The sequence below is a fragment of the Apteryx mantelli genome, chromosome 2 (genome assembly GCF_036417845.1).
Source record: "Apteryx mantelli isolate bAptMan1 chromosome 2, bAptMan1.hap1, whole genome shotgun sequence".
Taxonomy (NCBI): domain Eukaryota; kingdom Metazoa; phylum Chordata; class Aves; order Apterygiformes; family Apterygidae; genus Apteryx; species Apteryx mantelli.
This window is the reverse complement of record NC_089979.1, coordinates 12,106,055-12,385,854: the sequence shown is the minus strand read 5'-3', so window position 1 is coordinate 12,385,854 and position 279,800 is coordinate 12,106,055. Positions and strand designations below refer to the sequence as shown.

Below are 279,800 nucleotides of genomic sequence, written 5' to 3'. Positions count from 1 at the left end.
CCGCCGCGCGGCCCCTCATGCCCGCCGCCCCCGGCGCCGGCTCCGCCGCGGCAGGCGCAGCGCCACCTCGGCCGCCGCCTGCAGCGCAAGCCCTCGCTCCGCCGCGTCTGCGCGCGCTTAAGGAAAAAATGCACAGAAAAAAAAAAAATATATATATATATGTACACACAAGACCACGGAATTGCGTGTTAAATCAAGCCGCGCTCTGTGCAACCGAGCCGCTCCGGCGCTGCCCCGGCGGCAGAGCTCCCCGCCCGATCGCTCGCTCGCTCCCGCCCGCCCGGTGCGGCGCGGCGCGGCCCCTCCGTCGCGCCCGCCCGCCCGCGTGCAACGCCCTGACTCGGTGCGGTGCGGCGCGGTGCAGCCCGGCCCCGCGCGCCCCCGCGAGCGCGCGCAGCGCTACCGCCGCTCGCGCCACCGCCACCGCCTCGCTGCGTCACCGGCCCGGGGGGGGGGGGGGTTGGTGCCGCGGCGCGGCTGCTGATTGGCCCAAGGAGAATGATGGGCGGCGGCCGTGGGAGCGGTGGGGTGCCGCGTGTTCGCGTCCCGCTGTCGCCTGCCCGCGCGGTCGGGGAGGGTGTCTGGGGAGGTCGGGGCCGCGCTGCGCGATGGCCGAGTGTCGTTCCCGGCGTGTTTCTGCCCCCTGTGAAGAAGGGCGCAGGGGGGGCCCTGAGGGGCTCCCTCCGGCGCTGCCCGCCTGGGGCGTGGAGCTGTCAGGTGCCCGCGGGGCAGCCCACGCGCCCGTTGGCGGCGGCCGCTAAACCCCGGCGGCCGTTAAGTCCCGGCCACTTGTGGCGTCGCGCGGGCCCTGTGCTCCCTCGCGGCCTGCTCGCACCCGAGGGAGCTCAGCGGCCCCCGGGAGGGCTCCCCGCGCCCCCCCGGCCCCACTCCCCGGCTCTCGCCCTCTCGCCACTGTCTCCTCGCTCCGGGGGCCAGGCGGTGGTGCGGCGGCAGGGGACCCTCGGGGCCCCGCGGGGTCTCCTGGGGGCCTGTGCCCAAGGCCTGTGCCTGGGCTGCCTCAGTGGTGATTTTTGCCTCATCATCATCCTGTCTGGTGCCATTTGGGAACCTTGCAGCGATGCCACAACCTGAGACACCGCTGCAATGGTGAGCGTCGAGTCCTTGCTCCAAAGGAAGGTTGTGATAGCACTGTTCAGAGCGAGTGCTGTCGGAAAGCCTGAACTCTGGTGAAGAAAACATTTTTTGCCATTGTTCTTTGCAATTGCCAAACTTCTGCTGTTTCAACTGAAAAATGTCAAGTGGCCTATCTGACTCAAACTGAGTAATTAGAAAATTTCATCTGAAAGTGCTCAACAAAGTTAAGCTCATATTTTCAGTTGCATTTAGCAGAGTGAAAAACAGAGTATAACTGACAACTACTTTAATCATATATTAAATGGGGCCATTTGTACATCCTGTGTTACAAAGGTAAGACTATATTTAAGGTTGTTATGATGAATTATATATAATAAAATATATTTTTAAAGTAATTCAGTTTTAAAATTCTCTATGCTGAAACCCCAAATTCTCCAAAACATTGAGGTTGAAATTCATTTTTTATATATATACACACATGCATATATATATATATGTATGTATATATTATGGCTGAAGTCCTGTATGCACTAATGCATGTGCTTAATACAGCAATGTTGGAGAAGTAGGCTAAATGTACTGAGGTTCATGAGACTTTTCATAGCACTGAAGCTAAGTGTGTGCTCATCTGTTTCAGGGAGTTGAGGCCTTAAGATCCTATTGCTGCTAACTCCAGTGGAACCACCATGCTCCTGGGAAAATAGACTGCCTTTCTATGCAATTTAATAAGATCCAGATGCCGAACCAGGAAAATGTAAGTATAAAATAATAAGCCGTAGACCTCAAAATGAGTTTTCTCTCCCTTCATAGATACATACACACACGGGTGTGTGTATAACCAATGGCTGAGATGGAAATTTAGGAATCCAAGGATGAAAATTAAAGAGATATGAAATCTATTTATCTTACAATCTCTGCCTGAGAAGACCCATTATGGCACACCATCATACGTTGGCTCACTTCAGCCAGTATTTAGGCACATACAAATGTTTCAAAAGGTTTATGTTATCTGTGTTAATATAGCAATGGTGAAAAATGCTGGGCTGGTGCCATACCTCCAGCGGAACTGTTGCAACACAGAATTCAGCAGTGATTTCCCGTCTGCTTTTTACCACTTCAGCTAGGAAGCATCTCCCCCAGGTCTGACTGAGTGAGTCGTTTTGTGGCTCATTATGACCCCCTCTCTTGAAGAAAATTCTAGTACATGTCCACAGTGGTTTGTAATAACTACACCTGCTCATCATGCACAAACCTACAGCTTTAGGTGGTTTTGCGTAACTAGCATAACGATTGTCACCTGAGACAGAGTTATATGCAGCAATCTAGCAGTGAAAGTTTGTGACCTACTTTGCATTCTTCACTCACCTCACTTCTGGGATGGTCCTTGTTTTAACACAAGTAATATTTTGTATAACTTCCTTTTTAGATAGCACAATTTCTAATGTAAGAGGCTTCTAGTAATAAAAATTAAGAAATACATGATGCATATGTGACAGGATGGAAACAAATCTATCTCTATAAATAAAGGGTTACTGAGAAAAATATTTCAGTCAATTTTTAATAACTGCTTTAATGCTTTAGTTTTCTAAATAAATCAGTCCTGTCTGCTCTGTACTAAGCAACAAATCTTCATAGAGTGATGATTTTCAAACCTCAAGAAATTATAACACATGAATTAGGCATACAATATAAGATAATTTTTTTACCTTGCAAAACTGAATGGTCAAAGCATGCACACCATTGGTTGTGTAGAGTAACTTGCAAAACCACTGTAAATCAAGCACATCCAGTTACATGCCTGTCACCTAGAGAGATCTTACCAAAAGTGTTCAAGGGGAATATTCTTCTGTCAGAAAGTGCTAGTTTGTCAAAAATGGAAATATTATGTTTTCAACAGACTTTTCATTCAGAGGACAAAGAATCAAAATGAAACACTGCAAACAGAAAAGTTTTGTTTTTCATTTCAATATCTTTTATTTCAAAACCTATTTTGTTAAATTTTCCTTGTATATATCACTTAAAATATTGTTTGTGTTGTTTTTATATTTTAAAATTTTTGTTTGTTCACAGAATGAATAGATATAAAGCAAGAACATGTAATTTAAAACCAACAAAATGGGGTCTTGGTGACTGAAAACTTTTTCTTCTTTAGTATTGAAGGACATTTCAGACTTTTAATTTTATTCTGCTTGTAAGTGACTTTCAGCACTAGAATTTTCTGCAGAATGGCAATTCAGCTTCAGCCAGCTGTAGAGTGAGAATTAGCATTTTTCCTCAAAGACCTGAGTCCAAATGGTTGTTTAAAGTGCAAGTAAAAAGGAGTTTGGTGATTTTGCTCTAATGTCGGGTTACCATCTGTCACATTATTTCGGAGATCTACTTGACTGACTGATAGCAAATCACTTCCTGCAAACATTATTTGCAAAACTTTTATGGTCAAAGCTATTTCTGTGTTCATGAGACATCATTACAGGGGAATGTTTCATTACCAAGTGATGACATTCTGTAAAATATCCTGTTGCATGGGCAAATGCCAATACCACTTCATGACAGTTGGGTGGCTGAGTGTATCTTATTCGGCAACCCCCAACAGATGTCAACCTCAAAATTTGTCAGCAGCACCATAGGATCCCATGTTCTGACACCCTTCAACACATTTGGCGGTCTGCTGACACTGAAACCCCAAGAAGGCTGATGGCTGAGAATAAAAGTATTTTTCCAGAGATAAGTAGGAAGCCTGGGCAATGACGTGGTCACTTTGCCTGGCCTGGATGGCTCTTGCTAGCCTTCCCACACTGCGTACCAAAGCATGAAAGATAGCCAGAGTGAGCCAGGACATAAATTCATGAGGGTCAAGTGTTCTCAGCCCACTTCCAGCTCTGCCAGTGGACTTGCCTTATGACAAGAATGTATCCATTCACATTCCTGTGCTTCACTTTCTCTATCTGTAAAACAAAAATCCCAAGTTTTAAAAGCATTTTAAGCATTTTCGCACCAAGCACAAGTGTGAATTTTCATTGCAATCAAGACAAATATATACTTTGTCAATGTGCTATAAAAATGTTTAACTGGCGTACTTATTTAGGTCCTGATCTTACAAAGATTTAAGCCCACTTATGAATGTGAGTAGCCCCATAGCAGACTAGATTACACATGCACTTAAGTGTTATCAGATTGAAGTCATAGAACAACAATCTCAAAAGGTACTTAATCACCTTTAAATTACAGTGTTCCTAATTTAGCTAATGTTATTCCCCAGGGAAAAATTGCCTCATCTAGCATACAATCAAGAAAGAATCAAGGGCTGTTCCTTCAACTGGCTGACAGTTCAAAAAGAGATATGATATTAAAAAAGGGTTGCTAAAGGCTGAAGTATTTTATTGAATTATGTTTTTAAGAAATTGATGCAAATGAATAGCGTAATACTCCATTATACTTCCACGGAATCTTTCATCCTCAAGCTTTCCTAAAATAAGCTTGAAAAACAAATGTATGCTTTCTTTAAAATGGAACAAGTATTCTGACCCTGTTGGAGGATTTCTGATAATGATTTATATTTTGAAGGAGGTTTGTGTTTTCTTCTTTATAGATTTAGGAGAAAGAGCTGTCTGCTAAGTCCCTGACACAGTCCTTCAGTCATCAAGGTGCTCACCAGATACAGTTCTGCTCTATTCATGAAAGCAGAGGAGATCACTTTACAATGCCCAGTTGGCTGGAGAAGTAAGATGGCAGGCAATAGAGCCAGAAAGATGACAAAAGGAATTTATGAGAAACAGAACAGACCCAGTAGAATTCATGTGAGCCAGCAGTCCCAACTTCATTACAAATTTTAAATAATAAACCCTCTCTATCACTAGTGAAGGATCTGTATTATATCTAAAGTGAGTTGATTATTCACTGGTCATGTATGCAGTTGGGACCAGGTGAGGGAGAATTCGCATTTTTCTGGAACAGCTGTTTACAGTTTCTGGTCTGAAAACATGAGAAATAACAATTGTGTTTCAATTTGTGTTTCTCTAACTTTATTCAGGTTATTTTTGTGCTCCAATTTGTTTTTAAATAACCAAGCAGCATTGCTGTAGTGTGAGTACCTCTGCAATAGTTTCTGCTTGCTGGCAAAATAACAGCTGCTATTGCTTTACCATGATTGATTTCCACAGAACAGCTCCATCTAAAGCCTACCTACAGGCAACAACTGCGCAGCAAAAAAAATCTATGCAGTCTCATTTTCAGTTGTAAGCTTTTCTCAGAAGAAAAATACATTTTCAGCAAAGTCCAACATGGGTCGTCATTTAGTCAGAGCACATTGAGGATGAGCTGCTTATTTTTAACAGAATAAATTAATCTTCCAATTTTTTTCCCCCACCAGGTAGGAAAACAAGTCCTTCCAATGGCTATCTCTGTTCACAAGGTATGAAGGATCAGTATCTGGGCTTTCATGCTATCAAGGACTTTACAGATTGGCATGGCTATTTTTATTTTTCAGTAGTGGAAATTTTAAATGTTCATGCTAAGATTTTCCATCTCAGGCTGATAGATTCAGAAAAGGTGCTGAGGCCTATCATTGCCTTCTGACCAATATCCTGTCATCTGCCTTAAGACTGTTGCATGATGAACCTTTATAAATGCCAGCTGGGGTTCCTGTGGCTGAGGTTATGCAGACACTTTCACCTTGTGTAAGTCCACACTGCCACTGAGAGCACATTTCCAAGCTGCTTGCTCACCCTCTTTAGTTGGGTTTAGTTTTTGAAATTCTGATGAAAACCAACTTGAACACTAATCCTTTTTTACAGGCCTAGACACCTGGGATGTCAGTAAGGAGAAATCATTAGGTATAGGTTTCAGCTCTTGGTCCAAGTTAAAGTTCTGCTGTGAACTCCATGGACAGAAAGCATTTTAAGTAGATAAGATCAGGCTAAGAGCCTGCTACTGTATAGTTGCTTCAAAAAAAGAAATGGCAGAATTAGAATTAGAAACAACAGGAGCCCTTCCAATGAAGCAAAGAAGATGGACAAAAAGAAAAATCTAGCCTACTTATCCAAATAATACAGGCAGAACAACACGTACTGGAATTTGGGACTAAAACCAAAGAGAGCTGACATGAGGACATACTGCAGGGAGGGACAAGAAAAACAGTGAAGGGTGCCATTGTGTGACTATTTTAATTAATTTTTGTAATGAAGCCAAAGCTCTAATTTACCACATCCCAAAAGTAAATAGAAAAGGTTATGACCTTAATTTCAGAGGTGGGGAAGGAAAACCTAATTGTTAAGTAGTCAGCTGTCACTCATTATTGCAATTGGGTAGATGCACTCTGTGTGTTACTATGAATAGTCCAGGTTCAGTAGTCAAAATGGTAATGGCAGTTTCAATCTCTCTCTCCTTCTTCTTTCCAAGTTTTTGATTAGTAAGATTTTGTACTAGTTTTACCACGTGGATTGCAATACTTCCCAATCCCCCAGACTCTGAATAAACCTGTTTGGGCCAAGTAATGTTTTTTCTTTTGTCCTCTCAATATATAGATGGTGCAACCTTAGCAGGATACAAAACATACAGACATGACAGGCAATGCATCCTGCCTTCTTACTTTCTGTTAGCTCTGAGTACCAAGTGGGTAAATGCCTATGCGGGAGCTAATAACGGAGAGAGAACATTTGTGTGAAAGATCTGCAAGCTGAAAAGGTGCAAAAGCCACATCTTTTCTAACTAGGGCCACTAATAAGTATTATATTTAATAAAATGTGCATTATATGCTATTCCAAAAATGCCTCTGTTCCCGTCAGTCAGACTTAGCACAACTGTCTGTGCGCAATGCAACGGTGTTGTGGGTTTATTTTGTGGGCTGAGCGAAAGATGCCAGGACAGATCTGAGATCTGTGTGAGGTCCTTTCGTCTGATCAAATGCTGTACCTCTGTACATGCCCAAATGAAAAGAGTACAATACTGAGTGCTCACTAAATGAAGTGTTTTATACTCTGGGTCTTTTTGTTCTTTGACCTATAATGACAGTTTGAAGAGGAAGTTATCCAGTATCAGAACATGCAGGATATAAACAGAAATGTTCATAGTAAAAAATGCTGTTCTAGCAAGTTCTGCAATGTCAGAAACAAAGGAGTGAGCTATGTTAAGCTGACCAGTTCAGACAAAGCATACTGGTACTAGACAGTGTGAATATTATTAGATTAACACCTATAATGTGATAGCTGTCATCCAAAACACAAATAACAATCAGTTCCTTCCCGAAATACTTGTGCTAATAGTGTTCCTCCTCTCTCGGCATACACAGAAACAGCCTTCTTTATACTAGAAACATGAACATTTCTTTTAGCACTCTCCTTTTATTCAATATTCCTACTCAATATTCCTCCTCAAAATCCTGAATTACATAGTGATCTCATCTATGGTCTGTCTTTAAATCTTCATTGGCAAGAGAAGTTAGTTTGCTGGTTGGCATCACAGTTTAACAGTTTAGAACTTGAGCACAAAATTAGATATATTCTTCTGTCAGGAATAAAGATCATCAGGAAAATTCACATTGTGCTTTCAACAACCAAGAATAAACATCATGAATGACTTTCTAAACTTCTGCCAGTATTGGAAAATAGCAGCTCTTCCATCTTCTGTGACTGTCAAGAATGGACTGTTTTCTTTGAAGGACATGTTTTAACAAAACACAAATTAGTGCAAGTCTTTATGAAATCCAATGCCCTGTGCTACCACGCAGGATGATCTAATGGTCTCTTTTGACTTTGAAATCTACGGCTGCATGAATCAATCTCTAAAGAAGACCCAAGGTTTAGCATAAATCTTGAAAGACAGATGCCAGTCTTACTGATGTTCAGGGATGATATATAGGGAAAGCACTAGTCCCAGTGGGGTTGAAGCATAGCAGTGGGAGAGAGAAAGTTCTCAGGATAAATGACTTGTGCATGCCCAGTAAGCAGTGTGCCAGTCTCCACAGCTATATCTCTTTTGAGGACAGGAAGGTTGTTGACAGAGGTAATATCTTTCATTAGGCCAAATATGATATTTGGAAAAAGTAGACAAGTGCCTGAGTGCATGAGTTTTTCCTGAAACCTGATTGAGAAGCAAGAAACTTCAAAGCTAAGTGAAGACATTTAAAATATGAGAATGATTTTGGGGTAACATTTGACATTGTTCTAATGTGTGAGAAAGAAAAGTGTCATGATGTGAAAACACATCAGTTTTGGTTTTAGGGCTGAAAATATCTGCCCTGGATGGCTAGGTACTTGATTGACATCCACTTCTTTTGGGCTTTTTTATCCAAATCCTTTGGCAACTCTTATTTCTCAGCCTATGCTCTGTAGAGCAGGGATTAGTGAACAGGGCCTGTTTGCATTAATTCTAACTCAGAGGCTACAGCGCGGGGTTCCCTCCCGCCAACACTGATTGAAAAGGGGAGTAGATTTTACGCTCTTTAGCTGCAAAAGAGCGCTTGGCTCGACAGTCAATGTTGGCCTTCAGCTCTATAGATCTCAGTCACCTGCAAAGAATCACTGCACACTGACCTAGATACTCTGTCAACTCTTCTGCAGAGCTGGTTTGGTTATAAGGCTACCATTTCCCTGGTCTCTGCTCTGCCCTACCTCCTACCTTGGAGAGAAAAAAAATGAGGGACAAGTTAAGATTAATCTGAATAGCATTTTCCTCCAATGTTTTTTTCTGGAAAACAGAGTTTCCCAGGGAAATCTGTTACCTTATTCTTTCCCTGCCGCTTCCCTTCTCTACTTTCTCCTTACGTTGCTTTACCCAGAAATCTTACCACTTTTCAAACATACACTGTTCTCGTGAGAAGACAAATGTCTTCTGCTCCATTCCCTTCTTTCCTCAGATCTCCACCATGTGCTCCATAGTACAACAACAGAGAATGGGGAGGGCAATTTATTAGCTAAAATGAGAATCACAGAAAGAGGATAGGCCTGGATCTCTGACAGCAGCCATCTGAAATGTTTGAATTGCACTCTAGTGTCCTATTATTAACGGCACTCAGTCCAGCTTGATAAGTACAACTGGATAATATGAAAGTGTCTTTTTAGCCTCTGATTTGTACTAGGTAGGAAATTAAAAAAACAAACAAACCTTAATTGCCTCTAAAATTTGACAAGAGTCAAATTAGATTGGCAAATCTATTTTTTCCTCTAAAAAATGAACAACTTTAAAGGCACATCTGGGATTATCAATAAAGGAGAATATTTATCTATGTAGTCTTGCTGTAGAGGGTTATAGGGGCAACACCAACACAACATCCCAGAAAACAAACTTCTTCTGACTTCTTTGCTTCATGTGGCAGATTTAGACCTTCAGAAAACATAACATCTTGCAGCTTAATGAAAGCACAATACTGCACCACCACTGCCTCCCTCAGTAATTTAAGGAGAAAAGCTTCCTGGACCTGAAGGCCTTTTTGTTTAACTTGGTACACTATAGACTGCTTCTGAATAAAATCTGTACACTTCATTCTACGCAGAACCATGTTGAGCCATGGACTCAGTTCTCTGCTCCTCCACAGTGCTTTTGTGTGACCTTAAGTGAATCATTCAGACTAAGATGCTCAAAGGCATTGAACTCTGTCCCTTAGTTTCCTGTCTTCAGTATAAGGCTACCTAAAAGCCGTGGGTAAACAGACAAGTAACTCCATAGAAATGGAATTTCTTTTATATCTCGTCCACTCTTTCACTATTAGACATAGCTGAAGCCAACCAACATGCCTAATCATTTGTAGATTTATTTATTTGAAATCAGAATAAATCTCTCTTTCTCCTTCTTTGGTCTCAGTTGGGGTGAGAAATGATTGGATCACAGGGCTTTGTAGTTTGCCTGTTTGTGTAAGTACTTCTGTCTATGAAATATGAGAAACCCGAACTGAAGAGAAAAGGAAGCTGAGGAAAATGATCTTGCATTTAATTCCAAGGGTGGTGAGGTGTATGATTACCCACATTTTGAGGGGGAATGGACTCCACAGTCCTGATCCCTGTCCTGTCTCTCATGTGTATGAGCCTTCCCCACTGACCAAGGGTGAAATGTAACTTCAGCCTCCAAGGGCCAGGCAATCTCTGCAGTAGTGCACCAGAACTATAGGGGCATCTGAATAGCAGAACAGAGACTTCGATTTCGGCTTTGTATTCAGCGAGCCTGAGAGAACAGTCCTATAGGAGATTCAGCCATAGAGTATGACAGGAACAGAGACCATTAGCTCTAGATATTCTTGCAGATTGTTCAGATGAGTGGCAAGAAAATACTGTGAGGCAGAGCAATAAAAATCACTTGACATGATTTGCAGGGCAAGGTGAATAACATAGAAGTAAGGGGAACAATGTGTCTTTATTCCCAGGTATGTAAAAATGTGACTTTGGAGCCTGATAATTTCTTAGAATTAAAAAAAAAATCCTGTAAAGACCAGAGTCTTGAGAGAAGTGAGGGATTCCCTGGATTTTGGAGGCATTTTTTTTAAAGAAGGAGGAAGCAAAAAGAAGATGAGATCTGACAGCCCTGGCCTGTTCTCTCTGGCTGATGCTTTTCTTCTTAATAATAATAACAATGTTCGCAGATGTGCTCTTGCCAGCATGACTGTGGCATGGGCTGGTCTGGGGAGATGTCAGCCCAATTTTCATCTCGTGCCACTGCATTTTCTTTTTCCTCCCCCACCAACCTCTTGTTAAAAGTAAACTTTCTGCTACATTCACAGTCTTACTGGGGCCAAATCCTCAACCCCTAGGCAAAACCTGAATACCTACCCTCAGTGGGAGGAGAGAGATAGGGGAAAGCTGTGTGGAGGCAAGACTGGGTTTCAAGAAAGTCTCCCAGAGTAACAAGGGTGTACAAGATGGATTCCAGCTCTCTGAAGACTTCAAAGCATTCTCTGTGGTTAGGGACAGGAGATGGATTTCATCAGAAGACTGGGAGCCTTGAAAGCCAGTGCCTAGCTGACTTTTAGTAAGCTTCTCAGATGATAGAGGATACAATGCTCTAAAAGTTTAGGACCCACTTCTCTCCCCATGTCACACTGCTGCATTTAAGATGAGCAGAGTCAAACGGAGCTGGTACCTGCTCCAGGACAAACAAGTAGGATCTTTTGTTTAGGTGTTTCCCACAAAAGTTCTTGAAGCTGAAAATTCATTTGCTTTCCCTGCCTTTCAGTGCACATTGCAAAGCCCATCTCTTGCAGGCTGTAAGGGAGGCCAGCATGATGTGATCGGAGATTGAGCTGGAGGCTGGAGGATGTTTCCAGTGGGTGCTTATGATTTGACAGTAAAGACTATCTTTGGTATTTTTTGAGGGAAAGTCTGTTATTAGAAGCTTTTATATTTAAATCAATGGATTAGAGTATCTCACTGAAAAATGCAGATATTTTATTTAGTTTTAAGTATGCATAGCTGTCCAGAACACTGCAGTGGCCCCAGTGGAATTAAAAATAAGGAAATAAGACAAGCCAGTGAAATGGTTTGCCTGTCACCTGCCAATAGTTTAGCTTTCAGTTGAATTCAGCAACTTAACTCTTAGAGGTACCGAGCTTTCCAAGTAATAAAGTAAATGCAAAGATGGCAAGCAGTGCATTTAAAATATTTATCAGGGCTTGTGCAATAAATACATTCCATTCCCCATTTCTATTTATGAATTTCCTTAAATGCAGCTAGATGAAGTAATTTTACAAGGAGCATAATATTATTCCCTTGCATTAATCATGCATTGATTGCCAATGCAATCTGAGATAGTGGTAGCAAAGAACAAATAGGAAATATGCTTCCAGATTTTGTTATTTCTCTCCCACTGTGATCACTCAATGGGCTTGCTTTCCTTCCCTGTCCCATCCCTCCATCACAGACAAGGAGCTGACTGTGCCAAGGAGGAATGGTGGCTTGCAATGCATCTGTTCCACGCTGTTGTATGAAAGCGGGTCCTTCTGCTCCCACAGTAGACTGTACACAGAGGGCACATTACATGCATGGCTGCTGCAGGATGATCTCCTTGAAACACTATGTCAGCTTGTCTCGCTGATATCCCAATAAACTTGAGCTTTTGGAACGTGCATTTTTCAAGGCAGTGGTGGTTATTTATAACTTTGCAGTCTGTGTAAAAGTTGAGCTTTGTTCTGCCAGTTCATCTATCTTATTTCTTCAGAATTCAGTGCGCTTTATACTGATGCTAGTGGCAAGTCTCCCACTTATGTTGCTGGGAGGAGGAATTGGCCACTGTGATAATAGCATATTGTATGTGTAATCCGGCCATGAGAATTTAGTGGATATGGCACTGCATTGATTTAATTGATATAACATGGTTTCCATGCATTGATCTGCAGCACAACTCTCTCAGCTAAATTTCATCCTTGAAACTAAACCAGACTTTTATCAAATAATTTTCTGCAATGGTCAAACTAGAGGAAAAAAAAAATCTGAAAGAGAATGGTTCTTACACCAGCAGCAGCCAAGGGCTCCTGTGTTTCACAAGTGACAGGAAAATTTCTGTCTCAAGAGATTCTGGAGCTTTCATCTCCAGGTGGGAGCTGGGAGGCAGGAGCAGGTGTCTCTAACGTTGGCAAGCTCTTATGAAAATCTGCATCTATGTCTGCACCAAAACTCAGCAGGTGTTCCTGTGGTCTGTGAACTGTTGCTGGTTGTCAAAGTGAGACCGTAGAGCAGTGAGCAGCAGAGTCTCCCAGGCTCTGCTGAGGCCAAAATTCAATAGGATTACAAACCAATTGCTCCTGTCCCAGAAGCAGAACACCACCATCAGCTGACTGATGGGAGCTTGTCGCCAGGATGGGCAGTGCTGCTTAGCATGCTGCAATGTCTTTGCAGTAACTCACCAGCAGCAGTGGCTCTCCTTGCAGGTCTTCTGAATGCAGCTCTCCCTCCATCCCCCAATTGTGGAGATGCTGATTTCCTCAAAAAAAAAGGAGGAGGAGGGGATTGAAAGGTGTACTGCTGCAGGTTTTCTCCAAGCAGGGATTTTTTGGCAAAATGTGTTCTGAAACTCCAGATCCCCTATTCTCACAAAGCACTAAAACTCACATTTAACTGAAATAGCAAGTATCTTTCACCAAAATAAATTATTTTTATTTCATACACAGTTTAGCTATGGACACCCTGGCTGTAGATTGTCACTGAAGCCAAAATCAGAGAGTCCTGGACATTTCTACAAGTATCAATACTATTGAATGATAGCTTGTAATGAAAAATGTTTTGAAAAAGAGAGAAAAATCTCCTGTTTGGTGTCTAAATCAGGCTCTGATTACTTGCGATTAAAGGCAAGACATTCATGAGAAAGAGACTGTCATCTGCCCCTCTTATCATTTTTCCCCCATCTTCCTCTACAGCACTGACTTCCTATGACATGATGAAGGAGTTGATAGATAATGATGGATCTTAGTAGGATGCCTAGGCTAAAGCACATTTGTGAGCAGGGCCTTAATCAGCACTCGCTTGGAAAAAGAAGTCTTTGCCCAACAGTGCTTCACTTGTGGGTGCAAAGCAGTGAAGCAGGCACATGTCAGTCTTGTCAACATTTTAAATCTAAATGTAAATAAGAAAGCAAGGTGCTGTTGAGGCAGTCAGCTCATCTAGCTGACTCAGAAGTAAACGGTAGAGCATTCCCAGGCTAGAGGCAGTGGCCTGCTTATGGGCTCCTTTGCACTAAAAGGATGAGACCTGCAAGAGCAAAAGGAAGGTGGAAGCCTGAGGGTATAACCAAGAACTTCACCCCATAAAAGGGATGGGGGAGGGAGACTTTGATTCTTTTTTCTCCTAAACACCTTTATTTCCCTTTCTTTTCCTCTTTACTTCTAGTCCCTTGGGGAAAACATTACTATTAAAGCAAAGCTCCAGGGAGCTAAAAAAATGTGTGTAGGGATTCTTTGGAGGAAAGCTTGGCTCCAGTGAAGTCAACAAGAGTTTTGGAATCAGCTTCAATGGAGCCTGAATTTCACCTTTGTATCCTTAAATCTGTTTTAAAATGTTTCCAGGACCTTACGAAACGTTGTCTGCTTGGTACTGACCTTTACGTCACGATTGTATGGAGCCTGATACAGTCCTGTGAAATTCACCATTCTTTTGTGATAAATCACGTCTTTCTCTCAAGGGATAAAGACAAATAAGTATCACCTTAATAACCCTGTGAACTGGATCAACAGTTTCATGTATCACTGAGCATCATGACTGTACCTTCACAGTTTCAATGGGAAGCTCCTGTAAATCAAATACTCCTGCAGAGGTTGTTTATTTGAGGAACAACTGGAATATTCCAGTGATCCAGATTTAAATATTTTTGGTGTCCCTTTCCATAGGGAGTTGGCAACCTATGTAAATTCAGGGGACCATGACTAGCTATTCAAGTTTTGCTCTGTTGGATTAGTGCTGTGTATATTTTGGAAACAATATCTGCTCTGAGCAGCAGATAGAGCTATGCCACAGCCCACATCAGTGAAAAGCTCTTGTGATTTTTTTTCCTCTTCCATTTTCAGTGAAGGCTGTCCTGTGTTCTCACTCATTTCTATATTTTATTGCCAATGTGGAATGCTTTAGAAGTGCCATTAAGGAATGCATTACTCACCCAATAGGATCTACACTACATTTCACTCTCTATACCCTTTCCAACAGCGGCCAGCCCCTGAATCTACAGGATCATTCTGATGACTGAGAAAGCACAAGCATATTCTGTCTGGTAAGCGTAACTTTGGGGCTAACAACAGCATGCCTCTGATACAATGTGCAAAGCCCACATTTTCTTAAGTGCACAATGATTTGGATGTGATTGGCCTGATTTTCTGAGGTGCTTTGGCAACTGAGGGGCTCAAGCTGAAGGCCTTTAATTTCTCAGCAAATGAGACCAGACACTGGAGATTCAAAAATTAGATCCAAAGAATGAGCCACCCAAATCTGCAAAGTCTGATGAGTTCACCTTTTTTCCTCATCCCTGCTTTCCTTTTCTGTTCCTGGGAGAATCTGTCTTGATTTCTTCACTTTCACTCTACTTTCAAAAACACATTTTTAGAGCCATTACTTTCACCAGCCTCAAAGTGGCCTAGCTTCTGAAAGTAAGTCAGCAGAAAGGGGGTGACTCAGCAGAGAAAAATGGTTTTCAGTTACAAACCTGCCGCCCACTGGATCTCTGAGAAGGGAATAATCAGTGTAAGCACACAACCACCTTCATTCTTGGGTAGGCATGGTGAAATAGCAGCCAGGCCTCGTGCAAGATCAGCTTCTCCTGTCAGTCTCTGGCGAGTGCCCGCTGTAACGCCACCCTCTCAGAAGTCAAGCTGTGGGCATGGAGCGGATTTCCCCTGCAGAGCCTTCCCCCAGCAGGCAGCGAAGGATCCCTCCCCTGCCTCTTCCCCGTCTCACTGCTTGCCTAGCTCCAGTTCATGTCTGTCTGCAGACTACTACTAGTACTAAGGGTTATCAGTGCTCTGGGAACCCCTGGGGCAGAAGCTGGGACTGTAATCTTTTATATACTATATACGTTTATATACTAAGAAGTATGATGAAGTGATGATTTGATGCATTGCCTATATGTACTGCTTCACCATCCCCAGAACCCATCTCACGCTGGTTTGGCTATGCACTTTGGGACAAGAAGCAGTAGGGCTAGGAAAAGACTGGATGCATAGGAGCAGGAGCCCAGACTGCTCAGAGACATTCCCAGTTCTGCTGCTGACTCACTGTGTGAGGCTATAAAGTGAGATAACTTCTCTGTTCCGTATGTTTAAAGCCTAAAAAAGCAACCCTGACCTACCCAGATTAAAATAATTTAAGAGCCTGGGTCGCATCTTATTAACTGATCATTGTTAAAAAGGGAGAGACAGAATGAGCTGGAAAAAAAGCTCTTTCAGTTCCCCTGTTCTATCTGTAAAAATGACATTTGATAAAAATGTCACTTGAGCACTTAGAAGTCAGCAGCTCTACTGCCATCTAATTCTCAGAAGCCCTACCTGCCACCCAGGGTCCCTGTGTCTCACTTAGCATTAGCAAAAATTTGTGTTAATAAGCAGTCATATTATCCCAGCAAAAGACAGAATCCTGGTGAAATGCATAGGAAATACTAGTGGGCGGTTGTTGTTAGAGCAAATTTCATTAGAAGTATTTGTAAAAGATGGAGGAAGTGGATAATAAACCAAGTGCTAGCACAGAGAATGTCATGTCAAAGTCACTAGAACTGCTTTTGTGTCTCCAGCAGGAGTCAGATTGGGTGCAGAGTCTGGGTCATTTTGTAGGCTCAGTCTTCTATGCTCGTGAGCAGTCCTGAAGGTGGATGACTTTAAAATCCCTTTCAGACAGTTTATGCCCAGAAAAATGTGCCTGCCTTAGATATTACAGATGTTTAAATTTTTTTTTGCTGGCACAGTCTTGTAAGAAATGTCCTTAATGATACAGGTGCTCATTTCTTTGTTGCAGGAGTTATAACGTGAAAATAAACATCCCTCTCTAAATGGAGAAAGACTGGTTAATCTCTGGTAAATTCTTAATAGGTAGTGCCAAAGCTGTGGCCTCAATAAGCTACTACAGTTTTGTCAAAAAGGGCAAAACAGATCTAGAGCCTAACGTGTGGCCTCCATTCCCAGAAGAGGCACTGGTGGCATGTTACATACTTTAGCATGCTGCTGTGTTCCTTCCAGATGCTGCCTTGTTCCAAACAGATGATTTCCTAAGTTTGATACCTAGGTAAGTATAAGGTAAGTAGAGCATTTCCAGATTTCTAGGGAGGGAAGAAATCATAATTCAGCATTCCTGTTTCACCTTATTGCCAGTCCATGATGTCTCAGAGATTGATTGGTGGCAGCCAAAAGGAAGGAAGACAACCTGAACTCCGACCTGCCTCATTTCCATTTGGTCTCACTGGTTTTACTATGCACTTGCTGATTTCTATCAGAGCTACTTACTACTCATATGCCACTATGGTTTGCCCAAACTGGCCCTTTATTTCAAAGACAACGACTGCCAGTGTAACATTTTCTGCTTCAAGAAGCACAGGTCCTTGCCACTTGCATAAAGAAACTCCTACAGCGTAAGTCTATTTGCTTATATTTTTCCTCTGTGTACATAACCTATAACTATTTTTATCTAGCTATGCACAGATCTTTTGTAGTTATCTCTGCTTATTTTTAAAAACCTGATTTGGGCTTAAAGTTAAATGTGTCATTATTGGTCCCACTGTTTTTGTATTGATTTTTTTTTCCATTTCCCTTCATTCCTTGCCTCATATCCCTGGTGGATTTGAGCCCATGTTCTCCTTCCAAACACTCACCGTCTAGTTTCAGCCCTGTCTGCCCCTAGTCTGGTTTAATCTAGCCCCTTCCTCCTCCCCCCAACATTAATAAAACCTTCTCACAATAGTTAGTCGCAGTTCTGATGGCTTATTTCCAGCTCTTAAACTTACAAACCTATTTATAGCTCAAAAGGTTTGAAAAGGGATCATTAAGGGAATACATTTGCAAATGTAGAACAAAGATCTGATTCTGGGATTTTCTTTACACAATTACTTAGTGTAAATAATAATGTTTGACACCTGCTTTTCTCTCATATAGAAATCTCAAAGCACTTTACAACTATGAATTCACTAAGCCACTGTCAGCTGTGTACAAATTAGCATGAGTGCAGTTCTTTGTGCAGTAGAGAGAGAAGTGGTTCTTGAGGTTCTTAGACTGACACCCTGTTCAGGTCTACTAATGTTATTATTCTTTTAAATTCGCTGACTTATGCTTGCTCCGTCTGTGACCCCATTGATGTACCTCCTCACTTTAGAGACTGAAGCCTGAGAGAATTAGACCTTCACAGATTCAAATTATATCAAAAATATAGCACACACAGTACTGAAAGGTGACATTCAATGGACACCCCGAGTTCCTCATTTTATTCTGAAGCCAATAAACATTATCATTCATCTATAAAATGTAACAGTTACACACTGATGCAGAGACATATTTTTTTTTCTATTTCTTAATTTCCCTTCAATATTCATGTAATATGAACATCAGAGTATAGGGCTCACGAGCTCCATCCTAGCCATGCTCTATAATGACAAACAATACATTTTTGTGCAAATTATGTTTTGTTGTTTCCCTTTGGCTCTGATGAGAAACAGCATTCTTGCGGTTATTGTTTAAAAATCAGCACTGAGTGGGAAAGTTAGTGCATCACTCCTGGAAATGCACTTCAATTTAAAAAACAAAACACAGAACATTTCTTATGGATTCTGTCTCTGCCCCAAGAAACCAGGACTCAGTTAAAAATGACAACCCCCAAACAGGAATCAAGCTGAGAATGCAGCCAAGTGAGCTTGCCATGGCTTTTTTGTCCATGAGTTCATTTTTCTTCTGTTTCCCTGTCATCCTTCAGCTATAAGTGTCATTTTGCTGCTTGTCACAAAAGCGCGCTGTAAGGTACGCCTGTCTGCAGTTTCTTTCAGTAGAAATTCAGGCCAGTGTTACAAGGACAATCACATTGACTCAACCAAGCAAAGCCATCTACCTTCACCTGATACAGCCTGACACTTGATGAAAGCACAGCATGGCCAGATATTTCAAATACTAGATACATCCTTTTTCACAAGATATCTTCTGTAAATTTCCAGCTAACATTCTCCCAACAAATGTCTCTTTATAGAAGGGATGATTTGCTTTGAAAAGTTTCTTTTTGCTGTGAATCATCCTTTCCATTTAATCTTTACTGTGAATCTTGACAAAGGTCTCAAATCCATTTTGTTTTTCCTGAGCTATCAGAGGCCTGATTTTGAGGAGTACTGGCCATACTTGGGCAGCGCTGTGTGCCCAGGACTCCTATTTTACACAGAAGTGCTCCTCTTGGACCAGGATAAAGCCCCAAAGACCAATTTCCATGCAGTTTCCCCTAGAAAACAAGGCAAAATTTAGCTGTTATATATGAATCAGATTTTAAACCAAGTCAAAATATTAGGCCTCCTTTCTGAAAATTCAAGTGCATCTTGCTGTTTTACAAATATTCTGGATGTGGGGGTAACAGAGTGGTAAAATGGGGACACAGTGATTTTAGACAGTCAGTGGGGTCGAGGGAGAAAGAGAGGAGCTAGAATCACAGTTTTTTGAGGCGCCATGAGACATCATTTGGGGGTGAGACCAGAAATGCCCCCATAGACATCTAGTACACATCTAAACCTTATTAAGTTCCACAAAGGTTTTCTTCAGCTCATCTGCAGAGCTTGAGCTGGCTGGTCCTCTCAGGGCTCATGTCATGAACTGTTTCAGAAAGAGCCCTCTTATCCTGCTACTCCTTTAATGTAATTGTGCAGAGCAGAGCTGCTTTGCAACCATGATAGATTTGGCAGAAAGAGTCACTGAGATCCTTAAAAACAGCAGCAAAATACATCCCTGTTGTGTTTGCTGGGCTGTGTTTACATGCCTTTATCCAGAGCATTTGCCCCACCACTCAGGGCTTTTTTCTTCATCTGAAATGTGCCTACACTTAGACTGAGTATTAAAAAGTCTGCGATATCTTTCTTTGTCTCTTTCTCCATCTTTGGCCCGGATATATCTCCTTTACCCCTGAATAGAGGCTCTTTGGAGCAGAGACCTGTTGTATCTGTAGAGGTGCCAGCTGCTCTTTAGGGCATACAAAAATTATGGCCCAGAACAGGGCCAAGTTGCTGACAAATAGCAGTTGCAGGTGCCAAGTTGCTGATGACTCTCAGGCCTGTTGGCTACTCCTCTGGCTACACCTGTACCAGTGAACTAGTGCCAGTGCCCTTTATTTAGTCCTGAGGCCAGCTGGCATAGTCTGGCCAGGTCTTTACTTTTAGATTCTCCTAGCGTCCAATTCGGGTTTGCAAACTTCCTACTAGTAGTACTCCACCTGGTTGAGGCTAACTCCTGAACCTTTTCTTAGGAGAGTACTAGCTACACTGGGCCATAATCATGCCAGAGACCACTATAACACTTTCCTGTCTTAACAAGGATGTTCCAGTATCTGAGCCTGGTCTTGGGTACTGTTCGTGCCAAACAACTGCTGACTTGCTTTGTGGTTTAGCATTTTCTTTTTTCAAGACATGAAGGGCTTTTTTCCCCCGCTCAATTTATGCTAAGTTCTGTGAATCCCCACCTTGTCTCGCAGTTTTCAATGCATATGTCCCCTTAGCATCCTTGCTAGGCAGGTAAGTGCTATCAGCCCTGATCAGTAGTTGGGAGGCTGGGAAGTGGGGAGGTGATCTATAGAGACACTATGTGCATACCTTTACTATAACTAAAGAGTGACAACACTGTTATAGAGATATAAGAACTATCTGATTTAAAGTAATCATAATAGCTCATAATTCAGCACTTACCTTACTTATTTTCAGCAAGATAAATCAGCTGTGCCATATTCCATGCTGCACAGTTAGCTGGGTATTCTGACAACATGCTATGTTTTTTTTTCTGTGAGGTAGAAGAGCGTATGTCCCAGGCTTTTGAAGGTTTGAAAGGCCTTGAGGATCTGATCCTAAATAACTCTCTAAAGGTCATGAAGGAAGTCAGGAGGTGGCTACAGCTCTCCCAAGTCACAAGCTAGCACAAAAGCCACTGGAGCATGTTTCTCTTAAATTTAATAGGTGACAGGGCCTTTGTGTCCTTTGAATTTTCTTCCCTCTGTGAGAACAAACAGGATCAACTTCAGTTCCCATAGCAAGGGTCATATCTTCAAAAGTAGTCAGAAAGACTCTTGAGGGAAAAGGAGCCCCACAGAAGGACAGAGGAGTGTTAATTCAACCTGTTCCAAAGGTCTTAACTAGAGCTTATATTGTATGTGTCTATTGTATTGTATTGTATTGTATTACAACTCAAAGGCCAGTAAAACAGTTTCTATGATGGTGATATACCTCAGAAGGCTGAAAAATTTAATCACAGAAAACAGAAAGAGTGGAAAAAAATGCAGGGGAGTAGAAGAAAACAGGGATATGTCTGTTACCCATGGCAAACTCGAAGTAGGACCTTGTTAAGGAGGGGCCAAGAGGGAAAATTAAGAGAACAGAGCCCCTGGATGGAGGAAGGAGGAGTTGCAGCAATTTCCTGATCAGGAGAGGGCTGGGAGGTCAATGCACTGGAAGCATGGGAAAAGGAATGGAAAAAAAATAGGAATGCCAGATACATACAGTGTTCTCTGCTGAGAGCTGTTAAGAAGGGAACTCTACCTAATCTTCTCTAACTGTTGCTTGATATATACCTCATGTAAAGATAAGAAGCAGCTCTTCTGAACACAAGAGTCCCCCTTTATGCAGACTGTGGGCAACTCTTCAGCATCTGTGGGGGACACACTGAATTGCAAAGCAGGTCTTGAGAGAGCTGTGGTGTGTACTAGAGGACACACCCCTCGCATGTGTTTATCATAGTCAGGATGTGCTTGTTCCAGCTGGGAAAGGTTTAGGATCAGGCAATCGCCCCCTTAATAACACAGGGTTCACCACTCTCCCTGCTTACTAAAACAGCAACATATAAGAGTAACTTTTTTATTTTCTATCATGCTTGGATCCTGGGGTCTTATTTTATCTGTCACATCCAGTCTACTAAAAAAGGCAGGTTCTGTATCTTAGTCTGCGGTATGATTTTCTGTTTGTCCTTTTGGATGACTTTGCCCAAAGGAGTGATAATAAAGAAATGTGAAAGCTGGTGTCAAAATAATTTCTTTGAGCCTGGAATATAATTTTTTTCATTATTCTTGACATTCTCTTTTATTTGTGTCTCTTCTCTTCCCATTTCCATTTATGCTCAGTATTAGCGCAAAGTAAAGCACATAACAGATAATTCTGCTTTCAGATTTCTTGGCTAGCACTGACCCACTCTCATGTGGACATGTGGGAGCTTAGCACACCACATGCGCTCTCTATATTCCTATGATTTAGGAAGATGCATAATTTTCCATTCACAAGTGTACAAGAGCATGGTCACATGGAAGATCCTTTGACTCTTGCTATGGGGAGTTCTCCTGCTGCTTCACCAGACCCAAAAGCTACAGAAGCATCACAGAGGCAATTTCATCCAGCATCAGGAAAAGGGGGAAAAAAAAGCCCCATACTGCAGATTTTCCAAAATACACCTTATTTGGTTCTTCCTTTCTGCTGGCCCGCAGACATGATGTTTCCAAGAGGAGGGAGGCGAACCCAGTGCTTCACGCTCCTTGTTTGTTTGGGTGGGAAGCTGGGGTCTGGAAGGGAGTTAGGAACAGATCCTCCCTCCACCATATTTAGAGGAATGTAATGAATGTTTGGTCTTTTCCTGTTATATGCTGTGGTGAAGAACCGAGAGGAAGAGGGCGCATAGTGGTTAAAGGCTGGTTATACGTGCTGGCAGGCATTAATCGTCCCTGGTAATGTGGTCTGTAATGAGGCGCCAGTGTTAATGCTCAGACTCCATCTGCATGGCTTTTGGAGGCCTTTACTGTGTAGGGAGTGGAAGCCAAATGGCAGCTATGCAAGGTTGGAAAGGCTCAAGAGCAGATGACATTGTTTCAACACTGATCCCCAAATAAGGCTGTTTGAGGAACAAAGCTCTTCTTACAGTGATATCATTTTAACAGATGATAACCACTAGCACAGTCAGCATGGTGATTTCTCCCATTCTCAGCCCTCTTCTTTCTAAATTCTTTCCTCCCCACCCGATATTTTCTCTTTTAGACCCCACTGTAAAAGAGCTAGCCTGCTTCTAAACATATTCAAGTATATTTCATATGTTAATCAAAAGCGAGGGCTGATTTTTTTTGACTTGTCTCCTCAGATTGGACAGATGCCACCGCTTTGACATTTGCGTTTCAGAGATATCATCTCAAAGCCTGTGTGTCAAGGGTGACATCTCAGAACCAGATGTGGTTTGGCTGGCACCGTAGCTTTGTTCCAGGGCATGGCTGCTTCTCCTGAAGGCTGTGCAAGGTAAGCACTTGTGTTCTAAATTTAAATAAAATACAATCTAACATGTTTTTACTACATTTACAAAATGAATTAGATGATGTATTGACATGAGGAACATGATGGTCCAGCTCCCACATCAAAGACAAAGAGAGAAGGGATAGGGAAGAAGGTGTAACAACGTCAGATTTGCTGTGTGATAGCAGAGGTGAGGTTATTTCAATCTAGCTGTCTGTCTCCCTAATATCCACAGCTAAAAATGTTTAAAATGAAAATTATTTTGCACGCTGGAATCCCAGCCAAACAACAGTGCCACAAAGCTTGTAAAGATGAATTGTATGCTACAGTCAATTGGTCTTAGTGAGCTGCTGAAACAACTGCAAAAATGGGATTTGCCTCGTGGCTGAAACAAGGGACTGGCAATCTCTTGGCATTTGTTATGGTCTCCACCATGGATTTGAAATGGTGGCTTAGGGCAAGTCCTTTGTTCTTCTACCTCTCAGTTCCTCTGTCTGAAATAAACAGTATTTTCCCTCCTAACAAAAATGCTCATGAGGTAAGGTGTATTGAGAACCTGGCATGATCTGGCCACAGACTGAAATTCCAGGGACTGTTTACTGAAAGGGCAAGTGTTAAATAATTACGCTTTTTTTCATCTTGGCTGCTGTTGTCTGTCAGCAGCATAGGGAACACAGGTGTTAATATATCATCACTGCCCTCTAATATAACGCAGGAGTTAGACCACAGGCTGAATTTGGAGGATTTATGAAGCTAAGGTGCACAAATGGTTTTTGCATGGAAATATACACATTATCCTGGCACAGGTGGTGCACGCAATGTGAACAATTCAGAGAACTGCTTTGAGCAGACACGCTTTGCAAATAATGATTGTTTTGTTTCGAAACAAACACAGAGAGATTGAAATGCACAAAGGTATTGCCTATGCCACAATGAGCAAATTATAAGTCACTCACACATGACATGTTGACTGAGTTCACATACCGGGACTTCTCTAAAGCTAGGATTTGTGACAGAACCAAAGAGAATTAGGTCTTCAGATCCCACAGAAATTCAGTGGGTTTTGAGTGCCCTACTCCTTTCAGTTTTTAAAAAATCCCAGTGTTATGAAGTTAAATACAAAGATGGGCATCAGTGCAATTTCCTCAGTTCAGGTCAATGATTCCTGCCCTCGGGCTGCAGAGTCAGGAAGATAATGTCACACAAAGTCACGAGGTTGTTTATGGTATTTGTAGTGTGGCAACGGCTGAAGGCCCCACTCAGGACTGGATCACACGCAGGTGAGATTTGCAGGAATGGCTCAGCATTTTCTTGGCTCCTGGGCTGAAATGTCTGGGTTACACCAGAGCAAAGGATAAGGCATGCTTTGGAGGAGGATGAATCTGCTACCTGCAATTACCCATGGGCAATCAGGCAAGGAGGGAAACTATTTCCTGATTTCACAGCAACCAGCTTATTCTTTCAAGATTGTGGTTTGATTAATTCCTTTCTCAGTATACAGACTTTCCTTGCTATTTGTTTCCAGATCCAGCCCTATAGTTAACCAGACCATTCCTCCCAGCATGTAGTTCCTTCTAATAGAAGGTGCTGTGAAGTCTCTTCAGGACACAAAGATGATTAACTGCTACGAGTATCTTCAGCATAGATCAAGCAATAAGAGTCAACCAAAGGACCTAGAAACCAGTTCTGACCTCATTTACATCAGCTGAAATCTCGAGTAACTCCACTAGCTTCAAAGAATTTATGTCAGACTCATGTCAGTATAAATAGTCCAGAATCTGAACTGACCTCCCTGCTGTATGCAGCAGCAATGATTTTATGAGCACAAGAGCAGATCCTTTCACAGCTGCTTTTGGAGCAGTCTCCTTTTATACATCACTGGCCAATGAGGGCCATTTTGGGATAGACTGACCCACTTCGAGTTGTGCTTTATCATAAGACCAGCTCCTTGAGCATTCAAAGTATGAGGTTCAATTAGGCGGACTGCCATCCCACCTTTCTCTTAGTGCAGTGATTCATAAATAGCAACCGGTACAGCCCTTACCAGCACACAGGTGAAAGCACCAGTTACAGAGACCATCAGATTTAATGACCTAAATTCAGCCCTTCAGCAGCAACTCGGGGAAGACTCTTATCCAGCATATTTATATAATTTCACTATGTATGTTAAAGTTAGGGCTCATTACTGTTATTATTTATATTTTGGGCTGGACTTACACTACTCAGACCCCTCACTATTGCAGTAAATGCAATGTCAGGAGCTGTAAACATCAGGAGCTGGTCTGGCACGTTAAAGAGAGATATGCTACACAAGATATTATTGCATTATTTTCTAGAATAAAAGTGACCTTTTCTCTTTTTTTCCAGTATTGCCTAAAGGAAGAGTGTGGCCATCCCTGGATTTTATATTATCTGCAGAAAATTTCTCATTTTCCAGCTAAAGATTTACATGGCAGGATGTGCTTGTCAGACACTGTTCTACTTGCTCTGTGCACACTCTCTGACAGTGCTGACGTGTTTATAATGATGAATAAACATTATTATTCATAGTACAGTGGCATCTAGAGGGTCTAATGGTACATTAGGGCCCTGTTACTCTAGGCCTGGTAGAAACCCACAGGAAGAACCAGTAATTTAAATAGATGAGGAATGTTATTACTGCTTTACAGGTGAGACCCAGAGAGATTTGAGAATTTGTCCCGTGCCTCATAGGAAGCTTAGCAGAATCAGGAGCTGAACTTATATCCCCTGAGCTTCAACCTTATGCCTCTAATTTTACTGAGGCAGAAAAGCAGGAGGAAAACCACTGTCATAGAGCCAAGTGCATCACAGGAAACACAATCATTCTTTCAGCTTCATAAAGCTTTTCTTAAACTGCAACACTTCCGGGATTATTTTGTTTGTTTGGGGGGGGGGGGGGTTGTGTTTCCCTTCCCTGGTGATTATTTCTTCTTTTTTCCTTCCTCTTGCAGTTTGGGAGTTGTCATTGTGCAGAGAAACTTTTTATCTAAAACAAAAGGAGCCCAGTTTTAATCAGGAAATCAAACACTACTTCTGAGAGAATATGTTATTTCTTTTTCTTTTTTGTTTCCTTTCCCTCCTTTTTTTAATAGCAAAGTGGTGCCAGATTGGGTCCGACAAAAAACAAATTCCATTTGGACTAACATTTGATTGTCTTTTATTATGTCTGATGCTGGTTCACTTCTTTCACAAAGGCTGGTGTGGAGAATTTTACCACCTCTTTGTTGTTATATTTTCTAGTCTTGCTTGGCAGTGGTGTTAATCTTGTCCATTCCTTTCACATGGTCCTGTGCAAATATCTCAGTATTTTCTCCCTAGTTCACTTGAATCATGAAGTTATGTCTCTGATCTCTTCCTCAAAGACTTGGTTCAGAGTCAAATCCTTCCTGAAAACTCAGCCCTGTCATGATTTTCCTGAGAAATTTACGGCCCAGCCCTGCCTAGCCTGGGGAGCACCCTGAGAGCCATCTGTGCTCTTTTTCCTCATCTACCTCCTACTTCAGCTTATATTTGCAGCCACCTCAATGAGGGTAATTGGTTTTCTGCTGCTAGAGAACTCCTAGCATGCTCTGAGTACTCTCAGAAATAACCTTGCTGTTGGCTTTGGGGTGAAGAAGGAGGTGGCGAAGGGTACTCTCCACATTAGAGCTTGTTTTCCTCTTAGCCACTGTGCTTCTTTTCGTAGCACCTTCAGCCAAATGGGTGTGATTACAACCTTCCCAGTCTACATCACACTGTGGGTCCCGTCCCAAATACCACTAGGCTACAGCCTCTTTAAAAACTGTTCTTTGGCAGACCTTTAGGCCAGGTTAGGACATTCAGGCATTCAGCACGTAATCAGGCACTGCTCCTGGTGTTATTCTATGAGCAGGATTTCCATAGATGGAAGGAAATCAGCACCTCTTCCTCCAGGGAGGCAGCAGCTTTAGGATACCCAATACAAGTATCTTCCATGGCTGTTAGGAGGAAGGAAGAACCTTTCTCTGGAATAAGTAGTCTCTGCGGATAGAGAATATTGTGGATTAGCAAGACATGTGGGACAGTGATCACAGAGGCTGTTTTCTTCAGAAACAGAGCGTGTTAACAGAGCTTACGAAGAGCAACTTCTACTGAAATGACAGGGAGAGGGTTCAGGGGGTGGAATATAAACACTCTTGTTGGATTTGGCCAGAGTACAGAGGCTTACAACACTGAGCTCTTTCAAAAAGCTAAAGCAACATGAACCTGATGTATAGGCAATCACTCCAGATTTAACAAAGTGCCATTACTTATGCACCCACAGTAAAAAGTCTACCATACTGACTCCCTCCAAAAAGATGGCATTTCAGCACAGAGATGTGCCTTTCTGGCAATGTTGCCATAACTCATGTATTACTTGGTCTGGATACCTTTTGGAGATAATAAATACACAGTCACCAAGATACTGGCAAACTTGGTCCACGAGATGGATTTGTGGGTCATTTTGCCTCATAACATATTGCGAACCAGGGCAGTAAAGTGCTTTCCTCTTTATGATATTAAATTTTGTAAGGGAGATAAAATGAAGCAGAGTCTTGCTCAAAGGAAAGAGAGCAGATGGTAGAATCTCAAGACATGCTATTTCTGAGAGAAAAGAAGGCGTCATGAATGGCTGGATATGAAGGCAATGACCAGATATGATTTAGTCTACTTTCTTCTATTCCCTTTATTTAAGGACAACAGCTGACTGCACTTCCACCATATTCCAAAGGATTGCTTCAGATGAGGTGTTTCAGCTCAAGGCATCTACCCTTTCCAAAACACTGAATAGCCACAGTGCTTCATAACATCATTTAGAGCTGAGAATTTCAGGGGCACTAAAAACCAGACCCAAGAGGCCTCAAGTTGAATATCCAAATGTGAAGACATTTGAAAAACTTGACCCTTTTGAAAAACAGGAGACTATATTTTTTCTTTGTAGAAATCAGACTGTTAAACTGACCCTATTCAGTGCTGAGCATATTGAACATCCACAAATCTAACCGTAGACGTCAGGCAGCAGGAGAATATAATGCCTCTGAGGAAGCATGTTCATTAATATTGCTCATGTTCATTAGAGCCTGCTCATTGCTCCACAGAGGATCCACTCCATGGAGACATTCACATTCTTCCTGCATCTTCCATCTCTTTTGGGCATGATAGACTGGCCTCCTCCTGATGCAGAGAAGGTAACTCTTTGTGCACCATCCACTGAGTATATACAAGGAAGGGAAATATTGTGCCACTTCCCCTCCATTGTCCTAACAGATATAGGTCCTGATAGCTTAGAAGGAAAAACTGAGACATGTCTCATTGGCCTCAGCTTGCAAACAGTGTGTTTCACAGCTTTGTTTATGTTGTTTGCATTTACCTTGACAACAGTTGCGTTGTATTTCATGTATCATCTTTGTGGTTTTGCTTTCTCTGTGCTTTGGCATTTTAAACTAACAGCTGATATCAACATGGAGTTGGGCTTTCCCAAATTTTCCATTTTTGATTGCAATCTTGTCAGAGCATTTAAACCACAAAGACATATACGTGGTAAGGGAATTCCATGAGCGGCCAGACACTGTGGGGAGTGATGCTGACTCTTCTGCGTGTCTCACTCTGAGTCACTGCTGAACCCAGTGAGATTTTCCATCGACAGACATCAGGAAACAGTGCTAATCAAGGAGATATAGTGCACTGAAGGAGATATAAAAACAAGCCCTGGACTCATGGATATTAGAACTTATTGGGGGAAAACACTGCTATTTAAAATAAAAATAAAAAATAAAAAAGCTAGGTTGGCTTGATCAAGAAGTTCTCTGGGGAGCAAAATTGAAACATTACCTAGTGTTAGATTCCTTAAAACACTAAAGGAGGAGTTCACCAATTAGGAGTGTATGTGAATAGCTCTATGACCTAAGCTCACTTTACTTAGCCACACATTATCTGATGGCTTGGAAGTGAGAGGGAAGTTGTTGTCCCCAGGAGGGAGAGGGTCACTGTGATCTAATGTCTGCATTTGCAATGCCAAGACTTGTTACTCATCCATTAAGCGTCTATTTTAAATAGTATTATTTTTAAAGGTAGCCACATGAAACAGACTATAAAGCAGTTCCCTGTAAAAAAATAATTTGTTCAAAGGGTAGCTTCATGCTGTAAATACATTCTGTCCACTTTAGATTTCCCCAGCAGTAAATAATGGTTTAAGTCATGAAAATCACATTATAATGAGAATGGCACAATGCTTTAATGAAACCAGAGCTAGGACAACTAACCCTATTTTCTGTTCTCCTCAGAAATCAGGATAAGGTTTATCGTTAACACACCATATCCAGCTTTAATTGAGTAATTAGTAGCAAGATAACATCAAGGTGCTTGTCAGTGTTATTCTAGCTGGCGTATAGACATAACGAAAATCTGGGCTTTGTCTAGAAGTTTACAACTCAAGAGAAAAGACTGGAACAGAAAGTCCACATCTGTCAACCTCAGGAGTGTCCTGACTACAAACTAATGACCAGGTTGACCCTCCTGTGTCCCTTCTGTTTGAAGGTAGGCCCTGCACAGAGAGAGACCAAGGAAGAGGTCTCTCACCAGTAAGTAGCCCACTGGCACTGCCCCCAGGAAGGGCAAGCCCAGAGCTTTGCTCCTCACTCCTAGTGCTATTTATACACTTCATATCATGAAGCACAACTGGAGAAGTCCCCGGAGCAAGGACCAGAGTGCCCAACCATCCCTCCTCATTCCCCACTCCAGGAATGCCCAAACTATATGCTACAGTCATGATCTCTTTTGCTTGCCTTTTCTTGCAGAAGCAAAGCCTCCACTCCTTTCTGCACAATAGCCTAGCTACAACTAGGGATATGGAGTGCCAGAAGCATTTCCTCCTCTCACTCAACTCTAGTAAACTTGTAAGGCTGCACACATGGAAAGAGAAGCAGGGGCTTTGAAATCTCTCAGGCTGAGGATATAAAACCCAGGCCTTGCAATTTTTGGGCAAGTGCTTTAACTAGTAGGCTTTTATACAAGAAGAAGGAATTATCTGTTCCAGTCATGTTCTGAAAGAAAAAAAGCTAGCTGGTAATCTCTACCCAAGGGGAGGATTATGGTTATGGATGGGAGTGCTTTGCAAATCCCAAATCTGGATGACTGCCCCAGCCACTTCCTGACTGTATGCCTGGGGAACACCAGGGTGTTCGGTAACCTTCCACTCCCCTCCATTCTCTGGCTTCCAAGAGGAGACATGGGCATAGCCTGGAAGTTGTGACACATCCTGGCCAGGTCTTTGGCTTGGCTGGTTGAAGGTGAATCATGGATCATCAGTCTTCTGCAGCCAAGATGTAGCTGGATGTCCCAAGATTCAGGCCCACCTCTAATTTGGTGTTGCAGGTAAGTTCCTAAGTCTAGGAGAAAGGTGGGATTTCAAACAGTGGCTTTTTTTTTCAAGTTTCAGACTGTCTTAGCACTGTGCTCAGCACCCTCAATGCTGGGCTCATTCTGAGGTGCTGGCTCTCCTCATTGTGGCACAGCACCGTTGATGCCTTAGCCTGTGTAGTGCTAAGGGCCTTCTATCTGCAATTCTGTAGCTTGCCTTTCACTTGCAGCTTTGTACTCTTTCACCCAAGCTGCCATGGCACCATTTTCCAGAGCTTCTGGAGCAGTATTTTTCCCCTGTTGTTCTCACACTGTTGTTCTCATGACCTTGAACCTGCAAACCCCAATACTGTTGCTATGGCAGGTTCTCATGGGAAGCAATTGCCACTGGGGTGAGAATCATCCCTCCTTCCCTGCTATTCCTTTCCTTCCCCTTGGTTGTAGCTCTCAGTTAGGGTACCACACATACACGAAGCCTAACAACTGAGCAGCAAGCAACATCTGCCCTAACAGCATTGTAAGCAGGAATAACCAGTAGGGAATTGGACATGTTCTGATGAAAACTATATCATTATTATGGGAAAATTATAATGGAGGGAGCCTGATACTCTGGAGAGAACAGACTTCTCTACTGGCTGGCCGCTTGGAGAAGTTTCCTTTTGCCTTTTTTCTGTCTCTACTGCAAAACTCTTGCCTGTTGTCACTGATGGACTTAAAACAGCAAGTGCTGTTTGATAAGATGGTTACAAACATGGCATCCTAAGTCAGGATGTGGTTATGACTATAGCAAAGAAAACTCACTCATCTAGGCACTCTCTTCCTATTTCATCATTCTTCCAACCAGTCTGATTCAGAAACGTACCGAGCACACTGCACTTTCCAGGAAAGGACTCATGAGATGTTCAGCCCAATTTAAGATTAGGTCCTTAAGAGAAACTGTCTCTCCATATTTATTATAAAAAGCCATCAACTCAGCCAGTTCTGCAGTGATGGCTTGTGTTATTAAGATTTCATGATCTTACAGAAGTGTGGACCTACTTCCTTGATGCAAACAATGTCAGTTCATGACTGATGAGTTTTTTTTAATCACATTTATCTTTAGACACACCCAGTAATTAAGACTCAGAAAGGGACTGTATGAATATATTTACATGCAGAAAATGATGCTCTGTGTGGAGTAACTGATTATATTAGCAGCTTCAATCTTGGCCAAAGAGTTCGTTAGTCCTGCCAAAACTCAGGAGTCAATCCAGCTAAGACAGATATGATTTTTTTCTCTGTCTTCCAGCTGCTGTTGGAGAATCTGTTCAGCTGGAGTCCTGATCAGTTCAAACCCAGAGAAAGCAATGGAAATACATGGAAATACAGAAGGCTCAGACTCAAAAGTGTGCAACATCCCAGCATCCTGGAAGACAGCTGCAAGATGTTTATTAGCAGTGATGATGCATGAGATGATAGATGACTAACAAGCCTTTCACTTGAAGTTGTGGCTAAGCATCTCATAACCAGTAACACTCAACTGCCTCTAGGCAAAATCCTCCATCCGTCCCAAAGAGCAGACAGTGCATTGAATGAGTAAACTGAAGCTGGGACGCAGTGATTTCTCAAATCACTTGCTATTGCTGATTTCCACCCCTGGTGCTTTGAGCTCTACTATTCAGCTAGCAATGCCCTTGCTCCAGAATCATTATTGGCTCGACTACTTCTAACATAACTCACCCATTACACATTGTCTGGGGTTTGGTTTTCACGGCTATAAACAGTGAAATAAGGAGAGATAAGAGATTGGCCAGATTACTGGCAGCAGTAGAAGCTGTAGAGCAACCTTGGCAAGGCTGCTTGCGCTATCTGTCAGAAAGCTGAGCAGAGAGAAAAACAAAGCTCTGCCCGTACTGGGGGCACGGTCCTGGGCTTACTCCTAGGAGAGCTTGACACAGGCTGCCATTACCCAGTATTTTTGACAAGCTGCCCTTTCAGCTCAGCACAGCTCTGTACAGGCTTAGGACATCTCCCATGCGCAACGTGCAGCAACATCAGGGACTTGCCAAAGGTTCAGACCCACAAGGGCAAGCCTAGGGTGACACTGCTTGCCACCTGAGACACTCTGCTTCTTCATCTGCTTCTCCCAAGCTGGCCACAAACATGAGGCAAAATTCATTAAAAAAGGTTTGTGCTAACACGCTGCAGCTTCTGTTTGCAACAGGCTAACTCTCGTTAGAAGAGGGTTGGGTTTACTGCTGAATTGGAGCCCTGTGGAAGCTCAGACAAGTGGGTGATGTCCGCATGTTGGCTGAGCTGTGGTAACCGTTCACGTACACACTCTTACCCCTTTGCAAATAGCAAGGAAAGCACATTCATCTAACCCTCTTCCACTGAGGCTTAACATAATGCGTTTTACCTCGTGGATGCCGTAGGCTAAGTGTATGAATCAGCTCTTGCAGTGCAGCTGACATGTAAGAACTCAGCCATGTGTCTCAGCCCTCTGGGCTAACTATTGTCACATTGTCCTTCTTCCTGCATTTGTCTGGGCTTGTTTATGACCCTGCGTGGCTGGGTCAGATCAGATTTACTTTGTGCCTTCCCGTAGCAGGGACCAGGTTCCTGTGTCATTTTTGCTATGGAATTTTCACATTTTTGGGCTGCTGTGTTTTAAACTCTTCTCCCTCTGTATGGGGGGGTTCGCTGACCTTCAGAAATAGGTTTTATGGTTTTACTTAAATCCCATACCCATTATCAAGACTTTCTATTCATATTCAGACACGTGCATCGATTGCTCTTCATGCAAGAACTAAAGCTCTCTTCCCTAAGCAAGCAAACAAAAAAATTAGTTTAGCACCAAAAGCTGTTTAAAGCAGGACATAAACGAGTGGGGCTGATTTTTGCAATCCTCATCGTACTTGGAGGACCATTTTATCATCATAATATTGGACTATAGCAAAAGAAACTTGCAATAAAAGGCTGACATAAATTGACCTTTTGTTGCAAATTCTGCCATTCAAGCATAAAGCAGGAAGAAAGGCTACATAAGCTGTGTGAAAAGTAGGTCACTGTACATATACTGTTACCACATCTGTCTTGGATGAGTTTTACTAACTAGGTTTCTTGGTTTGAGCAGTGATATGTGCACAGGGGAGGTTCTGAGTTTGTTACACAACTTCGTACTGCATGAAAAGACCCGAGTGGTATCAAGGGGTGTTAAAAGCCTTGTTCCTAGCTTGGGGAGGATTGCTGTGGAACATTTATAATGCTGGCTTTGGAGAAAAGGGACATCCTGGTGGCAGGGAGAGAGCATTTCTGCGAAGAGCCTGAGCGCTGGCACTGCTTTCCCTTAGGTACCTTCTAGGACTGCATAAGTGACATGGGATCTAGTATAGCTCTAGGTGCATCAATAGTACTTCAGGTCCACACTACCTGGCCTTGTGGAGCCTCTCTCTCCCCACTGTGCTCCTGTCCAGAGCTGGGCAATGCTAGCTGAGGGGACTTCCTACCACAGCAGCACTCCTCTTTCCCCAGCCCGTGGTGGTCTTCTCTTTCCCCAACAAAGTGGTTGCTCTGCTATGCTCTGACAGGAAGAGTGAGGGGGAGGGGAGCAGAAGAGGTGAAGAAATGACTTGCACTGGCCATCTTTCTCTTCCAGTCTTGTCTTTTCTCTTCAGTCTCCACCATGGCATAAAGTCGCCCAGTCCTCTGTAATATCAGCTTGCTCTCAGCTAGAGTACCGGAGAGAAAGAAACTTTTACCTCCTCCACAACTGTCTGAACTGTCATTGATTCTTTGTCATTGGTCCCATGAAAGATTCAAATGGTCTCCGAAGCTGCAGGACAGCCCAAGCAAAAATAACAGAGATGGCTGAACTCACTCTAGCCCCTTTTATGGCTGCATGCTCTCTGTGACGCCCATTAGAGGATCGCTGTTTTTTTTTTTTCTGCAACTGTTTATATTACAAAGGAAAAAGTTGAGTCCAAGCCTCCAAGAGTCAACAGGATCTTTGTCCACTAACTCCAGTGGGCTGTTTACAGACCTTACTTCAGAAAAACATCACTCTCCAGGAAAATGCTTAAGCACAAAAGGCTTTTCAATACCCTTCTGAATAGGAGTGAATTTAAGCACATGGTCAAACATTTTCTTGACTCAGACTCTAACCAGTGTACTACAGATAATGAAAACCAAGTGAGTCATAGGAGCTCCTCAGGAAAACAAATACAGCATCCGTGTTCCCCATGACTGTCCAAGCTTCTCTGACTCAGCTGCACTAACAGCTCCAAAACAAGACTGGATTCAAGATCCAAGCTCCTCCTGGTGATTGACAGCAGACCCTCAAAGGTGATGGAGAGCAAGAGCACTTCCCCAAAAGGGAATCCAGTTCCAGCTGTTCCTTGTCCTCAGCTCAAGAGTTTCCTGTTAAAGTTTTTATTCAGCCAATAGGGAAGGTCCTCTATTTACCATTTCATTTATCCCTGGCATAAAATGATATGATAGACCTGAGGAGGAATTGTTTTCCTTTGTGTTGCCATTATAGACTTACACAGTGAAATAATACTCAGCCTTTGATCTTGTTCTGCTTGTGTTTTGCATTATTTTTGCAGATGACTGAAAAATAGAATATAGGATTAGTAGATTAAAAGAAAGATTCAAAGTAACAGAGTAGCTATATTTTATGATTTGTGCTGAATTATTTATCGCACAATAAATGGCTTACCCATTTTAGTAGACAATCCATCCGCCCACCCATCCCCTTATGTGGGCTTCAGTTCAAAAAAGATTAAACACTATCAAAGAAAGGAAGAAACAATGGAAGCACGTAAAATTCTGGTGTTAACAGATGAAAAAACAAAAGGTGGAAGTTCTTTTTAGTTATGGCACTGGATAGATATTAAGTAGGAAGATTCTTCATTGCATTTCTGTACAGCAGTTCTGAGGGGTCCCAAATGGAAATAGGTTTTAATGCACTGAATAAACATATGATAAAAGACTACCCAGGCAGGGCTGGCCCAAGATCACACAGAGCTAGAACTACTCCACAGCACAAGTTGGTGAAGGACACTGTAAAGCCCTCAAAACCTGATCTGATTTGCTTATCTGACATACAAGGTGTTTCAATTAACATGCATTTTCTAGTAGTTGTGAAGGACTTACCCCAAAATACATGGGAAGACCTCTAGATATTATGTGCTAAATGATCTATGGCATCTATTGCACAGAAGACCCAACCACAAACATGGACTAATCAGAAAAAAAAAGAAAAAAGAAAAAAAGAAAAGCTCTTCATAAGAGCTCCAAACTTTTCAACTCCCCTAAGACAAGCATCATGGTGTTTGTGTTATCTCTGATTTTCTGAAGAGTTTACGCAGTCAGACTATTTGTATGTCCACATAAATGTGTGTATGTATAAATGTGCCCACCCCACAGAATCATGGGGTGGGAAGGGACTTCTGTATATCATCTAGTCCAAACCCGCTGCTCAAAACAGAGTCAGCTAGAACAGGTTACTCAGGGCCACATCCAGTTGGGCTTTGAATATCCCCAAGGCTGGAGACTCCACAAGCTCTCTGGGCAACCTGCTCCAGTGTTTGAACACCCTCACAGTAAAAAAGTTTTTTCTTATGTTTAAATGGAATTTCCTGTATTTCAGTTTGTGCTCATTGCCTCTCATCCTGTCACTGGGCACCGCTGAGAAGAGTCTGGCTCCATCTTCTTTACTCCCTCCCGTCAGGTGTTTATACGTATTGATAAGATCCCCCTGAGCCTTCTCTCCTCCAGGCTGAATAGTCCCAGCTCACTCAGTCTCTCTTTGTATGACAGAGGCTCCAGTCTCTTAATCATCTTGGTGGCCCTTGCTGGACTTGCTCTAGTATGTCCACTTCTTGTACTGGAGAGCCCAGCATCAGACACAGCACTCCAGGTGTGGCCTCACCCTGCTGAGTAGAGGGGAAAGATCACTTCCCTCAACCTACTGGCAATGCTCTGCCTAATGCAGCCCAGGCTACCATTAGCCTTCTTTGCCACAAGAGCACAATGCTGTCTCATGGTCAACTTGTTGTCCGCCAGGATCCCCAGGGCCTTCTCTGCAAAGCTGGTTTCCAGCTGGTTGGCCCCCAGCCTGTCCTGGTGCATGAGGTTATCTGACCCCAGGTACACGACTTTGCATTTCCCTTTGCTGAACTTCATGAGGCTATTGTCCCATTTCTACAGCTTGTCAAGCTCCCTCTGAATAGCAATGCAACCACTGGATGTATCAACCACTCCTCCCAGTTTTGTATCATCTGTAAACTTGCTGAGGATGCACTCTGTCAAATCATCCAAGTCATTAATGAAGATATTAAACAATATTGGCCCCAGATTGACCCCTGGGGGACACCACTAGTGACTGGCTTCCAACTCAAGCTCATGCTGCTGATCACAACCCTTTGAGCCTGACAGTTCAGTCAGTTTTCAAGCCACCTCACTGTCCATCTATCTGGCCCACACTTCATCAGCTTGCTTATGAGGATGTTATGGGGCACAGTGTCAAAAGTCTTAATGAAGTCAAGATAAACAACATCCACTACTCTCCCCTTATCCACCAAGCCACTCATCTCATTGTAGAAGACTCTCAGGTTGGTCAAGTATGATTTCCCCTTCATAAATCTATGCTGACTACTTCCAATCACCTTCTTGTCCTTGATATGTTTGGAAAATTGTTTCAAAGGTTGTTTGATTATTTGCTCCATCATCTTCCTAGGGATTGAGGTGAGGCTGATGAGCCTGTAGTTCCCCAGATCTTCCTTCTTGCCCTTCTTGAAGACACAAGTGACATTTGCTCTCTCACAGTCCTCAGCAACCTCCCCCAATTGCCTATGGACTATCAGGGCCCATGGACTTGTGTATGTCCAGTCTGTTTAAATGTTCCTCTAGCCCGATCCTCATCCACCAAGGGCAAGTCTCCCTTGCTCCAGACTTCCCCTCTGGTCTCAGGGGCTTGGGATTCCTGAGGGCTGGTCCTACCAATAAAGACTGAAGCAAAGAAGGCATTGGGTACCTCAGCCTTTTCCATGTCCTTTGTCACCAGGGTCCCTGTCCCATTTAGTAACTGGCCCACATTTTCCCTAGCCTTCCTTTTGCTTCTTAGGTACTTACAGAAGCCGTTCTTGTTGCCTTTCACATCCTTTGCCAGTTTCAACTTGAGGTGGGCTTTAGCTCTCCTAACCCTGTTGCTGCGTGCTTGGACAGTGTTTTGATATTCCTCTCGGTTCACCTGTCCCTGCTTCCACCTCTTATATGCTTCCTTTTTATGTTTGAGTTTAGTTAGGAGCTCCTTGTTCATCCTTGCAGGCATCCTGCTACCATTGCTTTACTTCCTCCATCTAGGAATGGACCATTCTTGAGCTTGGAGGAGATGATCCTGGAAAATCAGCCAGCTTTCCCAAAGCCCTGTTCTCTCCTGGACGTCTTCAAAGGAGATCCCTGAACAGGTGAAAGTGTGCTCTACTGAAGTCCAGGCTTGTGATGCTGCTGTTTGTCTTCTTCTGTTCTTGCAAGATCCTGTACTCCACCATCTCGTGGTCACTGCAGCCAAGGCTGCCCCTAACCTTAACATCCTTGACCAGTTCTTTCTTGTTTGTAAGTGTCAGGTCCAGCAGGGTGCCTCCTCTCATTGGCTTCTCGATCGCCTCTATCAGGAAGTTGTCATAAACTCCTGGATTGCTTGTGCCCTGCTGTGTTGTCCCTCCAGCAGATATCGGGATGGTTCAAGTCCCCCATGAGGACCAGGGCTTGTGAACGTGAGGTTTCTTCCAGTTGTCTGAAAAAGGCCTGATCTTCTACCTCTTCCTGATTAAGTGGTCTGTAGAAGACCAAGCTATTACTACTTACTTGTTATTTACTGAAAACCAGTAACATGCTTAGAAAAGGCCCTATACCCAGCTTATAGCCAAGAATAAAACAAAAAGCACTAAAACTCCAAAAGACACAGCTCCAGCTGTGTTTCAGAGCCCCTCATCTCTCAGATTTACATAGGAAGATGATGGAATGAATCCAGCGAGTGCATGTAGTTACATACTGCCCTTCATATGCTGAAGAATTATTCGGATGGCTGTTGTTGACAATATGTTTATTAGTCTCCTGGTGTAAACAGTCTCATATTCTGTGAAAAAAAAATACTGGATTTGAAATCAGAGTTCCCACAGCTTGTTTGCAAATACAAATTTCTTGGAATTGTTTTAAAGGTTACTACTATTTGCCTGCTTTCCAAATAGGCAAGAATGAGAAACAAAAACATCAGTTTTTACCTCAGGCAGGTATCTCCTACAGCAGGGCTACTCAAGTGCCAAAGTCTGACCTTGATTCAGGATTGCTGCAGGTCAGCCCCGGGAAGAGCATGCAGCACCTGGCTGGCCTGGCGGAGCCGGGCCAGCACGCAGAGCTCAGTACAACTCCCAGCACGGCTCAACACAGCAAAAGCAGCAGCTCTGACCCCCGGGAAGGATAACACAGTTGGGCCCTGTGTTAAGGAATTAAACGCTTCTCTTTAAAAAGGGCTCTTTGCTTCTTTTGTGTAAAATTCTGAAAAGTGCATGTCTTCCTTCTCAAAAGTGACAGGAAGCCCTTAGCCTGAGTCTCCAATGCAGCTGCAGCTGAATTACCTGATTACAGAGATCTATAGGATCTAACATGCCCAAATAATTTTGAGGATGGGGGCTTAGAACTTAAGTCTCACTAATAAGCAGTGGGACAGATACACCAAAGTACTAATTCTTTAGCTTATTTAGGTGTCCTAATATGGCATTCTGAAGCACCTCCAGTAGCACCAAAGCACCCCTCATAATTAGCACTAGCCCCTTGCTACGATTTTTTTTTTTGTTCAGTTTGGTGATTTGCTATTTTTGAAAAGTGTACCCCAAATCTATAGCTATCAGCCTAGCTGTCCTAAAAACCAACCGCTCTAGAGAAAGATCTGCTGTCAGTTAAACCCTGAAAATCATCTGGTTACCAAAATACATAGTGGCTAGATGCCTCCATCAGGTGTTATTTTCCTTGTTGTTGTGATCCTGGTCCAGCAGAAGCTCACGATGGCTGTGTCCTATCCTGCCAAGGCAAAGTGCTGGAGATCATTCTGTAGGAATGCTTTAGATTAGTGTTATTGTACACTACATGATGTGCTTGTACAGATGTCAGGTGAGAATTTCACAGTTCTGATAAAAATCAGTACAAATCCTGCAGCTGGCCAGTGTACCAGGAAGCCTCTGCAGACTTATGCAATCCTGTTCATTCCAGTTAGGTCAAACAAAATTGCCCCAGCTCAGAAAAATAAAGCAACTCCAAACAATTATTTTCAAATAACAAATCTCCTAAAGTGTTATTAAAGAAATCCTGAACTCTCTGTTCTATTCGCATGTAAAAAAAACATTCCACACATATCAGAGATTAGTCAGGACTCCCCTTCCTCTGTCTTGCCTTCATGTAAAATTTACTTTTAATAACGCTCAGTTTCCTGAACCACAAAGCTACCTCGACTGTTTTGCTGTTATCCACTGGGGCAAAATAAAATGCTGGGGCAAGAAGGGAATGCAGGGGTGTTTATCCTGGGTCAGAGCAAAAGGAATTCGCGCACTAGCGGGGTGGAAACAAGCAAGGGGCTGATGGGTTGCTTTCAGCCTTTGCTGTGGGAGGAGTGAGGTGGGAGGTCTCCTACATAGGCTCCCTAAGGGACACCAGCCAAAATGGCACCTCCACCTGCACCTCCTAAACCCACGTGCTGCCCACCATGCTGGCTGGTCTTGAGGAACTATGATCTTCCTCTTCCTACTGTTGGAAGTCCCAAACTTTCAGAGAGCACAGGGCTGTGCCGGAACAGGAGGCATCTCACACACTGCAATTTCCCCCTAAGAGACCATCGTGCTTCCCTTGTAATTTGAAACTTTATCATTATAAGCGAGGAGTAAGCACCAGGGAGACGGCTCAATGCCTTTCATCCCCACGGTGTCTCAGGACTAGAAGCTTGGAAATAACGCAGTCCAGTGCAGATGTTACAGGGCATTTACCGAAAAAGATTCCCTCTCACTTTAGTGCTCTTTTGATTAGGCCGGAAATTGTCCTTGTGCCACAAATGAAAATGTCCTTATGGAAAAACAGGATGCAACCTAGTAGAGGTGACTGGCCAGGTTTTAAGAAGCATTTACCTTGCTACAGATGCAGACACACCTTGGAGAGAGATTTTCAATGGCGTTTAAATCCCATTGATTTCCATGGCAATTAGATGTTAGTCACCTTTCAAAAATCCCATTAGGCACCACTCCTTCAGAGCCTGGCTTTTAGTTAGTAATGGACAGTGCCCATAAAACCAAGTTTTGTGCATGTGTGGGAAGAGGGTGGAGGCAATTATTTTTCTGAGAAAGCACAGCAAGAAGTGAAGCTTAAGAAACTGAAGAAAAAAGAATTGCCCTTTGAACCTATGCCATAAAATTCTATATAAAAGCATACAAAAATACTGACAATATATCGGTCAGCTCAGGCAACTAGCATTTTTTGATGTATTTTATAGGATTTGCTCTAAAACTTTGCTTGTTCAACTTGGTCTAACACCTAACTGCAGTATTTTCCAAACCCAACTTTGTATTTCATCCACACACATGCCAGTGCAGTAACAGGCTATTCTTGGTGTATGATGATGAACAGAGATACGCTTGGCGTATAGGTAGTGTCACTATGACCAGGAATATTGACTACAGACCCATGTCCCATTATGCATCCAGGAAGGGACCTTGCCAGAAAAGGACGGGAAACAGAGCAGATAATGCTTTTATGATCACCCTTCAGTTAGGTAAAGAGTGATATCGCTCCAACCCTGGAAGGAGAAAAAAAGTAGGTGTGGGACCTGCTTCATATCCGCTCTCCACAATACTGACTAACCAGTGTTAATTGTCCTCCTCTAAAGACAGCTCTTCCAAGTTAAGCACATGTTTACATAATCCAGTGTGTGCACATAAATACCTGTCATGCATGAAAATCAGGTATCTTCCTAGGTACTTACGTGTATGACCAGGTAGAGCATTCATGCTAATTCCTGATTAAAAACATAGTCTTAAATTATGCACAAAATACTACGAAGGAATGCTTGCATCGCTAGTAGACAAATAATAAGTTTAAAATCACATGAGACAGACCTCTGTTTTCCAAAGTAAATACAACTAGATGTTGGTCTTCAGCTAGAAATATGGTCCAATAGTTTATTAAACCACTTTCAAGCTCATTGCTCAGCCTACGTATAGCCTAAGCCTATTTTGAAACTATTTAAGCATAAATACTGGCACTTCCGACTACATTTTTAATGCTCAGTCCCCTCACCAGAAAACAGCTTTACTTGCTAAGGATATTCTTGCACATAGATTTGTTTGTCAGGAATAGCCACAGAATGTTTTCTGCACATATTGCAGAACACAACAAAACCAAACCCAACACCCTGTCAAAGCAAACACCTGCAAAGCAGCATTATCTGTGCATAAATGGGGATAGTTAGGATACTTTTCAAGAAAGTAGGAGTTGTGGGCTAAAACCATCTTAGGTTGCCCTTAAGTTGAAAGTGGGAATCTTCCTCTTCTCCCCCAAACCATGCTGCTGCTCAGGTACATTAGACATCGATTTGAGTGTATTTGACTTACCTCAATGACTCTGGGAATGAATGGGAGCACTTGCCTGGACTCCCAGGCAGCTTAATGTCTCCATTTTCAACCAAAATTGATTTTAAGGTTCACTTAACTCTTGGGGGCACACGAGAACTTAAATAAAGCCTCAAAGTAAGTATCTCAAGTCATAACTAGGTAGAATTTAAGCATAGTGTGGCTCTGTATATTTGATAGGAACAGCTCAAATGTTGAATACTAAATGCTTGTAACAAATTTTTCACAAATGTCAGGGAGCATACTTGTAGACATTTAACCAAAATGCAGAAAAGAAAAACCCAAAGAACAAAGCGCAGAAAAATATAATCTACTAACAAACAACATAGAAGTTATTCTGCAAAAACACTGATGTAGCCACAGCTCAAACTGCACCATTGACCCCCTTAAATACTCGATTTCTATCCTAGCTAGAGCAAAACATCTCCTGGTTCTTCAATATCACTTTTAGCTTTGCTTTCCCTGTGAGACAAGGAGGTGCTCTGCAGATAGAAGTGAGCCGCACTGCCTTGAAAAATTACAGCCCGCAGGTGCAGGCAGAGCAGTTCAAAGGTTTTCTTGTTGCTGTCAGTTTGCAGGCTGACGGGCTCAAAGGGACACGCGGGGGCCACTGAACTTGACCCTGGGCATAAAGTGAGGGGAGAGAGGAGAAGAAAAGGCAGCTTGCTGCCATTTGTCTTTGGCAGAGATAGCTTTTGTTTGGGGCATGTGTCATCTTAGTACGGCAGGACACTCAGAGGTGCTTGAGATCAGTAGAAACGATGCAGACGTGCAAAGACTTGCAAGGAGGGAGTAAGAGATGGATCTGGAGCCATGGGGAGGGAAAGCGGTAAGGTCTTGCTGGTTCAGGGAGCTCTGGGCAAAGGCGAGCCTGGTTCCCTGTCCCCTTTGCGAGGCAGGGAAGCTCTGAAGAATGGCACATCTGAACCTCCCGCCTGTGAGACACAGAAGGAGGCTGGCAGGCGCCGAGGGGGCATATGCAGGACAGGGAGCAGCTCAGGCATGGCAGGGAGGACTGGGAGGAAGGGAGGGCGAGTAGGCTGGCAGGGGCAGGATGGGGCAGGCCCGGCTGAAGTGCAAACAGGGTGACGTATAGTGAGGTGCAGGCTCTGGTCTCTTGTACGCATGAGGCTGTGGCACGAGAGAGGAGTAAGGCCTCCCAGGACGGTCCGGTTTGAGATACCTGCATGCAGCAGAGAAAGAAAAGGCAAGTTAGGAATACTCCTTGTGAGCAAGTGCCTTCTGAGGGTGACCTTGCAATGATGGTGGTTGATGGGGAACGAAGTGGAGACAAAATCTTCCTTCTTTTTTTTGGTAACTACCCTATAATAAAAATACCAGAAATTAAACTACAGACCATGCCTCAGGTTCCTCTCTCCAGGCATTTTCATTTATAGACATCAAAAAAGCACCCTAAAGAACTATCATAATTTTTATTCAGCTGTAAGAAACCGCAGAGAGGGAAATTCATCGTTTCTCTACTTGAACAAAGCTCATCTGTGACCAGAAATATTAACTAAAACTGTCTAAATAATCACCAACTTCCAAACAACATTTCTCCATCCATTAAACCAGCCAGGTAGTCAAATGGCAAAAATCCCAACTCCATTAATATACAAGCAGGCTTTTCTGGAGGTGTCTTGGCTCTCAGAAGCTGCTTTGCTAAATTTGACTTTCTAAAAGAGGGGGAGCCCCGCAGAACTACAGCCGCCCAGGCAATCCCACCTCCATGATTCCTTTCTCCGCCTCTCGTCTGCGCTGGCCACCAGTGGCACATGCCCTCTGAATGGGCCAAACGGCCCCATTTTACAGCCCCTCATAGTAGGCACGTGCCACCGCGCAGTGTCACCCGTTCACTGACAGCCAGATGGGCACGGATGGGTGCTTCCCACCTCCTGCTGATGTCCCCCCACTGCCCCGTGCCACTGTGCTCCGCAGTGAGCATCCCCTGAGCGCCCTCAGGCTCTTCCCTTCGGCTGTTACCAGCCAGGGCAGCGGGAAGATGACAGAGTTAAGCGTGGGCTGGAATTTTTCTCTTTATTTCCTGCATTTTCAGCAGTTTGAAGAGTTGAGATATACTCAATTGCTTAACCAGGGACATCATCTGGAACAAAATCAAGATTAGGAAAACTGCATTTTGCACCTTTCTGAACAATGTGCCTTTAGCTGTCTTGAGATAATGCACTAACTTTCAGCTCTCTGCAAGCTACAGTTTTGTCCCCCCTTCCCCCCCCCTTTTTTTTTTTTTTAAATATGAAATGCATTCAGACAGATCCCAAACCTTTCCGAAGCTAACAAGGAAAGGATTTCTTTCCCCAACTGAAGTGGAGTTAGCAAGGTTGTGATGAAGCACTGCATGCCGAGACCTGTCCTATGCCAGGAACAAGCAAGTATTAAGACGAGAGGAGTCATTGTAAATCTCTGGGCACAGGGGTTGGGCCCATCTCTCTACAGCCCGATGTACACCTCATTACTCAACAGCAGACAAACAGCAGGACCAGATTGTTTACAAGAGTGTGGAAGTACATCTTGACAGCATTTTGTTTCTTCTCTAGTTAGTGATGACAGAATAGGTGCTTATGAAAAGCAGTTGAAACATTTTTTTCCCCAGACTGAATGATTCATAACTCCTCGTTGATGCTGTTGTCTCAAAACCAAAGGCTGCTGAGGAGGCTGAGGGGAGGAAGAAGGAAGAAAGGGGAAGGCAGGAAGGATGGGTAGCGTGGTGCATTTGCAGCAATTCCTCTGCAATCCTGAGCCACCCCTGCGTGCATTCTTTAACTTGTGCATCCAAACATCCCCCCACACAGCATGCAGTCCAACACACAGGTGGGAACAGAAGTAAAACAAAGAGGTACAAAAACAACGCCTGTGTGGAAGGCAGAAGATAAAATGCAAACAATAGTCTAGACACTGGGCCATGCACTTAAAGCTTGTTCATAATTTCTCACGTTAAACCATCACTGTGTATACCCCAAAATGAATATCCCTGGGTAAAGGTCAAAAAAGCTTTTGTCAGGACACAGGGACCAAGAAGGGTGTAGGTTAATATGAGCTAGATCCTCACCTGTGTTAGTCAGAATAACCAGAACAAATCCAATGCAGCTGTGCCAGTTTACACCCGCTTCCGCTGTGACCTGTTTAAACATTTCTGGAAGGAGTCCAGCGATAGAGTCTAGACATTGTTATTCAGAAATAACTTGATCTTCATCTTTTCCTCCTGCACGGAAAAAGGAAATGCATATCACGAAGCAGCATTTCACCCAGAACAGCAGGGAAAGACTGGACAGTAACCCAATTAAAGGCAGATCAGAAACATTTCAAAGGCGCTTATAAAGCAGCATCAGCTATCTTGGTCCTCCTTGTGCCTGTGACTGAACGAAAAGAGATTGCATGGAGCATGGAATCAGGTGATCTGCTGTGCAAAATCCTCTTTGCCTTAGAGAAGAAAATTCAAGAGCCCATTTCATCAGCTTTGCCTCTTGGGTCATTGCAGCAATCTTCTGCTTTTATCTTCCTCAGTCCCTGATCTGGCAGACCCAGTGCCCAAGAAAATGAGTCTTGTTAGAGTCTGGTATCTCATGTTTGCCAGGAAAAATCTAAGGAACTTGCAAGGTCTTCTGTGTTTTGGGGCTATTTCAAACAGCACTATCGTTTTGCCCCTGGCTTGCTTACTAGAAATGCCTGAAGTGAAATAGCTTCTCTAATTCTAATATTTTGTCTCTTTCTGGCCTGCATTGCCTCTAGGTCTCCTGGTCACAAAGTTTTATTTTTAGCTTACTTCTCTCATTTAACCTCCATGGAAGATTTCATCATGCTCCTTCCACGCGAATATCTGCACTAAGAGGCAGGGAGTTGAGGGATCCTTTGAAAGGAACATCTGTGAAGTCTTTGTGCTGCAGTATCCCGAAAGCCTTGACATTATGTCTTTTCCTTTGCTTCTGCATCAGCTTCTTGTCTCTTCACATGTAGCTTTTAAGTATATTTTTAGATGGTTGAACAATTCAAACAGCGTGCCTGGAGCCAGCATTTAAACTTGGACCTACATTTTCAGAAAAAAAGATTTAAAGTTAGACTGGTTATTTAGAAGTTTCAAAAAGGCTGATCTCCCACTGACATTTTTACATACCTTATTTTTGTAGCTGCTTATATTTCAGATGAAGAAAGTGCATGTTATAGAGAAAGGTATCAAGGGTTTCATGAGAAAGAAAGATGTAAATCCTAGATTAGCTAAGTCTATCAATAAAACGGTAGATTTTATTTATTTAATCAGGCTGAGCTCAACAGGGCTGCTTTAGTACAACTCAGCCTATGATGGGATGAGACACTAAAGTTTGAGTTGGAGGTCTTAGTACTGTATCACAAACAACACGTACTCATCATGCAGAGCACTGATCCAGTACAAAACTCAGTTTGCTGGTTCTCATTTATCAAAACATTTTCACAGATTTACACGGTAGGGGTAAGCAATCTGCTACATTACATGTTGTCTGTTCTCCCGTAGCTGGCAAAAAACAACATAAACCTCAACTTGGGAGTCTCTGCTAATTGAACAAAAGCACATTCATGTGTCCACACACTGGTCTGGTCCAATGGGGCACACTTACGAGTGTGGAACTGCAGCCTTAGAAGAGACACCTGGCATACATGAGCATGAAGAAGAAAAGCAAATGATCTCAGCAATAGTCAGAAAGGATACAGAGGTTGGATATTCGGGAGTATAAACACCGAAACACAGAGACCCTCATCTCATGGGAGTATCCCATTTCTGACATCAGGATTCACTGGGAGACAGAGATGTAGCCTGACACACCTAAAATGGGCAGATCAGTTCTCCTCTCAGAGAACTCCGGCTATCTCCCCTACTGCCTGTTCTCCAGCCCTGGGATACCCAATCTTTCCAATCTTACCAGGGTACCTTTTGAGAAATTGTGTCCATCAGCAATATGAAGACGCTACAGAGAGATGAAAGATGGGGAGCTGTAAGGTGTTTTACCTGGGGGAAAGATCACTGGTTCCCTGAGGACCTCACCCCCTCCTTGCAGGACATACCTGTCTTCGGTACACATCTGGGCTCTGGATGATCTGACGACGCTGCCCTCAGCAGCTGCAGCTGACTTGCTTCCTCCCACAGATGAGGATATGATCAGCAGCAAGGCTGTGCTGGCCCTAGTCATCGTGCCATCACAGGAGTTACATAGGGCCTGCTGGAAAGCCGTGTGGGGCCCGAGGGTTCCAACGCAGTCACCACTGTCTTACTGTTGGGATTTATCTCCTGCCTACCTACTCCACTCTACTTCTGTTCTTTCATTAAGGTTCTGACTACTAGTACAAAAACAAATATAACCAAACACTGCAGTTCTTTGCTTTCTTCCTACGCCACTCATGGCCTCACTCATTCACCAGTCACCTCTTTATTTTACACTCACTCTTTCTGTTGGTGCTTCATGTCCCTCTCTTTCCTCCCCTACGAATGATACCAGCCACCATCCAAACATTAGTATCTGCAGTGACTGTTACAACTGCCGTCTTGATACTGGGATATTTCCCTTCTCCACACTGGCAGCAGCATCCTGTTGCCTGGCAATTACTTCTGATGTATCCTCTGATGTTGAATCAGAGGAGACTGAGCAGAAGGAAGACCAGGACTCCAGGGGGATGACTTGACCCTGATAGTCAATGAAAATAGGATTTAAGGAGATGGAAGAGTTAAGACAGAATGGGACTAGAAAAGTAAGAAATTGTAAAGGAAAGGACTGTAAAGAAAAGGAACTATGATGGGGCCATATTGAAAGAAAAATTTACCTCCTTTCAGCTGGTCTCTAGTTTCTGTCCATGGAAATGTGTTCTCATCCACAGCACATGCAAAGTAACCCAAAGCAACTTAGCCTTTTCTCATCACCTCAGAATGGAAATCCAAAACAACTAGATATCTTCAATATTTGCTTATCTGGGTTTCAGCTCCCACTTAGTAAAACAGAGACTCACACACATCTCAAGAAAGGTACGAAAATGAATTCAATAATATTAGTGATAGTTTTGAAAACCACAGATGAGTCCATGAGGAAATTAATGTTTCTGACTTCAATGTAGCATTAAACAGAACACCCTGGAATGAGGTCCAAAGCTGCACAGTGAAACTGTTACTTGCTGATCGTTCAGCAGACATCGTCCATCTTTTGCACCGAACAAAGCAAGCATCATATGGAAAATATAACATGTGATCATACAGTGAAAACCTGCATTGCAATACATATAAATGGTATAAACTAACATTGCAGGGCAAACGTTAATTCTAACACTTATCTTCAGAGTTACTGTCTTTGTAACTTAATGTTCTTTTAATACAGCTTTTTGGATGAAATATCAGTATATGCTAGCAAAAAAGAAATTCAAACCAGACAGCTGGATGTCATTTTTTCCCCTCTAAGGAATGTCACGTTTGGAATGGCCCAGTGGGCAAAGGCAAATACATAATGGTTATTCAGAAAGCAATTAGATTCTGACCGCAGGGAAATGTTTTCTGAATGGATTGAGCTTTAATAGAATAGACCCAATAGTCTTTTTTGTTCCTCTATTTCTTATATAAGGAATCTTTTTTCCTTAGAGTTAAGATCTGGGTTAACGATGAACACATTATTATACTCTTCATACAGTTCTTCACTATGAACTCATACATATATCTTAATAGCTACAAGAGCTCCATTCTAAGATAGATATAAATAAGAAAATGTCTAAAGATATTTTGAGGTAATGACTCTATACATGCCCTTAACCAGAAGCACAGTTAATGCTAGTGAATTTTTTGCCTTTTCATTTACAGAACCATCAAATCACAGGAGCAGTCAGTGTTTTGGGCTGATACAAACAACAAAACCAAGAAGTAACCCAAGCCAAAACTAAAAAGGAATCTATTTGCCTTTGAGCTATTCTAGTCATTTGTAGATGTCACATCTTCTTCTGCGGTTCCTTTCAGTTCTAAGACATTAGAAGTTACAATTTATTTGAAGAGGTAATAACTAACAGGCCTAATTCTGCTCTCAACAAGGATGAATCTCGGAGAGCAAAGGCAAAAGGGTTCAGTTAGGTTAGATAAACTAACACTGCTAGGAGGTTTCCTCAAAGGCTAAGCAGCAGCAAAAAACAATATGGCTCTATAAATCAGTGTTTGATAATATAAGAAAAGTTAAACCTTTTAAAATACCTTTATAATGACAAACTAGATATCTCCATTACTGGAATCACAATCAACAGTCAAGATTATTTAGTAACACAGCACATGCAGTTCAGACACTGGGAAGAGGAGGAATAAAAAAGTTTTTTTTCTTTTATTTTTTTGTGGATGTTTCATCCGAGGAGCAGGCTGTTTCACCCAACCTACAAGATGCAAGGCAATACAGAAGAGATGTAGCATTACCACCTAGCTACCAAGGAAAACCTACCCTTCCTTACCCAGGAGGGCCATTAGGGTGACTGTGCTTTTCCTGCACCCCAGTAAAACCCAGAGGCTCCACTACAACAGCTCGCTACTGCACTAACACCTTCCATACTCCTTTTTCCCAGGGTGTTGTCAGTTCTCAGTTGTGTCAATTATGCATGCAAAGCTTGCTTCATGCAGACTTGAATCTACCAGCTGTTGCTTGTCTTCACACAGAATCAATCTCAAGTGTCTCCAATTAGCCAGTGAGATCAGGTGCTCTCACAAAAGACTGCAGGGTTGGCTCAGCTTCTTGGTGCATCAGAGTCAGGCTTCTGTATCTGTGAGTGATCAACAACTGAGGTGTGAGTGGAAAAGGCTCCAGGTTATGTCATCTCCTTTTCTGATACTGTGCATAACATAAGGTGGATCAACCTCTTTTCTTCCCGCTTTGTTATACTATTTTTCCTTCTTTGTCAGTGGAAAAATACCTTTCTCATTCAATATGCCTCTATCTCTGTGAGGTGCTAGGCAGGCAGAATACCTGCAGAGCTCTAGTGCTCCAACCTACCTTCAATATATGGGTTGATTAAAAAAACCCAAAAAACAAAAATCCCCCAAACCCCACCTTTGATTCAGTAGCAATATTTATAAGAATATTTACCATATGGTGAACAGGATCCAGTTATTAACACAAAAGCCCATCCTTCTACTTCTTAGTGACATGCAAATAGTGAGCAAATTCTAATCATGAAGTCTGCTCTTAAGAAAGATAAAACACCTGCTTAGACAGGTACTGGAGTTAAAACACCTGAATCACATCAGCAGTGATCAAATGATAATACCTTGCTCTTGTGAAGTGTTTTCACTAGTATGCTCGGATCTCAAAGCATGTTACAATGGAAATCAATACTATGGGAAAGCAATTGGGAAGTTGGTGTATAGAGAAGTAAAAGGACATACTCTGCCAGCCCAGAGGTCAGTGGCAGGGATGGGATTGAGGCTTGTCTCTCAATTCCCAGATCAGTTTTCTATCACACTGCTGCAAAACTAGTGTCATTTAATGCTTTTTAAGATGCAACATTATAGAGGCAGTTGCCAAAAGAAAAATAAACCTAGGCACCCTCCTTTCAAATTACTACAATATTATAATGGGAGTTTGTCCACTGAAATCCAACATCCACTCTGTCACCCGTTCAGATTTCCAGTAACATGTGGGAGAATGGTCGTTGTTTAAGATGTTAAATAATGTCTGAAACAACATATATACTGTTAGGTGCGGAAAAGAGAACCAAAAGGAAAATTCAGGAAGAGCGATCTAAGTCCATCTGACATTTGTTTTCCAGTACGTGGGAAAACCTTCCCTGGAAAAAATGGACTTGACCCTTTGAGAACCTGCAATCAAAATTACATGGAGAGGAAATTATTGGCTGTCCTTGTCTACAGGGATTGATAGCCACTAATTTAAAATAAATTTTTTGTGTAACTGCCAGTGTACTTCTATTTACAGATGAATTACATAAAAGGCAGCTCTATTGTAGTGATCAGGTTAGAACAGTATTTTCTTCAACAAGGCTGTTCTTTATGTAGTTTGGAGTCACATAACTACATGCTCAAGTGACTAAAAGAAACATTATGGCTTTGCACTCATGTTTAACCTGCAGAACCACTACATCTGAAAGAGGAAGGTCTAACTCTGATCTGGCTCATACATCAAAAGAGTTGTTCTGATTTTAAAAACAAAACTGAACTTCATTTATACTTGAAATTGCACCAATGTAACTGAGAGCAGATTTAAACAGAAATATTTGTACTATTAATGATTATGGCTAATCATTAGAATTATTTACTCAGTAAGTAAAAATATCTATTTACTTGTAAGGCAAACTCATGTAGTATAGAAGCTAGTGGGGATGAATGGATTTAGAAGTTCAGTATGGCATTTTTCCAGCCACTTTTCAGTATATAACCACCTACAGAAAGAATTGTCAGGATTATAGTCTGGTGTTTTTGAGAAGTGTAAAATATATACTGTCTTCTTCTATACACATCACTTTTTAGAAATGCTGAAAGAACAAGGCAACTGTGTTTTCATTTATTTTCTGTCTCTGAATGTAACTGTTTGCTGTCTCTTCATCCCTTCTCCATAATGGATCATGGAGTCAGAAGCTGACAGTCTAACAGATGAAAACGTTAAAAAGCCCATAGAAATGTATTCAGTCTCCTACACCCTGCAGGCAGGCCACCATAAAATCAGTTGTGGAGCTGTGAGGGCAAGTGATCTAGAATTGGAAAGATCAGCCTCTTCTCAACTATTTTTGAAGCTGTATGACACACACACTGAGGTTTACTTGGTTTATGGTCTTCACTCTATAAACCTCTCTGGTTGAGCCTGTTGGGTTGGATCCACAAAGGGACATACATGCTTGAACTTAGACATGGTGATATTTAGGTACGAACATTGAAATATGCAATTTCAAAAAATTTCACTTAGCCCTATAGACATTGAAGTTTGTAGACATCCAAATTTTCACTCATAAGTTTTCCCAGCAACCTAAAGTTCTGCTTCTGGGCCTGCTCAGAAACACAGTCAAGCTCTACAACCAGCTCACCCCCTATCTACATCTTCTGAAGGTCCTGATCTAGCTACCGTGTTCATTTAATGAACACCTACAGCATCTTTTTTCCTCCTATAGTAACTGCCACTTTTGTTTGGAAACATGACTACAGGAAACCTTCCCAGAACTTATGCAACTTGCCCTGTAGTTCAGATGATCTTAGGGAAAGGCAAGTAGGGGTGACAATGAGTTGCCAGCAGACATGAAGAAGAAAGGGTCAGCCTGTTCCTCTCTCCCAAAAAATACATCAGTGGTACTTCCTCAAACACAATTGCTGGTAAAAAAATTACTGTATATGGCCTTTGGGGTCTTTTTTTTAAACTGGGTTGCATATTTGGGCACTTTTTTATTTCTTTTTAGAAAGAGCAGAGAAATACTTCTATTTTAATTTATTTTTTCATTTTTCCTGGACATACCAGGGAATATCAGTGGTATTGCAAAACCTATACAGAGTGTTTCTGATGTGTTCTCTGTGGTCATCCAAGCTTCACAGAGCTTCTTATTAAGCAGTGAGAAGAGCAGACAAGACAATCTCATACCATTCATGGGACATGGCTGTGCAGCATAATTTTCTTGAGAAGTGCTTGATATTGGATGCTACAGACATGGACAGATTTTAAATGAATGTTGTTTTAAGAAGTACAAGAGGCTCCTAAGTGACTGTCCTCTCTTCATTCATATTCCACCCACAGTCTCAGTTGTCCTTGGATGCCCCCAGGATATGAGTCAACAATGACATTGAAATCATGTCTAGAGTTTCTATGTCGAAGAAGGGGGGAAAAACTGCAGCAGTCAACACATCTATTATCTCATGATATGTATATGCATTAGCTGAGTAACTACGCTATCATCCCTAGTATGAACCTTGCTTACTTTTTTTGACATTTCTTTCCCTACTCTTCCTAACTTTCACTATATCTTGTTGTTAGGTCAAATCTGAAATTTAATGGGATCTCTTAGTGTACCCACATGTACAATGGTCTTCAAATTCAAAGCAACAGTTTGTAAGCATGAAGGATCTTTGTGGATTATAAGGTGCCTTTCACACTTTTAGGCATGGTAAAATATTAAATTAATTTATTATAAGAATATGTTGCCACGAGAATTAGTGTTGAAATCACAGGTCACCAGCCACAGGTCACAAATTAGCCATCTAATGTACTCTGTGGGCTTTATCGTCTGTGTTAATCCTGAAAATGTTCTACATTTAATTTTAATGCACTCCTTAGGTCAATGTTGAGCTGCAATTTGTCATATATCATTAATTCACAAGTCCAAACAAGTCCTGATATTAATTATTAGTATTACTTCACTGCAGCCAAACATTCAGAAAGATACAGTGATATTCCTGCTCTTCATCTCTACCTGTAAGCATCTGGCTGCTGCATATTTGGTACTTGGTGCTTATTTCTTCTCATACTTTGAATTTGTTAGCCCATACTTACTCCAAAAAGTACTACAATATAAAACATGCAATTATGATATTCATTCTTCAACATTCTGTGTGGTATATGACACCCACAGAGATTTTCCCAGCTCTGGGAATTGTTGAGTCACTGTTTTCTCAGCTACAGACCAGCAACTATAACTAATGTTTTCAAAGCTGGCAGAACCTGCACTCCTAAATCCATTGTTTATACCCTTATATAATACTGATCTGATTTTTAGAAATATTAAAAAACAATAAATTCCTGACTGAAATCAATGAAGAAAAATTATTAACATTCATAACTGGCAAATAGAAACAATAGTCTATATTTATCCTTGTGTAACTGTGTCTGGTCATATCTCCTTCATCAGGACCAGTCTGGCCTAGACACTCCCATTACACAGCCTACCGCATCAGAAAAACAGTTCTTAGGCTTGGGATTAATATTTCAGTGGTGGCCAAAGGGACACCATAGTCCAGGTCATACCTATAAACAAGTTGCAATCAGTATCTCATAAAATAGATGACTAATAGTGAGGAATGAACGTGGATTGGATAAAATTGCCAAACTGTAACATGGTGCTACAAATTTTCTTTAAATACTTAGAGAATTTGAGAATATTTTAATTTTAGAGTCAACCAACAGCCTTGTAAAGGCTGATTACTGCGTTCTAGAGAAAGAAGTGGAGGACACTATTGCCAAAGAGTTTTCCCTTAGAAAACTGTCCAGAGAACATGGTGGGAGAGGCGAAGACTCCTTCCCGTGGCAGGAATATTTGCTCCTGTCACACAGCTGAGAGGTGAAGATTTCTTCCTTTTGCTGCAGTGATTCCTTGGTCCTTCCTGCCTTGCTGGCTCCCTTCCTCTTCCTGTGGGACACTGAGATGAAGACTGCAAGTGCCAGCCTGATCTCCAGCCTTGCAGCACATAGCCCTTGGCCACTGCCAATGTTGCAACGGGAAGGGAGGAGGAGGAAAGCACCACAAAGTCGGGTGGGGTGGCAGCAAGGGGAAGAGACAGCCTCCTTCAGCCTGTACCCAGAAGGTACCTTCGTCCTATGCTGGTATTAGATCTCTGCTTTAGCTTACCCCACCTATTTAAGCTGCCTGGAATTATATTCCCTTTGCAGCAGTAATGCAGCCTGTCCAGTCCAGCTGACCTCAACTGGCCAGTCTACAGCTGAGAGTCTCGTTATGGCACATGGTGATATGCTGTACCTTTATATCAAGAGCTGAAATAACAAACTCGGTTCGTGCAAGGGTCAAAGCTTTGGACTCATCTCTGCTTGAGAGGCCTGGTTATTTATTAATTATACTTAAAGTTTTATAACAGCTTAAAAGGAATGTGAGCCAGAGGCAACACTTCCAGTCAAGCCTCCCTTGTGCAATGCTTGTGTAATTCGCTTATTTTAGGTGCTGGTTTGTGCAGCTTGGAAAGGTTCCAGCCTGTTCCCTTCTCTAATGTCTCCACTGGTGCTAGTGATTTCCTCATCCTCTGATGGGACAACGTTCTGACACAAAGACCCCCAAAAGCACTACTGTATTGTGAAATCCCCGCGCATGGGAGTCCAACACGTTCAGTGCTGGGGAAGGCAGAAAAATGCCTTTCCCAATCACTTTCTCAGGAAAAGCTGAAAGATCGCTGTCTCCTGATACCCACTGGTGAGACTGGAGTGTGTGCTTGGCAAGCCACTTCCCTGCTTGCAATCCCACTCACGGTTACAAGCAAGGCATCTGCGGGGTTGGTAGGTAGCAGGATCCAAGCTTCTGATTAAGAGGCTGCCAGGATTAGAGTTCAGGAGCAGTTTTAAAGGTGCTGTAAGTGAATGAGTTCTGGTTTGTTAAGAGTTGTTGTACACCAGCTCTCTGAGTCAGGAAAGGCTTTAGCCCTTCATGAATGTTGGAGGTACAATTTGTCACTGCCTCTTACTTGGTGCAAAGCAACTGTTTACTTGGTAGCACACACCTCTGAAACAGAAAATCCCTGGTACAAGTGGTTTGCGTCCATTTTACATGAGTTTACATGAGTGAGAACACGGGAAATTAATTCTGGCTGAGCCTCTTTGGGACAAGGATTGGATACTTCGGTTGTGGAAACTAAGGACCAGACTCTGATGTAAGATGGCTTGTACAGGTAGCTGGGGTTAATCACTTCAGTGAAGCTCCTCCAGATTTATTCTAGCAGGGCAGGAGGCAGCCTGGGAGCCTGCCCCATTTCGGGGGCAGCTCAGGCGCCAGCTCCTGGCAGCTACAGCCACCTGCTGGTTTATTCGTGCATCTTTAAGGTTTCTTCTTCACTGAGTTGCACCACTTCATGGAAGGCAAAACAAGAAGATTGAGGCTCAACCTGTTTCACTTCTAATGGATTTATAAACAAACTTCATCTGTTTAATTTGAGAACAAGTTCTCATTCTTAAGTAGTCTCTACTGATCTTTCTTGGCTTTGCTTTCTATCAGCTTTCAAGTGACTGATTTTTTATCAGTCCTACTTTTTGAGCTGTTCCTCAAGAGTTACTTCCAGACACTTAATGTATTAGCCAATGAAAACACTGCAGTTGTGCCACAGATTAGCATAATTATGTCCATTTTACAGCAGGGTAGTGTGAGAGTATTGGGACCCAAGTCAGGAGTGGGGTTCAAGATTTCCTCTGCAGCATTATTGGCATGGGGACACATCTGGCAGTTCTTTCCTACAGTGCTTGCTACTTGCTGATGTTTCTTGAGACTCTGACCCCAAAGGAAGAAGAAGCTGGGAGCGTATGATGTGCTGTATCCCGTCAGGAAATGTATGAGGAGTCCCTAGAAATCCTCTCCCCTTTTGTCCTTCCCTACTTATTTTGGCTTTGCAGAAATGCAAACAGGAAAAATGTAGGCCCAAGAAAAAGGTAGGGCTGACCTAAATTCAGCGCAGTATAAGTGGTCTGCAGGTTGTAACTTTGATTAAATGAGTTTGCATAGCCGCTATTAGTTATATCCTAGTGTATTAACACAGATGTTAATTAATAAGCGCTTAGAAAATCGTATGTAAAGTAAATAAAATAAGGCAGAAGAAGACGTGCTTAAGGGAGTGGCTCTTGGGAGGTTTTCGCAGGGTGATGACTGTGGATAATATGCCATCCGGCTTCTGCCAGCCCTTATTAAGATGAGTCATTAAGCGAATGCTTTGATTTTAGCAATAAAAGATATTATCAGTGCTTCTTGATTTCTCTTAAATTAACATACAGCCTTCTGTAATAATGTTACAGGTTTCATAAACAAACCTAGCAAAGGTAACAAATGTTAATTGGGCCTACTAATCTCTGTTGTGATAATCAGCATCTTTTGTTTTTTCCCTTCCTTTGTTGCTGTGTGATTTCTCCTCTGCTTCCCTCTCTTCATTCCTTTGCCCAGTGCATTAACCTTTCAGTTTCTCCGTTCATTTAATTTTTCCTAGAAAAATCATCCTCCTGTCCCTGTCCCACTCTGTGTCCCTTCACGTCTGTGGCCTTGGGTGCTGTCCAAATGAATAAAAAATGGCATGCCTTGTCCCAGGGCTCTCACTATCTAGGCTTGCGACAAAAAAGAATTGGATTCACAAACCGACTGTGGTACCAATAAGGAAATAAAAAGAAGATAGCTAATCAAGTTTCAAGGCCTATGCTCCATCCTCATCCTCTCCGACTAGTCTGCTGTCCTTGACACTACTATTAATGCTTGTTCTTTGATATCTTATCGCACTGGAGTTCATGACTTTCCCAGACTGACTCATTTTCTCTCAATCTAGACTTACTCTCAGGCATCTCTTCCCAAAGCTTTTCCTCCCACCTCAAAGTGGAGCCCCTTAAAACTTGCTGGTACCCCTTCCCCTTCACTCTCTGTTCTTTATCCCTGGGTGGCCTCTTCTGCTGATGTGGATGTACCTATTACCTCTATGGCAACTACCTTTAAAAGTACAGGTCTACTGCTGACTATTCTTCTGTACATCAGTTTTGCATCTTCCTGCCTCTCTCATGCTGTCTCCTGACAGGCAGCTTGCTACCAAGCTCACTGAGATCCAAAAGGAGCTCATTAAAAAACAAACCAGCCACCCAGCTTTCCCTAGTTGTCTGGCTGGCAGCCAGTGTGTTTGTCAATTTTAATTCCTTTGATATTTAAATTTAGCTCTCTTTTACTGCTGATACCATTTGGCAGAAGGTGTACTTACAATATTACTCCCAAAGCTGTTCACCAGGCATCTCTTTGCTACATTCAAACCCTTCCCAGGAATTCACTTCTGCTTATAAAAAATGTAGGGATGAACAAACTGTCCTAATTAGCTAAAGGGATAATTTTATTGCTATCACTCTTCGTTCTGCTGCATGTTTGTATAATGCCATATCAAAGCTTCCCTTCTAGTCAGGGACTGTCTTTAATTGTCCATGACACATTTATAACACTTCACATTTCTTGGTAAATTAATAAGTGTGTTTGTGTGTTTTTTTCATAGAATTACAAGGGAGAGAAAAGTATTCCAGTAATAGGGCAGCATGACTATAAAACCGCAACATTGGCATAGGGTAGCAGAGGCAGATGAAGTATCTGTCCGAGAATGTTGCACTTCTGTGTCCTAGATTTGACACTAACGGTGCAAGGTGCTGTTGATTGCACTAAAACTTTTCTTGTGTTGAATGTCGTAGAAGAGAAAACACTAAGTTGCTTTAAAGTTAGTCTCCATAAGACTCTTTAGATTTGTGTAAGTATTTCCTTCATGTAGGTCTTAACTTATGTATTATTCTTCTCTGAGGTTCCTAATTTCTCTTTTGAGAAGAATCTGAAAAATTATTCTTGCTTTACTAGGACTCAATTCTGCAAAATTTTAAGAAAATGGACAATGTTGAACTTTGAACTTACACAACATGAATTTGGGTGATTTTATGTCATTTTAGGTGCTTATGACCAAAATATAGATGCCCTTGTAAAAAATTCGGCTGTCGCCAAAACCTAAAGATGTCTACAGTACCCTGGTACCAATGTCTATGTCATGACAGCACCCAGATACTTTGATTATAATTTACACAGAAACCCCACTGAGATACATGGGACAGATTTTCCTCCTCCTATTTCCCCAGCAGAATTTAATATGATATACATGCTGACATATAGTTCCATACAAGCACAGCCGAAAGAGCCTGCCTCTTTTCTGTAATAGCTCACAAGTGAGGCATTAATCTAGACTTAAATTCTTTTCCAGTTTTTATCCCAGGACATTTGAACTGTCTAGGTGAGTGCTATAATCACCCAGGCTGTTCAGGGGAGATTTTCTAACTTATTTTCCCTAATATTTAAATACCAACAGGAGTAGGGCCCAACATCCACATCCTGAATGCTCTTATGACTGCACTGTAGTATCATACTCATTTGCTTTCCTTGTGCCACTGAATAGTCAAGTATGCCATACAAAGCAGAGGAACTTCAACAGAGGACCAAAATATCCTGCAGCAGGTGTGTGACAAATACAGCAGTGAAGATGGCAAAGAGGAGGGAGCTCTGGATTTCAGTCTCCTCCAGAACAAAGGAAACTGGATGTTGGTGTCCTGCATCCGGGGTGCCTTACCTAAGATAATTATCCTGAGCAATTAGGTAAACGACCAATTCCTGGCCATCCTTTGAAAGGGCTAATAATCTTCATTCTTTGGAAGATGGAAGCAAGTTCCTAATCCACCAGGGAGTAGATACTTCAAATGTCGGAAAGATGAGTTTTGCTAAGCTCAGCACTGCAGCTCCCCTTGTGAATCTATCTCAAAGGAACTCTTTCCATAAGGAAAATTACACCTAAGTATTTACAGAATCAGAGCCTCAAGTGCAAATGATTAGAAAACAGGAGGTACAGTGAAGTTTGCAGACAAAAAGAGTCATTCAGGTAGGGAATTAATCTTTTATGAATGGCTGCAAAAAACATCTCTCCTTTTTCTTGGCCCCTAGCCCTTTTTTGTTTATGAAAGCCCTACTGTAAGCTGTAGGAGACACTTGCTTCTTTTTAGCTCCTTAGAAAGACCCAGCAAGAACTTTAACAAGGGATACTTTAACATGCAAGTTAAATTAACTTTTTGTGGTAAATCTGGCAGATGTAAAAAGGTATTGGCGCTCCCCACTACAGGTCAAGAATGGTCATTAGCTGCAAAGTTATCTGTGATCTGTTTTGATGCTATCTGTAACTGCATCTTTTTCTTATACATCTGGCATTCACGATACAATCCAAAGCCTGTTAAAGTTAATGGAAACTGTGCTGCTGATTCCCTTGCTCATCTGGAGAGATTCTTCATGATGCTTTAAAAGCTCTGCAGATATAAAAGCAGGAAAGTTCATTCCAAGAAGGCTGCTTGACATTAAATAATTAATTGAATGCATATTAATATTCATAAGGGACCCAATTATGTGGAGAAGCCATAGTGACCTTGTTTGCTAATTAGAAAAGAAAACAGTGGCATGTTATTTTTGTTAAGTTTGAGTCGTTAGCTAAAACTTGGGTCAATTACCAAGTGCAAGGTTAAGATGAAATAAGAGAATAATCACACTAATGAGATAATAACTGCTGAAGTAAGAATGATAGGAATGTAATTGAGTTGTAAGAATCATAAAATCATAACTGAGTCTAGAAGGACCTCTGGAGGTAGGCTAGTCCAACTCCCCACTCAAAGTTGGGCCAAATTCAAAGCTACATTATTCAGGGCCTGCGGGACACACTGAAGTGTTAACAAAACATGAACCAGGAAATGCTTGAGAAAATGAAGTGGATATAATTAGGTATAAAGGCATGCCTAAATCTGGTTCTTTCAAATTTTCATTCAGGAGAAAATATTTTTGTAGTCACCAAGCTGTCCTGTTCAGCCAGACAGTGTTAAAAGTAAATGAGACAACAGGCTGAAAACTTAGGGAAAGTGACTGCTTTAATTTTAATCATAACAGTCTCCTAATTTTTGCTAAAATAAACTTCAGACTTTTTATAAAAATGACAGTGATTTGGGTCAGCAATGAACACAGTAAGCAGCAGATGGGTCTTATCTAACATTATTTTACTCTAATAGTCAGCATCTCAAAAGACTTTGGATCAGTTACTGTAGGACCACAGCAGAAGCTGCTCATAGGAGACACCTGCCTGAGGCCTCTGGGGATGGAAAGGGAGGTTCACAACACAAATGTGCAGGGGGAATGGCCAAGAGGTACCAATATCTTCTTGAGACCTGGCCTGTGATGAGCAGCATCCCCACACAAACATCACCAGATGATGAGGAGCAGCACTTCCTGCTCACATACATGCCTCCTAGAGCATACTTGCACTGTTCGCTCCATCACACACATTCAAACCACAAGTACTAGCCTAATTCCCATCCCTGGAAAGGGTCATCATGCTAAGATTGTATCCAGGGCGCATACAACCTCGTTATGACTCTGCCAATTGCTGTTTCTCTGACTCCTGTCATGGGCCTGAACCAAAGACCACTGAAGTTCTTGGGAGAGCTGACCTTGTTCAGCTGGGCTCTGCCATCTTCAGCCAATTTTCAGGTTGCCTGTATGCAGCAGGAAAGGTTTGACTCATTTGTTTGTTGTGATGCAAAAAAGGTACTGGGTACCTCCTGGGAACCTTGAAAAATTGACTTTCATTTATATTAATTCCCCCACCATGAGAATGTTGCCATTTTTGCAGCTGAGACTGGGTTAATTTGACAGCTGGAAAAAACTGAGAAAGATTCTTATGGAACAACTTGGATTTTTCTCCTATATCACCTAAAATTTTTTGAAAGCTACCAAAATGAAAAGATGAGGAAATTTATTAACTTACCTGAGATATCACAAATTCCTAGCTTCTCCTTACATTTGTCCTCATTGTTTACTTTGTTTTGAACTACCCATGCCAGCACAGCCTTCCTGACTGTACGTATTCCATTATTCAAGTCTGCTACATTGGTGATCAAATTTGGGGGATCTACCAGCTATTCTATTGTCCCATGAAGCACTGTAATATTTGCTTTAATTTTGCAATGAAGGATTAAAATGACTGCCAGTCAGAAAAGCGTGTAAAGGTCTGATTAAAAGATTCTTTCCAGTGGTTTCTTTTGGATTTGTATGTAAGCCATTGACTGAATTTGTTGTCCTTTCTGAAATGTTTACAAAAATGTACAATAATTCTTTTTGCAATACATGCTTTATCAAAAGGCTAATGTGGATAAAAAGGGAAACATGATATTAATTTGCAACTATAAAATCACTAAGTTAATCTCAAATAGTGTCTTCTCAGTGTTGTTTAGAGTCTAAAAAATTGGAAGTTCCAGACTGCTTCCAGGATAGGATCTGCTTGAAGAGCTGCTCAGTACAGCTCTATTTTCAGTTGCACAGAAACTTGCATGTCAAGCCAGAACTAAGCAAGATAAATTAAGAAAGGTTTTACTGATTGAAAGCAAAGGGGATAGGGTATCACCTGTAAGCTACAAATATTAAAAACAAGCAGAGGAAGAAATTCTGGGTGTGATCTTGAGAAGAAGTTGAAAGACAGTCATTCTGGTTCCAAGCACCTTGGGTCACACACATTAGGTTTTGTGGGCAAGGAAATTTCCTGCCAATGTTTGCTTCTTTGGTATTCAGGGAAACAGGATTTCTGCACGTTTTTGTTAAACAAACAAGATTATACTAAGAGCCCTCCTGACTAAACTCAAACATAAAAAGGAAGCATATAAGAGGTGGAAGCAGGGACAGGTGAACCGGGAGGAATATCAAAACACTGTCCAAGCACGCAGCAACAGGGTTAGGAGAGCTAAAGCCCACCTCAAGTTGAAACTGGCAAAGGATGTGAAAGGCAACAAGAACGGCTTCTGTAAGTACCTAAGAAGCAAAAGGAAGGCTAGGGAAAATGTGGGCCAGTTACTAAATGGGACAGGGACCCTGGTGACAAAGGACATGGAAAAGGCTGAGGTACCCAATGCCTTCTTTGCTTCAGTCTTTATTGGTAGGACCAGCCCTCAGGAATCCCAAGCCCCTGAGACCAGAGGGGAAGTCTGGAGCAAGGGAGACTTGCCCTTAGTGGAGGAGGATCGGGCTAGAGGAACATTTAAACAGACGACATACACAAGTCCATGGGCCCTGACAGGATACACCCATGAGTGCTGAGGGAGCTGGCCAATGTCATTGAAGGCCACTCTTGATTATCTGTGAAAGGTCATGGTGACTGGGGGAGGTTGCTGAGGACTGAAAGAGAGCAAATGTTACTCCTGTCTTCAAGAAGAGCAAGAAGGAAGATCTGGGGAACTACAGGCTGGTCAGCCTCACCTTGATCCCTAGGAAGATGATGGAGTAAATAATTGTAAACATATCAAGGACAAGAAGGTGATTGGGAGTAGTCAGCATGGATTTACAAAGGGGAGATCATACTTGACCAACCTGAGAGTCTTCTACAATGAGATGGCTTGGTGGATGAGGAGAGAGCAGTGGATGTTAATTATCTTGACTTCAGTAAGACTTTTGACACTGTGCCCCATAACATCCTCATAAGCAAGCTGATGAAGTGTGGGCTACGTAAGTCATCAGTGAGGTGGACTGAAAACTGTCTGAACTGCTGGGCTAAGAGTTGTGATCAGCAACATGAGGTCCAGCTAGAGACCAGTCACTAGTGATGTCACCCAGGGGCTGATACTGGGGTCAATACCCGTTAACATCTTCATTAATGACTTGAATGATGGGATAGTGCATCCTCAGCAAGTTCGCTGATGACACAAAACTGGGAGGAGTGATACACCAGATGGCTGCACTTCTATTCAAAGTCAACAAGCTAGAGAAATGGGCAGAGAGGAACCTCATGAAAGGAGGGGAAATGCAAAGTCCTGTATTGGGGGAGGAATAACCCTATGCACCAGGACAAACTGGGGGCCAACCAGCTGGAAACCAGCTTTGCAGAGAAGGCCCTGGGGGTCCCAGTGGACAACAAGTTGACCATGAGGCAGCAATGTACCCTTGTAGCAAAGAAGGTCAATGCTATCCTGGGCTGCATTAAGAAGAATGTTGCCAGCAAGTCGAGGGAGATGATCCTTCCCCTCTAGTCAGCAGTGGTGAGACACATCTGAAGTATTGTGTCCAGTGCTGGGTACCCCAGTACAAGAAAGACATGGACGAACTGGAGCAAGCCCAGTGAAGGGCTGCAATGATGATTAAGACATTGGAGCATCCGTCATGCAGAAGAGGCTGAGAGAGCTGGGACGGTTCAGTCTGGAGAAGAGAAGACACAGGGAGATTCTTATAAATGTTTATAAATATCTGAGGGGAAGGTGTAAGGAGCACTGGGGCACTCTTCTCAGTGGTGCTTAGTAGCAGGAGATGCAATGGGCACAAACTGAAACACAGGAAGTTCCACTTGAACGTAAGAAAACACTTCACTATGAGGATGTCTGAACACTGGGACAGGTTGCCCAGAGAGGCAGTGGAGTCTCCACAGGCGTTGTTCAAAACCCAGCTGGACAAGGTCCTTTGCAACCTGCTCTAGTTGACCCTACTTGAGCAGGGTGGTTGGACCAGTTGTCTCCAGAGGCGCCTTCTAACCCCAGCTATTCTGTGATTCTATGGTTCTGTAACGCATCTAATTCATACCAGCACTTCTGCATTCAAGTAGAAAAATATCCTTGCATGGCCTTGTAATTCAGCTATTCATTTGAGCTAAAAGAGCAACACTATTAAATAACATCTCAAATGAGAAACTCTTTTCAACAGAACTTGAAATACTTTGAAGAGTTGACTTTTAGTTAGTATTTTGCTTTGTGACAGTCACAAAGCAAACTAAATCTCTGTTTTTTCTCAAATACTGAAGAACAATGCTTAGTACATGATTATGTACTATAATAATAGATTGAAAGGAAAATTGCTCAAACTGTGATCTTCAAAGCAGGGAATAAATTGATTTTGTGCAAACTTGGACACAGTAGACAAAGAATTGGAAAGGTTTGGGAAAGAAACAAGAGAGAATCAGCAGAAAGTTTGAAAATAGACTAGAAATCTCAAATATGTTTGGTACTGCTATAGCAAAGGCAGGACTTTACATAACGGTAATTTCTACAAAGTTAACTGAAACTGCAAAATAAAATTTTAGGAAAACAAATTTCCAAATTACCAACATCATTTATGAATATTTTACAGTTGTCAGACACCCTGAGAAATAAATCTTTTTTTGAAGGCAAAAATCTACTTCTTTGTGTGTGTGTGAGTGTGTATACATATATATTTTTTTGGAGATAGATGATTTCAAAAGATGGGAAGCTAATAAAATGAAACACATCCATTTACTTCAGAAAAAAGGACTGATACAAATTTTTCATAGATGACAATGAATCAGATTAAAACAGGATTTTCTTGTACCTGCAGATTCACATTTAGGTCTCTGACACATGTACAGTTGCAGAGTAAAACTGGTTGGCTGAAATAGTTCTGCCGCTGGCTGTCTGCCAAACCTCTGGGACAGAGTTAATGCCAGTGTTTTAAATCTAAAATCTGAAAGTGAACTAACCCTAAACACAATTTGCTTTATCACATTGGTCTGAAAACTGCAGCAATCCAACAGCAGCTTCAATTGCCATTTACTTATCCCATGGCAGGATAAGGCACATATGTGGGGTTGTTTGAATCAACCATCAATTTTAATCTGCCATCACATTGTATTCAAACATTAAGCACAGTTCTGCTGCTGCCAGAGAATAAGAAACTTCAGCCAAGAAATGTCACTGGACAAGACAAACTTGAGAAGAAATGTTCAATCTCATTTATGAGGAAAAACATACTGAAAGTACAAACAAGAGAAGCTGAAGTTTGTGGATGAAATCAGTTCTGAAAAGGGGACTGATGTATCTTTAAATATTTAGTCCCTCACTTGTATCTGGCAACAGGTATTCTGATGTAGAAGAAACAAGAAATACCCTTGTTCATATAGCTAACTCTCTGCTGCAATACAGCAGCAGGAACATGGCCAAAAACATTTAGGCCTTAGCTAACGACTTCCTTCACAGTGGAACTACCCACCAATTTAGACACTCCCTGTATTGTCTGCTCCTCATTACAATCCCTTGAGTGGTTTTGAATATGAGGGCAGGACTTCTCCCAGACTTTCTCTTTGCTTCTGACTCTAAATAATAACAAGAGTGCCTGCTGGTGTCCTAGGCAGGGGAATTTAGTGGACAAACCTCAATGCCACACGTAATTGATGCTAATGACCACATTTTGTCTTTGCTACTCGCTTGGTAGAGTCCCAGCACTGTTTTCTCAGGCAGCTCTCTGAGGATTATCTGCATTGCCATGGTCCATTAAGTAATTACAGGCCAGGATTCCTCAAATGCCAGAATCTGGTCTGTGCTTTGTGTGAGTAAATCAGCTTGCCAAGGCCTGACAACCCTGAGGAGCAACCAGAACCATGCAGAAAGTTCAGGCAGGAGCATAGTAGGCAGTGCCCATAGGAAGATGCAGTGCAGCGGGGAGCGTCCACTTCTTACCGCATTCCTCTGAGGCGCAGGCCCTGTGCTCCCTGCTTGTTCATTCCTACTACTACTGGCTCTCCTGCCAGAGCACCTTCAGTCTTTCTCTCAGTCCTACCTGATGACTGCGTTTGGCCCATTGGTCAATGGCTAAGGATCAGTCTCATCTCACTGCTACTCACTTTTAGCAGAAGCATTTCAGCTTTGGCACAGAAGCCGTTGTCCAGCCACACATTGCTTTCTTGCACTCTTGAAGCATCAGAGCCATCAGCCAAAAAGCCTAGAGGAGGTCTGGGTAACAGAGAATCAGATTATCTTTGTACAAGCCCAGCTTGAAGCAACAGAGAGTAAATGCAAAACAGATGTCAGTAAAAGGGAACTGCTTTAGACAATAAAATGGAAAAGGTCCCCTTTCTCTAGGCTCTTCTTCATCCCTCTGATGCATTTGCTTCCTGCTTGCCTTGGATTTTCTTGTCTTTTTGAAGTTACTGTATGTTTGGGAGTTCTCTTTACAGGCTCAGTTTAGATACTCGCTTGCGGAAGAAACAGTCCCCTCTTTTTCCCCATTCTATTTGTAGAGTCATAATCATCTTTATTTAATTTATGTCAGCTATCAAGAAGGAACCAACTCACCTTTCTCTGAGCAGAAAACCTGGACTTTGCTTTAACGTTGCCAGCTAGCATTTCCACATAGAACCTTGTAATACTCACCTGCTACTTTCCTTCTATCAGCAAACCTGACCTTTACAGGTGTTGCTGCTACAGTCAAGTGCTTTGGTTTCATATTTGGGATTTTTTTCCAATATTTCATTTAATCTGTATCTGTTGGCATTTTACAGATGGTCACAGAGTTTCTCAGGAACAGGAGGAGAACTCATTCCTTCCTTAACTCTACTTTCCTCCCACACTGGCAAGCAGCTGGTTTTGAATCCAAGAGAGAATACAAATTCCTAGAATTAAATTCCAGGAAAGGGACACAGTCATTTAAACTGTCATATGTGCCATTTTGTGTCAACCAGTTACCTCTGCATTTGATACAATTATTTGTGTTGAATGAAAGCATAGCTTGTCATTGACTAAAATATGTATAATGTCACATCTGATTTAAAGGCATAAAGAGATGGTTCTACCTTCTCTCCTGAGAATCTATGCCAGGCATTAAACACCTCAATGTTAAACATTTGGGCCTCATCCCTCATGTGAAATAATCTGGGTCAGTTTGCTTTTGAGCCTATCCTTCTTGATTAAAGAACCCTTTGGCACACAGTATTTTTCTTTACTTGAAGATGTTTCTATGCTGTAATCCAGTCATTTCTCTTTCATGTACTGGACATATTCAGCACACTGAAATTCTTACATATCCTATTGCAGTCCCAGTCTACAAATCAAGTCAGTGCTCTTTGTTCACCTTTTCTCAATATTTAAGGTTGAATTTTTGTCTTCAAGAACACAAATCCCCATGGGGCATTCTGGTATCATTGTCGCAATGCCATATACCACAATAAAATCATTTTACTTTTCCTACTCACTGTACCCCTGTTTATACATCCAAATATTATTACTTTAGTATCTCTTGGTACATCACTGTCATGGATATGCATGTTTACTGATTTTTCACAGTTGCTTCTTTTCACAGTAGTTCCTCGTTTTATATTGACTGAAGTACCAAAAGAGCTTTGAAGACCTGTGACCCTAAAATTAAGCATGAGATCAGCTTCAAATACCCATTACTTTTACAAAAATGTTGTACTGAGAAGTTAAAAGAAAACTAAAAAGCAGAAAAAAACCTGGAGATACAGTTTGATGACTCCCCAAAAACCACAAAGTGGTGATTAAATTAAAAATACTTAAAATACTATTTCTCTACTGGAATTCCTGACATCTAGGTTTGGCTCGTGTGTATGGCAAAGTAGTGGATATAGGCAGCAGCACAGTTGCGAATCAGACCCTGATTTAAAAAAAAAAGCGTTTTGGCATGTAGTTCAGTATGGTTTCACAAGAGGGGGCTACTAGCTAAAAGCAAGGATTGTTCTGAAAATGTAAAAGTAATCTCACTCAATTGATCTGCAGAGGGTTTTGCTATGAAGCTTATATGGTAGTGCTTATGGAGTTCTTTTTGAGGTGGAAATTTAAAACCAGTGTTTGCTGCTTATACAGCTCTGGCTTAGCTATATTAGGCTTCTAAAGTAGCTGGAATATATTCTACATAAAACAGTTGAAAAATCCTTTGTATTTGAGTGAAGTATATGCCAACTGAAAATTGCGTATCAGTCACTTCAGCTTTTTAGTTCCTAAGAATCAAATTCTGAATCAAGAGGGAAAAACAACTGCATCTGACAGTAGGATTTGGTACCGTGCCTTTATAAGAAAGGGAAAAACAGATATCCCTTTTTACAGGGAGTGTTACTGAGTCAAAACTGCAGATCTAATTTAAGCTAGCACCGTTCACATATGACTGCATCATACAGACCAATATATATCCCTATTTAACCCATTTTCTTACTTTTTAGCTATAGGTACTTTTTTTCCCCCAAACTCGAGAGTTTGAAACAAGAATATCTCAAACTTGAATCTTGTAAAAATCTGAGTTTTACATCTTGATTCTCAGAACAACCCCCTTTTTTCATTGCTGAATGCTTAGTACAGGAGTACACTGTGGTAGCTGTATATCTGTGGAAGAAAAAATTTAACCTTAGGCTCCTGTTTGGCTAATTTACAGACAAGCAAACGTACAAATTGCTCCGGCATTGATGGAAGCTGAAAGTAACCAGCATTCTTGAAAATGATCCCAGTTTTATTTAAGCGAACAAACGTGAGATTGTGTCTGAAAGAATTTTTGGGGGAAGGTGTATCAGGTAAATTTAGTGTGTTTATGTTTCCTTATGTATATGTTTTCCCTGCAATACATTTGTACTCATTATATACTCCTTTTTCCTCTTGAAAGTTAGATGATTGCTGACTGACCCTGCTATTGTTCTGGAGACTAAGCCAAACTGTGGCTGTTGTAACTCAGACTTATTAAGAGATTTCAATGGGAAATGCAATGGACTGTAGCCTAAACTCTGGTCTGGAAGGAAAGGGCTGTCACAGCTTCTTAAACTGCTAAAGGTGGCTTTCAGATCATTAGAAGCAAGTACAGGAGGCTACAAATGCTGTTTCGTGCTTCCTACAAGGTATTCATGTAGAAATATCCATCTACTTTTTATGGCAGGACTCTAGAGGGTCTAGAGAATGTCCACACTCTACCATGGATAGAGAGCACTCTTGGAGACACTGCTTATCCCACCAGCCCTTGCTGTGTACCTGCCAGCCACCATGTCTTTCTACTCACCCTGCAAGACAGCCAGTGAACAAACCAGGAAAGGAAAAATGCCCAACTACAATGTTCGAGTCCTCTTGGCCTTCTGCCAGCCCCCAGTGGCTGAGACAGCAGCTCTGTAAAGCCAGCCCTCCTCAATGGCTGCATGGAAGATGCCCATCTCCCCCCTTGCCCATCATTTGTGAACGGCCCAACCTCTCCCCTAAAGGAATAGACAGGCCAGGAACAATGACCAGAAAGCCTGGTTCTGCTGATCAGACCTGACTGAGCCAAAAGAGATTGTGATTCTTGAAAATCAGCCTGGGCTCATATTAGTAGAACAAACTTGAGAGCCAAGGAACCTGCCTTAAGTGAGGGGAGACAGAATTCTTCCTGGGAAATGGACTTGGCATTGACTAAAATTTGTGGAAAAAGCCAGAGCGGAGCATAGGTCATCTAGTGGTGACCGCTTGGACATGGTGAGGTGGACAAGAAGGGCAGAGATAGGCAGCAATTTGGGCAGCTGTCCATTTAGAATTGTAGCAGTGAAGCAGGCTTGAGCCATGGTTGTGGGTAGCTGCATACTTCTGTCAAGGAGACAATATTTAGTGTATTGGCCCATAAACAATTGGCTTTTATTCTTAAATTGTGTATATCCTGCCCGTAGAGTTTCTATATAGATAGTAAAAGTTACGTGAACAAAATAGCCTCTGATACCCTCATCTGTGCAGGGTGAATCACTATCAAATTTATAATCAGTATCCCAGAGCTCAAGGAGCTGAAATCAGAGATTAGAAGTGTCACTAACCTGAACTTAGAACTTCAGAGGAAAATACTCAGTTCTCAGATCCAAAAGACTATTTCATCTTGAAGAACTTTTCCAATGTTCAAAGATTAAGAAATAATTGCAGTTCTCAATGAAAACTGAGAGTAGATGCAGAAAAGAATAAAAGAAACAAGGAAGATGGATGGTATGAAAACATATAGAGCTGGGTGGAAAAACTCATCTGCACCTTGAGATGATGGATATTCAGAAGTTTTTATCATATACACCTAAAGTCTAAGGAGACACTCGTTGGCTTATAAAAAAGAAAACAAAAAAACCCAATCTGCTAAATAGAAATTCTCAGCTATGTGGATTCTCTCTACCAAGTTTTGTAGGTCATGCATTGTTCTGTAATGTGCCTCTCCAGACACTATAATTATATGCTGTCTCCATTTTTATTGACATGTACCACCCATAATTTTCAGTCATAAACTTTATTCAGCCTTGAAATTTATAGATGTTTAAGCAATTATATTTAAAATGTTTTTCTTAGCAAGCAACATTTTTTCCTACAAAATCACATGGAATTTAGTACCTTGCAATAAACCCACTTAGGCTGTAAGTTTGCTCAGCTGGAGGATAAGTTCACTCACAGCACAGTTGATGTGGATTAATTCCCATTTCATAAGATTTTTTTCATATTTGCTAAGCTCTCTCTACCGATCCCTCTGCTTGTTTGGCTTGTCCTTTCTATTTGCCCTGTAGAGTTCAGCTGTTCTGATATTATAACGAATGGATGGGTCATTGGTGGTGTGTCATTTGCAATTCTAGCTCATGGAAATTCATAAATATGAGCTGCTTTCTTGTTTACCGAGCTACTGCACGTTTTGCTTCAGCACTGTTCCATACTGAACTTCAGGGTTTGATTGTCTTCTGGGTCAATTTGAGTTGTAGCTATGCAGAAACAAACTGCTATCCAAGCAAGTGAGGGAGAGAAATGGCTTCTAGAATCCCAGCTAAGTCTGTTGTAAAGAGAAGGAACTGTTTGGATTGCATGTGGACACAGAAACCGCAGAGGTTGCATTTCCATTAAACGTTATATAACTGCACAAGAGGAAAGACATTTTTTATAATATAAATATGAGTACTGTTAAGACATTGCTATGCAACTCTATCCTATCTCTGCCTTCTGTTTCTTTAACCTCTTTTTTCCATCCTCAGTATCTGTAGTCTGTTATCTATAACCCCTTTCCTAAAACACCACCTTCACACAGCAAACCTGAGCACTGTATATGCCTGTAGTGGTTTGCGAAAACATTTTGTTGTCTTCAACAAGGCAAGACTAGGGAAGAGTCAATGGAATGGAATTTCAAAAGCAAGAAAACCCACAACTTTTTTCACTACTGGCATGAAGATTGCAATTTTGAAAAGAGTTTTCTTTTCCCTTCCTTTTCCTTCCTTCCCAGACAGATGACTTGTGATTGTGGATAGCATTGACTAACACTTGCCCACTCTATATAGTAAGAAAAGGAGTTCAACACATTGAGATTAAAAAAAAAAAGGATGTACAATGTAAAATATGAAAAGATTCTGGAAAAGAGGTAAGAGAAAAGCCTGCTCAAGTCCAATTTCTCAGTGCTATTATTTCGTGTTTGGGAAATTGCTATGTAATTTTAGAAACTCTTGTTTCAACCTGTTTGTATTTGCTATTGTGAGAGTAAAAATGTGAAATGGTGTTTGTTATGGAAAATCAGGCTCACTGGCCTCCATAACAGGGTCCGACCCTAGGTTCCTGCTGAGGCAGAAGTTCGAAGTCAGACTGAAGAAAAATAAAATTTAATGATACACGTGCGGTAATTACAGCTCGAGCTGGGTGCCTCCAAAGAGGGACCCCGAACAAAGAAATCCCTGGGCAATTATACCCTTACAATCTAAATTCCCCACCCCTTAAGCGATAGTTTGGACCAATAGTAATAGTTAGGTCTGGGTTCTTCCCCTTCTTCCTTGGGCCCCTCCATTGTCTCTAGGCAGGCTGCTGCTTATCTTCAAGGTTGGCTACTCCTGCTGTCAGTGTAACTTCTTTATTCCTCCAGCTTGAACCTGCTCTGGGGCCCCCCTTTTACTTATCTAAGTAAAAGTTCACAGCAAGTTCACAGCCTGAGGCCTAAGGCTTCAGCAAATTTAGCTACTAATGCTAAGCAAGTTATGCTAAGCAATTAATTCTAGACAGCTTCAGTCCGATATTCTCTAACAGTGTTTCATAGTAGTCATCTAGTGCTTCACAAATGAGCAAGAATACTGTTTCTTACTCTAGAAACAACATTCTTAAAACAAATCAAGAACGCACAGAAAAACAAAACAAAAAACAATCTGTTTTGTAAAATTGGAATAAAAGGCTATAGCAAAAAATCAGTAGCTCTACCTAACTACCTACAGAAATACCTTCTTACTTACAATAGTGTATGCAACAGAAGATAGGTCTTACAATTGCCCTCAGGAATCCCAGACCCTAGAGACCATGGAGAAAGTCTGGAGAAAGGAAGACTTTCCCTTGGTTGAGGAGGATCGGGTTAAATATCATTTAGAAAACTTGACATCCACAAGTCCATGGACCCTGATGGGATGCACCTATGAGTGCTGAGGGAGCTGGCAGACGCCACTGCTAGGTCACTTTCCATCATCTTTGAAAGGGCACGGAGAACAGGAGAGGTGCCTGAAGACTGGAAGAAAGCTAATGCAATGTCAGTCTTGCAAAAGGGCAAGAAGGAGGACCCAGGCAACTACAGGCCAGTCAGCCTCACCTGCATCCCTGGAAAAATGATGGAACAGCTCATCCTGGAGGCCATCTCTAAGCATGTGAAGGATAAGAAGGTGATCAGGAGTAGTCAGGATGTATTCACCAAGGGGAAATCATGCTTAACAAACCTGATAGCCTTCTACAAAGGGATGATTAGCTGGGTAGATGAGGGGAGAGCAGTGGATGTTGTCTACCTTGACTTCAGCAAGGCTTTTGACACTGTCTCCCATAACATCCTCATAGGCAAGCTCAGGAAGTGTGGGTTAGATGAGCAGAGGGCAAGGTGGATTGAGAACTGGCTGAATGGCAGAGCTCAGAGGGTTGTGCTCAATGGTACAAAGTCTAGCTGGAGGCCAGCACCTAGCAGTGTTCCCCAGGGGGCAGTACTGGGTCCAGTCTTGTTCAACTTCTTCATCAGCGACCTGGATGAAGGCACAGAGTGCACCCTCAGCAAGTTTGCTGATACAAAACTGGGAGGAGTGGCTGACACACCAGAGGACTGTGCTGCCATTCAGAGGGACCCGGACAGGCTGGAGAGGTGGGCAGAGAGGAACCTCATGAAGTTCAACAAAGGCAAGTGCAGGGTCCTGCACCTGGGGAGGAATAACCCCATGCACCAGTACAGGTTGGGGGCTGACCTGCTGGAAAGCAGCTCTGCCGAGAAGGACCTGGGAGTGCTGGTGGACACCAAGTTAAGCATGAGGCAGCAATGTGCCCTTGTGGCCTAGAAGGCCAATGGTGTCCTGGGGTGCATCAGGAAGAGTGTTGCCAGCAGGTCGAGGGAGGTGATTCTCCCCCTCTACTCAGCCCTGCTGAGGCCACATCTGGAGTACTGCGTCCAGTTCTGGGCTCCCCAGTACAAGAGGGATGTGGCACTACTGGAGCAAGTCCAGTGGAGGGCTACAAAGATGATTAGGGGACTGGAGCATCTCTCTTATGAGGAAAGACTGAGAGAGCTGGGCCTGTTTAGCCTAGAGAAGAGAAGGCTGAGAGGAGATCTTATCAATGTGCACAAGTATCTGAAGGGAGGGTGTCGAGAGGATGGGACCAGACTCTTTTCAGTGGTGCCCAGCGACAGGACGCGAGGCAACGGGCACAAACTGAAACACAGATGCTTCCATCTGAACATGAGGAAAAACTTTTTCACTGTGAGGGTGACAGAGCACTGGAACAGATTGCCCAGAGAGGTTGTGGAGTCTCCTTCTCTGGAGATACTCAAAACCCACCTGTACGCGATCCTGTGCAACGTGCTCTAGGTGACCCTGCTTGAGCAGGGGGGTTGGACTAGATGATCTCCAGAGGTCCCTTCCAAGTTCAACCCTTCTGTGATTCTGTGAATAAAAAAAGAAATGTAAATATGTCAAGGTCCGACAGTCAGGGTAGCAAGGGTAAATTAAGAAATAGGAGGGACCTTCTCATCTTACACTGAAAATATGGTAGTGCTCTGGTAAGATTTGAACCTCTAACAGATGCAGCTGTCCAAAAAAGTCCAGGCTGACACACATAGGGCACCTGTGAGTGTTCAGTGCAACACATATGGACAAGCATTCACAAAAGAATTCTGTAATTGCTTCAGTGCACAGTACTAACAATTTGGAATATAAGTATCAAGCAAAAATTGAGTCATGAATTGCATAAGCATTTTGTCAAGAGAGAATGATTTCTTGGGGGGGAAGGAGAGCAAGCATGTAGTTTTATTGTTTACCTAATAAGATTTAATTACAGCCTGCAGCAGAGACACCCACACTCACTCTCTTCTGTCCTAGCCACATATTACTGCCCTCTCCTTTATCTCAGATGAAGTATTCATGTGTCTATATCATGACTTGGACCTGTCAGAAAGTTGATTTTTTGTATTGGATTACATTTACAGTTCATCAGTGAGCCCACCCAAGTAACCTTACAGCTCCATAAATCAGATCGGGTGTGAAGAGGGGTTTTTGGTAGTTTGCAGTAGAGTGGAACATGAAACTTCCCTCTGATCATACATCACACAATCATCTTCATTCACATGACTGTACTTCAGTCTGTTTTCTTGAACACCATCCTTCTTTCTATTAGCCCCTCAAGCTTTTACTGGTCAGTGGTCCACTTCTGACTAGGTGTTTGCTTTACTTTACTTCTGTTTTAAGTGGTATTTGGTTCATGTTTGTCAATTGATTTATCTCAGTGTTCAGAAGGTTTATATTGGTTCGAATGCTTGTTCTAATTCAAAGATTACTATTCTCCTAATGTTTGGTCTTTACTATGAAATGCCCAGAAGGCTTATACACAGTTTACTGTGGTCTTACAAAGCACTGAGTCATCCTAGAATCTGTAATGCTCAATTCATAGAATAAGGCATTTTAAACAGGTGCAAGGAATGTTTAATAAATTGAACATAGGAAATTAAGAGCAGGTGTATCTAAGAGGTTCAGTCTCAAGTGGTTTAAATGTGCTTCTTGCTGACAGCTTTAATAATCCTAGTTCAAGCTGGGGAAAAGTGCTGTGAACACAGGTTTTACAGGTAGACTACGACTACAGATGCCTCTGCTCCAACAAAGTTAGTTTCCTTATTGAGCCATATTAGATAAGATTAGTATCTTTACCACAAACCTGTGCTTTATCTCTTTAGTTTCCAGTATTTTTACTTTTAGTCTAAACTGACTGACCTGATGAATGAACCAAAAAGCTTTCTCTTACTGGCTCCCATTTTGCCTTTATTCATTCAAGTCTACCTGTTTGTTTTCGGTCTCTTTATTAATGCCTGAGAAATTACTAAATGCTTCTCCTCTGTGAAACTCTTCAAAGTTCACCGATGCAGTGACATTCTGCCACAGCAATGATCTCAGCTCCACCCTTCTTGACTCAGAATGTGTTGATCTATCCGTGTGTCATTGGTTTTGCACATTCTCTTACAGTCTGAGCTAGGTTCCTGCAATGTTTAATAACCTAATTACTTTTAAGTACCACTCTATTGTGATAGAGAGCCACATTGAGTATTGGAGTGCTGCAACAAGTGCGCAGCCACGGGAAGGTGTGTCTGGTTTCTCTTAGAGACAGAAGGAAGGACAACAGGTAGGTGGCTCCGAGAGGCGACCCACAGAAGCTCAGGGCTGACCAAGGATCATCACTTTGGGGGGACTATTTCTGTTTTGTTGCATTGTTTCAGTCCAATGACTGCCTAACCCCTACAGACAATCCAAGGAGCAGAATGCCTCGCATTTCTGGACTCAGCGTGCGTCCGGAGGGACGGCCAGCCTGCCCCTGCCGCTCGTGCAGCCAGGCGGCTACACCTTTCTCTTGGAAAACGATTTTAAATCTCCTCACGCAGAAGAACCAGGCTGCCCCTCGGGGCTGAGCAGCTCCGGGACAAAAGCGGCTGCCCCACCGCCTCATTTCCCCACCGTTTGAGCTGTTTTGCCTCAGACTCCCCCTCCCCACGGCCTGGCAGGCCCCCACTCGCGCACGGGAGGCGGCGGGGAGACCCCCGTCACCCGATGCCACCTGCGCCCCCAGCGACCCCCCTCAGGGCCCCGGCCCTCGCAGCGCGCATGCGCCGCCTCCCGCTCGCAGCAGCGCGAGGGCGAGCGGGGACCGGTCCGCTGCCTCCCGCCCGCCGCGGCGCGCCGCGCCGCGCTCCTCCAACCCGTACCCATGGCAACCCCGCGCTCCCGCCCCACCCCGGCGTCACATCGCCCTAGGAGCCCGGCGGGCGCAAGCCCCGCCCTCCCCCCGCTCGGATTGGGCGCCCGGCCATAGCGCCATCTCAGCATAGCACCGCCGATTGGCCAGCTGCCTCTGAGGCACGGGGCGCGCGGTACCCACGAGGAGAAGGAGGCCTTTGCTCATTAGCATGGCCCCGCCCCCTCGCGGCCGGGCTGCCCCCCCCCCCCGCGAGTGGGTGCTCGTTGTGGGGTATCGCCGGGCGGGGAGGGGTTCGCCCGGCGGCGGAGCGCGCAGCGGGGGCCGAGGCGGCCCGCTCCGCATCCCCGCTCCGCGGCGGCCGCGAGGGCGCTGCCTCGGGCAGGTAGAGCATCAGCCGCCTCCGAGGGGCGGGCGGGCGAGGGAGCGAGCGAGCTTCCCGCGAGGGACGAGCCGCCGCCTCAGCCGCCGCCTGCCGCGCTCTGGATGAGTCGCGGGAAACCGGGCGCTCGCGGAGGCGCCCGTAACGGCGGCTCCCGCCGCGCCCCGCGCCCCCGGAGCCCGCGGGCGGCGCCGGCGCGCCGGGGAGGCTCTCGGCAGACACCGCCCCGCGGCGGCGGGCAGAGCGAGCCCGAGCCGCGCGGCGAGCTCCGGCCTCTCGCGCTTTCTTAAGTAACTGCAGCCGCTCTGCAGAGCTCCGCGATTTTTAGGAAGACGTTATATATGCTTTTTTGTACCTGCCTTCTTGGAGTCTCTCCCTGGGCTCCTGTGGCGCACTGAGGTTGCGCTTACTCCTTTACGGGGTTTTGTGGAGCTCCTTGGTTTTCCATTGTGATCTCTCTCCCTTTCATTTCAAAGGAATTCTCTGCCTTTTTATATATATACTTTTTCTATTTTTGTGTAAAAACCTGTTTCAGGGAGCATCAGTCAGCCTAAAAGGCTTTAAAGGAAGCAGCCAGCGGCAGTGACCAGTCTCCTCACAATGTGGACTTTCCTGGGTATTGCCTCCTTCATCTACGTGTATAAGAAGTGCGGGGACCTGATGACTTACGCTAATAAGGAGGTGCTCCTGTCCGTGCTGGTGTTTTTCTCCCTTGGCTTGCTGCTATCCTATAGGTATCGCTTCCGAGGGCCCAAGCAGCAGCAGCAGCAGCAGCAGCAGCAGCAGCAGCAGAAGCCCCACTTGGGGATGCTTTCAGATGTTCTCGCAGCTCTACCGCTTGTTGGCTTCTTCTGGGCCAAACCCAGCCCAGGATCTCAACAAGCTGAACAACCCAAATCCCGAAAGGTAGGTTCAATCGGACATGGCACACAGGGTGAAATGTCCTCCTATTGTAATCTCTGACTGCTGCCCCACGCTCCCAGTGAGGGAGAGGAGCTAATTAAGGATTGGAAAGGGTTTGTGTTTTGATTCTGGACGGCTGATTTGCCAAGTTTTGCATTAGCTGTGGATAACAAAAGAGACAAGCTTATTTAATTGATATACTTTTTTTTTTTAGCATCAAATGAAATGTGAGTGTTGGAAAAAAGAGTTATAGTAAAGGATTATTGTACTAGCAGAAAATATTCTCAGTTGCCAGTTCATTGTAGAGATCATCTTCCTAACATTTCTCGATGAAATATATTTGTCTGGAGAAAGCTGCAAATATAGTTAATTGGAAATTATTGCTGGTATGATACAGAACCTGAGCTCAGATAGTCAATCTGTTCCACTGAGCCGAACGTGAGACTTACTGTGACACAGTAGAGAGAACTGTAGTTTGTAGCTGGAGCTTAGCTGGAGTCCTGCCATCTAAGACTACTGAATGAATGTGCAGGTTCAGTACATCTGTGGATTGGAACTGTTAGACTACTTTCTTGTGTGCTTCTGGGCATTTTCAGCTGGGCACTGACCCCTTGCACAGCAGAACTTGAAGCTATTTGTGGCTGCAAGTGTCATGAATTTGCTGGCAGGCTCTGGATTATTATTATTATTATTATTTTATTTTATTTTATTTTTAAGTAAAGCCTGCTTTCACTGCAATTTGCTTTGTTACCTGATTTTTTTCTTCTATAGGTAACTTATTTTTGCACTCACTTGCTAAGTTGTATAACCTTTGATACAGATATAAACATGTCACTGTGCTACTAGAAATTCTGGTATTGGTGTTGTTCTGGGCATTCATTTCACTGATGCAATCATGGTTTTACTGCTGTCAGCACTGCAGTGCTGATGCATTTGTGGAAGAGTGGATTGGGCTCCATTCTGCATTCTGGTAGTTGGAGTAATGACTTGCAGGCTTGCACTGGAATTTTCCTTGTAACTTTTTTGCACTTCGAAGTCTATGTGATTAGTTGCTATTGGGAAGGTACTGTAACGTAGTTGGTCTTAAGGTATCAGATATATTCGTAATAATCTGATGTATATGATAAAATCTGATGTATGCCAATTCTTGACAGCTTTAAATATAGGTATATGGTGATCTTGCTCATAGTTTAGATTGCTTAATGAGTTTTCATTTTAGAACCAGTTCTTTACAACATTTCCCCATTAGCTGTTTCTGCTGACATTTTCCCATGCTGAGTGTTTACCATAAGCTGATTTTTCTGTTTGTTTGTAGGGAAGTTTCAGTTAGAAAGATGCTGATATTCTTTTACAGTAAAATGTAAGAGAAACACATTTTTCAATGAATATGATAACCTTTCCTATTGCAAAATGCTAAGGCCCCCATGAAGGCATTGGTATGTTATTTTGTAAATCAAGAAAATAGTACAACCTTGGTTCATTGTCTTTTATAGGGACTTGACTTTCAGTATATCTGAGACTGAAATTATGTTGGTGGTTTGGTTTTGATAAGGAGTGTGGTTTTAAGTAAGTGTTGTTTTTTTTTTCCCCCCCACTTGTTGTGTTTTGATCTCATTGTAGAGTACAACTGATTTTATTTTGGACAAAACTAAACTGGAAGATGGTCTCCAGCCAACTGATGGGCACTCAGTCCATCGGATCCTAGCAGAGCTAGTCCAAAGTTAGCCCCCTGAAGAAGTTACGGTACAGTTGTTGAGTCATCAGCGCATCCTGTTTTGCACTACTTCCAAATCTCTTGCTATGCAGCCATGTTCCTGTAAGCATAGCGTGAGTAGGCCAAGGAACAGTAGAGGACTATACTTACTTCTGCTCGGTGTCAGTGATGTGTAAGACTACGGCAGTAGAGAATTGTACCTCTCTATGATGAACAAAACTGATTAACTTTGACTCTGCAAAAATAATTTCCTCATCCTTCTGTTTCTGCATCATGCTATAATTAATTGTAATGTAAATGTACAGCAGAAATTCTACACGTGCATTTGTAATTTTGTTGGCTTTCCTTTCTAAAGGACAGAAGAGAAGTAAACTTCTCAGATTTACATATGACAGAGACTGCTCCAAATACAACATTATCGCCCCAGTATGATCCAGAAATTATCATTGTGGGTTCAGGTGTCCTTGGTTCTTCTTTGGCTGCGGTGCTCTCGAGGGATGGAAGAAAGGTGACTGTCATAGAGAGGGATCTGAAAGAACCTGACAGGATAGTTGGAGAACTGTTACAACCCGGAGGTTTTAATGCCCTTAGAGACTTGGGTCTTGAAGGTAAGTGCATTTCAAAGTGTAGATACATCTATAACACAAAAGTTAGTACACTCCATTGCATATTTACAAAAAGCATGCCTACAGAGAAAATCAAAAAATACAATATCTACTGTCAATATTTGAATTAAAATTGCTTAGATGTTTTTAGTCCACCATTTTGAAAATATTCTCCCCTTAGCATGTCTTTTGTTTAAGAAAATTGGACTCTATAAGAAGTAATTTTGATAGACAAGCTTTTTGAAATATGTTTTTCTTAACATATATTGGCATATATTTTGCAGATACAGTGGAAGGTATTGATGCACGAGTAGTAAACGGTTACATAATTCATGACATAGAGAGCAAGTCAGAGGTTGAAATTCCTTATCCAACAGCTGAAGATGGCCATGTGGCTAGCGGAAGGTCATTTCGTCATGGCCACTTCATCATGGGTCTCCGAAGGGCAGCTATGGCAGAACCTAAGTAAGTCAACTTGTAATAGTGAACATCACATTCTGTCTCCTGAGATTTAGTAACATTTTTCCCAGCGTCGGGAGGATTTTCAGTCCACTTCATTCTGTCTGAATACAGAGACCTCCAATTCACAAGACTAATACAAAAAGAGATCTATACTTACTTTTTTCTGTTTTCTGTAGATGTCATGTACATGAACTGAATATACATTGTGTATTAGCCACTGGGACAAGTTAATCTTTAAATTTATGGGACTATAGGCTTCAAATATTACGCAGAGTTCTGGCCCATGTGAAAGAACAGTTCAAGTGTAAAGGCTTGATTTTCCTATACTGATTCTTGTTTCTTTTTTAACAAAAGAAGCCACCTCTTCTCAGTAAAGAGAATGCATAGAACTTCTTTGACTGCTCAAGAAACCAATGGTAAATCTGGTATCGTTTCTTATGGTGATGTTATTTGTGATGCAAGCAATCAAACTCTTTTTACATTTATATGTTTGTGCTTTTTCTAATGACAACGAAGTAGGCAAAATAGCTAGAATGGAACAAGTAGCTGGAAAGACCAACTTCCAGTAGCTGCTGTGTTTTAGAATACTGTAGACCCTTCCTCTTACTAATAAAATAAAAATCATAGTGTTTGGTGTTTCTTCTAACAGATCCCTTTCTTTGAGAAGCTTTCATTGAAGCAGAGTAGATACTAGATGCTGTTTTCTGTGTGTGTGTGTGTTTTGTGGTTTTTTTTGCTATAAATTATGCTTACAAGGGAAATAAAGCCATTCGTATTTTCTTTATTCCTTATGCATCTTTATTCTGAACTGGAAAATTACTTGCTCCCGTCATTTATGTTACATTTTATGAACTATTAAAATCAGCACTAAAAGATAGAAAGTCTGCAATACAGTTAAGATTAATGACAACTGCATTTGCTATCTATAAAAGCTAAAGCTTTCTTGTTAGGGCTTCAAACTCAGTGAAATTTGGGCACATGTTCATTCAATTTGTGGAAGGCTCCAGTAGCTGTACAAAAATTTTGAAGCAAAAATTTACAACAGCTTATGTTTGACTTAAATTCTATTCTTTCCCATTTTTCTGGCTCTCTTTAATGTTCCTTTTGTATATGTTTGCTTTATTTTTATATGTAGCATAGAAAACTGCATATTGAATCAAGGTGCAGGAGAGATCAAACAATCTTAGTAGCACCATGAAGCTTTGTCTTTCATCTCATAATTTGTGAAAATATAGGGGAGAATTACTACTGGGAAAAATATACTTTTTCTTTGTGCTGGGCAATATGAATTTATTTTAGATAAGTAAAATTAATTTTATAGAGGAAAAAGGAAGTACATCTTAAGTTAATTATTTTTATAGTAGGTTAGAATCACAAAAGGAAACAAGCACTTAGATAAATCAGGAAATAAGCACTTACTTAGATGACTCAAATGATAAATATAAAAGAAGTTTAAAAGCTACTGGGATCCTCAATACCCTCATTCACCTGCTGTTAACCCAACAGGTTGCTGTATTCCCTTTCTGCTGAAGTTCCTATTAGTGTGCTTGCACATAACCATTTGTATTTTGATGCAGCCAACATGCTTGTTGCCTGGAAAAATTGTTAAGCTAGTCACTACCACTTCTTTGACCTGTGAGATTTGACGTGATAGGTATGCTTTCCTATGCCTAGGAGTTCAGATCTCTTGTGAAGTTTAAGTGTGGCAATGAAATTTTGGGGCAGGTAGTAGGTATGAATGTGTCTGTCCCCTATTGCTTGCTGGCATGTGAGTTAAGGCACCCACCTTGGCTGGGGGAGATTTGCTTTGAAATTTCTGTGCGGGCTGACGTGCAGCAAAGATATGAATCCAATTGCCTAGGTTCCTTTGAGAGTCAGAAATATCAAGCTGCTACATTCTGACATGGATCTTTATCTTGCTTTTCTAAGTTGCTGAATTCCATATGGGTATAAAAATATTCATGACCTAGAGAAAGAAGAGTGTTAGTTTTGAGCTGCTGAGAGTGTGTCTGAACTGCTAGGATCAGGTCTAACAGCTCAGACCCAACAACGAATTTAGGTGGACAGATACTTAATTTTTGAAACCTGAATAACCCATGCTGGGAGGTGAATGCAAGGGGTGTTCAGTTCAAACTCTGATCCATAAGCGTTAGGGGAACGTAAAGACACAAACAGCAAACTGAATGTGTATCCTGAATTTTGAGGTGAAAAGCTAGGTGTCTGTCCTGTGCAGATTACAGAGGTTACTTTGAGGCTTAGGTATCTCAGTTCTACCTAGTTTCCACATTAATGTTAAAGTGCTACTTTGGATCTTGCTCCTCGGTTCTACATAGAGTTAGGTCTCGCCCAAACTCTCAGTGTTTACCACTGTTCAGCACGGATGACTCCTCAGTTAGTGGCTGGTTTCTGACAGTTACTGGTATCAAATTCCTTTGTGCATCTCACATGTGGCCATGGGACACCTAATGCAAAACTGGGGATTCTGCTAAGTGGTAGCATGTTTGAGTTAAGCATTACAGTTTTAGAGTATTCTCATGTATCAAACATAATGGTAGTGTTGAACTGAAATTAATGACGGGCACTTCTTGCTATTTAACATGGCTTCTGAAAGCAGTCAAAACCACATCTTTGTGTGCAAAATTAAAAAAAAGTGTTTGTGACTGCAAAAACAGGCTTATTGAAGAACTGGTTTTACTTCTATGCATAGCACCTTGAAATTTTGGCCTCATTAACCCTCTTCCATTAAGTTCTTAATCCCTTTAATTTCAGTGCAAAATTCATTGAAGGCACTGTGTTACAGTTGCTTGAGGAAGAAGACTGTGTAGTGGGTGTTCAGTACAAGGACAAAGAAACTGGAGATATTAAGGTGAGACAATTTTGTGTTTTGATCTTTGTTTAACTTCTGTTCAAATACAGTCATGTATATAGCATTTTAAAAAAGTTTGCTATTTCAGAGCACTGATGCAGAAATACTTCAATTGTCAGGAAAGCAGAGGCTTTTAAAAAAAGGGAAATTGCTTTCTAGTGGGTACAGTCCTGGCATATGGGAATTCCTGTTATAAAGCGAAAAACTGAAATCTCCTTTCCTGGTTTCAAAGTTCCTTTGCTGTCTGAAGTTATGTAGCAAGCATGTTCAGATGGGCTCTGATGGGGAAGACAGGCATCTTTCTCCTGTCTAAGCTCTGCTGCCCTCCATACTAGATTCAGAAAACTCCTTAGTAGTGGAAGATCCTGCTCTGAGCTTTACTAACAAAATCTCACATCTTGAGGTCATTTAGAAATACATATGGTTTTATACCATTTTTAAGAGAGTCATTTAGAAGTACTTGCCCAAGATGTAGGAGAACTGGTTTTAGGCCCTCCTCAGGCAAAAGGCATTTCAGTCCATTTGCTTGCGAGTGACGTCGCTAGAAAGCTGTAAGACTGCTGAGTGGAAGCACCATCCTTGGCCCCCCTTGAGGTAGCCTGCAGTGGGGAGTCCTAAGTCCTCTTCCATGGTCTGTCTGCTTTTAATCTCATGTACAATGAATAAAACAGCATTAAGAAATCGACTCCAGTAAAATAAGCCATTGGATCACATCTGGGTACCGGAAAGGTAGAATTTTTTTGTTTTTTGTTTTCCTCAAATCCAGCTCACTTTATCATCCAGCAATAACAATTTTAGAAGGGGTTTGGCTTTTTTTGGTAGTGCATGTTTCCTATCTGTATAATGGGCATAAGCAAACTCATACTTTTCTTTGAATGCTCTAAGTTCTGTGGCTGGAAAGAGCTGTATTATATGCTGGCCTAGATCTGCTCTGATTGTAGAAACCCAGTGGAAGAAATTTCTGCTGGCCTTTTATTCTAGCTGTGTTTCACTGTCTGTGGCTTTACAGCTAGAGAACTATTTAAAAAAAGAAAAAAAAAAAAGCCTGTTTGCATTCCTTAGCAGCTTTCATAAGGAAAGGGGGCTGATGTGAATATGTTATGTCTGTGTGCTTTTCTGTCTTCCCCATCCCCAGTCTGTTCTCTACCACATGACCTCTGAGTTTTCTAATCTCTTAAATGAGGTTGAAATTAGCCAGGATGATAAAGTCAAATTACAAAGCAGGCAACTGAATAGAGGAAAGGTGTAAGTACACTAACTGTGGAAAAATTGTAGCATGAGGGTTCAGATCATTAGACACCAGGGAATCCCTGCAGCCAGGCAACTTGTATATGCGCTAATTGCAGGAATGATGAGAGCTTGCAATCATCTGAGGCAGGAATCCATAGGAAAAAAGGTTTTACTAGCTCTACTGTCTCTTGAGCTGTGTTTCTAAACTCACTTCCATAAGCTCAAAGACTAGAAATATATATATTATTTTACTTGGCTCCACACTCATCTGCCTTTGTCTAACATCCCTTCGTGCAGCAGAAGACAAAAGGATCGTATCATACAGGTGACTGAGTCCCATTCCTGTGCAGGAGGGAACTGCTCCTAGTTGAACACATTCCAGGCACAGATGTAGAATTCACATACTGGCTCACCAGATGCTTCTATCCAGTACTAAAAAGTTTCTCAGGAGTACTAATGAAACATGGTGTGGCTTTTTGCCCTATTATTTGCAGCCTGAAAGCTTAAAAGGAAAATTATTCTTCTGCTTGTGCCTACTGTATGAAATGATTAAAGGCCAAGGACTAATGCTTATTATAAACCAATAGTCATTTGCAATTAAATGACTGTATAGACTGACTAAAAGAATGAGAAAGCTATACATCTGTTTTAAAAAAAGAAAACATCTACCTCTAAATGATTTCTATTATAATGATGTTCTAATCTTTCAATAACAATAAAATGTTTAAAAATATGCTTTAAAATGTTAACCAGAATAATTTCCTCTGTTAGAGAATAATGAATGTATTAAACATTTAGAATTTGTAAATGCATTCAAGTTGAACCTAATGAGTTCACTCGAATTTTACTTTGTATTTTCTTTACTTGCACAATTTCTGCTCATAGTTCCTAAATACACTAGGAACTGCTCAGAATTGCCTGCGTACTCTTAAAAACTTACTATTATGTTTACTGCATTTCAGTTTGTTACACTTTGGTTTGTTTTTGTTTAGTTGCTTGTGTGTGATTCTTGTTTCAAATTTCTTTTTTGTTTTTTTTTTTGTTTTTTTGTTCTTTTTTGTTTTTTTGTTTTTTTGTTTTTTTGTTTTTTTGTTTTTTGTTTTTTTGTTTTTTTGTTTTTTGTTTTTTGTTTTTTTTGTTTTTTGTTTTTTTTTGTTTTTTGTTTTTTTTGTTTTTTTTGTTTTTTGTTTTTTTTGTTTTTTTGTTTTTTGTTTTTTTGTTTTTTTGTTTTTTGTTTTTTTTTGTTTTTTGTTTTTTTTGTTTTTTGTTTTTTGTTTTTTTTTGTTTTTTGTTTTTTTTGTTTTTTTTGTTTTTTGTTTTTTTTTGTTTTTTGTTTTTTTTTGTTTTTTGTTTTTTTGTGTGTTTTTTTGTTTTTTTTTGTTTTTTTGTTTTTTTGTTTTTTTTCCTGAGGAAGAACATTATAGGACGCAGGGAGCAGTTGCTCTACTTGTTCTTGTTTTTGTCAAAGTTGCTGCACAGTCCCCATAACTGTTATTTGATTCCATGTCTGTAAAAGCTGGTGCATATCATTAGGCTAAATTTTAGAAGAAGTAGAGTTAAATATCAAGATGAGGAAGGCAAAAAACACTTTCCTAATACATGTTTTATAAATCTGGTTTGTGATCATCTTACATGCTTATTGTTTTGTAGAACATCTAATGTGTAAATGAAAACAAGAGGGTTTGGGAATTATTCTCTACTGTTGTTCTGAATCAAAATAGAAAATGTTATATCTTTTTTTTTTTTATGCTGCAGGAGCTCCATGCACCACTTACTGTTGTTGCTGATGGACTTTTCTCCAAGTTTAGGAAAAATTTGGTCTCCAACAAAGTTACTGTTTCATCCCATTTTGTTGGCTGCATTTTGAAGGTAGGTTTTACATACAATACTGTATAAGCTGGTATGCTACTGTTAGTGTTGGTCTGAATTAAACTAAGTATGTTCTGGCTCATTAACTTTGTGCATATGCTTTGGCATATTGCCTATTTTTGTTCTTCACTGAGAAATGAGAAGAAACTCACTTCCCAGAGTCTGATGTCTTACAAAGGCCTTACATCATCTAAATGTTGTGAAAAGATTACTGCAAAGTGATACCCAATAACTCTCCCTATAGGGCTTGTAAATGCTTTTTCCCTAAAAGGGAATCGAGTGTGTGTGTTGGGGGGAGACTCAGATCACAGTCAGTATTTCTTAAAACACCTCTTATTGATTAACCTGTTACGTCAGTAGAATCAAGCTGCAGTTATTAATGGCAGGTAGCTGCACAAACAACACATTCATGTAATTGCTTACATACTTACATACAGTTACCTAGTTGGAGCAGTGTTTGGGAGTCCAACCCCTACTGTATACTGATGCACAGGGGGGGTTCTAGGTGGTGTTTAGAGTCCCTCAGAGTCCTCTGTTTCATCAGGTTTATGCATAATTCTGCATTTATAATCCTGTTTTCTCTGTCTGTATGTAGCAGCCACCGCCCTCTTGACGGTGTTGTGCAAGCCATCACTGATGCTAGTGTGTGCTGGCGGTCTTGTACCAATTCAGCAGACTCTTGGTGTTCTGAGTTTGTCAGTTCTTGTGGATTCTGCAGGATTTCTAGTCTCCAGAGCTTATCACTCCTTGGGAAACTTTCACACACTACCTTCTCAATATGTACATTTCCTTTCTTTGGCCTGTTGTTTTCTGGTTTTCCATCCAAAGTTATAGGTACTTACAGAACATTCACACAAATGACACAGAATCACAGAATGGTTGAGGTTGGAAGGGACCTCTGGAGATCATCTAGTCCAACCCCCCTGCTCAAGCAGGGTCACCTAGAGCACGTTGCACAGGATCGCGTACAGGTGGGTTTTGAGTATCTCCAGAGAAGGAGACTCCACAACCTCTCTGGGCAGTCTGTTCCAGTGCTCTGTCACCCTCACAGTGAAAAAGTTTTTCCTCATGTTCAGATGGAAGCGTCTGTGTTTCAGTTTGTGCCCGTTGCCTCGCGTCCTGTCACTGGGCACCACTGAAAAGAGTCTGGTCCCATCCCCTTGACACCCTCCCTTCAGATACTTGTGCACATTGATAAGATCTCCTCTCAGCCTTCTCTTCTCCAAGCTAAACAGGCCCAGCTCTCTCAGCCTTTCCTCATAAGAGAGATGCTCCAGTCCCCTAATCATCTTTGTAGCCCTCCACTGGACTTGCTCCAGTAGTGCCACATCCCTCTTGTACTGGGGAGCCCAGAACTGGATGCAGCACTCCAGATGTGGCCTCAGCAGGACTGAGTAGAGGGGGAGAATCACCTCCCTTGACCTGCTGGCAACACTCTTCCTGATGCACCCCACGATACCATTGGCCTTCTAGGCCACAAGGGCACATTGCTGCCTCATGCTTAACTTGGTGTCCACCAGCACTCCCAGGTCCTTCTCGGCAGAGCTGCTTTCCAGCAGGTCAGCCCCCAACCTGTACTGGTGCATGGGGTTATTCCTCCCCAGGTGCAGGACCCTGCACTTGCCTTTGTTGAACTTCATGAGGTTCCTCTCTGCCCACCTCTCCAGCCTGTCCGGGTCCCTCTGAATGGCAGCACAGTCCTCTGGTGTGTCAGCCACTCCTCCCAGTTTTGTATCAGCAAACTTGCTGAGGGTGCACTCTGTGCCTTCATCCAGGTCGCTGATGAAGAAGTTGAACAAGACTGGACCCAGTACTGCCCCCTGGGGAACACTGCTAGGTGCTGGCCTCCAGCTAGACTTTGTACCATTGAGCACAACCCTCTGAGCTCTGCCATTCAGCCAGTTCTCAATCCACCTTGCCCTCTGCTCATCTAACCCACACTTCCTGAGCTTGCCTATGAGGATGTTATGGGAGACAGTGTCAAAAGCCTTGCTGAAGTCAAGGTAGACAACATCCACTGCTCTCCCCTCATCTACCCAGCCAGTCATTCCATCATAGAAGGCTATCAGATTGGTTAGGCATGATTTGCCCTTGGTGAAGCCATGCTGACTACTCGTGATCACTTTCTTGTCCTCCACATGCTTGGAGATGGCCTCCAGGATGAGCTGCTCCATCACCTTTGCAGGGATGCAGGTGAGGCTGACTGGCCTGTAGTTGCCTGGGTCCTCCTTCTTGCCCTTTTTGAAGGCTGGGGTAACGCTGGCTTTCTTCCAGTCCTCAGGCACCTCTCCTGTTCTCCATGACCTTTCAAAGATGATGGAGAGTGGCTTAGCAATAACGTCCGCCAGCTCCCTCAGCACTCGTGGGTGCATCCCATCGGGGCCCATGGATTTGTGGGTGTCAGGTTTGCTTAAATGATCTCTAACCCACTCCTCCTCCACCAAGGGAAAGTCTTCCTTTCTCCGGACTTTCTCTCTTGCCTCCAGGGTCTGGGGTTCCTGAGGGCTGGCCTGAGCAGTAAAGACTGAAGCAAAGGCAGCATTCAATAACTCTGTCTTCTCTGCATCCTTCGTCACCAGGGCACCCACCCCATTCAGCAGAGGGCCCACATTTTCCCTAGTCTTCCTCTTGCTACTGATGTATTTGAAGAAGCCCTTCTTGTTGTCCTTGACATCTCTAACCAGATTTAATTCCAGACGGGCCTTAGCCTTCCTCGTCGCATCCCTGCATACTCTGACAACGTTCCTACATTCCTCCCAAGTGGCCTGTCCCCCTTTCCACTTTCTCTAGACTTCCTTCTTCTGCTTGAGTTTTGCCAGGAGCTTCTTGCTCATCCATACAGGTCTCCTGCCTCCTTTGCTTGACTTCCTACTCATAGGGATGCACCGCTCTTGAGCCTGGAGGAAGTGATGTTTGAATATTAACCAGCTCTCCTGGACCCCTCTTCCTTCTAGGGCCCTAACCCATGGGATTCCTCCAAGTAGGTCCCTGAAGAGGCCAAAGTTTGCTCTCCTGAAGTCCAGGGTTGCGATCCTACTTAGTGCCCTGCTTCCTCCTCGCAGGATCCTGAACTCCACCATCTCATGGTCACTGCAGCCAAGGCTGCCTCCAACCTTCACATCTTCAACCAGTCCTTCTTTCTTTGTTAGTACGAGGTCCAGCAGCACACCTCTCCTTGTTGGCTCCTCCATCACCTGTGTCAAGAAGTTGTCACCAATGCTCTGCAGGAACCTCCGGGACTGCTTGTGCCTAGCTGTGTTGTCTTTCCAGCAGATATCGGGGTGGTTGAAGCCCCCCATGAGAACCAGGACCTGGGATCGTGAGGCTACTTCCAGCTGTCTGTAGAAGGCCTCATCAGGTGGCCTGTAGTAAACACCCACAACAGTGTCACCCATGCTAGCCTGCCCTTTAATCCTTACCCATAAGCTCTCGACTCGCTCTTCATCCACCCCTAGGCACAGTTCAATACATTCCAGTTGCTCTCTCACATAAAGAGCAACTCCGCCACCTCGCTTGCCTGGCCTGTCTTTCCTAAAAAGCACGTAGCCATCCATGACAGCACTCCAGTCATGCAAGCTATCCCACCATGTCTCTGCAATGGCAATGAGATCATGGCCCTGCGACCGCACACACATCTCTAGTTCTTCCTGTTTGTTCCCCATGCTGCGTGCATTGGTGTACAGGCATTTCAGAGAGGTGATCGAGCATGCAGGTTTCCCAGGAGGGGTAAAAGAGGATCCTCCATAGCCACATCCCATGCGCACTTCCCTGGCTGCATTCACCTGCTGGAGGTGTCCCAACTTGAGCTGTCTTTTGCCAGCTACCCTGGCACTAAAACTCTCCCCTTCACCCATCTTTCCTAGTTTAAAGCCCTCCTTACCAGGTTGGCCAACCTGTTGGCAAAGACACGCGTGCCCCGCTTAGTGAGGTGGATCCCATCTCTCCCCAGCAGTTGTTGATCTTCAGACAGGGTCCCATGGTCGTAGAAACCAAAACCCTGTTGCCAACACCAGCGGCAAAACTGTTGTTAACTTGGAAAGTCCGTCTCCTCCTCCTCTCATCCATCCCCCTCACTGGCAGGATTGAGGAGAAATTCATACAGAAGGGGCTTTTATAATACGGAGCTGGCATTTGTTGCTATTTGGTATTTTTTGGAAGGTTTTTGGTAAGGAAATGACAGCAATGTAAAGTGAAAGAAAAGTGTTTGGGTCAGAATCTGTGAAAATAAGAGATTTACTCAAGAATTCAATCAAATATAATTGCTAGCAGAGGCACTGAAGTTCTACATAGAGAATATTTCTGTATAAAAGATTTGAATACTTTTTTTAAGCAACAGCTGAGGACTGTCTTGAATTTTGATATTAAGTGATTTTCCGACAGAATCAATTAGAACCATGTTTTTAATATTTTTCCAGCCATTCTATCAGTTTTTCTGTCACTTGAGGAATGCTTGGAAATTTTTGTCTGTTTTTAACTCTTAAATTATTGATACATGTGCTGTCTCAACTATAGGATAACTGAAGTTGCCGTGTCACGTGTAGTATATGTGGTACAATTACAGCTCAGTTTTTCAGCTCTTAAAATATGTTTTTAAATAATTGTAATTACTTAATTGTAGTCTAAGTAATCCAGATAGAAAAAGAAAAAAAAATGTGGATATTGCACTTAAAAATGAGATTTCTGGCTTTAACAGTAGAGTTCATTGTTAATCTATGCAAATAACTTCCCTGTAGTTGAACAAGGGAGGGTTAAACAACTAGGGCAGGATTCAACATAGCTGGTTAAACTGATCTCTGGACTACATAGACCTGTGTATGGGAAATACTAAAAAAAGAAACGTTTCAGCATCTCATATAAAACAAGTACTAATCCCTGGGTTGGAAGTAGGCACCTTTGTCAAGTTGGAATTTAATTTGTAAAATTGTTTGTCTGGGTATAGCTGCTTTGACTGGTTCCTGTTAAGAGGTCAATCATTAAGCTGGTGACACTCATTTTTTCCTAGTATTTTTATTATTTGGGCACTTGTTCAGGGAGCAGAAATCCTGAGTTTCAGCTCCTCTTAAGAGCTGTGGGTCAAACCACCTATGGCTTATACTCCAGAAGAATACCCTAACTGTGCTTCTGCCTGAAGATGGGCCACTGCCTAACTAGGGGAATACGTATCTTAAGGACCTATACGTTTTGTGTGAGAAAGTGTGAATCTAGCTCTGTAGCTAGATGATGGGAGAACTCGGGTGGGAATACTGAGTGTGTCTTGCCCTCCACGGCTGCTATATTAATCATTGGATTAATAGTTAAAATAATTAAGGGAGCAGGAATGAACACTACAGAACTTCCAGTGGACTGGAAACACAGATTTGGAGAAATTGCAGTACTTTTGGGGTCCTTCCATCTTATAATTATCACTGCCCAACACCTCCTGTTTCCCTCCTTTTGGAAACTTGTTTTAAGCATATGAGTAGCTACTGTGGTTACTGTCATGGTTAGGAGCCTACAAGTCTTCCTCAATTGATATCTCTATATAGTGATATACAGAGTATTGTATTTTTCCTTCCTACCACTTTGTTTATTAAAATAATACAAAATGATCCAAAAAAACTATCACATTACATACTGACAGTGGCATGTTTTCTACATATTACTGAGCTGACTAAATGAAATGTATAGCTTAACATATATTTTAGTAGATATTAAAATGTATTGACAAAAGAATTGTAATTACAGTGGAGGTAAGCTAACTTCGTTCTTGAAAACATTTCTATTATTCATTTAAAGACAACAAATAACACAGGCAAACTTAATATGGTATTTTATGGGATCTTATTTCCACGTATATCAGAAATTATATTGTATTTCTCAAGTTTAATATCCTTTCATTAATCAGTCTCGATCCTTCTCCCCCCTCTCTTTATTTTTAAGGATACACCACAGTTTAAAGCTAATTATGCTGAACTTGTTTTAGCTAAAACTAGTCCAGTGCTAATCTATCAGATTTCTTCAACGGAGGCTCGGGTCCTTGTTGATATTCGAGGAGAAATGCCAAAAAATTTAAAAGAATACATGATTGAGAACATTCATCCGCAACTACCTGGTAAGTCTAGAAAGGTTTCTCTCCAAAGTCTTCACAATTAGAATGTGCCCTAAAGGGTTTTTTCCCGATTTCACTGCTGAAATATTGACATATGAATTTTAAATCAGATCTGTATATACATAGAATAATCTTTGGATTGTGTTAGTTAGTCTTTGGCACCCAAATCCTTGCAAGATTTGGAGCGAGGATGGGAAGACATAGAGATTGTATGTTTTTTCTATGCACATGGTTGCTGTTGCAGTAAAACAGTCACTAAGATTCCACATCAAACAAGAGTTTGTTGATTTGGCATCTGTAGTGTTAGCAATTCAGAAGGATTACACTAAGCTCTTCTGAGAAGAGCTTAAAATGGGTTGTGTGCAAATTATTTCAGACTCCACCTAAGTAATATAACTAAATAATTTGATTATTACAGATCACCTAAAGGAACCATTCTTAATAGCAGTTCAGAATGATCGCTTGAGGACTATGCCAGCAAGCTTCTTGCCTCCTTCAGCTGTTAACAAAAAAGGTACGTATTAGGAAATAAAGGGGGGGAAAGGCATTCTAAATTACTTGTGAGACTTAGGACTGTGTTGTTATATGTGTATGTTGTCAATATGTATGTTGTTCAGTACAATTGTCTTATGATTCTGGTAAGAAAAACAGTATTTTGAAAATGTGTATTTGGCACAATTTAACTAGAACATTTATACTGACACTAGACTTCAAATTAATTTCTGCTTCATTTTAAAGTTCAGGTTTGTTTTTTTTTTATTTTTAAGATGTAGAACCAATCAGTTCATGACTGAAATCATTCATGCTTATACAAGGTTTGTTTGTTTGTTTGTTTGTTTGTTTAAAGGAAAACTTGATATTAGAAAAGCTCTTGAGCTCTGTATTTGTGTGTATTCCACACATACACACATACAGGAAAGAAGTATTTTGAACGTTTATTTTTTTAGAGCTTTTTAAACAAGATAATTCAAAGACATCTGATTTTAAATTTCTAGTTGTTATCTGTCTTGTTTCCTGGTGGGAGTGAATTCTTTGTAAGTTTTATATCAAAATACAGGATTTGAGTTTGACATTTGTATAGTGGTTTGTACAGTATTCTATTAATTTTTCTTTTCTTCTTAGGAGTTCTTCTTTTAGGAGATGCGTATAATATAAGGCACCCTCTAACTGGTGGAGGAATGAGTGTTGTTTTAAACGATGTTAAAATATGGAGAAGTTTGCTGCAGAATATTCCCGACCTTTATGAAGACTCTGACATTCTTCAGGTGAAGCTTTATTTTGGACTTAGTTTAGGCAACTTTAGCTGCAGTATAGATAAGACACTAAATTTCATGTAACTCAAGGACATGTAAGTTATTAGTGAGGCACAGCTGTTTACAAAACTTTGGATAGATAAATCATACATTAGGCTTTCACTAGTAGGCAGAGATGTGATTCATTACTTCTGTGGCTGCATGGCAAAAGGCAGATGCAAAACTTTGTTTACTGGTATGTCTTGTTTTGCTTAAGGAGACTGGTGTGCTATGTCTACCGTCAGTCTGCTTTGCTAGGGTAGTATTTGGTATTTCCCATCTTGATAGTGCATTTCTGATGCAGAACTAGCTTAAGAGGGATGAGGTTGGACCGTTACACTTGTGTGAGCGGTACCTAGAGAAGAATGAGCATGCGTACCTAGTTTTTCAAGACATGTTTCGATAGCCTCTTGACTCATACAGGCCTCATTAGCCTGTATTAATCTCACAGCGGTAAGGTAGAAGGCATCCTTCTTGCCGAGGAATCAGCATTGTCAGTGTTGATGCTGGGAGGCTTTTTAGTGAGATTTACACCCAAAATTCTGATCAGTAGATGGTGAGACTTTTTTTTTTAAACTACTTTTTAATAAAGTTGGCATGTTGATTTGGCTAAAGGACAGCTAAAATAATTATAGACTACAGATAAATTATTCAGCAAGTGTGTGTTTTTGAGAAGTGAGAAGCATTTAAAGGGAGTCTGAATGTCACTGATCTTTATAGCCATTACAGGATTTATCTGACCAAGTACAGGTATCTACATCTCAGCTCATCACCTCAGATTTACAGTTATTTCCTACTTACTTTCAGTCAACAGAGAGAAACACGAGTTACATCTGTCACGTATTTGATCTAATCTAGTCACCTGCGTTACGAGATGAAGCACACCCTGGATCTGTCTGCTTTTCTCTGTTTCATATAAGAGCAGCCTAGATCACTGATTCAGATAAATTTCCAAAGTTCCTCAATGACATCGTGTAGTTTCAATTTAGTATATCACTAAATCCACTCTACACTTTGACATGGGTATGACTTTCACCCATTTAGAAAGCTTTTGAATGCTCTTCTGGAGTTTCCTGATAGAAATAATGTTTTTCTTACTTTTGCAGGCAAAAAAAACATTTTACTGGTCAAGAAAAAAGTCTCATTCTTTTGTAGTGAATGTTCTTGCCCAGGCCCTATATGAACTTTTTGCTGCCACAGATGGTAAATACATTTTAAAGATAACTTCTAATTAGTTACCACTTGGTAAATAAATATGGGGTGGGGGGGATGTGGGATGTATATGTATATAAGTATATGTCCACGTGTTTGTATTTATATGTACTTCAAAGGATTTTAAGGAGTTAGTTTAACCTGCGTTCCCAGTTGTTTTGCTCTAGTCTTACGTAAACTGAGTTTTAGTGATGTGAAGGAAAGGCTGGAATTAGTATTAAAAAAAAAAAGAAAAAAAGAAATTTTGTATCAGTTAGTACTCAGAAATATGTAGATATTTTGTAAGATTATCCTTTACTTAAATAAAGCCAGCTCCAAATCTCACTGAATTTAGAGACACAGCTGCAAAGTCATGGATTTTACATCACTGTTGTGTATGCCAAAAAAGTTTTCAATATCTGCTGTATATATTTGCTGAATCATTTTTAAATCATTTTGCAGATTCCTTGCATCAGCTAAAGAAAGCCTGTTTCCATTACTTCAGACTTGGTGGCGAGTGTGTCTCAGGTCCTGTTGGACTGCTGTCTGTGTAAGTTCAGTGCACTGATAATAGTTAATATGAACCTGACCAAGTATTATGAGCCTCTGTTGGGACCTACCTTGCTCCCAGTCAGTCAAATCTGCACATGGAGAATGGTCCCCGTGAACCGATGCCTTTAGGATTAGGCTTAGATGGAAGCTTTGTTAGAAGCCATTGTGTTCAAATGCTGACTTTTTTTTAATGCAACTGAAATATGGAAAGGAGTTAATATAGGTGGCATGGGAGTTTGAATGGTGCGGAGTGGTCCAGGCTAGCTGAAGAGTTAAGGGTAATAGAGGCGTTTCATACTTGATAAGTTGAGGGTAGTGACAGATGTCTCCCATATATGAGCAAAAGGAACAGGGAAATGAGAAACAATCAAGTTGTTTCAGATGCCCCAAGAAATGGGTGAATGCACATAAATCATACCACTTTGAACGTGTGAAAGGTGAGCATTTGTTTCTCCTGTTCTGGAATAAGAGCTAAAACTGGTAGAGCCTGTTGAGAATAATCCCCTGGGAAATGATAAAGGTAGACACAGACTATGAGAAATGAGAGAGAAATGGAGGGAAAAAAGGCATAGTGGTGTGCGTGGATTATACTGTAGAAGGGAGTAGAGAGTGTGTAGCAGCCCCAGGATATACCAGTTTTTTTCAGGTGAGACATCAGGACCAGAGCTGCCTAAATGAGAAAGACAAACATGGTCTCAAATGAAAATCTCTAATCGTAAATTGAAAATTTCTTAGTGCTTTCCATTTCTGTTTATTTGCATATTTTATTTTGTTTTTTGTTTTTGTGTTTTTGTTTTTTTTTAATACAGGTTATCTCCTAAACCAATGGTACTGATTGGTCACTTCTTTGCTGTGGCATTATATGCTGTTTATTTTTGCTTTAAGTCAGAGTCCTGGATCACCAAACCTCGAGCATTCCTCAGTAGTGGAGCTGTCCTTTACCGGAGTTGCTCTATAATATTTCCACTTATTTACTCTGAAATGAAATACTTGGTCTATTAAATGGAAATGGGGAAAATGACTGAAGGAAGAAGACATGGAAGTCACGATGCCTTTAAAATCTTTGGACATGTACTATTTAATATTGTATTATGTTTTCTTCTATTTCTTCTTAAAATGCAATTTCCCTTTTCTGGTTTTGGCTTAAATTTGGTTTTGTGGTTATATATCCATATATTATATGTAAATATCCTTTCCTTTGCAAATTAAATTTAAAAATGAGTTAGCTGTTTACAAGGACCATAATTAAGTGTTGACATATGATAGGTAATTGCCAGTTTTGTCAGAAAATTCATTCCTCACTTTATCCATTGCATAGAGTGCACCACTAATATTAATAAACTGAAAAGTGAAAAATATAAACCATATGCTGCTATTATCCTTCATGCTTTTTTTCTGTTCAACAGTTCCATAGACTGTTTCTTTATTACTGTGAAATGTTGTAAGAAAACTCTTGATTTGTGTTAGTTCATTAGAAATATTTGCCTCTGTTCTATTTCAGTTGCAGCTAAGATACTAGTCTGCTGACACTTAAAAGGACACTGTAAAGGATTTCAGATTGTGAAGTGTCACCATATCTTTAACTTTGATCACTGTTACAAATGTCGTGTTGCTTTTCTAAAATCATTTTTAAACCAGAATTCCTTTAAACAAGTAATAATCAAGCTGTAGTTCTGTTGACTACTGCATTGCACCTGGGTAGTGAAAGCACATATTTTTGAAACTTTCTTCCTATCTATCTCACTCCTTTGTAAAAACTTAGGGCTTTTTGTTTTGTTTAGCTTGGTGTGTGCGCAACTGAAGCTTATAAATACTGCCACTAACTGAAGCACAGCATCAAATTGTACCCACTGAAACAAATTCAGTAAAGGCCATTTCCAGGAGACAGTAAAGTAACCTTTAATATTGCTTCTAAAAATTCATGAGAAGTACCGTGAAAGTGTCCTTTTAATACTTGGAATATATTTTTTCCTGTAGAGGTTACTGCATGTGACTAAAGAGTTCATATTTTTTACTGTTGGTTAATATTCCTCTCTATGTTATCTTTAACAGTATGCTTTCCTTTGGTCTTGTGTATTCTGATTTTTTTTTTTCTTACCTTTCTCATGTTTGCTTTGGTATCACTGTGTGGCTTTTCTGTTTTGGCTTGCCTAAACAATCATGCATCAGCACAGCCAAAAGTTTAGAGAGCAGTAGCAGCTTACGTGTTTCTGTACTAGCAAAACTTTGACTGTATCTTTTGAAAATGACAGGTTGCATAAGCTGTATATAAACATAATTTTTCTGTTGGATTTTCAAAAAAAAAAAAAAAACTATGGAGAGGCTTTTTTAGTATTTTATTTGATGGATATTTCAAATGACCAGTTTTTTTCCAGAGGAAACAAAAATACCTATATTTTTCTAACCACTATCACTTTTGATACCCTCTTGAAATTAAACATAGACACATTCACAATGCATGAAAACTTCAGGGTAAAATACTAATATTTTCAAGTATCATTATACATGGTAACTAAATGATACCCCTTTAAGGGTATACAAAGTTTGCAGAATTTATATAAGTGTTTTCAAAATTTGTGACAATTTTGAAAATATTGATTACTTTTGCGTATTCCTATTTTTTAATATTATTTGCAGTCAGTTTCTTTAAAAGTCAAAGATTAACAATCCTGAGCCAAATACATACCCTCAGCTAACTTACTTAAATAAAAAGTTCTCATATCTGTAGATCTCTGTTGTGTATTTCTGAACAAGGAGTTTTTGTAGGTTCTGAAAACCACTGTGCTTAGAATTTACATATATATTTAGGTACTTTTCTCTTTTTTTTGAACCTAGTTTCTGGTTAAATTTCCTGTCATGACTATAAAAGTAAATATTACTTGTTGAAAACTGTAATGGGAAATCTTGTATGTATGTGTGAGGAAGAACAAATATGACTCATGAAATGGACATGTAACTTGACTTCTGGACAAGGTGGAAGGACTTAATTCGATGAAGTATTGAACAAATTGGGATCATTTGGAACGCGCAGTAGCACAGAGTGTGGTCTGCTAACTGAAATTATCGATGCATTGACCTTCAGTAGTGTTTGGGAAAAAATAGGCTGGGATCTTACCCCAGCTGGCCAGCAGCACCCAGCGAAGCTTTGTCATGGTGCAGAGAAGTTGGAGAGCAGAACTTCAAGCTGTGCTCCATAGTGCCTGGCTGTGGCGCTTTTCTCAGAGGGAGGTGGAGGACAAGGAAGTAATGAAAGAAATCATTTCTGAGCCAAGTGAGGGCAAGAAAAATAAAGCTGGCAGCAAGGGGGAGAATCCGTAGTCAGAATGGCCAAAGATGGAAACTAAGAACAGCTAGTGCTAGCCAAAGTATGCAGTAGAGAGTGCAAGAGTTCTGGTTTCTGTTTTGTACACCTATATGCAGCAAAAGGAGGTGATATGCCAGAAAAGAGGAATCAGTCATGACTCAGAATCTGAGAAGAACACAAGGAGACCGCATGCATAGACAACTCACAGGTTGCATCAAATTATATATAGGCAAATTTTAAAGAGGCTAGTTCTAAGAGTTTGTACACTGCAAAATTTAACACTGTCCTCTATCCTAAACAACGTGCTTTTGATAAAAGTGTTGCAGGCACATGAGGGACCTGTATCTTGTTAAGTATGCGGTTATCCCTGTATTCCAGGATGGATGCAGCTGTGTCTGACCAACAGAGAAGAAGTAGCAAGAGAAGCAGCTGTATAGTGGTGAGATTATAGTTAGGCAGTGCAGGAGTGTATGGAAAATTGCTAGAGGTGGGGAGGAAAAAAAGTACTGTAGTTGCCCCTGATGAGTGACGCAGAGGCCTGTTCACGGGTAGGAAGTTGATTCATGCTTCAAGATGTTTGTTACATTTTTTGGAGCTTGTCTGAGAAATTTGCTAGGTAACTATCATGAAGATTAAGTGTTTTGGTCTTCTGGGGTTTTGTTTTGTTTTGTTTTGAACAAGCCCTTTGTTGGAAAATACATGGGGCAGTGAGAGTTTTTAAATACAGCTTTAAAAGCATAACTGCAGGCACGCAGTGTTGTGAAGAGTGCTGCCCGTCTGGTCTGTGTATGTGTTTGGTGCCTCTTGTTCCAATGCAAGAAAGTAAAAGGCAGAGGGGTGGTGGTGGTGGTGGTAGTTTTCCTCCTTTCATTCCCTTTTAATCACCTGGAACAATGAGAAGGCACTTGATTAGTCTTGGATCAGCTCCTGGATTTTGTAATTTGTAACTTGATTGTGCTTCTGAGACAGTGGTAGCATAATGTGATGTTTGAAATCCCAAGCATAATTATAGTGCCTCTTTGGAGAAGTGTATGAATAGAGGTCTAAATCTTAAATCTGCAACTGCAGAAAAGAGGAGCACACAATTTTCTGTAGATGTGTATGATTTTTTAATGGTGTCTGATCATTCATAAAAGTAGGGGACTTCACACTTAAAACTATCATATTGATATCTGTAATACATTCCAGGGGGAAAAAAATAACAAGAAACTCATGCTATTCCTGGGTTGTACTGCCTAATCTCTGTTTCAGTTGAATGATGATTTGTTTTTGAATAACCACACTTCATTTTGGTTATAATCAAGCTGCTGTAAAGTACATGCAACATGAATGCTGTTGCTAGGGTTTCCAAACATCTGTGGAAATCTGAAAAAATGGGGACAATTAAACAAATTACTCCTTTTCTGATAATGCCAGTTCTGTGTTGTTTTTCTCCTTCGTGCTTGCATTGTCCACCACTGCCTTCCCAGTCGCTGCCTTCTGCCTCTCAGTTCTGGTTCTCGCTCCACGTTTGCAGCCAGGAGCATGCTGTAGCTTAGGACTCGGTTGCTGATAGCCGGGAGGGTAACGTTGTGTGACTTGCCCATACTGGTTTACCATGTGAAAGCTCTTACCTAAGGCTGCTTACATTTCCTAAAACCTACATATTGGTATTTACTGTAATAGTGTTGATGCACAAGAATTGTTTTATGTCAGTGAGGCAGTAATTTATGGTTGGCTTACAGAACTTGCACATACTGCTGTCTGGAACCAGCTTTTGTGTTCTGGACAAAAGCAAAATCCATTCAATCCAGAATAAATATGGGCAGTTGGTAAATTATTTATGCATCCTGAAATTGTGGCTTGCTCAGCATGACGATACTAGATGGGAAATAGTGTCAGCAGTTCCTAAATTGTTCCCAGTGGAGCTCCAAAGAGCTGTGCAGGCTCCTGTGCTGTGCATAGTGAACAGCAGCGTGACAGTTTGCTGATATCAAGTTATTCAATGTACTGAAAATAAAAGCCTACTAGGTATTCTAAATAGTAAGTGAAATCTGTTGTTAATGTAAGTGAAGTAACATGAACAGGAAGAAGAATCCTGACCCAGTTTGTGATGGATTCTAGTTGTAACTGTTCAGAAATGAGATATGGGAGTCGCTGTGACTAGTTCTCTGAACACTTCCACTCAGTTCTCAGCAGGAGTCAAAAAGGTAAGCAGGATGGTAGAAACTGTTAGTGAAGGGCTAGAGAGAAAAAACACAGAAAACAAATATGCATGAAATGATGCTTTGCACCAATGGATGTCTGTCAGAGTGGGAGCTGATAATGCTTCTGGCAGAGGCAAGAGAAGCTGCAGGGTGAAGCTTTGTGCCTTTGCTGCTGCTTTTTTCAGAAGATAAAGAGGTGAAAAGCCATGGAAGAAGGGGCTCCTCATGTTGCATCCAGGTTTTAGAGGCAGTCTTCAAGAGTGGGTAACCCGGCCAGCCAAACACAGCAAAATCATAGGCCAAATACTGAAGTAAAATCCCTGGTAATGGTAAGACGGTAGTTACATACATACTGAGTAGTTCTGAAGCACAGAAGCACCCGCCCAGCTTAGGGGGTATGTTGCAGTCTCATAGACAAATTAGAGATGGTTCCACCTCTGCTATCAAAATGGTTAATTTATTTTCCCACAGGAAGGTTTGAGTTTTCTTCAGCTCAATACCTTGTTTACCTGTAGACCACCCTTGGGTAACCATCACTTTTTCAGGTTTTTGTGTACCAAATGTACACATAATTTCTTCCAGATGCAGATTAACATTGTTCAGGTGATGGCATTTAATGATGTCTTCCCAGGTGTGGTTCACGACAGCCCTAATACAGAGGCTAATACACATAGGGTCCTGCATATTCATGTTACATAGTAAATGAATACATAATTATATATATATGTGTGTGTGTGTGTAAGTATGTATATAGATACTAACTTTTTCTAACTACTGTCTGTGTAGTTCCAGCAATGCTGTTGGCACAGGTTTGAATTTGGTGGTTCTTAGGCTAGGGCCCTGGATTCTCTAAGGGCAGGACAGGGAACCATGCACCAGGGGAGTAAGAGTTTGTAGTCTAAACTTTTGGACTATTTGGCAAAATATTGCCTGTTGATGTGAATGGCTTCATGTATATGGGGAGACTAACGGCCACAGAAAGGGCCTGAGCACTGGCCCATGGCTGTCTGTCTCCCTCTGCTGGTAGTGCTCTGTCCGTCATGGTCTTGGCTCGGACGAGTTGCACTCTACCAAGCATCTCCTGGCTGTGACGTGGGGGTGAGCAGGGATCGTTCCCAGCAGGTGGGTGGATCGGGCCACCCTGTTCTGGGTGTATGAGAGTTTAGTTTTCTGGATGTGAGCCATGCTGGGCCAGGTGGTTCCCAGATCAGCGAGTGGGTCCTGACACATTTTATGAAGTTACAGACTGAATACTGAAATCCTGGGCCCAACTGTCTGTGTGAGGCTTCCCAGGCCCAGTTGTGAGCCCAGATGCAACTCTTCCATATACTTTTTGTGTGGAAGTGTGGTATAAACATATCCCTTGTCCATACTTCAACATAAATATAAACCTGCCATTAAGGTTTTATGTTACAAAGCTTTAACACTTCTGTAAGACTGAATATATTTGCTGCTGCTGCTGTTTTCCATGCCATGTGCTTTGTCTTGGTATCAGCTGGAGGAAAACTCTTGAAGAAGAGGTCACTGGTTGCAAGAAATTGGTTGCTGTTTTGAGAGTGTGGTGGACATGCTTTGACCTTGAGTAATTTCTGTTATGCTTTTTAAAATGTATGTGAAACAGTCTCATCTTTGAATGGTGGATTGAAATGCAATTCGTTGATGACAACAGTCGTGTTTCAGTGCCCGTCCCATTGCAGGCACGTAAACCCCTCAGGTGCTGGAGATGAGGTACTGGCAGGCACAGGAAACCCAGCTCAGCTCCGCATGGGTTTGCGGGGGAGCTGCCTTTTGCTCCCTGCTTCTGGGTTGGGTCCTTATTACCATCTCTAGCAGTAGGAAGGAATTCTATTAACCTTGAACCTGATACTGTTTTTTCTTATCTTTCAATTAAGAACTGACAGGAGACTGGAGAGGCTTCACAAGCCACAAGCTCCCTTGGGATACCTGGGGCCACTTGTGCTCCCTGTTACCCTGCTCCAGGCCAGAAAGCTCTTCTGACTAACGTTTGCCACCTATACTGCATTTTTCTCCAAGGTCTGACTCTCCACCTCCTTAGAAGCTCCTGGTAGCACCAGGCAGATATCAGATTCAGTACCAGAGTTTTCATTTTCAACTCAGTTTTCCTGTATTTCTGTTAAATGGCAAGCTCTAAAACAGCAGAGCTGTGGCTTATTTTTTGCCACACAGTAACTCAATAGCTACATGTACAGCAGTGGAAGTCCAATGTTGCCTGACCATCATTTCCTTTGTATACAGTACATTTGTTAATTAGCTATAGAGCACGCACAGAGCCACTCAGTCTCCTGATAATATATTTAGTGTCTGCATTCTTATCTTGCCTAGAGCTATGCTACCTTGCAAATGATACCTGGAAATAGATAGTGCATATATACATTATTTGCAAGCCCCACTTGGGGCACTCAGACTAGAGGTCTCCTGTTTTAATTTGTCTGATCCCATTGGTACTATCCAGCATTATTATATAGTGCCTACACAAGAGACACCAGCTACTGCAGTTGTCACATGTAATCTTTATAATCAGAAAAATTAAGGCCTATAACTGGAAGGCACTTCTCTCAGACTGCTGCATTACCGGTCATCAAACTAACCCATGTCACAGTGCTAACTCTTTCAGTGCCCTGGAACAACATGCTGGAGAGCTGCACGTCTTAAAAATATCCAAATAACCTGTTTTGAGGGATCAGCATACCTTTAGAAAGGCTTGTCTAGATTTTAATTGTTTATCTTAGATGAGCATATGAAGGTACTTATTTACCAAATGCAAAATAGATAACACAGTATTCAAAGGTTTAAAAGACACTAGCACCCAGAAATGAGCTTATATCTGTTTTAACCTAGTGTATAGTATCAGCTTTTAAAAGTCCTATGTATGTGATTCAGCTAGTAAGCTGCTTGATGTTTCAAAATCTTTCTAGAAGGGAATTCTTACCTTTTGCAACCATTACGTCTAGGGGGAGGCTGGACAGAAGGGAGGCTTGCCCTGGGGACATACTGTTTTTTTAATGCTGGAGGAGTCTCTGTGGAGTTTATTCAAGTTACACATTCCTCCTTTCGCCAGGAAGGTGTTGCAAATGCCCTATTAATATAGAGGCTATATAAATGCTAGCGTCCCTTGGGTAGATCCAGGTGTGAGTCTTATATGTGAGTTTATCTAAAGACAGCTAATGAGCTTTCCCATGCCTGGCTAACTAATTAAGAAATGGATAATGATGGTGAGAGAAAGCACTGTCTACCATTGCCAAACTGGGAAGAAAAAGCGCTTCAGGTATCAGGTCTTCTCTTTCATGCCAGAATGTAAACTGAGAATTATATTTTAAATATACTAGCAATACTTTGCTCTTAACTCACACCACGGATAATGGGAGCCAGTTATCCTGGGGTGGAAGTGGTGGTAGGCTGAACTATGGCCAAGGCACTGCTGTTTTTTCTAGGGCAGCAGGGCACAAGCAGCATCACAGGAGCTCACACTCGTAGTGCGGCGTGACGACTGGCCCTGCTGCACACAGCAGCCATCTCAGCCCCGCAAAATGCCCGGCCTCTTCTTGGCAGGGCTGGGAAAGTCCCTGCTCACAAGGACGATGGGGCTGGAGGAGCGCGACAGTGTCTGGTCTTGCTGCTGTCCTGGAGAGCCGGAGCTGGTCCCTCCAAGTGTGTTTTTTTTGCCTGAGTTGGGGATTTGGGCCACAGAAGAGTGACCTGTGCAGGTCTGAAGCAGTGGGGAAAGGCAGTTTGACTGGTATTTTGCTTACTTTGTGCATAAGGACAGTAAAAAACTGCTCCTTCACTTTTGGGGTGGATCTCAGCCCCCCATTTTTGCTCTTTTCTATTTGCCCAGTGTCTTCAGTGGCCTTGCACCATTTGCGCACGGGATGTGATTTGAGGAACTTCCTGGCCTTCCTGATTTTTGGTCACCCTTTAATTCAGCGCTTATCAGGACTACCTGCATCTTCTCCACTGCGATGGAGGTCTCAGAGCAGCAGAAGTCTTGGAGAAGGACTGATTTGTGCGCAAACACTGTTTTTGTTCCTGGCAGAGTGGGAGCTACTTTTTGTAGATGGAAACCCCACAAGGCCATGTTGGCGGGGAGTTAGATGCTGATTATAGCGAAGAGGAGCATAAGAACGTTCATGGGGTTTTCTTCAGTGACAAGAATTTAGTTTTTTTATTCTTGTTTGGTACATAATTTTTGCATTACAAAGATTTATAATTGCAGAATTTGAATATAGAGAATGTGGCTTTGTAGAGTTTTGTTTGTATTTATTTGGATTTTCATTAATGCCTTATTTGTTGTTAGTTCTAAAATACAAAATGTGAAAGCTAGAAGCCTTGCTTTTTATAGGTTTCTAGATGATAGAAGGATGAGAAAATAGCATGGAGATTCAACCAATTGATACCCACTAGAATTATATGGCTGTAATTTTTCTAAGTATTCTTTCAGTTTTTGTCTAAATCGCCACAGGTTTTAAAACTATGTATTATAATTGAAAAATGACATAATTTGCATTGTGACTTCTGTGGCATGATATGTACCAGTCTGTTTGTACCTGTTTCAAGTGAAAGGAGATCCCTGCTCTGTTGTTCTATAGCTGGATTAAACACGAAATTATAATTTCCAGGGAGGAATGTCAGTTAACTGATATTACAGATTCGTCCCAAAGCAGAGTAGTTCAGAGGCAAGTCTTTATAAAGTATTAGCAAGACTTTGGGCTTAACATTATCTGTTTTAAAGAAGAAATGCAAGGGTATATCCCCAATACATGATGAGGTGTCCACAAGCAAGAGTGTGCTACAACTGAGAAGACGCAGTGAGGGAAGCCAAGTGTGTTTGGCTGCTTCAAGGGAACAGCAGTACTGGCGAATATTGTGACGAATTAGAGCATAGGAAAAACGTCTGCCGATGTTTTGGGGCTACTTCTGTTGTGGAAACTAATTATGAGCATTTTTGCCAGAGTTTTTTCCTAGTCTGTCTGTGAACCTTGCTTTTCCCTAGTAAAATCATTGGTTCTGTTTGCTGAGTCACAGCAGTAATTTATACTGCCATTAAACTGCAGGCTATAATCAATTTTCCCCCCAGTGTCCAGTGTGCCTCTTAAACTACACCTAAAAGTTGAACCATAAAAATAAACTCCAAGAGGGAAAAATATTTTGTATTTCTTTCTCTGCTGCTCTTGGCCTTCCTAGGAATTAAAGTAAGTGTACACAATTCAAGTTTGGACTAGACCTTAAAGGCTTCAGATTATTAATCTTGGATCATACCTCCCCACCCCCCATTTTCCAATGTACCTTCTTTCTTTCAGCAATATTACTGTCCTGTTCCCTACCACTTCCACTATGTACCTCTGCTTGTCCACCTGGCTGGAGACGTGCGGAGGCTGGAAATGTACTGAGTATTTGGCTGCCGGCTGGGAAGCGTGTGTTGTATCTTGGCTGGTCTGAAGAGCTGGTCAGCCTCATCTCAATCCCTGGGAAGGTGAGGGAGCAAATCCTCCTGGAAACCATTTCTAAACGTATTAAGGAAAAAAGGTGTACGGGAGTAGTCAGCATGGTTTTATGAGGGGAAAATCCTGCCTTATGGGGGGTGGGGAGCATAAAGGAGAGGGAGCCAGACCCTTTTCCGTGGTGGCAAGTGACAGGATGAGAGGCAAGGGGCACAAGTCGAAATACAGGAAATTCCTCTTGAACACAACACTCCTTTACTGTGAGGCTGGCTGAATGCTGGAGCAGGTTGCCCAGCAAGATGGTGGAGTCTCCATCCTTACAGCTATTCAAAGCCCAACTGAATGTAGCCATGAGCAACCTGCTCTACCTGACCCTGCTTTGAGCAGGGGGCAGGCAGGAGTTGGACTAGACAGTCTCCAGGGGTCCCTTCCAATCTCAACTGTTCTGGGATTCTGTATTTTGCATTTCTTCCAAATATATTTCCCTCGGGTTCATGTATTGTCCCTCAGAATCATTTCTGTGCCTCAGCTGTCACCAGCAAATGCTCTTTGTAACAACCATCTTGTGAGATAAGGGGACAGACAGTGGGTAAATGGGGATGGAGGAAGGGAGTCTCTTAACTGCACTTGGAGTAGTTAGGCAACAGAACCCCCAAGAAAGGGTCAGTTGCATTTTGTTTTGAGGCTACCTCATTCATTTTGAGAGGATCAAATAACTGGGAAAAATACATCATTTAAGATGTGTGAATTGCAGCAAATCCCAGTTCTTCATGTCATGCTACTGCACTGCACAGAAGTGCACCCCAAACCAGTTCTCAGTTAAACCTTGAAAGGTTAGTCACCAGTCTGCCTTTTCTATTGCCCAGTACTATTATTGTATTTTATAGTACTTTTGGATTAATTTCAAACCAATGGAGTCAACAAGCATACAATCTAGCACTGTGTAGCATAGACAGGGATCAGTTAAACAAGAAACTATCAAATAGTTCAGTCCCATTTTTTTCTGGTTTCTCCTAGTGCTTTCTATATATTGCACATGAAAGCACTGAGAAATAACAGGAGTGCTGACTCTACCATTCTTTTCACAGTATTCTAGAATTAAATTTTTAAATGTAATGAAAAGCTGATAAAAAGTAATGCCAATTCCATGGACCTGGAGCTAGCTGTGTATGAGCACAATGTTGTCAGCCCTTGAACTGCTAACATGGAACAAAAACATTCAGCCTCCACTTACTTACCCATCTTCGAGGCACTCCGGGCACTTCTGAGGGTAGGCCAGGGGGTAGCAGCAAGGTGTTAGCAGCAAGGTGTTCTTCATGTGGCAGAAAGACTGATCTTTCTTATGAATTACAGTAGCTACACCAAGATTCCCCTACGGAAAGGCTGCTTTGCAGGCAAGGATATCATGGTGATGCTTACTGGAGTGGTGATGCTGAGAGAGAGTTCACATTTGCTCATTAAGTGCTCATGTAGCACTAAACTTCTCTCTTATACTCGAGAAATATTTGATCATAGTGACACATTAACACCTAATACCTACATTTGCATAATGACAGACTCTCTGTTCAAGCAGCAACACTATAATGTAGTGTTAATGTTTGCCCCAAAGATGCTTTAATCTGCAGTGGGGACAGAGCTGCAGCATTTTGTTATAGAACTGAAAAGAAGGTTGTTGAGCACATTTTAGGACTGGCAGTGATCTTGTCTGGAGGCTGTTAGCTGTATTACTTTTAATAGTACTTAATTACAAAATTAAAGTAGAAAAATCTAAATACACATAAAATATTTTTATCATTTTTTTTGTTAAAATTGACTATAATGTTTATTAACTGTTTATACATACTAATCATGTCAAAGTTGGACTGAAAGAAATATTTATGCCTTTAAATAGTGTGTCATGACTTTTCAGCTATGGATATTTAATTCTTTCTCTGTCCCTTAATGAGACTTTTTCTCTTTGATTTCTGTAGTACAGAGGCAGACACCAAACCTCTGCCCACTGTACATTCATTCCCAGTAATGGTTCTTTTAACAGGAAAACTGACATTTTGGAATCATCAATCCTGGCAAACAATCAGAGACCTTTACTTCAATTTAAATGTTTATTTGTGATACAAAAGTCAAAACTTTCGCAAATAGTTATTCAGAACAAAAAACTAAATGATTTATACATAAACAATTACATACAGCATTTATAATGTGCAGTACAAAATGTACACTGTTTGGATGAGATACAAATTGCATATGATGCCAAGATTTAAACAAGTGTTAATTATATATACTAGTGCTGATGGTTATGTTTCACATAGACAGTTGTAGGTATTGCCTCAAAACACAGAGAAGATACAGTTCTGAAGAGCAGTATTTGTCTCACCTTCAGTCTCCAATTCCCTGATTTGGGCTTGGAGGAAAGACCTGGCCATTTTCTGTATTCATAGAACAGTTCTGAATTCATCAAAAATGAAACTAGGCACATGTGCTTCAACAACCTAAAGAAAACAGGAAGTCACAATTAGGTATTTTATGCATTATTCATTTGTATGCTTTATTTACCCATTAACATAGCACATATAATTGAATGAAGTGTGCAGTGTTATTGACCTGAACCACGCAGGCTTTAAGACATGCTCCTGGCTGTGTTCTTGCTTAGCGCACAGAGCGAGGAAGGGACATGAAATAAGGAAGTAAAGCAAGTCTTGGGCTGTGAGAAAGACCTGAACTGCCCAACTCATGTCACCTAACCACTGTGAAAGGAATGTATGTTGGAACCATAGATACTGTGTAAGAATTGGGAGAATGCTGACACTCTTTGCCGTGTCTCCATATACCCCAAAATGAAGTGGAACTGGCACATTAGCTGAAATACCCTACTTACACAGGGATCTCCCAGCTCTCAGTGCAATGTGGTAGGAACAAGAGAGAAACTGGAAAAAATCTCTTTCATTCATAAGTATAACTAGGAAATGGCTTTTTCATGCATAACAAACTTTCCTCAACTGAGATACAGCCTATATCAAATAGGATTATGACTTGGTTTTAATACCACGTATAAATAATATATCTTCTTCAGATGCAGTTAAGTCATCTAACTGTAAAGGAAGTCTCTCTACAGGCCCAGACTTTAAAGATTTCCCTTCTGTGTAAAATAGAGAGGCTGCCTGGGAGGCTTTGCTTCCTGGGCATGAAGAGAAGGAAAGGGAAAAAAGGGCTGGAGATGGTGTTTAACCAGAATTTAGAGTTGCTGAATAACTTTTTGCTCTAGATTTAGAATACTGCTGAGTTTGCTATTATTTAATTCTGCAACATCTCAGAACTACTCTTTTATCTCCTTTCTCTCCCCAAACCTCCCCACAATGGACTCTCTCTCTGAAGATTAAATGGAAACAGGCTGCTTCTTGAAATCCACACAAAGTTGAAATACTACCAAAATTAACTTTCTGTAAGGATAATATGGCTGGTATGACAATATTTACACAAAGTATGCGAGTAACACAGTTTGAAGGTTGTGCAGGGTAAGAGAATTCATTATGGCCTATTCATAGAAGGTGACATTTTTCATCTGTCTCCTTTCAGCAGTCTTTTACACAACACCCAAAAAGGGTGAATACAGTTTTCTGGACATGCTTAACCAGTCCGTGGTTTGGACATTCATTTACAGATGATGCCATGTCCCACAGTAGACAGGTGTGAAACTTCTACATAACTACAAAATAAACTAAAATTTAGGTCCTCTGAACAGGGCTCCAGGTAGAAAAGAATGTATTTCCAAGCAAAAATAGCATCTATTATTTAGATGACCTGATTCTAATCTCCTTTTGTATTTAACAACATAAACATAAGGAACAAGGAAAAAAAGTTTTCACACTGAGTAGCAGTTGAATTATCTGAAAATAATAATCCAGACAAATACAAGCTACTATATAAAAGCATTTTATCAGTGGCTTCAGTATCAGTTAACATCATGTAAGGAAATATCCCAATTATTTTTAATTCTCTTTCAGCTAACATCATTGGATCTATGGATGAGTAAGTTCAGTGGGGCCAGCATTCCTGGTGCTATGTACAGAAGACATGGAATTCTTTCTTACCTTTCTTGGTAACTTTGTATAGCGAATATAGTCTTCCAGGAACATGAGGGCACCCACTACATCAGCAGGCATCTCTGGTATCTTCTGGCTAAAATAAAACAATCGTGAAGATCATAGTCTTATTAGCCAATCAGTTATCTGGATAAAACTGTATGAAAATGACAGACTTCAAATAATACTTCTTCAATTAGGTACCATGTGATCCCATTACAAGAGGAGAAACATTTTAATCTTAGTCATTATGTCAAATATATTTTACTAGAACAACATACTCAAAAAGCAGTGATGGTTATACCAAAACCCTACCCAGAGGTGATATTTAGGGAAAAAGAGGAACATGGATACCTTGTGCACTGCTCCATTGTTGAACGAATAAACTGACCGATTAGAGCCAGGAACTGCCCTGTGTATCTTGAGTGAAACTGTTTCAATAAGGTAAGGAGTCCAAGAACTAAAGGCAGCCAGTCAATTTGATCAGCTGGCCGTCTGCACACCACTCCTGCACAGAAAAAACAAAACCAACAGATGTTGATAAAACAGAATATATCCTTTATAGCAGAGAGAAACTTTTATAATACATTCGCATGAGGTTTTGTGTGGTGTCTCCCTTTCTGCTTGCCCACACACAAAAACTAAAAACAATGTAGCAACTGTATTTCTGCCACTGCAAATATCATCAAGCTATTCAGTAAGGCATAAGATGGAATTAAAAAGTCAAAAGTTGGGATTCTGTTTCCTACTCCATTGTAGGAGTCAGAAACTGAGCATCTTGTATATAGCTAATTTTAAATAGGTTTTTATAAGGTTTACAATGAGGGAACAACAAGGGAACAACAAGGGAACAACAACCTATACAATACCTAAATTTTTGTTGTACTGAAGTTTTGAAAACTGGGAAATCAGAAATAGGAAGTTGACAGTGGGAAAATACGGGAACCGTTTCGTTGTTATGTAGATCTGAGGAAAATAAAGAAGAGGAACACAGTTTTTCCAAGTATTAACTTTTTTCCCCCCACTCAATTAATAATCTGCAAAAGAGAAAAGCAAAATATGCCAAGCACCAGAAGGTAAGCCTAACCTTATTTAGTGGATTGTGAATGCCAGCTGCTTCCAAATAAGCTGTGATTTCATACAGAAGAGTGTTGTCTTCTTTAGGATAAGGCAGTGATGGATTCTGATAATGTGCTTCAATGTCAGCCAATATTGCTCTAAAAGGAATATGAATTAAATGCATTAAGTACTTATTTAAACTGTCCACAAATAAACCTGACACAATGCTGCAAGTCATACTAATATAAAAGTTGCACGCACACAAAACTTGTAAATAGTTACAAACAAGAGTAAACCAACTTTTGGATTTTTTTTTTTAAACCAAGATCTTACTTGATTCAAAATCAGCTCCAAACAGGTTCACTGTTCTTATCTCTTATCCAGACATGATCTCAACTCCAGGTATAACCACATGCAATTAGAAAGCTGCACTGCCCACTAACATGTTCTTTCAAATTACTAGCTACCCGAGTTATTTATTTTAACCCAAGGTTTTATTGGGTTCAGATTCAAATAACAATCAAAAAACCCCAACCAATCAGACTCCACATTTTGCCCCAGTTTAGATTTTAAGGATTGCTTAACTGACAACAATTAATATTGCAATGATACATGCTGTTCTTCAGCACATTTTGCTTCTTACTTATTGAGATTTTCCAAAGCAGCAGCCAAATGCTTGGAGTCAAACCTGCAGGAATAATTCAATTCATTGGTAATCTGCCGTCTTAAAAGCTGCATCTGACCGACCTGTTTAAACAAACAAACAAAACAAGGGTGGGGAGTTATACTGAAGGCAATGGGAGAACAGGAAAGTCAAACTAAGGAAAAATATTTTAAATAATTACAATTTACAGTAATATAGCTTACCTTAATTCCTCATTGCCCCTAAGAGCCTTTGTAGGGCTGCCCAACCTAAGTACGTACATTGGTGGCTGACCCTACTCTCTTATTTTAGAGAGCATTGATTCAGACTGCCTGCAATCAGAGCTGACGCACCCTAACTGTACAGTCGGAGGAGAGGAGTAGTCACAGGGCCCAAGTTTCACACACAGTTAAAGGGAGCAAATCCAGGCAGTGTGAAGAGGACACTAAAGCGGTAACAGATACAAAATGCCAGAGCAGACAGTTTATTACAGCTTATGAAGTACCTCAGAAATAACAACTTTTAGATACCTACAAAGATCTATGACTGAGCTACAACAAACCTTTCCCACTCAGTGGCTTTCCCACTGAGATAGGAACAGTTACTTTACTCACAAAATCACCAGAATAGTTTTAATCTAGAAAGTTTTGGTCCACATGAAACATTAAATCCCCCTCTTCTTGAGGGTACCAAAGCATGAATAATTACCCAACTAGCCAAGATTCTAGTTTCAAATTCTTCAGAAAAATACTAGCGTAATTTGGAAATACTAACTTAAAGAGTCACATGTGCTAAGAGATACAATATATGGCAACACCTCAGTTCTCTGGAAGCTATGTTTTTACTGATAGGTCTTTAAGGAACTGTGCTCAGACTCCACCATGGGGTGGGAATAGCCATCATTATCTTGTGTCCAAACCTATGCCTTACTGCGCATTAAGCTGGTGCAGGTGGCAGGAAATTTTTTCTTTTTTTTTTTTTTTAAAATAAAAATAAGCCACTTGTCTTCCTCTATTTCTACTGTAAACTGCTGAAAAAAGCATCCTATTGTCTTCTAAAAATATAGGAGGTAAAATGAAAAGTGTCTTAAAACAACAAGTGTTCAGAAAAAGAATCATCTGCAGCTTGGCATGGACTAAAGATTCAGTGGATATGACATTGTGCTATTCGTACGGATTTTCACTAGCTATACATTTGTGTGAATGATTCACAAACACACACATTCACTATTTGTGATGCCGTAGGCTGGGATGGAGATGGGGAAGAGCAGGTAGAAGGAAAGGGACAGGAGTGCTTTTGGAAAATGCATTTATTTGCTTATTTTTCACCTGTATGTAAAAATGCTTGTATCTTCTTCCCTCCCTCTCCCTAGACCTTTGGGTCAGCAATGGCAGGAAGTAAAAATGACAGGAGATCACAGAGAGGCTTGTTGCAGTCAACTTTCCCCTTCCTTCCCTGATCTTTCCTCTTCTCTTCAATAATACAAATATTCACAACACTTTGAAAAATGTTAGCTATAAAATATCATTTGAAGTTGAGGTCATTTGAAAGGCTGGGGAAGGTAAGCAGACGTGTTAATGGGATAGCTTGTTTAAACGTTTGGCTTCTTGGACTGACTTCTGCGTGAACAAGGCAAATTCAGCGCATGTTCCTGCTTAAAACTTTAGCTGGGGTACATTTACATTCACATGGCACTACGGGGGATGTCCGGGCTCTTGATGCTGAGCACTAGCTCAGCCTTCACAAAGTCAGAGCTCTAATGCTTCATTCCATTTTAGGCAAGCTATAGGATTTTACATTTGGACCCCCAGTGCTAAGCACTTTGTGGATTTTAAGTCTGGGTTAAGAGCTGTCTACACAAAGAAAGCTCAGGAGCTCTCACATATCCAGCCATGCTTAATTTCTAATGTTACAGAATTCCACACCAAAATAATACGACACTGTAAAATACACAGAATAAAGCATGTAACTAAAGATCCTGGAGTGAATTCTGTGTATCAGTGAGTCATATAAACTTACCTTCATTATGGAGTCTAAATATGCTGTCCATATCTTCTGAGTTTTTGCAATTGCTGTAGAATAAACTTTGTTTGAATTTGCTGAGAAAAGAAGAAGGGCAAGGAGTTAAAAAAAGAAAGAAAAAAAAAGTAAGAAGAGAAATAAATAAATGCAAGTGCACTAAGACAACATCTATCTTGCATCTTAAACAGAAAGCACTTACCTATAATTCCTTTGAGAGGACTGACAGTATTCATAAGTGCTTTTAAGGTATCCTGTACTGTCCTGTCTCGTAATATATTTTTTTGAAACATGCTGAGGAAATTCTAAATAAAAGAAAGAAACAATAAGTTAAAAACCTCACACATGGCTGTTATGCCAGCACGATTAATCGTAGCATGTATGTGTTCAATAGTAGTTTTTTGTTGTTAGAGGAGAAGGAATATTTCCACAGTTGCAGAGCTGAAGAATCCCATAGTTAAACTTTTTGTTTTTCTGGATGACAATACTCAGTGTTACGAGACCCGCAGATCCACCTCACCAATACATAATACCCCTGTAGCCAACAGTTTTTTCAAGGAAAAACTGTCTTCTTTTTTTTTTTTTAATTTCTAACCAGAATAGGACATATTCACAATCTGCTTTGGATTCTTTTAAGAAAATCAAAAAATTGATTCAAGTAGAGGTAATATGGAAAAGGTCATTGGATAGAACTGACACATTATTTATCATGGTAGACACAACCCCCCCAATTCTTTGTACATACCTATACAGAAAAAGTTAAGTAAATAATCGCCACAAAGCATACACCTTAGAAAAGCATTCCTTACGAACTGTCCATTTAATGTTAACATGTAGCCTATAGTGATTAGCACCATTTATTCCAGATTAACAACTTTAATTATACCTGTAAATGGTATTTTACCTTTGAGTTCAAATACACATTTTTCAAAAGCTTTGGATTTGAAAGATTATTATTAAAAAGCCTACCAGTCACAACAAAATACTTAAGTTTAATCTGCCATTTCAAAAGTTAACAGAACTTTCATTCCACTAGAACAAGTTACTAAGCAATAAAAATATCACGAACTTCAGAAACTGAAGTTCAAAGATTACCTGCAGCTCCTTCACAATCATGAAACAGAGCAGCCTGTCTAAACCATTGAGACCAAAGGTACCCAAAGTATCTTGGATCTCTGAGAAGAGACGACTACTGGTTACCTCCTGATGAGTTTTGATATCATACCAGGTGTTCATTTGGTCAATGTAACATGTGAATCTAAAGAAAAATTAAACAAACAAATGACATATTTTAGAATGAGCTGCAGACTGTTTCTGTGATGATCTGAGTAATGAGTTATCTTACTCTGAAAGACACTAGAAAGACTCTGTAAATATCTCAGGTGATGTTTTGTCACTCCTCTTTCTGCAAGGGTTCTATCACTCTTCCCGGGTTCTTTTCTCCCCCTTTTTGCGTAATGCATTGTTAGACCAAAATCACAACTTTTCTAAACTAATATTTAAAATGTACAGGATGGATTGGGAAAATTCTGTTTTAGATAAAGACAATGGTATGACAGCCAAGAAAAACTATTCGCCTATAATTAGTATATTTTCTTATTATATAGTGGAATTGGACCAATACAATGCATAGAGCTATAATATAGCTTGTGGCATATAGTACTTACTTCGGATCTGTGATCCTCAGGATTTCTCTACAAAGCCGACCAATAAATGTTACAGATTCATCCACAGGTGTGAATTTTGGTATAGGAATATGAGTAGACTGGTATATACTTTGCCAGTCTTGAATCTGAAAAGTAAAACAGTAATTTGCAATGTTATCATATATTATCATATATATGCATATATTTTTAATTTGCCTTAGAAATTCAATTTCTTTTGTTTTAATTAAAGTAGTAAATGCTATAGAACAATACAGTAAATTATACACAGCAAAACACTACAAAAAACAGAATAAAGCAAAAAGAAGAATTAAGCTTATGACAAAGGGCAAGCAGAATATAAAGAGAACAACCTAAATTCCTGGTGAGAATTCCATCTGCTCCTTTCCGCAAGAGAACCATCTGCCATTTTGTTAGCTAAATTCAAGATCTGTTCACTCCTTCACTTGTGAATTGTAATATGGTGACCAAAAAGAGCAGATTACTACTGCAGTCTTTATAAGCCTGCATTTTGATACCTGGCTATAGATAGAATGAGGACTGCTATGATTCAGTAGTTATTTTCTGTTTTCTTCAGGAAGGAGAAGAAGGATATTGCTTGTTTATGAGAGAGATTAAAATACTGTGTTTGTGGCCCTTTGCTCTGCTTGTATGCAACTAATACACTGGGGATGCTGAAGTCATTCCGGAAAAGGTGGCGATGGATGTTCTTTTGCAGTGTCTAGCACATTTAGTTAGAATCACAGCTATCTGGTTGATGCATGATGTTCTATCAGTCACTTTACATCCAAACTTTAGCATCGAAATATAGAGACATTTATCAGCTTTTTTGCCATTCTTGTTTTAACTAGCACCTTTGTTCTTAGGAAGTTATTGCACTCCTGTTCCACGTTGTAGTTAATAATACGAGAAACTTCTTCTTGCCAAATTTTTAAACCATATATGTTGACATAATCCTGGATATATTCAAATGATCGATGGAACCCATCCATTGTAGCTGCCATTTCTTTCAATTTGGGCATCAGTTCACTTGGCTATAGGGGGGAAAAAAAAAGAGGAAAAAAAAAGAAAGATAAAAACTGAACTCTGACTAGGCAGAACACTAAGAAAATGTGCAAGGCTTCTAAATGCCTTTCCATACAACAGTCTCTCCAGGATTTTATAATGCTCCAGCCAGAACTGAAAAGGTTGCTTCATATCTCAAGTAATTATTCTTACAAAAATATTTTTTTCTCCTGATTTTCATTTTAGGCTTCAGTGGTACTGTTGATTGATCTGGGAGAGAGACTCAAGAATCTAGACAGGAACAAAACAACAGTCATATTCCTTATTTTACCTTTTCCTTTCTTTTCCTTTCTATATTCTTTATGTGGCTTAGATGCATCATCTGTTGTCATCAAACATCATAGACAAAAATAGAACTATGAACTCAGAAATCACATGACATTCGGGAATAGAATAGAAATAGGTTTTTGGATTCCATCTCCTCTTACTAGTTTATGAATTCATTTTAATATCAAACAAGGCATTCCAAAGAACCTTTAAGAAGTTCAAATAATGTACTTTATCTACAAAAAGGAAACCTGTACAGAAAAGTAAAAACTATTTTCTAACAGGTAGTATAATAAAAGAGGTTCCATCAAAGCCGAGATACATAAAAAATAGTATCAAATCTAGCTGTAACTCACCTTGGCTCTAGGATTAAAGATAAGTCCCCTGTGAAGAGCTAGAGCTACCCGTTTTACTAGCTCCTTCCTTATTCCATCCTCTAGTAACTGTTTTGGGTCCACCTAAGTAGAAAAAACATTTTTTTCTGAAAGTCAGAAAGCTATCAAAAAATATAAAAATATTTCATTTTTACCAAGAAAGACATTAAGTACTTATCATGTAATAGGAAAGCAGTGCCAACACATGCACTTCTCTACCAGCAGTTGGTTCAAAGGATAAATATTTAAATACTTCTGCTAGACAACAGAATTATTCTTTTAAGTGGAATGGCAAAGGTTTGAATTGTACTTCCCATTTTCAAACTTTGTTAATGGTCCATTGTATGCACTTAGTGCATATTGGTTTTGTATGTTTGCTCAAGAGCGCTTACTCCTGAGGTTCTTACTTCTGAGGCCCTGAAAGATGCATCTTAATGTAGGAAGAACAGCCTTTGCCAATGGAAGAAACAGCTCTTCAGAAAAGCTTGCAATCATTTTTCCAAATTTCCAAAATGCATCAATTAAAGTTGATGAGTCTATGTACAATGAGAACTGTGTGTTCTTAGCATCCTTAAATAATACAGTTTTTATTTGGATGCCAAGTTAGGCAGCCCAATTTGAAAATCTGGATGCCAATTTACTTCTTATTGTCTTTTTATTTTCCCTCAAGGTCCTGCTTAATGTTCTGAAATATCTATCCTAGAGTGCTAATTGCTACCAAGTGACTTTTTCCTAATGGAATAATGGAACATTACCTTGATGATACCAACTAAAGTAGTTTTCATCATGAGGATACCTTCAGTGAAAATTGAAATTGCGTGGGTTAGCTTGGCAACCTTTAATAGGAACAGAGGATACAACTGATTGAAGTGATTCCTTAATACACAGATAATCACTCTAAAAACATAATAAATCTTTTCCAGAGCTAGCTTCCTACTTTATTCTGAAGCAATTCACACCAACAGAGCTTCAATTTTTCCATCTAATTCAAGTCACATATATATAGTACTATATATATATATATATTTTTAAATTAGATCAAGATAGCTATGTTACCAGGAGGAAAGAACAGGTAACTTCAAATGGCTTTGCACAGGTTATGGGAGAAAAAACCTAGGCCTCTGTATCGTGTGCATACAAAACACCACGGACATAAATGCCAGTCAGTACCTTTGAGTAGGCTAGGGGCACAGCTTTACATAGTTATTTCACAATAAAACCTGCTGCTGGCAATGGGTCCTCTTCAATATTTCCACAGATTTAATACAGTAACACATTCATTTAGTTTTATAATATAAGGTGAGCATCCATCTGCTCAGACTAGCCATTCTTTTGCCTTTATGACATTTACAAGATAGAATTGTAAGTTTGAACTGCATTGTCTCTATTCTACAGAAAACATAAGTGAAAAGCCTTTGAGCAAGATGAGTACTTTCCCCTCTCCCTTCTCAGAAAAAAACAAAACAAAAAACAACCCCCCCCCTCCAAACCACTATCAGTTCTGCCTCCAGCTCCATCCCTGCCCTCACAAAAAATAAACCATCTTTGCAAAATTTAATGCAGGAGTCTAAACCTCGTATTCAGGCCTGAATGACAGCTTAATGAGAATCCACAATCTGCTCATGTAAAACTCAGTAACAAGTAAGCGCTTCAGCAAGAACTGCTGGAAAAAGATGACACGTAATTGGTATCTGGAGAACGAAAGCATATATTCTTTGAGGGAAAGAGTTACTGGTCTACTCAGATTTTTGCTCATCTTCTTCTAATAAAAAGAAAGCCAAATAATTTTAATGTTTTTTCATATTTCCAGAGTGATAGCAGTGGAGGAGAAACCCCCTAGACAAAAAGCCAAACAGCAATAGCAGCTTTTCTAGCTGATCAAATCAGCATGCCTCCATCCTGTCTTTGAGGGCCAGCAAGAAGCTTAACAGCGCTGGCTCATTCAGTCTTCTCCTTCTCCTGGAACAAGTATTCCAAATGTGAGGGCTTCATTCCAGACTTGGGTCTTTATTTTTTTTCCTCCTACCTAACTGAAAACATTTACCCTCATTTACAAATATATTTAGGTTTCCTCTTAGGCTTTCCTCCCCTTTCTTCATTGTAACACTAGTCAATTTTAATTCCTACTCAGTCAACAAATCCAGCTTTGCTGTTAAAGTGCAAATTCTATGGAGCTGTATCTACTTAAATTTGGCTGATGTTGGCTACCTATAAGGTATGCTTTTTCAGAATTCCCTATTTTAACTGCACCTCATATCGTGGTCCAAGCTGAGCATAATCTCGTAGCTTGTCCTTATCAAGGCGAGTAGGCACTTCAATAATATCATGAGTCTGAAGCTTTATAATTTTGAGAAGAGATGTAAACATGCTTTCTGGAATTATCTGTAGAACCTTTGCAAAAGAGAGATGAGACAAACACAGTCAGTACACTCTCAGTTAAAAAAAAAGTAATCTTAAATTGAGGATAAGCAATTGAAGAACAGGACAATTATGTCTCTTCAAATCCTACCTTTCTTACATAGGAAACCAACTCGCCCGAATAATATTGTGATACACTGAGAAGATCAGGGCTGTTTGCTTGATTGATACGGAGAAGTGGCAAGTCAAGAGCGGAAGCGAGCTAGAAATAAAGTTAACATTTTAGCTTCACATGTCTATTTTTCTAATATCACTTACGTGCCTGAACTCTCTTGCTCAGGCCTCAAACTGCAATTCAAAGCAGAGGATTCTTCCTAAAAAGTGGCATTACAACATGAGATTGCCAACTGGGAAAACAAACAAACAAAAAACCAAACAAAAAATCTTTTTTGTTAAAAAGCCAAAAATCCAAACTGTAACACTACATTTCTCTTACTCATATTCCCCAATCTCATCAGTTGCATGAAAGATTTTTCTTGTAATTTTAGCTTTCCCGCTCCCCCACATGCTATTTTCCATTCTTGTTTCTACAGAAAGAGTGTATCTTCTCATTTGATGGCAGATCTTCATAATGACAGATGAAGTGCATATGCAACATTACTCTTGTAATTCCTTCAACTGCCTCTGATACATATTCAGAGAATCCCATCTATGCACCCATGTCTCCAGCAAGTAACTGTAATGGATAGAAGATGGATGATGACACTAATTTGTCGAACAGCAACGATATGACTGGTTGCACAGAGTAACATGCATAACTCAGTTTTATTTTCTTTAAAACTAGCCTTCCATTAATTTATTACACCCCTAAAGAAATACAGATATAGAAGACGTCAGTAAAAGGATTTGAATCATATGCAACTTCACAGACTTCGTTCTATTTAACAACTGCCTTAGTCGACTTGCAGTGTTAAAGTACATCCACTTTCTTTCATCCTTACCTTTAGAAAGGTGGCTCTGAGTTTAGTTACCATAGATGGACTGACTCTTATGCTTTCCTGCATAATAGATGTAAAGCTGAAGAAGGAAACAAACAGAAGTCAGCTCCTTCCCCCGGAACTCATGATTTAACAGCTGAAAATCAATGTCATTGGCACCAGCATAATTCAGAAATAGCACAGGAGATCAGTGAAATTACACTAAGGAAGAATTTGGTCTGCTGAGATACTGGCCATGGAAAACCATATGATCATGGAGAGGTTGGGTGATAGAAGTGTACATCAGGCACAGTAACATCCAAGCTAATGAAGGGCAGCTCACCAAATCCCCACCATGGAAAGGAATTTTGCCAGTTTTTGTTTATTTGTTTTTGGTTGAAACAGGATCTCCAATATTTTAGAGAACTTAAAGTTTTTATAGTTAGGACAAGGTAGAGAGCAAAAAGTTACAGCATCACATAGTCTGCAACTCACAATATGCCAAGGATGGCTGTTAATTCTTACTCAAATTGTTGAGAGTTGAATATACTCAGCAGCTCACAGAATAAGGCTATAAGACTTTTTAAATTGGAGAATTTCTAGCATTAATAATACCTATGCATTTTATTTCCTAAAGGTTTCAAAAATGATGACTAACTTAGAAGAAAAACCTCCTGGTAATATACCTGTCAATTAATTGCCAAGCATAAGACAGATCACCAACTATCTGCATAGTGATCAAGACCTCTTCTTTAATGTTGATAGTTCGGATCATCTGATGGAGAAATTTGCGTGTGTCAGCCAAAAATTGGCAAACTTGCAGGTTAGTTTCCAGCTGGTGAAATTCCTGGACCTATATTTACCAAAATAAAGAAATCCCCCTTTATGTCTGTTAATCTTTAAAGGAGAGCAATACAAAGACAATCAGTAAGCTGACATTTTTTTTTTTTTTTAATATAGTAAGACACTGAAAAATCCTGGCCTACTTCAGAGATGCATTAAATAAGAAATTTCACAAAGTTACTCCAGAAGGTATACCATACTGAGGATTCTTTTTATACCCTGGAAGTTGGAGGGGAAAAAAAATTCACACAACAAGTGTGGGTATTTTTTATTTTGCCTGCCAAATTACACCTCTAGTTTCAAATGAATTCTGATTTCAGAATTTCTAATAAAATAATGAGTAACGTTGCTAAATTATATTTAAAACTGAACTCATTGCTTCAAAGAAACCCTACTAGTTTTCAGCTGCAGGTGGCAGGTTTTTTCATGCTATCTCCTTTATTTTACAATCAAAAGATCTATAAGCAAGCCCTGGTGACTATATATATAACATTATAAAACAGGTCTGAATTTAACAGTTGTTTAGGTCTGAAGATCTTTGCTATTCATCTATTTGAAGTCAGTGCATGCATATCAAATGTTATTTTTCAAAGATATTAGCCTATTTATCTCAAAATTTCTTTGCCATACCTCTTCCAGTGCTTGTATTAGCTGCACAGTTTTTCTGCCTGCTGCAGTGGAATCATCGTAGTTTAGAGACATTATTTGCTTGGAGATTTCTCTGAACCAAGCCTGAAGATTTTCTATTTAAGAAGAAAGATTTAATCAAATCCTTGCATGGATAATAAGCAGCAAAGGCATAAGGAATTTGTTAGTCAATAACAATAAAAAAATATTCACTGCTAAACTTGTATGAGATTATCTAAAAGGTCTTCATCTTGCTTTTACATTTCTACATTTCACCAGGTGGCAAACACTTTGGCAAGAGTCACACAGAACACTAAAAAACCCCTTCTGAATTACCAAGGACAATGGGCAGTATAAAACCTATACAAAAATAACAGTGATGCCCTTTAAATCATAAGTTTGTGTTTGATGAATGGTTTGACAATGTTAATTGCCTTGGCAGTTTCAATTTCTATATTTTAGTAACAAATTTGCTTATGAACTCCATTAAACATGGAAAAGTGAACTGGCATTTCATAGCCTTACCTGGCATCTCTAAATTAAGTGATAAAAAAATGTATTTAAAAATATAGACAACTAAACAATAAGTACCTAAATATGGGTGCTTAGCTTACATATGGAATATATGCAGAAAACCTTACGAGAGCATGTAAGTGACATCTATGATGGCTGAGGGAAATTAAAACTTTTCTTATTATCAGAATAAGTTTTATCTATTTTCTTTCAGTATCAGCTTAGAAAAAATATATAAAATTGCTTTATTTCACAGTATTTTTTTTAATTATTATTATTACCATTTTTCTCTACTCTGGTAAGAGGCTTAACTCCTGAGAAGACATCGGCAAGCTCAGTCATCCTTTCAGACCCTTCTTTTTTATAGTTCTCCCATTTTGTTTGTTTTTCTGACAACATCTGCTTGAACATCTTTTGGAAAAAAAAAATTGGTTTATAAACTGTCAAGACAGCCTACTACAATATATAAATGAAATAAAATATTGAACAGATGGAACTTACAGTGAGTACTGAATATTTGGAGATCTTGCCAGAATATTAAATACAAAATTGACAGCATTGAAAAATATAGCTAGTGGGATGGACATATGCTGACAGAAATTGATGGAATTTTATAATACAATACAACACATATATCATCAATTTTTAGTCTGTTACAGAAACATCCCGTGGCATTTTAGCTTAGAGAGCCTAGAAGACTGCTCTAATGTTGACTTATACTTTGCGTAGTCATCTTAGCCTATGCAAAGACAAATCCAGTTCAACAAGGCATGTACTTGAAGTTAAGCCTACTCTTACACATTTTACCAGATTAGACAACTGGGAGTTTTTTTTCGTAACTCAGAATTAACAAATCAAAAAAGTCATTCTTTATATTAGTGGATTGAGCAGTAAGTGTACTACTGCTATTCAATTCTTCAGCCTTGTTTTGCAGTTCAAGAGAAAACACTGAAGACAGCAGTGGCACATTACCTCTTTCAAAATGAATTCAAATTGAGCTGTGTCCAGTAGAAGCTGGAAAAGGATCCTGGGATTGTACCTTGAATCTGTTAGAATTTGATCCTTTATCTGGCGGAGACGTTTGTTATTTGGGTCACAAGCTGAAAACGGAAGGACAAGATTTCTCCACTGTTACAGAACTTAGCTAAGCTGTTAATATTTATAAATAGGCTCATTCTAAATAGCTTGAAAGCAGAAACATTTTGCTCTGATGTGTTAGTAATCCCTTAATCTCCATTAACATAGATCTGACCACCCTTGTGTAACCCCCTCCTTAGAACAGGGAGTAAGTAAGGTTTCTGTGGTGCTTCAGCCTTCTGCTGCCTCCTTTGTTGGCTTCCAAAAACCAAGTGTGAATTTAGTACTCACGATTGACAAGCCCAGAGATCAACATTACTGAAATTGTTACATAAAATGAACGGAGGCCATAACAGCAGCTCTCTCATATACCAAGAAGCCCCAAAGATAGCACAAGCGTACAACCAAGACTATGCCTAAACAGGTAAGCTTAGGGATCCAAACTCTTGTCAGAGGCACTATTCAACAGTCACCAGAATAAGAAGCTTGTTTTTAAATTGTGAATTACCAGGATATTAAAAAGTTGGTTAATGCTTTCCTTTTGGTGCTACACAAAACTCTCAGAAGGATGCTGTAAGTCGTAAGGCATAAAAAGATAAAGCTTCCTGACTTTTTCTGTGGAGTATTATTCCACAGGATCATGAATTCTCATACTACTTTTTATACCTGTTTCTGCTTGCAAGAATTAAGAACAGGCATGCATACTGTTTCTGTCTAAGATTTTAGGAGACTCATTAGCAAAGCAACAGCTCAAGAAGCTACTGAAGTCAGCTACTGCCGACTTCAACAGCAGCACACCCTGGTCTTTGCTCAGGACCTAAGACGGAGCACAAATTACAGCTCTGTAATAAAAGCCTAATGCAAAGTCTTACCTGTGTCTGCGGTGTGAAGCATGAGCCAACGGATTGCTACATTGCAGTCTCGTAGGCAATTCAGCAGCTTGGGAATGTTGTCCAGCACCAGCTCTTCCCTTAAACAGCCCTCTTTGAGAAACTGCTGCACTTGAGTGTGCACGCGCTCAGTGACTGCAGCATACCTGCTAGCCTTGGAATATACAATATTACCATTAATACAATCCTGGCCTCAAAGGGAAAACATCGTCTACAACATGGGGCTTCCCAAGAACTCAAAGGGCACACAAATCAAAGAGTGCTATAAAGAAAAACAAAACAAAACACTGTCACTACTGATTGGCAATGTCATACACTGTAACTGCATGACAATGGAATGCAAAGTAAATTTTAGAGCAAAGGATCTATATAGGAAAGGTAATGTTTTGAAAATGCAGACTTGCAAACCTCCTATATACGTACTGTTTAAAAAATCATTCCTAAAAAATGGCAAAAATACTGTATTGTCCAGTAAGAAAGAGCAAAAAACCAAGATCTACTCATATAGTGTTAAGATATTCTTTCAAATCAGGTGCTTCTTCCAGATTATTGTTTAGACAACCTAGAAGGCCCCAAACTACCTAGCTGAGTGCTAAACTCTATAAACGTTCAGCTTCTAAAACTGTATCTGTGGAAGACCAAACACCATAGTCAGCTAAGACAACGCAATACTGAACGACACAGTGATGATCGTCAACAACTATGCAATCAAGCCAAGAGGAAGCGAAACAAGCTTTACTGGGAAGACCAGACTTTGACACTTACAAGTATTTTTAACATGTATTCAAATAATTGTATGCAAGAGAAAAAGATTCATACATTAACGACATCACACAACATACCTAAAATGCTCACATAGTTTCAATCTTGCTGAAAATATTAAACTCCAGCTTATGTACCTGCTCTTTGACATTTGAAAGATCCAACGTGTAGTTGAGGGCAGTTTTGGCAGCTTTGTAGGGTTCCCATGCTTCTGCTAAATTTACAGCAATTCCCATGTAAATGCTAATAACCTAAGATTGGAAGCAAAAAGCAAAAAGTTGTGTTTATATTTGTATCAGGAAGACATGCTTTTAATTTAGCAATATGAGTAGAAAGAGATATGTTATGGGTATAAATATGAGACAATTAAACTTTCTTTGGTTGCTGTATTCCTTGCTCCCTAATCTTTGGAAATCAAGGCGTAAAAGGACATTGAAATAAGAAGTACACAGTTAATTTGAAACTTAGTCAGTTCCGAAAATAAGCTGACTGTTCTTTCAGTCACTATGCATGATCCTTGGTCTCTACTTTTTTCCATAATCTTATCATTTTTCACTTCCGTGTTGCTGTCCCCTCCAATGTAACAGGGGAACCAACTACGATAGGGAAAAAAACAGCTAAATGACTCCTACTCTAGCAATGCCCAAATGACTGACTTGAAGTATAATGTGTCCTCTATGCTGAACGTAAACAGAAGGAAGCCGTGATTCCAAGCTGTGATTTTAAGAAGAGGAACTGAAAGCCTAACTGATTTTGGACCCTCACCCCCGCCCAAGTTCAAGTGTGACTAAAAATGCAGAATAGTTGTTGACTTACAAATGTTTGTAAGGTACTTGATTAGAAATGGAAGTCTTGGGCCACTGACAGATGAAGGATATACAGAGCTGTGGTATCATGAGCTTTATCACGCTATTGCTCCAATATTCCTCCATCTTGGATAGGTCACATCTAGAGGACACTGTCAACCTTTGACCTTTTCTGACAACGTCAGCAAGGAGGTCAGTAAAGGCAAACAGGACACTTGTGCATGATATGAGGATCCCTCTAATACTGCTGAAGTGGAGTTCATTACTTCCATGCTGCTGACAGTTCCTCAAAGGCCTACTGTTCAGCTGCTAACAGTGACATACAGATTTGAATCCAGCTTAAGAGTTAAACACTCTGCAAGATGCAGCTAACTGGTTCACACCTGGTCATGACAATATACGTATTGTATTAAAATAACGGTTTCTACAATGAAAACAAGTGAATAAAAATGTTGGCATAATCAAAAATTCACAATGGGAAGTCTTCATTTCTGATATAAGCTTGCAGTTCTTCAGAAAAAAAAAAAAAAACGAAGGATTTTAATGTCTAGCCAGCTATTACAGTTTCCTCACTCCTTTCTTCTCTGTTCCCCTTATGGTGCAGAACAGAAGAATACAATTTGAAACTAGTGGAGATATACTAATTAATTTCTAGTTTCTTCCTGAGACTGACTTCCTTAGACACAGGCTACCTGGGGACTCTACTGTTATATACCATTCTATTTCAGTAGCATTTTTTGCAAAATAGGGCCCCTGGGTAGAAATCCTAAATTTCATTACTGAGCCACTTCGCATTCCATTTTAATCACTCTGTCTGACCAGGTATATGGGATTGTACAGTGTGACAGGTTTGGCTTCTAGGTTATTTGGACAATGGATGGAACATAGCCTCTAACAATCCCCCCCCCCCCCACACACACACACATACACACACTGATATTATTGGAAAACTTGTTTGAGGGTAAGTCTACCATTCAGAGGGACCTTGACAAGCTGGTGGCATTGGCCAGCTGAAGCTACAGGAAGTTCAACAATGATAAATGCACAGATCTGCACCTGGGACAACAAACAAACTCACACCAACCTTGGAACAGCACAGTCCAGGGACCGACTGCCTATGTAGCAGCTGTGCGGAAAAGGAGCCAACAGTCCTGGTGGACAAGCTGAACACGAATCAGAAATGCAGCCTTACAGCAGTGAAGGCTAGTCATGCGCTAGGCTGTGTTAGCAAGACTGCAGCCAGCAGGTTGAGGGAAGTGATTATTCCCATCTAGTCAGCACCCATGAGGTCCCGTTTAAGTGTACTGTGTCAAAATTTGGACTCCTCAGTACAAGATGACATGGACAAACTAGAATGAATTGAACAGAAGGCCGCTAAGACAGTTAGGGGACATGCTGAATTAAGAGAATCTGACAGAGCTGGCCTTGTTTAGGCTAGAAAAGAGAAGACTAAGGGATCTAACTGCAGTCTTCCACTACTTAAAGGGCAGTTATGGAGAAGACAGAGCCAGACTCTTCTCAGAGGTGCACAGCAAAAGGACAAGAGACAACGATCACAAGCTGCAACAAGCAAAATTCCAGTTGGACAGAAGGGGGAAAAAAAAACCACCATGAGAGTGATTAAGCACAGGCACAGGTGCCCAAAGAGGCTGCAGAATCTCCATTTTGGGTATTTTCAAAACTCAGATATTTTCAAATCCTGACTGGACAAGGCCCTGAGCAACCTGATTTAACTTTAAAGTTAGCCCTGCTTTGAGTAGAAGGCTGAACTAGAAGACATCCAGACATACCTTCCAACCTACGTTTTTCTATGGTAGAATTTATTATGACGGTATGAGTGCAGTTGATTTAAGCATTTAAGGAGGATAATCAGTATTTGCAAAGGGTAGTTTTCCATGCTGATCCAGAAGCTTTGACTCAGTCTGCTTCACTCCAAACAAAGTATAATTTCCCCAGAAGAGAAGCTATTGTACTTTTAGAACATTACAGAAAGCTTTGCAGAAAATAAGATAAACTGTTTCTATAACATTAAATCCAGGGTACAGTTTAAAAATAGAATTAACATTTACCCAATTATCTGGAAAGTATTTATCCACTATCTCTCTCATTTTTGCTTGTTGAGTGTGAAGAATAGAAGGGTCAAAATACAGTATGACATAGAGCATAGCAGCTTGAGTAGCCAGGGCAGTGCTGCGGTGTTCTGGTAGCGGATACGCAGAAACCTAGGAAGAGGGAACAAAACAAAGCATAATATAATGCAACAATCCCTTGCAACTATTATGGGGCATATTAAAGAGTACAGTACATGGATACTAGGAGGCTATCTTATTTGTCACATAGGTAAGCTGGACATGCTTACACATGCAACACATTCACCAGATATATATACCGAATATAAAGCTTGACTGTATATGTCTGCTAAACTTAATAGGCGATAGTAAGATATCATTATGAGGTAAATGAGTCAAAGGGGGGTTGAATCAAAGAGCTTCAGATGGGCTGAAAGGAGCAGAGCCAGAAATAGGTATTTTGTAGCTCATCTCAAACAGAAATGAGGACTAACATAAATCAAGTAAAAGGCTAATAGGATGCAGATAATTTAGTTATTCACAAATTGCAGGTACCAACAAGCTCAAGAAGATTAAAGGTAAAATTTCATTTTTAAAAATGTGCATAGGATAATATAGTAAGAAACCTCTATACTAACACAAAAGTCAGCATCAAAATTCTGTTCAACAAGACATAATGATTTGTCATTAGGAAAGCTGTTCTCCACTTTTATTTAGTAACACCTGTTTTCCTATTTTTTTTTCTGATTACTTTATTAGGTGAAATGTTCAGACTAATAATAATAAAAAAAGATAGGAGGCTGCTGCCTACTGTTATCAAGAAAAAACTGCAAGTATCAAAAGAAGTAACACCTTGGACATAAGATACTTCAGTAATATAATCTGAATTTAATCTGTGTTAAACTAAAGATTTCTACCTCACTCTAACTTTTTGTACTACATTTGGGAAAAGTACATAGCTATAACTGCGCTTTGTATAGAAACCCTGATGGAATTTTTTAATTGTCAACTGTAAACACTACAAAACAGAGATCACAGGTTGTAATATTACCTTAATCTGAAAGCAATAAACCAACAAAGTTGTACTAAAAAAGAGGACAGGTAATTTTGATTAAAAGTATTAGAAGACTTAAGTAAGATTTCTACATTAATAAGTACTTTAAAAGAGCACTCTCACTAACACTTCACTATTTCTTATCAGAGCCATAAATTATGTCATAAAATGAGCTTTCTTCACAACTTGCCAAAAAAGTTTTCTTTTTTTGTTTGCAGAACTTTTTGCACAGCTTAAAAAATTGTCATAGACATGCTACAGTGCCTAGAAAAGCCTATTTTCCTCATAAAAGTTAACATGTCTGTCTACAGTTTTAAAGTGTTTTTGACAGGGTCCTTACTTTTAAACTAATGCTCTTGCCTTTGTTTATTTCTTATGTGATCCACTAATTTTCAGATGCTGGTTTTTTTAGCATCTATAAAGTGTTTCAGCTATCCAGGATTCACTAGAGGTATGTCACTCATTAAAGAAATAAGATGGTTTGGTCCACCCTAAAGAAAGAACCCTGCTCAAAAGTTAATGCTTTGCTGAAGCTCACCCCCAAAGGAGAGGAGACTGTAAATGCAGTAATCATTGAACATACTTTGTTTCAATTTTTATTCTTTTTCTTTACTCATACAATTGTCATAGTTAAGAACTGTGATATTAGTGCTTCTTTTTAATCATATTGCCTCTTAATGGATGATAAATCTCTTTGCGGTAACTAAAACAATGAGAATCTTTGAAGGAAATAGAGAGTTAATAAGAGTGGCCAATCTTTTTTTTTTTTCTAGGCTTCACAGTTGAGTAACTTACCCAAGAAACCATTCAATACTCAATTTTAGATTCCTCTTCTGTCTCACAGTAACTTACCTGGTTATAAATATCATCTGATCGTAAGCGGCCAATAACCATGCTGATGAATGTTTCGCTTATGGGTACCCTGCTGAAGTAACTCTCAGGGTAGTTTGGAGGCCTCTTAGCTCCAGGCTGGCTTGAGTATCCAGTGCTTCGAAGCAGTTTACAAATATCATCTAAATTGGAATCAGCAGAGGATCGGGCTGCACTATTTTTAGAAAGGAACAAAAATTAAGCTGTATGACCTGACTATTTCCTTCTCTCCTGTCCCTTCTAACCCCACCTTCCACTCCAAGAAAGCAGTCAGATACTAAGGTTTGGGAGATTTTTTTGTATGCTTACTCCATGAATAGAATTTTCACCATATTACAGAAGGACACTGCTAAATGCTCATACTGGAATCCCAGATAAGCATACAAAGCACAAACAAACAAACAGACCCAAGGAAACTTTATTCAAGGACAAAAAAGTACCTTTGCATTCAGAAGAGGTTCCTTTGGGTCTCCCCCTGCCCTCCCCTCCACCTTTTCTGAATTCCCCTTCTTGCTCCATTCCTGTATGCCAGAGTTAAGGAATCCTTTCTCATTACACACTCGAGAGCCATAAGCACAGCCAAAGCAGCACAGGTACAGAGTGCCCCCCTTTTTCAGTTGCATTATGTGTGAAAGAGTTTTCACTGAAATTCTTAGAGACCCTCGCTGTGATAAAGCAGTGTCAACAGCCTACCCTGGAAGTCTCATTATCGATTTGACTAATCAAGCACTCTAACTACAAGAAGTCAGACTTGCAATACATTTTCTGTCTAGATGCTCAGGACTTTTCAGAGATTTGCTCCAACAACTGGAAACATGTAATGCTTTCAAAGCTGACACTTGCAGCATTAAAGCTTTGTGTGAAAGTTCATTTGTCAATGGATTTCAAACCTCTGTTGGGACAGCATGAGAAATCTGTGGCCCCAGTTTTGCAGGCAGACCTGCAAAAACAGCTAATGTGAGGAGCTCTACTGACATTCAGGCAGCTATGCAGAATTATCAGAGTCTATCTGTATGCACCAGACAGTCAAAAAGGTGCCAACATTTCCATTCATCTTAATTGAAAAATTGAGTTAACTGAACATACCGCATGTTACATTCTTTCAGCTTTGAGTTCCTTTGAATACTAGTCCACATTACCTGTATCTGTAGTAGGAAACCAACATTCTTTCTCTGACCTCTCCTTCAATCTTCTGGTCGATGACCAATAGCATGACTCCATATAAATAGAGTGCTTCACACTGTTAAGAAAAGAAACAGAAACAAAGAACAAAAAAACCCACCAAAAATCAGAAAGAAATCAAATTAATGTAATTTTGTAGTAACATCTGGAGACAAGCGCTGACAAACTAACACTATGCAAACTATTGTGAAACTAGTGTGAAAAATGGCAGGCTGCAGATTTTTGGGTTTTGACCACCTAAGAGTGAGCCATAGCATTTCAATGCTTTTGGTAACTTGAGACTAGACATAAACAAATGATGACAAAATATATCAGGAACTAAACTAGTTGGTTCATTTTCTACTATTACAAAACTGTTGAGTACTTACTAGAAGCTGTTTTCCATCTTCATTAAGGAGGACAGTTTCTAATGTTTGCTGAATGTAAATTCCTTCATTGAGGTCATCTAAATATCTAGGAATCATACCAAAGAGTTGGTCATTGACTATTTTCCTCTTAAATCATGTGTCCTCAGAACTCAACTGGCCAATTTTCACTCAAAGTCAACAGACATATCACAACACTCCTCCAGTGCAAGCACCGCAAGGTTTTTCACACAACAAAGAACAGATGCTCTAATATGAAATGAGAGGCTGGAACTTGTAGTTAGGGTCAACCAGCTGGCAAATCCTCCTTCAATTTGCTAATGCTGTATGTGAAAGATACTGAAGGATACTCTGTAACTTACAGCTAATAAATCATTCTCTTAAGCTTAACATGGCAGGACACAGCCTGAGAACAGAGTATTGAGAAGGAAAAGTTTTTCTTTCTCCTTAAAATTTAGTAAAACTATCACATTTTCAAGTTATCTCCAACAATAGCTACTGGAAATACCTTAAATTTATCTTAATTGCAATTTGAAAGGTAGAGCTATAAGTAAAATATTTCATCTTGATTCACTTCTTGATTTCTTCTTATTACAGGGTTTTCTAGTAACACTGCTTATTACCATAAAGAGCTCAATCTTTTCACCCAAATTCAACAACAAAAGCAATTCTTAGACTTTAGACTCTCTGGCACTTCTTTCTTAAAGTATTTCATGAACCTTTCATATTGTTTTGGCAGGTAAGAGTAACAAACTTTAGAATACAGTAACTCCAGCAAAAAAATAAATTTAGGAAAACAATACCAATGAAAGTTCAAGAAAAAACACTATCTGATTCTCTCTTCTGCAAGACCAAAAAACTTTCCTTAATAATGTGGAATTTCTTTTCATTCATAAATCTTCAGAACAATCTCCAAGATAAAGAAGAAGAATTAGCTCTAGCTTACATTTAAGGAAATGAGGTAGAGATGTTAAATGTTTTCAGGTCATAGATTAAGCTGGTATGCAACAGCAAGAGTAAAAGTTAGTGCCCAGTCCAGCAAGCCAAGTTTCCCAGTGCATATGAATATGATTCAACTGCAAGCACTGGGTCTCCAGGAAAAAGTTTCTAATCATTAAGACTAAACGGTATTGTAGTCTTTAAGAAACCCTACATATCATTAAAAAAAACTATACCTGTTTAAATCTACAATGTATTTATGAACACTCTGAAAAGCTAGATAAAATCTTGTCAAAATTTCAATGTTGTTTTCACGAAATTCTTCATCTAAATCCAGTAACTCAGGTTTGGCTTCCAGTTTGCCTTCACATGTCTCAGGCCCCTAAGAAAGAAAATCCATATTTAGAGACAATATTTGATTTTGTCTATGACAATCTTCATTAGGACACAGAATACACTGACCACCAGTCTGTATGTAATGACAGAATTAACTTTTATTACTAAAACAAGGCATCTGCAGTTTTCTAAGCTACTTTATGATTAAACAGTGATCCCATAATGATGAATTTTAGATTTTGTTACAATCTATAACAATTATAAATATGATTGATTTTAAATATATTTGAATATGATATGATAAATGTAATGATCTTGCCCCCATGTCATCAACAGAAAAGAATAGTTAACAGAAGAACAGTTAACACTTTGAGTAAAATCCTGATGCATGTGAAACCACCATGTACTTTACCATGGGCTTTTTTTTTTTTTTTTTTTTAGTGGCAACTATCTCCTTTCAGGAACTTTTTCCTTTACACATATGATCCGGTTGATTTCTCAAACAGAATCCATAACTTAAGGCCTCACAAATAGTTGACAGTTTTGTACCTTCTCACACATTTAAACTCCTTGCAAGTATTAGAACTATATGAGACTTTTGACAAATTCTAGACCTAGCTCAGTGCTAGTCCCCCAAACTGATGCAGAAACCATGTAATTAAAAACTGTGTGGGAATCAGGGGAGAGGAAGAAGAGCCTGACTTTCTGAAAGCAATGGTACAAACTGTTTTAACCATTTGCCGCTGTCTGCTCACACCTTTCAGTCCTATCACCAACAGTTAACTGAAAATATTAACATAATTTGAAAGACCACTTCCATGGCATGAAATCATGGCTTTAAAGGATTTTGTGAACATGAACTCCATAAAATCACTTAAAATAGACTTAAAATTAAATGTCAAGTCTAATATCTGGGTGACAACTTCTGAGTGGTTTTAAAAATGCTCTTCTATTTCTTTTTTTCTACAAAATAGCAACATGAAATAAAGGATAAAAGCAGGTCCCAAACTGACTAAAAAGTCAAAATGCACAAAGTAAACAGACTGATTTTTCAAAATCTCAAATCTCGTCACCTAATTTCAAGCATCATGAATGCAGGAATGGAAGGCTCATAGGGTTAATATCTGTAAATTCATGAAACACTGATTTACAAGCTGTCTTTTATTGATTTTGTTGCAATTATGCTGAAAAGCAGCAGCAGTGTCTTGCTTCTTTAACACTCAGGAATCTTCTGGCTTCCAGAATGAATATATTTCTGGCAAGTTATATCTATTTGCTTTCAAATTGTCAAGTAAAAAAGACTTGTAACAAAAATCTACATCTAAAGATAATTGGGAAATCACCTGTGCTCGGGATTTTCAGTACCCCAAGTACTCAGAATTTACAATGCCTACAAAAAAAATTCCACAAAAAAAACAATCCAAAAAACCACTGCTGCAACAGTAATGTCTCTTTTATTGTACAGACTAGATGGAGAAAGTCAAATTACGCAGTCTGTGTAGTTCCTTGCCAAATCATGCTAGAGAGTGATGGGAAAAAGGTACTGCAAGAATCTTAGTTCTGTAAGAAAAACGAGAGCTTTTCACAGACACTGCTCTTCATTTGTTGATTCAGTGCACATGGACAAGCGCAGTGAATGAACAATCACAATACTGTCAAAGAGGAAAGCATAAAGCAGTTTTTATGACTGCAAAGAAAAAGCTACAGATAACCGAAGGAAGACAGGCATACTGCATCAAAGAAAAACATCCAAGTGCATAGGCTCTGAGCCTGCCGGTGAAAGTGAAATTCTGAGTTTCTTCAGAAAACAGTAATAATTAAAAACACCCAAATCCAATATTCAAATGTCATATAATCAGTATTCATTGAAACTCAAGGCCAGACGACTCATCAAACATTTTCAAAGCTGTAGTGGGGACTGTTTTTGTATGTATGCATTTAAAACTGCCCCACTACCTGCTCTAAAACTCAGTGCAGGTAGTGGTTGTACATCTATTCTGCCTAGGGAGCTAAGCACACAGTCTTCACTAGTCTGTTTCTGCTCACCGAAATAAATAAGATGAGGCTGAGTATGATAAGAAGTATATAAATACAAGACAGCCCACAAGGGGAGTGTTAGCATGCAAGCACAATTAGTATCTCAGTTTGGTGAATTTTTGGTAAATACTAAGCAAGCAGCAGCAAATTATTTTAGTCAATTCTGATGAATGTTAGCAACTAACACAACAGTCACTGTTTCCACATTTATGAAGACATAAGCTGAAACACCCTCAAGCTCTATCATGACAATACTTTGAAGAGAAGTTTCACAATAAAATGATTTACCTTAAAATAACTGAAATCAAATATGATATCCCCATACTTCTGTTGATCAGCCTTGTCCTTTAGCCTGAAAACACCAGGAATAAATTCGGAAAGTCTTAAAAGTTCTGCAATGATGGCATTTCCACAGGAGACAATCCTAAGAATGGCCTGACCACAAAGATTATTTTCAGCTAGAAAATCAACCATTGTGGAGCTGAACGTGACTGAGTAGCAACAGTCCTGCAGTCTGTTTCTGAATGTTAGTCTTTAGGTTATTTGAAGAAGAACATCTAATGAGAAAAGTGGCTGTTCCATTAATAGTACCTGTAAAAACAAAAATATCCACGTTTTGAGTGTTTCATAGTTATACTTTTGACAATTCTATAAGGATTTTTAAGCACATTGTTAAATCTTGCAATCTAAATGCTCCATGTTTTGTTCTAATGAAACAATAGACTGAGTTTACATTCAACATGAGCAGTTTTAGCTCAGTCACCTGTGTGGCCTGGCAAGAAACAACTGCATGATCTTTTGTGCCAGAAAATTTTAAGGTAACTATTAAAGAAATGAGACAAATACTGAAGCAATCGAGGCCATGCAGCAGATGGCAGCAAGGAAAGCACAAACTAGTATGTTAGGAGATGCGTTTATAATACTATAGTCATGTAAAAACACAACCAAAAACATTACAATGGGTGTTGGAACAAGGGAAAACCCTATAGCAAATGGGAATAATGCAGCTCCCTCCCTTTATTTATTGCTTAAGAGAGAGCTTTTGTACTGCGGTTGCATTTCCTGGCCACGGTTCTATTTATGGGCATTTTTTTCTGAAAGATCTGGAACACAGCACAGCTAAAAATAAGCTGCTTTTTAGTTTTGAAACATTTATGGGAGGTTATGAGTTAACTTTACTTTTCATCAAAACCCTTCTAAACCACTGAGCTACATTTAAGTTGACAGTGTCTCTTCCAAACCCAGTCTGCTTCCAAATGCACACCAGGAGTCTCGTCCTTCTGCTACGCGTGGAGCAAGGCATCGCTGGTGTTGCCACAAGCGCTTCTCCTGCTTCCGCGCAGGTCCCAGACCCGAAGGAACAGCACTGGACTTCCCGTTACATCTCCCCCCCCCCCCCTCGTAACCTCATTCATCAGGCCATAACGTGATTTCTTGACAGAAGGGAACGATAAAAACAACGGGAGAGCCTACGGAGAGCTCCTGGAGCTGCACAAAAGGCATTTCCAGCGCAGGCGGCCCTCACCGAGGGGGACAAGCCGCCGTTTTAATTCCGTTTTCGACGGGCTCTTTCGGCACAACGGCCCTCCTCAAGGCGTGAACCCCCCTCAGCGCAACGGCCGCGCCGCCACACCAACGGCCGCCCGCCCGCCCCGCCACCGCCAGCGCAACGGCCGCGCCGCCACACCAACGGCCGCCCGCCCGCCCCGCCACCGCCAGCGCAACGGCCGCGCCGCCACACCAACGGCCGCCCGCCCGCCCCGCCACCGCCAGCGCAACGGCCGCGCGGCCCCGTTCAGCGCCAGCGGCCCCGGCCCCCGCCGCGGGGAAAGCTCTCGCCTCCCACCCCAGCGCCGGCCGCGGCCTCCCCGTGATGCCGCGCTTACGGTGCCCGCGGTGAGCGGCGGCGAGGGCGGGTGGAGGAGGCCGCTCCGCCAGCAGCGGGACGAGCGCTCCCCCACGGGCCGCGGGCGAGGACGGCGCAGCCCTCAGCGGAGCGGCCGCGGCAGGTGAGAGGCCGGCGGCAGCGGGGAGGCGGCGGCGGCGCCCGGCTCTCCCGTCACATGACAGCGCGCCGTCATATGCGGAGGCGCCGGCTGATGAGGCGGTTCCGCCGCCGGCCTGGCCCGCGACCGAGCGCGCCCCGCTCCTGCCGCTGAGAGGGTCGGCGCGGCGGCCGCCTCGGAGAGGAGCCCCTGAGGCCGCGGCGGCTGGGCCGAGGTGAGCAGCCGCGGCTGCGGAGGGGCCGCCTCGGCCGGGCGCGGAGCGCGAGGGGGGGCTGCGCGGCCCTGCCCTGCCCTGCCCTGCCCTGCCCTGCCCTGCCCTGCCCTGCCCTGCCCTGCCCTGCCCTGCCCTGCCCTGCCCTGCTCTGCTCTGCCCTGCTCTGCCCTGCCCGGCGGGGAGGCGGCGGGGGCCGCTGCCTCTGTGCGTCGCTGGCACGAGCGGCGCGGAGCGGCCCGGCCGCCCGGGCTCGGCGGGTGCCGGGCCTCTTCTGGCCCGCTCTGCGGTGGGGGAGGAGTGTCGCCGGGGTACAGTGGTCTCGTCTCTAGGACGTAGGGACTAATAGTGAGCACTGATCACCTACAGAGCTTGTATTTTATCTCTGTTTCAAAGTTTGGGAGATTGGAGCGGAGGGGAGTTAGGTCATTTGCTCAAATCTTAAAAATTGGTGGCAGAATTGAAACTTTAACCTTTTAGGGTTTCTGCTTTGCAATCCTGTTTGGACTGCTTGAATGCTGTTGAAAGAAAAATCTGCTCAGGTAGGCTCACTGGGGTCTCCTTTTGAAATCTCGGTTTTGCTCATTGTATTTCCCAGAAGATGAGGGATGGGGGGTTGTAAATCTAAGTGCTTCTTTGATGCCCCCAGTGAAGACTTCATGGCAAGATGGAGTTCCTTAAAGACACTGCTCAAAACCCCATTCCATGGAGGAGCTTGCCTTTTCCTCTGAAGGCAACATGGACAGCTTTGAGCTCTAAGTTGAGCTTAAAGAATTAACGTATACAATTTGAGAGGGAAATCTGTGTTTCTATAACTGTTTCTATAAAACCTAAGCTTTTATTAAAAAAAAAAAAATCTGTCTATGTGTACTTAAATTACCTGGCAAAACACAAATTGCAATGAAGCTACCAGTGTGATGGTATGATTTAGTATTGTAGACGACTTCAGTTCCTGCATAGCTACTCAGTGTTCCCACACATTTCAGAAGAATGAAGAAGCCTTTTTAACTTTTCACTGTTGTTTTTTTCAGATTCCTGTCTTTCACTGTGTGTGTGTGTGTGTGTGAGAAATTTCCAAAAGAACAGCAGACTTGCTCAGTGAATGAGATTTACCAAGTTCAAGAAGTGAATTAGGTTCTTTGTTAATTTTGATACGCTAAATGGGCCCAGAAAGATAAAACTGCTAACATGATTTTATGTGACTAAGTGTATAAAGTTCATATTACAGAGGTTCAGTACAAACACTCTTAGTGATATGGGAAACAGCTGCTTAAAAAATAGGCTAAAAATTTAGTGTAACAACGTGAAGTATTTGTTATTAAATAAAGCTTTAAGAGCATCCCTTTCTATTACTTTCATGGAGTTCTGTAAGAAACTTTTTCCTTATCTTCCGTTGTCAGTTTGACAGTCTCTTAAATGGTATTATAGATAGCAATTGCTGTCTTTTGGCAGGGAGAGCAGGAGATGAGAGGATCTGGAGCTATTGTTGAAGACTGCAGCCTCCTCTATGACAAGATGCACCTTTAGAAGGGGAGAGAGAGAGGAAAGCTGTTCATACGTAATTCAGAAGTTCAAGTTGTTGTGAACTTGAACAGCTGTGTTGTTAAAAGGCTGTTGTAAACTCAGGTCCTCAGAACAGTGTCATAAAAGATAGTCATGAGTGGCCAAGCACATTTTTTAAAGAGAAAGAAGAAAAAAATAGGAAAGAAAACAGTAAGAGAGAAAGAAGGTGACAGCAGGAATTCCAGTCTCATAATCTAAGTGACATTCATGTGGAAGGCGGCAATGCTGTTCAGGATGAGTGCAAGGCATAGTTCTGGAATCTGAGGGAAGGTAGTAGGTGGGAGACAGAACCTTGGGTATAAAGCTTTGTCCTTTCTATTTAGATATTGTCCTGATTTCTGTTGGGTTATAGCCTGTCAAAGGGAGTAATCCATAGAATGATTCATCCCCTTGTTATTCTGCATACTAGTTGCATCTAACTTCTGGTGTACCCCAATTTTGATTTTGGATTTCGTTTCCTCCCTCCCCAGTATAGTCCCTGATAATACCAGTTGTTGTTTACATGAACTAATGCAATATTTCTATCTATTCAAGACTTTTGTTTTTATAATCAATTGTTTGCCTAAAGCTGACCAGAATTTTTCTTACCTCCTGCAACTTGAAATATAAAACTCAGCACACCAGACCCTTGTTTCTTTTACTAGCTGCATGTGGTCCAGGCAAATTATGGCAGAGAACAAAGAAGGAAGAGTACAAGATGGAAATTTTGAGAAGAGACCACCAACTGATGTGGACAGTATGATTGATTCAAGTTATAGGGACAGTGTAAGCAATCCCAATTGAAGGTCATAATAATGACAGAGGTAAAGGAGCGAATCCTAGCAAGGCTGTAGTTGTGGGTCTGTAGTGGAAAGGGAGAAGGTGGTACAGAGTAGAGACGTGAGTCTTGTGTGACTTACTGTTCTGTGCCAGTGGAAGGAACATCGGTACTACAAATTAAGTTTGTGACATCTTTGGTTGAAGTTCATACCATGTGTAAGGTGGGCTTTTACTTAAGAAATGGTATTAGGTAATTTGCTTCTAAGTACATTCTTAGAACAGTTACCATTTATTTGATTTTTTTTTTTTTCCCCTGAGGGCTGGCTGTTTGTTGAAACAGGCTTGTAGTTTGGCGAGGCAGAATTTGATGGGAGAAGCCATATTTCTTACGAGCCTAACTGCAAATATGCCTAGAAAACACAGATGAGTTTTTGGGCCTACCAGCTCTCTTTGGATCTGAAATAGAGCAGAAACTTTCAAGCTAACATAATCCTTGAGTATTTCAATCTTGCTGTGGTATAGCAACAGGAATGAGAAGAAGAAAACTGCAAGCTGCTTTTTGTGGTGTAGTTTTGTTTAGCGTTGAATGGGAGGGGAGTTGAAATCCTCTGGGGAATCACGTTTCTACTGATGCCACTGACTAAACTTTCTCTTACATTTTGGGAGCTGAGATTTCATCCCTGTTCTCTGATGTTTGAATGACCCTGTTATGGCTTTATGCTTAGCTGCCTGTACTTCTGTTTTCTCTTCCAAATGCTTTGTGTGTAAACTGCATTCAAAATGTTTTATCCGTTGTTTCTAGACTAACGGTTTCAAGATGCCAGGGGGTGCAACAATCTCATTCAACTGTGTGGATTCTTCTCTTTCATCTTTGAAAAACTGCCAGTCTTACATTAACACTGGAATGGATATTGCTACTCGTGTTGCCCTTGACCTTGTGGAAAGTTTCAGTAAGTAATTCCTTTGAGTATATCATCTTGCTTATATTGCCTCCTGCACCTCACAGATGAGTCCTAGGCCTACATATTTTTGACTTAGTTACAGTCAGTATCTATCTTCATTATAGAAACAGCAGCTCTTCTGGCTAGTTTAGGGTGTTACCATTCCAATCACTTCACTGTCTTAACTGATAAATTCAGTGAAAATAGAAAGCAAACACCAAGCAAACATTGTCCCAGCTTTTGTAATACAAAACACTAATTGCATTCCAGTGTTTGTTATCTTACAGCCTTGTAGAAACTTTAACAGTGCTGAAACAGATGGAGAAAGCCTCTTAGGCTGGTGAATAAAATGACTTTTCATTCTAATACTGCTTCTTGTGTGTGTTTTATTTAATGTTTAGGGCAAGATGCATTAAAATAATACTATTGATTTTGAGTACAAAACTTGAGACACGTTTAAGAGATGCAGTTTTTCTAAATGCTGTCCCTTTTCCCCCGAAAACTAGACTGATTTAGGGTGCTTCAATTTGGACACTTGCAAACAGAAGAACCCTAAAGCTGTAATCACATATGACAATCTTGTCATTGCGGTTTTACAACAACAGGTGCATTGCAAAATTGCTTTTCAAAGACAAGTATTTGGCCTCCTATTGCTACAGCTCCTTGGATCTACTATAAAGTTTTCACTAGGAAAAAATTAAACCTTGCAAGCTCCAAAACCCTAAACAGTAGTTTTAATTATGAGTGGAGAGTGAGAGTCCTCTAAAACAAAATAATTGCTGTCTTGCACTCAACTAAGCCAAAGTTTATGTAAAATCAAGATGAACAGTTTTCTGTTTGTATGTTCTCTGTCCTCTGACCTTTTTATCCATATTACTGTCAGAGATAATTGTCGCCCCTTTTCTACAGGGGTAGAGGAAATGGAAAGCTTATCTAAACAGTCACCTGGGAATTCCTTTTGCAGTAGAACTGGTATAACCAGTTCTGTTTCCTCTCTGCATTTGAAGTTACCATCTCTCCTACTTCACCATAAGAAATACATGGAAATTTGCTGACTGTACTGAATTCCAGTAATTCCAAGACCTCAGAATGATCCGCAGAAGGCAACAAAAACTAAAGGTTTTGATTAATTTCACCTTCAGCAGAAGTCAAATCAAGCTCCTGTTGCATTCACATCTGGGAAGGTGGAAGGAAGCTTAAACTCCACTGTGCAGGTTTGCAGCTGAAGATGTGTGCCATATACTCCTAGATAATTTTGTCATCTTCCTCACCTACTTCTGGCATATTAACTTTAATTATAACCTCCAAATTATTTTGACCATTTTATTCAGTAACCAAAAGGACCATATTTAGTGTTCTATCTAGAGAGGAGATCACTCTTAAAATTTCTATGGTCAGTGTTAACAGCTAGGTTATTTCATAGAATTGATTTTTTTTTGAGCATGGGCATCTTCCTTGTGGAATCATGACTGTAGAACTATGAAGCATTTTGTACATTTTTTACATAGTATCCCATTGGTCTACAGAAAAGGTATTCCAGATTATTATTTGTTGGTTAAAGACCTTATAGTTTGTATCTGCTTCGTCTGGTATTACGATGTTAACACTTTATTTAAAATAGTTCTCTTTGTGGCCACCTCTGTTCTATTCCTTGCTGATGTATGTACGTGTGCATATGGAATAGTTCTATCACTTTTTTTTTCCTAGTCAAATGAGCGAAGCTCCCTTATCTTTCATTTTAAGGTTTGGTTTTCACTCCACTGACCACTTAAAAGTCATCTTCATCTATTCAACTTGGAATTCAAGTTGTTTTGTTCCATATAAATGCCATCAAGAAAGGTTTCTGTGCAAGACTTACTTTTGGTAAACGCATACTGTATTTTTATTTTTCGTAGTGTTTTAGAATCAGGATTGTCTGATCTGCCTGACTCAACTGTTTAGCTCTTACCTCCAACTCATATGTGGCAATTTCTATATCTGCAGAATTATTACCCATCATCTGACTTTGCCTTCCTGTTCTGAGGCAAAGTATTCATTCAGTTTTGAGCCAGCCTTAGATTATATGCTACTGCGTTCTTGTTGCTGTCCCATTTGCAATTTTTTCTAATTTATTTTAAAAGATCAACCTTCTGACAGGTTTTGTTGCCAGGCTTTGTAGTAGCAAAGAATTCTACTGTGATTATTATTATTTTCTTTGACAAGCACTATTTCTGTGAAGGTATTTTTTTCCTTTGGACTTTCTTAGGTCTGGAGTTCGTATATTTGACAACTCTGCTTTTTGGGAATAATACTGAGGTAAAATTTTCTCAGGAAGTACATGAAAGAAGTTGCATTTACATCTGAAGATAAATAATTGGAAGGGCAGGTAAAGTTAGTATAATAAGTGATGTTGGTTTCTTCTCTTAAGTGCTCTTCTCCAAGAGCCCAATCCTGAAAACATTTAATGTTAAGTGTATTTATTAATCTGTACCCAGTAGTGTTGCTGGACAGGCTACTGGTTAATGCAGTATCATGGAGGCACCTGCCCTAAACCTACCTGATGCTAAATTAGACTTTTTTTTTTTTTTTTTAAAGGTCTGACTGGATTTCTTTTCCCTGCTGTCTTAGGTATGGTAGTGGGTTTGCTCTGGTGTTGTATTCAAGCTGCTTTCTGTAGAAGTCTAGGCAGCAGATGCCATACTTTTTTAAGATTGAGCAGCGATTCATGAAGGAACCTATGTATGGTTTTCTAACTTCAGACCTCTAATAAAGCTAAGAAATATAAATTAACAAATGTAAGTGGTCTTTGATAGGCTTAAAGTGCTTTTATGATATGCCAGTTTTGAGGGTGTTTCCCTGTTAAGTAAAATCGCTTAGTGCATATTAGCAGCTCTGAAGCTGGAAGAGGATCTTTGGTTTCTGACATGCTTAGTGGAAAAGGATACAGAGTACACTTGTAAAGGATGTAAACCAAAACCAGTTCAGTGTTTCAGCGCTGTTGTAAGCGTGTAAGCTATAAATCAACTACGTGGCTCTCCAGGTGGAGTGAAAATCAAGCTCGCTAGGGGGCAGGAGAAGACAGGAGGTCAGCGGTGCTTCCTTGAAGTTACCAAACACTTTGAAAAGGACCTGGCTTATTCATATGTCTGTTGATCTGGCTGTGAGTAGCCAGTAATCCTCTCCAGTTAAATCATCCACAGAGCAAATAAGTCCTTTTACACTGGTTATGGAAGTTATAAAACCCCTTCAGAATGACTGTGAGTTTAAGCTATTTAAACAGATGGTGGTAGTGCTGCATGGAATGAAGAGGGAGTGAAACTACTTGTTAGATCATGATACCCGAGGGCTGCTGATAGGAAGAGGTGCCAGACTTGTGGGCAGGAGTTGGCTCAGGGTATTCAGTGATTTGTAGTAATCTTGCCAGTACTTCATCCTTGCCTTTCTTCAGACAGTCTCAGATGCTTTGCAAACACTGGTTAAGCCTCTCAACTCCCTGTGAGGTAAATGATTACTTATCCCACCACTGAAATAAAACAGTCTTTTGGGTGAATAATGACTGGTGTTTAAAAACATATTGTAACTGTGTAATAATCCAAATGGGAAAAAGAAACAATTTTCCTTTGTCTGATTGAAGCAGCAAAGACTAACTAGAGAGGATAGGTACTCTTATTTGAGTTAGACATCAGGGGCGTCAGATTAAATTGCTTATTCATGAATAAATAGCCCAATAGATCTTTCACACCTTTATTCTGACATAATGCTTGAAAGTTTCAGAACTGAGTCAAACATTGGCTTTTCCTTTAACTGATTTCATATGGAGAGTGCCTCTTACTGAACTGAGACTATACTTTCTCTCAGCACCTTAATTTGTTTTAGTTAGCTGCCATATACTTATTGACTCACTTCAGTCCTGCTTAAATAGTGGAATTTAACTGTTTCTGAGTAAAGATGGCATTGCTGCAAGCCAGTGCATATACTGATGCTACCATTGATAGCTGTGCTGCTGTATTATATTTATTCCATCTCCAAAGCCCAGTATATCTGTATTCATTATATTAAAAACGAACACTTGTGCTCTTCATAGTTAACTCACATGACACAGTGACTTTCTGGCAATAACAAATGATCCTGTTAGCTTGGGTACTTAGAGCTGTCAGGTTTGGGGTTTGTTCTTTGTTTTTTCTCCTGAGCGTTTTGTGCTCAGAACTTCTGATTAACTTAGTTTTTTTCCTTATAGCTTTTGACTCTCTGTACTGGAAAGATAAAATATCTCACTGGACACAGCTATTTGGAGGAATATATACAAGTATTAAAGAAATTGATGGGGGAGGAAGGGTTCAATTAAATAATTAAACATTATAGCTCTGCAGTAAATATTGGACAGAGAAATCTGAAAAAGTGAGGGACTCAGTTTCACTGGTATAGATTGCAATTCAAATGACTTTGAAGGTCTAAAGATTTATAAGCTCTGATCACATATTCCTGTTATTTTGAAATGTAGGACAGAATCTAGTCTCATTTTCTGTGACCTTGAGTGAGTTCATTTTACTACTTTCTGCAAAATAATAACACTAATATAAAGCAATACTTTTCCATTTCACATGAATGGAAAGATTTAAGACCATTTCTAAGCAGATTCACATTCATCTCTACTTATGCATATAGTTTTCTTGACCTGCATTTGCAGTCCACAGTAGTGAACTTAGAATGATTGCTGTCCATTTAAGCCTTATGAAATGTCAGATGTTTTGGGAAACCTAGTGAGAGGTAATAGGGAAGTATGGGTATTTTTACTAAGGAATTGTAAATAATAACAAGCCCCATATGAAGAAGTTAAAAGGAAAATATTTCACAGTAGAATTAAAACAGTCTGAAATGTCTGTGGGGCCTCTAATGATACAACCACTCACAATTTGTTCCTAGCTTTGCACTACCTCCCCTTTCTTTTGTGCACCCTGCATCTTGTTCACTGCTGCTGCGCTCTGGAGAGGAGTCTTCAATGAGCATTAACCACAGGGATTTCCAAGACTCTTTCCTCTAAGGAATCCACTGTTCACAGGCTGCTGTAGAGATAAGATGTTTAGACTGCTGTAAGGTTCGCTGCCAAGATTGTACTCATCTAAGTCTTACTTTCCTCAGTGATTCTGTTGCTTAGTCCCCTAAAATATTTAAGTCCATTTGAACTTTGCTCTAGTCCTGTATAGATTTTTGCAAAGAATTCACTAGCGTTAAATATTCAGGTCAGGCATTGCCCATTTATGAACATGTATGATCTCTAGCAAAATAAGGCAATGGTGCTGTTCAGGGTTTCTGTTGCCTGCTGTTAATTTAGGTGCATCTGATCCTGAAAACCTTTTATTTTTCAATTAACTTTGTTGATGTCCGTGAAGTTATGTTGATGATTAAGATTTGCCTGTCTACTGAGAATTTGCAGACTTTAGCACTGAACATCTTCACAGTGTTGACAAATAGATAAAATTGAAATATACTCTATAAGAAGTTAAGGATATGTATCTAGAGATGAAAATTAGTTTCACCAAACTGAATGTCAAAGGGAAAGAGCTGATTTGAAAACTGCTTTTTTTTAAAAAAAAAACTTATTTAAAAAAAAGCAAAGTTCTGTGTCCATCCCAGTCTTTCTGCTGATTATCATTATCTTTAGTTGGTGACATTGTCTAAAGGTCATATTTTTCTCTTCTTCCAAAAATGCCCTCGTGGTATAAAAACATTTTAAACTGTTACGACCACGTAAGCAGGAAAACAGACTATGTATAGTTGGTTTTGGTGTGTCCTGTCTGTGCTCAAAATACTCATGGATGTTCTGTGTCCCAGCCCAACAAAACACTGTAGGAAAGCATAAATTTAAATTCTTGAGCGGTCCACCAATTTTTGGAGTGATCTGTGTGTTTTAAAGCTTAAGCACATGCTCGTATCCTTTGCTGGATTGGAGTCCTAATAGGTACAGGAATTTGAAGGTGACATTGTTAGAAATCAATTATAAATGCAATTAAAATCATCTGGTCAAGCTTTTCACTGCTTTTTTTAGGATATATAAATTATAAATCTTACAAATGATTGTAAATTCTTTTTCTGTCTCAAAAGATGGCTTTGGATAACAAATAAAGAAGTCTGGGCTTTTGTTTTTTTTTGTTAACTCTTAGGCTGGACTAAATTCTACTGTAATTTATATCTTAATAAATTTAGCCTCAGTCTGTTATTTGAGCTTTAGTAGTGTGACTGAAAAAAGAATTCACTAAGTCAGTACTTGCTTTTCAATTTCTCTCAATTGTAACGCTCCTAATACTGAGCTTTAAGTCCCCTACTAAGCCCTCTGCATTCTGAGAAACAGCTGTTTGCACTATTAAATTAACTACTGTTAGTTGCTAAACTGTCTTTACTCTTGACTTTAGTGTAGTCATATAGAATTAGAAAGCACTGCTGCACATCCATGTGAAATACTTGAAGGATAAGTCTTGCTCTCTGTTTTTGGAATTGGTATAACCTGCCTTATGTGTTGACTGAACATGCTGAACTATGCGCAACATAGGTCTGCCATATCAGTAATCCATTTCCAGCTCTGCCCAAAGGAACTGGATGTGAATTCTCATAATTTTCTGAGGATGGTAGTTTTATCTGACTCCTGCAGTGAAAGCAGAACTTTTTCAAGGATTTGGGGTTGTGAAATGCAAAGAACTGTAGATGTCAGAAGAAAGAAGACTAACTTGTGGTCATCTCCTAGCTTCCACCCCAGCACTTTGCCTTTTAAAGGGACCCTTCTGGTGTGCTAGCTGGAGCCACAGCTGTGTGGGACTGGAAGAAGGTCCAGTACAAATGCCAGATAATTGGAAGGGCTGGAGAGTATGCTAACTGTAGATAAGATGGTAAGAAATTCTTAGCATAAAGCTTCTAAAAAGCATTTTAAAGCATGATCAGATAGGGTTTTTATCTGATTAGATGGACAGGATTTCATGTAGAGAACAAGATACTTCCTTGATGTCTGGGACCTTCTTCCAACCACACATTAAATTCCTACTGTAAAATGTAGAGGCCCTGCAGTGTAGAAAGAAATAGCTGGGTGGGAAGCAATTATTCTATCTGAACTCTAATCTTATTCTGGGAAAGAATGGAGCTGCTTTTCTTTTTCCACAGAAACTTGCCCTAAAGTTTCATGGTCAACTGCTACCCATGGCTGTTTGCCATATATATTACGTAGCGATAATTTTCCTGTAGCAGTAGTGACCCTTGCATGAGAATGTTCTTTTTCCTTCCTCTCCAATACTCTCTCTTTCTTTCCATACTTTGAAAAACTACATATTACATATACACTACCTACAGGGAAGACCTGCGGGCTGTCCAGAGTGTTAGTGATACGATCCTTTGGCGTGCTCCCCAGAGTGAGTTAGCCCTCTACAGAGCTGGCTCTTCTTGCTTGTCTGCTCTTGTTGCCTATTGCATAACCTGCTCTCCCCTGCCAGCAGAGCTTACCTCAATACGCGCTGCTTACCTGTTTCTGTTTCCCCTTGCCCCACAGCTGTCTCTGCACTCTTCTTTGTGTGCACTGCACAGCATCTCACATTGGAATGTCCTCCCTTTACTGACTGCTTTCTGCTCTCCAAGTTACTTGGGATCCACTTGTGTCATGATACCTGTTAAGTACAAGCCAACTAGCTGGTAATGTGGTGTAGGATCTTTTAAATGTGTGTTTGGCTTTGTGAGATTCCTAGAGCTTTTTTTTATTACCCACAACATTTTGATTTCTCTCACTGCTCTCTTAAAATGATGTTAAACAGGAATCACTCTAAACTTTGCTGACCCTTGTTGATATAGGAAGGAGTGTTGGGAATATAGGCACATAGGTCAGCCTAGTCTTATGAAATTATTGGCAGCCTTTTAATATATAGCTGATTCATAAGGCTGTATGGAACATCCATTATATTTACATCCAGTGCCTCACTAAACAAATTGCAGCAATCTATAACAAACACTGGAGTTGGAGATCAGAAGTTTGTCCATCACTGAGAGCAGGGGACCTTTCCTGGGAAGCTTCTGCATCAGTGGGCTAAAATTTCTCCTGCTTGGAATGGTGCAAACTCCAATATAGGGATGGGATCTGTAGCTGTGTTTGAGTATAAATTGGTTTGATTTGTTTGTTTGGTTTTGTTCTTTTTTTCCTAATTTATTTTTCATTGAAAATTCAAATGCAGCATTCCTGCAGTACTAGAACATAACACAAATTTTAAGAGAAGTTCTTGTGCGTGAGATGACCCATGATATGATTGTTTTGGGATCCAGAAATGAACCTGTTGATACCTGTGCTCCTAAATACTTATGCTCAATTAGTTTCCGTAGCATCAGAGATCTTTGTGCTTTATAACAACAATAAAAATGTAACGTAGTTGCCTTGAGAAGAGGCTACAGTATATGTAGGTCTGCTGATGAGGGTATGAGCTGGGACTGAACTGTGACTTGCTCTCCTCTTCTTGTCTAGGGGAGTTGAGGTGTGTTAAGATTTTTTTTTTTCTTGCATGTCGTACCTTTCTTTGCATATGAATTGTAGTTTTGGCCTCTGTCCACTTATGGGATTAGTGGCCTCATAGTAGGCATAGCTGTGGCCTGTGATGTGGGGACCCTGCATGAGAAATTGGGAGACTTTGTTTTTGCCTGTGAGTTGTCCTGTATGCCCATATATCTGGGAATTTACTCTTGAGAAGGAAATAGCAAACAGTGTTTTTCATTCTGTGTAAGAATACCATTAGAACTGGGCAATCAATTACTTCTTTGGGGACAGGAGGGAGCAATTTTACCTGGATTTGAAATTCCCAAGATTCTGCCTCAGTCTGTCAAAATTTCCTTTGTCTTCAGATTAGAGTAAATTCCAAGGGAGCTTTATTATTATTTTTTTTTTGAGAGGGCACTTCTTCGTGGTGAAGAATGCAAGTATTGAATGTGGAAGTCCGTCCTGAAGATAAATGGCTTTGTACTGAAGCTTGGTATACAAAAAGATCTTCTAACTATGAGGGAAGATATGGTAGAAAACCAGCAGAGACCACTGATCCATCAAGTTCAGTAACCCTTCAGTGTTGGCCTTTTCCAGATGCTTAATAAGCAGCTGCAGGAATTCTCTCACTGGACTAAGCTATCCACAGAGGAGGTTTCTTTCTGATCCCAGGCATTTAGTGGTTATCTTGCTACACCAATGTCTGTGGTACTAATTGGTGGCATGCATAAACTCAGTGTAGGCACCAAAATGACTTTTTTCTTGAGAAGGATCTTTTCCCACTGTTTAAAGTAAACTTATATTTTTGGGGTATTTGAGATAAAATGTTTCACATTTCCCTTCTCAAAATACTAATTCTTCTTTACTTCAAATCTCTTTCTTAAGATTCATTCTTTCAAGAAAGATGTTCTTTATCGTAACCTATGCTCATGTCCTATATTATGTTAGCTTATTGTATTGTTTTATAGGTATTTAACCTTTCACAGTGAGGAAGATAGATATGTTTTCTTGAAATAGGTAGGCATATGGTGTCACACATAAGGATTTTTTTTATTCGAGTAATTTTGTTCTTTTGAAACAGAAAGGTTTGGTTGGATTTTTGTGAAGTGCTTTTTCTAAGATGAAGAATCATGTTTTGTGTTTTGTACTCTACAATCAGTACCCAAATTTTGAGAAAAGAAAATTGGATTCATTTTTTGTCCTAATTCTGTGCTTAAAGAATTACAATGGAATTTACAGTGTTTATATCCAGCATTGATGAGTTCAATGCTAGAATACAGTGTTTGGTTCTGAAGACTGTTCTTCAAGCAAGATGTCTGAAAAATGAGAGTTTGGAAATAGGCCTTGTTTCAAAATCTGGAAAAACATGACTTGTAATGAAAGATTTGAGCTCTTTTATATTTATCCAAAAACCATCCTGACCATAGTCTGTAATCTTACAAAGTGGGAAGAAATAAATGTGTGGGCTTGTTATTATTTTCTAGCTGGAATTTCAACTGTAAAAAGAACATAGTGCAGTGAGGGGAAAGTAGCTATAATAAGCAGTATGCTTTTGTTCCAACTTTGTTTTGTTTTGGGTGCTCAGTAAGCTGAACACATCCAAGGGAGGATCCTCGACTGTTGCTGTTCTGGGAGGAAAAAGAAACCCAATAGGTGGCAGCAAAGCCTTTCCTACCGCTGGTGCCCCTACTCATTCACCTGCTGCAGCCAGCTGTGGCACCGACTGGATTCGGAGGTGTTGGTGCTCTATCACTACTAGACTCTTGCGTTTAGTAACATTAAAATGCTAATGGAGGATTAAGGTTAATAGTGGACAAAGAGAATAAGTATTATCAGATCATAGATTTTTATTTTTTTTTTAAAGCTGTTTGGGACCAACATGATCTACTGGTTTGACTTCCTACATAATACAGGTCATTGCATTTCATCCAGGTGTTCTTGCACGAGGCTGGTCTGTTGTGCTTGAAGTAGAGTGCATCATTCAGAGTGAAATCCAGTCTTGATTCAAAGCTAGCTTGCTGAATAACTGTGTTTGGTGCATTCTCATGGAACTGTCTTACCCTGATAGTTTGCACCTGAACAGAAGGTTGTACTCTGGACTTTCTCAGTTTTTGTCAGAGCTCTTGTGAGTGCTCAGATGAAAATTGCACCCTTTTTATTTCTGAGGTTACAGTGGGTGGTCTTCACATGGTGTCTGTTTTCAAATATATATATATATGCATATGTATATATATACATGCACATAAAAATATACTATACAACTCTGTGTGTATGTCTGTGTATGTATACACATACATACATATACACACATACTCTTTTTCTCATGAATTTCCTAAGGAAATGGGTAATTTTCTCCCCTTAAAGGTCATTATAAGTTAGGGAGGTTTGCAGTCACCTAGTAGTTACCTCATGTACCCATAGTCACTATAAATTTCTGTGTCCTAGACCTCATAAATTCTCAACAGTCTTCAAAATAGATCATAAGTGGGATTTAAATGCTATATGGACCTTTTTGAAGACCCTCTGTACACCAGTGATGTTAACCTTAAGAGAATGAGTGAGCTTACAACTATAAATTATAGGCTTGAAATTGCTGGGTGAGGCTCTTTGGCCTCTGCTGTGCATGAGATCAGAATAGATGATCCTAATGGTCTGCTCCAGTTTCAAAATACTATGAAGTACTGCAGAGGTCTTGTGTGGGCTCTTCAGCACACAGATAAATCAACCTCTTTGAACAAAAGCCAGAGAGGAATATTTTATCTGAATAATTTACTGTATGAAAATATACTCTGCAGTATATTAATCTGTCATTTTCTTATTGTCATATTTCTGTCACAGAAACATGGCAATAAGAAAATAAAGCTAACTCCTGTTTAAATGTACAGGCATCCAGTATATATTGAAAATAGTGTAGGCTTTGAAGAACACACTCTGAAGGCTTTAATTTTTATCAATTGAGTGGATCAGTATTTAGCTTTCAGTGACCTAATTGTGTGCTTAAAAATCTAGGGAGGGAGGAAGAACCCACAAAATAGAAAATTGGGGTTTGTCACCATTCAGCAAGATTAAGAAAATAAAGCAATTCTGTTTCTTTTCGTATTTCTTTTTCCACTATGGAAAGATTTATTTGGTTTAAAACTAAGCTTTGCTGACATGTTCTAAATGTTTGGTCAAAGCAGAAAAGAAGCCTTTACACAGACAGGATCATTCTGAGACCTTATCATCCTGAACCCCTACTAATAGATACAGGACACTCATTTCTGTGTGTGTTGTTTGTTTTTTTTTTTTTTAAGAATTCAAGAACTTGTGACTATTCTGTTATCTTTTTCTTTTTTGGGTACTTGCAATTAATTTTTCTACCAGTGCATGTAGAATCAGTTCTGTATTTTTTAATAGTTTCAGATAAAAGTAATTTAAAAAAGAAAACTTAAAAATGTATTCTGAAATTGAGGTTTCATGATAGGTTTCCATCTACACCGGTATTTTATAGCAGGCTGACACTCTAGTGAAGAATGGAGATTATGGTGTGTACTGATTCACCAAGAATTTAAATAGCAATGTTTGCTTCATCAGTCAAAATTACATGCGAGGCTTGTGTTTTTCTTACGATTGCTGACACTGAGACCTATGAACAATTTAAGCCTTTGGTGGCAGGCATAGGTTGGTCCTCTGAACTGTAGGTGTAAAATAACTTTTATTATTATTTTGATAGGTTTTTTTGCTTCCCTCCTCCCCTTTCTCTATCCCTTTTTCTCTTAAAAAGAACAAGGAATTCATGATAGCGTTATATGAAAGAGGCAAAACAACTGAGGTGCTCCAAGTCTGATTTTGCTGAAGCCTTGAAGCTAGGAACCCCGGTGTTCTCAATCTGGCTTTGCCACGGTGTGGCCTTGGGCCAAGTCATTAAAGTTCCCTAGGCCTCAGTTTCCCTTCTGTAAAAGGAGATGTCAGGAGTGCTTGGAGAGGAGGTATTAACATTTGAATATCTAAAACTCCTGTGTATATATATTCAGTTCTGTTACTGCTTTTGTTTTCAGTACTTGTGGAAATTATACTGCAAGAGTCTAGAAATAATTCAGTAGTCTGTAATGGAGATATGTGGTTGGAAAAGGTAAGAGATAGGTATCCAAGAAAAAAGTATGTGTGCAGGCAAAGTGAAAGGCAGCAGAAGAGAAACAATAGTATAACAAAGATGTCATCTTTTTATCTTTTTTGAATTAACAAATTAGAAGTGTTGTGTCTCAAAGAACCATGACAGGCATTACAAAATGGTTTGAACTACTGAAATATGCAATAGACACTAAGTGAAAATTGCAATTAGATGAATTTTTTGAGTGGACCCCTCAGCCATGTCAACAGGAGTGTAGTCTGATTTTTTTTTTTTTATTAGTGGGTCAATAAATAATACTATGTGAACAGAGAAAATCTTACACTGATTCAAAAAATGTACTACTGAGACTGCTTTTGAAAAGAAAATTATCGGTGAAATCCATGGTCCAGCAAAAAGTTAGCTGTAGTGATAGAGAATACATCCCAACTCTGAATAAATAGTTCAACTCTTGTTGGCAGAGAACCTTACATACTCTTTCTTCATTAGCCTTGTTTCAGTTTTCAGCTATTGGATCTTACATTTTTTTGTCTGCTAATCATCCCACTATGTTCAGAAATCTTCAGGATGGTAGCGGTGGATCATGAGCAAGTCACCTTTCAGCATCTCTTACTTAAACTAAGCAGGTTGAGCTGCTTTAGTCAGTCTTGTTGTAAGTCACAATTTCCAGGCTTTGAATAATTTGTGGGACTCTCTGAAATACTAAAAGAGCTTATTGAAGAAAAATGCAATTAGGAGGATTTCATCTTATGCTTATTGGTCTAGAAAGAGTCTTTGTCCAAATTACGCACTGCTAGCCATATAAAGATAGGGATGTATCTGCAAAGTTTTCAGCACACAATTAGACCCTTAAAAAAGAAAAAAGAAAAATCCCTGTACCCCTCCTTTAGTCATTGAATAAGGGCCTGGCATTCACCATTACCATCATATGACACCATATTCTGTGTAGGGCATATAGTAATGGCCAGGTAAACCGCCATCACTCACATTGCTGCCCCAGCCACCGTTTTAGGCAGTGTTTGCATTAGCTTAGTTCCCACACAGTGCACTATATAGTGCTTATTACTAGTGAGCTGATAGCTTTTTTGTTCCATTTTTTTTTCCGTGTGTTAATGGGCTTTTCTGCCAATAAAACCAATCAGAAAATAGAGAACCATGATTCTGTTAGAGCTGCTATTTTATAAGAGGATGGAAGAAAGTGGGAGGTGACCCTAAGGATTGTGATCATCAGGAAGATGTGATTTACTAATAGAAGAGGGAACCAAGAAGTTGGCCACCAAGTGCTTGGGGAAAAAAGAGCAAGGATGGGGGAACTGGTTGCAGAGGAAGAGAAGGGGAAAGGAACAAGTGGTAAAGAAATCTGTGTAATGAAGCAGAAGAGAGGAAAAAAGTGAGAAAGCCACAGCAAAAGGGTAAAGCAGGACTGGATTTTTTTTTAAATCTTTTTGAGCAGGTTTGGTGTAGAAGATGCAGTATGCTGATTGTGTTCTAGATGACCAAAGATATTTAAATGCCTTTCTAATGATGTTTCCCATGTAAGCAACTTCTGAAGTTTTCACAAAGGTGTTAAGCTTGAAGTCTGGCATATAAATTGAAGGAGGACTGGTTCATGTGGCTGCAAATGAGAAGGGATGTGTGGTCTTTCTGATTACTCTCACTCTAGAGTTATTCAGGATATATAAATGTGTGAACTTCCTTGCTTTTTTTGACATTATCAACAAATGCTATAGAGTGCTTTGAAATATGCATATGCTGTAGCACTCAATAGAAAGTGACAATCTCAAACTCCTCCATAAATTACATATAATGAACTTTCTTATTAAAAAAGACTTAACAAAAGGAGCCAGCTGGCTTAAGGAGAAGGTGGCAGATGAAAAGAACACAATTCAAAGAAGTGTTCACACATTAAGGAAGTATGTTAACAGGCTTTCCCCAGACTGTAAGTGGGAATGGAATTATACATTGCATGTAAATGTCAAGTGACAATAATATCTTGGGAGTTAAATCAACCTTGCAAACTCTTTCCTATTTTTCTTAAGCAGATGAATAAAATTTAACTTGTGATTTCCTTACTAATCATCTTAGTAAGCAGTGGGCGAGTAGACTATTTTCTGTATGGGTAGATTAATGTGACATTTTCACAAGACTTTTTTTTAGTTTATTACTTGTGGGTGTAGATATAATTCACAGCTGTTTTTCGGATGAACTAGATATGCCATCAATCGTTCAAATTCTGTATCTCTTAAGTATTTTTGGATTCATCATTTATCCATTCTTTGCTGAAGGTGCGTAGTCTGTCCTCATGCCTCAAAGTAATCTGTTAATTAAAAATTAAGACTTCTCTTAACAAACCTACTTCAGTGCACAGATTTGGCCCAGCTGCTTATACAGAAAACCACATATAAATTTAAACAAAATTTAAACAAGTTAAAACAAATTTAAAACTAAAACCAAAACTAAAACTAAATCAGAAAGGGAAGGCGTTCCCTGATATAGTGCATTTCAAAATGTGTAGAATTACAGAACATTTCCACACTTGATCTCAGTTTAGTTTCTTTTTTTCAGGTCCCTCCCCCCCCCCCCCCAATAGCCATGAGGTCCCTACTAATCTATTTCTTTTCTGCTATAGACAAAGATAAACAGGATTATCTAAAAAGCACATTAAGAGATCATCATCTGCAGTGTACTTTAAGCCTTCAAACAAATTCTTCTGTCCTCTCAAAATCATAAGTATTTGTGCATATGTGAAAGACCCAGGCAATACAGAAATGCATTGTCCTTTCTTGCATGAAGAGATGTGCATTCCCACGTGGTAGCAGAGTAGAAACTCCTCATATTAGGAGAAGTTTTTGTGTTAAGTTTCTGGGAAATGAAATTCCAGTAATGGAAAGATTTAGCTTTGTTACTTACCAATATGCAAGCAACAGATTGAATGCCACATACCAGTGATTCATGCCAAAAAAGGGAGATCTGCCAATTCACAGAAGAGGTTTTATGCAAAGGAGGCCTGCTAGAGGCAGAATGAATTGCTGGTTTTCATTATGCTTGCAGTTTGTGTCCAGTCTTTGCCTTTTCTGTGTAAGAGGATTAGCTTTTTTTTTTTTTTTTTTTTTTTGGTGGACATATTGGGGAATTACGGACTCTGAAAGTCTTAGCTTTGATATTGCTGCATGGTTTACACTTGAAGGCTACCATGCCAATATGTGAGTGATGCTGAATTGGATGTTTTGTGTCAGGGATGACATCCCTTGACCTTTGTTTAAGTCAGACATTGGTGTTCTAGACACCTTTAGTCCAAGCTTGCTTGTGCCCTGTTAGCTCTCCTTAACAGAAACTAGATAATATCCAAAGCATATGGAAGTATCTACATTTTCAACAAACAATTAACTCTGGAGAAGATGCCTCTTTCTGTTTGTGCCAACCTTCCCATGACACAGCCATTTCTGATGATCTAACAGATCAGTGTTGCAGATTTAAAAAAACATAACAAAGCTTCCCATTATTTGCTCTATATTATGAAACAGAATCAGATTTATCTTTTGTTTATATCTGGTTGTATATGAATTTACATGTGTGAACCAGGTGTCAGCCCTGATGTAAGATACATTACTACTCTGTCCATAGTGGTGTAGAACTTGGAGTTGACTGCCAAATCTGTCTAAAAAGTTGGGTATAAAATTGCATAGCTTTTTCATCCTGAGCTCCTTCTGCTGCAGCTGATTACTGCTAGTCCCCTGAGTAGTTAGCTGAAGTCCAGCTTAGCTTTGTCTGCAGCTACTGAGCAAGTTCTCTAGATTCTGAAAATTCAGTAGCCCCAGAGGCTGTAGAAGCAGAAATAGAAAAACTCAGAACAGAAGATTATGCAGGTTCAGAGTAAAGAAAGCTATGTTTGAAAGCATCTAATCAAAATATTTGATATTTAAAAAAACAAACATTTTGGCATTTCTTCTTCCCCAACTGTTTCATTTTAGCTCAATAATGTGAAAATTTCAGTGTTGGAAGAGCATTTGTGTGTGTCTGCGTGAAGCTGCTGCTGTTGGATGTGGAAGCTTAGTTTGGATTGTGTTCTTACCACGTGGGAATACGGTTGTGATCACTGAACTGAGCTGAAATAAGTCGGTGCTGCTAGGGAAGAATTGTCTTGGTCTTGCTTTCCCCTTTGATATGTACTAGAGCTCATTCATGGTGCAGTCTGCTAATAGGGTTTTGCTTGTATTAGAAAGAATAGCTCTCTTAGTTTTCAGTGGGACCAGTTTGTTGAGTAGTCTGTGCAGAGGCACAAGCACTAGTACTGACACCTGTGAACGTATGGGCATATGCAATGAAGGACCAAGAGCAAGATTGCCTCTGCAGTGAAACTACACTCTCGGTCTCTCTGAGAGACGACTCCCCTGCCTCTGTCCCACACCATGGTCCTGTTTTCTGGCCAGGCCTTTGAAGGTGCAGCAGGTGACTCCCATTTCTTGTGGTGCCACACAGAGATGTGGAACATGTCTAGTCTGCAATTAGATTTTGAATCTGATATATCTGCACCAGACCTGGACATTATGGTAGCTTGAGTCTGGAACCAAGGCAGTTGCATTTACTGAGACATTGCATCTGATTTACTGAGACATTGCATCTGATTTAATAAGCTCTGATGAGAGCTTGTTAGCTTGATCTCAGAGCTAAGTAAGCAGCCTCCAATTCTGGACAGAGATGTAATGTTTCTGAGAATTTTGAAGGTCTTGGGTGAAAACGGTTTATTTTCCTATCTTTACTGATTTTTCGTTGTCTTGCCCTCCCATTTCCAGTTTCCCCAAAAGCCAGTTTATGAATGGAGGAAATTCTGAGTAACTACTGCGTTTATTTTAATGCAGGTGTAGTTTGAATGAGCTTTTCTGAGATGAGGAATATAACAGATTCATTAACACAAGGAAAGTTTATTTTGTGAAGAACCTAACGGTTTTGTTTACTTTTGGATAATGACAAGTATGCCTTTTATTAAGAGACAGAGTTGCACTTCACACTGAAGTACGTAAGTGTATTTTTTTTGACCTCTTGATGCAATTCACAATCAGGGAAGACTCTGTTATTGACAAGAGAAAGCATTAATACTGTTGACCTGTAAACAAAAAGGGGGAATTATGTCTCTAGAACTCATAGTATGCAAGCAGAGATCTCTGTTAATACAGAAGACACTTAACGATTCTTTAAAAAAATAAAGAATAAACAAGTTGGAAATGAGCAATGAACAGAATGATTTTTGCAGGTATTCCTGTACAGTGAAGATCATAGAAACAGCGGGCTGTTAACCATTTATGGAAATTTTAACTACCTATTAAAGTTTTGAAATAAAATACCTTCATTTGAAGTAGTAGTTTTAGAAAGTGTTTTGATGGATTTAAGAGTAGCAATTTTAACACTGTTAAAAGTTACCTTAAAGAATATTTCACTGTTCCTTGTGAGGGAAACTATTTCATGAAAAGAAAATTTTGACCAAATTCTAATCTTACCATATCAAGTTGTGGAAGGAGAAGGTGGGTAGAAGGAGGACAGCAGCAGACTCTTTGTTTTTTAAATCCTCCCAGCCCTCACATCTCTAGTTCTTGAGAAGGCTAGGTCAGCAGCAGCTTGGGGCTCTGAACCATGCTCTGTTGTGTGGTGTAGACATGCTCACACCTCCACAGGCAAGCTTGTTAGCCACAGGAAAATCCTTTCCCATTAAAATTAATAGCAAATGTTGTTTTCAGTCTTAATTTCATCATATGTTGAAATATGCTGAGAAGAGATGGAGAGATATATATATATGTATGCATGCATACACACAGTTAGGAAAATAGAGGGCTTTTTTGTTATTTACTTTATGAGAGATTGGTCTGAGATTTCTATGTAAAGATAATGTATGCCTTCTACTTGCTTAGAAAATACAGGTGTGGTTTCTCTACTTTTTTCTTGGTGAACAAGTTGGTTTAGGATGTTATTCCCCCAACCCTCCCCCACCACTAGAATTTTCCTCCCCCTCAAGTGTGCTGATACAACTATTTGCACATATGCACCGTAAATTCAATCACTGGGATACCATCCCCCCTTAGGGGTGGATATATATATGTGTATATATATACATATATTTTTTTTTTTTGAGGGATGCTGTATTTAGCTTGGATTGTTTCGTTGATCCAGTTTAGTGTAGTGCTGTGAAAAGTTACGTTGTCCCAGCTGAGGGAAGGTAGAGGAGAAACCTATGAGGAAGGAGCAAGGATGAGTGTCTGTAGAGATGGTCTGTGAAGCTGCCTTTGTTGCCAAGGAAAAGGTACATGAACCTCACCCTTGATGTTTGCTTGCTATTTAGCTGTCAGCATGACTTGTGTTCTTGTTCTCCCTGGGCCTGTGAATGTAGATAGTGTTGAGAAATGCTGATGTAGTCATTTGTTGAACAGAGCGCAGTAATTCTGGATGGACATCATCATAATGACAGAAAACTGACAGAACTATGAAAGGAGAGCTTGAGTTGCTTCTCAGAACTGTTACATCTTGTAAATGGTTTATCTTCTTTTCATTGGTCCCACCTACTAGTTAAATTGTCTTCTTTTTTAAAAAAAAACTTTAAATTGTTCTTTCTGCAAAACTAAGTAGGTGTTAAGCGATATAATAAAGATTAACATCACTGTGACCTTGGAATTTAATAAAGAGGTACTGGTCAGGAGAATTCTGTTATCTTTTGTCTGAAGGGAGGGAAGTAGCCTCTGAGTTGTGTGGACCTTAACATTTAGTCAAGCAAGCATCCATTTTCAGTTGGGTAAGTGTGCACATACTACCTGTCTTCATGTCTTGATATTGTACGCATTGCACCCAGCATAGAGGTTCTGACAGTAAAAATTATGTAGAAATGATTTAAGGACTTTTCTCCATTTCTCACCCATAGCAAACTCTGTTTACCTATATGAAAGACCAGTTGATGTCCTTTTATTTTTCGTGTGTCTTGGCCTAAATTAAACCATCTCTATTTGTGTTGAATAATATTTTATTTTGGATTTTATACGGCAAAGCACGTCAGCGCTTGTTGAAGTGCTTTGCTAAATCAAACTGTATGAGCTGCCCTGTTTATTTCACTGGGTATTACTGCAGTGTGAACAGGAGTTGAGAGGTACTGCCCTTCTTACCTTGCAGTCTGTTTGGATACTGTGGCAGAAATATCTGGTAAGATAGATCTTCATTACTGCTCTCAAATCTGAACTGGGGTCATTATGACTTTTTAGCCTCCCCCGATGGTCTTTAAGAAAAACAGGTATTATAAGGAAGTTACTTTCAAAACTACTGTTGGCCTAGTTCTGCTGGCAATGGTGTCTAAGGGAGTTTCATATTGAGCAAAAGTTTCGTGATTACTTTATTATAGAATAATATAGTAAGTTATTTTCAAAAGTAATTAGTAATACTGGGTGCCTCAGCTTCCCTGTGCCCACTCTGAGATGACTCTGTTCTCAGAATGTGTGTAACACCCACTCTCTGAAAATGCTGGCCATGTGAGATGTTTCAAACTGGGCATTCAGAATGGAGGCACCCCAAGTGGTCCATTTCTGTTAAAATGTTGACTCTCTAGAATACAGTGTGCTTGGGTTTCATTTCCAAACCATTGGCAGGAGCCTCCTGGGTCACTGAATCTTGTCTCTTCTCATTTCAGACAATCATAGCCTACAGTGAAATAGCTTAGAACACAAGATGAATTTTCTTGTCAGAAGTAGTTTGTAATCTAACAGATGCTCTTGTCTCATCGTATTAAAAAATCTCAGAGAACTGGATAATCGACAATATATACTTTTTTCCAGTTAGCTGCTGAATAAAATAAATGTTTCAATCCAAACTGAGAAACATCTCCCTTTCCCCTCCCACATAAAACCTCAGAAGACTTCACTCAGGTAAAGCAAAGTGCTTGATCTGAATCAAAGCACTGTAGTTTGTTTTGCAATTTCTTAACAAAAGCCAAATGGAAAATTAGGTAAAGCTTTAGGAACCATTCACAAGTGACAGTTCTGGTGGAACTGTGGGCCTCCTGTGCCTTTCTTTCCTTACAGATTCCTGTAGTCCTGTCTCCTACAACTTTCTCACTTTTCTTTCTTCTACTCAAATTTCTTCTTTGATGGAATATAGGAAACTCAGGTTCAACTTCCTCCTTTCCTTGAAAGTTCTTGAACTCATATTCATGGATTTGAACTCCCTTTCATCCATCTTCCAGGAGAACAGTTTAGAAACAAGGCTGTAGGGTATTGAGGAGTAGATTTCTCTTTCTCTCATAGATGTCATTTCACTGTGTAAAAGATACCTAGTTTTCACTGGAGTGCTGGTACGTAGGTGAAGGCACCAAACATTGGTCTGTAAAGTTGTGCACGCTCAGTCTGTAGCTCTGTGTATATCAAAGCATTCTGTGCAAACGGACTGGCTTCTTTAGGAGACAGGGAGGGAAATCTAGCTTGGAATACACTACAGCCCAGTTTAAGCATTTCCTGAGAAGCCTGAGGCTTCTTTAGGACTGGCTTCAGCAGTGAGTATCTTCTGGCTATTATATGCAGTGAAATTCTGCAATTACTGCCCTAAGTTCCCATTTACTCCACCAATTGCCACTTCCCTGTATGGCCTTCTCCAATTGTTGTGTGAGAAAAATTTTGAGGAGGTTAGGTCAATTTTTTTGTTCGTTTGTTGTTGTTGTTTTTTCTAGATGTATGGTCTGACTTGAATTACCAGCCATTTTGCATGGACCAGAATGGTGTGTGTGTACATGTGTCTGTGTTGGCATTTTTTTGTTGTTTTGAAAATGAAGTATTTGCTAACAACAATGGAAAATGTTAACTGTATCCCGAAGGTGGAACTAAATCAAGGAGTCCTGGAGCCTGCATTCCCCTGCCGTCAGCAGTAACTTGAAACCTGCTGGCAAAATGTGTATTTTATCTGCTGCTGGTGTGTATGAAGACAACTGCCTACTACTGCTACTGTCACTATTGGCTCAAGTGACAAATGTCTGTTACATTTGTTTTAAAAGTCTGAAATCTACTGTCAAAATCTGTGGGCAATGGGATACCATTCCTCTTCTACATTGAATGATGGGAGAGCCTGATGGAGAAACAGTGTGTAGCACTGAAGTTAAAAACAACGTAATATGTAGTGCAAAGGGTAGAAATCATGATGTCCTGTTTTGTTTCAAATTGAAAGCTTGACTTCTGTTAGCCAATATGATAAAAATGTGAGTGTGTATGTATATTTATGTTAATCCATGTTGCATATGCTTAAACATTCATTTTAAGTACTGTTATATTTGTAGGCTTAGAGCCTTCCTATAATTGAATGGTATTCCAGAATATTTTGTTTGAGATAGCAATTCAAATAATAGTTTACTTCCATGGCAGACTGTGTTTGCTATGTATTGTCCGTAGAACAGCTGTAATACCATAAATAAGTAAATAATTATGCTGTTAGTGACTTTTTGCACAGAAAAAGAGGAAGTTATGAAAGAAATTTTGAAAATTTGCTAACTTGTGGATCTATACAGATAACTAAAGTAAACAGTAAATATGAGCTCAGAGATATTAGAAGGAATTAAAAGCTTTGGATAAATGGGTGGTATTTTAGACAAGTGTTAATATATGTAGCATTAAAACAGTGCTGATTTGACTCCGTCCTGTTTTTGCAAAGTCTGTTCTAGCACTTTTGGCTTCATGGTATGTAACTTTGCCCTGACTGATTACAATTTGAATCAGCAGTAAGCCACCTGAGCATGGTCAGTTTGATCTCTTATTAGAAACAAGAGATTTGAACTCTTGTTAGTCTTTTTATGTATTTTTTTGATGTACTTTGTAGAGAGACTTTTCAGAATAGTATCCCTGTTTTCAGTATGAAAAGAGTTTTAAAGTTAGGCAAGTTGAAATTCGTAATTATGAAGTGTAGATATTTAGCCAGCTAATTTTAACATCATGCATGTGGAGCTTTGAAAATGAAAATTATGGCCTTGAACTGCACTTTCTTTAAATAAAAGATGTAATATTGCAAAATGTATAATCTCTGGGTGGTGATGGTAAGGTCTTGTGGAGAAATGCTTAGTGAACTCAACATATTTAGCCTAGATAACAAGGAGACTTAACTACAATATGCAACTTCTACGGTATTTTGTGGCAGTAGCTAGAAGCATATGCAGAGAGTTTGGAATGCATTCTTTAGATATGAATTAGAAACAAGATTAGGATAAATTTTGATTAGATAACAGAAAGGCACTGATCCAGCAGTTGCAAAGCATCTGAGTTTGGCATTGAGTTAGGTTTTTGGCCTGCAGAATGAAAGGTTTGAGTACTCAGGAGAGTTAGCTGGCTTTCTGGCTGGAATTTGGCTGGAGGGTATTCAGCAGATAATGTGGTCCCAGTCTGATGGGAGAGGGACAGTGCCTTGCATCTCTCTCTATCATGAACCTCCACTCCTTTCCTCAAACCAAAATAAAAATAGCAATGGGTTTTGGAGAGTGGATAATGGATAATGACATTTAATCTTTCAAAAGCCTGATATAATTGTTAAATTCTGATTCCTCTTAATATCACAGTGCTGTTGAACTAAAGGGTCTGTGGTATTTGGGAGAGTGAGTTGTGGGATGGTGGATGGGAGAGGTAGGTGTGTCTGTCTTTGCTAATTTCTCATTCCCTAGTAAGATCAGGTCAGCGGGGGTGTTCTGATTTGTCTGTGGTGGACTCTGTCCCAAGGAGACACTAAAGGTGCTGGTACCTCTGCCTCGATGTGTGAGCTGTCAAACTTTATATCCCAGGACAGTCACCTGCTAGAACCCAGTTTCTCATCCTGTGTACCCATGCTCTGCTTTTCACCTGCTCCTCACCAGGGAGGGCCAGAAGTGCCCTTAGCTCATCAGGGGAAGGGAAGGTGCGGTGGGAGCAGAGGGGCCATGCATAGAGAGTGATTGCAGTGTCATTTGAAGTTATGAGAGTTTTTTAAAGGCAAATAGAATAGTCTGAAATGTAAGTTTTCCTTCCCATCATCTTTAGGAGAAGGGGAGATGAGTGGCTGGGAACAACAAAGGAGATTTCCTCTTAGCTCTCAGTGCCTTGAATTATGGCTTGAACCACAGGTATAAAGTGGACTCTGCTATCTGTCAAAGAGTAGAAATAGGAGGATCCATCTTTATGTCCATAACTTCTTTAAGGGCAGGCTCTAATCATGCATTAGTGATACACCTTTAGAGTCTTCCCAGTATGTAAAACATACATAGCTTCATGTGCATGAGAGAATAATAGCAAAGGGACACTGATGAACACCATTTGAGACTTAAAACAGGCCACTGGATAGGTGTAACTCTTGGGACTGGAAGAATGTAGGGCAGGACGTAGTTACAGATAATGTCCCTCCTGCCTGAGCTGCCTTCCACCTCTTTGTTTGTGCTTAATTTTAGTGCACCTCTCCAGTGCTGTAAGATCAGCTGCAACATTATTATTCTTTATCTAAAGCTTTTCTGAACTTTTATGAAAGATGGCATTAATATAGCTCCCTTGCTGTTTAACAATGCCCTTTTCTTCTCCTAGGAAAAAAAGATTTAGGCCACTGTAGTTTCTTTATGTCGTTGAGATGATTCATTTGGGCCATGGGAGGAGAATGACAGTTACTTGCTACGCAAACCTTTCCTGTGATTCATGGAGTACCATTTGTATCAGCCTTGAAGGAGGCACTTCATATGCTTCCTAGCAGGAAGGAAAAAGAGCATGATCATAGCTACCAGACAGGATATGGAAACTGGGTGGGAGGGAAGGGGAAGGGGAGAGGGAAACGCTGATTATTCAGAAGAAAGTTGCAGGGATGCCAAGATTCTGTCTGCATTACCCATTCATCTACTTAATGAAAAATGGATACATACCAAGCCTATATATAATTAAGGGAAACATCATGACTGTAATTGCCATGTTCACAAAATAGTATGGCTTGTTATGTAACTTTTTTGTGTAAATATATCTTAGAGCTTTTCCTTCTGTGTCCTGAATCCATCACTGTTTCATATGGTGCGAAACTTCTATCCCTGAGTGATGTGTTTCAGCAACAGTTTCAGGTTTTGCTCTTAAGCAAAGAAGGCCAGGCGCAATGCTTTGTTAGCTTTCTGCAGAGCCGGATTTTTGTGCTCTAACGTACTAATACACTTAGCAACGTACAAAGTGCCCCAGCCTGCCAGATAGGAAGGCATTTTCCTTTCTTCCCAATGAAGTAGTTTAAAAACCTATACAATGATTTTCTTCCTAAAAATAACAGCACAGATTGGCTACTTAATCTGCTCATAAAGAGGAATGCTCCATTGAATGTCTCCCCCTATCTCTGCATTACAGATTTGGGGGCTTTTTCACTGCTTCCAGCTTCAAGCTGCTTCCAGCACCTTTCCCTATACCTGGAACTTACAGGGTAGGAATAAATGGGAACAGAAGAAATGAAGATTTATATTTCCCAATTCCTTAATTGCATAAATGGGTTAGGGGCTTGTGGCTGTCTGTCCTCCCACAGTTGGCTGTATTTGGTGTGGTACATGCACCGGTGTCAGGAGATAGAGCTGTGGCTGTTTAGCCCTGGAACATCTATGAGGAGTCCTCATCTAGCTGACTGCATGCACGGCAAAGTGAGAAGGGAAAGCAGTGGTGTAATTGGAGATGAAAGGAGTGAAATTAGGAGCAATGCAGAAGAGGATAAAAATGGATATGAATTACTAATCGCATGTCCTGTATTCATTGATTTTTTCACTGTCAATTAAAATTTTACTGTTTAATTTATCAATACTATTCAGTCTTCCATTAATTCCTGTGTTATAAAATTCTGGCTCTGTTCTGATTTGGCAATAACTATGTTTATTGGGGGAAAAGGGGTCTAATTATAGTTTTGAACTGTATTGTAGTGAAAAGGCATTTAAGTTTCTTCTGAATATTTCTGAGGCAGTGTGATGAGTCATGAAATATAACTTTTGCAGAAAATACCCTGATTGCCTAATGACTAGGTGTTGGTAGATGAAATTACACACACACTCTCTTGTTCACATGAAACCAGGGAAGTGTCTTTCTGAGTAAGCTGTTTGTTCAAGTTACTCAAGAAATGTCAAGGTTTATGGTTGCAAAATAGGTAAGAAGTATATGTTTGAGGAGGCTGAAAACACCTGCTGTTCCTTACAGATGCTGAAATACAGTTACTGTATTTTCATTCACAATGTAACAAATTCACAGTGTTAATATTTGTTTTCATATCTGTAAAGGAAAAATGCTGCCTGAAGCTAATACAATTGATAATCCATGTACAAAATACTTTGTTTTGCAGATAATGTAGAAGAGGTTAACAGTATGGAAAATGTGATGTTAGAATATGCTGCAATGGACAGAGAACTTGATCATTATATGAGAGCAATTGAAGAAACAGTCAGTCAGGTAAACTGTCACTTCTATTAAAGTTATCCAATATATATGCTTATTTAAATATTATCTTTTAGTTGTTAAATACAAAATGTTACATTAAAATAATATATTGTTGGAAAAACTGTTTTTTTTTTTAAAGGTAAAATACTAAGTTTGCCCATACAGCTGTAATTTTGCTTCCCAGTATGCATGCATTGTGATACAGTTTCTAATTACATGTTCAGTATTATTTTCCACGAAACTCCTGCACCAGTCAGAATATAGATGAATAGCGCTTTGGGAATGAATGAGGACTGTGTAGTTAAAACACCAGTCTCAGACGATACTTGCCTCATGTGTTGAGGAAGATGGAAGCCACGTAATGAATGAGGCAGCTAATTTCAGGCAGCTAATTTCAGGAATAAACAAGTGGCTGCAGCAGCAGCAGAACTAATGAAGCCTGGTTTCCAGAGTCTTTCTGCCACATGAATTTGCTGATGCTTAATAAAGGGTGAGGTTGTTAATTGTTCATTCAATTAACCAGGGTCTCATTTGATACCTGACCACTCATTTTTGCAAGACTTGTGGCATCTCAGTGTTTGGAGGGGGTTTCTGGCTTGGCGTTGAATGTGATTGCAGTCGCTGGAGCACTTAGGATGACACAGACACACACACAAGTTGCATAAGCTCCTTTTCATTAGCAAACCAGGCTGAAGAGGATGCCATGGGTTAGGTAGCTGAATACAAGTTTTCAGAAGGATTTTTCTCTTCCTGCCTCTTTCAAACAGAAAGCGATATCAAAAAAAATCCCATTCATTTATGTATTTGTGCTCAGTGAACGTAAGAGCAGAGATTGGTGGTGGGCTAATGACAGCAGCTGCGGAGCAGCAGCCCTGTCCGTGCGGTGCAGCAGGTGGCTCGGCCTGGCCTGGCCCGCGCGGGGTGGCATGGTGGCCTGGTTGGCACTGACTGCCACGGGGTGCTGGGGTTCACCTTTTCTCCAGACAGCATGAGCCCGAGGCGCCCTTGCAGGGTCGGCCATGGTTACACATTAGCGCGCTTCATGGCATCTGCCTCTCCCGCCCATCCTCCTCCCGCTAACTTGTCCCTTCTTTTCCTGCTGTTCCCACCCTGCCACTTTTCTTCATGATTATCATCCTGTCTGCACCCTCTGATTCTCTGTTCCTGCCTCTCTGACTCTGCATAATTGACTCAGCTCTATAACCTTGTTGTCATCCTGATTGCACTATATTGCTTTTTTTTTTTCTTTTCTTTTCTTTTCTTTTCTTTTTTCCCCCCTTGTATCAGGCAGTTTCCAAACCATTCTCTTAAGGCAGCTCCTTATTCTTTTTGCTTCCTGATCATCACTGTCTGGCTATCAGCAAGTGAAGTATTGAAAGCACAGGCTCCACGGCAGATGCACATATTGAAAGACTCAATTTCAGTGCAGTCTACTCGATTCCTTCAATTTTTGGGCTGCATCATGCTTGGAGAACTTAACTTTCTGAATAACCTGTATTAGTATCTGCAGATAGAGTTTTAGGTGTCGATTTTGTATGGATTTTTCTAGAGAAAGCAAAGGTGCATCCCTGATTGCCCTTCAAGATATAAAATCCATGTTCCAGAGCATAACTGGAGAGCAAAACAATCCATTTTTCCTCTGGTTTTAATGTAAGAGATGGTTACATTTTTATTTTGTAAACTGGTTTTCCTTTAATAACTTTTGAGTATCATCCTGAATCAGATATGTAACCTGAAAAATTTTCATCCAAATAGGTAAATATTATATGTTTAGAAGGAGCTGAAAACTATGTCTACATTGGCAAATGCTGGCCAGCGTTATGTTCTCTATACAGTCTCTAAATACACATTTCAATTCACTTATAACTGTGGAGCTCCTAGCTTATATTTGTCGGACCAGTCAGAAGTTTTTCCTTTTACTTGGAGTATTCATTATTTTTAAAACCTTACTAGTAAAATCTAATTTAGTCGTCACATATTTAGAGATTAGTGATGTATATCAGGACTTCAGTGAAACGTAGGTGGTATATGTATTTTTTGTAAGCTATTAACTAGTCAATGTGTTATTGTTGTAACTTTGTACAAAAGGAATTTCAAGACATTTTCAACAATATAACTTCTCTCACTATACCTATGCATCAACAGAACACATCAGTTCATGCATAACTTAAGTGTGTAAAGAGTAAGCCTTTCCCTTCATCAGCAAAGCACTCAAATCCTGTTTACTTCAGATGCATTTACTTATGCTCTTTAAGTTGAGCACAGGCTTAACTGCTTGGCTGAAATGGAGGTATTTTTGTTTGGCTTCAGTAGGGCAATGATACATTCATGATTTTTTAGGACTGGATTCAGCACTATCTGTCTTGGCTACAGAAAGTGAGTCCTGGAGGATTTTTGTTTGTTTGTTTGCTTTCTATTTTTAATTTAGCTCATTTATGTTGTGTCAGAAACCCTGTTTCTTGTTTGGGTAAGACAAGCTCCTTCCCTGTTTTTTCTTTCCAAAGACTTTAAGAATGAAGCTCCAAAACATACAATAAATTTAAGAGACTAGATGGATTATAAAGTCAATAATGGCTAATCAATCAGCCACGCTTCTCCCATCCCTTCTTCCTGCCTCACTCTAGGGAATTTTCTGTACTTTCCACTGCCAGCACCCTGAACAAATCTTTTTGAATAAGAGGAAGAAATGTATATAAGGTTCTGCAGCAGAACAGAGATACAAAACTGTTCACTAAGAATAAAAGCTAATGCTTTGTTTGAGGGGATAGCTGCATGTACTGCCTCTAGAACTACACAGTATGTCTCCATTTACCTGTCAGAGACCAACTTAAAATCTGCTTCAGGAAATAGAGATACTGTTACTGAATTGAGGACTGCTACGTGTGGAGGCAGCTGCAGAAAAGCCTGTGTTTAAAATAGCCTCCACTGGCTTGCTCCCTGAATCCAGCTGAGTCTCTTCCCTGAGGGCTTTCTTTGGGAAGTTGCAGCAGATCATTAATTTTCACAAGCTGACTGTTTTTGTATACAATATTAACAATATTTGTTTCAAGCTGAAAAACATGTTTTATTTGATTATTTTGTGAGTTTATCATTTTTTCTGGTCTTTTAGTTTCTTCATGAAGCAGTGAATCTGAAAGTAGGTTGTGTTCTGTGTTTCACCTTATCACCTGCTTGTAGTGAATGTCCAACTGTAAGTTGACAAGATAAGGATAGCTTGTGCTCTCTGCAGACAGCATCAGAACTCTTGATTTATTATTTTGTTATGTATACGTTTAAGTGACTGATAAAATGTTGATATTGTGCAACAGAAGTATGTAATATAAATAACAAGGAACTATCATGAAGTATAGTTGCATGCTTTTAAAAAACAAGTCTTCATTGATTTAGGCTGCAGTTGGTGGGATGCAGAAGATGAAACGTATCAGCATCTTCTTCTGGTTGAATCATCAGCCTGTTGAGTAAGAAATGAGCAATTGAATCACAGTGTTTCCAACAATAGGCTGTGGGAAATCCTTTGTCTGTGGAAACTCCCTGTGCCACTGGATTTTCTTGTACCTGTGTAATGACTGGACTCCTACTGCTGCTGCTTTTTTCATTTGTAACGGGTATTTTTTTAAACGTATTAGCCAATATTTGGGCCCTCTCCATGCAAAGTCCAGACAGCATTCTTATTTTTAGTATTCCACCACCAACAACAAAGACTGAGAATGCTGGATTATCTCTTACTGGCTTCTTTATACTCTTGAAGTGGACCCAAGTGATTGGGACTCACCAGGCTGACCTGGCCTGCTCAAGTGTCCCCTGCTCTGGGAGAGCTCTCAGCTGGCAGAGGGCCAACATACTCTGCCTGCTCACTCTCTCCCACTCTGCTTTCTAGATTAGAAGAGGGTTGGCAATAGACTCTGATTGCTATCTCTGCTTTTCAAGCATTTGGCTTGTTTCAGGCTATAAAAGCTGGGGTAAGTTTTGTGAAGTCCCCAGATTTCTGTAAATAAAATAAATCTCAAGGTATTGCAGATCTATCTAGAGAACAAGGAAGTCATAACAAGCTCTCTTATGCTGCATTGTTCCTGCCTCTCCTTTGTTCTGCAGCACCCCAAGTCTCATTGTATTCGCTGAATTTGGCAGGGAAGAGAATCTGGGCTTTTTTTTTGCCAATGAGAGGAGAGTGTTGAGTTTGGTAGTGGCATTGGTGATAAAGGTTGCTTAGTACTTTCTGTTTTAAGTTACCACTTTGCTAAACTTGACTATTTATCTTGCTTCTATACTGTCTGCCCTCTGCTAAGCCTGAACTCTGAGAGGGAGGATGAGGACCAAACCTGAGTGAGGAGGAAGAAAAGCATAGGAGATGTACTTAAGAAGCATTTGTAAGAATAATTTTAAGGAAGGATGTGTGAGCAGAGGCTGATGGAAAGAGAAAAGTCAGGGCTTGGAAGTTCATGAAGTCATATAGACACACATGGGGAAGAGAATGGCTGATACAGCGCTAGGAAAGAGGTGGTGTTGCGCTGGAACAAAAAGAAGAGACTATTACAAGTTGCCTTGACACTTGGGTGTTACCTCTACTTCTGCTACAGCTTTCCCATGCCATTTGAGGCGAGTCATTTATACCAAAATGTCAGAGGCATCTGATGTCATCTTTGTCTTCTGGTTGTCCTACATGGAAACTGACTTGAGCACTTACAACTGCAGCTCAGGAGTCAAATCAAGGGTAATTACAGTTTGAACACATGAAGTGTAATAAAACTATTCTCTCTCTCTCTCTCTCTCTTTTTAATCTGTAAATGTATATACAGTTGATGTAGTTCTGCATCTTGCATAGGAATCGAGAAGTCTGGAAAGGGTCATTCGTGCGTGTGTGACTTCACAATTTGTCAAGTGCTCAGTTTTCTCTGTTCTCTTGGCAAAGATGAGGAATGCACCTTGTACAAGAGTAGTTTTGTTTCTACAAAAGATACAGAAACTAGTCTTACATTTATTGATAGAAGTTCCCTTTTAGACTGCTAAGTTCATTGGGCAGGGTGTGGAAGGAGATGTTTGTTTGCTTTGTCAATAATTTAGAGCAGAATACTGGGATCTGCTATCTTCATTGCCAAGTGTATAGGTTTTAATCCTATAGAGGAATAATTCCTTTCAGTGATACAGCAAGTGTCTTTATTGTGTGGAGGAAGGTCATTTTCATTCCAAGTGTTCAGCTTACAAGTGATCTAAGCAGCATATGCAGTAAAGGAATGAATCCTATCTAAAACTCTGCTTTACAGTAAAGTCCATGGAGGCTATTTTTGACTTGAAAACTATTTAGAAGAATTCTAAATTTAGAAGAATTTTAGTTTCTTCACTTAAAAGTTGGAAGACAAGTGCTCCAACGACTTGAGCAGCCTTTCTTGGTCTCAGAAAAACAGAAGGGACTCGGGGATATTATCTTTGTTACCTGGGCTCTGCCAGCATAGCTGTGTTGGCAGAGTGTCCTGTTAGAGAAGGTTCTGCCAGTACAGCCATGTCATCTCTTTGGATAAAATAAACTAATCCCACAAAACACTTTCTGTAGTGGAAGCTCCACCTGCAGTGGGTTTTGAAGGAATAGCAAGGTCAATCAGGGAATGTGATTCCACTCTGCCCCCATGCTCCTTGGTGGCACAGTTATAGCAGCAGAGCTTAGTGTGATGACCAAGTCCAGTCTGTGTGGCAGATGCTGACAGTGTCATCAATGACCCTTGCTGCCTGTTAGAGACATCTCTGTGCCTCAAAATCAAATTGTTAGTTAGTCTTCCATATGGCTAAATATCAAAAGACTAGGAATCCCATGGGATTCATGTGTTGTAGTTGATTCGTGACTCTCTGCCAGTGCACACTGATTGACACTGCGATACCCATGATAGTACTGTCAGTGAAACCGTTTTTGACATGGAACTTCCTAGAGCCTTGTTGGATTTGATAGAGACTCAAGAAACAGCCTTGTCAGACACTTTCTTAATGAGCACTTTGCTCCTCTTTTTCTTCTTGCTGGCATTGCCATGACAGCCTGTTTTAGGGCAAAATCCACCAGTGATATCCCTATCTGCAACTGTGACCTTTACTGTTCCAGTAGAGTATCGTCTTTGGTACGTGCAGTGCATCAGTGTTTTTGATTCTGAAATCTTGTATGCTACTCAAGAAAATTTCAAGACCTTCTTTTCATCAAAAAAAGTCCTCTGCTACATAGAAACTGCTCAGGAAGACGCCTGTGAACTCTGCAATCATGAAAATGGATTTAATGAAGTGAACAGATCTTTTCTTGGGCTGGTAGGAAAAAAATGGGCTTTTATAGTATTTCACCACATTTATTCTGACACTGTAACTGTAGAACCTAATGAATCTATCCTGAAGTTCATTTACAGTCTACTAAACTCCACCATCAGCAGCAACAATGCGTTCCCCCAGTGAAAGGCACTGCACCTGAGCATTTTTCTCTCCCATCAGATAGTGAATAGATTTCTGGAGACTTTACTTCAGCTTTAAAGTTTCCGTTAATGATGGATATCTCCATAGCCACTATTTTGGTTCCTTGAATGCTAACTGAAATTGCTCTTTACTGCTTGTTTACTTGCTGTCTAGCAATGAAGCCACTTCAGAGACTGTTAGTTCATCTTACAGAATAAGCAAAATATGGACGCTTGGGTTGAATTCTTATCGTGACTCAGATGGGATACTAGTGGAAAATAATGCAGTTCTGTAATTAAACCTCTACATGGACCATAGAGCTGAATAAAGTTTTTGCAGGCAAACTTAATTCTGGCATTTCGTAACTTTGGAGTTCTTTAATGTTTTTAGATTTCTTTAATGCAATTCTTTTGAGATGATTTAGAATCAACAGGGCTATGCTTATTCTGTCCTGCTGCAGTCCCCAAACAATAATTCAAACAAAATTGCACTGCTATAGACATGCACTCCATTCCCTGCATAAATTGTGACAAGAAGGCATTTCAACACATTTCTAATATTTACTTTCTAATATTTACTTTACCTTCTGTGTGTATTTCTGTATGTGTTGGGCTAAGCATTTGATGGGAGCTGATTTTATATTTTCCCAGAATTAGTAAGCTGTGTGTATAGTTCACTACTGTTATATATTACAGTTGACATTTGATGAGCTCCACTAAAAATGCTTTTATAGTAAGCTGTATATAAAGAAATAGGAATAGTGTTCTTTGATTTATGTAGTCATATAGCACATCCTCAATAATGTCTCCAAGCGTCTTACAGCAAGCATAAAAATATATCCCACTTTTTGGAAGCTAAACCGTGGAAACCCTTGCACACAAACATAGGTTTGTTTGACTTCAGTGGGATTACTTACATTTGTTGAGCTAAGCATTTTCCTAAATATTTGCAGGGTCAACACCATAGTTACTGAAATGGTCTTTGGCTTGTGTGGATAGGGGTGGAGCAGCAGGGGCCAGAGCTGGTTAGCAAGTGAGAATTTGGGTCAAAAGAAGTGCTCTGGACCTTGGTCCAGAGCATGGAACTGGGACCTCCATAGAGCAGGGTGGCAGCAGGGATAGTATTTAGGACAAACCTGCAAAAAAAAAAAAAAAAAAAAAAAATCCATCTTAATTTGAAAACAGTGTTTGTTAAGTTGGGTAGGAGTGCTGCCCAATAAGTAGCAAACTAGCCTGGGATTAAGGATGACTGGATACTATTTTCAGGTATACCAGCAACCAACCTATTTGGTTGACCTTGACAAATTGTTCCACTCTGTGCCTTGGGCAGTGGTCCCATGTTCATTAATACTACTTTTGTGCAGTACCAAATGGCCTGGTAGCACATTCTCATCAAATCAGTCAGATCACATGATACCATGTTTATGCTGGCTGTATGCCGGTTGCAGAAGGGCAGACGCTACCTGTTGGACCATAACTGAGCAAAGTTAGAATGGGCAAAGTGAGTTGCACTTTATCAGTGCGTCATGCAGCTGTGGTGTTTTTGGTCTTGGTATTAGACATATGGAAACTGAATTTACTATCTTGTTCAACCACGATCTCAGTTTCCACATCTGTGAAATGAGGACAGTGTCCCATAACTCTGTCTGTAAAGAGATTTTTATTTTTTTTCGCTTTAGGATTTCAAAACAATTTGAGAGTTCAGCTTTGTTATGATTTTATTTTAATACCAAGGATTGTAACTGCCAGTCTGAACTGTTTCTGAAATTCCAGAAGATCACAGCAGAGCATGACTGAAAGTCCCTCTGGTTTGGATCCTTGCTTTTCTAGGCAATGTCTGCATTTCAGAGTCAGCATGAGTTAACTCTTTCTGGCTTAGCTTAACCTACAGGCAAGAGAAGAAATTACAAAATGTTCTGTTGGTAGGTGTTGAGGTGGCCAGTCAGTGCAAACTGAAAGGCTTTTTCATGGATTTTTTGTTTGGTTGGTTTTTTTTTGCCTAATGAAACATATTACCAGAAACACAGGAATTGTAGCTTCAGTTGATCAGTAGTGAAAACAATCTTTCAAATTAACCATTTCAGCTAGAATGCTCCTGCTGGCAGTCTCAGGACTTCAGTGCTGGGGCTGAGGAACTCTAAAAGCTGGATGATTCTCAGCAGCAGATGTTTTGACTTGAAATTAACTTCTCCTGTTAATCAAACACACCCTAGTTGATCAGTGTCTTTGGGGAGACCATTTTGGTATTGGTTCCATAAAATGTCTCTCTCCAAATGTTCAGTATTGTTTTAATTAGTATAATTGTTTCCAGAGATTATCGTGTATGTTGGGTGTTTCAATATTCTTCCACAAAAGTTTAAATGTTAGTCCACTCATTTAAAAACATTTGTTCTTTTCCCTGTTATGTTTTGTATTGACCTTATCAATAAGAACATTGAGTTCCTCAGATTTTCCCTCTTTCCAAAATTCTTAGCAGCTTTACAATGAATTACAGATAAAATGTTTCTTATAACATTAATTAGATTGTATTTTTTGTGGCTGCTACTACTATGAATTTGTTCTTTATGAAAGAATTTTGGTTAAGAAGGAGTTAATAGAAGTTACTACTCTCATTCCTAGCTTCCACATAAATTATATTATTTGGGATTTTTTTCTTGGTGAGCTATACAGTATTGGGCTTAATCAGGAATGTACATATAACATGTTACATGTTGTAATTTAGAATGTACCATATTCATGCAACTACATAATATAAATTTGTCTGAATGTTTTAAGTTTTTATAGAACTGTCAGTTTAAGGCCTGTGTTAAAATGGGAAGAGCTAAAGGTTTGTGGAGCATTTTTGTTTTATTTTTTAATGTTGAGAGTTTAAGAATAGCTTTTTGATGTTTCTTTTATTTTAATAAGTTATATAATGGTTTTGTGATTTTTAGCACTTGCACTCAACCTTTTCTGCAAATGTTGAATTGTCTTTCTCCCCCCCGCCTTTTGCATTGCTCCTATGCAATGTGCTTTGATTAAAATAAACAAATAAATACAGCATAAGACTTCTTTTTTTTTTTTGTGGTTTGCTGCAGTAACTATGCCTATTTTAATGGCTGTTAATGTTAAAAAAATTATTTGAGCTTAAAAGTATGTATGCATTTAATTATCTTTCCAACTTCAGTTAGAGGTTTCAAAAATGATCTAAATCCTGCCAGAAATCAATGCCAGATGTCACAGTATCTCCTAAATGTGGTCACATTGTTGATAACCTATAGGGAGTTGCAAACACTGTGCTTGATAAAAAGGGTTGGCAAGTGGAACTAATTACTGGGCTCTCATCTTACTTAACTGAGCTAAGTGCATAGTCTGAGTAAGCTGATTTAACCAGCTGAAGTACTTCTTTTATCCTTAGACTTGTGTGTTAACACTGACAGTGAAGGAAAAATATTTTAAAAGACTTAAGAAAATAAGTGTGTACATCAGATACACCCAAAACTTCCTTGATAAAGTGTTAAGTTCATACCCGTGCACGCACTCACACACACCATGCCTGAGAAATTCCACAAAAGCAAATAAATGAAAAGCTAAGTGATGTTGTTACTGTTAACTCTCCAGCTGTTTTTTTTCCCATATGTTTGTGCCTTACTGTATCACCACGGCTTGTTTATGAATGTTTCACTATGTTTCATCGACCACATATTTATTTGTCTTCTGCACAAAGCAGTCACTATGCCGTTTTTTTCCCCAGCAGTCTGTTGTGTGGGGAGAGGATAGTGTAATAAGGAATTGCAGAGGAAGGAGAGTTTACAAGGGTTAGTGGAAAGGGGGCGACTGAAGTAGGGCAGACTCGTGGCGTGTGATTTTGTGGTGTGCGATAACTTGTTGTAGTGACAAAGGGTGGGCTGTGGATGAAATGTTTTTCCCTGGATATTTTTATTCTTAGTTGGAGGTGATCAAAGGATATAGGTGAAGGTTGGGCTTCTTTAGGGATAGTCCGGTCCAGTTCAGTAAAACTGTCTATGGAAATAGGGTGTTTCTTGACTTGGCTATTAACAACCCCTCTGTCCTCTGTGTAAAAACAAAACAAAACCCCCCCTGCCCACCTCCCCCCACCCCTGCTAAATTCTACTAACTACTGCAGCCACAGCCCTCATTGTCACCTCTTCTCCCAGGAGACATGTTGATTATGCTCAGTTTGGGCAGCTCCTCTTCCTGCTTCTCCTGGTACAGGTAACCTGCTTAGGATTTAGAATCCCTTTTGGTCCATTACTTTCACCAAAATCAGAGTTGGCTGTGGTTAGTTTGGTGGCATGTACCAAAGAGAGAAGAAATATAGAAGCAGAAGTATTCTGGGGATATTTTGGATATATTTTTTTTCTTTCCCACAGCAGTGCATTATATCTCTTAGCAGAGAAAATCTGACAGAGCAGTGGAGATCCTATTCAATAGTGTCTTCTGAGAATCTGGCCTATCAATCAGATTAGCACAGAGCTGTCCCAGTCAATTATAACTATGTGTGTCTCTGCATTCATATGTATACTCAGGTGTCCTCTCTAATCTACCAGTTAAGTTTGCTTGTGCCCGGCCTCTTTCATCAGTCAGGCTTAAAAACAAAGTCAAATCCCATCAACCAGGTTTGTGTACAGAGCAGCGGAAACTACAGCTGTTACATGTATAACAGCTCAAAATGAATTTGCACTCGGTCGTTAAAAGAACCCCAAAACTAAAAAATCATAGTAATTCACCATTATATTAGTTCTCTTCAGTGCTCATTTGTCTGTTAAATTTTGAATAGAAGGACAGTGTTTTATGATAGTTAAGACTGCTAAGGAGAAAATCCAGCTAAAGCAAAAAGCACAGAGTGTGGCTTTACTTCTGTTCAAGGAGAAACAATCTATAAATTCAGAAAAGAGGTGACTATAATTGTAGGTACAGTCATGGATGGAACAGAAGTACTTAGTTACAATACATCACATAAAAACAAAGGGGCATTTTATGAAATCATCCAGTAGCAGGCTTTAAACAAACAAAAGGAAGCAACTTTTTACACAGTGAATAACTGAATTACAGAGTTAATTGGTACAGGATGTGGCACAAGACCAGAAGCATTAATGAGTTCATAAAGTTACTAGACAAATTCACGGAAGAAAAACTCATTGATGACTATTAGACACGAAGATGCAAATATAATCACCATCTCAGGAAATCCCTAAACTGCAGATTGCTGGAAGCAGGGAGAGTACATGATGGGGGACAGAGGAAGATCTTTTTATTTGGCCCTCTTGTCATACTTGTGCTCTAGGTGTTTGCTTCTGCCACTATTAAAGACAAGAGACTATGAATCTTTAGTCAGATGCAGTACTCATCTTAATGCTGTTAGGACTAGGAAACAAACTACACAGAAAATTTAGAACCTACAAGCACTACTCCATCCTGAAATTTATGCTGACTGGCTAGCTGGCTTTAGAGGAAATAATATTTATGCTCTGTTTCAAGCCTGTTTTGGAACATAGTTCTACCTAAAAGCTACCTTTCGCCTCCATAATATTAATATATGGAAAGTGTTCAAGGTATCTAATAATTTATCTCTATCTTCTTACTCTTATATTTGATGATTTAAAAAATAAATAAATGAATGTCTCCTGCTCTGGGCATTGTTACATAATTGAAAAATTCTTAATCTCAAAGCTAACTTAAAATCTGCATCATATAAAACCACACAAACCATTTAATAATTAGGTACCAGCAGATAAAATCCTTCTTGAAGTTGACAGTTACACCCACTTGGACCAGAGAAGAGAGGAATCTTGAGCTAGATACTTGTCTTGCTGCCAATTTTCTCCCTTAATGACTGAGAAAAAGAAGAGAAGCTGTGTAACATGCTCTAAATAACAAATCTTGCTTGTAACACTGAAGAGAGGAAGCTCTGGATGAGCGTCTTCTGAGACCCCCTTCTTGTAAATTTGATGAAATTCGAACTGAAGCACCTGCTCTGGTCTTAACCACACCAAATGGGATGAAATGTTTTCTTGGACATTTAGGTACCATGCAGTATAGGTTTCCCACTGATTTTAATGGATCAAAATCTGAAAGTTTTAACACCAGTCCCTGAAATTCCTGGATCAATCAACATAAAAATGTCTTTTATATCCGCATCATCAGTGTTGTAAACTAGAAAGGTGGTCCAAGTGGGATCATATATATGATCAACTGAGTTCTGAGTACTTAGTACAGTACTGAGTACTGAGGCTGCTTATTGCAGGAGACAATGAATAAGAGACAACAAAACATGCATTTTTTTTAAAAAAGAGAAAACACTAAGCACTATCAGGAAAAAAACCATGATCTTCCACATTGTTTCCGTCTGCTGAGAAAAGTTTGGCTTCATCACTTTTGTAACTCTCCTTCAAGTAGTTTTTGCCTCCTTTAGCCTTCTCTTTATGAAAGCCCAGCTCCTTCCGCCTCTCCCATAGGTTGTGTGCCTGAGGCCCCTCCCCATTTTAGTAGTCCTTTGTCAGTCCTTTGTTCCTCAGAAACTGGAGAGATCCAGTTTCTCCATGTTCCTCTTGAACTGGGGAGCTCAAAACTGGATGCAGTATTCCATCTGTGGCCTTCATAGAGGGGGATGGTAACCTCCCCTGTCCTGCTGGCCACACTGCTTCTAATATAGCCCAGTATCCAGTTTGCCTGATTTGCGATGAGAATGTTCAGCTCACATGTGGCTTAGCATCCACCATAACCTCCATGTCCTTTTCAGCAGAGCTGCTGCAAAGCCAGTCAGTTCCAGCATGCACAGATGCATGGGGCTATTCTGCTCCCAGAACAGGTGCACAACTTTTCTCCTCTTTAAGCTTTATAACATTTCTGTTGGTCTAATCCTGAAGCTTCTCAAGGTACATCTTAATTAGACCTCTATTGCTTAGTCTGTGAAAAATGTCCCTAGTTTTGTATTGTCTGGAAACCTGGTGGGAGTGCATTGGGTTTCCTTGTCCAGGTTGTTGGTGAGGATACTGAACGTTTCTAGCCCTCCTGTTCACACTAGGGCACCCGGCTTGTTACTGGCTACCAAGTGGACATCAAACTAATGTTTACTATGAGTATTACCCTCTGAGCCCTGCTGTCCTGCCAGTTTTCAATCTCCCTAGCAGTTCATTGATTACATCCACTACTCTCCCCATGTCTGCAGAGCAGGTCATTTCGTCTCATAAGGCAATCAGTTTGATCAAGCATGATCTAACCTTGGTAAATCCATGTTGGTTGTTGCTGATTTCCTTTTTGTTCTTTGCATATTTGGAAGTAGTTTCCAAAAGGATGTGGTACATAATCTTTACAGGGGCTGAGGTGAGGCTAGCTGGTCTGTAGTTCCCTAAATCCTTTTTCATGCCTTTTTTTTTTTTTTTTTTAAAGATGGGCATAACACTAACTTTTTTCCAGTTGTCGGAGACCTCCTCTGATGGCCATGATTTTTTGTAGATGATAGACTGCAGTCTTGGAGTCACATTGGCAAACTCTTTCAGCCCCCTCAGATGAACCCCATCTGATCACATTGATTTCAATGAATACATCCAGCAACTCTAACTAGTCCCTAACTTGTTACCACTAACTTGTTGCTTCCCAAACCATCCTGGAACACCTGGAGATCTGGGAGCAGTCTGCCTGTGAAGACTGAGCCAAAAACATATTGAGTACTTCAGCCTTTCCCATCTCTACCATCACTAGGTTGTCTCCCCCACTCAGCAACATCTGTGAGTTTTCTCTGAACTCACCAAATTCCTTTTTGTTTCTCTTTATATCCCTCACTTGTTTTAATTCTAAATGCACTTTGTTGTCCTGATTTTGTCCCTAAGTACCAAAGCAATGCTTTTGTACTCCTTTGCTTGTTCTTTCCTATATGCCATCTTTTTGCATTTCAGTTCATTAAGAAGCTTCTTGCTAATTCCAGTGGGCCTTCTGCTGAAAAGTCTAGCCTTCCTGTACAACAGGATTATTTCAGTTTTCTTTAGAAACCGAACAGCTATCACTGGCACCACATGTGACAGCCTCCCTGGGGATTCTGCTGAGCAATTCCCTGAATAACCCGAAGTCCACTCACCTAAAATCCTGAGTGTTAATTCTTCTGTCTGCCTTCCCAGCCACCTTCTGGATCCTAAATGCAATCAGCTTGTGTTCACCACTCCTAAGCTACTATCTGTGACCACATTGGCCACCTGTTCTTCCCTGATTGTGAGCAGAGGTCAAGCAGAGTATTACCCCTGATTGGTCTCTCTGGCATTTGCATTAAGAAGTTTTCCGGTGCCGTCTAGAAACATCCTGGATTGCTTGCACAATGTCATGCTGCCTACATGGTTGAAATTCCCAGTGAGGACCAAGGCCAGTAATTGGGTTGCTTTTACTAGTTGTTTATAGACAGCCTTGTCTACTTTAGCTCCTTGATCAGGTGGTCTGTAACAGGCCCCCACTGCAGCATGACCAATGTTGCTTTTTCCTCTGCTTTTGACCAGAAGGTTCATGAAAGACCTGTGTATGGTTTCACACTAGAACTCTGCATAGTCAAGGAGGTACCTTGTAAGAAAGTACAACTCCTCTTCCATGCTTGTTCCACCTACATATTCATGACAGTGTTCCAGTTTTGCATGCTGTACCATTTAATCTTTGTGATCCTGATCACTTCATAACCCTCTGACTGTGCATGGACTTCCAGTTCTTCTTGTTTTTACCCAAGCTCCATGCATTAGTATCCAGTCACTTTGAGGTAAGCCTCCGAATGCCCTCCCTTCTAAGTGGAAATGTGTAACTCTCCCTTGTAGCCTTTTTTCACACATACCTTCTCCTCCGTATTCACCCTTTCCTCACCTCTTGGGCCGAGGTACCCATTTCTTGGTGAACCTAGTTTAAAGCCATCCTCACTAGGTTAGCAAATCTGTTTGCAAAGATGTTCTTACCTTTGTCAGGTGGATTCCATATCTTCTTAGCAGTCCTTCATCAAACGAGGCATCATTAATCAAAGAAACCAAAGCCTTGCTGGTGACACCAGCTACCAAGCCAGGCCTCTCCCTTGACTAGAAGGATTGTGGAGAGTAATGGAGGTGGAGGTTGCCAAAGTACCAGAAATGGTTGCACCAGTGTCCTGTACTGTGTTATCACCATTTGAGAGCAGCATCTATGGGATTCCTTTACATTCCCTGTAGTCTGACTGCCATTTTAACTGCCCTGCTCCTGTTCTCATGTCCTGATTGCAAAGCTCCTGGTTGCTGGTGCTCCCTGAGGTACCAGATAAGTATGGAGCTGATGTAAGTTAACTCTGCCCGTAGTGAGATTTCCCACCCAGCAGGGAACCTTTCATGCTGCCATATAGTTAGTTCTCTGCGCTGGTTCATTTGCCTTTTGGTCACTGGTACCATCACACATTGCTTCTGCTTGCACTGCTATCTGAAGCAAGGATCGGAAATCAGATATAAGTTAGCTGTGCTGTTTTAGGACTGGGACTAACGGTCCTAGCTGAGGGGTATACAAATTAAGGTGAGTTATGTGGGATCTGGTTTAATGTGCTTTCCACTACAACCATTCCATAAAGTAAATATGTGTTGTTACTTTTCTTCTGTAAAGTATTTTTAGTAAATCCTCAGTGCTGGTTTTATTGAATGACTAATGCATTTTGGTACATCTGAATTACATCTATACTGAGTCATTTTGTTTTGTAATGACATATTTAAATGTTTAAATCTCTACAGAAATTAAATATTGTAAAAGACTTTAACCTTTTGTTCTGGGGATTGGTTTGTGTCTGCGTTGTCACCACAAGCCTCTACTATGGGGAATATCTCCTGCATGGTGAAGATTAACAGAATGCTGTATTGCAAAAATATGTCTGGAAATCATAAATGAACTAGTGTGCTTTTGCACAGCCTAAATTTTGTTTTTTTGGAATCAGATCTTCCTTGCTAGCCTTATAATGTTGCTACATTTAACATTTCAGGAATACTGTTGTTGGACTCTAACTTTTCCTAAGCCACTGCTCACCAGCACTAGTAAAATTTTCCCTCATCTCTTCTCAGACTGCAGTTAATTCACATTTTGAAACTAGGGCTTTGTCTATGTGGAAGGTTTTGCCAGTCATAGCAGTAGAACCAGAACAGTTATACCAGTGTACCCTGCATTCATACTGTGGGATGAGTGTTTTTTTGCTTTTGTTTGTTTTATTTTGTTAAACTCTCATATAGAAGGGGTAAGCTGAATGAAATAAAAGGATCTGCAAGTTTTATACCAGGATAACTGTTTACATTTATTGCATGTGCAGATCAACCAAACAGTCTTCCTTGAATTATTTTGTCATGTGTACTACTTCTTGAATCTATTCCCTAGTCTGTTATCTTTCTCTTATTGGCCCACAATGCCCTTACAGTCCTTGAACAAATGCCTGTTATACCAGGCTGTCCTTATTTTGAAATGCCTCACAAGCTTTCATTTGTGCCTCATTACCCTGGATTTGTAATCTCTGTTTTTCCCGATGTGTGGTTTATATTGCATCTTTGCTTGTGTGCCAGGTCCATCATTTACATTGCGAGCTCTTTAGGGCAGGGAGCTGTTCATCGCCTCGTGTGCTTTCTGAAGCCCATACCATATTTTTAGGATCCAAAGAATAGTCATCAATCTTTGTGAAAGACCGATATTCCTTTATTCTGCTACCTATGAATATAGTTTGAGGCTTTCTGTTGCGTTTTCCAAGCAAATAATCAAAAACAATAACCACAGGAAGTGTGTGTTTTGTACTTGCAAAAATGGATTATACTGTGACAAAGGATTTGAAAAAGAAAACTAGCTTTCACTGTTAGGCAACTGAACTGGTACTATATGCAAGAAGAATAGGAGGTATTTGTAGTGGTGATTTTGAAGTGAGTGTGGCTTTCTGCTTTGTGAATATTTGTATGTAAAATAGAGAATAGGATTTTTGAAAGTGCCTACATGATTTAAGAACCATGCAGAAAGAAAATGAATGAATTTTAAGCTGAATAGTTAGGCAATAACCTGGGATGTGGGAGAGTCAGGTTCGAGTACTCGCTCCAATTAACTTTTAATTAGTTATACAAAGTGGAACAACTTCAAACAGGAGAGATTGGGATGTCTTACCCCAGAATACCCAATAGCCTATGGGCTAGGACAGCTAATACGGAATGAGTAGAGATTTGAAAACAGGTCACTCACCTTAGAGATGACTGTTTTAACCACTGAGATATTAAATCTGATAGTATGTTTACTTCTCTCTCATCGTTGTTTGTGAGGAGGGATTTGCCTGGCTTAAGCGTTTGACTCAAGGAAAGGCTTTGTGGTGGAGGCACTCACCCCTGTTACAGCAATAGGACTCCCTGTCCTACTGAGTATCTTCAGCAACTCTTTGCTTTTGTGATTTCTTTTTTTCTTTTTTTTTTTTTTTTGGCTAATTGGTTTTCTCATTCCATTTTATAACAAGGCTGGTGGTCTAATTTAGGGAGGGCATTGATCGCGTTAGCTAGCAGGGTCTCTAAAGCTTAAATGCTGCAATTTGCATCTTTGCTACAGCTTAGTCTTTTTGTGAATCTAGTCATCTGTCATAAAGTAGTAGCTTGTAAAGAGACTGACAGACCAAACGGGTGCAAAGGACTTTTAGCAGGGCTGACATATTAAATAGCAGACATGCACATTGGTAAAATGTATTTACTGCTAAAGCAGGAAACTATGCTAATATACTAATTACATCACCTTGAGAGACTGCTAATTATTTCAACGGGATTTCATGAGTCCACAACCATTTGATTTGTCCTAATTCAGAGCCTCATCATCCTCATCTGCAGTCTCTTACCCAGACTGAGCATGGAGATCGACACAAGCATTTCTAATATGCAAACAGAGATCAGCAGTTCCACTTCAAAGCTGTAGCTTCTGTAGTGGGAGTTTTAATTATTCCATTTTGAGTTAGTGACTCTGCAAAAGAGCTTTTCTTCTGCTAGTGAGTTGGGCATTCTTTTTTTTTTTTTTTTTTTTTGGTTTTGCTCCCCAGCTTTGCGGTAGGGCATGTCTCATTTCATTGCTTTCATGGCAGAGACAATAATGAACCAGTCAACGATCATCAGTTTACTGATCGTTATCTGTAACTCCCTCAGGCAGGGAGTTGTATGTCCTGTTCTTGGGATCTTTTGCATTCAGTATTTTATATAAGAAGATGAGATTTGTTATTATTCGTCCCATGAGTCTTTCATGAACTTGAAAAACAAGGGCAGATATCAGTGCTTTTGTAGAGATGGGCTGTGTCTGCTGTCAAAACTAAGGCCCCTTGGATGAGAGGATGTGCTGGTGGGGTTGGTGGGGAAGAGAAGCTCATGAAACAAGGAATATTGTCATGTGATTCTATATTGCGTGGTGGAAGACAAACAAAAGGGAATAACCATCATGTGGATTGATAATACGTTGAAATGTCAGGTTAAACTACAGGAACTGCCTGAGTGAGTGTGGGCCAAGATGTGGCTGAACTTTCATCTGGTTATGAATAACTATGCAGTAGTTTCAGTTCAAATCTTAATATTTTGCTGCAGCAAATAATGTTAAAGACTGAGACTCCATTGTATAAGGTTTAGTTACTTATGGTAAGTTATACTGTGCTGCTTTGGATGGTGTATTTTCACTTTCTAGTGCGGTGGCATGAGGATGTACTGACTGTTGGGGACAGCATGAAACATTTGCTCTGTCAGGAAAAAGTGTGGCCGGAACCAGTGGGTGCAATTGGGAGAGCACAAACTACAGCGCCCCACCAAGGGGCCAGTATAACCTACGGTTCCTGTGAGACTGCTGACCCTTGTATGAAGGGAGGTATCACTTGCTCCATCTGCTCCCTGCTCCTTTGCCAGTGACTCAGGAACTAGTGTTTGGTGACAGTGTAATATATAAAAGGAAGAATGGAGGCATCCCATGATTAGATCTAGTAATAAGAGAGAAATAAGTTTAGCATGTGATATACAGTGGATGAGTCAGAGAAATGAAGGAAAAGTGAGTTTAATCAAGTTATAAGAGGAAGAGTGCAGTACTGAGAATTTGTGATGAATGGTGATGAGCTGTTCAAAAGGAGCACAAAAGAGGGAAAGCAAAGTAATAAGAGAGAGACAGGAAGGATGAGTTCAAACAACAGTACTAAATACAAGATCTAGGACTGTAAATTTAGGAAAGAAGTTGGGAAAAGTTGGAGTGACAAGGGAGATGTGATTCGGAGAGTTGCTGGGCATACAGTGTATGCCAGCAGCCTGGAAGAATTTGGGGAGACAAATTTGATAGCATTGCAGAAACTGAGAAACAAGATAAAATATGCACATTGAGTTTGGAATGGTCAGAAAGGAAATACTTGCATGCATAGAGCAATATGTTTAGAAGAAAATGAGTTCTTTTTTGTACTTTTAAATTGTATGGGTAAGTAACATAGTTTCTAGTCATGGACAACATCAACTTTCTTGGATTATCAGCCAGCATAACAGGAATGTTGTTGATGGTCAAAGAAGTACTCAGTTTTTGCAATATTATGGCCAACCTCATATCAGTTCAACTCGCTGCGTGAATAAGTTCTTGTTAGGACAAATAAAATTTCTACTCCATAGCCTTTTACTTGTCAGCTGAGACAATATTAAGAAAAGTGCATTTAAATTTGAGGCTAAGCCTTCTAATTTATTTTGCTTTTACAAAAAGTATGTCAGCTGTATATGTGAGGAGTTCAGTGATTCTTGTGTTTCGCACTTCTTTTATTCCCACTGCCCTGCGGACACCCTCTCAGGTAGAACTGTCTCCTTCTGCCTTATAACCTCAAGTGAGCGCTCTCATTTTTTTCCTGTTTCTCCTCAAACTGCTGTTACATTCTGCAGATGTAACTAAGTTAATACTGCTATCACACACCAGTCTCATTTACACAAATAATTTTTTAACTATGAGCTATTTAAAAAGTTTAACTGAGAGCTGAATTTTAATTACTTCTAACAACATGTAAAAATCATTCTGTATAATGGAGGAGTTTATACTAGCTGGTGAGTTGGAATATGATTTCATTTTTATTTATCCATAATTTTAAAACTGGATTGATAATTTACCTTTAGACTTAAAAAAGGCATTGCATATAAATTGCAAGACAGAATTGCAAAACATGCGTCTTCAGATTTTTTAAAAACATATGTTCTTTCTATTCTACAATCATCTAATGGAGTGCATCCACTACCTGCCTTACAGTTAGGTATTATCATCACTGGTATTTTGTTTAATTACAGCTTATTACAGTGTTCACAAACTTTCAGGTTCCTTTTACTGTAGAGAGTACAAAGGTGTATCATCAAGTTGGTTTTGAGCCAAGATGTGGAAATTAATGTAATGACCTATAATGAAAAAGCTGATCAGTTTTCATAAAACTTCTTAGGCCCCAATTCTGCGAGGCTCTGTATAAAAAGGGTGCTCCAGAAACAGGACGTTGGACACCATCCTGCAGGACAGAGAGTTGTCTCAGCACAATAACAGTCTGACAGCTTGGGAGGGTTTTTTGGGCATCATAATAAAGGAAGGTTTTTTAAACAAGGATTTTGATGAAGGATTTATAGATATATTCCCTAATGTTTATGAGGTGCTTTCCCACAACAGGAAGACCAGGAGAGAGAAAGTGCAAAGGCACTTGTTTTGAAAATCAAACAGGTAGAGCAGCAGCGACCGACATCATCAGCTACTTCCTGGCAAGAACCAACTTCTTGATGCTCTCACAGATAACAAGGAAGGTGTGGATAGGCTCCAAGGATTTTGGAGAGCCAGCGGAGGGGCATGTAGGGTACACAGCACATACTGTCTTACTTCACAAAAATTGGGAACTATAGAGAACATATAAGCAGCTTAATTTAGCATAGTAAAAGCAAAGGTCTTTTTAATACTGATTTTCTCATACAGGTCTGTTTCTGAGGCTTTGTTGAAACTGCATAAATAATAAAGATGGGATTTATAAGCAAAGAGAGGAGGAGAAGAGTTCCAGTTGAAAATATTCTCTGTGAGCTGATATACTGCCTGCAGGGAGCCTATAAAAACTGGGTAACTGAGATGCCTTGGGATACCTATAAAACAAAAAGGATATATTCCAGAGTGTCCTATGCAACCTAATAGAAAAGAATCACTTGTGCATGTATTGGGAAAGGCACATAGTGTTTGCCAAGATTAGAGAAGAGATGCAAGATGTCAGCCAGAACTGGTAGATCAAAAAGCATAAGAAGGGAATTAAGACCTGGGATTTAGTAACTCTGGCTAGTAACTCTGCTGAGGGCTGTCCCAGTAGGAAACTGGATAAGAAAACATTATTAATAATGACTAAAGAATGTGATATGTGGAAGGGCTTAAGGGAGACACTTGTCTCTCAGGTATTCACAGTAAAGTGCAAAGTAAAAGGAAATTCTGCTCTAGGGCAAAGATTGGGGCTGTCATACAGCTGAGGAGTTTTACACCCACTGTGGATGTAAGCAAGCTAGGTGCTCCTTGCCTACAAGGAAATTTGCAGGGAGGCATTCTGTGCTTGTACTCTTTACATGATTTTTTTTTTTTCCTGGCTAGTGCAACCATCATTGAACCCAGTGTTTGGTGTTAAAGGCAGAGTTGATCCCTATGGGAGTACTGCCATCCTGATCCTTCTATATACTAGTATACGTATATTAATTCAGTGAGTCTAGGCTGTAAGTGTCATCAGGGTATATGTTTTTTAACTAATGTCAATTCAAATAAAGCATGAGTCTGTGCATAGAAATCCTATTGCGGTTTCCCAAATGTTGTCATTTTTCATGAAGACCAAATGTAACCTCTAAGCATGACTCACATCACTGTTTTGGAGAGTACAGAGAAGAAACGTTGTCAGTGCTGTAGCACTTTTTGGGAACAAGAATTCCATCAGATGAACAAAAAAATTCAAAAGGAGTAAAAATTGAAAAGGTCTGCTTGACTTCCACTTAGGGTATACGCAAGGAATGTGGAAGACATCCCTTTGGAAAATCAGCTGATTTTAACCGTACATGCTGTATGCAGTTCTCCAAAGGATAAGTCTCAGTCTGTGTTTAAACAGGGATCAGCTTCACAGCTGGTATAAATCAACTGTGTTTTGTAGGAGCTGATGAAGATAACACTGACTTGTACTTGTTTTAGGATTTAGCCCTTTATTTCCACACTGTGGAAAACATGGGTTTTAGTCATCTCAGTGAACCAAGCAAAGCCACACAAGAGTAAACAGGTTGTTAATCTGAAATCACCTTAGGGCCTTCTTCTGCTCCCACTAAAATCAATGTCTAAATTCTCGTCAGTTTGAGTGGGATGTTAAAGACAAAAAACGCTCTAATATCCATGTTAATGTATTTTCTAAATACATGAATTAATCAGCAGCTTGGTAAACTCGTTGAACAGCCTGATGCATTTGCTGAATCAACCTTGCTAAAAGAGATGCACCATCTGCCTTACAGTTTCTAACATGCTGTTAAAGCAACATTTTTATACGAATAGTTATTTTTGCTGTTACTGGCCTTAAACTGCGCTTAGGCAAAATTACCTAGAACAACATGCTATATATCTCTCTACTCCACCAAAATTAACTTGCACATGAATTATGTTTGTGGCAAGACTTTAAAGAATGTAGAGGAGAAACAGGATTAGTAAATTTATGTACTTGCTCCACCACTGTGTCTTGAACCATAATTTTTAAATGTTTTCATAAATATTTCCTGAATGCTGTAGAATTTTTTGCTTTGTCATCAACATACTTCATCTATTGAAAAAACTACAGAGCAACAAGGTCAAGACAGACTTCTGTTTGGTTGAAATCATTATTCAGTCCAACCCTCACTTTAAACCACAGGCAGTTGGGCTTTCAGAAATGCTGAAGGGATTAAGGTGCTAAATTTCCCTTAACTTTCTTCACTTTGGTATCTTGGGAAAACCTCACCTGTAATGCTCACATTTATTGCTGTCTTCATGAGCTAGTTTTGCCCCTTTGGTAACAAGTACTTTCAATACTGGTATTTAAATGTGATCCTCTTTCATTACTTCTTTTTACCCTTTTGTCCTTTGCAAAGCAGCACCCAAAGGGTCTTGGAGGGAAACAAAAAAGTGTTCACAGTCTGGACTGTACCATTGCTGGTAACTGGGGAAAGTACAAAGATCATTTTTTGCTGTCAAAATATGGGCAGAGGAAAGCATTGTACCTGAGGTGAAACTTCTAACAGATGAGATCCCCAAGAAACGCTGTTCATGCTGTAAACTTTGCATTTGTACCCAGGCAATTTTGTTTCTTTACCTGGTGCTCGTTTACTTTAATCCCACTGTGTATATATGATTCCTTTTTTGAACAGGGGAAAGCAAGCAACCAGAATGGACCCAAATCCATTTTTAGCCTTACTAGAATGACTCTAATGTACAGGGACTTGTGAGGAGTTACTTTGGGTATACCCCAATATACAGAGGAGCAGCGTATGGCCTGCTACGCTTACTTTCTATATGAAAGTTAAACATCTCCAGCTGCCTTTGAAGTAGGAAAAAAAAACCTGTGGAAGGTACTAACCTTCTCATTATGACACCTGAGCTGCAACCACCGTGCTGCCATACTGCTTTTGAACCCCTGTGACCTACCTCACCTTCAGACTGTTACTCTGGCAGAGTTTGGAGATATCTGAGATGTGCTGACAGTCATTTTCTGTTGTGCTGGCCCAGTTTAATAGGCAGTATGTGTCATAAGTATGGGTCAGCTCTCATAAATATGCCTCTCTCGGCATTTCACAATTGTCTAGGAAGGTGTTGCTCAACTGGAGTCCCAGCCCTGCAGCCATGATGTGTAGAGGTGCTGAATCTCCTGAATCAGATGTGGGCCTGCAGGCAATCCTGACGGCAGCAGAGCTATGTTCAAACTAGTGCAGATCCTGCTGCTGAATGATGATATCCTTTCTGACTGCCCTTGCAGATGTTTCCAAGAGCTGTGTTTTATTTGTGCCTCAACAAATGATCTGATATTTGCTAAGGGGTTGAATCCAGCCATTGAAGAATAATAAATGACTGTTTAGGTTAAGCTGAAATTTTGCAGCCTGATTCAGTTACAGTGGTGACTCACTTCGAGTTGGTTCTCACATGATTCACAAAGTGTATGGGTGACTCAACCCACAAATTTACTTAGCTCCCGTGTTATTTTCCCTCTCAGTGAAAAAAATTGGTTATAATAAATAATCACAGCAAACTTTGGCTTACCCTGAGGTAAAATAAATGTGGGTTGAAAGGCTGCATATTTGTAATAATAAATCAATATTATTTAGCAAGGTAATGATGAAATAAAAGGACATAGGAGTCATTAAATAAGAAAAAAATGTGCCATGCATTTTTGGTTGATTTTATTGTATAGCGGAAGTAAATAAAGAAAAAAGTCATTTTTATCTGATAAGGAGTTCAGAAATACACAGCTACTATTAGTGTTCCATAAAGCTGTGCGCAGGCAGATGGCTGTAGTGTAAATACAGTTTAAATTATTGTGAGTTCAGAGTTAGCAGGAGACTATCAGCATATCCTTTTTCAGATTGTCACAAAAGGATATAAATATCTAGGTAGCTACATGCCTCTGAGCTTCTTAGCGCTGAGTAATCACCCTCCCTTTCATAAATGAAACAGCAAAGAATTTGGGAAATGAAGAAATTCTGCCTTGTCAGCTGACTCCGTCATCAAAAAGGTCAGTAGCAAACAGGATTGTTTCTTTGCCTTACATATAACAGGTGTCAATAATATCCATAAATTAAACTTTAAAAGTCCATATTTTATAGGCATTAAATTATAGGAACAAATAGTGTGTGGCTTGAAAGATTAAGGAGAGAATACTGAATTCTTTGGAAAGATAGTTCTTCTGCAGATAGCATCACTGGACAGGAGACCTCAGTATGGTTCAGGTGTGGCCAGAAATTTCAGTGAAGTCTAAAGGATGGTGATGGCAAACCCCAGAAACCCAAGGGACATAAACAATGTCTCTGAAAAAGGGTACCTAGAAACCATGACTGGATTAAAAACATGCAGCTAAAGGACTTCTGTGCTAGAGAAGAAAGAAAAGGCTAGAAAATAACCATGGAGTGTCACACACTGAACCACTGCAATGTGAAGTCCATTGGAGCATTTTTGTGGTGGGCAGAATGCCGCTCTTCTATCACAAAGTTTGCCAAGCAGCTGCAAACTGTTTTAGGCATCTTTGCAGAGGGTGAACCAAATGCAGATGTTAATTTGAACTTTCCCTCAACTAAAAGAGAAGGTAAAAGGATGGCTCTGTGCTCAAAGCACAGGACTAGGAGTTATTTATTCTTGCTTCTGACACAGTATCCTTGTGCAACCTTAGGCCAAGCTGTTCATCTCTTCATGCCACAAGCCTCCCTATTTGTAAAATATAGTTGATTGTACATATGTCACAATGAAAGTTTGAGGCTAAATTCTTTAAAGTTTGTAAAGAGCTTTGAGATGTAATACTGGGAAGGGCAAATTGCTAAACACTGAAATGCTGCATGCAGAATTATGCTAATTAGTGCCTTTTTAGACACTGATCTCTTACTATACGTAGGCTGATACCACAAGCTGGCCCAATTCTAGTCAATGGTACCTTTGACCTAACTGGTTCTGGGCTTGATCTGGAACAGAATAACTGATTTCCATTTTAGTTATACTAATCAAAGAAATAAAAACTCCCTAGACTGCCCCTTAGAATACCTGGAGTTTACAGGTGTCTCTGGCTTGTGCAAGCTCACCCTGCAAAAAGTGCCATTTTTGGAGGTGCAGTCTAACTGTTTATGCATGTAATACAGTACCAGTAAAAGAATCTACAAAAGGAGGGTTCACTGGTATGGATAGATACTGGTAGAAGTCAAAGACCTGCGTTGAACTGGGTCATTTCATAAGCATTGCCCATCAAACATAGTAGCCTCTTTGCACATATCTGCTGTGATCAGTGTGGTGTATTGCCATGAACAATATATCATTTGATAGGTGAACCTCAGCTGTGTTTTTCTAAACAAAATTTTTTTGTGTTTCTAAATGTGTTTTCTTGTCAGCACTGTTGGTAGGTCATGTATGGTATATAAATTAATAATTATATATCACATGTCTGTTCTTGCTATTATTGCTGAGCTCTGATAGTAAATGCCCCTGTGATTGTTTACTTTTATGGGACCATCAGGAGTAGATGCTTTTGCTTTTTCTGTTGCTGTAAACAAGCTGTTGTGACTGATACTTCTTTTCACCATGTCCTGAACACTCCCAGTTCATAGTTATATGTCATTTCCAGGATGCTTTGGAGGGTGTGTATGCCTCCACCCCGTTTCAAAATCAGTGTAACTCTCAATGGATTGACTAATGGCTGCAAGGTGTTGCTTAGCATGCTGGTTTTGGCTGACAGTGCTACTAAACGTACAGTTGTTTGCTTAATATGTCTTTCATGGTTCCCATGTGAAGTAATTGTTACTGACAAATTTAATGTGCCAGTGGCTTCAGTTTTGCTAGTGAGCATTCATTCTTGACATGCTTCTGAGACCGAAAAGAAGTATGACCTCGACTTGTTGCCCTGAATATTGATGATTTTGCCCTGTCCCCCTGCCATATCTGATGTTTGTATTGTCGCCATTCTTTTTGTTATGCTGATCTCATCATCACTACATCCATCTTGAACCTGTAGAGTAGGAGTGGGTGGTGAGAATTAAAGAAAACTGTGATGCACCTGTATGGGTGTTTGCTGATGCAGTATATAAGATGTTGCAATTCTGTCCCACCATGAGGAATTAGGACTGATGTCAAGTTTTCTTTCATTTGTTGTCATATGTGTTGTTAGGTTAGACCATTCTCAACCCTGTTTGTGGAGTAGCGTATGCAGCACCAGAGGGAAATTGCTTGTGCACAGTAAACATATTTACTTGTTATTATAGTGGGTGGACATGCCTTATTATTCACCTATGACATGTTGACCTTCTAGAAGGTCTACCTGGCATTTCGGTAAGGGCCTACGTGACAGCCCGGTGTGGAGTGTGGTCAGGGATGGTGTCTCTACTAATCATTTTAATGAAAGCAATCATCCTCTCTCTGGAGGTGAACAGAAACTGAATTTAATCTTATAAACATGTGAAATAAGTTAAACTACAGGCAAAAACACTCTTTGGGTACCTCTCTTGTTTGACTGTTTAGGTTTCTATATTATATGGTTATCTGAGCTGATGTCATGTATGCTGCATTGCTCTAATATCTTCAGTCCACAGCAAAACTTAATGTATTACCATTGGGAGAAAAGCTGGTGTGAATGACATTCTTTTCTTCTTGAAAACTGGTGGAAGTGTTCACGTTGCCTTTAGAGAACAGCACCTTAGCTCTCACTTTGCTAGCGCTATGGCAGCAAGCTGTGTGATTAGAATTTAGGCAGCCAAGTGAGGGCTCTGAGTAATTGCTGCCCCGACGTCAGTACAGATGGCTGAGGGGTTATATCCATGCAGATTTTGGTAGCCCCGTAGTGGCAGGGACAATGCTTATTTCTGTGCGTGTAACGCAGCCTCTCAAACATTGGCCAGTTTTGGTAAGTCACGGTTCCTGCTCTTGTTCTGCTCACGTGTGAAGTCCTCTACTTCTGGAAGCTGGAGCTGCAGGGACAACTATTTGAACGAAGACTGGCTCTGCCCCTTTCCTGCCCCTGCTGCTCTGAGGGTATTGCTGAGGACACTAAGTTGGTGGATTTCTGTACTCAAATCTTCCATGAGTCAAGAAACAGAAAGAAAGAGCCCAGTGTGACTGTATCGATGTGCAGCATGTTAGTCCCTGTGGAGAGGAAAAGGTGCTTGACATTGTCTTTGTGGTAAAGGGATGTTTGTAACAAGTGTCAGATCATTTCTTTTACTCTTTGTGCCAGTATCAGCCACTGCAGAAGCACTTGTTTCTTGTACATGACTGGATCTTGTATATGGTATCTGGCCAGAGCACTCTTACTCTTGATGAGGACAAGTCTTAGTGATTAGTTGTTATTTGCACTGTACTTGAGAGTGTGGTTTTGCATTTGGACATTATTTTTATGTCAGGGAGAGAATGTCTGTAAAAACAGTCCGAGGGAGTTGTTGCAGAATGGAATATGCGTGCACCACCTCTTGTCCAAATCACTATGTTCTCACATGTTGGGTTTGAAACGGATTTTGATTTAGTAACTGTTTTCCTGTGCTTGCATGCAGCTGACGGCCAGGATTTTTCTATGGCTGAGCGTAGAACAACGTTGTTCCTGTGACAGGCCCTCTTCTGGAGCAGTCTGCAGTGGTGCTGAGCTGACAAACAAATCATTTGAGTGCATATGATTGCCCCCATTGCCCCAGGCCAGGATGTCTGTGTTACTTTGCTCCATTTGTCAGGTTTCATAATATGAAGACTAGAAGTTGCTGCTTGGCTTTGTGCAGCAGACTGGGCATCTGTGATGATCTGCTGTTGGTCTTCACTGCTTCCTGTAAACCTCCTGCTGTGCCTCGTAGTCGCTGTGCTCCTTTGGTAGCTGGGTATTCCTGGGCACTCCCTTTATCCCATCCCTTTTTGGATGTTGTGGTAGCTGATCTTTTGTCTCCAGGTGCTTACAAAATCTACGTGCTATCACCTGGCTATACATGGGTTTTCTCTTACTTTTCTTCTTGCCACAACTTGCACCTATCTAAAGTAAATGTGCCAAATTAGCTTTACTCTTGAAAGGAATAATAGTTCAATGGATTGCTTTGCTCTGATTAAAAAGACAATAAAGCTTTCTTGGCTGTGTAACATTTTATATATTCCCAAAGTCCATTTTTATGCAAAGATTTGCTTTTTCTTTAGCTTCTTAAATAAAAAATATTCCGTAGGATTTGCAGTTTCTTTGTAACCTCTGGAACCCATAACTGATTTGATGGAATGGACCCTTTTCTTGTAGTAGGCTCCCTTTTGCTGTCTTTCTCAATGAGTAACATGGTGGGCTGGTGAGTGGCAGAATTTAGTATGTGTGGTAGGGAAGAAGTGGCTCAGCACAAATGGTGCTTTCCTCCTTCTTTTTCAGACTTGCATGTTTTGCCATATGTTTGGGATAGGCTAGATTAGAAACAACCTTTGTCTGGTTCAGAAAACACTTAGCAGTAAGGATTTGACAGGTGCCAGCTTCTTCCCGGGTTTGTGCTGTTCCTGGCTGTTGTTGCATAACAGTCCCCAGCCCAATACCTGTAACAGCTAGTTCTTACGAATGCCTGTCAAAGGTGCAGTTCCCTAGAATTTACTGTTGCTTTGAGAAACAGAAGGAAAAATCTAATTATTGGTTTTTGAGTTCCCCAAATACTTTTCACATTCTTGGAATAGCTTAATATTGCCAATGTGGTGACTTCCCTGTTATTTCCAGTCATTTATTCTTCAGTCATCCCAGATACAATTAGTGTAAACAAGTGCTTTTAAAGAAACTGTGTCTTTGCCTGCCTGTAGAACATATTGCTTGTTGTTCTCATAGCACAAATACATTGAGGCTGTTTCCTTTCATATTAGCTATCTGTACTGCATTTGCTGGTGTCGTCTCAGCAGTCATGCAGATAGATTATAAACTTCTGAAAAGCTGATGGAAAAATGATGAGAGAGCAGTGTTTTTTGAAAACTCTTACGAAATGTTATTTTTGTTTTGCAGTCATCCCTACTCTTTGGGACAGAGTCATATTCTTTGGTTTCATTCATGTTCAGTGTTACGCTGTTTGTTGTTAACATTTTGACCTTAACCACTCAGAGAAGTAAATTTGACTGCAGAGATTCAATTTTCCCTATTGTTAGTGTAAAGAATACCCCATATACAGCAACTAGGTGAAATTAATCTCTAGATTTTAATAGTTACTTTTGCTGAAATAAATAATTACCTAGAGGTTATGGTTTCAGAGCAGAAGACCTAAGTGGAGTCAAAAGAAACTGAGTTTATGCTCCTGAATATTTTCTTGACACCTTTTGCTTTGTTTTACAGCATGTCTCATAATGAGTAAAAATATTTCATTCTTGTTCCTTACAGATGAAACGGGATAAACCAGAAAATATACCAGATTTGCAGTATTTAGTAAAAGAAAAATTTACTGCATTGGAGAGCAAGAACAGTGACGCCGATTTGCAAAGGAATGAAAAATATATATATTTTAAGGATCAGCTTAAAGAAATGAGAAAACAATGTAAGTCTTAATTTAAAAAAATGATTTTTTGAGTGCTAAATGGTAACATATATACTAAATGTACTAAAATACAGAACTGCCAATTATGGCTCGAACAGAGGTGAGTGTTCCTATTTCAAAACTTATTTAAATTGATACATGTGTAGAAAAAATCCAGTGCAGTTACCTTGGTGGTTTTATATAGGTTCCCACAGTTCTTGCCTTGTCTGAATACAAATATTGTTAAAATCTTGCTTTACATCTTTTTTTTGTAAGGTGGGCTTTTTCATTTGAAGTGACTTTTTTTTTCTTAATTGATAGGATCTTCTAAAAGGATTAGGTAAGCTGTTTTCATTTGTCACTTGAACAAATTGCTCCTGTTTCACAACTTAGGATGTGTTGCAACTCTAAGAAGACCTTTGCTTTAATCGTAGAACTATATTGTTGGAAAATGCTTACTGTGTATGTTCTCAGGTTTACAGCTTCTATGCACGCACCATATAACACTGCAACATACTAAAATCCGTTTTCCTTAATTCATGTTGATTCACCAGGTGTTAAAAGTTTAAGCTATTTGTGCTTGAATTACCAGAAAAGTTGGAGAGTTAGCAGTTCTAGTACTTATGCAACACGACAAAATAGTGTATTTTTATTGCCCTGCACACACAGCAGCTATTAAAAAAATCACTCTGATTACTGTTGCTGGGAAAGTTTATGGGCTCTAACACTATTTGTGCTGTTCTTCCCCAATCATGATTATGTTTTGAAATCATATTATTTTGCTTGCTGTCCCTTGACCCCTGTACCTATTCCCTCCCACCCTGCATTTTGATTTCAACATAAACTGGTATCTCAGGAACTTCAGGAGTCATAGATTAATGATTTATACCATTGGAAACTGAAATTCTGGATGCTCTCCTGTAGCTCTCCTTGAGTTTTGTTTTTTTGGAGCCCAATCCAAAACCCACTGAAACTAGCGGAAAGATTTTTCCCGCTGACTTCACTGGACTTTGGATTGCTTCCCTAGAGAGATTTATGAAGTGTGAGGACATACTTGACAAGGTGAATTTTAGATCTGATATCTCAAGACTTGCTAGGACTAGAGCTTCAGGGCTTAATACATTTGTTTCCCATCTTTATGGTTTTTAAGATTTGGGATTTGAGTATTAGCACTGATCTCTGAGTTTAACAGAGCTCTTGGCATTACTGTAAGAATGAACATACCAAGTTGCAGACCACAAAACAGTGTAATTTTCACTCCCTACATAATCATAAAATTATTACTGCCCCACCATTATGTTGTAATTCGTAATTTCCAGGTGTTTGTAACTGAGAAGATAAAATCTTGATAACTGACTTTGGATTTACTTTCCACCCTGTAATTGCCTGAGGAAGGGGTGTATGCCCTAGCAATATATTCAGCTCAGGCTGTGTGACTGAGTTCTAGCTGGCAGAACTGTTGAAAATCCCCCAAATTAATTAAGCTCAATAAGAATTGCTCTTAAAAAAAAAAAAAAAAAAAAGACATCATTCTACTACTACTGCCTGAAATTGAGGTTTGTCTTATTTGGACCAATTTGACCATTTGGACTTTTGTTTTGGTTGTGCATAGAGGTCAGACTGTGGTCAACAGGATATGCACAATGATGTCTGATCGACTGCTTTGCCCGGCGCATGGACTATTGATCAGCCAGGTCAGTTTAGGATTAGCAGAATTCATAACGTCTTTGATGTAGTAAATCTGTCACGTTTGCCCCTATTGCAGCATTTAATGCAATTCAAAAGATTGAATGGAAAATTGTTAGTTGAACTTTAACAAACAATCTTGGATGCAATTTAATGATCGTGTGTTCAAGTAAACAATTTGTTTCAGCCCACTCTCTTTTGAAATGGTAAACTAAATGCCACCTCAGGTCCACAGATAGACAAGAGATGGAAAATTCAAAGCTAAATTTCCTAAAGCAAGCACCATTGTACTGCCTCAAATATGTATCAGTGCTGTCTTTTCTGGCTAACTAATCCACTGATCCCCTGTAAGGGCACTTTCCTACTTGAGTTCCCTCTTCAAAATGCTGTTTTACCAGGAAGGCTTCTTGAGTAATAATGGCTGACTGAAGATCAGTGGAGTCTGTTTACACTCGCGTACATAAATCTGCTTCCGTATGATATAGTGACCTGCAACCCGTCTCTCTGTTCTGTGTAGTAATGTGATCTCCTTGCCATTACCCTCAACCTCCCTCTCCCTTTTGTCTGGCTTCCCCACTCGTGACTAGCCTTTAAAAAAGCCCCCAAATTGTAAGCACAATTTTGAATATAAAAAATTTATTCACAAACTTAAAAATTATAGATGCCCACGTTTTTGTAGGATCAGGGCCTCTGATTTTAACATCTTTGAGACAGGCTAAACCGACACGTGTACTCCCATCTAGTACAATAAAGCCCTGATCTTGAAAGTAGCCTCTTCTTGGCTCTTGGGCTCTACTTAGTAGATTAATATGCTGTGATGTGGAATTGAACACTGTCAGTATTATCTAAAATACTGTGTAAGGCAAGTAGAAGACAGTGTTACTGTAAAGAAGGAGTGAATGTGGGGCTCAGAGGGAGGAGGTTCTGAGCTGTAATACCAGCTGGACTGAAGATTCATGGAAACTGTAGAAGACATCCACTAGTTTCGATAAACTGATGATTTACCTCATAATCCACCATGTGTACATTTTGTTCCCTTTAGGAAAGGGAGCGTTAAGGTCACTCAGTTAAGTATTCAGCAATCATGCTCAAGTCAAGTTGTATGTGTATTCTGTAGCTTCTCCTGTATGAGATTGTGGCTTCATCATCATGATTCCAATAATACAGCTCCCATAATACATCATATTGTAAAGTGTCTGCAAATTCTGGGACACGTTTTGAAACTACTTTTTGTGACTTATGTATATTAATAACTATCAGCAGCTACCTGTTTAATATTTTCTTTTCGAATATTAGTGCTGCCAGTTTTTGGCACAACTTTGCTTAAAACAGGCCAGGAGTTTTGCACTGTGCATGGACATCGACTTTATGGTCCAATTTTTAGCTCTTTCCTGGGATTTGCTTTTATTGCTAACTCAAATAACATATAAAAACATAAAACTCCAGCCAGGTTTTCTCAGATGAGCTTTCTTGGTTTTTCCTTTATCCCAGCCTTTCCCATTTCAAAGAAGCAGATGAGGTAGATGCTAGAATGATTGCTTTGCCATGTTGAGTTACCATTAATCATTACATGTCTTTTATGCAGGTTTGGCATTTGTATTTTAGAATAGCTGAACAAGGAAATGTTATATTCTCACATTGTCCTGCTACTTAGAAATTAACTAGGATTTGAAGGAGAAAAATCTTCTTGATACAAGATTTCTTAGGTACAGTGCAGAGTGTAAAGCAATTAAATTTAACCTTATTTTAACAATCTCTCTTGTTCTTGAAATTCTCAAGATTTATGAGGAAAGGCTGAGAGAGCTTGGCCTGTTTAGCCTGGAGAAGAGAAGGCTGAGAGGAGATCTTATCAACGTGTACAAGTATCTGAAGGGAGGGTGTTGAGAGGATGGGACCAGACTCTTTTCAGTGGTGCCGAGCGACAGGACACGAGGCAACGGGCACAAACTGAAACACAGACACTTCCATCTGAACATGAGGAAAAACTTTTTCACTGTGAGGGTGACAGAGCACTGGCACAGGTTGCCCAGAGAGGTGGTGGAGTCTCCTTCTCTGGAGATATTCAAAACGCGCCTGGATGCAATCCTGTGCAACGTGCTCTAGGTGACCCTGCTTGAGCAGGGGGGTTGGACTAGATGATCTCCAGAGGTCCCTTCCAACCTCAGCGATTCTGTGATTCTGTGATTCTCGATAGTTGCTGCCACAGTGCTGAAAAGGGAGCTGCATGGTTGTTCCCTGTCACGTGACAGGTAATATGCGCTGCATATTTGGGGAGGAGAAAGGCACTGCATTGCCTTCAGTTCTTCCTCTTCTCTAGGCGGTTCTGCAGAGAAGAGTCCTTCTTAGCTTGGACCTTCTGCAGCTACCAAAATGCAGAACTGAAGTTGGGAAAGTGCGTTTCTTCATGGCAGTAAGAATAACAGTGTGTCTCAGAGCAGTTTGCTTTCTCCTTGTCTTTCATACAGTTGGCAGGCGTTTTCCCTTGATCTCTAAGCCTTTATTATGCAGCTAATTTAGGAGTGTGTGCAAAATGATGCAAAATCTCCACTTCTGATGGTATGTTTCAAAACACTGTCAGGTTTTTATGTGAACAACTGGTGATTTTTACTGAAGCCACATTTTCAGAACTATTCTGCATCCTGTTCCTAACTGCCCACTTCTTATTTTTAATGGAAAAAAGTTTCATCTGTCTACTCAAAACTGCTTAGAATGTAAGCGTTAAAAAGGAAGTTTCATTTATTTCTTTTTTAAAAAGTTTTTACCTTTTCTTGTACCCCAGAATGACTACATTATCTTTTTTCAAATGTTTAAACACTTTTTAGGGATATTCACTAAATATGGTAGTATCAGAAAGTTCTAAAAGATTGCAAATGTGGTTTATGAGGAAAACTTTTTGTGACCTTAACTCTACATGACTGGTGCTGCCCTTATGCATAAGGGTCCCAGATCTGCAAAGTGCTTAGAGATCTATTAAGTCAAATGTTTAAGCAAGCTGCTTAAATTAATCTGCATGAGTAAATCCTTTGAAATCAGTGAAATTGCTGGAACGTTGCACTTCCTTATTGGATTGTAACCTCAGTGCAGAACCTTGCAGGACCGAGCCCATAGGGACTAAGTCATGATTACTGTAGGAATTGTAGCTTTGCATTTTGTATCTCCTATAAATTTAAAATCCCACCTTCTGTTTAATGTTGTAATACCCGTTGTATTACTCTTTTTATTTCATGCCAGTAGATATATCAAAGGCATCTTTTGGCACAGGGTATGAGAATTGTGCCTTCATGAAATGAAAATAAGAGCTGTCTTTAATCTGTAGGTAGCAGTTTAAGTTTCTAATACTCTGTGAAAAGAAAAGAACTAATCAGAAGCTATAATCTCTGCTCCTATGACCCTAGCTACCACTGTTGTATTTATTGAAGGTTATTTAGTTTCACATTTAGTGCACAAAAGATGACATGTTTCATAGCTCTTTTATAGTAGCTGATAACATGCACTTTGGAATCCTTGATAACTCCGTTCCGTGCGTACGCCCAACAGAAACAAATTCCAGTAGTCTTTTTGCAGAAAGTACTAAGATTTGAGTGAATTACAATACTGCTGGTTATGCCAAGCAATTTAAGGAGTGAATTTGGCAAAGTGAAGAAAGATAGTACTTTGCTGATAGGAAACAAATCATTTTGAGATGCAGTATTGGTTTTGGCAACTTTTTGTCATAGGAAAACAGTCATTATAATGTTGTTTGGAAAGTAGCAACACTGCAGTTGTAGTGAACTTCCTTGCCCTCTCCACTGACAAAAACATACTGCAGGAGTTTTGAAAGGGAAAAGTATATATCACGATCGAACATTTTGCTAAGGCAGATTCACCAATATCAATAAGCATATATTTTCAAAGGAAATTTTAAATGTAATATCTGACGTTCAAGTAGACACCATCATGCACTGCTGTGTGATACATGTATTTTAAAACCATGCATTTTCCAGGGGATAATGGTGTAAAAAAATGTTGTTTCAGATGCAGTTTTGGGTAGAAAAATAATACAATGGAAGGAATTCTCTTTAAATTCATAAAACAATCTATTGGAGACTCCAGGAAAGACTGAAGTCTTTGATTTGCTTTTAATAGGATACGAAATCAAGCTGCAACATGACACTGTGTAGTATAATGCTTGACAAGTATCATCCAATTAATCCTCACAACATCGTACTGGGGTAGGCAATGTAATTTTATTCCTCACCATCTAACAGAGGTGAAACTTGAGTAAATAGTTGAAGTGATTTGTGCAAAGTCGCATAACTCATTTGTTGGTCTGCATTTCTCTTCAGTAGTTCCTAACTACTTAGTCTATTTTTCATCTTTATTCTTAGCTGTGTAGGCGGAGGAACAGCTGAAAAATAAGACCAATGTATTTTTCTTATTATTTTTAATATAAAATAATCATTTAAATCATTTTATTGGGTCTGGTCATGGGGAAACAACTTCAGCCCAAAAGCGGAAAATTCTTAGTTATTGAAAATGGGATTGGAATGGATATTATTACGACAGTTCAGTGGTATGTGTGAGAGATGCACTTTTCATTTAAGTAAAATTCTTTATATATAGCCTTTTGATTATTAAAGAAATGAAAGACAGTCTAGGACTTAGAAAGGCAGCTTGCAGTTCAGGAGACCTGGGTTTAGTTCTTTGCTTTGTTACAGTCTTCTCGTTATTACCTAGATCAAGTTGTTTGGGTTCAGACTGGACAAGATCTCACTGGGAGTCAGCTGCCTGGCATCTCTGTGGGTCTGAGCCTTAGGTCTGGGTTTGGGTTTGGCTGTGTGTATATTGTCATTGCGGACCGTGCAGGGAGGGACCAGTGAATGTGGGTTGGCTCGTGTCCATGCTGCCCAGGGCTGATATCCTGAGGAGCAATGTAGCCACATTCACTCTGCGCTGCGCAGCGCTCCGTTGCCTTGTGTCTCATGTGGCACTCCTATGGCCCTAAAACATCGTTACTGCTTTTTGTGATTTTTTTCAGTTCAGAGAACCTGAAATAATAACATAGCTGTATTTAGCCTGCCAGAGTGTCATTTTTATAGTATGATGCTGAGGGAGCAAATTGTAGCCCCTGAGGAGTGACATGAAGATGTGTAGAGGCATTTGTGTGAATGAGGCCAGATTTTTTGGTTAGGGTTAGAGGACTGCCTGGGCAGAGAGGGAGACACTTGGCATGGTGTTGTCCTTCTGGGACTGTTGTGCCTGGATATTCTCTGGAAGGAACTAGTGTGGCTAGAACTAACCCACCTTTAATTTTGGAAGATTAGACCAGTGCCTAAGGGTGAAATGGAGTGAGCAAAATTGATGATGGATATATCTCACATATAAACCCTCTATTTCACAGAGTTGTTGGGAAGAGAAACAAGCTAGATTACGAGATGCTCAAATATTACAGCAATGGGAGCTATACAAATACTGAAGATGAATATCCAAACTGCATAATTACCATCAAAGTATCCTTGCTAATTTGTTTAAAAAAAAATAAATAAAGACCAAATCTAGGATGAATGACAGGTTCAGAACTCTTGTCTTGCAATCTGGGACAATTTTTCCAGGTCAAAAATTAGCTATGTTTATAGGAAAAGAGACAGAAGCTTGTGTTAACATTAATCTTGTTAGTGGATTAACAGAGAATGTCAGTTGCCAGTGGATCTGGTCATGTTTTTTTGATGAAATGATTGCCTTTGAAAAATACAATTTATCGGAACAAGAACTTTCTGCAGAGGTTTATTGCTCTGGGATTTAAGGGTCTGAAGTGGAATTTGTGGTTAAAATGGAAGAGAAATCAACCCACCACCTCAAACAGCCCTTCTCCATTGGGAGTTACCCAGAATATAGGAGACCTAGATTCTAGTTTCAGCAGTTTTTAATTCAGACCTGGACTGAATCTGGGCCTACTAGGTGATTAACCTGTAGGCTGTGGAATCAGTCTCCATCTATTTCTGTTCAGTGTGTATTTAATTGCATATAAAAATAGAAACAACTGCAGAAGAAAATATTGAGAGACATTGACCTTTTAGCCCTATGGTAAAGGCACTCAAATGAGGGAGGAATCTAAATCAGAAAGAGTATCAGATCTAGGTCTCTCTTGTTATAAATATCTGCCCTTCCAATCAGTGAATACTTAATGGTAGTCTCTCTTTATCTCTTTTTCTGTCTCTCATCTGGTCTATATATCTATGTATTTTTGAAAGACCTGCATTTCATTCCGGTGCAAAACTTTTTGCAAGCTATAATTCCTGTTTTCATATCAGCCCAGCTTCCAGGGTTTTCAGATCAGCACTGAATGTATAAAATCAAGAAAGCTCATGGTTTGTTGCATAGAAATAACTTTTATTATTATTATTATACACTTAGGGATAATCCTTTGGGTAATTTATTGTTACTGTCATGGGATAGTTCTCTCTTACCTGAGCACTTTGATGGCTGCTGGCATGTCTTTTTTACTATTTGTAGGAACACAAACAGGAAGGGACCTTGTGGATGCTGATTCTGTTCCCCTGATGTTGCAGTCAGTCACCTAATTGATCACCTCATTGCAATCAATCATGTAATAAAATTCCATCTTAAAATATATTAACTTTTTGCCCCATCTATTTCTGTTGGAAGATTACTGAAAAACCTTAGAACCTTGCTCAGATGGTGAGTAATTTTCAGACTAAGCAAATTGATGGCCGAATTCTTCATATTTGTTCTTGCGCCAACACTGCACCCTAGTTTATGTAGATCCTCTCCCTCAATGGTTTTCAGTTCAGTTCAGTCAGTTCCCATATTTCTTGACTGTATAGTAATCCATTTGTGCAACTTGGAAAATTATTAAATTGCATGTCTTGTGACTGTATTTGAACTCAGTGGAAAAGTTTTATAAATTTCAGATGAGTAAGAAGCACAGAAATAGATGCCAAAGTGCATGTAGAATTCTGAAGACTTCAATAGATAGAATATACCCTATGGAAAATGTGATTTCTGGTAACAAAATGTGCTTTCACTGGAATTTTTCATTCACTTACCTTTTTGGACAGTTAGGGTTCTTTGATGCTGCCATAATGTGTATTATTTTTCTTGTTAAAATTTAAGCAGTGGAAATGCATGGACTGCCTCTGCCAGCTCAGTACTTGCCGTTGTCTTTCACATGTCGTTTAGATAAATTTGCAGAAATAGCGAATGGAGGAATTCCGTTCCTGTGCCGGGATTTAAGCTTACAGCTTAAATTTCAAGTGTGATCACAGGAAAGCAGGTGAAAAGCAGTCCAAGGAGAAGGGGGCAAAGAAGGAGAAAAGGGAGAGCATCACAGTCTTATGGTTACTCACTAGATACATTCTCTTTTTGAAGTTAGAATGTTGAGGAGGAAGGAGGAAAATAAAGCTCAGTGGAGCTTTAAACTTAGTGAACTTTGTTTTATTTATTCATTTTCTCTGCTATTTGAGTATTTCTCTTACTCCTGGAAGGATAGTAGCTTCTTTTACCCTTGCCATATGTTCATTTTAGTCATTTATATGTGGGACTTTGTAGCACCAGTATGCAAAGGGATCAAAAGAAATTCTACTGCAGTAAAGCATTTGGATTGAGTACCAACACAAAGCATTTAAGGAAGAACAGGGAAGTAGATCTGAGATACTGCTGACAAAATAATCCATCAGTGCATATCGCACTATATAGTAACTTCAGAGAACTCTAGTTTGGAGAAAGGAAAACACTTGGTATTTTTATAGTTCCTGACACTACTTGCCATGTAGCTCTTCAGCGTGTCTTTCAGAAGAGCTGCAGGTTATTCAACAAATGCGTGTTGAGCTGGATCTTTATTTGATAAGCACCAGTGCAGCCTCTGAAGTCAGTGGAATTTCCCTGATTTATACCTGTAACATACTGTAGCGTGCAAACTCGAAATGTGCAGCAAGATCAATAAATATTCTCTAATTCCTTCTCAGAGGTTCATGTGTGTTGGTTGCTTATAATTTTTGATATTAGTGTTTGATTTCTTTCTTGAAAGCCTTAGGCATGAGTAACCTCTCAGTAAAGCATAATTTCTTTCCAACTTGAATTTTATGCCATTAAATGCACTGGAGCTCTTCTTCACACTACCCCAAACTTGTTAAATAAGGTCAGCTGAAATGCAGGGAGAGAACTAAAGTGCTTAAGGACTGAAAAAAACACCTTTTAGGTTTGTGGACCTCAGATTGGGTGCCAGAGCCCAGAGTTAAGTGCCTTGGCTCCTATGAGGAGGGTTGTGGTACATCTGTGTGAGCAACTTTGCTCAGTGAAGAATCTGTTCTGTCAGCATAATGTGTTTTACATCTGTATGTCAATCGCTGTATTGCATAAGATGGCTAAAAACGTGCCGAGTATAATGTAACACAATAAAGGGGGTGGATCAGGACTTTAACTGTGAGGCTGAGCACACGTGCTCGCATTATATATATGGAGAGGAAATGGACCATGGCTCTAATCTGTGGATTTGGGAATTGCAGGCACTCACACAATTACTGATGTTATCTAGGAGCTGAAGTGGTAATTGCTTATACTGTCTCTTAGGAGTAACTTAAGATACGTTGCTTTCAGTCAGCTTTAGCACAAAGTCAAGGAGATCAAACCATCTTCAGTGCCATTTTTGTTTACTCTAGAACAGGCTTGGAGCATTCAGATGTTCAGTTACATCTGAGAAATGGTGTAAGTTGTCATCTTTCAGCTGTTATTAGCTCTCATCTGAGATGCTTTATCTGACTTTACAAGTGTGATAAGGTTTATCATGTCTTGTCATTTCAAATATGGATGCAGATTTGTTATGCTACCAGACATGCTGTGAGTGATCACAGGATTAAAAGCAAAGTCACTTAACAGGTGTTCCAGCAGGCACCAAAAATACCTTATGAGGGAGAGAAGTCACCTAACACTTGCAAATATGAAACAATTAGTGGAGAGGTGGTGGGAGTGCTTACGTTTTCTATGATAGCATTGTGTGTCTACAGCAGTTGCCCAGAAAGCGTGACAAATACATTCACGCATATGTATGTACGAAAAATCCCCCAGGGGCTGTTAAACCTGAACATGCCACTTCTGGCTCCTCCAAATGCCCCTGAACAGATTAGTGGAGGCTGGGCAAGCCTACTAGGAAAACATCACTATAGGCTTTCCCTGTCTTAACCCTCCCCTAGGGATTTGCTGTTATGCATCATCAGAGAAAGACTGCTGGATGAGATGGACCTTAAGTCTGGTATGATATAGCCATTCTTATGTTTTTAACCAACCCCTCGGCTCTAGGCTAGTCTGTAGAGGGCACTCTTCATTGCTTTAGTTGAAGCACAATCTGCACTATGCACAGCCAGGAATGTAAAGGGGCTAAAAAGAATGCAAATGAAAGGGTGCATGACTCTGTATTCTAGTAGTTAGCTCACCCAGCAAGGCATGGAGAAACTGGGTTCTCTACATATCCATTACTGCCTTCTCTTCCTCCACTTGGATGGAGCTTTGCTTGCTTTCAAGAGCCAAAAAGGTCGCAGGACAAAGATCTGCTATTCCTCATTACTCAGGCTGGGGCAGCTCTGGGCAAGTACAGAAGTCAGAAATTCAGATCCCTAGAGAACCTGGGAGGAGCTTACCAGATGCCTTCAGGGTTAGGAGGCCACTAAACAGGATTTTTTTTTTTTTTTTAATCATCACTTTGGACTTCAGTGTCTGTAGTTTGCTTCAGTTCTTTGGATTTGGCCCAGACTTAAGTGTACTCCCTTGCTCCCTGTTTGAAAGTTTATGGGTCAATCCAAGACTTACTGAAATCAAGAGAAGTCTTTCCAGGAAGGCTGTTCATTGGGATCTGTCTATAAATTTCCAGTGTAAACTAAGTGACTAGTTTATAATCAGATAGGAAAACAGGAAGAAAACTCTATGCATCTGCGTATTGCTGCATGCAAGGCTTCATGCAGAAAAGCTAAAGAGTTTTCTTTGAGGGGAAAAAAGTAAAAGCCGCCTGATTGCTTTATCAGCCTCTACAATAAAAATAGTAATTACTGCAATTTAAGTATAATGAATAAATCACTGTATTAAAATATGAGCAAAAAAGTTTAACAAGCAATCATATGTAATCATTTAGCAACTCTATTATTAGTGTGGGCAAAGTAAGCTATTTACCTACCATTTGTTTCAGCATCCATTGTTTTGTTTTTTTGTTTTTTTTCTCCTACAACCCAGATAAATTCTGCCTTCCTCCTCTCAAACAGAATTTTGTTATACTATGTACTTCAACAGATGTCTACATAGTTGGGCTCATATTCCACAAATATCTGCTAACCTAAGAAAACACCACTATGCAGATAGTTCTGTGAAATTGTACCTTCATATAGGTTTTGTTGCACTGTGGCTATGTCATGGACAGATATTTTCCAGCTCTGCCGTACTCCCTTTACCACTTCCCTCATTTTACCAAACTGCTCCCCAGGTTGAATCAGCATCCTTCCTGGTTTTTCTGCAGCTGCTTTCCCTTTTCACATGACGCCACAGAGGTTCCCAACCTCCTTCCTCCCTTCAGTACTCCTCTTCAGCCTTCCTCCCTGCCAGTTCCTCCTCAGAAGTGGCACAGAGCGTGTTACCCATGGTTGATATACTTAGTTTCACTAGTGGGACCTTCATGTCTGTCTTCTTTCGTCCTGAAAAATTCATGTGACTTAATTTTCCTGCTAAACTATTTAGTTCATTTACATTTGCTTTTTGGTGTGCCAGTATGCTTCCATGTCAGTTGTATTACTGCAGAAGCAATGGTTTGGAGGAAAGTAGTGACTACTGACCACTAACAGTACTGTTGGTGGTGTGCTAGCTATTGCTTTACATTTTTGTTAGAGTTGGAAAAACTAGTAGCTGAGTGACTCATGAAACCCAATGTAGCAAAATTCAGTTGTAAATGAAAGAGGAACATTTCCATATTCTTTCTTTGGCTTAATTCCTGTGCCTAATGGCTGTGTATATACCATAAACATTGTGAAGGAGCAACCATGGAAACACTTGTTTTCTTGCATTGCTAAATTTACTCTGGGTTGAATATTAACACAGCGCCTGGCAGTACTTTAAAAGCAAAAATAGCTAAAGCGTGACTCACTATGAGTCATTTACTGCTAGTCCTGCTATACTGCCTAGAGCTTGACATTGAACAAGTTGGCAGCCTGCATTGCTACATTTTTTTCTAGGAACTTTGAACACATTTCATTCTTGTGAATTCTCTTGTGCAACAATATTAAACACAGCAGTGTGTTTATTTTGCTTCCAAAGTCGAATGAATCAGAAAATGGTGAAACAAAGAGTATTTTTCTTGGAGATTCTGGAAGAGCTGGATTCTGAGAATTATTTTTTAGCTGCAATAACAAAATGATTGCATGGATGTTAAAAGTTAATTACACTTTATACAGATTATGTAACATATACTTTAAACATTTTAACATCTCTTTTCTTATTTATTTACATTTGCAGTTAAGGCTCATGTGAATTTGGAATACTGAGACCGTAGCTTGAAAACATTTTCTCTTTGATTGGCTAAAGTTTTTTGATGGGAAGTTAGTCAACTCTAAGGGGCAGACAGAAAGAGTCAACTGTATTCCTATTGACCTCGGTATTTAAAAGGCACACCCTAAATATGGTTGTTGGTATCTGACAGTGAGTAGCTGGCTGGCTGACTGTGGGAATGCCTATAAAGGATCAGCTGATTTCAGTCAGATGGATAGGGGTAATGAGAGAGGGCTGAAACCAAAAGCAACTTGCTGAGGCAACCATGTGATGATATCCTGAAATACACTGGCAGCGCCAAATATCACTCTTCAGTATGCTAAAATTTTGTTTCCAACTAAACGTCATTGCTAACTAAAAGTCACTTCTTAGAACAACAGATAACAAAATCTTAACATTTTTAAACATTTTCCACAAAATTTTCCACATTCTTTAATTATTACTATGTTTTTGTAAAGAAAAAATTCTTTGAAGCAAAACCTTATGCTATCAGCATATAATCTTTTGCATGTGTTTTAAGGAGGTACCAGAAATCAAATTAAAATACTAATGAAGTAAGATCAAAACATCTACAGAAGTAAAATCCCATATATCTGGATACAATTAAAAAGCTTGTTGTCTGACTCTTCCTTGAACTACAAATGATGAAAATAGCACAGAATTGTGAATAATAGTACAGACATAACTGCACTGAAGAGAATTCCTCTGTTTAAAACTTGTTTTCCGGTAAATTTAACTGAAATAAGGTTAAAGTCTTTTTTTCATTACCATGCCTAACGTTAATCATGCTAAAAATGATACCGTGTTATTTTCTTAAACCTAAAATAAGAAATGATTGTGCTATATTAAACACTGTAAAGCTTTTGATTTTCTTCTGTGTTACCTCTTTGACAGTGCCCCCCCCAAATCGTTGTTATTGAAAAGGTTTCAGTAGTTACTCAAGTTATATGCTCTTTAGCAATCTCTTCAAAGCTACTGAATAGGTTGTACCTCAGCCACACCTCTAGACATGTTATGCAGAATATAGACATGAGAATTTATATTAAGGGTAAGACTGTGCCTTTTAAAGACAGCTCTGTGTAGGAGGTTTTTCTGCTCCGAGGATCATCAGAAAGATTGGAGCTGCCTAAGGCGTGCTATCTCTTGGGCATCTCTGTACACAACACATAAATACTGTCTCCATTAAACTGTAGCAAATTATTCCCTGCACATGTGTATGTTTGTGTGTACACGCTCACACATATTGACAGATAGAGTATGGATAGGGCAGTAATGTGGAGTCTTTCTCTCTAGCACATTTCAGAAGATCATGTGCTGGGCTCTAGGTTAAGCACACAGGAGCAAGATAGTCTAGCACTGTGTGAACTCTATTACAAAGTATGAACTGTTTTCCATAAATACATAAGAAATACACTGTTGAACTGAAACCAACATCCTGCATGCATGTGCATCCTAAAATGACAAATGAAAGCTTTCAGTTCTCAAATCATTTTCTGTTCCAGTTATGAAATCAAAATGGTTTTCGGTAATATTTTCACGATAGAACAGCAGAGCACGTTATATAAAGTTGTAAACCATATGCACAGTGCTGAAAGAATCCATACCCATTTAACCACTGCAGACAATGAGGACTCCCACCTTGTTGCATTCTTCTCCTGGATCTTCAAGTGTGTTTCAGGTACAGTATAGGAACCAATATGTCTGCGAGATGGCGATGGAAGAGTGCTAGGAATTTTGCACTAACAAAACGTGTTCTGTGGATATGTTAAGTTTCAGCACTGCTTTCAACAGCAGAAGGAATGCTCTTTTTCTTGCCATTCAAATTGATCTTATTGGGTACATCTAACCTGAGGATCCCTTATTCATATGTAATGGATGAGATGCTTAGAATATAATTCCTAATTCTCCATGAGCTATGAATAATATGGTTATTACAAAGCATAAAATGTAGTACTTGCAAAATATGAGCTACAGGTGGCCAGAAAAAATATTGTCTGTTATACTATTTGTTATGTGACTGTGCCCTTATAGAACCAACCTCATGGACTAAGGGTTTCTCCTGTGAGCCTTTAATCTTATAAGCAGTCATTTCTGCTGCAGTTTCTTTGAGGTTGATTCACAAGCATAGTCGTACAGGATCCAGTAGCATCATTGGACTGACTGTTAATCACTGTCACCTGTTGAAAATAAGAGACTGTATGTTAAATTGCTCATTTCTAAACAGCTGCCAATTTATTTTCTTTTTCAAAAGATGTTATTCTTTCAGAATTATCTGTTTCCATTTTTTCCCCCACACATCTTAAAATCTATGGCAAGCCTTTTTAATTTACAGTGGCAGGTGTTTTTATAAAGTATTAGTGGACAAATCTCCTTGAGATTGATAATTACTAGAGACCAGAGACTGTTCAGATATTAGCAATTGAAAAGATCTTCTGTAATGAAATCCATTACTCTTGGGAGAGTCAAGTCACCAAAGAAGAAGGGAGTGAAAAGAGATGCTGTTCATTAACTCCTACTTTAAGGTTTCACTAGCTTGTGTATTTCAGAAATAGCTGGCTAGCTGTAACAATTGAGAAATTTCAAAAACTGAAAGTTAACTTTCTCCATCAACACTGCACATTATAAAGTTAGGGTCCTAAATCCGCATCTAAATATGGAGTCTTATTTTTGGTTTCTAAATAAGCTTGGAGTCTCCCTTTAGCCCCTTGATTGAGAAACTTGGTTATCATGTTTATTATGTTGCCCTCTGTGTATCATGGAAAGTCTGCAGCTCAGGAGGAGTGTCTACAGACAAGTGCAGACATAGCTGAGTTCTCTGCCTGCGTTGTCTCTACATCTAGCCAGTTCACTGCCATGCAAATGTGGCTATGCAGATTGGGAATCAACGCTACTTTCTGTCTGTCCACCCAAGGGAATGGGCCAAAGAGCTCTGTTTCCACCTACCTATGTACATGTGCCCTCGGATGCCTCAGTATTCCAGAGAATGAGGAGCATAATTAGAAAAACGAGCTCATACTTCTACATATACAGATGCCTCTACATGTGAGTTCGTTTGCTTTAGTGCTTGTTCCTGATCAGAAGTCAAGCCTCTATTTCAACATGATTAATATGGCACTGGATAGCCAGCACCATTACTGTGTTTTTTGTAACAGGTAAAAATAGATAGCAAGAACTGAGAAGCTTTTAAGAAGCTGTGACCCTTTTGACATGCCCTTTTATTAAAGAGGAACAAAAGAAAAGATAGTAAACATTCTGCATGTAGGATGTAGGAAGATTATTCCAAAATGCTTAAATAGAGTTGTTTGAAGAAAAAAATCATGAAGCATTTGTACTTCAAGTACTGTTTTAGACCTTAGAAAAATACTATAGAATGTGAATCAGTCGATAGTTATCTGCAATGAACAGGTAAACAAAAGATTTATTTCCCAATGGCTTTTTCATATGATGATGACAAACTCCATTGCACAACAATGGTCACATTCCAGAGTTGCAACCAGGTTCTGGAGGGCTTAATTTCACAATTGCTTACTGTGTCCTATTGCATTACAGTGACCTTTCAATAAAGAAGGGAGATTGCTGGGTTGTTTTTTGTTTTTTAACTTAAAAATTGAATGAGGATATAGTGCAGCGCCTTACTTCTACATAACAAATCTTTTCTTTGATGTTTTTAAACTAAATTCTCTAGTAAAATATGGAAAAGGGTTTTTTTATTATTTTCTACCTCTTTATTAATCTTATAATGTATAAATCTATTTAAGGTTTGCATTTATAGTGTCAATTTAACTGTAAAAAAGTAATTTCTGGTGTTTAGAGACAGATGTTAAAGGTATGTTTTCTTGGTGTAGCAATTTGATATATCATCCTTCTGATCTATTAATTCAACAAAAATATTATTATTTCTTTATTTTTTTCCAAGCTGAAAGCAACTTGTGAAACTCTGATTTTTTTGAATTAACTGGTTGAAAAATAACTACAAAGTAAAAATAATACCATGTTATCACAATATGTTATGATAAGGTATTGTGCTATTCCTTTAAAGAGTTATTAAATATTATTTAGTTCTTATCTGTTACAATTTTGTGCTCATGACACTCACTGTATAGTAATGTATATTTTGGTGTGAATTTTAATAACATGAAGCACCCTCCTACAAGCACACTCTTATTTCATAATGTGAAACAGTTATGTACTCTTTAAAATGACTTCAGTGAAAAATTGTGCTGAAGCCGACAAATTATGACAGTGTCCAACTACCAAAGAGAGCAAGCTGAAAGGCCAGACCTGTAATGAAGAATATTTTATCATTGGTCCTAGAAATGCAAGTTAGAGAGAAGCCCAACAGACAGCTAGCCATAACAAGAGAGTTGCTAGTTAGATAGTTTCTTAAAACAGTTGGGTCTTATCTAATCTATGACTCAAAATATTGTCAACATCACGTATAGAACTGAACAGATATTCAGTGAATAGGATATAGATTCTGAAGTCTGAGTAAATGCCTCGTCAAGATAATTGAATAATAACTCTTAAGCCTGTTCTCAGCTCCAGACTTGCCCATCATCCACACTGTTTACAATAGGTGTGTGCTCAGATGCAGACTTAGGTCTGACTCTGGGAGATGCTCTCAATGAAGAAAGCTTGAGGCTGTTAACGTGACCCCAAGCTGTCAATCATGCGGTCTGATCTGATCAGGTGCAGGTAGATTTGAGCCAACTGCAACTCACCAGGAGATCACATAACCTTTGCTGTTTGTAATCATAATTTGGATGCTTTGAGCCTGAGCTACCGGTGTGCTGGCAGCTGCCAGTGTGGTACTAGTCCCAACACTTAGAATACTTCACTTTTAAACAGCTGTTGACCTTACTGTATAGACATAGCCTGGGAATTTCCCCCTAAATGCAATGAGAATTCAATTGAGTGTATAGCACTTGGCCATGCTCTAGCTTGAAGGTGGTCTGTATGGTCAGTATCAACTGATGTCTTCAGAAGAGTCCATAGCTGTAGTGAGATTCAGAGCTGAGAGGAAAGGTCATTTCCAGAGGGAAAGTCTCCCCTGCTATTTCCACACACAAGCAGGAAGCTTTCCGTGGTGCCAGGAAGTCTGACAGCAGCGTAAGCAATTAGCAAAAAAGAGCTTGAAAATTCCAAAGCAAGAAGCAGGACTGCGCTGGAGTGGAGACACTTGGGATTTTTGAGCCTGATTAGCTCTGCTGACAGAGACATGATGTACGCTAATTATGGCTCCGTAGCTTCTTTAGAAGCGGTTGCATATAGACAAAGAACATATCCATGTTGAAACTTAGGGCACTAAGTTTCTTTCCATTGGTATGCTCAGACCATCTGCACGATCCATTGACCTGCCTGGATGATGCATAGAAAGGTGTGTCTGTGAGTGAACCTGTTGGTGGTTGTGGGTATGGGAATGAGAAAGTTTCTCATTAAGACATGCGGCTGAATAATATAACCCCTGATCATATCTCTTTGGGTCAGTGAACCTTTGAGAGTGGATTGTCAAAACCGTGGATTGTCAGAACCGTGGTGCAGTATTTAGTCAGTGTTCATTGGTGCAGGTCTGATCCAAGTTTAAAGAGGAGAAAAGTGTTTTTTATGTAAGATACCATTTCAGTTTTATCAGATGCTATTTTCTACTCTGATGTGTTTTATATACTTCATTATAACAACAAAACTAATGGCATTTCATCTATAATAGGCAGCGTGATGAATTCTGATTGTTCAGTATTACTTGGAGGACAGATCAACACTATGTTTAAATTAACTCTTTGTTAAAGTGAATACAAAAGTTATGTCTCACATTTTTTCTAGGAATTATAGTGAAAGGATGTTTTTCAGCTATATGCCACATTTTTCCAGGTGTTGCATGGAACAGATTGTTTTAAGCCTTAAAATAGAAAAACGGTCTTTTCAGGAGGAAGAAAATGGTTTAAAGTTATTCTTTTTAAAATAAAGAAACTTAAATTTAAATTTAAAATAAGCAACCAAAGACTTGAACAAAAAGGTCTAACTTGAAATAATGTGGTTTATTCTGCTTTTTTTCTGTGCAGTTTTCTTTAAAGCGTTATAACACCAAAATGCAACACCCTTGTAGGAATCAATGAATAAACAATAATTAAATAATAAGACATGTCTTACATTTGTAACACTAGAGTTTAAACTGGAAAACCTTGCATATAGCATACAGTAAGCCTTAGGAGACAGTACAGGAACTATGTGCCACAGCAAGCATTTAACACCATTGTAGATTTTATGCAGGTCATCAGTACTGAGGCAAATGTCATCCCCGCTGTCTAGTAAGCTTTCTACAAAAAGCTCCATACTTGTTTGGCTTAATGTTTGGTTTCAACATTATTTCAGGTGAAACCGAAGATTGCAGTGAAACAAAATGACTGTAAACATGGCAAGGTAGAGACGTTAGTGCGCTTTCTTTTTGAAAAGCTGTGTCTTCTAACTGGCTAAATATTGGGTGGAGGGAGATGCTTTTTCTCTGAACCTGTTGTAACCATTGACATTGACAGTCTTTGGACTTCTCAATTAGCTTTTCTTCAAGAGCTGAAATGGAAGCTATTTGATGGTTCTCTCCAATATCTAGCAAAATTACAGTATTCTGATCAGGTGTGAAAGCATAAGTATAAAAAGGGCTTGCTGTTCCTGGATGAGATATATGAATTCTTACATTCAGAAATAAATATTTTAAACAGACATCAAAGGAAGTACTGAAGTACTTGAAGAACTGTTAGAAATGTATGTTCAGGTTGAACATATTATCTGCTAATTCAAAGTCTGTCCAGAAACATTTAAGAATGCAAAATATATGAGGTCTCCACTCATAGCCATTGCTGGATTTTACCCAGCACCATTATTCTTAAAACTTATGTTTATAGACTTTGATAGTTTTCAGTTTGATTAATTTTTAGCAGGAATGTTTCCCTTTTACTAATGTTTTCAGATAGGCTGTAAATGTTGAATGACATATATATATATATATTCACTTCTGTATCTTTGTACACTATCTGCTCCTGTCAAGCTGCATGTTCCAACCATAGGATTCACTAATTTCAGTCCTACCTCCCACTCCGTCCTTGTAGTGGCTATATTTCACTCCTTTTACTTTACAACACTGCAGTCTTTCCTTTTCTGGTCAATGACTGATGCATGGTGTTCTGAAGTTTTGCTGTCATGGGGGCAGTGCCATCTAGCCACATCCTGTGCTTGAAAAGATCTTGGTAGAAGGCACTTTCCTTGAGAAACAGCCTGGCCCCAGAGCCCTCTCCAGCCATGCAGTCTGGTTCGCCCTCACTAGGGATCCTGATATCCATCTGCCCCTGTGTTGTGTCACCTGTTACATGGAGGGTCACACATCTGCGTTAAGTTGCATAGAGAGTAGTTGTCTAATGACAAGTAGTCCCATAACCTTGCTGTAAGTCCAACCTCCTGTTGAAATAAGAACAGGAGGTGCTGTCCAGATGACTTTTGTTAGTTTAGCTGATATTCCAGCAAGTCATTTTGGCTGTTCTGTATAAAACCAACAGGAAAAGCTGTTTAATGTGCAGTCTAGCTTGTGAAATAGTAAATAAATTAGACTGCTTTGATTGTGTATTGTGACTGCATTGGTTTAGGAAAAGCACAGTGATTTCAGGAGACATGCTCTAAAAGTCAGGAAAATAAAACATAAAAAAATCCCTTTGCTGCTCTTTTTATTAATCTTGTATTCTTGATTTACTTCCATGAACTAATTTTCCTGGAAATAGATTTTGTGTTAAATCCTCCTGCTCACCACCAGTTAGGATTTTTTAAAAAATTTGCTTTGATCAAGCCATATCCTGATCAGTATTAGCTGTTCAGAGATTGCATGGTAAGGCTACCCAGCATAAGTAGTGTGTACTAGCATAGTTCCTTCTATTTCTCAGTTCTCTGTAAGTGGCCTTGCCAATGCTTCTCTGTACATAAGTTGTCCCTCATTTTCATTTCCTTTGTTTTCAAGAGTATTCTTATTTTTCTATTTTTAGTTTTACTCAGTTATTTTTAGTCCTCGATCAGTATTTTCATTTTGTGATGCCATGAGACAGGCACACACAGACACCAAGTGTGCGTGTGTGTGAAAGCTGTGAATTTCCCCCAGATTCTGTCTTAAATAAAGCGAATCTGCTGCTATCTGTACCTATTCTAAAGCTGTGGTTATCTGTTGCTTGCTACAGGTTAATGGCTGCAGTCATATAGTGTAGCCACTCAGAGCATGCATCCATAATGTGAGCAAGTACAGTTTGCCTTTCTTTTTAAGGGTTGACTTATACTTACAGAATTTTGCAATATTGATGCATAAAGTTTAATGAGTTGTATTTCCTGCCTTAGCAGAAACTGAAAATAACTTACACAATTCAACACAATTCTGGAAATGTAAAAGACTTACAGAAAATGTCATGGAAAATGGAAGGTATTTTTGTGTCTTTATATTCAGTAGATATGTTGCAATGTTATAGTACCTGTTTTTGCTAAATCTGATAACTGCTTAATCCATAGTCCCATATTCACTTAATGGAAGACAAAGAGTGACTTATCAGAATGAACTGAAAATAAAATTTCAATTCTTCATTTCAAAGTTGAAGGCAAGAATCTGGGTGCATTCCATAAGTTCTAAATCTATGTATTTAGAAAGTCTGAATGTGAATCATATGCCCATCCTACATTGACTGATTAAAATAGCCGTTTCTAGAGTAAGTGAAACCAGCAGTTCGTGTATTCTGGATTCCTGTCCTGAGATAGTCCAGACATACTGTTTTGGAAGAAGAGGCAGAAACTCAAACATGGATCATTATGGAATAAGCTGCCTTAAGGAAAAAAATTTTTTTTCTTGACCTCTTCTTTTAGGGATTCATGTATAACCCTGAAGAAATGGTTCTGTTTGCTTTAAAAAGAACATGGGTGTTGTATTTAGGCACTTCAATTATACGTGATCCTTTCAGTTCTTTTTAAGTCACTCTCTTGGTGTTCATGCTGCCACTAAAGATGTCTTATTTCACTGCAAATAATCTTAGTACATCCTAAGATGTAAGAAGCAGCTGTTCAACACCAACAGACTGAGGTTTTATCCTTTCAGCTGAGATACTGTAGCTGGAAATGGCAGTTCCCAGTCCACTGTAAATGAGAAGTAAAACCAGTTAGCTTAAACCACCATGATGGTGACTTTTGAGATTGTTGTGATCATGTGAGCAAGCCCTAAGCCGAACAGAATGTGCCTTTTTGGACAATTTAGCCCGTCTCTACCTTTCTGACCTGTTATTTCATTACGTACTTGACACCCGCCTTAGCACTGTTGCCAGTCTCAATTTTCCGCTTTGCCTTGAGCATCTTTATGCTTTTTGTCATGACACCTTATTAAGGATGGGAGAAGCACCAGGACAACGTCCCATCATCCTCCAAGAGTCTCTTCAAAACTGGTCTGCTGTAATGCATAGAGAGAACTCTAATCTAATTACGGCCGGGCAGATGGCATGTTGTGATTGCTCTTCCTCATTGGCTGAGAATTCAGTGCATCCTATTATTTGTTACCCTGTCTTTGCTACCACCCCCAGACCAACCTACTTGTTTGTCTCCTCCACCTGGTTTGTCTTGCCTTTTAGGTTGCATGCTTTGGAAAAGAGATTGTCATTTTGCCTAGTATAATGCTGCTCTGAGCAAGTTGGCATTCAGGTGCTAGTGCAATATACTTATTATATAATCATGATATTACTGAAGAGATTGAATGAGTATTTTATATAAAAGAACCTAATTCTCTTCCAACCTGCACCACATGCAAGTGTTTTGTGGGCTTAACTATGAGCAGAAGCTTATATCACATACATCTAAATAGAGCTACTTTGGCAGACTCTTTGTGACAAGAGCCAGCATTCTATGAATGTAATTTAATCAATGAACTGTATTTAAATCACTGAAATTTATTCAGCCTAAACAAATCCAGACTCATGACAAATGTTTAATCCTTCAAGATTGCATAACTGGAGGATTTAGGGATTAGTTAGCTTTGAAAATAGTTCAGGGAAAACATCTACATTTGGTTAAAAGCTAATCGGGCGAGGAAATAAGTAAAATAGTATAAAAGCTTTAGAAAAAGTCTTTTGCAAAATGAATTTTATGTAGTGGTACAAAGAATGTTTTCTATTTATATAAGAGATGCAGAGCCTTGTCTTCTCCTTTGGTTTACCCTGCTATAATTCAAGAGAAACTCCATTGAACAAGGGATGCAAGTGAGAAGAGAATTATGTATTTTGTTTCTTAAGGGTCTAGTGCTTTGGGCTTATTAATGAACTTCATATAATTTTATAAAAACTTCAAAATTGATGTTAAAAGCAATGACTCTCAAATATGGACAATACCAGATGTTGCAGTGAAAATGGGGTGGTGATCACAGATGTGTAGTTATGATCAGAAAGGTCACCATGCAAAATGTGCTCCCATTAACAGGGATTGCATAGTACATTTTTTCACCTCTTGAAATTTCTATGTAATATACTGAATGCTTTGCAGTTTAACATCAGTAAAGCTAAAATTTGTCACAGTGCTAAGTCTGCACAGTTTTCTAGTCAAATAAACAGCTGAAGAATGTTCCCCCTCTTCCCCTCCTCCCCCCCCAAAAAAAGTTTTCCTGGCTACAGTAAATATCTGGATCTCCAGCATATCCAGATGAAAGAATGAACGTTCTCAACCACTACATAGAGTTGCTGTATCACAGAATCGCAGAATAGTTGGGGTTGGAAGGGACCTCTGGAGACCATCTGGTCCAACTGCCCTCCTCAAGCAGGGTCAGCTAGAGCATGTTGCCCAGGACGATGTTCAGTTGCGTTTTGAATTATCTCCAAGGATGAAGACTCCACAACCTCTCTGGGCAACCTGTTCCAGTGTTTGACCACCCTCATAGAGAAGAAGTGTTTTCTTGGGTTCAGAAGGGATTTTCTGTATTTCAGTTTGTGTCCATTGCCTCTTGTCCTGTCACTGGGCATCACTGAAAAGAGTTTGGCCCCATCCTCTTTACACTCTCTCATCAGATATTTATAAACATTGATAAAGTCCCCTGAGCCATCTGTTCTCCACGCTGAAGAGTCCCAGCTTGCTCAGCCTTCCCTCATATGAGAGATGCTCCAGTCCCTTAATCATCTTTGTGACCCTTCATGGCACTCACTCCAGTAAATCCATGTCTTGTACTGGGGAGCCCAGAAGTGGACACAGTGCTTCAGGGTCTCGCCAGTGCTGAACAGAGGGGAAAGATCACCTTCTTCGACCTGCTGGCCACACTTCCTTCTTGCAGCCCAGAATACTGTTGGCCATCTGTGCAACGAAGGTGCATTGCTGGCCCATGTTCAACTTGCTGTCCACCATGACCTCCAGGTCTTCCTCTGCAAAGGTGTAAAATTAGCTGATACTGTAATTCATATGAATACAATTCCTCCCACGTTATCCTTCCTCTAGCAAAATATACATTTGCCCTGAGTAAGGACTATGGGGATTTAGACTACTGATAAGGTTTGTTATAATGTATTTGTTCCAAGTTTTTCAGCATTCTGTAATTTCAGAGTTTCAAAGTGACATGAATGTAACTAACCAATTTGTCTCTTGCTTTAAACAGTTATCCTTGGAACACAGGCAGTGTTTTCTTTTCTACCTGAAAAAGAGTTATTAGTAAGTGACAGTTTATATTGCAGGCATGTAATTTCCAGATGGCAGCTTTATTATAGAAACACTGAAAAACATGCTAAAAGTTAGCTTGAGCTGAGCATTCAAACTTAGGTAAATTAATCATGAAACTTCTTACTGTCTTGGGGAAATCAGAAAGGGGAAAAAATGCCCCAAAACACATAAATCATTGACTTGTGATCCAAAATTCAATATTAGAGTCACTTACAATACTGTGAAGATCTTCTTTTCTGTAGTTCTTGTTATTAGAACTGATTTCCTCTTTGTTCTTTGCTGTTTTCAGATCTCATCTTATAAGCTATTTTTCTTCTATGCTGTGCCTTCTCAGTTAGCTCATCCCTCTGTTAACCATCTGATCAAATGCTTTTATAGACATCTATTTTCTTGTCTTAACAGAATCTGTTAAGTGCTGGTTCAGCTGAGAAGCAAGAAGATAAATGGCACTGTTTGTTGATTCTCTGAGTTCTAGGCTCAGCTCTTTACTGTCTAGATGTTGTGAGGCTGTTCTGGGGCCATAGCAGCAGCAAAAATCAGTGGAATGCAAAGATGGCCCATGCCACTCGTCTCTTCTGTGAGCTGTTAACACCAGAGCTGGATGCATGTGCTGTAGAGAGGAATGGCATTGTTTTGTGCTTTTTTAGTTGAACTGCAAATTTTAAAAATATTGTGGAGTCTGCACGGATCTACCTTGATAGAAACCTGTGTAACTTTTTTATTTTAGAGTTTATTTTAGAATTGGGTGGGGGGTTTTTTGGTTTATAAATGCCAGCTCTTTTCTTTTTATCATTGTGCTTGACAGAAATGACAATATATCCCAAAATAGGATTTTTGTTTGTAGAACAGATTCAAATGGAAAATTGCCTGTGCATTGAAAATTGTGAAAATATTTGCTGAGAAAAAATGGACAAATTGTTCCTCTGAAATGATATTTAGCATACCAGTGCTGACTTGACCTGCATTTTTTTTTTTGTGTAACCATGGCTAGCAGCTATGAAACTCATAAGAATGACACTCCCAGCTTCACGAATTCTAAGACTGCTTTAAAGCAGGCCCTCCATACAAGACCTACCTCCTGCTTCTTTTGGACTGCCATATTAAAAGTCTGGAATACCCCTCCCTTGTTTGGGGTAATCAGAGTAGCTATCATAGCGTAGAAGAACTAGAGATCTGTGTGCAGTCGCAGGGCCATGATCTCATTGCCATTCCAGAGACATGGTGGGATAGCTCGCATGACTGGAGTGCTGTCATGGATGGCTACGTGCTTTTTAGGAAAGACAGGCCAGGAAAGCGAGGTGGCGGAGTTGCTCTTTATGTGAGAGAGCAACTGGAATGTATTGAACTGTGCCTAGGGGTGGATGAAGAGCGAGTCGAGAGCTTATGGGTAAGGATTAAAGGGCAGGCTAGCATGGGTGACACTGTTGTGGGTGTTTACTACAGGCCACCTGATGAGGCCTTCTACAGACAGCTGGAAGTAGCCTCACGATCCCAGGTCCTGGTTCTCATGGGGGACTTCAACCACCCCGATATCTGCTGGAGAGACAACACAGCTAGGCACAAGCAGTCCCGGAGGTTCCTGCAGAGCATTGGTGACAACTTCTTGACACAGGTGATGGAGGAGCCAACAAGGAGAGGTGTGCTGCTGGACCTCGTACTAACAAAGAAAGAAGGACTGGTTGAAGATGTGAAGGTTGGAGGCAGCCTTGGCTGCAGTGACCATGAGATGGTGGAGTTCAGGATCCTGCGAGGAGGAAGCAGGGCACTAAGTAGGATCGCAACCCTGGACTTCAGGAGAGCAAACTTTGGCCTCTTCAGGGACCTACTTGGAGGAATCCCATGGGTTAGGGCCCTAGAAGGAAGAGGGGTCCAGGAGAGCTGGTTAATATTCAAACATCACTTCCTCCAGGCTCAAGAGCAGTGCATCCCTATGAGTAGGAAGTCAAGCAAAGGAGGCAGGAGACCTGCATGGATGAGCAAGAAGCTCCTGGCAAAACTCAAGCAGAAGAAGGAAGTCTAGAGAAAGTGGAAAGGGGGACAGGCCACTTGGGAGGAATGTAGGAACATTGTCAGAGTATGCAGGGATGCGACGAGGAAGGCTAAGGCCCGTCTGGAATTAAATCTGGTTAGAGATGTCAAGGACAACAAGAAGGGCTTCTTCAAATACATCAGTAGCAAGAGGAAGACTAGGGAAAATGTGGGCCCTCTGCTGAATGGGGTGGGTGCCCTGGTGACGAAGGATGCAGAGAAGACAGAGTTATTGAATGCTGCCTTTGCTTCAGTCTTTACTGCTCAGGCCAGCCCTCAGGAACCCCAGACCCTGGAGGCAAGAGAGAAAGTCTGGAGAAAGGAAGACTTTCCCTTGGTGGAGGAGGAGTGGGTTAGAGATCATTTAAGCAAACCTGACACCCACAAATCCATGGGCCCCGATGGGATGCACCCACGAGTGCTGAGGGAGCTGGCGGACGTTATTGCTAAGCCACTCTCCATCATCTTTGAAAGGTCATGGAGAACAGGAGAGGTGCCTGAGGGCTGGAAGAAAGCCAATGTCACTCCAGTCTTCAAAAAGGGCAAGAAGGAGGACCCAGGGAGCTCCAGGTCAGTCAGCCTCACATGCATCCCTGGAAAGGTGATGGAGCAGCTCATGCGGGATGCCATCTGCAAGCATGTGGAGGACAAGAAGGTGATCAGGAGTAGTCAGCATGGCTTCACCAAGGGGAAATCATGCCTAACCAATCTGATAGCCTTCTGTGATGGAATGACTGGCTGGGTAGATGAGGGGAGAGCAGTGGATGTTGTCTACCTTGACTTCAGCAAGGCTTTTGACACTGTCTCCCATAACATCCTCATAGGCAAGCTCAGGAAGTGTGGGCTAGATGAGCAGAAGGCAAGGTGGATTGAGAACTGGCTGAATGGCAGAGCTCAGAGAGTTGTGATCAGCAGCACAGAGTCTAGTTGGAGGCCTGTAGCTAGCGGTGTCCCCCAGGGGTCAGTACTGGGTCCAGTCTTGTTCAACATCTTCATCAGTGACCTGGATGAAGGCACAGAGTGCACCCTCAGCAAGTTTGCTGATGATACAAAACTGGGAGGAGTGGCTGATACACCAGAGGGCTGTGCTGCCATTCAGAGAGACCTGGACAGGCTGGAGAGGTGGGCGGAGAGGAACCTCATGAAGTTCAACAAAGGCAAGTGCAGGGTCCTGCACCTGGGGAGGAATAACTCCATGCACCAGCACAGGTTGGGGGTTGACCTGCTGGAAAGCAGCTCTGCCGAGAAGGACCTGGGAGTGCTGGTGGACACCAAGTTAAGCATGAGGCAGCAATGTGCCCTTGTGGCCAAGAAGGCCAATGGTGTCCTGGGGTGCATCAGGAAGAGTGTTGCCAGCAGGTCGAGGGAGGTCATTCTCCCCTTCTACTCAGCCCTGGTGAGGCCACATCTGGAGCTCTGTGTCCAGTTCTGGGCTCCCCAGTACAAGAGGGATGTGGCACTACTGGAGCAAGTCCAGCGAAGGGCTACAAAGATGATGAAGGGACTGGAGCATCTCTCTTATGAGGAAAGACTGAGAGAGCTGGGCCTGTTTAGCCTGGAGAAGAGAAGGCTGAGGGGGGATCTTATCAACATGTACAAGTATCTGAAGGGAGGGTTTCGAGAGGATGGGACCAGACTCTCTTCAGTGGTGCCGAGCGACAGGATGTGAGGCAACGGGCACAAACTGAAACACAGACGCTTCCATCTGAACATGAGGAAAAGGTTTTTCACTGTGAGGGTGACAGAGCCCTGGAACAGACTGCCCAGAGAGGTTGTGGAGTCTCCTTCTCTGGAGATATTCAAAACACGCCTGGATGCAATCCTGTGCAACGTGCTCTAGGTGACCCTGCTTGAGCAGGGGGGTTGGACTAGATGATCTCCAGAGGTCCCTTCCAACCTCAGCGATTCTGTAATTCTGTGATAATGGCGATGGAGTCTGTCCCTAGCTCCATGACTTTGAATTAGGGCTTTGGGCTTCCATGCCTCTTATTGCAGTAAACTCTGGCAGATCTGGAGGATCTTGTGGGTCCTTGTAATAGCCAGATTCCTGAGTCTGCAGCAGGTAATTTGGAATATCTAGTATGATGAGACTGTTCTGTGTTTGCAGACCATACAAGTTCACTTCTCCCCAGCAACCCATCAGGAAATCAGAAACTTGCTGGTGAAATGAAGAAAGGTCTACAAATCCAGAATGTTTTCTCAAAACCTGTGAAATTGGACAAATTTACATTTTTCACCAAAACTCTCTTACACTATAGAATTTATTACTAGCTTTGGTTGATAATCAGTTTCTCATGCACTTCAGATGGAAGCATATTCAGATCCACATCTGGTTTGTGGGACTTCCTGCAGTATCCTCTGTAAGCTGGTAGGATCACTTCCTTCAGCCTGCTGGCAACACTCTTCCTAATGCAGCCCAGGATACCACTGACCTTCTTTCCCACCAGGGTGCATTGCTGTCTCATGGTCAACTTGTTGTCCACCATGACCCCTCTCTGCCCATTTCTCCAGCCCGTCAATGTCCCTCTGCACAGCAGAACAACTATCAAATTGTGGGATATCAGAGAAGCTGAGAACTGTTACTTAATGCAAATGCCTAGAAGGCATTTAATTTATGCTGTTAGGGATTTGATTTCAACATTTGTACTCAAACTTTGAATTCAGAAAGTTCCACCGAGAAGCTTAGAGGTCCTGTGCTCCAGTCTCCATCTTTGTCTTTATTTTCTGGAGTTCACCAGACAAAAATAGTATCTTCTGAGAACTTTGAACTTTTCACCAAATAAATCTGCAAAGAGCTTAACTGTGTTGATGAAGCAATTTTTAGACCACCAAGCCACTACCTGCTGTGTTTCATTACTTGCATGATAGATTTATTTTTTGTCAATATGACTTTCAGGAAAAAAATCTAGTGTTTGACACAGCACATGGGTCACTTTATGATCTCAGGGGATGATTCAGCTGTGCCATGTGGGTGGTTCTCAGACCTTTCAAATTTAGATGAATTCCAAACATTAGATTTAATCATCAGTCCCCTGGTATAACTGTGTACATAAAAATGTAGGTAGCATAAAATGTTTATTCTCTGTCATTCTGAACATTTTTTTCAAAAGCCAACAGTTGATTCTATGACATGAACTATTTTAGACTCCCTTACAGAGGGCACTAAACAAGAGCAGCTGGGTTCATTTTATTATACGGTAACATATGCCTTTGATGTTGGCTTTCATATTCAACTGTTGATGACCCATATCTTTGTTTTTAGCTTTTAGTTATTGTATAGTTCACTGCATCATCTAACATGAAGTAAAGTAAAAGAATAACTGCTATACTAATTGGGGAAAATGAAAGAGTCTGGCCTTTTTGATGCTTTCCATTCTAAAGACAAACGAATCAGCACAAGTGTGTATTAACTAAAAAAGGACTCCAGTGCTAATATCAACTACCTGAACTACAGTCCCATAGCAAAGGTATAGCCATAGCTGTTTGTATTAACTTGAGCAGATACTGGGCTTTTATTGTCCTCTGATAAATAAACACACACAATCACAGTGACAGGTCAGTCATAACTAAATACTGTTCAAAACATTATAGTCATGTTACAGTCAACTTTTTATGTTTGTTGCGTCACAAAGATTTATTGAAGAGATAAAAGTGGTTATGGAAAACACTGTCCAGTAACTATGGCAACAGTTATTTGATCTCACAATAATTAGCTTAGCATTTAGTTGCACAATACTTTCACAATACCTCCGTGGTTAGTTCATTAAACAAAATTAGCTTTTGTTTGAACTTTCATCATTTGTTGTTTTAAGATTAGCTTAAGTTCAAAAGAATTGGAAAATACATTTTCAAGCTGCTATTGTACATGAATAATTTATAGTATAGGTGAATTTGTTAACTTATTTATGCAGTAACGTAGCATTTTTGTTCTAGAGGCATTTTATTGGTTTAACTGAAAATTACTTAATATATAGATACACCTATACACACAGAATGTCCCTATGAAAGGTTTGAGTGCCTGCATGCACCTATATATATGTGCGCACACACATCGAGTGGAGTTAAAAGGAAATTATAAAGGTTCTAAAGGCAACCTTACAAACTAAGAAGTTTAAAAATTGCAATTACTGAGTTTACTTTATTTTATCTCCTCCCATGCTGTCTCACACCAAAGCTATAGCATGTCCTTTAAGTTACACAGTCATGGTCTACGTTTTCCTCTCAATTCTTATTTAGCAGTTTATATTCTCCACCTTGTTGAGTACGTGGTCCCGTATCTTTTTCTTACTGCTGTTATGAGTATTGCTTACTGCCTATGAGTTCTAATTAAATACCAAGACTTCATTGTGCTAGACTCAAGATACATATGTATATACAGAGAGGGAACAAAAGGTTGGTTTATTGTTTCCTCCACATTAATGAAACTTTCTTCGTAATGCAGAGTTAGTACTTCTGTTGTGCTTTTTTATGATAGTCATAGTATCTGAATGCTCTGTAAACATTAATGAATTTGTTTTACATTATCCATATGAGATGATTATTATTATTATCCCAATTTGACAGATGGAAAACTGTCATGCAGAGAGATTATCATAAAAAGTTTCCATTCATTTTGGTAGCTGGTTTTGAGAAGCCTAGGATTTGGTTTATCAGAGTCCTTATTGTTATATGGCAAACAGTTCCCATTGACTTCAGCATTTATGCAAATAAGACTACAGTCTTAAATCAAGTTGCATAGGTCATCTCAATTCATTCATTTTCTAAATTTGGAATAAGGAAACTCCCTTTCTAACTTCCCATTTCCTTTCTCTAACAGTCTTCTGTTCCAGTTTCATCTCCCTTAGGCTCCTTTTCCCAGGCTTCCTCTGTCTTCCCCAAGGCTTGCTTCTTATTCCGTTTGGCTCAGAAAGCTGCTGCTTCCACGTAGCTTAGGCAGGGAAATGACTGTCTTCTCTCCTCTTTCTGGATTCATGCCCAAACCAGATGAAATCTCCATATTACTGACCTCAGAAGCCCTTTGTGAATGTACAAATTTCAGTTTTTCAAAAAGTTATAGTTTGGTCAAATGGATGGATTCTTATAGGAAAGACAAAAACTTACTTCCAACATAGAGGTGACTTGAGCTTCACTTTAAGTTCCTATGTCACCATAAAGGGAGGTTGGAGCTGTCCAAAGACCAAAGTATTAGAATTATGGAAGTAAAACTGCATAATTTGCCTTAGCTTCTTGGCTGTGGTTCACTGGGTGCACTTTTTTGGCTGAAATTCAGCCTAATGGAAATACCCATGAGTCAGTCGGTTTCAGTCCAAGTGGCACTATTTAGCAAAATTATAAGCCCTGAAATTGGAATTTATAATGAGTATCCTAACAAGCTATCTTGCTAACACTGCCATCTCTAATAAAACAGCTGAATATGGTCTGTTGGCTTATATGTTTGAGCACAAAGCATTTGTTAAGTTAACTTAAATTTGATACTGGCTTTGTCAAGTAGCTGTGAATTTGGACATGAAAGACATGTATAGATCTCTCTTTCTCTAAGCAGTAATTAAACTTCTTTGATTAGAAATGCTACCATATTTTTGCACTAAATATGATACGATGTTCTAGCTTGTCCTTCCCAGATACAGCAGAAGGGTGGTGGAAAAATTTGAGTATCCCCAGGAAAGGCAAGGTCTTGTGGCCAATACAGAATATAGTTACCTTGTGTGGTGGTGTGTTCTAGTACTGATCCTCTTTTAGCACTTGCTGGAGTCTAGCAGCAAACTTTTTGACTAGATCACAGATCAGAGTTTTTGCAGATTTTATCAGTAAAACATGTTACATTTTATCCTGTCTCAGGTTTTGTTCAGCTATGCAACTATTTTATCCAGATATTAAAACAGACGATATTGGCAGGATAGCAGAAATGCTGGAGAATTCTGCTTGAAGCCCTCACACATCAACAGAATATATCCTAAATTGCAGAAATGATTTACTTTTTGGGCATCAGATTTGATCACAAGCTGAAAATAGGAAGCAAGTTTCATCAGTAACAAATGGCTTATTTGTCTCAAAATACTGTAAACAGAAATCAGAGCCTTTGCCAGATTCCTATCATGTAGCAATTCGTAGCTCTGAGTTTGTGGGCTGATCTGCTGTCATGGGTTTTGTTTGTACTGGGTGAGAAAGATAATGAAATTAACAGGTGTTAGCAGAAAAATGGTTTTGTGCTTCTCTAACTGAAGCCAAATGGGAAGAGCTGTACGTGTTGGTTTAAAGTGCATTCAGAATAGTGACTGATAGCTTTAGGGATGGACATCATGTCCCATTTGTGGAAGCAGAAACAGAGGAGGTACTGAATTTTTTGTGACAAGCAAAAGGCTAGACCTGGCCCAAATGACTGGTAGATGAGCTGGTAAATCCAGTAGATAGTATGAACAAATAATGAAGACAGTATTAGTAGAAATTCAGGACACTTGGACCTCATAAACAGCTTTTTGCTGTGGGTCTTCAGATCCTAGATTCTCTACTAATATCCGTGTGATTTGTCTGTTGCTAACACAATAGTTACTAATTTTAATTGCAGGCTTCACACAGTGAAGGTGTGGGCCCTTATAGAGCAAGCCTAAGCCTGATGAAAATTATTTTGCTTTTCTTAAACTCTTTAGAAGTAATCTACAGTTTCACAGACCACAGTCTGAAAACCATTGACATAAGGCAATGTAGGACTAGGACCTTATTTTGCAAATCCTTGAAGACAGAAATGTTAATTTTAAAATATTTTTAAATGCTGTGTGTGCACAAAGCACCACAAAAATATATAGCATTTCAAGAGTTGTATTACAAATGGCACTAAACTATAGTGGGAACTTTCAGACTTTAAAAATTCACAGGTGCTTTACACTGCATAACCAAGTATCTCCTGTACGATGTGCTCTAGGTGATCCTGCTTGAGCAGGGGGTTTGGACTAGATGATCTCCTGAGGTCCCTTCCAACCTCAACCATTCTGTGATTCTGTGATAAAAATCATTATTATATTTAAGATTAATTGTTCAAAATAGTATTTTGAAGTTTTAAAATGAAAGTTACATTCTGTACTTGCTAAATGCTCAGCTAACTGTCAACTGCCTAGGTGCGCAGACACTTATCGTTCAAAAAATATTTCTACCCTTAGCAACATGCACTCATACTTGAGCTTTTTCTTAAAAATACTTTTGCTCATGACAGTATTGGCCCAAACCTTTGAGATAAAAGATTCATGTAACTGACAGTAAGGGGAATGACATAACTATATATCTGTGTAGGAGTTGAGGGTATTCAGCTCCCTTGGGGAGTGTTTGTATTTGAATCTTAAATTAATGCTACAGTTCTGTCAAGGAAACAGTATCGGAGGAGAGATGAATGCTGGAATTGCTTGGGAAAGAATGGATTTGAAGGTGTAAAGGGAGTGTGCTTAATGCTGCAGGAGTGGGAACCCTTTTCATAAATGAGAACAGTCTGATTCGCTACGACTGCATCAGGACTGACACTCACATTTACATGAGAGGCTGATTTCACGAGATAAGCAATCATGGATTTAACCTGAACATCAAGGAGCCTTGCATTTGGTACATGCTATTTTATCCTCTTAGTAAACTCAGAAGAAAATACCTGGGCTATGGCACATTGGCGTTTGATCATGTCAGTTGATTTTTCTGCTCTGGAAATGGAGGTAACTCATGGGTGGAAGCTATTAAAAAACAATAGGTTTTGATTCAAAAAATAGTATGCAAGATCACATTTTCTGAAATGTGTGTGCTCAATCTGGTGCCCTCTTTTTTTTAAAACTGCATTTCAGAAGTGTTTTCTTTTGGATTGGCTCCTTCAGAGTTGCATATTGAAAGATTCAGAGTGATCAGCAGTACGGGAGGAGCAGTAAGGGCATAAAAGATTTTGTTGGTGTTTTAATCAATTACTATTTGTTCTCAAAGATCAGTTTTCAAGTTAGTTATGAGTTTGGGCATGCTGGAAGTTTTTAACTTCCTTTTCTTGAGTTTTAAGGAAGTTTGTAGCTACTTTGTCTTGTCTTTCTAAGAAAAAAGTAGCCCTAAGTTCACCAAAATTTGGTCTCCTGGTAACTCGTTTCTGTAGTCCTCATCCTAGTATTTGATTCAACACAATCTTTTGATCTAAAGATGTTTCCATCCCTTGATGACTGCAGAAATTGAGAGGCTAAAATATAGCTTGGAATGTGTCCTGAAAATGTGCTTCTGCCAGGTTTTATGCGGTTAGTCTAGCTGTAATAGACTGGCAATTTTCCTGAATGAACACCTGTTTAAAAAAACCCCTAAAGATTGAAACATACTGGCCCATCATTTACATTAGGAAAATCCGGAATAAATTAAAAGAGAAAGTATGATCAAAATCAAAGCAAAATGAACAGCTACGTATTTAAAATTGGAGTTCTCTTTCTTTTTCTTAGCCTCTTTTATAGGAAAACTGTAATATCAAATCTGCTGTTTGGAACTTTGAAAAGAGGGAAAAAAATCTTAAATTCAGAACTTAATGTACACAGTTTTTAAGGCTTAATTAACAGTGACAGGTCCCTGCTCCAAGCAGCTTACAGTACAAATGCTTGATGGAATGTGATGTGCAAGAGAACATTCACATTGTTTGTTAAATCTGGAATATTCCCTGTGGTGCATTTATATAGGATTAGCTATGGATTCAGTATCCAAACAGTGTAGTGTGCATTCTCAGTCTCTTCTTACAGCACTATGAATAAACCTCTTATTTGAAGCAAAAGTGCTTAACTGAATTTTCTATAAGCTGGATCTTTTTTCTATTGTATTTGCTTTGACTGGGAACTCCTCTGTCAGGAAAGGAACAAAAAATCTGTGTAAAACACCTTGAACATTTTGAATGCTGCTTGAATACAAATAAATGAAGGAAGTAATAAGTAATAAGCCTGCTTACTCTCTTCCAGCTTCACAGAATGACCAGAAAATATTTCAGCTTATAAAGTGCCCTTGTTAGAATTGTTATCTGTCTGTAATCAAACTCAATCCATAGTATAGACTGTGGTTGACAAGACAATAGATTGTTCAATGCCAAATACTCTGTGTTCTCCACACTTACTAGTCTTGTGAGTCTCATACTTGTTAACACAAGCGAAATCTGAGCATAAGCGTATTCCTGACATAAGTAGTAAAGCTGAATGTCCATCTGTTGTGTAATCAAGGAACTATTTTTATTGCATTATAAAAAATGAAGTTTGATAGGTGAAATAAGTCAATGAACCTGCATACTTTACTGTTCCACTTTACCTTGGTTGTTGATACGCTTACCCAATACCTTGCCTTGGTCTGCTAAGTCTCCTTTTGCCTCCATGCTTGGTGCTGCATAAAAGGATTGAAGACTTCCAGGACTAAACGGAGGTCTGAGATATGCTTTGAATTCTAGAAGGGTATGCTGAACATCTAAAAACAGTTAAGTAGTAAACGTTGCATAGTCTTGATTTATCATCGCTTTATCCTAAACCTGTTTTTTTTTCTGTGGCGGGATTACATGTTTATTCAAGCTTTTGTCATCTGAAAATGGCTTCACAGAATGCCAAGCGCATCTGTGAAATAATTTATTGACAGCTGATATGTCTCCTACTAGAATCATGTTTCTTAAGCAGAAAGTGGTAGAATATTCAAAAGAACTAAAGCAGTTTCTCACTAACTAACAGCTGCAGATGAGGAGACTTGAAAAGCTCAGCCTGAAGGAAGGCCATCCTGATGGGGAGTTTCTTTTCTAAAAAAAGGGAAAGTAGAAATAGTATAATTCTACTATTTAAAATGTAGATAAATCCAGCAACATGGAAGCTGCTGCAATCCTTATCTACCAAGAGGAAACTCAACCAGAGATGCTGGTATCCTGCTGTGCTGTAGATGAATGTTTCAGGTACCACTCAACAGACAAAATGCTTGAAAGCCTGACAGTTAATTTCCTGCAGATGAAGTCCAGACATTGTTAAACTGGGAGTTTTGCTTTTGAGTTCAATAAGACCAAGATTTCACCCCTTTGGAAAGGAGAATAAAGACTGGTTTGGTTATTTTCCCTGAATTTGCCTGTCAATGGCATTTGGAAGGGTTCCAGGCCAAGTTTGGCTTTCCTTTGCTTTTTATACTAGGTTTGTTAGTTGTGCATTAATTTCTTTCACTCTTAGATCTAAGTTGCCTAATCATCACATTTATAGCGAACATCTGAAAGAATATTTGATTGTGGCTTATTGCTTTGGTGACTGAGGGATGTTGCTGATACGTTGGAGGCTATTCTTGCTCTTCACTGCAGTTCTAAGAGAGGACTCAACAGGTACCAGCAGACAATTGTATGTCATCATCAACTGTTTTGAAATGCAGCAGCCCTGAAGGCCATATTCTGCCTCCCAGGTAGTTTAATATGATGCCTTGTAGAGCCACCACTTCAGAATTTAGAAAGGAGACTCATCAGTATGCTGGTGAAATACAGACGTGTCTCTCTACTCAGAAGAACCTGAAAGTTCAGCATCCTCCGTGAAGTGATGCTTGGATGATATTGCCAGCTGGCTGTGTTAAAGCTACCTTGTTTTCAACCCTGAGAAAACTGAAGTGCTACTGCTGAGTAAAGATCACTGATATAAGGAGGTTTATTCTGCCTTTGTCTCCCTGTTTGTCCAGGATATGTGTTCACAAGTAACAAAAATAAGCTAAAGATTTCAGAATCTCTTATGACCATGCCATTTTCGCAGAGGGCCCAATGTGTTGGTTGTGTTATGACATATTTTTTCTCAATACCCAGTTTCTGCTGTCTATGATTTTATTTTGCTTGTAATTACATCAAATGAACAGCATATACCTTATGTGTCAGTGCTCACAGGTGGGCTTTTCTGTCGCTTGTAATATGTTTTGATTCAACAACACAGCTGCTCACCACTTTGCACAAACTTTAAATACGTGACTCCCTTTTGGATTCTTTCTACTAAGTGTTATCAGAGGAACAGCTTAACCCTACAGTTGCACCTTTTCTTTTAAAAAGCTTTTATGAAGCCGATTCTAGTTCTGTTGAGCTCTTTATAGTGGTATCCCTGACCCTCACGTCAGTGTATCTAATACATGAAACCTTTAGCTTCCTCCTTGGAGGCACACAGACTCTCATGCTGCCCAGCATTTACTCAGTCTGCTATGATGTCTTAAATCATCAGATTGATCATAGTTTTAGTGTCTTGAGACAGTTAGCATGAAATACATTCAGTTGACAATTTAATCATGAAGTGAGAGGCACAAGTCTGAAAAAGTCCTAAAATAAGGGGCTTTGCACTGCCACAAATTAGCTGTATTAATTTGTTTCTTTGAAAAATTGATTGGGTTCTCTTTAATCTATGGTCTTGGAGCCTTAAAATTCCAGCTATTTACAGACTATTTGACACCATCCAGGATAATTTCCATTGTATGGTATTGAACTTCTGAATAACATTCACATTTTCTAGTGAGACATGGAATTTCCAAACTCTCCAAACTCCAAAGTATGGCTTTTTAAAAGCTTTTGCCATCATCAAACCTAAAAACCGTTTGAACACTGTCTATTAGAAAAGTTTTAAATTGAGCAAATGACAACTGCTCTCGCAAATGTGAGAGTTCATGTAGAGGGAACTTTTTTCATACCTAATGAGATAACTGAATGTAGCAAAAATGTCTTTGTCAGCATTACATCTCTGTGATGTTCTAGGAAGTAACTGCACTGTACATTCATAGTGGAGCAATATGAAACAGATACTAAAAATAAGTAAAATGTGACTCAATTCTGTCTTGTACCTCAGATCCTATACAAGTGTTCATCCAACTGAGTTAGATCAATATTTTCCAAATAATTGTCATGTGTATGATTTTATTTTTCTCTTAAAGTGTCTATCAGTAAATATTTACTATAAATAGCCACCACAAGCAAGCTGTTGGAAGACTTAATATGATTTTGATTACATGCCTGCTGGAAAGGAGAGTTTAAATAGCAACAGCAGGAAGAGGTAGTAAATCAAATGCTTGGAGCTTAATGACAGCAGTATTTTGGCAGAAAATCTTTAGTTCTGTTTCAAATGTAGAGTGTTTCTCCTCTCTGTTAATTTTTGAAAAGAAGAGTAGATTGCTGTACCATTGCCGGTTATCTTTCTTTTCCCCATACCAGTAATGTCACTAAGACAGAGTTTTTACTATTCTGGAATCTTTCTAGTGCAGTAGTGTGTCAGAGAAAGAGGGAGTGCTGAGACAGTGAGACTGCTTATTTTAAAATCAAACTGCAGCTTTCAGGCTGAAACGTATTTTTCTAGGTCTCTTTCCTCCTGTCTGTGGAATATCCTATATAGCCAGTGCTGCCTTTAAATTCTTAGATACTATGGGATACTAATGGGGAAAAGCAGAGCTGCTTCTGAAGATAAGAAATGTTGGTATATCTATTTTGCAGATGGGTGGTGGAGGCCCAGAAGATCAAGACTTACTTCCACAAACTTATTTTCAGGGACTTAACTCCCATAGGTTTCAGTGGAAGTTAGGCATATCTTTATCTCTGTGGATCTGGGTTTAGGTGATCTGTCCAGGATCTTGCAGAAAGTGTGTCAGAACAGAGAAATGAATCCAATTCTCCTCTGTCATAGGCTAATATTTTTTCTACTAAACTGTCCTTTCTCAACCATATCTTTCCTTATTTTCCCTGGTGGGTATATTTCTACACACACCTTAAAGCAGAACATATACCTAGAGAATACTTGCTGCCTGATATCTTTGACCACAAGTAGCCCCATTACAATGTCTGTTCACCAGAAGTAAAGCTGGATGGCTGAAACTTATCCCTAAGGAACAGAGCTGTAATTTTCAGAATTAGAGTGCCAGAACTTACAAAGCTTTCAGAAAGCCTTTAAAGTATTTCTATTGAGGTGGTGAACAAATTAACATTGTTAAATTTTCTAAGTATGAGAATAATTTCAATAGATGTACTATTTAACTACGGAATTAGTCTGGTCTCCTGACCCATTGCACAAAATCTGAAATTGCTGTGGATAATAAAGTCTTTATCAGGTTTGGCAAATTAAGTTCTGTCCCTTTCTATGGTGTGCCAGGTACTTTTTTTTTTATCTCAAAGCAACTAAATACAGACCAAGAGAGGATAAAATAAAGAACAGGAATAAGTAACAGATTACATTATGAGGGAGAGTCAATTTGAGGTGACTTAGGGATCCATTCAGAAAGAAGGGCCTAATACAATAACTCATTTTCTTTAATTAATTTAAAAAGTTAGCAAAGAAATTAGATAGAGTAGAAAGACTGTGTGAACTGTAGTAAGCATTATCTTAGATTACTTCAAGATAGCACAGAGAAATGTAGGGATAATACCTATAGAAAAGACAGCTTCCAATATGCATACATGTTGCCAGGGTCAAAAGCTTCTGCCTACCTGAAGGAAAGGCTGGAGCTGTTGCCCAGCAGAATCCAAAGGAATGGAACTAGTGGCTTCTGCTTGGCAACTGGCGGTCTTCCCTTCCAAAGGATTTGGCACAAAAATCAAGGCATTTCGGAAGGACATAGTAAGTTATTTTCATTAAGAATTTTCTTATTTTAGCCAGTATAACATACGCTTCAAAACAAGGTCTCAGCTCATGAGGTCAGATAGACATTACAGTCTGAAGGCTTTGTCATTGTACACCTACAGTCTTCAGAAGGAGGAGCAAAGCTTTGCCTTTCTCAAAAACTGATCCCAACAATACACTAGCTTCCTTATATAAAGCCTTGTTGATCACATGCTTTTACTCCCCCACTCCTTTTGGAAGCCTAAACCTCTCCAGCTGGATATTGCCTCATTTTGTTACTAACAAACTGGAGAGAAGGGCCCAAAACGATGCGTGTTTTCTCTTCTGGGTCCCCCAAACTAGGCGGATCACAGTACAGCAGGAGGAAAGGATAATATTAAGAAAGAACAGAGAAAGCTAAGAGGTTACATACAGATTATACATCCTCACCGTGAATGCTGTGGAGATTCAAAGAGAAAGCCGTTAAAGTAAAGTTCAGAAAGAGGCAGGAAAAATTATTAAACGCATAGAAAAACTTTCTTATATGAAGAATTCTAGACTGGAAACAGAATGATAGAATAGAGGTCCATCAAATAATGAATCTTGCCAAGAAAATAAATTAGAGAGTACTATTTACTCTTATTCCTTATTTCAGACAGAGAGATACTCTACAGTATTTGAGTAGGTTCTATTTAAACCTTTGGAATGAAACACTCCTTTCATTTTAAATGCAGCATTTTAAGGTAATTCAATATTAAAAACAAAAAATAAAGCATGTTGAATTCATCCTTGAAAACAAAAAAAATTAGAAATAGCTTTCAGAAATCAATGTAGTTAAGCTAGAAAGCAAAAAATATACAAAAAAAAACAGAAATCAGACCTTTACAAAAATTGAAAGACCAGATAAGAAAAAAGTCTCTTGAGAAGACTTTTTTAATGGGTCTAATGATTTTAGTCCTTGGCCTACCATTCTAAATAGCCAAATATTCAGACTATAAGAGTTCACTGTAAGTATATGAAAATGAGGCTCTTACCAAACATTTCTAGCAGGGACTCCAAAATTAAGACACTAATGATTCTGAGTTGCATTTGTAAAGATATCCACATTGCTAAAAGCAGAGCTTATTAAAAAAGAATTACTGGATGGAAAGTGATGAAAGGAAGTTATTCAAGACAATGTCGTTAACGTCAGAACTATTGATAGTCCAAAAAATTATTCATCTATAGTGAACAGAGAAAAAAGTGTTTTCATGGACAGTGAATAAGGATGTCAGAAATGGTTCTGTTGCAGTTAGCAGTTTGTGTGTGCTGGGGGGTTTAGTAAGAGGGTAATGATCACCTCCAGTTCGGTGATGATTTCTGCATTGCTGACAGAAAAGGAGGTAGAAAGTGCTGGAGCATGGTTGCAAAAGCGTTCAATGCCCTTTCAGTGCACAGGGTAACAGGTTCAGATGACATGCTGAGTCACAAGTTTTACAGGAAATCAGCAAGGAAATAAATGAACCTTTAACTGACTTTTGTACAAGTTCCCTGCGTTAAGAGAACTTTTGGAGGGTTAAAAAGAGAAAAACTGAACGCTGCATTTTTAAAAATTAGGGTGTAATTTATAAATTAAAAACAAGGGAAAATGATTCAATATCTTTTGATTTCTACTATGAAATTTGCAAGTATTGCATAGGTTTGTGCTGTAAAATTACTGCTAGCAGTGTCAACAGCACTGTCACCTGTACTGTTTATGTTAATATTTGTATTTCCACTTTGTAGAACCAAAGACCACCTGCCTGTATTTTGTGCTCTGCTTAGTTTTTAGGAAAATCTTGAATATTGTTTCGAGGCTTTTCTTGAGTGATTGCTTTTTGTTCCCATTGTGTCTATTTTCAAGTCCCTTCCCCCTGCCACTCCCCATCTCTTCTTATAGCTGTACTATTTGTATTTATGAATGTGTTTGTGATTTTCACAGGAATAGATTCTAATCACCTCAATTCCCATGGATGTCCCATCAGGCTGGATACTGCATATACACATAATAAGAAATAATCCCCACTCAATGGTAGATTATAGCCTAGATGCAGAACACAGTGAGAAATTCCATACTATTCCTAATTTCTGTAAAGCAACATCCCAAAGATCACATGAAAACTGTGATCATGCCCGGATCTTCTGAGTCCCAAACTACTGCTTTAGCAGTAGTGTGGTTTGGGGTGTTCCTTGGGAGAAATGTCAATGGGATCTACTCATCTTTTTGCATGTTTTTTTTATTGTTATTGGGTGATGGTTGGGGAAGGAGAGGATGATGAAAGGAGAAGGTTATTTGTTTTTGTAAGTAATTAGGACTATACACTCAAAGTCCTATTTTGAAGTAATATTCTGAAGAAAAGAGGGAAAATGATGAATGGAAGGTCTGAATCTAAATTCATCAAGCAAAAGCACCCTGTAGGAACTCATAGGGCACAACACTAAAGGTCAGAGATAAAATTTCTCAATTGAAGTCAACTCATTAGATTGAGTTTATATTAAAATAGAGAAGCAAAGTGTAATCATGTGCTATTTACTCATTTTCAGCAGAAGTTTCATTAAACATACTTTACTTGGTAAGTACTTGGAAGTGAGGTTTCACATCCTTTCTGAGTCTTTTGTAATAAGGGCTCTTTTTGATGTGCTTAAATACCAGCAGTCACTGTTCCTAGCAGCAATTTTGTCATTTTATTGTACAGAAACTGTTAGCATCACAGATTATATTTTGAGGCAAAAAGATCATCTTCTGAGTTTGGAAATCTTCTGTAGGAGTCTAATGGAGAGCATCCTTAAAATGTTCCCTTTTCAACAGGGCAAGTTCCTTCTCCTCTGTTCTCTCTTGCACATTTTTACATGGCTTTTTAGGATGATAAACAGCAATAAAGCCCATTACTTAGTTGCTTTCTTTCACTGTTATTTTTCATATTTTTTTTCTTTTGATTGTACATACAGCTCCATTAAATATGCTGAATATATTTTGGAGTGTCTTTGAAAAATTGGAAACCGGAAAACAATAGTAAAATTAGTTCCTTCTCAAGCAGACTCATCGAGCACACATAACAGATGATGAATGAAGTTGCACAGTGAAGAAATCTATTGCTTATCGTACCCTTTTTCACTTGATGTTGAGTTTCCCTACTTTAATCTAGTATTTGTCAGCATCTTTACAGAAAATAGCTTCCTGGTATTTGTGTACTAACAATAGCAATAGTCATTATCATGGGTGCTATTACAGGGAGTTGGTGTGTCAAGGCTGGTGGGTGTGCTGCTGACTTTACAGGCCTATGCAGAGTATGTACACAAAACCGGCCTTTACTTGATTACCTCTGTATATACATCTTTTTTTAATCAATAGGTCTTGAAGTGTTTTACCAATGAAGCCATCTAAAATGGGGAAATTCAGATACTGAAAGGGAAAGTGACTTGTCAAAGGTCACCCCACAAATCTGTGGCAGGGCCAGGAATAACATGTAATGTAATGGAAAAACCTATGAGGAAATGGATCTTTCTGTAATCCTGGTTTTGATGGCTCTGGTGAATGAGACATTGAACCGCACGCTGAGTCATGATGATAAAAAGAAATGCTAAATAGTGATCTATTTATTGTTCTCCAGCTCTCTGGTGCTATCGATAACACAGGCACCCCATGTTTAAAAAAAGTCTGAAAGTGTGACTGTCTTGTAATGCACACATGAGAGCTTATCTTCAGGAATGAAAAATATTTATTGAATATGCTAGAAAAGCAGTCATGTAACTCTTCTGGTGTGTTCCACTGTGATCCTTTAGTGAAGACTCAAATAAAAAAATTCAGTCAAAATTTGTGAAACAAATATGAAGTTAGATGGCTCTTCCCATGTATCCATTCAGAGGGACTGTGAAATGCTTGGATGGTAATGGGACCAGCAGACTGGAGGACTCCCGTGGTGAATACAGTGAAACTTATTTAGATTTATTGAGGTTTTACATCACAGAATCTTAGATTAGTAGTCATTAAAATCACAGGAAGAAGAGGAACTGATTTGGCTTTGTAGTTCTCTTTGTAACAACAGAACAGGTTTCTTTTGGTGCAGTAGAGGTTTATGGTGTGTAGAAATATTGTTAACAAGAAAATGAAATACTTTAGACAATTATCCTGTTAACTAATATTCTTGATAATAGTGCGATGTTTCCTACTCTCTTGTTTGGATTCCAAGACTTATGAAAGTGTAATACAGAATATAAAGATACGCAATATAATGAATCATCATCTGGGAAGAAACATATATAGAAAGAGAAGTTTTATTGGCTATTCAGGGTGGATAACATCTTTGTAAGTGAACATGTGGGGCATTTAAGACTGGAAGATTAATAGGAATAATTTTTTAATTGCTTGTTTTTAACAAGAAGGACAAGACTGAAGTAGTGTCAGAGAGTATTCTAGCAAGCTGTTTCAGAACGATATTGCACAATTCCAACAGTTCAAGGTGGAGGTATTTAATCACACTTGCTGTTACGAAATATTTTATTATTTAAGTCAAAACTCTAGATATGAATAAATATGAATGGAATTATATTTGGATGTGGCTAATCAACTTAGAGGATTTTTAGTTTGATAATATCTTGAATAAAGAAACTTATTTACTTAGACATGAGGTCAAAAGGTAAATTACAAATGCATAAAGAAAACACAAATATATTTACATAGCTCAACTTTTTTAATTTCTCTGCTTTTTTATTTTGTTTTCAGTAAAATTCTCAGCTGTATATGTGATACCAAAAAGATTATTTTCTACTTAGAAACATTTTTTATTAAAGAGTACATAAAGAGGTAATAGAACTAGGTTTGTCACAGTTTTCATCAGAGTAAATCTGCTTTCTGTTTTTCTGATGAGAAAAAAATGTGATTGAATCTGCAATGCTATGCCTGGTGCTTTATATTTTACATTTACAAGTGTTCTTCTGCTTTATAATATCCATTTCTTTTCATAACAGTGCTAAAAATGTCTGTCCGTACAAGGTGGCTGTAGAGTGATTATTGCCTCCTGACACCAGTTATATGTGCATAGGGCAACCTGTTGAAGACTTGTCTTTGTGGTTAACATGGTCATCAGAAACCAAAATAAAAACATATCCTTATGTCATAAAGTTATACCTTGTAACTGGTACATCTTGTGCAATTCTTGCAGAGGGGATTTCCCTTTCTTTCCTGTAAACTGAAATCTTTCATGTAAGCAGTGTTTAGACATACTCTTTTGTAAAACTGATCTTATCAGAATTATTCAGAGCTTCCTAGTTTTCTACAGGGCTTAAGGAGTGCTTACCACAATTAGTATTGGTATTGCAACTGGAAAAAGAAGATACTTTGCAAAAGAGGGTTTTTTTAAGTCTTAATGTTTAAATTTTTTTAATGGAACAAAAGTTATTGTGTTTCCATGAAGACAGTATACTGAGTAGCATATGTGGAGTTAGACAACTCCCTCCTAGGGATGTGAGGAATCTCTTGTTAGCTTATTATCCATTATTGCAACAGCTTATAAACAGGCTTGAGTATTTTGTAAGTTTTATTGATGCTGGAAAATGATTCATTGAAATGTCACAGAAATAGCCTTATAAAACTTCAGCAATATGTCTCATTGTTATGCCTTACTCCTCCCTTCTTTTCCACCTACCAACCTTCTGTCAGCCCACTACCCCACCTTATATGTATTACCAGAACAAAACAGAACTCTTACAAGACTTTCAAGATGAAAATTTTAGCACTTAAATTTAGGAAATATTAGAACTCACATTGTTTGTGTATATGGGATGTCATGTCAAATACATTATGATTAGAATTAGTTGAGCAAAAAATTCCAGCATTTTTAAAAGCTGTTCATTCTGACTCAGAATGAAAACTACCAAATGTGACTTTTTTCATGGGGAAAAAAAGAAATTTCAGAAATTTTTGAATAATTTTATTCCAGTATAGATAATAAACCAAAATGGTGCAGCTGGTTTGTCCTTGCTTCTGGGAGGATACCCCTAAGTCTGCTGTGGCAGGGAATCAAGAACTGTAAAAGGAATTCCCTTTTAGTGTGTTACTACAGACAATTTAATTCATCTGGACCCATATAAAAAAACTGAAATGATAAAATTATCATATTGACCACATATGGTTGTCAGCTTATTTGGAACATTTGGGTATATAGTATCCCCAGTCATTAAGGCAAAATAATACCAGCAGAAGCAGCAGTTTATGTTTCTCTTTTCTGACCAGCTGCTATTGAGAGATGAGGCACATCTTCCCAAAGTGTTGAAATTCCAGATCTGAGGAAGAAATGTTGTATTTGTAGAAAATGTCTTATTGCAGCCTTGAATATTTCTCCCTCTTATCCTTCCTAGACTTTCCCGACATTCTTTATCCCAGCTTCTGCTTGTGTCTGTCCCTCCCGCCTCTTCTCCCTCAGCCCAGCTGCTGCTATATTTTTCATCTTACCACCCTCATTCTTGCCCAACTCATTCCGCTTGTGCATTCCTACTCCTTATCTAATTTTCTGCCTAACTCTGCCTCCCTTCTCCTTCCTTCTCTTATTCCTAGTTTCTTGTTTTCATTCACTCATACTCTCTTCACACACAGATTCTAGACTACAGAAGAGTTTCAGCCTTTTTAGTCTCTCCTTGTAAAGCAGTTTGTCCCTCTCATTGATCATTTTAGTTGCCCTTTTCTGTACCTTTTTTAACTCCGCTTTGCCTTTGAGATACAGGAAACAGAACTGTACACAATACCCAAGATATGGGTGCACCAGTGATTTAGAGTCAGAATGGCACTTGATGTCTTGTTCTTAATACAGAATCACAGAATCGCTGAGGTTGGAAGAGACCTCTGGAGATCATCTAGTCCAACCCCCCTGCTCAAGCAGGGTCACCTAGAGCACATTGCACAGGATTGCATCCAGGCGTGTTTTGAATATCTCCAGAGAAGGAGACTCCACAACCTCTCTGGGCAACCTGTTCCAGTGCTCTGTCACCCTCACAGTGAAAAAGTTTTTCCTCATGTTCAGATGGAAGTGTCTGTGTTTCAGTTTGTGCCCGTTGCCTCGCATCCTGTCACTGGGCACCACTGAAAAGAGTCTGGTCCCATCCTCTCGACACCCTCCCTTCAGATACTTGTACACATTCCTAATGATGCCCAGTAATCTGTTGGCTTCCTTGACTGATGCTGCACATGGAGCTGCTGACTTCAGAGGGCTGGTGGTAGCAACTCCAAGATCTCTTTCCTGATTTTTGACTACAGGTTGTGAGTTCAGCACTGTGCAGCCATGATTTTAATTATTTTTTCCTATTTTTCACCTTACGTTTGTCTACATTGAAGCTCATCTGTCACCTTTTTGACCACTTACTTTTGTAAAGTCTTGAGATAGTTCCTCATCATTGGTGCAGCACTTGACCATCAGAAAGAGTTTAATAGCATCACCACATACTCCCTTCTCTGGGTCATTGATGATGTTGAATAACATTAGTTCAAGCACTGATCCCTAATAGGGATCACTGATGCCACTGCTGCCTCTTCTCTAGCTTTCAGTACATAAAAGGACCTTTCTTCAATCCTGCAGAAACATAATTTTTTTAATAATCTTGGAGTGGAACCTTCTATGCCTCAGCCCCTGCTTATGGGGAAATCTTCAGAAATTTTAGCTTCCTAGTTCATAATCCTCTACAAAGATATGCACAAAATGATTTTCTTTCTAGACTTTTAACATGCCCAGTTTTGTGTGGGGTTGTCAAATGTCAAATCTATGACATGAGGGTTTCCTCATGTCATGAGGTCCCTTCCAACCTCAACCATTTTGTGATTCTATGTGATTCTATGATTCCCTTTCCTTGTGAGATTTCTGAGACTGGAGATTTTAGAATTCTTCACTTAAAACGGAGTTTTGCTAGTCTTACAGATTCTTACTGCCTGTCTTGGCCTAATTTTGTCTGAGAACAGACTCGCACCACATTTGCTGAATCTGTTATCAAAACAAACATAGCAGCCAGAGTCAGGTAGCTGGCTCAGAAAATTTCTAAACAAACTGTTAAAATTTAACAGCATCATAAGCAGCTGAATATTGCTATCATTTCACCCATAATTTCCGTTAGTAAGTTTACATTGTGGGAGAGCCTGCCTTCTACTGGGAAGTGATGCAAAGGATTAGAGCTGTAAAATTTTGAAAATGTAATTTGGGAACAAAAGCAGTTAATTTACAGTGACAGTATGAGGTTTAATTAATTTAGATGAAGTATCTTTCTAGAAAACGATTCTAGTCTAAGGGAGATCCAGGAACCCTTACAAGGTCATCTGTTACTTGAACAAAGAGTAGTAGAGGGGCAGATCCTTTATGACTTTATATTTGTTCGGATTGGGGAAAAGTGGTCTTTCATAGTCTCAGCAAGGCAAACTAATTCACTTTTATTCCTGCACTTAAAACCCTACTTCATGTATCTACAAGGTAAAATACATAGTGAGCCTTTGCCAACCCCAGCACATATTCTATGGTATAATTTATAGCATCAGTATCTAGCCAAAGGAGCTAATCAGGGAGCTGCATGGAAGTTGAGAGATTTGTTTACATCAAGTCTTAACTCCCATTTGGCTCTTCTGGCAGGCCTTCATAAATGGCAAAGAAAAATCACTCTATGGCCTTACGGAGCCTAGCCAGAAACAACTGGTGGGGTGCAGAAAGCAGATCCTCTGAGAAAAATCATTTAGCACAAACAATGCTAATTTACATTGCAAACAAAAATATTTAAAAGTTAGGAAGAAGTTCAAACGTTTTTTAACTGTGCTTTTAGAAGTATAGCAAGAATATTTAACTTTCTTTTTAGTTTCCCCTCAAACTTTAGGAGTGGTCTTGAGCCTTTTGAGATAAATAGTTTCTGTTAATGCTCTCCTGCACTGCAAAAATGTTTAGGTAACTGTTTATTTATAAAGATTTTGCTTTATCGGCAGTAATTCTAGAATCAGTAGTCTCTTCTCATCTCATCTCGTTGTTATAACTTACTCTGTACCTCAGTAATTCAGGACAACTTACCTTTCTGCTTTTGATCTAAACACCACAGTCAGGCCCAAAACATTTCTGCAACTGGAGAACTCTTCAGTGAGGTGGGAAAGTTTTATGATGATCCCTATTTTACTTACGGGAAGTAGTGTCTCAGAGAGACTGATTATTTATTGAAGAATACACAAGGATTCTGTGGTAGGATTAGGAACTGAAGCCAGAATTCCCTGAGTCTCAAAGCCCACTGTTCAACCAAAAAACGTTCCTGAAAACATGAAGTTCATTTAAATCAATTTGGTGGAATCAAGACTAAGTAATAGCTGCTTACATTTTCATAAATCACACATTTCCGTAACCTTTAAAGTGCTCATATTTCATCCCTTTTTTCTGTTCATTTTGAAATTTGAACAATGTAAACTAATCTGATTTTTTCATTTGCACAGTTGTTGCAGTCTGATTCTTAAGGTTACTGTTGAGACAAATTAGGGTCAATGTGAGGGTTAAAATATATGATACAGTAGAGTATGTTATTAGCTCAGATTTATTAGGTCAGCAGCTCCAGACTTCTAGGAGACAGATGGATAAACATTGAGGTAAGGTGTTCTAAAAGCTGCTTAAATGACTGAAAATTGCTTCCAGAAAGAGACAAAAGCAAGACTGGGGTTCTATTTCAGGCTCCCCAGCTACTTTACTGAAAAAGTGGAAAAGATTTCTTGATGTCAAAAACTGGCTACTTATGCTTAATTTTAAATTCTTAGTTACTTGCAGAATTTGAAGGTCAAATCTACATTTCTCAAAGGAGATCAAGTTATATAATCAGTAGAAGAGCAGAGCTATGTTAACCTTGAATGTATTTGCCTTAGAGGATTTAGAAGCAGATTGACTAAACTTTAATGACATGTATGACTTCATTATGTCTTTAGAGAATACTGCTACTTTATAGTCTTTGTGTTTATTTCTTGCCCCAAAAAATAAGCACAAAGGGATTTGTTTTGCACTTAAGAAAATGTGGATTTTAGGAAAGTAAAGAAGGTATTTCTGGTAGGAGACTTTCTGTTTCTCCTGTGTAAATAATTGCATTTGGATGTGGATAAAGAATTCCTTTTGTTGGAAAGTCTTGTATGAAGACAGAAAAATAATGTATGGATAGATGCTTCTGAGAATGTAGATAACTAATGTTCTAATTGAACGGCCAGTTTTAGCGTAAGGCTTCATACAGTGCATAAGGTAACTAGCAATGCTATTTCTTAGAAAAGTTGCCAATTCACTGTTATGGCATTTACTGGTATAAACTGAGTCGATGTTTAGACATGAAAATAAATGTCCTGATTTCTTAGAAACCCTGAGTCCCAAGTCAAAGGATTTTATGTGTAATGAGCATCTCAAGAATCAGGACATTTTTGTTCAGGTGCCTAAAAATCAAAAATTTGAATGTTAGTCTAATTTCAAGGTGTTGTTTTGCTTCTAGAGGTTTTCTACTTATACAGATATTTTTCTTCTCACTCTGATGAATTTATCCTCCATATTTGCTTGTTGAATGGTACCTCTCATCTTTATTTCCCTTTTCCCATTATTTTTGTCATCAGCTGAAGTAAAAATTGGAAACTTTGTGAAAAGTGAGTATGTGTATACTGTGGTCACAGAAGAGCCAGAAGTACTTTGTATTATACTGGGTAGCTCAAATACTGATAGCAGAGCTTGGAGCCCAGCTCAGGTTAATCTGCCCATGAAAAAGTAGAAAATCAAAGATAACACTGATGAAGGCTTGACTAGAGGCAGGTACTGGAAGAAATAGAGGTGGTTTGAGGGGAGAAGTAAGGGGTGCTCTCTCTCCACTGATTTAAAACTGATATTAACCCACTAGATTATCAGTTCTAAGGAACATAAGAAATACTTTTGTGATTTTCTTAGAAGTAAGGGGCCTTCCCTGGAAAGGCATCCCTGTCTGCTTGTCACCCCAGACTCCAGAATGGCCCCTTCGTTTCACTGTTGACCCTGTTCAAGATGAAGCAGACATGTAGCTTCTCTATTGTGTGTTTGGTGTTTTCTTGCTCTAGAGAGCTTGAAGATTTTTTACTTTCTTATTTCTTGTTTTGTAGTCTGTTTTGAAAATTTGTCTGAACTGGACGTTCTGACCTAAGAACCATATTTCTACCCTTTCTACCTATCTTGGTGTTGAGGTATGTGAAATGACATGACAGAGAGATGGGTTGAGATACAGGACTGAATGAAAATAGGTAGGTTAGAAATGGAAAGACAAATACATAAACTGCAGTTGTAAAGACAGTAGTTGCAGCTTGCAGTCATAAAGATAGTAGTTGCAGCTATGTGAGTGGTTGAGATCACTCAGTGAAAAAGGTACAGTGACAAAAAGAGATAAGAATTGTCTCATGATACAGAAATATTAAATTAGCAGTGTTCTGTAAATACAGTCTGTGAAAGTTGTATTTTTTTCAGGCTACCTCCAAAGGATCTATCATTGTTTGCATACTAATGAAGTGGCCTAAAAGGAAATGGTAATTAAAATGTCACATTAAATGGCTCACGCATTTTTAATATTTAGAACACAAATACTCTAAAGATGGAAAAAAAACCTTTTTAATATGTATATTCCAATATTTGTAGTTATAAAAAGAAAAAAGAGATAATTGAATAAATCTGTCAACACAGTAAAAATATTCACTATAACTAAACCACTGGATATTTTCCAAAATGAATTTCTAAGCAAGTAGAGTTTGGGATGATAAGCTTTTTCTTGTTGTCATTATTTTTCCTTTCTCTCTCTCTCATTGTATGAACACAAAAAATCTGCACTTGAAATAAGATCACCATAAAGAACACAAATCTATGCTAAAAGAGAGATGTGCCATAGACTCCATGAAGTCCACTAACAATTTAGGTCCAGAAAAATTCACTGAAAACAAAGGGAGGTTGGGGAGAAATTTGTAGATTTAGAGATACCTTTCTTTAAAACATCAGAAGACCAAGTGATGTAGTGGAATGCTTAATGCTGAGGTAGGTGCCTACATGTGCTTTATGATGAATGAAAACAGACCTTTAAGGATGGGGTTTACAACACACAACAAGCTTAAGCAGCAGGATACTTAGAACAGCTAAGTGATCTGGACCACTGAATGAACATAAAACAGTGTCTCTCCTGTAGATTCAGACATCTTGTTCAGGGATGCAGTTAGTATTTTTGTGCCATATACCATTCTTGTGCAATATCTATACATCTGTAGTGATCAATCCAAAAGCTGGTCCTGAACTGAGACACTTAATTTGTTTGTTTGGGATAGACCATTGTCTTGCTCTTCTCTTCGAAAAGAAAGAGCGTGATAGGAGGAGACCGAGCAAAAAAGTAATGTTTTTGCCTTCTAATGATTGGGGCATGCAGCTAGATGTTGGCACTGGCACTGCTCTCAAGATTGTGAGGACTACATTTTACATTAGACAGCTTTTGAGGACAAACTAGAAATAACCTAGGGAGCTGAGGCAGAAGCTCAAAGCTTCCTGCCTCCCAGTTGAATGCCATGCTCTCTGAGCTGCAAAATCGTACTCTATTTTTCTTGCTCTCTTTTTAATCCATTACTCTAGCTGCACAGTGGTCCAGCTTCAGTGGAAAAGATCAGAGTGGCCACCTGCTCTTTCCTTAATATGGATGCTGTTAGTACAAATCCTGCTGTATAGAGATAAGAGTTGAAGCTACCCAAGAATAACTGCATGTTTTTTCCAGTTGCTTAATTATTGGATGAAAGGGAAACAGTGGGACTATTGCTTTCTCTTTTGGCCATATTTTGAAAGAAACAATATTGTCTCCTATTGTTTTGAAAGAAAGAGCTTTGAACTCCAGAGAAGTCTCAGAACTCTTAATATTTGGTGGTAGGAGGCATTTCAGAATAAGGCACCAAACTCCTAAATACAAGGGATATGAAATGCTGCCATCAGTATGTCCCATGTCATAGATAGCTTCAGCAGTTTCGAGCTTGGTGGTTGTTGTAGATCCCTTTGTTAGTTAGCTAACTTTCCTGAAGCGCTGTGCAAGAAGCCCCAACACCTAATTCAGTGCACTGTCTGCTGGTGCAGGGCTAGGCCCCTGCATCCTTGGGTGGAATTCGCCTGAAGGACCCACTTTCAACTTTGCGTAGCAGGTACCCAAATGAGGCAGGAATGGAAGGTTATAGAAAATGTCAGGAATGACAAAAAGGCATTCAATGATCTTGATTAGTTTGTGTCTGCTTAGTAACAGCTTCTCAGATGGTGCTAACTTTGGACACTGGATCCAGATAGTTATTTCAGTCTATATTGATAATTGCTATACATCTGCAGTTAGCAATTTGGACTATTATAGCAAAGAACCCTCCTGACTGTTCTATCATCAGCTTTCCCAGCCCACACAGGCACTCTGAGGAAGGGAACCAGATTGCGATGTGTCCCCCCAAAGGAGACTCTTTGCCTCAATAAATTAGCAGAGCCTTATAAATTGTATTGTATGGCAAACTGGTATATCATACAGCTGATTGCAATAAATGATAATTACAGGTATGCTTGAAGCAAGATTTCCATAAAACTGAATGAAAAGTATGATTCATTACATGGGGAGACCCACCCACCCACCCACCCTTTCAGCCATCAACATGTCTGTCTTTGCTTCTTTTTTATAAGTTTCAAAGGGAAAATAAAATGTCTGAAATATAAGACTTGCCTGAACATATTTCTCTTCAGGATTTAAATCAATTTTAAAATAATGTTTTGATTGTAAGGTTTCTTAATTTCTAAAATGAGAATACCTCTCTGCATTTCCACAAATCTATTTCTGTAATAGTCAAAAGTACTGCTCAACTGATTAAATCTGATGTTGTCCTCTGATAAGAAGGTTTTCACCATTTCAAATCGTATTTTGGTATAAGTTGCTAGTTTTGGTTAAGTGGTCTGTCTTGACAAATTTTGCATATAGCGTCAGAGCTGTGCATTATTTCAAGATAGTTCATTTTCTTCTGGAAAGAAATATGTGATGTTGTACTACTAACTAAGATTTCATTTAGAAACTAGCTTTTACAATATTAAAACAGTCAAGCCACTTTAAATGTTTGAGCATCCAATGGCCACATCTTTATGATGTTGCATGTTAGAAAAGATGTGTGGCTACCTGTGCCAGACAAGTCTGTAGGATTAATGCAAGAGTGGAGTGTGGTGGGGGCTGTTCTAATGCTACTGGCTTATGCCAGTTTTAATATGTTAGTGTTGCCTGATTTCTGTACAAAGAACCTTTTTAAGGTTTTAGCTCACTGTGGGCATATTTACCTGCAGGATTATGTTCTCCATATAAGAATTCCCCTACATTTTAGGACTTTTTTGCCAATTATATTATTTGGTTTTTTTATGTATGGATGTGCTTTGTCTAGGGGTTACATGAATTCTAAATTTTATATGATCATCAGACTAGACAGGACATTCTCAGGACATTAGCCATGACAGCACCATATGTAAAGAGGGATTTCCATCCTTTAATGAGCTTTGGGTCCACAAGATGTCTGTTCAACACACCAATTGACAAGACTTCTGTGCACTGCCCTTGTGGAGCTTATTTCATGATCAGGATCATATTATACAGTAAAATTCCTTAGTTAATAAAAAAGGACACTCCTTTTGTGACTTTATTGGAAGAGGAGAGAGTATTTCGTTAGGTCCTTAGAAATTCACTCTTGTCAAAAATGAAAAGATGGATGGTAAAATAATGTACGGTGTAAGATCTATTGCTGTATCGATATACAGATAGCAGAATGTATAATGTATAATGCAGTGTACAATATCGTATATGGCCAATACACATATCTCAAATGCAGCCTCAGTTTACCAAATCCAGCTGATCAAAACACCCAATTAGTCAAAGATGTAGTCTTGTATCCAGAGGGAACTCTGCTCTTGTGGAGATCCGATTAATGTTTTTTGGAGACTGGTAATGAAGGAAAACTTAATTACTCAAATTCATCGTCCTGCAAAGATGTTGGATGATCCCACATATGTCTGTTCAGTCAGCATTCCAGAATATGTGCAACCTAAGTATATAATAGTGGTCATGGTTTGTTTTAAGCATACACTATAAGGTTAACCCCAAGATTTTCGGTAATATTTTCATTTACTGTTAAAGATCCCCTCTTTTAGATAACTGCTTTTTAATGCTTGTTTGACCAGTTTCACTTTATATACTGAAGAAATTATTACTAATTATGAGTATACTGGCATAAAAGCACTGCCTCTTTACTGTATCAAGAAAGATGTGTTCCCTGCCCCAAAATGCTTGCAGTCCAAGATAAGTGAGACAAGACAATGAGAAAGCATTGCCAAAAAGGCAGGGTGTGGAGTGAAACAAGAGAAAGATAAGATATAAAAAAAGAACTTGATAGATAGGATTCTTGAAGGAGTAGGTTCTGAGAATGCTTTACCCTTAAGGACCTTCAAAATATTGCCACACCTCTCTGCTATATACTATGTAATTTTATGGAGTCACCCACTGCCCCTTTTACTTGGGCAGCGTTAGCTAGCTTGATTATCAGCTTCCACCTATTTTCCCGTAAGTGTCCCTATGCTTTCGCTTTGCCAGCCCTTACAGGAGAAGCACTTTCCCGAAGAAAGGGAGTGCTGTGAAATACCTTGCCCTCCCTCAAAATCCCCTTTAATGACATCTTTTGTGGAAACACTAGTAATTTCTGAACTAGTGCTAAACTAAAGCTAATAATATCTTTACTGACAAAAAAAGCTCTGTAAGTAGAAACTGTATGCACAGCTAATCTGTAGATACAAACAAACTGCTTGTGCACCATCTCTCTCACTCCACCATCTGTTTGCTTCACACACCTATTACATTTTGTCTTTAGTGAAGTATTTCTTGGCTCTTTGAGACAAAGTTGTTTTTAAACTTATATCAACTTTGCCATTGATAAAGCTGCAGCCATAAAAATCATGAAGAAGAAGAATAATGGAAGTTTCATTTGACAGAGTGGTAAGATAGTTTTCAGAGCCCAAAGGAAATATAGTCCAAAGGAGGCAGCAGATATGAAAATAGCACTAAGGAGAGAGGTACAAGAAGACTGAAAGTTGGAAAGAGGAAAGAAAGGCAGGCCCTCTTTTATGAAATATTCAACCATCAGCACTGGCCAGGATTTCCATTTCTGGCTACCATGTAGCTTTCTGCCTGAGGAAAACTGGGCAAATTCTCGTTGGGTCTTATCAGTGAGATTCTCAGTGTACGACAAAGTGAACTCAAAGTCCTCTGTGATCACAGGCTGCATATCAGGGTTGGAGAGCTAAGGAACTGACCTACTCCCCCTTAAGAGTTCTTCAGCTGCATCAACCTGCATAATTTTTTACAGAAAAGTAGGCTAAGCCTTTGATGGCAAAAAAAAAAAAAGAATAGAAATACTAACTTATTATTGTGTCTTTGACAAAATAATGCCACAATCTAAGTTTTAGAAAAGTGCTTTGATTTGAAAGGAGCTGCTGCAGACACCTACTCTAGCTGTCATTTATTTTTCACGTTTGTTATATTTTTCTATATTCTATTTCCTGGGATGGCTGTGGTAGTTCTCCAACTAAGACTTCTCCTGGAAGATGCTTAGAGACTCTGCAGGCCTATGCAAGCTGCCAAGGCCAGGGAAAACAGAGAGAATTTGGATGTTCCAGAAAGACCTTTGTGGACTGCTGAAAGCAGGACGTCTTAGGTGTTCCACAGGAACAGCAGGAGAGGGACTGAAGCAACCACATATACATGCAAAGTAAATAGTTTGCTCTGCCACTGCATTAGCAAGGAAACCACTTCAAACAACTCCCTCTACCTAGGGAAAAATGTAGTAATAATAAGCAATAGCATAAGACTCCACTCCTTGCCCCAGAGGTTGTCTACTAATCCTTTGGAGCCTTTGCACTCTGCAGGCTTCCTTTTTCTATCCTCATTTGTCACTGGAAAAATATTTATATGGGTCAGAGGCATAGTACAAGTAGAAGAAAATTTTATTATAGAAAAAATGAACAGTTCTCCAGTGAATCCCTTTATGTATGAGAAGCAAACAACAAGCTATTCATCTTCTCGAAGGGAAACAGAAGCTTGTTAAAAGAAGTTTGAAATCCTTACTACTTGTGTGTTGCTAGTAGTCCATTATGCTGATACTTCTGAGAGGAAACTGGGTGCACTTGCAAGGTTTATTTTTTTCTTTCATTTTAAAAGCATTCTCTGGTTTGAGATCTCCCCATAGTTAATTAAAACAGAACACAGAGCAACATTAGTTATGCAGCAGAGTGAGAGTCAGAAGATGTACGTTCAGTTCCCAGCCCTGCTACAGACTTCCTGGGTGACCTTGGGTAAGCCTCTTGATGTAGATTTTCAAAAGACCTCTGGGCCAAATTTTCATATTGAAGTTTGATTTTCAAAGGAGCTCAGTATCTAGTGCTTTCCATGATGTTGATTATGGCCAGAATTTCAAGCAAGCTCAGCAACAACTGTGCTGAGCTCATTTGAAAATCTGGCCCTTAATCTTTTGGTGCCTCAGTTTCCCATCTCTGACAGTGGTGGTAAGATACTTTCCTTGTCTGTCCTGATTGTTTAGACTGTAGCTGTGTAACGCAAGAAATTGTCTTTTCATGAATGTATATAAGGTCTTGTACAATCTTGTTTGATCTGTATTATGGTTTTTAGGCATTACTGTAATGATTATAACACCAGTGACCTGTTTCAGAAAAAAAGAAACTGTAATCACAAGAAAGCTTAATTATTGCGTTGTTTCTCAGATCTGGGTGAAGATCTATACTAATTTCTTTAGTTTGGTTGGGAGAATGTCATCTGGAAAGTGTCAAAAGCTTTATTTAAAATCAGCACGTATATTAGCTGATTTCTGTTGTCCACTAGGGACAGTTAATCTATGAGAATAGCAGGTTAGATCACTTTGGCATGATCTGACATGGAAAGAAACGTAGCGTCTGCCGCTTACTACCTTATTAACCTATAGCTGCTTGTAATCTAATTGTTTAATAATTTGCTATAGAATCTTTCCAAGCATTGACTATGTGGAATTCCTTACGCCTTCCTTTTCCCCCTTGCTAATTATGCGATCCCATCTGCAGGTCCTACTCGACCAATTCTGCTTGCGCTTTTCCCACACTGCTTGCATGCTCTTGCAACATCTCTGAGCAACATAACATTCTCTCTTGGCAAAGGTATAGAGTGCTTCTTCACTCCATAAGTGCTGTTTGCTTCCCGGGACCCACTGCAACCCATTCCTGAAATTCCAGATCAGCATTGTCAATGATAATCGAGCTCCTGGTTTCAAGCTCTGCACTGTACAAGCCAGAGGCCAAATGTAGTAACCCAGGAATGCATGATTGCAAATACTGTCACTTCCCAAGGAACTCTGCTTGCTGGGAAGTGACTCCCCTTTCCACATACCTGTGGGTGTCACTAACACAGTGACTCTGCCCTGTTAAGTTTGTCATATATGGGTGGACAGTACCTCAAGCAGCTGAAAGTTTTAAAGTGATCATTTCCTATGTTTACAAAACTGGCATGCAACTCTCTGCTGTTTTCCGGATTCCCCTGTACTCTCTTGCTGGAATTATTTACTGTTCAAGCATGTGCCCTTGGAAGAGCCTTTTTGATACATGATATGTTTTTCTTTATGTGAAATGGGATGCTGGACCATGCTCAGCCTTGGAATGAGAAAACTAGCAGGACACCTTTAAAAAATTTGTGGTTGCAGCAGCTTTTCAGTTAAAGCTGAGTACGTTTTGTCATGAGGAAAGCATAACTGTGTCTTTTGTCTGTGACTAGTATTTTCTGTTGTTCTGTTTTTTAAAGATGTAGTCCCATTATGGTCTTTACTATAAAACCTTTCCAGCCTTTTAATCTAAAGAAAGAGTTCCTAAATTGTGTTACATGTTCTACTATAGGCATGTAGACCGTATCAAATAAGTATTGATTAGGCAGAGCTGAGAACTGCAACCACCAGTGATGGTATCTGCAAATAAAAGCTTGGAATCAGGGAAATCCTGATTCTACCCATAAAGGTTTTCCACTTCTTCCCGTCCACCTGACATTTGAACCTAATTCTCACACATTTTTGCTAACTGTGGTCAAACATGTAGAAAAGCATTCCAGAAAGGAGGAATCTTAATTACTAGTACAAACCAGAGAGTCTCAGTAACACTGACCTAACCTAAATTCTGGGTTGCAGAATTGTGCTTGACTTCTGATATAAAAGGAGCATTGACAAAAACAGGTTGTGCCTTTCTGGGGATCTTTGTTGTTTTGTAATGGTGATTGCTTAGAGAGTGTAGCCCCGTTGCATTCTTTTTAATTTTCCTTCCTTAATTAGTGCACTTTGACTGTTTCACTTATATTAAGCTGTTTATTTTGAGATACAAAAGGCTTGCTCTTTCTCAGCATACGTGCAGGGATTGTTTGTGTTTCTGCAAGAACTGATGTGCCAGCCAAAGAGTGCAAGGAAAGTTAATGGTCCATTAAGAGGACAGCTGTAATGTTACTCCATCCTGATAATAAATGTAAGATTGAATAGGTGAGCATAATGCAGACTGCTTTGTTAGCAAGTGAGGACTGCACAGAATGCTGTGGGATTTAGCTATCTGCTCCTCTGTCCTTATTATAAAGCACAAGTGACACTGCAACTGCTCTCCCATCAATTCAGCACTATCTTTCCTTGCTCTGCTTGTCTTGCTTAGCTGTTCTTGTGTCTGCTGCTGTGTGCGTCTGTGCTGAGGGTGTTCAAGTCCTTTCTTTGTCCCGTTTCACTAGCTTATTACTTGATCTGGAGAGAAGGAGAGTGTAGACGTGGGAAACCGTGAGGGCCTGCAAGACTTTGCCTAGTGCTTAACCTTAGTTAAGCCCCTCACAGGCTTCCCAGCGCACTCACCGTAAACCATAGCCATTTCCACATTGTGTATTTTCTGCACCATGCAAAAAATGTCAAGGTTAGGTCTGAAATGCATGTGCTGCTATGCAAATGACATCTACAGAACGGTAATGATTTACTGATGCATGTAGCGTTAATGAAGAAGCACTGTTCCAGTTACACTCCTGGCAAAGGAGAATCTATACAGAGAGATTTTAAATAAATATTGATCAGGCTTAAAGTTAACTACTAATTACCTTCAAAAGCTATTAGATTGCTGCAGTTATAATCCATGAGTATTTATAGCTCTGGGGTTTAGCGTTAGATTTTTTTTACTGCCTGCCATTCAAGAAGCCTAATCTTAATCACAGGACAGGTTGAGAAAAATAATTGTTCAACTGTTCCTAAGTGATGATGGTGTTATGTTTAGCTGCACAAGCCTCCATGACATTGTTTTGAAGGATATAAATTGGGATTAGCAGCATCTTTTATTTCTTTTAGGGAACAGCTTTGTAAAGATTATTATAGTTCAGATATGTTCGGTGTGAACAGCACAGTTTATGCAAAATGTCTTATAACACACACATGCAATATGTCACTCTGCCTTAACCTAAATTAAAACCTTGCAGTTTTATGATTGAGCAATGGCAGGTCTGTAAGTTCCTCTTTACAAAAAACATCTATGAGGTTTATTTCTTAACTTGTTTCGATATGATGTTAAATGTTGATTTTTTTTTCTTCTCTCGTGTTTCTTAGCAAAGAAGCACCATTTTATAAATATGACTTACCAAAAAAATGATCATGTGTTCTTCAGTGCAAGTATTAGTTTTCTCAAAATAAACAACCAGATATTGTGCAATTACTGGAAGATACTGGTTTCTGTATTGTGCTTTTTGCTTTTAGCATAGAACTGATGAATTTGTTAAGAATGTATTTGGAAATGGCTCATAGTCTTTGTTACTCAGGGGGAAGGCTGTGTGGTCTAATGAGAAAGACAACAGTCTAGCACACAAAATACACTGGTGGCTCTGCACATATTCCTGCCCTGTGCCTCAGTTTTCCACCAGTTAAATGGTCATGGTAGTAAAACTGGCCTTTTTATAGTGTTTTATGATCTAGAGATGAAGGAATTGGGTGTTATTACCTCCACAAATTATTACTATTCGGATACGTAGGTATGATATTGTGAAGGGCTGTGTTAGTAGGTAGGTGAAAAAGTAGACAGATATAATACTGAGCTAGGAAGAAGAAGGCTCCAAGGCTCTTGGAGGTCATTTCAGCAGAGGCATTTCAGCCAGTGCAAAACTACAGAATTTGGAATAGCATGAAACTAGAGAGCTAATGTTTATATTTCAAATACAGAAGAGAGTCATTTTTATAGACAAAGCTTGGAAAATGAACATGACTTCCCTCTCTATAAATCTTAATAATGTAACTCCAGAGAGTTACATAGGTATATATGGTGCTTCACTGCACACTGAATTGTAATCACTTCGTGTTATATATTTCTATATGAAGTAAATTCATTTCTGAAGTAGTTAAAAATTTTAGAAAGCATTCTGAAGGATTGAAATGCATCAATGATAACAAAATTGCAAATGTTGCTCTAAAAATTCATTAATATTCATTCTGCAATAAAATATCTCGCCTAACAGGGCTTTAGGGGATGGAGAGGAGGATATTTTGCCCCCACCATTTCAATTTGGGTTTTTCTTATTTGGGAACTCATGTCTTTATTCAAGAGTGATATAGTGCATCTGCCTTTTCCTGTTAAAGAGAGACAGATCAGTCTCTTCAACTTTCTTTGGACGAAGAGGGCAGTGGAGCTGGCTTCCTTTAATACAAACCTACCAATTCCTGAAGGTGAGGGATTGCTCTCTTTCCTGTTTTTCTTTGCAGTTGCAGACAGCAGCTGCTGAGTCAGTGAAATTCTAGTCAATCACAAAATCAACATCTTAATGTTTAGGGATTATAGCTTCATGCCTTCTCACCCTACACCTCATAAATATCCTTACTTATGCTCTAACCCATGCCAAACTACAAGTGTCTATATCCCCTGGTCTCCTGACATTGGGTCTGATGATATTATTTTTGTGACTTTTTAAGATGCTTTTGAACAGAGCTGTTCGGGGAAAAAATAGAACAGTGTCTTTTGGAACAAGTCTTGTGAGGAGGACTTGAAGAGATAGAAAGAAATGATAATCAGAATGATAGTCTTATAGGGTGTTTTCTGTTAGTCGTTTGGGCTGGCTAGGGGCTCTTCAGCTCACTGGTTCCACAGCAGCCCTTTGGGTAGATTGCTAGGAACCCATGCTACCTGGTGAGCTTGCCTGAGTGCTGCTCTTTTTGTTTTCTGTCTGTCTGTTAGAATGGAACATTTCTGTCAAATGAATGTTTTCTAGCAAAAGCTTGTTCCATCTGAAAATCTGTCACTGGTTCAGGTTTTTAGATAGTGAGTGACTACAAGAATACATAAAAGATGTACTAAAATGGGCAAAGTGACCTCCAAGAATATAGGCTCCAAGAATACATGAAGTTGTCTTTTGTTGAGAGATGTCTTAGGTATCGTTTATGCTTCTGAGCTAGTATGTACAGAATATTTGGCATGGATTGTTCAGAGAGAATTTGAATTAAATTTACGAAACAGACCCTCCAAGGACTGCCTAAGAACTTGTGCATCAATGAATGTGGCTCCAAGTTGCTGTCAACACTGACAGCTTCCGTGTCCGTACTCCTGTCCAGCATTAACAGTGCCTTTCTGAGTCCACTGTGGAAGTGAATTGGGCTAAACAGGCAAAATGCACTCTTAGTGCAGAACAAGAGCGTCCACACAGTGAATTAATGCCAGATAGCTAATGCATTCTAGATTCACACCCTCGCTTGTTTTGCAACAGCTTCCCTGTGTAGGCAGGCCCTGCATGCTCATGTCATTTGATGGTTAGCATTGCAAAAGTGACATTCCAGATTTTGACCACAATGTTAGTAATGGAAAGTGGTTCATCTTCTAATGAAACGGTAGATTTTTTTTTTTTTTCTGGTTGCATCCTTTGCAACTTTTTCTTTCATGTGTCTAATGAATTTCTTCATTTTTTAAATGTGTGTGATATTCTCCTTCTAAACTCTGATATATGAAATGACACTCTCTAAGCATGGAAATTGCCTTCATACGCTATACCATATGAAACAGCTTTTTATATTATGAGGAGTAGGAGAAAATCCAAGTAATAAAAATGCTTTTTTCACATACTGGCAAATTAGTAGCTTCTGTCATATATATATTTTTTCCTTCAGAGATTCCAGTCTTTGTCTTTCTTTGCTTTTACTGTGGCATCCCTAATACTTTTGCTCTATTGTCATATGCCTGGCACACTCATGTAGATCTAGAGTTTCCTGGTCATTTAAGTAATCTGTTTATCAGTTAGGTTTATTTCAGGAAGTCTTTGGCATTTGACTTGCTTATTAAGTTTGCATGCCATTATAGGTGATTATTTTTAAGATAGAAGAATATGGCCTCCTTAGATTTTCCAGAAATAGTGGTTCCTCTGAGCTTACTGATGAGCTTTCATGACATCTTTTTAGGTAAGCTCCATCTCCCCCAGGAGCTTCTTCCGCTCTAGTCCAGACTTTAGTGAAGAGGAAACTGCTGTTTGGAATGTCATCCATGGACTTTGAAGTGTGGATTTCTCATGTTTGTATGCAATGACAAGCGAGCAAGAAAGCTGCCTCTCTGCATTTGCCTGCCAAACTATTCAAACTGCATCATTTACAATCACAGATGCACTTTCTGTTCACGTTTCTAGGGACACAGTGCCCAATGAATACAGTCTAATTTTCCTGGATTCTAAAGGCAAGGATCATATTTTGCTTCTCATTTTGAATAGTGTATGAGTTGAAGGTTTCACAGGACAACTCCAGAGTTGTTTTGGTTCTTTTCTAGGTGGGTTTTATTTATTAATGGATTAAACAGTATTTTGTATGTAGCTTCAAGTGTCTTTCTGTCTCCTTCACTTACATTTCTGTAATCAAGTTTCCTATTACCTTTGCATCAAATCACCGTCTGTCTTCATTATAAGGGCATTCTGGAAAACTGACATCAGCCAGCTTTACCCTATAGTGAAAGGATTAACTGCAAACAGTCTTTCTAATATGAATGGTATTTTTTAAAAGGCCTGTAGCTTAGTGGGACAAAATACTGTAAAATATGCAAATGCTGTGAATTTGATGGCCTGATAGGAATTTTTAGACAGTTGCTTAGTGCAGGATACTGTTCTTTTCTTCCCCAATCTTATTATGTAAGGATCTAACAATTTGCTAATTTGTTCGTCTAATTTGTAGTTTGGTCTTTCACACCTCCCAGAAAATCAGAATGGCTTATATTCCCAGTATTTTCATTTTATTTTAGATTGACCAAATCCCTGTCTATGTACTTCTCACACAAGTATGTTTAAAACAGGGCACATGTGAAGGACTTGTTAGTAAATTAACTGCAAATTGCTTGTCCTTGGCAGGAGCAAGTAAATTTGCAATTGCAATCTGGAGCAACACGTTAGAGGCCACCTTCCTTAGATCAACTTGTGCATTGCAACACCAGCAAGTAATCAAATTGTAATGTACTTTAATGCAAAGCCTAGGTTGGCTTGGTTGGCAAATTAAACTATCGCTTGCCTCTGGCAAAAGCAGAAAGCCTTTGAACTGTTTGACTGCAGCTGTAGCTTGCACACCTTATTTTCCCTCTTAAAAATCAAATTAAACTGTAACCTGCAGCCTCTGCGGTAAGTTTCAAGGAAAATTAAACTGTTGCTAACCTTTCTAGCAAAGATAACTGTCTGTAATCAAGCTGAAAAGCCTGGGCCCAAATTCCCCTCTCCAAGTTTAGACAAATTCATTGGAGGAAAACTCTGGGGGTAATTAAATACAAAGATATTACTTCTGACTCAGGAAGTCCTTGGCCACAAATTGCTGAAGACTGGGAAAGTTTACCAAGAAGGTATTACTCTGTGCTTCCCCTGGTCTTTCACTCTTCCTGTAATATTTACTGTGGATCCATCTGGGAGACAGGACAGTTGTTCTGGTCTGGTTCTCCTGATCTTAAGTCTAATCCAAATTCAGAGCACTAAGAGGCGTACTGCCCTCACTCGTGTGCATTAGCTATGGTGGTCTCAGCAGCAGGTTTTGTGGAAAACATTATTTGGGCTCATTCCCTCCTTTTGACTTCTCCTTGGCCCTTCCTCACCCTGCACCAGCAGCGGGTAGTGTCCCAGCTCCAGTCACTGCCCCATTTGATTCTTAGACTATAACCCTTGGATGTGATGTCCCTCAGCTCCCCCGCTTTTCATTTGCTTTGTCCAGCTGGCAGGAACACTTGGCATTTGACTTGCCCTCGTAACATTTATGTTTTTCTTGGAGCTCTCAGAGATAGGATTTTTCCCAGCCTGGATGAGCTGCAGTTATTTCTATAGAGTCAGCAGTATGATAGACCCTCTCGGGAGCCAAGACCTCGTCTGTCTAGTGGCTCAGTCGTACAAAGACTCAATCCTGCATGCTTAACATTACCCTTTGACTTCAGGGATTAGCGTCTGGCTAATGGCAGGTGAGAAGGCAGAACAGTGCAGCACAAAAGGAAAGAAATCAATTAAGTTTACATTGCAGCAGGTACGTACTCAAGTCCAAGTAAGGGCAAACTTCACCTTAGAGAAACAGGAACGGGGTATAGGACGCTTTTGCCAGTGGAAGCAGTAAGCAGACAGCATTGTGTCTGCCCTAGAAGTGAAAACGGCAACAGAGAGGAGCTTTCCTCTAATTTTTTTAATATGTATACTATCAATGCTTACTATAGCTCTGAATATAGCAGTTAATGTTTCTGCACTACGGATTTCTCATTTTTAAAAGTTGGCTTAAAACTTCCCAGTCTCTCAGCAGACCTGGTAAAAACTTAGCTAGGGTATGTTAGTCACTTTTTTATCAGGAGATGAAAGTGATAGAGATATAAAGTACTACCAGCTTTTAATTAAAATTGAATAAGTCAAAAAGAGTTGGCAGTTGCAAAATTCATTATGATGTGTTACCAAAAATAGATACCTCTGTGAGAATGCACTTTTAGTGCAATAGTGGGCACTAATTAGCTGTACACATCATTGCTGAGATAGCCAGATAGAAAATGTGTTACTAATACTCATAACAGATTTCAGTTGTGAGGCTGTGAGCCTGTGAGGCTGGGTGGAAAACTAGGATCTCTTAAGGCTCACAGAATCACAGAATCGCTGAGGTTGGAAGGGACCTCTGGAGATCATCTAATCCAACCCCCCTGCTCAAGTAGGGTCACCTAGAGCACATTGCACAGGATCGCGTCCAGGCGGGTTTTGAATGTCTCCAAGGAAGGAGACTCCACCACCTCTCGGGGCAACCTGTTCCAGTGCTCTGTCACCCTCACAGTGAAGAAGTTTTTCCTCATGTTCAGATGGAAGCGTCTGTGTTTCAGTTTGTGCCTGTTGCCTCGCGTCCTGTCGCTGGGCACCACTGAAAAGAGTCTGGTCCCATCCTCTCGACACCCTCCCTTCAGATACTTGTACACATTGATAAGATCCCCCCTCAGCCTTCTCTTCTCCAAGCTAAACAGGCCCAGCTCTCTCAGCCTTTCCTCATAAGAGAGATGCTCCAGTCCCCTAATCATCTTCGTAGCCCTTCGCTGGACTTGCTCCAGTAGTGCCACATCCCTCTTGTACTGGGGAGCCCAGAACTGGATGCAGTACTCCAGATGTGGCCTCAGCAGGGCTGAGTAGAGGGGGAGAATCACCTCCCTTGACCTGCTGGCAACACTCTTCCTGATGCACCCCACGATACCATTGGCCTTCTTGGCCACAAGGGCACATTGCTGCCTCATGCTTAACTTGGTGTCCACCAGCACTCCCAGGTCCTTCTCGGCAGAGCTGCTTTCCAGCAGGTCAACCCCCAACCTGTACTGGTGCATGGGGTTATTCCTCCCCAGGTGCAGGACCCTGCACTTGCCTTTGTTGAACTTCATGAGGTTCCTCTCTGCCCACCTCTCCAGCCTGTCCAGGTCTCTCTGAATGGCAGCACAGCCCTCTGGTGTATCAGCCACTCCTCCCAGTTTTGTAGCATCAGCATAAGGCTCTTAAACTGTAATACCTCAAAGTACCAAAATAGATGTATGTATTTCTGTTACTTAAGGCAGCACTGGAATTTCAGCAACAGTAACTCAGTGTTTTCTTCATGTGGTCTTAATTTGCAAAGAAAACCCATTTTAGAAAAATGTAACCTGACTTATCTGAAACAGGTATGAGCTGGCATTTTTATTTCTTCTTCATGTAGAGTAGTCAGACTTAAAAGTTAGATCCTCCAAACTTTCATACATTTCATTTGGTAAATAATCCCTTTGACCTTAAAAAAACCTCTTCTGATAGGAATCTCTAGGAACAGATCTATAGTTCAGAGCATCTGTCCTACTAACCAGTTCAGGGAGTATATGTGTCTATTCCTCCCGTGTAATCTCTGCAAAATTTACAGTAATTGAAAAAGTTATTTTCCTCTCTCCTTCTGTAATCTAGAACATTAAGCAATAACAACAAATCTGTGGGTGGTTTATCTGATTTATGCTAATTTGCTATTGACATGTTAGAGGTATCACTTGCAACATCCCAGTCTTGCATATTTATTGTTAAAAATATTAGCTGCTTATGAAAGGGAAATATTTTAAATAATTATTCATTTGTGCTATGATAACTCCTTGAAACCAGGGCCCCACTCTGGTAGACTGCATACAAATTTATTGCAAATTAAGTCCAGTGTGAAGCACTTAAAACAAGCTTGCAGCAATAGCAAGATTTTAATTCATGCAAATTCATATATCCCACCTAAAAGGAATGGGTCTCAAGTCACCTGATGTCAACCATCTAAACATTAGGCATCTGAGTCACCTCCATAGCCCGTAAAAGAGAGAAGTAGCCCCAGACTATGATTTATCCTACATGATTTAGAGACCTGAGACATTCAGAGGGGAATCAAGCCCCAACACCCCAGTCTGAGCTAATATTTTCAAACTTGGATGCTTCAATGCAGTCTCCTAAATTCTTACATTTTTGCCTAAGTAAAAACACCCAGAAGTGATGAATGAAGTGGTGACTCCTTAGTGAAATCAGAAGGTCCTTAGTGAGGTAGACACTCTTGCAAGAGAGGCCATTTACATGCCTAACTTGGAGTGCTTAGATTTAAAAGTAAAAGTGCAGGCACAAACTGCACATTTCAAAATTTTACCCAGCTTTCTTGGTATCTAATTATTACTGACATAAAAAATGATCCTCTGTAATCAATCATCTAGCCTAGATCTCATAAGCACTGCTGCATTCTGACTTCTTTGCCTGACATAATGCGCTGGAGCACTGGAAGTACATGCCAGGTTCATGAATTGGAACAAAGTACAGCATACAAAAGTGTAAGTTTCCAGATGTTTTCAAAAGGAGATATTAGAGCTGCAGTATGCCAGAAATTGCAGATACATGAATTTAAGGAAAACCTCAGTCTCTTGCTCTTTGTTGGTATTACTCACTGAAAAAAAATCAATGTGGTATTTAAATAAAGCAGCCCATATGGAAGCTTGCACTGTCCAGTATTTGGGATATTCTTTAGACTTGCTGTCTAAGTGGGATTTCACCCATTGCTTTGTATTTCAAAACCTTCATTTAAGAACTCCACTTCTTCACAAAAGAATTGTCAAAGTACTTTATGATAGAGTAAACATTATATGTGAGCAATCCAAGAATAATGTGGCAGGTTTTCCTTTCTGAAATCTGATAACAGATGCAAATCTCTTTCTGTTCTCTATGCTGTCACAGTTTCAGTATTTATTGTTAAATTGTGCCCACTTTCCTTCTGATTTGCAAGTGTTTACTTTTCTTGGAGGGTCAGTACCTGATAAAGGTATGAAAATATTCTGGTAGTTAAAAGCCATAAAATTATGGTTGATACTTGACATTTGAGCTCCTCTTTCCCCTCCTGTATTCTGTTGAGTGAGGCCTTCTTAACAAAGACGTTTGCTAGAAACAGAAATACCCTCGATGCTTGCTTGAATAAGTATCTGTAGGAGTACCTAGGTCAGAATCATCCTGAATGTTTGAAAAACTCTTTGTATGTTAAAATGGAAGGAAGGGCAAGCTCTCTTAAGGTGGAAGTTAAGGTGCAAATAAAGAAGACCGGCATACCCAGAGGTGATCTGGTGGAATGATGGCTGGAATACGAATGACTGGAGTACCTCAACCAGAGATGTGCTTGCTCACATGGCAGTGTGCTCAGAGTCTAGGTTGGGTGTGAGAAAGATTGTGATTGCTCCAAGAGAGAACTGGAAGGTGATGACACTATACAGGCATGCAGGACTGGCCGTAAGTTAGGGGATGCTGGTCATTAACAAATGCAGAGGACCAAATAACAGGTATATGGAGATGCAAAGCCTGGCTGACAGCGTACAACAGCAGCTGCAGGAAGAGGTGGCCAAAGCTGGCACTTTATAGAAGGCAAATCATATAGTAGTTCTAAACCCTCAGCGTTCCAATGTGCTTCTCAGTACCCTGCTGGCTATCAAAGCTAATGTGGGCCACTGAAGGATTTCATCCTCTTCGATCCCTGTGTTGCTACATTACAAACTAGCCTGTGAAACTAGAGAGAGAAATATTTTGTTAAGTTTGGGATACCTTGAAGAATGTGCTCCAGGGCACTGGATACTGCAAAAACATTGCAGAACTACCCCAAAGGAATGGGAAGTTATGGCAGGTGTTAAGCCTGAAGTTATTACCAGGTAAGATTCAACTAAAAGCCTACATTCACAGTGACAGAAAAAAGCAAAAGATAAAACAACGTGTACTTTTATTAAGGTTATACCTAGCAGTAAGTATCCTCCTTAACTGCTCCAATGTATGGCTAATTAGTTTCTTCATGGTGTATCTGTGGGTTCTTTTCCTTCTGATCCTGTTAAAGGTAAGGACTTGTATCTTCTCTAGGTCAAGGTGGTTTTCATTCCCTGGCATACAGTCATCAAGTGTATTCTGGGAGATTATAGTATTTCATTCTGCCCTTCCTCCATAAGGTTATTTCAATATTGTTTCTATTGTATATCTCAAATAGCACATTCTTGGCTTTTGTTCTCAAGCTGATTTCACTAATTACAATCTTGTTAAAATACAGTGGCATGACTTAACGATGCATTATGATAAATAATACAAATTCCTTTTAAAATTTATACTTGTATCTATACAGGCTTTATAGTGAGTCCATTTATGACATTCAAACACAAACTGGTCTTGAGGGCAGGACTGCCAAAACTGCAAAGGCTCCACCTCATCCTTTGTTAGATTTTGGGGACTCATGTGCGAGTTACTGGTTTTTGGTGAACTTGAACAAGGAAAACCAAAGACTTCACATGTATGCTGGCCAGCTTGCTTTCTTTTCTTTCTCTCCTTTCTAGTATTGGCTAGTATTAGCCCCTTCCCCCTGCAAGAAGTGGTTGCCTTTTAAAAATCCACATTTTCAAACAGAAACCATATTACAGTATTTTTTTTGTGATATCTTTTTCAGGGAGTGGTACAGAAATATGTTGTGGCATCTTAGTATCACTATGAGATAATGTTTGGCAAATGCTCGATTTTATTTGCTTATTTAAGTATTGACTATGTATGCTACATATTGAATGAAAATTGTTTTGTTTCCCATTATAGTTTGTCTTCAATCAGATAATAACGATAATGAGGGCATTGAACAAATCGATGAAGATATAGCTGTGACTCAGAGTCAGATGAACTTTATTTGTCCCATTACACAGGTATGCTATCACTGCTACTATAATAGATTGGGAAATCGTTATTTCTTATTCTTCACTAGATTGTTTATTAGAAATCTGCAATACTTGTTAAAGATCAGGCAGTATAAATTTCAATCATTATCAGAGAGAAGCAACGTTGCCTAAAAAAACTCCAACCCTGCAATGCAGTTTACCATGCTGGACCTGACCCCACAATTTGGATGGAAAAGTATATATGAGTGGCAGACAGTCTTCCTGCTGCTTTATGTAAAAATCTCGTATGAAGCATGTTCAAGGACATTGTCAGTTCATTTAAATCCAACCTTATTGATTACAGATGGAAATGAAGAAGCCAGTTCGAAACAAAGTCTGTGGTCATACCTATGAAGAAGATGCCATTCTAAAAATTATCCAGACTCGAAAGCAGCAAAAGAAGAAAGTCCGGTAAGCTAACAAGAATGTGTGGAAAAGCTATTTGCTTTGCTGTGTAAGTGGAATTCTATTCCACTTGTTCTAGGAAATGTATTTGGATTGGCAAGGCTACAGGAAGTAATACTTCAGGGTCTGCCCAAGTCACAGGCTTCCTATTAGTACTGTACACATGAAGGATCTTTTTCTTTTTTTTTAATGAAAACAATATGTAAGGATATATTCAGGAAGTGTGTGGGGAAGTCACAGCTATTCATGGTGCCTGCACAACAGAATCAAAGAGATTTTAGGTAGCTGTGAGCAACAGAGAGAAACTTTAGCTTTGTAAAATTTAGTTGCCCATTTTGTTCCTACTGCATATTTAGCAAGGCTTAAAGTTAATGAAAAAAACCCATCTCTCTCCTGGGTGTACCCTCTTTTGCAATTATATTCCAATACAATTGGAAATGAAAAATATTAAAAACAATGATAATTTTTAAGCAGTGTAGAGTTTAAGAACAATCAGACAGGATTGTGTAGTTTCTACTACAATGCAGTGAAATAATTCTTACTTTACAGCACGAAAGCAGCCTGCCACTTTCCACCTAGGACATATTTTGTTGATTGAAAACATGTAAAAGTTCAGTTATTACACCTGACATTCTCCCTGATGAGTTTCAAATTTGGGATGGTTTTGATTTTCCCCCAAAAAAATCAAAAAAAGAAGAAAAGGGGCTCAAACACTTCTTAGAGCAAGTTTAGAGGAAGTATTATTTCATCAGAACTGTTGTTATTAATTTCACATTTGTTTTTTACACCAAATATACAAGATCTTCATAGTTTTGGATTTTGTTCGAAGCTTAAAAGTCATGGACTTTTTAATAAACGTGCAGTTTTCACATGCTCAGGAATGTCTGTTAGAGACTAGAAACACGATTTCCTCAAAGATTAAGTCGCAGTCAGCTTACTTCCTCCATCCGTAGCTCTTGCATTTTTATTAGACTCCACACACTGTGCCACTGAGGTACAAGGGTGGAGCAGGACTTTTTATTCCACACTTCTTGGCTACAGCAGAGCACTGCTATTATATCAAGCATCAACTGGGTTGGCTCTCAGTAGCTATCCGTAGTCTGACCTCTACCTTAGCATCCAGACAGCTTAAAGGAGAAGATGGAAGCAACTTGCCTGTGTTAGGGTTAGGGACGGTTAGTGCACTGGTTGCATTATACTGGGAATGGCAACAAAACCAGCAACATGGAGGGACAGAAACTTGGCTGGAAAAATGAAATGGAGTTGGGAAATAGGTCACAAGTTGGAAAGAAGAGAATGAGAGTACTGTAGAAGATGGACAAGCTAGGGAGCAAGTGCGTAAAAGCCTAAAACTATTACACAAAATACCTTTTGGAATCAGGAATTGAATTTAGGATATCCATATCTAAATATTTCTTTTTGTTGTTAAATCCATTGGGAAAATGTCATGGTAGTAGATGTTGCTGTGGTGGATCAAAAGTTTCAACACTGCTGATAAATTAGTAGGGTCAGGTGACTGAATTTTATTTTACCCTTTAAGAAATTAAAGAAATGACTTAGTGAAAACATAAAGTAAAAAGTCATGAAAGCTGTATAAAATCCATCTTCAAAAGCTACAGTATACCCAGACTGAAGTTATTTGTGCAGTCTGAATACTTGCAATTCTTAATTTTGAGCTTTTAGCTTGCAGCCTTACCATTTTACAGTGGTTTATTCCAGTATGGCAGAAAAGAACAGGCACAGCAATAGCTGGGCTTCACTGTAACTAAATTAAGAAAGATTGCTTGGTTTTCTCTGCAAAATCTCACTGACCTGCTGTAATTTTAACCTTTTGCGTGAAAATGCAGTCAGGCTTTGAATAACCATAGTCTGTCGTGGTGGGGAGTCAGGCCAGTGTATGCAAGAAGTTCCTCATTTGAGTACACTTTTCTCGTGTTGCTACTTGATCGCGTTCCTGCTAGCATGATTCAGGTGAAAGCAGGTGTCTTCGAAGAGCAGAATCCCGGTGAGGGGAAATTCCCCCTCTACCCTTATCCTGGAATCACAGCCCTTGCTCATGGAGGGGTTACAGAAGTGGCTATTTTCTCATACAAGCTTTCCTTTACATAGCTTTGGAAGCCGCTAGATCTCTTTGGTGCATTTGGCAGTCTACTGGCTGAATATCCGCTCTTCAGCTGACATACGCACAGCTACCAGTTCTCCGCAGACAGACTTGCTAATAGATCCCTTGAGGCAATTCCTGCTTATCTCAGCTTGCCCACTATCTTCCGCTGGAAGAGCATACTAATACTTTGTGCTTACAGGAGAAGTTTTATGGGAGGCTTTCTGAGTACTTGTTATTCATTAATCTTGCAAGTAATTATTGTCCTTATGTTGTGTTACTGTTCTAATAAGGTGATAGATGGAAAAATTGAGGCACAGAGCAATTAAGTGATTTACCCATGACAAACACAGCAAGCTGTGGGCAAATCTGTATAAAAGTTATGAGTACTGACTGTAAATTCAGCAGCTCAGACAAGTTACTCCTAACAGGGAAAAAAAATCCAGAAAAAGTGTGATTTCTGACTATGGGTACCTTTCATGCATGTTTGGGCCTCTGCCAAAGGAAAAATGACCTCTGGTCCCTGAATATCTTTCACCCTTCAAGTAATCTGTCTTTATCTGACTGTCTTAAGTAGTTGTAAGCCATTTTGTATTTGATCTTCATTTAGAGGCTGCTGATTTGACCCCGTCTCTCCTTTCTGCCCTTTCTCAGTTCATAAGAGGACTGGCCAGTTTTCAGTCCAGCTAGATCTTCCACTGATTCACCCATCAGCCTTTGCAGGTCTCATTCTGTTTTATCTGTTTCCCTATAAATCAATTTCTCTATTTATCTGTACTGTATCCACTGGAGATTAATAAAGTAAGGAGTAGTCACTTGCAGTTTTTAGAGGACTTTGGAGGGAGAAAGCAACATAGAAAGATTTCCACACAACATTAGTGCCACTACTGCAGGCAGCTTGCGTACATGAAGCCAGACAGTAATCTACAGGCAAAAGGCTCCAATTCTCACTGTGAGCTGTTGAGTCCCACCTGTTTATCTAAACAAATTTATTTTTCCCCACAGAGAACTAGTGAAGAGAAAACGAGGTAACAAGGAACTGATAAAGAGTGAATCTGGGATAAATGCAATAAAACAGCAGATTTTATGTAAAAGCCTATATCTGACAAATACAATTCTTCTGATTTACTGGAGTCTCTCTTTTCTTTTTAACAGCTGCCCTAAAATTGGCTGTAGCCATGCTGATGTAAAAAGATCAGATCTTGTGCCAGATGAAGCACTTAAAAGAGCGATTGACAGTCAGAATAAACAAAGCTGGTCAACACTGTAGAAGTCAGCTGGATACGCTGTTGCCACAAAGAAAATTTGTTATTAGAGGTCTTGTGAGATAAGCTGCTGATTGTAAGCAGGTTGTGTAACTGATTGTTATTTAAAGTGTTTCATTTATAGGCAAAGTTGAAGGTCTCAGCTGTAACCGAAAGCATTTTTAAACTGCCAAATATGAAGAATTCCAGTTTAACTTGTTTTTTTCCCTTCTTGAAACTCTAAAAGCTTGCATTTGACAAATAAAATGTGTTTTGCAGCATTTAACCTTCCTTGTCAGTGTGCTAATCTTTTCAGCATTTTAGAGATGCAAATTCTGCCAGCATTCAATAGTGAGTGTTTTGCTCAAGATTGCAAATAGTTCTGTTGCTCCCTGTAACTGATGGGTGTACTCAGAATAGGGCACCCTGACCAGGATTTTCACAAGTCATATACCCTGCTTGGGAGTGTTTCCAGGTTTTAATACAAACCTCAAGAAACTTTAATAGAGCTTGATTTGCAGTAAGTGCTAAGCACTTGTGTTTGGACACACAAAATTACCCCTCGCCTTTAAGGATCTTGGCCTCATTCTTATATTTAATGAATGTTCTACCATAACTTATGCTCGGCTTTTGAGATGCAGAAGCTTTTATTTCAGGCTTTTGGGGCTTGGAATTCCCAGGGAGGCTTACCTTAATATTGTATGTTAGGATATGACCCTTATTTACAAATTCATTCAGTGAACTAATTTGTAGACAATACAAACCATATGCTTTGAATTGAGAGGCAGTTAATCTCAAACTTCAGATATCCATGCATTTGGGCACAGATCCAAAAAAGGACTTAAACTTTGTGACACTCAGTACTTATCACCTAAATTGATCTGAAGACGTAGCAAATAAGGCACCAGGTATATGAATCAGAAATAGCCATAGGTAAAAGAAGCTGCCTTGGTGGTAAGGTGGCAATTGTCTCTTGGCATACGTGAGAAGAGAAAGAATAGGTTTCTCTGGGTTTGGGATCCTTAGTGGGTTAGATGGTATTTTCCTAGGTCATTTTTCTGAAATTACAAACTGACATTTAGTATAAAATGTAGCTTAGGTGCCTAAATGCTAAGCTTCTCACTCTGGGATACTATTTGCTAGCAGCTTTCCTTTATTAGACCATTATTAACCCCAATTGCACTTGGAGTGCAAACCACTTCAAACTGAAATTGTTATTTTGTAACTGAAGAATATTAATCTGTAAATTGATTTCATAGCAGAAAATAGGAACTGAATTATTATTATTTGCATTGAGCTTTTGTATTCAAAACATTTTGTAGGAGTTAACTGGATGATTTTTATAATGTGATCTAACCCAAAGGTCCATGTTTAAAACTCAACAGTGATCATGAGTGCTTCTGCCAGTGGAAGCCTGGAAGCCCAATCTGAAATGTTTGAAAGAGACTGGAGGGGTATTGAGCAGTATATATTTGTTTGTATGTTTATGTGTGAAAATCAGGCCCCTTTTAAGACATCTCAGGTCTCAAACTGATAACTTTTCAGAAGATGATTCACTGATTTTCAGGGAAGTAATGCATTTTAAATACCAAAAGGAAGGACTTTAGGTATAATGCTTGTCTAAAAACAATGGAGAATGTCCTAAACCGCTCTTAGCTTTTTCTTTCAAATATGTGGTTAAATTTACCCCAGCACCATTTACAAGCAGAACACACAGAAACAGAAATGTGTGTGAAACCCTGGTTAAATAATCTCTGCAGTTTCTGAGAGATGTGCATTAATGTTGCTCTCATGGATCTAGTTTAATCCTTAGTGGTAATCAGGCTCCCACATTTTCAGATGCAAAGATGTATACAGTTCCCATTGGCCACAGTGTTACACCTCAAGTGTAATTCATGTAGGTGTCTTGAATGTGCCTTCGAATAACACATAACATAACAAATGCAAAATTATGTCTAGATTAATTTGTAGCCACAAACTGGTGGCAGCATGGTTTGGTTTGCTCTGTGTGGTGTTTGCACCAATACAGCCTTAGATAGCTACATTCCTGATACCATCATTATCCTCATGTTCCAGTGGGTAACGCTATAAGTGAGATTGCTGACTTAGTTACATTTCTTTGCCATACGTTAAAGAGAGAGGGCTTGACCCATAGCAGTGTTGACAGCCCTAGTGGAAGCTGCAGACACTCAGTCTGTCTTTGCATTAACTAATCCACAGGTAGTAGGTGAGCTGCCTGATTAAAATGATGCAGTTGGGAGAAATACCAAACAAATCTGAAGCAACACTTTAAAAGAGAAGAAAACAAACAGTCAAGCACTCATTTATCTTCTGTAAGTGGAAAGGTATTTTTGAATGTTTGCATTCCTGCCTCACAACAAATGATTTTGTTTTCTTCCTTTGCTAGCCTGGGCTAGGCACCATCAGTGAGTCTGGAAACTTGAACAGCAGCTGCAGAACGCTGCCCGAAATCCTTTCAGTCTCCAGCTGAAAGAAAGGGACTGATCTTTGGCAGCAAATATCTGCCTTGCTTTAATAATAATTATATATGAGGTGAAGATGTATGTGTATTTAAATAGAGGTAGGTTTCTTTTATCATCAGAGATACCTCTTTTCAAGTATGGCTAGGGCCATATTATCCAGAAAAAATATTTGATGCACTTACTTACATCAGGACTGCTGACTACAGTACTTAAATAACTTCCATCCAAATCAGTGATGCACTGCATAGATTTTCAACTGCTAGAGAAAATTGTCTCTATTTATAGAAATCCATGAAGTTCCTCTCCCCAAAATGTTTGGCCTTTCTCAGTCTAATTTATATCATAACATCCAAAGAAGTCCAGGTAGGATCAGTGAATTTCTTTCTCTGGACCTGGAATTTGAGCCATCCTGTCAATTTTTCATGGCTGGTTCTCTCTTATTTTTGGTGCTCACAAGTAATTTTCCAGCTGAAACTGAAATACTACGGGCTTGATCATTAGCTTGAATTGCACCTGGCACTTTACTGGGTAGAAAGACAGAACTGCCTTGGCAATTGGGGAAGGCTGCTGTGCCCGTCAGCTGACTTTTTGATGGAAGTTATAAAATGCTATTGATTCTTTGGGGTGGCTGTTTGTATTTGTTGGCAGCTCTTTGCTCCTTCACTTGCAAAGGTTAGGTCTTTTTTTGCAATAGTGTCCTCCTTATTCAGATGTGGTCCGTGTCGTGCACAACTCTGCTCTGGATAGAAGTAACCTGAAAGAGTTAAAGAATAAAAATGAAGTGTCTGAGGATGAATAAGCTGATCTGTATGATTCACAGAAGTGGAAACTCAACAGCAGTTAAAGCTTCAAATCTTAATCTGTTTTGGCTATAAGATATCATATGTAAACATGCATATGTTAACAGTTCACAGAGTAATTTGTGTCTCATTGTTTGACGTCAGAAAATTTTGCAATAATATTTAAGGAAAGAAACTCATAGGGTTTTTTTTTTTTTTTTTTCCATAAGGTGTGCTTTACAAATACAGAAAAGCTAGATGTGGTTAACACTGAAACATGTTGAGGATCTGTCTCTCCAGAGAAGTTCCATGTAGCATTTCAAATGATTAAAAAATGTCTGATCAAACATTAAAATAAATAAAAGGCAAAAGAGATCTATATTGAAAGGCTTTCAGTGGTACCCTGAGGCATAAGCCATCAACACAGTTCTCTCGCTTGAACAGATTATCCCAGTTAAACCGAATTCTCCATTTTAAAACTAGAGACTCTCTCTGAAGTTTTCAAGTCAGTGGGACCGTGAAGTATAAAGATAAAAACTAATCAGGCAGGCATCTCATGGAAGATTTAGCACACTTGTGCTAAAAGGAGCACACAGTCCTCTAAATCATGGATATATTCATCATTACTGCTCCTGAGCTGTGTTCTTATTCATTCTGGAAGAATCAAGAAGACTGGGTTAAGTCAGTGTTCCCTTGAGAAATACCCGGAGCAAAAGCAGGGGCTGCAGGAAGTGATACTGATGACTCAACGGCCAAGGCCAACACACTGCCTTATTTTAGACAATGTCCTCTTGGATATACTCATGTTTCCTCATGAGTGGCTGATGACAAAGGTCTTACCTACCTGCGGTCACAAGTACCTCATGACGTTTTTCTCAAGAATAGCTCTGGTGCTGTGGCCAAAACTTAGAATTCACTGTGCAACCTGATTAACTTCCACTGCAGTTTCAAGTGAGTGTTAATCTCCATCCTGCCTAAAAAATCTCCATGTATTGACCCTGCGGTTCTGTGTGGCGTTAACTGGACATTTCAATAATGGGTAGTGCTCTGTTATACAGTAAAGGTACACCTAGTAAGGGTGCTCATGGAGTGGAAAATGTTAGAATAACCTAAGGACTGTTCTTTCTTTCTCCTTGCTGCAGCCTTTAGCTGATGGCTCCCCATTACAGGCACAGATTATTCTGCAAAGGGATCAGTCATCAAAGGGTTTTTTTTTTTTGTATATATAAAGTTCTGACTGCAAATAGAGACTCCAAATCTTGCATTTTATATATATATTCCTATATAATCATTTATATCTGGTCAAAAAATACTTACTGTTAACATATATTATCTCAAAGACATGAACATGGTCACAGCAATGCTCAGAGAAGAATCATATGCATAGATGCTACCAGATTCTGTGTTGCAAGCCAGTAACTACAAGAAGTAAAAATATGAGATTGATTTTAATCAGGTATAATTCTGGGATGAATGTAAATCATATAGTAAATACCCATTTATGTGCTTACCTTTCTGATGCACGAGTAATCTCATTGACTTAATGGGACTGCATTGAGGTAGGTAAGAACTGTGTTTCATCATTTCAAAATACTGCATAAAATGGAGCAGCAGGGCTAAGGAGTGAGTTTGCCTCAGTCACTTATTCTGATGTTAGTCCAGACCCAAACACATTCGGCATTCACATGAATTGAATTGCATGGGAAGCTTACCAAAGGAAGCGTTTGCTTGTAAACTCAACATGAATAGGATCTTCTCTGACCGCAAGGGAAATAGAGAGACACTCATTCACTGGTCGCTTGTGCAATCAACTTCTGAAGTAAAAACAGGATTTGAGGTTTAAAACCTGAGCTTCCCCATGTCTTTCAAGTAACAAGAAGCCTTCATGTTCTTTAATCCACAAAGAAATAAAGTCAGGAGGTGCTGCTCATGAGACTCCTTGGATTTGATAACTACTGGCTTATCAAAAGGGAATTATTTAGATTTCCTAGCAACAGCAAGCCTCAGAACAGTTTCTGTGAAGGCTTGAGGGGAGACATCTGAACATCATTACATTTCAGTTTGTTTGATGTCCCTACATGCCTGTCATGTGTTTTATATCTTAACATTGAATCTGCCACTGAATTCCAGAATGTCTCAGGATGGTTGTATGTTTATCCCAGATGTGATTTTGTTGTAAAAAACAACTTGTAAGCTCTTTATCACCTGGCCACACAACTGCACTTCAAGCCTTTTCCATGCAGGTTGATTCCACATAGCACCACTGTAGTAGATTATGGACTATTTGCTGGTTTTAAATTGCTGGCTTTATCTAGTAGTCATTTAAATATCATTAGATGGCTTGAGTTAACTTGCAAAATAAAGATATTTACTTTTTATCATTTACCTGATAGTTTAATATTAGCTGAAATATTTGTGTGTCATGACTCTTCTCATCTGGTAACTAAAATGATGAGTTTTTAATTTCTTCCCATAGCAAGCAGCCAGTTTATTTATAAGTGGCCTAATCTAATATAGATTTACTCTGTGTATCCCATGAGACATATTATCAAAGTAACCAGACCTGTCCCAAGCACTTGGGAAGTGGGGAGATGGTTACACAATTCTCATTGCCTCTGGCTGTTCTAGTTACAAAGATAAAGGGTCAGAGAACTGGAGCAGCGGAGAAAATTTGGTGAGCATCTAAGGAAAAGCAGCTGATCAGATGAGGGTAGGCAGTGGCTGAGGCTGAGACAGGTAGATGCTTGAATACCACATAACAAAAATTCCCTTAAATAAAGTAATACATCAGGAAAAGGGAATGCGAAAAGCATGTGAAAGCATGACCACCGAAAATATCTCCAGCTTCCTAAATCTTCATCTAGCAGGTGCGATAGCACTGCTCATCTGTTTTAAAAATAGAAAAAAATATATATGAAGAGGAACATTCAACCTACCTTGCCATGGCCCTAGCCAATGTGTGCTGGGCAAGACCCTTCCCTCTGCTGGGACGTCTCAGAGCTGTGACAGGCATCCCCCCAGCTGTCGCCTCTGCTCCAAACCCAAACTCCCTGCCTAGCAGTTGGGATTCCTGGGAGAGAGAAGACAGCTAGCAATCCTGCTTGCTTCGATCATCCTTTTCCACGGCAGGATCAGATTTACGGCCAGATTTTGTACCGTCCTTTGACTGCGAACTCCTTGGACTTCTTTAGCATTTGGAAAGTGCCTGTTGCACACTGCTGTGCTTTGCCAAGCACACAGACTAGTGATCTGTGTTCCTGAAGGCCAGGCCTGCCCCACTCACTCCTGCCTGTCCCCTATTACAGCATCCAAGGCTGTGCACTTGGTTCCTTGTAGTCTACTGGATTTTGGCTTACAACATGTTGTTCTTCTGGCACTTAGGTAACAAGACTCATGCCCAGAGTCAGTATTTTATCCCAAAGTTAAGTCTATAAATGTAATTCTGCACCAATCTGTGCTTCGCAGTGTTTTACAGTGCTATCCATCTGAGATGTGGGAGACTGCCTTGCTTCATTCGGAAGGGCTATTAACCTCTTCAGACTCAAACTCATCCCTGGCATAGCTGGGAATTGCCAGCACCAGTATTCATCTCCTCTTATAACCTATGGCAGCCCTCAGAAATCTCCTTTTTTAACACACAACACCCTGTAAGAGAGCAAAGAGGCCCCATGGATCATCCCAACCCATCCCCAAATGCCTTCAGTCCCAGGGCTTCCTGGGAACCCGTTACAAAGGGGATCAGCTGGTACAAAGGGTATCCAGACACAGAGGTAAATGCCCAGGGTACCTCTGAAGTCCTCGAGACAGTCGGAGATAAAAGATGCTAGGGCTCATTGCTAGCTCCCTGAGCATGAGAAACGTTTCTTCATGTATGCTAAGCAGGTAGCATGAGAAAAATCTTTCCGGGCAGGGGGGAGAGATGAAATGACGAAGACTCGTGCAGGGAAAAGAAGGAAGGCATCAATGGCTTTTGATTTCAAGAGGAAACTAATGAGGGAGATATGCCTGGATGCTTAAAAGCCTGGGGAGTGATCTGTAGCACGTGACTCTGTTGTTAGAAGTGTGGTAGACTCACTTTCTGCAGTAATTTTCTAACACTTGAAGGCTGCAAACAGTTCTGCATTTCTTCACACACCACTCCCTTGA

At 39.9% G+C, this 279,800-nt stretch overlaps 3 protein-coding genes across 7 annotated transcripts; 2 read left to right on the top strand and 1 right to left on the bottom strand.

Annotated features, from left to right (window-relative positions):
* The first annotated feature begins 77,298 nt into the window (after positions 1 to 77,298).
* SQLE (squalene epoxidase) lies at positions 77,299 to 100,273 on the top strand. The gene is made up of 11 exons (XM_013956944.2): positions 77,299 to 77,693; positions 79,760 to 80,012; positions 80,294 to 80,474; positions 83,241 to 83,337; positions 86,323 to 86,436; positions 92,356 to 92,527; positions 92,943 to 93,038; positions 93,647 to 93,789; positions 94,923 to 95,019; positions 95,470 to 95,557; positions 96,369 to 100,273. Exons 1-11 carry the CDS (start codon positions 77,388 to 77,390, stop codon positions 96,559 to 96,561), a joined length of 1,740 nt encoding a protein of 579 aa, XP_013812398.2. The 5' UTR covers positions 77,299 to 77,387; the 3' UTR covers positions 96,562 to 100,273.
* An 8,127-nt stretch (positions 100,274 to 108,400) lies between these two features.
* Positions 108,401 to 137,331, bottom strand: WASHC5 (WASH complex subunit 5). 2 transcript variants are annotated; one of them, XM_067290161.1, is made up of 29 exons: positions 137,270 to 137,331; positions 135,672 to 135,974; positions 133,247 to 133,392; positions 132,075 to 132,159; positions 131,664 to 131,764; positions 130,507 to 130,699; positions 128,601 to 128,753; positions 125,863 to 125,976; positions 124,946 to 125,117; positions 123,969 to 124,096; positions 123,278 to 123,407; positions 122,487 to 122,599; positions 121,700 to 121,866; positions 121,038 to 121,113; positions 120,188 to 120,298; positions 119,929 to 120,069; positions 118,434 to 118,514; positions 117,661 to 117,762; positions 116,827 to 117,006; positions 115,976 to 116,100; positions 115,404 to 115,566; positions 114,511 to 114,613; positions 114,309 to 114,388; positions 112,290 to 112,393; positions 111,675 to 111,804; positions 111,457 to 111,553; positions 110,942 to 111,095; positions 110,597 to 110,684; positions 108,401 to 108,997 (listed from the first exon to the last, which is right to left on the bottom strand). In XM_067290161.1, exons 2-29 carry the CDS (start codon positions 135,855 to 135,857, stop codon positions 108,941 to 108,943), a joined length of 3,480 nt encoding a protein of 1,159 aa, XP_067146262.1. In that variant the 5' UTR covers positions 135,858 to 135,974; positions 137,270 to 137,331; the 3' UTR covers positions 108,401 to 108,940. The 2 variants fall into 2 exon arrangements, with proteins under 2 accessions (XP_067146262.1, XP_067146263.1); XM_067290162.1 differs by lacking the exons at positions 108,401 to 108,997; positions 110,597 to 110,684; positions 110,942 to 111,095; ... (2 more) ...; positions 112,290 to 112,393; positions 137,270 to 137,331 and adding an exon at positions 112,518 to 112,734 and having other exon boundaries at positions 135,672 to 135,968.
* On the top strand, positions 137,314 to 272,678 carry NSMCE2 (NSE2 (MMS21) homolog, SMC5-SMC6 complex SUMO ligase). Of its 4 annotated transcripts, none has more exons than XM_067290165.1 (8): positions 137,458 to 137,603; positions 138,081 to 138,142; positions 140,725 to 140,872; positions 166,753 to 166,859; positions 197,295 to 197,448; positions 268,527 to 268,630; positions 268,947 to 269,053; positions 271,803 to 272,268. In XM_067290165.1, exons 2-8 carry the CDS (start codon positions 138,116 to 138,118, stop codon positions 271,807 to 271,809), a joined length of 654 nt encoding a protein of 217 aa, XP_067146266.1. In that variant the 5' UTR covers positions 137,458 to 137,603; positions 138,081 to 138,115; the 3' UTR covers positions 271,810 to 272,268. The 4 variants fall into 4 exon arrangements, with proteins under 4 accessions (XP_067146268.1, XP_067146266.1, XP_067146264.1 ...); XM_067290163.1 differs by lacking the exon at positions 271,803 to 272,268 and adding an exon at positions 272,304 to 272,678 and having other exon boundaries at positions 137,462 to 137,603; XM_067290167.1 differs by lacking the exons at positions 137,458 to 137,603; positions 138,081 to 138,142; positions 271,803 to 272,268 and adding exons at positions 137,314 to 137,392; positions 272,304 to 272,678.
* The last annotated feature ends 7,122 nt before the right edge of the window (positions 272,679 to 279,800 follow it).

Bases quoted from the DNA above. Each gene is read 5' to 3' on its own strand.
- SQLE (XM_013956944.2), top strand. From the start codon at position 77,388: ATGTGGACTTTCCTGGGTATTGCCTCCTTCATCTACGTGTATAAGAAG. The intron at 92,528-92,942 runs GTAAGTCTAGAA...TGATTATTACAG, and splicing joins CATTCATCCGCAACTACCTG to ATCACCTAAAGGAACCATTC. The intron at 95,020-95,469 runs GTAAATACATTT...ATCATTTTGCAG, and splicing joins ACTTTTTGCTGCCACAGATG to ATTCCTTGCATCAGCTAAAG.
- NSMCE2 (XM_067290163.1), top strand. From the start codon at position 138,116: ATGCTGTTGAAAGAAAAATCTGCTCAG. The intron at 138,143-140,724 runs GTAGGCTCACTG...CGTTGTTTCTAG, and splicing joins TGAAAGAAAAATCTGCTCAG to ACTAACGGTTTCAAGATGCC. The intron at 269,054-272,303 runs GTAAGCTAACAA...TCTTTTTAACAG, and splicing joins CAGCAAAAGAAGAAAGTCCG to CTGCCCTAAAATTGGCTGTA.
- WASHC5 (XM_067290161.1), bottom strand. From the start codon at position 135,857: ATGGTTGATTTTCTAGCTGAAAATAATCTTTGTGGTCAGGCCATTCTT. The intron at 123,408-123,968 runs GTAATGTGCCAC...TTTTTCCAAAAG, and splicing joins TTGAATTCATTTTGAAAGAG to ATGTTCAAGCAGATGTTGTC. The intron at 116,101-116,826 runs GTGCTAGTTAAA...TTTACTTTTCAG, and splicing joins ATAACTTCCTAAGAACAAAG to ATTCAAGACTGGCAAAGTAT.